Here is a 288,358-nt window from a genome sequence, read left to right on the forward strand (position 1 = left end):
GGGCACAAGAGCGCCTCCCTAGTGTTCAGTTGCATTAGGGCAAAAATTAATGCAACTAGTTTTTATTCAAAAATCTCAACTTTTCTTTGTATTTTCACAAGATTCTTTAACCCATTATACAACCTTGCCAAAACCATACCCCAAAAATTCTCATACCATGCTGATTCAGGCAAAAACAATGTTATTAAATTCAAGAGCATGAAACTACCAATGAAAAAACAAACCCAAGAAACTCCACCTCCAAAACCGACACATGTATTTCAACCATCCCCTTGTATTCCAAATCAAATTCTAAGTATATACCCATTTCAACAATGATAAACTAGTAACAATCTGTCATATCTGATGGAAAAGTTACCAAAGTAATATCACAGGGCAAACTCTCCTACATATCAAAACCATGACATCTACAGAAACAAAATCACTAATGCCAAAACCGAATTATTCAACTTTCTCAACAAGCACCCCAAGAAAACATTCACACATCCAAAAATAATCAACTTTCCTATTCAACGTTATCTGCCAGAACAACACCCTTCCCTCACTGAGAAGCCAACTTTAGATTTATACTCAACAAAAGCAATAATTTGCACCCGGGTAAATGTAAAATCCATAACCAAAACCCAGTCTCAATTCCACACTTTCTACAAAAGATAATTTTGTACCAAAATCAAAATCCAAAATTCCACTTTTGATCTATATAAACCAACCAACTCAAATCAGCCAATGAGAATGAATACAACATTTCCATTGATCACTGACTTGTGTATCCTGGTATTTGACATTAATTACAAACATGGTGTGATTAACATTTTCTCACCAAAACAAAAGCTGAACTATCATTTGTTCTCTATATAATGGGAAAATATAATCAACAACTCATTCATCCAAGTCTGCCACATCCCATGATAGTAACTGAAAATAATTTTAAGTGATTATCGATGGATGAAACTGCAGCATTCACCCAGAATTCAAACAAAAGTTATCAATGACATAGTATAAGCAACCTTATCTTATAAAATCTATTGTAGACATTATTGACACCAAAATGTTAAGTTCTTCTGAGAATACCCTAAGGACCTTCCTATAAATTCAATACCTCTTCACCTAATATTAACCATTAAGCCAAAAGGAAGATTCAGTTTAAATATTCAGATATTCTACAAGATGTTTTATTTATAATATTTAGTAAGCATAGGTAAAGGGACCATTTCCATCAAAACATACTAATTCAGAAAAATACTCTATCATTCATGCTGAATTTTGAAGCAAAAGGCATTTTTTTTTTAAGTTCATTAAAGTCTCACAGCAAATCAAATATCCTTGTCCCACTGGTTAAGCAAGATGCTTTAAGAAAATATAAAATAGTATTTTACCTGAACAACCATTTTTTAAGGCACAAATAAATTTCCACAACTTTGTAAAAAGACAAATCTTAATCAACCAAGTGAAATATTTTCCAGCACACCATTTCCATTTTACCAGCTTTATTCAGTACACTTGACTGCTGGGCAAATGTAAAGGTCAAAGTGTTATTTAAGGCGACACTGAGTATTTAATGAAACATGAGCTTAAAAAAAAAAACAAAAAACCCAAACTGAGAAATTTTAAAGTGTTAGAAATTTTATTAAAGTTAACATTCCACAAGGTCATACTCATACAAATCAAACTGAAAAAATTCCAGGCATACAAACTATCATCTGTTAATAATGTGCCATCTTTTTCTCCAAATGTCAAAAATATTAACGATACAAAAAGTCTCTAGAAAGTGAAATTCACTGTCCATTTGTGCTGTTAAGAAACCTATATCTTCATTCATTTCATGAAATCCATGTTAAAAGAACCCTGTCTTGGTTGTATAATATCACAGCACTCTTGTATTAATCCATTTTTCTCAATTCCCCATAGTGGACTGCCATCTTGATTTCTCAGTGGTAGGGTCCATTTGAGACTCTTCAAGCTGACTGGGTGCTTGATGGAAACATTAAAAGAAAAAAAAAATGCTGTTGGAATATCAACAATCATATTCCTTCAAACAGACAACATCTACCCACCTTGAAGATAAGCTTACCATACATAATGCTTTAATAATTTTGTAACAACTTTAAACTCTAAAATTGTATTATATTAAGTTGCACGTGCTGCACAGACAACTTCTCCTTGAGAGAAGGATGGCAAAAACAGCACACCAGTAACAAAATTCCTTTACTGTCACAGATACAGAGTAACCATAAAAATGTGGCAGTGAAGAGTCACATTTTCAATAGTTAAATGTTGTTATACTATCTACATGAGAAATGGAAACAAAAATTCAAATCCAACAATTCTGGAAAGCTAAAGTACAGCAACACTATGGATTCTAAATCTCAATGCAGAAAACTTTCCAAGCTTCTTCAAATAAAACTAAATATGGAAAAGAATCTTAAAGAATTAAAAAAAGGAAAAAAACCAAAGCAGTGGATCATAGCAGTTGTCTGGTGCAACAGATCTTAATTTTGCAAAGGTAACACAAATGGACACGGATAATCTTGAGCTACATACATGAGAATGCAGGAAACACATTCACTAGAAAACAAAATGATCCAAATGCAGAGTGTCTGCCTGTCTTATTTGATGTATCAGATTTCAAATTCAATACAAAATAAAATTATCATTTCAAAAACATCAAATATTCCTCATTAAAAAAAAATAATTGCTTAAATAATTTGAACTAAAGGAATTAAGGGAAGTCAGGGGATTTTACCATTAAATAAATGGCCCGAATTCATCATGATCAAACACAGCTAGAAAAATAAGCTTTAACTCTAATCTTCTCTATACATTTTGCAGCTCTCAAACTAAATTTATAGCAATAAAGTCTGGATGACTGACTTGGAATTTATTAAATACAAGGGCGTTTTTTGCTCATTAGGTAGTTAATACATTCATTCCAAAACTGTAAGGATTCATTGTTGCTGTTGTCTACTATATACAGTACAAAAATCTACTGAATAAATCACATGATTAACCAAGAGATATCACCACTCATTAAACAGATACTGAAAATGAGTGTCACAATATCAATAAACACCAAACGAAAGATATTTCTCCCAAATGTTTTTGCCGATATCTCTCCAGCCTAAAAGGAAAACTAAAAATAACTCATTTATTTCCCAGATCAGTAAAATAGCTTCCACTTGAATTGTTCATTCCTTAAAATTAAGGGACATATATCTCTATATTAAAGTAAAAAGATGAAAACCTTCATTCCTCTTGATTAGTTAATTATAAACCAATTTCTCAAACTGTTACAATGAAGGATCAAGCTCTAAATGAAGTTTGGAATGTAAATACTATTATGATGAACAGTGACATTAATGCATTGATATCAAGTTACAATCATTACAATAGCAATAGGTGCAATTTATTCAATCTAGTGGGCTAAGTGACAAACTCAGTGCTTCATACTCTCCTGCCACAAGGCAAGAGGCAAAATCCATTCTTGACACTATGTAAAATATTAAAGCCTTATTAAAAAAATTAAAACCATAAAGATTCACAAGGAAGCCAAATGATATTAAAATCATATCAAAATTAAATAACAGAATGCATCATCTTGTGTGACAAAAATAGAGATTAAAAAATATACAATCATCATATTTAAGATGGTAAAAAGCGGGGGAGGGTGGGAGGGGGAGGTGAGTGGGATGAAGAAAAAGATTGGTACTAGAAAAGCCATGATCAATCTGCATTCCTATGAAGCCAATCAAAACCCAGAGAGTGAGCATTCTGTTAATAAGCAAAAGAGCTAAGTCAAGCATTCAGAGCACTTAAAAGAATAGTCAAGGATTTCAAGGAATTTCAATTTCTTACAAAAATTAAATTTGAAAATAAGTAAAGTTAAAAAAGTGAAAAGGTATGCATGAGTTGAGCCTGGAAATTTCATTGGTAACTAAATTCAGTTCTTCATCTGTAAAACAGAAGTAACAGTAGTACCTACCTTATGTAGCAGTAGTGGTGAAGATTAACATTTATAGCTTTTACATTACCTGGCATATAGAAAGACCTCAATAAATATTAGTTATTACTCCAATATACCAGAGTAACCAAAGTACCTGAGGACCTACAGACTAACCTTAATGAATCAAACAATTTATATTCCAACAGTCATGGTATCTCTGTAAAACCTATAGGGTCCTGGGGTCAACTATTTAAAAGACAAAAACAATTTCTGCTTTAAAGAGAATTTAATGCCACATTTGGAAAAGGAAATGGCAACCCACTTAGGTATTCTGGCTTGGAGAATCTCACGGACAGAGGAGCCTGGTGGGCTACAGTCCATTGGATCACAAAGAGTCCAACATGACTGAGTGACTAACACAATGCTAATGTTGCATTAAAATAACATCAGTACAGAAAACTGAATAGGGTTTAGTATTAAAGCTCTACTACTCCATATCTTTTCAGCAATTTGTGGATTACTGCAAACATACTGAAGAGATGATGGTTTGATCCAGAATTCCATCATCAAACATACTAGCTTCAAGCTAATACTATGAAAAGGTAAGAGAATTTTCCCACAATCATGGTCACTTACACCTTTTTTTGTTTGTTTTAAATTGCTTGTTCTAAGTCAGTTCTAGACAAACTTTTATGGTGAGAAGGTAGTACTGCTGCTACTGCTGCTAAGCTGCTTCAGTTGTGTCCAACTCTGTGCAACCCCATAGATGGAAGCCCACCAGGCTCCCCCATCCCTGGGATTCTCCAAGTAAGAACACTGGAGTGGGCTGCCATTTCCTTCTCCAATGCATGAAAGTGAAAAGTGAAAGTGAAGTCGCTCAGTCATGTCCAACTCTTAGCGACCCCATGGACTGCAGCCCACCAGGCTCCTCTACCCATGGAATCCTCCAGGCAAGAGTACTGGAGTGGGGTGCCTCTTAAAATCCCCAAGTACTGTACAGCCAGAAATTAAAAACATAATATTGAACAAGAAAATTTTAAATTCTAATTCAGTAGATTTGTTTAAAAAAACATTGGGATACTGTGAAATGAGTTGTTAGTTGAAATGCAAGCAAGTGATTCATTACTGATGTGTTTTAAGAGAGGTTCCCCTAAAATAAACCATTTCCTTACCTCTACTTCTTAGCAAATCCCCATTTTAAAAGTAACAAAACATGTGGGGGACATGGAAGAGCACAAGGAAAATGATGAATGACTCAATTTTTTAAACAAGTGGTTCTAATAAATGCTACAATTTGTTAAAATTCAAAGACTTAATGCAAAATAGTAGGACAAATTGGTACAAAATTACAGTAAGAAGGAGAAATTGATCATTATCATCACATAATTAATCTTCTTGGTACTTATGTCATAATTTCAATCTTCTTTGCACAGCCTTTAAATTTGAAAATATTTAATAGTGAATTCACATATTCTGTCTTATTACCAAAAACAGCTTGACTCCTCAATAGGATTAAAATACATTAACAAGTCTGGGTCCTAAATAAGGTGGACATTCAAGAAACAAAAGCAGCCAGCTGTTGTTCAGTGTTAACTATGCTGTTCAACTATGAGGGCTAAGAAAATTAAAAGTTTTATTATCAGATCTTCCCCATCATCCCTATTACTTTAAAAGTTGACTACATGTTCATCAAAGATTGAAAGTTGTGGTTTCTTGTAAGTTTTAAGCTTTTACTGAGTCAAAGTTTAGTATTCAAAGCATATCTAAAAGTTACTATTTAAAGCATTATAAACTTAATGAATCTCCCTTCATTTTTAGTTTAGACTCAAAACACTAGTTGACAAATGTTTAACAGCAACTATATACATTAAATTAACAAGTATTTACTGAGCACCCACTATGTGCCAGGCAATTAAAATAGAAGGCATGAAGTCAATAAATTATACTACATTAGGTAAGTTTTCATCTTTGTCCTCACCACCCCCCATTAAAAAAAAATTTTCACTATTTTACAGGTCCTAGTCACCATTTATATAATAGAGGTTCAAACAATAATGAGAAACAGATTATCATATAGAATCTAGATATGCAAATGTGATTCAACAACCTTTTAATAAAACAATTACTAAATAATTATCATACTAAAAAGTTTTGTCAAAAATAAACATATCCATTTGAGAATTCATCCAAATTCATTTATACAGTCCCACCACTCTTTCCCCACTATTTCTCAGATGGTGAGTTAGAAATTCCATAGTAGTAACCAAACCTTCTACACTATCAAGGCAATAACCCAGTGTAAAAAGAACTTTTTGTTGGGCTTTCAAGTTTAAGGAAAGCTCATGATTACTTCATTTATTTGAATTCGTAACAATGAAATCCAGTAAAAAGTATGCTCTATTACCAAGAGAATTCAAGGGCTTCTGAGTTCTATATATGTAAAGCTGACAAAAAACAAGGATCCAGAATAAGCTAGGTTTCCTTAAAGTATTCAGTGGTTTGTGGCCATTAGCTACAACTACTCTCTACTCAGTAGCTCTCAATAAAGTAGACACAGAATATGTGTAAATGAAACAGCACAGCTGTGTTCTAATAAAATTTTATTCATAAAAACAGAGGGCAATTTACAAACACCTAGATCTACGGTGCAGGTTTTATTTTGGCTGCACTGTGCATGTGGCCTCTTATTTCCTTGACCAGGCATCAAACCCTTGCATGCTGCAGTGGAAGCCCAGTCTTCACCACTGGACCATCAGAAGTCCTAGGTATAGTATTAAAAGCATATTCAAATATGATTTCTTGCCATTTAAACTTTGCCTGAACCTAAGTTAAAAAGGCAGAAAATAATAAAAGGTTGGAGTAAAGTAGTAAGATTTTAATAAACCTGGTACACATCTCACCGTATGGGTTTATTTTTGTACTGTTTTGAACCTCACTAAATCCCTGTTTTTATAGACTCATTTACTTAAAATTTCCAAAGTCATATTTAAACTTAAAGAACAGATTAAACATGTAAATTGAGTAAAAACTTACTAAATGCTTCCACCAACATCTATTTCACTTCGGTGTAGAGGCCCCTTAGGTAATTCAGCTTCAGGATTCATACTCCTGCAGAAAGCAAAAGGAATATAATTTTATGTACAGAAACACAAAAATAGATTTGGAAATTTCAACATCTTATCAGAATCAATGACCAGATATGTATTTATAAAGACAGTTCCAAAAGATCAAAAGTTCTAATCCAGAGAATCTTTAATCTGAATGCTCAGAACTTCATCTGTAGAATGTTACCATAAAAACACATGTTAAGTCTCAGTCCCCAAGAACTTCCTAGGTAAAAATTTGGGCTCCCTAACAGGCAGTCATGGTTGTTAAAATAGCTGTTTAACAGAGCCAACCTTACTCCTCAACAGAAGTACTTTACCTTCTGGTCCTTCATCTAACCTGCTTTCAACATTTCTAAAGGAAAACTTCCACTTCCAACCTGGCAGGGCCACGCTTCTCAGTCTTCAGTATTACTATACCATCATGAGCCTTAATCAACACTATTCTTGGATAGAAATCTTAAGCATAATTTCCAACTTTTCTTTACTACTAGTTAAATGGACCTACTCAGCACTTGTTCAATCAGTAAGTCTTGCTGGACCCTGAACCCATGAACTGCAGCATGCCAGGCTTCTCTGTCTATCACCATCACTCTGAGTTTGCTCAAACTCATGTCCACTGAGTTGGTAATACCATCCAACCATCTCATCCAGTCACCCCCTTCTCTTCTTGCCCTCAATTTTTCCCAGCATCAACACTAACCCTCTCTAAAGTATGCGGCTTGATAAGAATACCATACCCATACTTTTCACTGGTTAGACTGAAATACTTCACCAACATGGAAGACAATGTTTCTCTATCTCGAGTAAATTTTTGAGAATACAGGTATATACTTTTTCCCGTCACTCCTGTGCCAAAGTATGATTATAATAATCAAAACAATGGCAAGAACTATCCAAAATGCTTTGTTTAAAACTTCAATTATGAAAAAGTACCAATTTAAGAATTTTTAGAAAGTAAAATAAAGTTTAAGATTTAAGCAACAACTAAACTACCTAAATGTTTTCCAAGACCAAGGTTTCCAATTTTCAAATTATAAAGCAAGTTCCTGATAACTTTACCAAAACTCACTAATCATTTTGACTATTCATATCCAAGAAATATTGCAAACATCTGCTTCAAAAATTTTTCTAAGATCAAGGTGCTAAAATTTCCTCCTAACAAGTTAATAAAATGAAGCAATTAACAAGAAACACAGCATTATAAGCTTCCAAATTTAACCTGACCTTATATAAAGAAGGCCGGAGAAGGCAATGGCACCCCACCCACTCCAGTACTCTTGCTTGGAAAATCGAAAGCTGCAGTCCACGGGGTCGCTGAGGGTTGGACACAACTGAGAGACTTCACTTTCACTTTTCACTTTCATGCATTGGAGAAGGAAATGGCAACCCACTCCAGTGTTCTTGCCTGGAGAATCCCAGGGATGGGGGGAGCCTGGTGGGCTGCCGTCTATGGGGTCGCACAGAGTCAGACACGACTGAAGTGACTTAGCAGTAGCAGTATATAAAGGCAGCAGTTACTGAACAAAGATAAATCCTAAATCAATCAAGTAAAATAAGTTGATTTAGTCCCTGAGCAGGGCAGGAATGACTTAAGGGAATATCCATGAAAGAAATGTCTGAGGAAAACTCTTCAGCTTATTTAAGAAAAGCTCTCTACCAGTACAAGTATGTGGTTCAGAGTGCTCACTCCATGAAATTCAGATGAGAAGCTGGATCACACTTTGCACCACAACAAACAAAAAGTACTGACACTAATGTAATCAACCACTCAATCTCCTTTCCAAAACCTAACAAAGCCTTCCTTTACACGGAGACCTGGGAATGATCCCTGGGTTGGAAAGATCCCCTGGAAAAGGGAATGGCAATCCACACCAGTATTCTTGCCTGGAGAATTTCATAGACGGTGTAGCCTGGCGGTCTACAGTCCATGGGGTTGCAGAGTCAGACACAACTGAGCCACTAACACAAGCTAAGTTCACCTTAAGCAGACTACCAACTTTGATAATTTTGCTCATATTCCTATCTATCTTTAATATGTTGCAGTAACAAGGATCCTCATTTAATATGAAATTAAAGGTATATTATGATTGCTGATCATTCTATAGTAGAACGCAAAGATGACTTTAGTGTAGTCTTACATTAACACTAGGCCATCTGTGCTTTCCTTACATTTGATTGTCATCTTTTGAAGTCCTCAAAACCATCTAACATCTTAAGAATAAAACTTGAGAACACTGTCAAATGTAAGAAATTTTTCACAAAAATAAGGTACTAGTGGTAAAGTCATCAAGTCATAAGAACTCTCACAGCTCATAAACCATTAAAGTTAAGCAAAATATTTTGCTTGATAACCTAAATTAAAATGATTTTGACTACTCTGTAATATATATTAAGGATATAATTGCTTGTTTGGGAAATATTCAATTTCAAATAACTCAAAGAAAGAAGGCTTGTTTTCCAAAACAGTGGATTATCCAGCTTCACACAATGTATAAATCAAATTGTTGGAGTAAACATGCTTCTTAGAAGTTATATAAACATTCAAATCACAGTTTTTATTTGTAAAGTTCAGAATATCCTTGAATTTAAATTGTCATGGTTAATTATATTCAGAAATAACAGTCAATTTGACAATTAAGTGTGCTGAGCCACTTAACCTGGAAGGGAAAGGTAGCTGAGAAAGAGAATATTTATCTCTGAAATACAGTTGTATTCAGAGAAATTATATAGGTTATGCCAAGCATGTAAGCTTTATAATAATGATGGTCAGCTGCAAATATTACATTTAATACATTAATCTTTAAATTATTTAATGAAATAATTAGGAAAAAATTCAAAACGCTTTCATTGTAGCATTCTAAATCTCTATTTTTTAAAGACACTTCTCCATTATGTCTGCATTTATACTATTTATTAATAGTTTAGAACCCCTAAAATTAAGAAACAGCTTCCCTGGTGGCTCAATGGTCAAGAATCCTCTTGCCAATGCAGGAGACGCAGGTTCCTGGGTCGGGAAGATCCCCTAGAGAAGGAAATGGCAACCCGATCCAGAATTCTTGCCTGGGAAACCTCATGAACAGAGGAGCCTAGCAGGCTATAGTCCATGGGGTCGAAAAGAGTCAGACACAATCTAGGGACAAAACCACCATCAAAATTAGGAAAGTCAAGTATACTACTGGCCCAGGTCTCAAGTTATTCAAATAACTTCAACACAAAATAACATCTACAATTTGCAATGCAAAAATTATAAAAACTGCTCTCCAGTTTAAGAGACTTAGACACACTATTATTTTTACCGCACAATTTAAGAGCAAACTGGTGTGAGACTGGAAAACTCCAAATATTTTATACAAATGAGGAAGACTAAAGCCCACAGTGAATAAAATGTCAAGATTACAGAACTAATTCACATAAGAAGCTGAGTCTCCTCTCTGCTGAATCAGTTATTCTTTCCATTCTTTCACACACCTCTCATTAATGGAGAAGATGGAGATATCCCCAAGTTATCTTTTTTTCCTCTCAACAAAGAAGAAAATCAGAGTAAACAAGGCAATTTAATTGGTTGTCCACAGTCCAAATTTTTAAATAATCAAGAAACTGTGAACAATAGTAAACTAAGCTTGAAAGAAAATTTATATTCAAAATTACCTATTTCATATCATCTAGCCTCTAATTATAATGCAGTAGTTCATGAAAGCCTTTTGTTAACTATGGGCATGGCTTCCTTCATTATCTGTGGAACACCAGGGAATTTTTTAAACAGTTGTTGCCACAATGATAAACACAATGGAATTCAATCTCAAACCTGATCAGGTTATTTTGATTCAAGAATTCAAAATGTTAAAATAAAACAAATATTTAAGTATTTGTAACTTTGACTCAAACAGAAAATAGTAATAAACTAAAAAAATTTTTGATGAAATATAGTAACTTAAAAGAATGGAATCTTTGGTTTTATTTGCTCTCACGTATTCATTCTTTTTGTCTACCAGAAATATGGCCAATTTTACAAACCTGGCTCAGCAGCAGATTTCAAAACACTGACCGTATTATTACGAAGGTCAAAGGACATGCAGATCTTTTTAAAATGTGACTTATTAAAATCTTTCATTTTGTTGGTGATAAAAAGGAAAACTGAACTCCACCATGTTAATTTAGGAATTTCTATATCATTTAAAGTATTTTTATAATGATTAATACTAGACAAAAAAATTAAAACCTCCATTTAACATTTTAATCTTAAAGTCTTTTTTTTTTAAATTTTATGGATTCAAATTACAACTTTGGTAGTCTATTATTAGTCACTGCCAACTTCTACTTAAACTTACCCTAAACTTCACATACATTTGTGTCTTAAGAAGCTCAATTTTCAATTTTTACAACAGTGTCCAAGCACATCTGAATGCCAAAATAACATCCTATCATTTACAAGAAGGAACCCCTAACTTTGATATTTGTATTAAAGACGCTTGGGTAGAAAGATGCCTTGACTCTACATATATGACATCTTTAAAACATTACTGTTAAAGGTCTAACATTTGCTTTCTTTCGTACATTGTAATAAACACAGATTTGACCAAACTGCAAAAGGACCAAAAAGCAAAAATTAAGCTAAAAGAAATAAAAATATTACCTGTATCATCTATTCGAATCAACAGAATAAGCTAACACCAACGATAAATTATCCACAAGAATTATAAGAAAAAATGCAAACCCGTCCTTATATAAATTAATTGGTTATTTGACTATCCTTAATATTTCCCAAGGTATCTCATTATATTCCATATTTCCTCTGGTAAATCCCTTGCTAACATCACTTGACATTAATCTCCACATTCAGTGTTAAGGAGTAAGAAATTATTCCTGAAAACTCTGTACATATTTTTTTAATTCATGTATCTAATTTTAGGATATCAAAATATCATATACACGTTAAATTAATCCTTCCTTTCAAGCTCTAAAGACTTACTAAGCTATAGGTAACAAGTCTCTATAGTCACATCATTTTAGTTTCCTGTAAAATAACTTATTTTTCTACCTGCTTGGGAAGAAAGACTCACAAAAATAGGTAAAATGACTATTTTAAATCCACTAAATAATAACTAGACTACGAAAGGGTCTACTTAATTTTTGAAATGCAGTTCTTTTAAGAATTGTAAGATCTGCAGATACAAAAATTCTACGCCATTTCTAAAACATAATCTGTATCACCAAAAAAATGGCTGAAGAATGTACATTTCAGATTGTAAAGATGATGACTCAACTTCTGATTTAACCATAAATCTAAATCACCATTTAATTGAAAAGTACTGAATGTCTCACAGCTGATATAAATTACATGTACCAACTGTTTTAACATTAGCACAAAACTGCTTTGATATAAGGAAATGTATTTGACGGGCTTTTTCTCATCCCTTTTTCGAGACTAAGTCTACAATTTATGTCACATTGACAACCTTTACTGATATTTTCCTATTCAAATGTTGGTAGCTATTAAGACTTCATATGTTGGGTAAAAACATTTACTTACCTGCTATACAAAACAGAGACTATCACAAAGATTTATCCTCAAGGATAAAATTCCACGGTCTCAGTCTTCAAAATGGCATACCTTTTGGGGGGGGGGGAAGAAAACAATATTCTAAACAATTCATTGATGGAACCACCAAAAGCCAAGTAGGAATACATGTTTTTAAAGTTCTTATTTCATGAAAGAAACAAAAACTAAAATCTATGCTCACAAAACTCTAATTTTTAAAACATTCTCCCCTAAAATGTTAATATGAAAAGTAACTACATTGAATTTTCCAATGAACTTATTTAATATTAAAAGATTAAAACTGTTTGCACAGTATATTAGGCAGCAAAAAAGAAAAAGCATATCTTTGGTTTATGGTTTTCCTCAAAGTATAATCAGTCTTTTTCTTGGTCCCAAAATTAAACAAAGGCTTAAAGGACCTTCAATATTTTAAACTATTCAAAAGGCACATTAAGTTACAATAGCTATGCACATAATACTTCTCAATGAAAAGGTTTAAAGATTCTGTAAAATTATTTCAGATACTTACTCATAATCAGTATCAAAAATATAAATTAACAAAGAAAATAAAAACCTAATAAGCTTACTTTTATGTCAAAGTAGTAACATTTACCCATTCTTACCTCAAATAAAACAGCGTATTTGTTCAGAATCATCGTCAACCAAATTTAATTTTAATCTTGTAAGTTACCTTAAAAAAAAAGAAAAGATAATATCAGTGTTGTGATTTTTGAACAATTCTTGGCCAAAGTTTCAGTGTGATGAAACAATGAGAAAATATTCCAGAGACATGATCACTGGATAAATTCAAGAAGATGGCTTATCAACATGCTACCTGTACATTTAAGGTTGCAGTTATTTATCATAGTATCTATCACTCTTTGTTTTCCTCATCTTTTGGGTGCATACATAAATATTATAGATAAGGCATTGAGATTAAAAAAAAAATTCTCATCTTTGGCAAGGTTTAAGATTATGACCTTGTTTTCATTTTTATTTTTCTTTTATGCCAACCAATACAGAAAAACAAAGAAGTTTACCATTTGTAAAGATTGAAATAATCTTAAATTTTCTTTACTATCTAGAACCACCTTTTACAAGAAACGACCAATTAAAAATTAACTCCAGGAGAAATAAGTGAAGTTAAAATGGCTACTGGTTACTCTAAATTTTTAAACCACAAGTTATTTGATCTCACCAAGTGGGATATTAGCTTTGTCTTTAAAGCAAATCTAAAACATGTACTATCTATGATCTTTATTCAATTTCAAACTGAGGTCTCTAACATTTTCAGTCTCCCTTCCCCCATTTCTCATGTAAAAAGATCTTATGAGGTTAAACAACTAGCAATTATTTTGCATTTTGCTAATTAGAGGATTCTGAAAAACTAGATTCAGAATATTAATATAAAACGACTTGCAGTGTTCAAAAATTTCAAAAAACGTTGGTTTGAAAAACCAAAACGGTTAAAACAACAGTCTGTAAAATCAAGATATGCGCAACTGATGTAACGTGTAGCAGTATATGAATGCTATTCGGAAAATAAAACAATTTCACTAACAAAAATACCCTCAAAAACATTAAAAAATACAACAGTACCTGTGATTTTACAAGTACTACGTAAATCTGCCCAACACTATTTTTACGTAGATCTTCACCTCCACAGCAACACACGACCTACCGCAGGACGAAGACAAATATATTCTAAAATACACAAAGGTTTGTGCATTTGTGGTTTGTTCTTCAAATCACTAAACTTAAATTCCCTCTCAGACAATGTTTCAAATTTCTAGATTGTACAGGGGACTCTACAAATTTTTAAAACAACATAATACACTATTAAAATACTGTTCCATTTTGAGCATAACTGGATTTTTATGCATGCAACAAATATGGCTCCTCTTCATCGCCCATTACCGAGCAATCCTACTTCAATATTTACACTACGAGAAAGTAACTTCACAAAGGGATTTGGTGTCTGAATATTCCTTTGCAAAAGTTTTGTCGACCACAGCTTGTGAGGATATATATCATTTTTTAAAATAATCAAACGACGAACTTAAACTTTCAAAAGTCTAGGAACTGACCCAAGTATCTCCTAACATTCAGGTGTGGTATAACGGCTCCTTATGACCTTTTTAAAAGTACCCCAACAGTAGATTTAATCATTGTTCAAACAACAGAATGTCAAACAATCTTGGCGTAATTACTCAGTAAAATAAACTACCTTAATCAAACGTCATCGTCTAGCACCGTAATTATAATCTATTTCCATTAATCAGCCCTGACGACATAGTAAACTTCGCTTCTTAATTTTTGAAATACCAGAAGCACTCCTCCAACTTGCATTTTTAAAAAGACAACCTTAACGTCAATAAAGGGTTGAACAAGCAGCAACTACCTTTTCATCTGTAACACTGCAGCCGTTTTCAAAATCGGCTTGGAAAGAGTTAAAAGCCAACACCCAAAAGGAAAAAAAAAAACACAAGTTTTTATTTTTTGTTGTAACGTAGTCAGGGTTCCATTGTTCTTTTAAATTCGACCACGAAGATGTGTTCCCACCTCACGGGAAAGGGGTTAAAAAAAAACTCCCCAGTTGGAAGGACATGAAAAGGGGATTCTTTTTTCCTTACCCTAAATATCAAAATAACTCACCAGGACAGACGGGGGCTCTCCTCGCACGGTCGCCGCCGCCGCCCCTTTCCCCGCGGGGCCGGTCCGGGCAGCGAGAAGGCCCCCCGCCCGCCGCGGGGTCTGCAGCGGGGGCCCGCGCCCCCAGCCCCCGGCCCCGCGGCGCTTCCCGCCCGGAGAGCCAGCGAGCGGCGCCGCCGGGGGAGAGCCGGCCCGCGAGGCCCTGCCCGCCGCCCCCTCCTGCTCGCGCGCTCAAGGACATTTTGCTTTTCCTCCCAAGGACAAAGGACAATAAAAGGAGCCGGGGAGCCACTCACCGGGTCCGAACGCCGCGGCCGACCCCTCCTGGTCGCCTGCACCCGACTCCCGCGCCAGGGCGCCCGCCCGAGCCTCCCGCCCGTACGGGTCGGGCCGCCGGGGCCCCGGGGAGCCTCGGCGGCCGCTGCCGCAGCGACGCTCTCCGCGTCGTGGGCCCGGCCGCCCCGGGCGCCTCTGCCGCGGGCTCCCAGCCCGGCGCGCGGCCCGCCTCGCCCCCCAGCCACGGCCGCTTTGCTCCCGCGGGTCTGCGGGCCGCCCGGGAGGAGGTCCTCGCCGGCCGGCGGGCTCCGCGGCCGCGGCGGAACGCCTGACAGCTCGGGGTGCTGCTGCCTCTCCGGCCATCTTGTGCCGTGTGTGTGTGGTGTCTCTCTCCCGTCTCCTCTCTCGGCTCTACTCCCTCCTCCTCCTCCCCCCCGCCCCACACACCACACAACATGGCCTCTTCGCTGCGGCGGCGGCTGCTGCGGCGGCGGCAGCAGCTCCGCCGCGTTCCTGCCCGCTCCCCTCCCCCATTCTCCCCGCCTCCCGCCCGCAGCCCCAGGTAAGCAGTACGCATGAGCGCCACCGCCCGCCCGTCGCGGCCATTGGCTCCTCGAGCTTCCTGCCACCCCCTTCCCGGGGAGAGGCCTCACGCACGCTCGCAGGCGTCTTCCTCCCGCCTAACAACAACCACTTGGAAACTATTGGCTAATTCTGACCCCACCCCTTCAGCTGCCTCCCCTTGGATAGGCTGGCCTTAATGCCACTCACCTTCTGTAGGTGTCTCGGGTTTTCTTGAGGGGTCCCAGCCAGCGATTGGCTGACGATGGAACATTTGGTTTGGAGCTGGTTTGTTGGTTTGCGCCCCGCAGTGCGGACCCCTCGGAGAAGGCTAGGGGGGGTCCCAGGCGCGGAATAGGCTAGGCCAGTATTATTAGTACAGTGTCCTAGAGATGGGGACTTCGCCCTTGGAAAAAACTTGGAATTCGGTGTTTTTGACTTCAGATTTTTGTCTTTTTTTTTTTAATTTAAAAAAAAAGGAAAATGACTGACAGGATGACGGGCAAACAAGATGCAGGTTCATAGCCCTTGGGCAACAGCCATTTCTCCTCAACTGTAGAACTCAAGATTTGTCTTCTAAACAACCCAGCGTTCCCTAAAGGTCAAAGAATTAGAGCCAAGTGATTTTTCAACCAGCACATCCCCCTAGCCAAGCATCCTAATTGAGATGCCACTTATTTGAGAGTTTGTAAGCTTCTTGTTGACCGTTTATTAAAGTGTATTATTATGCACATTGTCCCTCGGCCTTGTGAATCAGTATCTCTTAATCCTGGCTGGACCAGATTCCACCCTTCAGGGAGTGTTTGTTAAAGCGATAGTTTGAAGCTGAACAGTCACGGTCTACCTGCCAACCACCTTCTCCCAGAACACAGGCAAAACAAGCTTCACTTCCTTTAAGTAAATCTTTCCCCGCCCCCCTCTCCCCTTACTTCTTCCTACTTAAATCCGGAAGCAACTCTTGGCAGACCGAGGAATAACTGAAAACCTAAACTTTCCTGAAATGGATGGGAAAAGGAAAAGTAGTGGCTCTCTCCCAATGCCAGCATTTTAGAAGTCTTGCTCCTTTTGGCAAGGAACCTGGGAAAAAGGGAAGGAACACTAGCCGCTCTTAGTCTTAACGGATTTATTTGAGGGAAGGAGTCTTGGGGAAAGGTGGGCAACTCTGAAATTCTCTTAAGACCCTGTGTTCTTTTCTTGAATTAGAATCAGAAAATGTGAAATATTCATGAGGCCTAGGAACTAGGTCTGGCCCCTTCTTTTCAAAACAATACAGTTGTTAGTTCATTAAGTACATCAGCTACTTAGGACAGAACTAGGGCTAGAACTCAAATCTCCTAACTTTATATAGATCTCAGGGTTCCTTCTGTGCAAACTGGCCATTCTCCTTAACAGTGTGATTGGAGCTCTAAGTGAACACAAAAGGAATGCTTCTTTAACTGAAATTCAGCTTTTCTCCATTTAATTTCCAAGAGATATTCCTTTACACAATCTAACTTTGAACATTGTAGACCTACTGCAGGCTGTGTTCTCTAAAATAGCCCCACCCTGAACTTTTTGTCTTCCTCCTTCCTGATTTGTCCTTGTGTGTTCTTTGTTCATCTCCCAACCTTTTCCCTCCTAGCCCTACCTGAAATCCATCTTTGATTCTGCTTGTCCTGGTTCATCACGGAGTACTTCTCTGCCAGCAAAACTGGCCTGAACAGGTCCTTATTAAAAATAGGTATGACTGAAAAACATTGAGTAAGCTATGCACCAGGCATTGTTCTAAGCCCTCATTGGAGGTTGATTTAGGTGATCACACAGCACCCCTATGAGAGGCTGTTATTATCACTGTGTATTATCTCTGTTAGGAAACTGAGACGCAAGGAGTTTAACTTGCTCAGGTCCACACTGCTAAGAAATATTAGAATCAGCATTGAGCCCAGTAGTCTGACTCCAGACCCATTCCCTTTTGCCTCTCCCAGCTTTTGGCCAAGACTGCCCCCTTGCCAGATGGGTTCAGTTGGATCTCCCATTGTGGGAACTGTCTGATTTGCCAGGTGCTCTCTCCCCTACTTCATTGAAGGGTTGCACCTTCAGAATCAGGCGTCCCTCCAATTGGGAGATGTCAGATCCATTTTAACTTAATCCCCAGACCTGGTCCCCATCCTCCACCCTACTGCTATTAATCGCCTGGCATGCTACCTGGGAACTCTAGCTCTCTAGTTCTGGTTTTGTTCGTTTGTTTTGTTTTTGGCTGTGCTGGGTCTTCATTGCTATGTGTGGGCTTTCTGTAGTTGCAGCAACCAGGAACTACTCTCCGGTTGCAGTGCTCAGAGCTTCTCATTGTGGTTACTTCTCCTGTTGCAGTGAACACCACTTTAGGCACATGGGCTTAAGTAGTCGTGGCACCTGGGCTTTAGTTGCTTGCCAGTGTAGGAGACGTAAGAGACTCCGGTTCAATCCCTGGGTCGTAAAGATACCCTGGAGGAGGACATGGTAACCCACTCCCATATTCTTGCCTGGAGAATCCCATGAACGGAGGAGCCTGGTCGGCCACAGTCCATAGGTTTGCAAAGAGTCAGACGCGACTGAAGCGACTTAGCATGCACACACACCTTAGTTGCTCCACGGCGTGTGGAATCTTCCAGAAGCAGGATTGGAACCCTATGTTGGTAGGCAGATTCATAACGACTGGAGCACCAGGGAAGTCCCTCTAGCTCTCCTGTTTTACTCCTTGTTCAATTGTGGATCCTCACGGTTCAATTGTGGAGTGACTTTCTTTTTAAGAAGATACATCTTGGGTGGCTTATAGCTTTCTTCTTCCAAGTTTACATTCCATACAACGTCTTCTTCAGAGAAGGCCCTTATCTACCCAATGGAAATGTTTTCCCTATCACCTCACATATGACAGTCATGATTTCTTTTGCTATATCAACACTGTGCCTTTAGCTATCCTCTTTAAAGCTAGACTGATGATGATGGTTTAGTTGCTAAGTTGTGTCCGACCCTTCGCAACCCCATGGACTGTAGCCTGCCAGGCTCCTCTGTCCATGGGATTCTTCCAGGCAAAAATACTGGAGTGGGTTGCCATTTCCTTCTCCAGGGGATCTTCCGACCCAGGAATCGAACCTGTGTCTCCAGCATTGGCAGGCTGATTCTCTGTCACTAATTCAGTTCAGTTCCGTCACTCAGTCGTGTCCGACTCTTTGCGACCCCATGAACTGCAGCATGCCAGGCCTCCCTGTCCATCACAAACTCCCAGAGTCCACTCAAACTCATGTCCATCAAGTCGGGGATGCCATCCAACCATCTCACCCTCTGCCGTCCCCTTCTCCTCCTGCCCTCAATCTTTCCCACTAAGACACCAAGAAAACCCACCGGAGCTAGACTAGCTCTGTCCTAAAAAGAGCACTTGACACGTGGCCAACCACAGTCCACTTCCACCACAGTCCCTCTCGTGCTAAGTGATCTGCCAGTGAACCCACAGGAGGTCACTCCCTCCCCAGTCCCTGCAGGCTCCTATTACTACTGTCTCTGTTTACCAGTGAAAATGAAGAACCCAGCCCTTAGCCCTGACTTACTCAGAGGAAAGGCCTCTCCGTGTGCTCTAAGTAGATCTGTTCCTATTTAATCTTGTCAAAAAAAAAAAAACTTGGGTGGGCAGAGAATATTTCTGGACGGATGCAAGGATCTGTTTACACTGGTCACCTCTGAGGAGACCTGAGAGGAAGGTGGAGAATCAAGTGGGAAGGGCATTTTGTACTCTATATCCTTTCGTGACTTTTGAATTTTGAACCATGTGAAGGTATTACCCTTTTAATGAAGAAAGAAAAGGGAAAGAACTCGATCTCCTGGGCTAAAAGCTGCCACTGTTAGAAAGGTAACTTAAAAAAGTGTTTTTGTGGGGACTTCCCTGGCATCCAGTGGTTAAGACTTCGCCTCCCAATGCAGGGGTATGGGTTCATTCCCTGGTCTGGGAGCTGTGATTCCCCTTGCCTCGCAGGCAAAGCACTAAAACACAAAGCAGAACCAATACTGTAACAGATTCAATAAAGACTTTGAAAATGGCCCACATCCAAAAAATCTTTTTAAAAAATGTGTGTATATGTCATCTGCATTGGCTGCACCAAACACCTGTACCTTTTTTGATGTTTTTTTTTAAATGAAATAAAGGGCACACAACACTCAGGACCTCCAGAGATGTGAACGGCCCCTGGAGTGTCCCTGGCTGATGATAAGGGTCCCTGGCACATAAGATGGGCAGCAGCTCCTGGTCCCCATGGGCTGTGGCCTCGCACTGCAGGACAGAGCTGCTCCCTTGCGTGCCTGCAGCTCTGCGAGCCTGTTTCCCGTTTCTGCCCTCCTCTCCTCTGGTGGCCATTAAAGAAGAGCCAGCCAGACATGCTTCCCGCCTTGTGTCCTGTCCCACACATCCACCGCTTCCTGGGGTGTCTCCCTTTTAGGGTCAGCCCAAATCATCACAGAGGCTCAATCAAAACCTAGGATGACCTTGATGTCAGAGGCAGAGTTTTCAACTACAGGCTTTTCCAGATTCCACAGCTCTGCTCCTGCTCTTTGCAGTTTCTTTTGCTGCTCACACTCACGTGACTTACATGCAGCCTCTCTTATTTCTGGATACACCCTGCTCCTTCTTCACACACGGCGGTCTTTCTTTTTCCCAGGGTACATCACATGCAGGCTTGAAACTCGGATACTCAAAAGGTTTCCAAACACAGTTCTTGTTTCTTCCATGTACCAGGTACTATTTTTTTTTTTTAAACATTATTCCTTTTTTAAAAAATGTTCATTTATTTAGTTGTGCCAGGTCTTAGCTGCAGCACACAGGATGCTCACTGTGGCGCATGCCTTCTCTAGTTGTGGCACTGGGGCTTCTGAGGGCTCAGGCTCCATAGCTGCGTTGTGCTTCTGCAGGCCCGGTTGCTCTGCATCATGTGGGATCCTAGTTCCCCAGTCAGGAATCCAACCTATGTCCCCTGCATTACAAGGCAGATTCTTAACCACTGGACCACCAGGGAAGTCCCACCAGGTACTATTTTAGAAGCTGAGGATGCTGCGTAGACTGGGGTTCCTGTTCTCATGGAGCGTATATTCTAATGGGGCAGAAGTCTGTACATAAGAAACTACCAAGTAGTCATCAGTTAGGTATGTTGATGGAAGGCCTAACCACAGGTTGAGTGGTCAGGGAAGACCTCGCTGAGGAGGTGACATGTAAATTAAAGCAGATGGACACAAAGGAAGGAGACGTGTGTAGCCAGTTCCAAGCTAACATGGCAGACAGCATGCATGCAGCTAATTTTGCTCCATCCCCAAACTGCATTAAACGGCTTTTCTTTTCCCTTTCTTTCCTTCCTTCTTTCCATAAACTCATCAGGGAAAGAACACAAGAGAGCAATGCAATTTCCAAAGCTGGAAAATAGATGAATGAGGGTTTTCTTAAAATTAAGCAGGCCTGAGAAAGCTAAGATCCAGCCCAACTTACACTCAGCAGGCTCAGAAACCAGAACTGGGGATCACTGGGACTTAGTGGGAAAGGGAAGGGTAAAATAAAGAGAGCTGAGTGACAGCAGTTTGAGAAGCAGTTAGATCCTATCCCAGCAGGAGATTGGAGATTATTCTGAAGAGAGAGTCTCTAGTCTGAAGGATGCTAGGCACACGGAGGGCCTAGCTACCACACTGAAAATCAGGAGATCTGGAGGCCAGATGCTAGCAAGTGAGACAATTCCGGTTGTCTTGACCCAAGGGCTCAGTCGTAAAGAATCCGCTTGCCAGGCCGGAGGGGTTTGATCCCTGCATCGGGACAATGCCCTGAAGAAGGAAATGGCAACACACTCCAGTATTCTTTCCCAGGAAATCTCATGGACGGAGGAGCCTGGTTGGCTACAGTCCATCGTGTTGCCAAGATTCAGACACGACTGGGCACACCCACAATCCCAATTTGGCTCTCAGAATGCTGGCAACATGACATTTACCTTTGGGTATGAGATTGGAAGACTCTTTTTGAGGAATCTAATAGGTCTATGAGGAAGGCCCACAGGGGGCATTCCTAACTCCTAACAATGGTCCAACCAGGTCACCCTTCAGTAAAGCTCAGGATCAATGTATCAGACACCTTTTGTGCACTGCTTCCTAGTCCTCTTGACCTCAGCTGTTATTTTACCCAAAGTCACAGCCACTGTTCCATCAAGCTCCATACAGCTTCCCAAGCAAATATGATAGTTTCCTGTGTCAGTTTGACTAGTCACAAGATGCCCAGATATTAATTAATACTCCTGGATGAGATTACCATTTGAACTGGTAGACTGAGCAGATACTGCGTGGATGCTCAGTCGTGTCTGACTCTTGGTGACCCTGTAGATGGTAGCCCTCCAGTTTCCTCTGTCCTTGGGATTTCCCAGGCAAGAATACTGGAGCGGTTGCCATTTCCTCCTTCAGGGGATCTTCCCCACCCAGGGATCAAACCCACATCTCAAGCGTCTCCTACATGAAAGGTGAATTCTTTACTGCTCTGCCACCAGGGAAGCAGAGCAGATACTGGGCCTCATCCAATCTGTTGAGAGTTTGAACAAAAAAGCAGACAAGAGAATTTGCTCTCTCTGCCTAATTTTTTTTTTTTTTCACTTGTCTTGTCCTACACTCTAGACTGGAACTTACACCATTGGCTCCCCCGGTTCCTGGACTAGAATTACACAGCTGGTTGTTCTGGCCTCCAGTTTGCAAATGACACATCGTGAGATTTCTCGGCATAATCACCTGAGCCAGTTCCCTATAATATCTCTATCTAGACCTATCTCGTCCCTGAATTTGCTTTCTGTCTCAAAGCTGCTTTGACGACTCTGGGTCAATAGAATCACTCTGCATCAGCACAGAGGAATGTGAAGCCAGAAAGCTAGGGAAGATAATACCTGTGGGGATACCTTCGAAGACTTTGGTCCCCTGACTGAACAGCTGAGACTCATTCTACGGGACTCAGAAGATACCGTGAAACAGAGCACGGGTCGCTGCGGCACATGTCCGACACTGATACTGTGCACTGCCATTTTCCCTCCCACCGTCCCCACTCCTGCTTCTTTGGGTCACTTCGTCACTCCCCTGTGTGTAAGTCTTGGGCTGTTTCTTGAGGAAAACCTTGGCTGAAATACAATAACACCCAATCTTACAGTCAGAGCTTCCAGTCACCCTTTCAGACTCTACTCTTGATAAGGAGTAATAGTTAATAGTAAATAGTTAATGCCAAACAACTAACAAAAGTTTCTCACATGAAAGATAAGGACCAAAACCAAGAGGAATAAAAAAAAAAAAGTAACTTGAAGGAAAAACAGGCCATGAAGGGAAAGAATATTAAAAAATAAAATTTCTTAATCATCATTAGTATTTCAAAAGGAAAAGAGATGATATTGGATCCATGAAACAAGGAAAGGATGCCATATAAAGAAATAATTCAAAGAAACATAGTGACAGAAATGGAAAACTCAATAGAAAGAATAATAAAATTGGAGAAAACTCAGAGAAAACAAAGTACGAAGGACAGAAATGGATACTAGGAGACAAAATTAGAGGATAACTCACGTAGGCAGCCCACTCCAGGGTTCTTGCCTGGAGAATCCCAGGGACAGGGGGAGCCTGGTGGGCTGCCGTCTATGAGGTCGCACAGAGTCAGACACGACTGACGTGACTTGGCAGCAGCAGCAGCATGTAGGTTCATCATTTGAATAATAGAAACTCCAGAAAAAGGAAACAAAGGTAATGAATTGGAAAGAATCATCAACTAAATAATTCAAGATGTTCCAAAGTTGAAGAACACTATTTCCAGGTGGAAAAGAGTGATCAAGCAGCAAGACCCATAGATGAAGTAGATACTGAGTCTCATCATTGTGAAATTCCAGGACATAGAAGTCAAAGGAAGATTCTACAAGCTTCAAGGGGGGAAGGTCACATACAAAGGACCAGGAATCAGTAGTTTCAGGCTTCTCAACAACATCACTGGAATCAAGAAGTTAGTGAAGGGGCTTCCCTGGCAGTCCAGTGATTAAGACTCTGAGCTTTCAAGGCAGGGGATGCAAGTTCAATGCCTGGTTTGGGAACTACGATCCCATGTGCCAGGCATGGCCAGGGGAAAAAAAAAAAAGCATGTTAGTGAAGCAACATCTTCAAAACACTAAGGGAAAAATGATTTTCAACTTCAAATTCTACACCTAGCCAAAGTATCTAGAAGGTAAAATGAAGACAACTTTCATGCAAAATCTCAAAGAGTTTACCTCCCATGAATGCTTTCTCAAGGAGCTGTTGGAGAATGGATCCTGCAAGGGAGCAAACCAAGGAAGAAGAAGTCATAATCAGAGGACAGAGGAGATCTATTGCAGAAGGTGGGCAAACAGAGTCCTCAGGGGGACGGTTCAGGGAGATCGCAGGCTGTTGCGTCCACCAGGCAGAACTGGAGCAGCGTAACCCAAGAGACAGACTCCAGGATAGCTTCATCAGGATCTGCCTCCTCTGGCTCCTTCCTTTGTGCCTGAGGACTGAATACCCAGGGGAACCTGCTTTCCTGCTCAGTCGTTCAGTCTTGTCTGACTCTTTATGACCCCCATGGACTGAAGCCTCCCAGGCTCCTCTGTCCATGGGATTCTCCAGGCAAAAATATTGAAGTGGGTTGCCCTTTCCTCCTCCAGGGGATCTTCCTAACTCAGGGATCACATCTGTGACCTAGCTTATAATCTGGACGTGACCTATCTGGACCAGGTATTGATAAAATTCCTCTCTCCCCCATTACGCCACGCCATCTAGATCAGCTGAGGACTCACTTCTTCCTCCACAGATACGGTCTGCTTTGACCTACTGCTAGACCAAGGTGAGAAGCAGATTAAAACGGAGCACCGTACTCCCCAACCACATAACTGCCACAAGTCTAACACTTGCCTCCTACTCTTGTCCTGTCAATCCCCCCACCGTGCTACAGCATGTCTTCTCCAGGATTCACTCCTGATGTTGCCTAGGTGAGGCTCTCGTAAATTCCCAGGGAAGCCTCAGTCAGACTACAACCTGCAGATATGTCTCTTTGCTATCTCCTGGGAGCCTTCATCTAACTCTGCCAATATCCCATGATAGCTAGGTGAGTGCCTACAACTCAGGCTTTCCAAGTTAAGTGATAACTGTTCAGGGACTTCCCTGGGGGTCCAGTGGCTAAGACAACACACTCCCAATACAGGGGGCCCCAGTTCGATCCCTGGTCAGAGAACTAGATCCCACATGCTGCAACTAAGAGTCCATACGCCACAACTAAAGATCCCAAATGCTACGGCGAAGATCCAATGTGCCACACCTAGGACCTAGAGCAGCCAAATAAATATGTATCTTAAGTTGAATTCTATCAAACTTTCAAGCAGAGTGTGAGGGAACTTGTGCTTCCCAGCCAAGATAGAGCCTGAGGAACCAGATTTACACACCTGCCTGAAACAAACAAAAGGCAAGAAAAATGCAAGGATACTTAAGACATCAGGCATCAGCTAACAAAGGACCATGATTCCTGAGCGCAAGAAACAAATGTGATAAGCACTGCTGTTAGCCCCGCTTACTGCCTGGATTGCAATCCTGTCTCCAAGCCTCAGTACTGAGAGAGGAAACCTAGGCAGAACGCTGCCGTCTCCCTGAGCTGAGGAGACGGGCTGGCAGTCCAGGAAGTCCAGGGAGGGCAAGGTGGCTGGAGTTACCAGGGCAGAGTGCCAGAGAGAAGAGAACATGAGCCATAAAAGGAGCAGTTCATAACCTAACTGCGCAACATTAGAAATATCTCCTTGAAACTGTTAAGAAAATGAAGAGCCACAAACAGGGACAGAGTATCTGCAAATCACGGATGAATTATATAAAGAATGTATAAAGAACTCTCAACATTAAATAATAATAAACTAGAAACATTTTATGTCATATATCAACACATACATATGGAATCTAGAAAGATAGTACTATGAACCTATTCGCAGGGCACCCGTGGAGACACAGACATAGACAAGGGGGAGGAGGGTGGGGGTGGGGTGAATGGACAGAGCAGCATGGAAGCGTTTACACCAACATATGTGAATAGGTAGCCAATGGGAATGTGCCGTATGACTCAGGGAACCCAAACTGGGGCTCTGTGATAACCTAGGGGGCGGGATGGGGTGGGAGGTGGGAGGGAGGTGCAAAAGGGAGGGGACATACGTACACCTATGGCTAATTCATGTTGACGTATGACAAAAATCAAACCAACATTGTAAACCAATCATCAATCAATGAAAAGTAAATAAACATAATAAAAAACAAACAATACAATTTGTTAAGGGAGTGAAATACATAAAGAGTTCACCAAGGAAGATATACAAATCGTAAATAAACACATGAAATAATGCTAGGGGAATTCTCTGGCAGTCCAGTGGTTCATTGCTAGGGCTTGAGTTCAGTCCCTGGTTGGGGAATGAAGATTATGCAAGCCAAGCAGTGAAGCCAAATAAAACAAATAAGATGCTCAATATCATTAGTCACTGGGGAAATTCAAATTGAAAACACATTGAGATATTACTATGTACATAATAGGAACTTGAGGGTTTAAAAGACTGTCCCAGCAGGATATAATATATATGATAAATATAATTAATACCACTGTATGATATTTATGAAAGTTAGTAAAAGAGTAAATCCTGAGTTCTCATCACAAGAAAAACACTTTTCCTCTTTCTTTAATTTTGTACCTATATGATATGACAGATGGTCACTTAACTTATTGTGATAATCACTTTACGGTGGATGAAAATCAAATCATTACGGTGTATATCTTTAACATATAATGCTGTATGTCATCTACATCTCAATAAAACTGAAAAATGAAAATAAAAAAACTCTGCCAGCTTGGGAGGATACAGAACAACCAAAAAACACGCTCATGCTTTGCTTTCGAAAGTGCCAAATGGTACAGCCCCTTTGGAAAACGTTGGCCATTTCTTGTTCAGTTCAAAATACTTAACATATGATCCTGCGCCTAGATTTTTACCCAGGTGCGTGTCTATGAAAGGGAATACTACTCAGGACTTCCCAGACAGTCTCTAGAGGTTAGGAGTACATGCTCTCACTGCCTAGGGCCCAGGTTCAATCCCTGGTCAGGGAACTAAGATCCCACAAGCCACGTGGTACAGCCAAAAAAGAAAAAAGGAATACTAATCCATCACTATTAATGAATAAGCTATCGATACAAGCAACAGGGTTGATCTCAATATTAATTTTGCCTGAGGAAAATAAGCCAAAAAATAAAAAAAGAGTACATACTATATGAGTCCATTTATATAAAATTCTAGAAAATGCAAACTAATAGAAAGTAGATCAGTGCTCTGGTTGCCTGGAGATGGGAGAAAGATGGGGCGGGATGTAAAAAAGGGACATCAAAAGGCACGAGGGAGGAAATCTCTAAAGGTAATGAATATCTTTCATGCTGATAGTTCTGCAGATGTAAATGCACACTGAAACATACCAAATCGTACGCTTTAAATATGTGCAGCTTATTGTATGTCAATTTTACACCTCAATAAGGCTGTTTAAAATTGTCCGGAGTTTGCTGTCTTTTTCTGGCCGTGCCAGGTCTTAGTTGGGATCTTTGATCTTCCCTGCTGCCTGCAGGATCTTTCCGTTGGCGGCATGTGGAATCCAGTTCTCTGACCAGGGATTGGACCCTGGCCCCTTGCATCGGGAGTGCAGAGTCTTAGCCATTGAACCACCAGGGAAGCCCCTGCTTATTTGTTTTTTTTGATGGAGGATCCTGTGAAGATTGTACTCTAGAAACTTTTCTTCCTATTTCACTTTTTTTTTTCCAACACACATGGATTTTATCTTTTAATTAAAAAAAAAAAAGATTTGGAGTTAACACCTGGTTCAAAGTTCAAAGGGTATACGGTGAAAAGTATACCTCTCCCCTCTCTCTTCCTATTCTACCCAGAGCTCCTCTCTGAAAGCAATTAATGCAACTAGTTTCCCCAATGTCCTTCCAAAGATATTCCAGATTTTATTATAAGGATCACACTCTAAGATGACTTAGAGTGTGGTTGTATTTTATCTGTTGGCTCCAAGACTGCAGGACTGAGGGCCTATCAGACAAACAGACAAGTCGAGCCCCTGTAAAGTCATGCCATCCCAGCATTCTCTCCCTACAGATATACAGTCTCAAGTGTTTCTCTCCTTGACCTTCCTCCTGCACCACCCACTAACCTCTCACCTCTGGAGCTCTTCAGCCTGGACCTTCCTGACATGTACCGGCCCTGCTTTGTTCTTTCTCGGTCATCTTCCTGTAGCCACTTTCAAGCATAACATTGGTGGTTTGCCAGCTTCATAAAGCAGCTACTCAGCCAGACTGCTGATGTCACGCTCCTGTGATTCTGTCTAGCCTCTGCCTGCCCCTCACCTTTGCCCAACCTTCAGTGGGAGCAGCCCATATCTCCTGAGAGTACAGTGGGCTGTGCTTGTTCCACTGAACCAGTTCATGTGAACTGTTCTGTCTTCTGTCCTCCAAAGTGAACTACTTTCCCACCTTGGAATTTCCATGAGTTAATGGCTATGTTACTTCCCTGGTGGCTCAGATGGTAAACAGCCCACGTGCAATGCACGAGACTCGAGTTCAATTCCTGGATTTGAAAGATCCCATGGAGGAGGAAATGGCAACCCACTCTGGTATTCTTGCCTGGGAAATCCCATAGACAGAGGAACCTGGTGGGCTACAGTCCATGGAGGTTGCAAAAGAGTGGGACATGACTTGGCGACTAAACAACAATGGCTATGTTGTTCTGTACTCAACGGGCTCTTTCATAGCTTAATATTTGTCTACTTGGGTATATGGATCACATCTCCCTGAGCAGGCTCCATGTGCTTTGGCTGACAGCAGAGACCTTGACTTAGACTTTTGTTTACTACTGCCTAGTTGTAGATGCTCAAATAACAGCTGATGAAAGATTTGCTCTGTTAAAATACCCACCAACCATAATCAGATTCCATTAACTAGATTAGGAGAACTTTATACTGAATGGGCCAACATGATTTAGCCAAAGTAAATCATCACAATTTCATGTACTTCTTATGTAAATATAGTTTTCCACTTATTGAAAAAATGAAAGTTAGTCACTCAGTCATGTCTGATTCTTTGCGACCCCATGGACTGCAGCCCACCAGGCTCCTCTGTCTATGAAATTCTCCAGGCAAGAATTCTGGAGTAGGTTGCCATTTCCTTCTCCAGTTAGAGCTCCTTAAAAGTAGGACACACCCTGTATGTCAGTGATCAAAAATAGATCTTGCCCCTGGCACTCTGATAGACTGTCTGAAACTCTGATATGTTTATGCAATAGCCCCTGACCAGCCACCCAGACATGACTCTGTCCTGAGAACTCCTTGGGCCTTTACGTGGGCTCTGATTTTCAGGGTGCAGTAGGATGATACCTTATCATCTTTTCTCTTTCGTAGATGTAGGCACTAGGAAGAGAGGGAGTGGACAGAGGCAATGTAGGAGCAAGCAGAGCACAGGGACCTTGGCTCCTCAGCTGTGGGATCCAACCTGGCCCTGGCTGCTCCCTGGCTCTCTGCAGCCAGGTTCTGATACTTGTCTCCAAACATAACCCATGACTGTGTAGAAAGCCTCATATTGCCCTGTCTGTTTGCACAGCATCATCAACCCTCATAAACCCCAGGAGGGGGATGAGGTGGCCTAGGGGGCCTGGAAACCTCAGGCTGATGGGGAACAACTATTCCCATTACACAGTAACTCGACGTCAGAGAACAAGCAAATAACCGGTTCTTAGTTCTACTCTTGCCTGGAAAATCCCATGGACGGAGGAGCCTGGAAGGCTGCAGTCCACGGGGTAGCAGAGTCAGACATGACTGAGTGACTTCACTTTCACTTTTCACTTTCATGCATTGGAGAAGGAAATGGCAACCCACTCCAGTGTTCTTGCCTGGAGAATCCCAGGGGCAGGGGAGCCTGGTGGGCTGCCATCTCTGGAGTCGCACAGAGTTGGACACGACTGAAGCGACTTAGCAGCAGCAGCAGCAGTTCTTCAACCAACAGGGACCTAACCCATCCCGCCCTGCAGTGGAAAGTGCAGAGTCTCAATCACTGGACCACCAGGGAAATCCCCCCATCCCCTCCTTTTTTTCTGGTTGTGCTGAGTCTTTGTTGCTGCTCCCTGGTGTTCCCTACTTGTGGAGAGCAGAGGCCACTCTAACTGCGGTGTGTGGGAGTCTCATTGTGATGGCTTCTCTTGTCCCAAAGCAGAGATTCCAGAGCGCACAGGCTTAGTAGTTGTGGCTCTCACGCTTAGTTGCTCCCATGCATGGGGAATCTTCCCGGATCAGGGATCTAACTGATGATGCCCCTACATCACAAGGTGGATTCTTAACCACTGCACCACCAAGGAAGACCCAGCAAATAGCCAGTCTTGATTTAAATATTTGATATTTTGTTCATCAGGGATATTTTAGCATTAATTTTCTCCTTTAAAAACATTACATAAAAATATTATTTGTCTTGATTTGGCACCTCTTAAATTTTGTGCCTGAGACAAGTGCGTTCACCTGAATCCCAGTCCTACGTGGATGGTAGAGTTGCAGAAAAGGAATTCTGGTAACCAAAAGGCTTCAGTTCTGACCAAAAACAGCCATGAAAAGCCTCAAGACTTGGACTTCCTGGACCTTACCCTCATGACTTCCTCAGTCGTATAATATAGATGATTCTATCTGCCCCACTTTCTTTGAAGGGCAGTTAAGTATGACGGTCAGATGAGAACACGTAGGAAAAAAAATTACTCTGAACACAAAATGGGATAATAATTACCAGTCATTTTTCTTCAGGCTTGCTCTTTAAGCAGGGATTAGCCAATCCAGTTTGATCTGTGACCTCCTAGGTCAAATAGCATGGTGACCTTCAGAAACTGCGCGGCAGCTAACAAAATTACTGAGATCTGTTTGGCCTCTGGGTTCTTCTTACCCTGGGATAAGTCTGTGCTAACAGAGAGACCCTGACTACTGCTTTGCCTCTCCAGAACCCAGGAATAGGATGTAATTTCCATTCTCAATCCATATCCTTGACAAAGTGAACTTGGACTCAGCTGACATAATTCAAGCCTCACATGATTCCAGACTCTAGACTCATATACAGGAAACAACCATAACTTTGAACCAGCTAACACCTTCTGTGCTTTTCAGTGTCACTATTTTTTGCACAATAGTTATACTTACTGTATATATCAAGTTCTTAAAGGCTGGACTGTGGAATAGAAATTAAGGATTCTCCTAAAAAAATTTTGTAACATTAATTTATTTGTTTCCTCTACAGTTGTACTTCCCTGGTGGCTCAGATGGTAAAGAATCCGCCTGTAATGCAGGAGACCCAGGCTCGACCCCTGGGTTGGGAAGATCCCCTGGAGAAAGGAATGGCTACCCACTCCAGTATTCTTGCCTGGAGAATCCCATGGGCAGAGAAGACTGGTGGGTTACAGTCCACCGGGTCAAAAAGAGTCAGACACGACTGAGCAACTAACATTTTCACATTTATGTAATTTATTTCCGACATCTCATTAGTGTCTCATCAAAAACTGTTGCTCTTGCTATTTATTTTTTAAAGTTTTTTTATTGTGATAAAATGTATATAACATAAAATGTACCATTTTAACCATTTGAAATGTACAATCCAGTGGCATTAAATATTTCACAATGTTGTATAAGCATCACCTCTATTTATCACCAGAATTGTTTCCTCATCTCAAACTGAAACTCTGTACCTGTTAAATAATAATCCTCCATTCTTCTCTCACCAGCCCACGGTAACCACTATTCTACCTTAGGTCTCTATGAATATGCCTGTTTCAGGTAACATATCACTGGTATCATACAACATTTGTACTTTTGTTATGTAAACTTTTATATACAGAGGTAATTCTATCTTGTTTTGTTTTTCTCTTTAGAAGATTTTTTTCCCACTCAAGGAAAACATGGCTTCTCTTACTGAGAAATTATGTAATAAGATTGTTTCCCTTTTCTATACAGCACTAAATAGGAAAGAACATTCAGTTCAGTTCAGTTCAGTCGCTCAGTCGTGTCCAACTCTTTGCGACCCCATGAATCCCAGCATGCCACGCCTCCCTGTCCATCACCAACTCCCAGAGTTCACTCAGACCCACGTCCATCGAGTCCGTGATGCCATCCAGCCATCTCATCCTCAGTCGTCCCCTTTTCCTCCTTCCCTCAATCCCTCCCAGCATCAGAGTCTTTTCCAACGAGTCAACTCTTCTCATGAGGTGGCCAAAGTACTGGAGTTTCAGCTTCAGAATCATTCCCTCCAAAGAAATCCCAGGACTGATCTCCTTCAGAATGGACTGGTTGGATCTCCTTGCAGTCCAAGGGACTCTCAAGAGTCTTCTCCAACACCACAGTTCAAAAGCATCAATTATTTGGCGCTCAGCTTTCTTCACAGTCCAACTCTCACATCCATACATGACCACTGGAAAAACCATAGCGTTGACTAGACGGACTTTTGTTGGCAAAGTAATGTCTCTGCTTTTCAATATGCTATCTAGTTAGAAGCTGTTTAAAACCAGCAGAAGAACTTTTGACTGTTATGGATGAGATTTTCCTGTGATCCATCCAGTTAATTAGACATCTAATAATCCTGGGTTTTCATTTCAGTGACTTAGTCAAGTGGAGAAGGTACAGTAGTCTTTTATTATTAGCATTTTACACCTATCTGCATAATGAATGAATCTGACAACTTGTGACGTTCCTGTTAGTCCCCAGCTTCTCAGAATCTAAAGGCCATTTTTCTTGCTTCTTATTTTAGTTATTTTCTTTTGCAGAAGCACGTAAGATCGGGTAGCAGTGAAGAGTTGACTTTTGGAGGTCTGGTTTTTGCTTGTCTGCTTTACTTAAAATGCCCAAGGCTTTTTCAAAGTTTGTCAATCAAGGTTCCAAAATACCCCCTAATACCAGGAGAACATAGTCAAACTGTATGTATTGGTACCACTTAAAGTAATATTTTGCAACCCTCTCGTGTTGATTTTTTTTTACCCTGGAAATTCATTTTCTGTCGTTGCTCTCTTTACGAGCAACTGCTTTCCTTCCCAGGCCATCACGGCAGCCCCCACCTGTGCAGGAACACCGAGAATGCAGCACACACAGGTGCTAAAAGCCTTGCCCTTGAGAAGCTGTCATCCAAGTTAGGTGGCAAGGACATTTATGAAGTGATAGTGTCTCATGGAAGCCGGAATATGATTAAGGATCTAAACGAGGGGCTAAATAAGAATGGCTTCATGAGGTCCAGGGAAGGAGAGAACAGATGGTGGGGACTGCCTGGGGGAGCTTCTTAGAGAAGTGGCATTATATCCTGAGCTGTGAGGACCTAGGTAAGCAGAGGTAGGAGATGGATGCTCCTACTTGTAGAAAGTAGCAGGGCTGCCATCAGTCCCCCTATGCCATGCTTTTGAAAAGTCATACATATTAAAGTTAGTCCATTGACATAGCAGCTATTCAAACTGGGATAAAGAGAAGCATCAACGTAAAGCTAGCCTGAGACAGGTAAAGAAACGGCTGCTCCTCCAGGGACCAGGGGCGCAGGCTTCATTCTGGTTCCCCTGTTCTTGTCAGAACCCTGGACAAATCTATATGTCTCACCTGACATGGTTTTCTATTCCACATTCCAAAACTGCTTGCCCCTCCCCAGCCAAAAGCCAACACTTGGGGTTCATTATTGCTTATCATGTTCCTGATCTCCACCAGAGATTTTTAATGAATTCATTGTTCTGTCCTTCCTACTAAGCTCTTCATCTGCCATCTGAATCAATGGTGATTTGTTTCCATTGTCTTTGCCACTCAGTAATAAAGGAAAAATGCCCAAAGCATCAAGAAGGAAGAAAATAGGTACACTGTATAATCCTCTAATTAGCTAACAAATGCCTAGGTTTTTTAAAACTAGCAAACTATATAATAGGTAACTAGCTTTGTTCAAAAGCAGGACTTTCAGCCAAGTCCTACTTCATGCTGAGTGCAGTATATATCATTCAAAAATGAACACAGCTCTATTTCCCTGGTGGTCCAGTGGCTCTGCATTCCCAGCACAGGGGGCCCGGATTCGATCCCTGGTCAGGGGACTAGATTTCACACGCCACAGCTAAAAAATCCTGCATACTACCACGAAGTGTGCAGATATGCAGAAAAAATCAGTTTACATCACTTCAGACTTGGAAGTCAGAAAGTGTTACATGTGACATGACTCATTTAAAGGTGAAGTTGAAGGCATTAATTCCCCAGCTCTGACAGATATGGTTTAAAACTGAAAAAGAAGAGAAGGACAAGATTCTAGGAGCTGTTATTTTCCAGTGTACTCAAAAGTGGGAAAACATGTAAAGTTCAAGAAATATGGGTAGGGTTACAGGGAAGGGTGTTGTTACAGTGAGGAGACCCAAAAAGGCAAGGAAAAGCCTGAAATTTAGAAGGAAAAACCATGAGGTTGCATAAAAATTAAGGCTCCCAGGAGGCCACAGCCAAGGAGAAGATTTTACTGCTTTCTTGAAATGCCACCGGGCTGCAGTCTTAACCCCTTATTCACCAGAAGTCTCCAGTTCAGTCTATTTACATAAATAAATAAAGACGGGGGGAGGGATGTGCTTTAGCACAGAAAACTTTGTACAACCATCATACAAAATAAAGTTTAGAGAAGCTACTGAAATGAGTCCTTTACTCCTTTCTCCTCAGTCTTGGTATAGAACAACTGAGGAACTCCACGCTCTGTTTAAATATTTAGTTGTAAATACTATGGATAAAGACCATAGCTGTACTCATGGGCTTGATTCACAGCTGAGTAACAATATGGCGACTGCAACCATGAAATTAAAAGACGCTTGCTCCTTGGAAGGAAAGCTATGACAAAACTAGAGAGCATATTGAAAAGCAGAGATATCACTTTGCTGACAAAGGTCCATCTAGTCAAAGTTATGGTTTTTCCAGTAGTCATGTATGGATGTGAGAGTTGGATCAAAAAGAAGGCTGGTGCTTTCAAACTGTGGTGCTGGAGAAGACTCTTGAGAGTCCCTTGGACAGCAAGGAGATCAAACCAGTCAATCCTAAAGGAAATCAACCCTGAATATTCATTGGAAGGTCTGATGCTGAAGCTCCAATACTTTGGCCACCTGATTCAAAGAGCCGACTCATTGAGAAAGACCCTGATGCTGGGAAAGATTGAAGGCAAAAGGAGAAGCGGGTGGCAGAGGATGAGATGGTTGGATAGCATCACCAGCTCAATGGATATGAGCTTGAGAAATCTCTGAGATATAGTGGAAGACAGAGGAGCCTGGCATGCTGCGGCCCACGGGGTTGCAGAGTCAGACACGACTTAGCAACTGAACAACAACAAAACCCTGGCCTCCAAAGAAAAAGCAGAAGGGAGCCCTGGAGACTGTAAAGGCCTGTTTGGTCTTGGTTTTTGAGAGCAGAGGTAAAGTTTTTAATATCTGAAAAGGAAATAAAATAGAAGAAGTGCTGGTGGGAGGCTGAGCAGGTTCCCTGTAGGACTGAAACTGTGGTGCTGAGAATCAACAGCCTTGGACAGAGAAAGAAGCTTTTTTTAAAAAAAAAGTTGAAGTACAGCTGATTTACGATGTTGTAGTAGTTTCTGTGTACAGCAAAGTGATTCAGTTATCTATATATTCATCTTCTTTTTCATTATAGGCTGTTAAAGATCTTGAATATAGTTTTCTATGCTCTACAGTAGGTCCTTGTTGTTTATCTAATTTCATATTAGTAACTTATATCTGCCAGGTGGTGCTAGTGGTAAAGAATCTGCCTGCCAATGCAGGAGAGGCAAGAGATATGGGTTCGATCCTTGGGTCAAGGAAGATCCCCTGGAAAAGGAAATGGCAACCCACTCCAGTCTTCTTGTCTGGAGAATCCCACGGACAGAGGAGCCTGGCGGGCTACAGTCCATGGGGTTGCAAAGAATGGGACGCGACTGAGCACGCACGCGCACAGTTTGTATCTAGTAATCCCCAGTTGCTAACTTATCCCACCCTTCTTTCCCCTTTGGTAACCATAAGTTTGTTTTCTGTGTCTGTGAGAAAAAAAAAAAAAAACCTCTAGAAGAAGCAGACTATCAAGAAGATTCGAAAGAGTGGATATCCCAAGCTGATGAGAGTCAACGTAGACCACAGATGAGGATGGAAGTGGACCCCCCTCCTGGCTCTGGAAGGAGGAAACATCTCCACGACTGGGGAGGATGTGGGGTTACCCCAAAGGCTTGGGAAGCCTCCTGGCAGATACAAGCTACTAATATGAAATAGAAAAACAACAAGGACCTACTGTATATTATATTCTACTGTATATTATAGGGAACTATATTCAAGATCTGTAATAGCCTATAACGAAAAAGAAGATGAAGAAGAATATACAGATAACTGAATCACGTTGCTGTTCCCATATGTAACAGGGCAATTAAACATCATGATGCTATGTTATGGGCACTGATGCTGTTTTCAAACCAGAATTATGCAAATGGTCACCTGATCTTCATGACCAGGCTTCAAGTGGCAATTGGACTCTAGATACGTCATTTTTCCTCGAATCAGCATGAAGGGCCAAATAAAAGTATTACCTTTCTCTCTAAAGTCTCCTTTGATGCATAAGGAAGGGTCATTCATAACACACTAAAATATATAGAACTATATCTGCATTTTCAACAATTGTGGTAAAATAACACACAGCATAAAGTTTACCATCTTAGTCACCTTATTTTATTTTACTATTTCATTTTTGACTGAGTCACATGGCTTACATAATCTTAGTTCCCCGATCAGGGATTGAACCCAGACCCTTGGCAGTGAAAGTATGGAGTCCTAACCACTGGACCACCAGTGAATTACCTTAATGACTTTAAATTATACAGTTCAATGACATTAACTACATACACGTTGTTGTACTATTATGCACGTCTTTTTTTTTTTTAAGAGTTCATAAAGCACATCAGTATTCTGTGGTTCATAGTGTCATTACAGAGAACAGTAGCTATGGCCATTCAAGAAATTTGGAAATGCTTGTAAGTGGAGTTTTAGCTAGTAGAGGACAGGCTTTGATTCTGTTAGTGTTCCTGTTTTTCACTGTGTTTGGAAGGTCTGTAATCAGCTCAGCTTTGGGCCATGGGCATGTGCCTGTGTGCAGCTCAGCGTGTGTTAGTCTGAGAGGCAGCCCTATGGAGCTGAGAGCTTGGGTCTGGGGCCAGACCGCAGGGTTTTGAATTGAAGTTGTGCCACTTATTAGTTGTAAGACCTTAAGAATGTGCTTTACCTCTTATTCCTCTGTTTTCTCTGTTTAAAATGGAGGTAGTGAGATGGTTGGATGGCATCACTGATTCAATGGACATGAGTTTGAACAAACTCTGGGCGATGGTAGAGGACAGGGAAGCCTGGCATGCTGCAGTCCATGGGGTTGCAGAGTCAGACACGACTTAGTGACTGAACAACAAGGACAACACATGTACCTTATTGGGTTGTTATGAAGATTAACTGGGTTGATATACAAAACCCTTAGAATAGTTTCTGGTGTATCTTACATTGCTATGAGACTTGGCTCTTTTTATTATGGGAGGGAAGGGAGAGAAAAGGAGAGGTGGAAGATGGAACGGAGTGTGATGTTTAGGCCACTGAGCCTTGAGAGAGATGGAGCCGCGTCAATACAAGAGGGTGAAGTCAAGCAAATCAAACCCAGAGTAGAAGTGATTTCTATCTATGATAGAGGAGCTGTTTGTGACACTGGGCCTGAGCCGAGTTGAGAGTCTTTCCCTTTGCTGGTTTTGTTCCGTATTCTTTTGCTGTAATAAATTGTAGCCACGAATACAACCACATGCTCAGGTCTAAACTAAAAATGAAGTAGGGTACTCTTTCTACCCCCTTCTGATGCCTATGTCAGAAGCTTTCTCTATCTCCTTTATACTTTAATAAAACTTTATTACACAGAAGCTCTGAGCGATCAAGCCTTGTCTCTGGCCCTGGATTGAATTCTTCTCCTCCGGGGGCCAAGAATCCCGGCGTCGTGATTCAACAACAACCTTTCATCTTGGGGGCTTGTCCGGGATCCTTCAAGACAAGATGGGAGCTAACAATCCAGCATCACTCCTTTGAACTGTATCTTGAAAAACTGGGATAGATTCGATCCCCAGGGCTTAAAGAAGACACACCTTGTCTTCCTATGTGATACTGCATGGCCACGGTATCCATTGGAGGATGGCGAACGGTGGCCGGTTGGAGGGTCTCTTAAGTATAATACTGTTTTACAATTAGACCGGTTCTGTAAGCAACAAGGGAAATGGGTAGAAGTAAAAAAAATAAAATAAAATAAAATAAAATAAAATAAAAAACTAAAAATGAAGTAACACGTGCTTCCATGTCGTATTCATTTCCTAGGGCTGTTGTAATAACACACCTATTAACATACCTGATAACAAACCACCTGATGGTTTAACAACAGAAATGTATTCTCTCACAATTCTGGAAGTTAGAAACTCGAGATCAAGATGTTAGCAGGCTTGGTTCCCTCTAAGGACCAAGAAGAAGAATCCGTTCCAGCGTCTTCTCTTTCTGATGACTGCTGGCAACCTTTGGTGTTTCTTAGCTTATAGAAGCAACACACTGGGCTTTCCTGGTGGCTCAGTGGCAAAGAATCTGCCTGCCAATACAGGAGACGTGATTTTGATCCCTGATCTGGGCAGATCCCACTGTGCACCACAACTACTGCGCCTGTGCTCTGGAACCCAGGAGCTGAAAGTACTGAGCCCACGCGCCCTAGAGCCTGTGCTCCACAACAAGAGACGTCACCGCAGTGAGAAGCACTGCAGCTAGAGAGTAGCCCCTGCTCTCCACAACTAGAGAGAAGACTGCACAGCAAAGACCCAGCACAGTCAAAAATAATAACTAAATAAATAAAACTATTTTTTAAATGGGAATTTTATTTAGGAAAAAAAAGAGAAACGTCACCCTGCTTTCCGCTATCATCTTCACATGACTGCTCCCTGTATGCAGTGTCTTTAGAGTTTCCCCATTTTTGGTGGCCCACTCGACTTCAGTATGACCTCATCTTAACAAATTACGTCTCTGACCCAGTTTCCAAGTAAGGTCACTTTCTGAGGCACCGGGTGGTGGGGCGGGGGTTAGGATTTCAACATATGAATTGGAGGGGAGAGGGCACAACTCATAACACATGTGAATACAGTTATAAATAACCCCTTGTGAGAAATCTGGACTATAAAGAAAGCTGAGAGCTGAAAAATTGATGCTTTTGAACTGTGGTGTTGGAGAAGACTCTTGAGAGTCCCTTGGACTGCAAGAAAATCAAACCAGTCAATCCTAAAGGAAATCAGTCCTATCTATGGGAAAGATGCTGCGAAAGATTGAAGGCAGGAGAAGAAGGGGACAACAGAGGATGAGATGGTTGGATGGCATCACTGACTCAGTGGGCATGAGTTTGAGTAAGCTCTGGGAGTTAGTGATGGACAGGGAGGCCTTTCATGCTGCAGTCCATGGGGTCGCAAAGAGTCAGACACGATGAGTGACTGAACTGAACTGTGGGAGATTTACCCTCTCTGGACCTCAGATTCTTCGTTTTTTAGGAAAAGTGATTGTTACTGCTCTTAGTTCCAAGACTGTGAGTCTTCAGGAAGGCAAGGACTGACCTGTCCTATGAGAAAGAAGCAGGTTCAACTTTATTTCTTCTGTCTGGATGAGAACCTGGCTGCAAGACTGTGTCCTCACCCCACCGTCAGTGCTGGTGGTGTTAAGTCCTTTTTTCCCTCCCACAACTCCAAGCCGTGTACATCAGCTGTGCTTCATTGCCAGCTGAGCAGCAGCTGCCCACATAGCTCCATCCCCTTTGCTAGGTGGTTCCCACCTGGCCTCCTCCCAGTATCTGAGCAGTTGCAGGTTTTCACATCTGGTTCCACATTCTTCTCCTGATTTAGTGGCACTCTGACCAACCAATGCCTCCGTCCTCCCTTTCCCAGGCCTTGCTTTGTTCTCCCAACACTAGTAAGGGACAAAGCTCGACAAAGCTGATGTTTTTAGCCCAGACCTCCACACCACTCCCAGACAAGGGATATTTAATGCACCATCAACAATTCCTCTTATCAAATATCATATCAGATCTCAAACTCTCCGAAAACCATACTGTCAGAGATACACATGATGGCTTCCTAATTCCAAGGATGGGCTTCACTGCAGTTCTACTTCTAGAGCAGTACATTTGCGTAGCCAGTGAACCAACGACAGAAACGACCTGGCAATGATCGTACCCACAAGTGAGTGCTGTCAAAATCATACGACACATCTAACAACAGCTGGTGGACTGCTTCCCTGGTGGCTCAGATGGTACAGAATCCACCTGCGATACGGGAGACCTGGGTTCGATCCCTGGGTTGAGAAGATTCCTTGGAGGAGGACACGGCAACCCACTCCAGGATTCTTGCCTGGAGAATCCCATGGACGGTGGAGTCTGGCAGGCTACAGTCTATGGCATCACAAAGAGCTGGACATGACTGAGCAACTAAGAACACAGCACACACAGTGGACTGCATGCTCAGTGTTCAATAAAAGCTAGTGCACTGACTATGCGTGCGTGTGTGCTAAGTCACTTCAGTCGTGCCTGACTCTTTGCAACCCCTGGACTGTAGCCCGCCAAGCTCCTCTGTCCATGGGATTCCCTAGGCAAGAAGCCTGGAGTGGGTTGCCATTGCCTCCTCCAAGTGGACTACATACTCAGTGTTTAATAAAAGCTACTCATACTCACAGACAAACCTGAAAAGGAACAGAAGACTAGGTATATGATATAAAGAAAGCCAATCCAATGGGAAGATCAGGGTGAAGGTTAATTTATGTGTCAACTTGGCTGGGTTACGGTGCCTAGTTGTTCTGTCAAACACTCAAGTAGGTGTTGCTGTGAAGATATTTTGTAAATGTGATTAACATTTACAATCAGTTAACTTTAGGCAAAGAAAATTACCCTCGATAATGCTTCATCTAATCAGTTGAATCTCTTAAAAGCAAAATCTGAGGTTTCCCAGAGAAGGAATTCTGCCTCAAGACTATAATGTGGAAATCCTGCCTGAATTTCCAGCCTGCTGTTTGGACTTCAGACTTGCCAACCCCCACAGTCATGTGAGCCAATTCCTTAAAATAAATCTCTCTCTCTGTACTTCACTCTGGTATTGCTTTAATGTGAGAGAGGTTGTATGTGTGTGTCTGTGTGTATCCTATTGGTTCTATTTCTCAAGAACCCTGACTAATATGATCAGGTTCACTGTTAGTTGTAGCCACAAGAAGAGGATGAGTTTGAAAGAAAGACTTGAGATGAACTAATTGAGAGGCTAGAAACCAAGCCTTTAGTAATTTTCCACTCTGGGTAGAAGGGAAAGAGAGGAGAAAGAAAAATGGCATTTGACGACTCCAAATGCTTTGCTTTCCACATGAAAGCTGCACCAATAAGGCAAAACCCCTAAAAGAAGGATGTCTAAGATGTTTTCTTAAGTCCACATACCTGGGATCCAAAGATGGAATGAATTCTAAATTTAGCTCTACAAACAAATGCTTAGAAAATCCCCCTGTTGACAGGCTATAAGCATAAGATGGACTTTCCTTCAACTTCTACACAGTTCTTGAAAAGATGCATTAAGTAGGTTATTCTAGCCTCAAAGGCAATGAAATGAATTATGGATGACTCAATAGAGAGAACTGAACAAATATAAATGTACATCTTCTGAGCCAAAAATAAGCCAATTAAAGGGGAAAAAAGACAAACACTAGATAAGGGGACCTATTTACTAATAACATGGAACAGGATTAGTAGTCTTAGTATTTAACAAGGTTGTAACATTCAGTAAGCAAAACCCCAGTAGGTAAATGCGAAAGAGTCTTCTACCAGATAAATTCAAAAACAGTTTGAAACGATTAGAAATGGCTGGCAAACATTTGGGGAAAAAATGCCCAACCCTACTAATTCAAAGAAATGCAAACAGAAGCAGCAATGAAATTACACTTATATCTATCAGACTAGCAAACAAAAATGAAACTACCCATGATGGTGCTGATGAGAGAAAATGGCCTATTGGAAAGGAAATACCTAAAGTATTTAACCAAGTAATTCCTTTTCTGGAAATGTCTACCTAACTAAGAGTTGAATCCGAAAAAGTGTTTCACACAGCATAATTTAAAACAGCAAGATGGGACTTCCTTGATGGTCCAGTGGTTAAAACTCTACGCTTTCATTGTGGGAGGCATGGGTTCGATTCCATATGCTATGTGGTGTTGCCAAAAATAAATAAAATAGCAAGAAATAAAATGTCCTGACAAAGAGGACTCATTCATTCATTTAGTCATTGAAATATTTGAGTTCCTACTATATGATCATTTCCAGAGATTGCTAAACAATGCCTAGCTTTTCTAGATTGCTCTTCTTTTAAAAAGTGGGTAGGATTTGTGTAAATAAATAGATATATGCTATTATACATAACTTGCTTGAAAATGTTTACGCTGTCATTGGAAAGCTATACACGGGACTCATTGCAGAGATTGCCTTTGGAAAAGCAGTTGGGTGAGGGGTAGGAGGCTAAACTACTTTTCACTGTACTCTCCTGTACCATCTTGAATATTTTCAATACGTCCATGGATTTTGTCAATGTTTTGAAAGTGCATGCTGTGTAGCTAATCTTATTTTTCATAGGGACGTCTTGAGCTGTTTCCAAGAGACTTCTTGGGTGTCTCATCTTCTTGAATGTGAAAGGCTCTTCAAGGGAGAGGACTGTGTTTTCTTTCTCTCTATTCTCCTACAGTGCATAGCACGGTTGGAGTACATAATGGGAGCTCAAAAATACCTGTTGAGCAGAAAATAATTTGGTGCTCAAAGACCCTGGGAGAAGAAGTTAAAATCAATCACTCTGGGACTTACATGGTGGTCCAGTGATTAAGAATCTGTCTGCCAATGTAGAAAACACAGGTTTAATCCCTGGTCCAGGAAGATCCCACATGCCAAGGGGCAACTAAGCCTGTATACCACAACTGCTGAGCCCTTGCGCCCTAGAGCCTGTGCTCCACAACAAGAGAAGCCATTGCAATAAGAAGTCTATGGTACGCCAACTAAAGAGTAGCCCCTGCTCCCTGCAACCAGAGAAAGCCTGCGCACAGCCCCCAAGACCCAGTGCAGACAGAAATAAATAAGTTAATTGGATGGCATCACAGACTCTCTGGACATGAGTCTGAGCAAGCTCCAGGAGATAGTGAAAGACAAGGAAGCCTGGTGTACTGCAGTCCATGAGGTCACAAAGAGTCGGACATGATAGAGCAACTGAACAACAAAAAAATTTTTTAAATGGCTAACATGATACGTTTTTAAAAGACCAGTCACTGGGTATTATTTTAATGCTGACTTGTATGTTTTAAGATGTATCTGTTAAGCCACAGTTTGCTAATCTGCCAATAAGAAAAAATAATTGATGAAATTCTTTGATGAAACTCTATATGGAGAAATGGAAAATGCCTTTTTTTTTTTTTTAAGGGGAAATTTAGCTCATAGCATCTGGATTGGGAAAGGAAGGCTTCATGTTGCGGTGGAGCACAGGCTCTGGGCATGCAGGTTTCCGTAGCTGCAGCACTGCGGCTCAGTAGTTGCGGTGCACAGGCTTTGTTGTTCTGCAGCATAAGGGATCTTCCCCGACAGGGGATCTAACAGGGGTCCCCTGCATTATGAGGCGGATTTGCAACCACTAGACCACAAGGGAAGCCCTGCAAAATGCCTTTTTAAGGCCCATGTAGCTATCTGTAATCTTAATAGCTGAATTAAAGACCCCTCAATATCAAATAAGGAAACATATAATCTCAAGGTGTTAATTATTACAAAAAACAAAACATTTTAATATACGGTCAATTTTGAGCATTTGTAAGAGATTACATTTGTTTTAATATACTTCGGGCGGTGTTTGTAATCTATAGCAATCCCTTTATCATCAGTTTTGTTTTCTTTCTCCTTTATTCTCCTGTATATGAGACATAGGGAACAGAGCGAAAGTGAAGGTCACTCAGTTGTGTCGGACTCTTTGTGACGCCATGGACTATACAGCCCATGGAATTCTCCAGGCCAGAACACTGGAGGGGGTGGCCTTTCCCTTCTTCAGGGGATCATCCCAACCCAGGGATCAAACCCAGGTCTCCCGAATTGCAGGCAGATTCTTTACCAGCTGAGCCACAAGGGATGCCCAGGGAACAGAGTAGTTAAGGGTAATACATTGCATTCACCAGTGAATTTATCTCTTTTCTACAGTTTCATGAATGAATGACAACACCATTGGAAATTGGCACCTGACTTAGTATATTGATGTGATTCCCTTTACTACCCCACCCCACCCCCATATACTTTCAAAATATCATTGGCAGCTGAGGAAATTCACTGGCAAACTACCACAAGGAAGTGTATTTCACTAAATGAAGTTCCTGAAATGCAGCTTTTGTTTCTTGTTTCCTTTTGCTCTGCCAGCAACTCCAGATTATGAGAAAATGCACTGTCTGCATTGCATAGCATAAGACAGTTCAGGACTGTTCCACAAGGTATGACTATTTGATACAAAGTGGGGCTGCAGCGGCGGGCAGGGAGGGAGCCTGAGGAAGAGAAGGAGAGAATGAAGGAAATTCTGAACAAAGGATCTGCTTTTGTTTCTGAAATTCACAGAATCACTCTGATGAGTGAAGTACAAAACACAAAATCGGAGGCAGAGGTGCCTGCTAATAAGATCTATTAGCAGGAGAAGGAGGAAACCAAACTCCTTGAAAAATAGTGAGCCAAGTTCTCCTGGCTAGTGGAAGGGGACTTTGCTGCACACTGCTCAATGAAAAGAAACCCACAGACTTCCTGGATGGTGGGAAATCTGAAATTTTGATGAAACTGAAGAATGAAGATTGAGATATTGGCAACAGTGGCCTATGAATCTAGATCCCAGTGCACCAACTGACAGATCACACGTTGTCAATCGCTAGCCTGAGGCCAGAAATCCAGAAAGGCAGCCCAGTAAAATGGAAAGGATGTGCCTTGTTATCGGGAGAGGAACAGGGCGGCTTCCCTTGATAAGAAGAAAGAGAGGAGGAAGAGGGGACAGAGGCAGTGCAAAGGAGGAAGAGAAAAGAAAAAGGAGACAAGGTGAAGAAATTCAAAGAATAAGGGAGAATGAGAGAAGGAAGAAGAAGAGGCAGGAGCTCACACTTATAGCTGTCATCTCAGAGGAGGGATAAATTAGGAGCATGGGATTAACATAAACGTTACCCAGTCAAATCCCATACGGCTTATTATGTGAAAGGCCAATAATTGAGAGACAAGTTGTTGGGGCATGGAATAACAACTTTATTCGGAAATCCAGCAAACGAGAAGATGATGAGGAGAAGATGATGAGCTAGTGCCCCCGCAAAGAACCATCTTGCCTGAGTTAGAATTCAGGCTTCTTTTATAATAAAAAGGGAGGGGTAAAGTCAAACACTTCCTGGTTCCCATCAGCCTTCACAGGGGATGTGCTAGTTTCTTCTCCTGCAGCCACAACAGGTGGGCCTAGTCAGGATGTTTCCTGTGAGCTAAACAAAGGTGTTTAGCTTAATGCTTATTACCTGGGAGGCAGGGTTTCCAGAGATGGGCCATTATGTATAATTTAAGCTTCTAGGCAACATCCCTTTGGTGATTAACTTGTAATACAATCCTAAAGTGTGAATTACATTCACACTGCTGCTGCTGCTGCTGCTGTTGCTGCTACATCGCTTCAGCCGTGTCCGACTCTGTGCGACCCCAGAGACGGCAGCCCATCAGGCTCCCTTGTCTCTGGGATTCTCCAGGCAAGAACGCTGGAGTGGGTTGCCATTTCCTTCTCGAATGCATGAAAGTGAAAAGTGAAAGTGAAGTCACTCAGTCACGTCCGACTCTTAGCAACCCCATGGACTGCAGCCTACCAGGCTCCTCAGTCTATGGGATTTTCCAGGCGAGAATACTGGAGTGGGTTGCCATTCTCCGACATTCACACTACTATACACAAAATAGATAAACAACAAGGGCCTACTGTGCAGCACAGGGAACTATACTCAATACTTTTATGTATTTTTTAATTAAAGGATAATTGCTTTACAGAATTGTGTTGTTTTCTGTCAAACTTCAACATGAATCAGGCCTAGGTATTCTACTCAATATTTTCTAATAACCTATAAGGGAAAAGAATCTGAAAAGGTTTATACCTATCTATCCTCTCTCTTTCTCTACATATGGCAACCCACTCCAGTGTTCTTGCGTGGAGAATCCCAGGGATGGGGGAGCCTTGTCGGCTTCCATTTATGGGGTCGCACAGAGTCGGACACAACTGAAGCAACTTAGCAGCAGCAGCAGCAGCAGCATCCTCTCTCTCTCTCTCTCTCTATATATATATATATATATGTGTGTGTGTGTGTGTGTATCTGAATCACTTTGCTGTTATACCTGAAACTAACATAACATTGTAAATTAACTATATTTCAATTAAAAAAAATATATATATATAGCTATCATTTCATTTCTTCTCTACAATCCCAAGGAAGTACTAATTCATCCCCATTTTGTAATGATGGAAGCACGAGGCTGTGCAGTTGTGAAGGGTTAGAGCCAGACTAGAACCTTACTGCAATAACCCCCTTTTCCCTGCTGCATATGGAAATGTTCAACAGTCAGCAAACAGGACATCTGTTGGCTGTGGTTAGGTTACCTGGTGTCAGCGTGTACAGGAAATCTGCAGGTGGGACATTCCTTGCAGAAATGTTGTTGTAACGTGAAGTTAAATTTCACTGTAGGGAAAGAAGCAATGAAGGGAACGGAAAGGCTTTTACTCCTTTACATCAATTCTGAACACACAGAAAGGGAAATTACAACCAGTTACAGTGACATGCTAAAAGAGCTGGCCTTTTAAAAAACACACACACACACGCATAAAAACTAGATTAGTTTGTCTTGGAACTGAAAAGCTGGAAAGTGACACAGTGTGCTGTGATACAAAAATTAGACTGTTGAGACTTGCTGGTATTTTAAATCATCACCTCCCCATCCCCCACCCCCTCCCCCGACAAGGAGGAATGGTAACACACCGTGTTTACTACTACACAGGGGAACTGAAAACACTTACCTTGGAATTTTGTGCTCTGATTTTCTCAAAACATCACATATCCCTTAAAATGGAAGAACTGGCTTCATGTGGTCCTGTCTGAAAGCAGAGGTCTGTGGGTTGAGCTTTTCATTTCCTTTTTTGTTTGACTGTACCATGGGGTATGTGGGATCTTAAGTTTCTGGACCAAGGATGAACCCACACCTTCTTCACGGGAAGCACCACTGGACCCCCAGGGACATCCCAAGTTGACCATCTTAACCATTATAACATGTCCAGTTCACACCATCCACCTTCAGAACATCTTGCCAAAATGAAACTCTGTACCTATTAAAAAATAGCGCCCTTTCCCCACCAGTCCCTAGCAATCACCACCCTACTTTCTAACTTCATGAATTTGACTAATCTAGATGCCTCCTGTAAAGTGGAATTAAACAGCATTTGTCCCTCTGTGACTATTCCACCACGCATAATCTCCTCAAGGTCCATCATGTGTCAAACCATTCCTTTTTAAGGCTGAGTAATACTCCATTGTATGTATAGACCACATTGTGTTTATCCATTCAGCCACTGATGGATAATTGAGATGATCCCTCTTTTTTTTTTTTTTTTTGGCTCTCCAGTTGATTTTTTAAGTCTTGCATTTGAATCAAAATTTTGAAGAAATTTTCAAAGTATTTTTCCATAGATGATCTGGCTTTATTCTATCATCATTGTAGTTATGGATACATTCACAGGGTATTGTTTTACAAGTTTTGAAAGGGAAGTCAATCACAAAGGTAGAAAATAGCTACACAAAACATCCCACTGCAAGCAGTCCATGGAGAGGCCTCATTAAAGTCACACAGGGTAAGGAGGCTCCCAGTACTCCTCTCTGGGGCCATCCTGGGTGTTGGGGTGCCCTTGGCACACTGGAGAATTCCAATGCCAGGTTGGAGCAGGCAGGAGAAAAAAGGGCTTCCCTTAGACCCTGGCATTTGTAATCTGCTGCCCTGCCGCTTGATCACAGACAAAAATATAACTGTGGTGGCTCAGGGGTAAAGAATCCACCTATAATGCAGGAGACATAGGAGACGCAGGTTTGATCCTTGGGTTGGGAAGATCAACTGGAGAAGGAAATGGCGGTATTCTTCCCTGGAATATCCCATGGACAGAGGAGCCTGGCGGGCTACAGTCCATGGTGTTGCAAAGAGTTGGGCATGACTGAACAGCTAACACTTCCACCTCCATTGCTGTAGTATCAATGAGATCAGAACACAAAAAAGAGCAGTGTTAAACCTGACATTTGTAGACTGCAGGATTCGGGAGATTTTTCATCTTTTATCCCCTTCAGAGGGAAGCATCCACAGAGTTAGTGCTTAGAGAAAGCAGCTGGAGTGTATGATGAGTATGTGATGAGATCATTCAGTCATTCAGCAAACATTTTAAAGCACGTGTTAGTTTTTTGCACTTTCACATGGCTCTCTCTCTTTGACTTTGCAAGAACCCTCTGCAGCTGGCCTGTTTAGTCACATGTTATGAGGTTTGTACCAGGCAAGATGCTGGGGGCAGCAGAGCACGGGGTCTCTGCAGGCAACTGACTCTCCCATCACCAGCTGGGCCACCTGCAGAAGTGACTTCACCAATTAGAGTCTCAAGCATCCATATTTCTCAAATGAAGCCAATGATAAAGTCCATCTTCTAGGGCTGATACAAGAATGGGATGAGATAAGCGCATAAGGCATTTTGCCCAATGCCTGGCAGACAGCTGCACAAATTCACCATTATTACATATGTGCATTCATCTCTGCTTACCTACACAACATACATATATGCCCCACGAGGTATATATTCTTGGCTGTTTAGTTGCTAAGTTGTGCTCGTTTCTTTGTGACCCCATGGACTGTAGCCCGCCAGGCTCCTCTGTCCATGGGATTTCCCAGGCGGGAATACTGGAATGGGCTGCCGTTTCCTTCTCCAGGGGATCTTTCCAGCCCAGGGATTGAACCTGTGTCTCCTGTGTCTCCTGCATTGGTGGAGGGATTCTTTACCACCGTGCCACTTCTGTTGCTGCTGTTCAGTCTCTAAGTCATGTCCAACCCCGTGAGCCACCTGGGAAGCTCCAGACAAGGCAGTGTGTGTTTCTAGTTCTGAAGTTTTAAAAGGAAATGAATTGAATATTTAATTTTAAAAAGCTGCAGAAATCAGTGACTTGGAGAGATGCAAGCGTGTATTGTACGGAAAGCAAATCCAGCAAAATGTGAACTGCAGAATCTAAGTGGCAGATAGATGTGTGTTCACTGCCTAATTCTTTCAATGAGTCTTTATGTTTGGAAATTTTCACAATGAAATGGTGGTGAGGGGCAATCAATGGCTTTCTGTTGGTCACTTTTAACTAACTTTGGTTGTGACAAGGGTTAGGGCAGTAGCCTCGGTATTAAAAATATCGACCAGACTTGCTGTTCCTCCTCTGTCCTGGCCGAATGCATTTTGGGGTGGGGGTGGTGTTTCTCAGGGATGGCGTCTGAGGGGCCCACCCACGGCTGGCAGTCAAGCAAGGCATCTTCAAACAAAACCAAGCAGAAGCAGACATCAGCTGTCAGCTTTTCTAGGAGGAACCACCAGCCTTACCCAAAGCTCTGATTGCAGCAGAGAGAATATGGGCACTGAACTGAATCCGGAGACACCACCATAGTTAGGGAAGACCCCATCCTGTTGTTCTGTTGTCTGGACCCTGAATCATAAGCAGCGCCTCCAGCTGCGTGGGTCATAGAATCAGCCCAGTCCTCGGGACTGCAGGTCCTGCTGGAAAAGATGGCAGTGGCATGCTGGCCAGACATAGCTGGGAAAAGTTGTGGCATGTTTTCATTGCTGCTGCTGCCAGATTTCAGAGATCAGTTGAGCTGCCATCTGGATGGTTTTTTCCGTGCAATGCCTCCTTGTAGCCGTATGAATTCTCTTCTGACTACAACCCGAGGGAGGAAACTCCAGCAGTTCTGTGTGCCTTGTTGCCTGGGGGAGGGAGTGCCATCAGCTCCCCTCCTGCCCTCTCTCTCTCCCTAAAGATCTCAGAGGGGCCCACATGGCCTGGCAACAAAAGCACAAGCAGATTCACCGTGCTGGCTAGTCAGAGCTTGATTAGAAGCAACCTAAAGGCTTTCATGGTTAGACAGCATCACCAATTCAATACACATGAATGTGAGCAAACTCCAGGAGACAGTAGAGGACAGAGGAGACAGGTTTTGCAGTCCAGGGGGTTGCAAAGAGTTGGACACAACTTAGTGCCTGAACAACAACAAACGCTCTCATAGGGGACGGGTTGGATAAATTATGACTCAGCCCTACAACAGAAATCCATGCAGTTTTTTCAAAGGAGCAAACGCGTGCTTTGGGCATTGACACGGAATACTTTCCAAGCTACTTTCTGAGCATTAGAAATAAAAATAAAAGGATACAGAACAGTAGGTATAGTATATGCAGTTAAAAACATATACCTCCACGAATGAACTTATGGCTGTCTGTACACACTGCTATATTTAAAATAGATAATCAACAAGGACCTGCTGTAGAGCACATGGCAGCCTGGATGGGAGGGGAGTTTAAGGGAGAATGGATTCATGATATGATGGCTGAGTCCCATTGCTGTTCAACTAAAACTATCACAACATTGTTAATTGGCTATCAGTTCAGTTCAGTTCAGTTCAGTTCAGTTGCTCAGTCGTGTCCAACTCTTTGTGACCCCATGAATCGCAGCACACCAGGCCTCCCTGTCCATCACCAACTCCTGGAGTTCACTCAGACTCATGTCCATCGAGTCAGTGATGCCATCCAGCCATCTCATCCTCGGTCGTCCCCTTCTTCTCCTGCCCCCAATCCCTCCCAGCATCAAAGTCTTTTCCAATGAGTCAACTCTTCACATGAGGTGGCCAAAGTACTGGAGTTTCAGCTTTAGCATCATTCCTTCCAAAGAAATCCCAGGGTTGATCTCCTTCAGAATGGACTGGTTGGATCTCCTGGCAGTCCAAGGGACTCTCAAGAGTCTTCTCCAATACCACAGTTCAAAAGCATCAATTCTTCGGCACTCAGCTTTCTTCACAGTCCAACTCTCACATCCAACTCTCACTACTGGAAAAACCATAGCCTTGACTAGATGGACCTTAGTCGGCAAAGTAATGTCTCTGCTTTTGAATATGCTATCTAGGTTGGTCATAACTGTTCTTCCAAGGAGTAAGCGTCTTTTAATTTGATGGCTGCAATCACCATCTGGAGTGATTTTGGAGCCCCCCAAAATAAAGTCTGACACTGTTTCTACTGTTTCTCCATCTATTTCCCATGGAGTCATGGGACCGGATGCCATGATCTTCGTTTTCTGAATGTTGAGCTTTAAGCCAACTTCTTCAATCTCCTCTTTCACTTGCATCAAGAGGATTTTTAGTTTCTCTTCACTTTCTGCCATAAGGGTGGTGTCATCTGCATATCTGAGGTTATTGATATTTCTCCCGGCAATCTTGATTCCAGCTTGTGCTTCTTCCAGCCTAGTGTTTCTTATGATGTACTCTGCATAGAAGTTAAATAAGCAGGGTGACAATATACAGCCTTGACGTACTCCTTTTCCTATTTGGAACCAGTCTGTTGTTCCATGTCCAATTCTAACTGTTGCTTCCTGGCCTGCATACAGATTTCTCAAGAGGCAGGTTAGGTGGTCTGGGATTCCCATCTCTTTCAAAATTTTCCACAGTTTATTGTGACCCACACAGTCAAAGGCTTTGGCAGCGGATGTTGGCAATTTGATCTCTGGTTCCTCTGCCTTTTCTAAAACAAGCTTGAACATCAGGAAGTTCATGGTTCACATATTGCTGAAGCCTGGCTTGGAGAATTTTGAGCATTACTTTACTAGCGTGTGAGATGAGTGCAATTGTGCGGTAGTTTGAGCATTCTTTGGCATTGCCTTTCTTTGGGATTGGAATGAAAATTGACCTTTTCCAGTTCTGTGGCCACTGCTGAATTTTCCAAATTTGCTGGCATATTGAGTGCAGCACTTTCACAGCATCATCTTTCAGGATTTGAAATAGCTCTACTGGAATTCCATCACCTCCGCTAGCTTTGTTCGTAGTGATGCTTTACCCCAATACAAAACAAAAAGTTTAGTTTATATATATATATATAGTTATATAGTTATATATGCCAGAATATCTTTGGCTGGAAGGACAAGAAAGTTTGGCATAGCGTTTGAGGACAGGGGCAGGGTTAAAATGAAGAATCATATTCATTACTTACAATATGCTTTCTGTGTTGACTTCTTATTATGTGTATATTTTCTATTAAAAAGAAAACTTATCTAGAAAAAGTAGAAACAAAACTAGACTCTCAAGGCAACAGAACGATAGTATTCAGTCTGCTCAAGCTCCCTTTTCTTCTGTGAATCCCAGGCAATGAATTCAACATTGGGTCTGGAGGGGGAGAGACCAGGTCCCATCACAGTGAAGACCTACAGGGGAGACCCCAGGAGCATGCAGCCTAACAATTCTGGGGCCCCCACCCCCACCCCATCTGCGCCCCAGGGCAGTCTCCCTTGGGCATTTGTAGCTCTTCTGATTCCCATGCAACTGGCCTGGTGAGAGAAGAGGAAGAGAAAGAAGGGCAAACCAGCCAGGCTGGAATTTGGAGTGGAAGGTGTGGTCATGTCAGATCACCGAAGGCGTTTCTCGCCTTTGGCGAGATTCCCAGGGCTCAGCAACTCTCACTCCCAAGGGCTCTGACTCCCGGGGACACATCACCCCAGACTTGGATGACAAGCTTCCTGGGCATCCCATCCTGGCTCTGCCACTGACTGGCTGTGGGACTTGGGACATGATAAATTTTTTGAGGCTCAGTGTTTTCATTCAAAAAGTAGGAGGGGGACCTCCCTGGTGGTCCAGTGACTGAGACTGTGCGCTCCTAATTCAGGAGACCCAGGTTCATTCCCTGGTGAAGGAACTAGATCCCACATGCTGCAACCAAAACCCAGTGCAGCCAAAGAAATAAATAAATAAAGTTTGGGTTTTTTTTTTTTTTTTAAGTGGAGGGAGTGTGAGGATATGGAGAGAAAAATGCAAATCATGATATCATAGAGTCATTGTCAAAATTAAACTTTCCTAAAAAAAAAAAAAAGCTTTCTATAAATGCTGTTTAGCTGAGTAACACCATATCCTCTGGAGCCAGACGGCTGGGGTTTAAATCACAGCTATACTGGCCAACAAATAGATAGATAGATAGATAGGCAGATAGGTAGGTAGGTAGATAGATAGATAGATAAACCAACTTGGGACTTCCCTGATAGTCCAGGGGTTAAGATTCTGTGTTTCCCTTGCAGGGGACACAGGTTCGAGCCCTGATCAGGGAACTAAGATCTTGCATGCTTTGTGGTGTGCCCTAAATATATAAATCATAGCTGTGCCATTTTCCAGTTTTGTGACTTTAGGAAAATTATTTCATCTCTTTACCTCAGTTTACTCATCTGTAAAATGGGAGGAATGATAGCACCTATATATAGCAGAAGGCTTTTCTGAGATATATATATATATATACACAAATAAGCTAACACTTGCAAAATGCTTAGTATAGTGCCTGCTATAAAGTTATTTTTAAGCTAGAAAGTGTCTTAACCCAACCTTTTTTTTTAATAATGAGGAACTGTGGGCCAAAGAGGAACTGGCCCAAGTGGGGACCCTTGATTAGTGACGAAGCCAGGAGTAAAACTCAATCTCCCAGCTCCCAGACTAGAATATTTTATACTGTTAACTTTAGGCCAAAAAATTTTCTTACATTCGGGTATAAAATTAGAAAGAAGTGAGGAGAAATTTTTTTTTAATAATTGTATTTGCCTATTTTTGGCTGTGCAGAGTCTTCGTTGCTGTGTGGGGATCTCTCTAGTCGTGGCGAGCAGGGGCTACTCTCTTGCTGCAAAGTGCAGGCTGTAGAGTGTTTGGGCTTCAGCAGCTGCAGCATGTGGGCTCAGCACTCCGGCTCTAGAACACAGCCTCAATAGTTGTGCACAGGCTTAGTTGCTCCATGGCACGTGGGATCTTCCTGGACCTGAGGATCGAATCCAAGTCTCCTGCATTTACAGGCAGATTCCTTACTGCTGAGCCACGAGGGAAGCATAGTAAATGCTATGAAACAGCATAGTAAATGAGGATGGTTTCTAAGCTGGGTAATAATATTTCTGATCAAAAGCAGCTGTGGCATTTTCAGGAAAATGCAAATTAACATCACAGCGAGCAACAACCTCACATCCACTAGGATGACTCTGATGATAAATATGTGTGTGTGTGTGTGTGTGTGTGTGCGCGCGCATGCTCAGTTGCGTCTGACTTTTTGTGACCCCATGGAGTATACCCCGCCAGGCTCCTCTGTCCAAGGGATTTCCCAGGCAAGAGTACTGGAGTGGGTTGCCATATCCTACTGTGGCGGGGGGTGGGGGAGGGGGCGGGGTGTTGGCATGGGGGGGGCGCGGGTCTTCCTTACCCAGGGATCAGACTCACATCTCTCGAATTTCTTGCATTGGCAGGCAGATTCTTTACCTCTGTGCCACCTGGAACCATCATATACTGCTGGTAGGAGTGCAGAATGCTAAAATTATATTGGAAAACATTTTGGTAGTTTCTTACAAAGTTAACCATAATCTTACATGTTGGTTACCTATTACTGTGTAGCAAGTTCCCCTGAAATTTAGTGGCTTGAAATAGCATTAAATTTAAAGAAAATTCTCATGGTTTCTGTGGGTCAGAGATTGAGACAGGGAGCAACTGGCACCACGATGTCTGGGCACAGCTGGAAGACTGAAGGCTGGAGCAGGAGGCCCTGGGGACTGGGAGATGAGGTTGGTGTTGCCTGGGGGCTTCTCTGTGGCTTCCACTTCTGCACAACACTGTCTGGGTTCCCAAGGAAAGCCTCCAGAGAGAGAGGGCAGAAGAGAGAGCAAAAGGGAGGATCCTGAAAACAGGGGGTCCTACCTTATGCACTTATTTTTATTTTTTCTACGTTATGCATTTTATACCCTTACAACAGCTTCAGTCTGATAAGCAATCTTGTAATATAACAAGTGAATTTTTCAAAATGCGTGTGTTAGCCTGCTGCTGCTGCTGCTAAGTTGCTTCAATCGTGTCCGACTCTGTGCGGCCCCATAGACGGCAGCCCACCAGGCTCCCCCGTCCCTGGGATTCTCCAGGCAAGAACACTGGAGTGGGTTGCCATTTCGTTCTCCAATGCATGAAAGTGAAAAATGAAAGTGAAGTCACTGAGTCGTGTCCAACTCTCAGCAACCCCGTGGACTGCAGCCTACCAGGCTCCTCCGTGTGTTAGCCTACGGGATGGTTAATTTTATGTATCAACTTGGCTAGGCTACAGTGTCGGGATATGGGGTCAGACATTATTCTGGATGGTTCTGTGAGGATAGTTTTGGGTGAGATTAACATTTAAATCGGTGAACTTTGAGTAAAGCAGATTGTCCTATTACTGTGAATGGGCCTCACCCAATCAGTTGAAGGCCTGAACAGAACAAAGGTGGACTTGCCCTGAACAAGAGGAAATTCTGCCAGCTGACGCGTTTTAACTGCAACACTGGTTCTTCCTGGGTGTCCGGCCTGTCATTTCACCCTGCAGATTTTGGACTTGACCTCCATAATCCTGGAGAAGAAAATGGCAGCCCACTCCAGTACTCTTGCCCGGAAAATCCCATGGACGGAGGAGCCTGGTCGGCTATAGTCCATGGGGTCACAAAGAGTCCATGAGCCAGTTCCCAATCAATCAGTCTCCGGTGCGCGGGCAGCGGCAGCCCATGAAGGCGGAGCTGCAGTTGGACCTGGTGACGGCGGGCCGCCGCGCAGCTGCTGGAGCCAGGTCCCGGGCCGCCGGGTCAGGCGGCGGTGGTCGGACCGCAGGGTCCGGCTGAACGTGGGCAGCACCTTACTCCGTGACCACCAGGCAGACCCTAGGCCTGGAGCCCAGGTCTTTTCTCTGCCGCCTCTGCTGCCAGGAGGACCCAGGGCTGGACTCCGACAAGGACGAGACGGGGGGCCAATCTGACTGACAGGGACCCTACCTACTTGGGTCCAGTCCTAAACTACCCCTGTCACGGGAAGCTCATCGTTAGGAAGGAGTTGGCAGAAAAGGCGGCTGGAGGAAGCGGAGTTTTACAACAGTGCATCCTCTTGCGACTGGTTTCAAGGAGGGGATACCACAAGGAAAACTGAGCTTCCCAGGGCCCGGCAAAGCACGTGTACAGAGTCCTGCAATGCCAAGAGGAGGCGCTCAGGCGGATGGTGTCCACTATGTCCTACGGTTGGAAATTCCAACAGCTAATCAGCATGCTGCTGCTGCTGCTGCTAAGTCGGTTCAGTCGTGTCTGACTCTGTGCGACCCCATAGACAGCGGCCCACCAGGCTCCCCAGTCCCTGGGATTCTCCAGGCAAGAACACTGGAGTGGGTTGCCATTTCCTTCTCCAATGCATGAAAGTGAAAAGTGAAAGTGAAAGTGAAGTCGTGTCCGACTCTTAGCGACCCCATGGACTGCAGCCTACCTGGCTCCTCTGTCCATGGGATTTTCCAGGCAAGAGTACTGGAGTGAGGTCCCATTGCCTTATGGGAACGAGGATCAGGCAGAATTCCTCTGTGTCGTCTTCAGAGAACTAAATAATTCGACCAACGGCACTATCATCCAACCGAGGGAGAAGACGAAGTTCTTCAGGACAGAGGATCTCGGATGTAAACTCCGGAGTCCTCAGTGATGTGAGTGCGACCCACCCGAGCACCTCTGTGAAGTTCAGTCTCACTCCTGTACAGTAACTGAGCTTCTGCAAAGCCACGCTGAGCCTGGCCCCCCCAGCGGAGAATTGTTCTGGTCAAAACCAAAGGAACCCCACCCCCAACCACAGGAACCCGAAGACAGATGCCGCTTCCGTCTGCACAATACCTTTTTAAGAAACTTGCTTTTGTTTTCTTAGCCAGTGTTGTAAGCTATCTTTACAAGAGCGGCTGGGCTGGGTTCCTAGATGGAGTTTATCTAGGGATGGGGGTAGGGGAAGAGGAAGGCCTAGGTGCTTAGAGAGGCTGTACTTCTGGGAAGGCCGAGCACACGTCAGAGGGTTGTCCTGAGCTGTGCCACGTTTTCACCTGAGTGTGCCCTATTGGACGTGGGCAGCCACTTAGTCACACTACATTTCTCTCCCATACACGCCAGACTAATGCAACAGATACAGGGGAATCTGGTTTAGGCTTGTTGAATTGAGGTTTCCGTGAAGGACAGAGTCACCAGAGTACCCCCATATTCCTATGAACAAAGCCTCTGAGGGGAGGATGGGATGTCCCTGATTGTGGTTGGAGACTGAGGGTCGTGGCGCCGGAGGCCACCGGCGGCTCCCATGTTCAGCTTGCCTCATTTGTCTCCAGCAGCTGGGCCCCCCTGATAGCTCACCCCAAGAAGAGGTTCAAGGGAGGCGGTTCCTGCAGGGAGGCAGACACCCAGACTGGTGGGCGCTGCCGGTGTTGGTATAACTGCTTCAGCCTTTTCTTGCCCTCCGTTGGTCCATCTTCCTTCCCTGACTTTTTAAACTGGGGCCCAGGATAAAGGGATCTTGGACCCTCTGATGGCTTGGGGTGGAGACAGCTGTTTGCTCTGAAAGCTGCCAAATGTGGTAGCCTGTAGTATCAAAAGTGGCCTCTGTTTTTGTGGTCATTTCTTGAAAATGCTTTGACCCAAAGTGTGATATTTGTGTTTCTTGGTTTCTGACCTCGGCAGTGGTGGTGAGCCCACACCATTCGCCGTAGTGTGTGTGCACTTGCCAGGCGGGCTGAGTCGTCCCTCCCCTGACCCGGACCCTCACCACCACGTCCTTCTGTGGGTGTCGAGGCGTCGAGGATCCAACACTGTTCCACTCAGAGGGGCTGAGCCTCAGAGCTCGTAACTGGACTTGCTCCCTGAGCTTTCGAATCTTGGTGAGCAGTCGTGGAACACAAAGTGGCCAGGGAATGCAGGCTTTTCTCCAGCTGACTTTCCTAGTGTGGCAGGTGGTCCAGAGAAGGGGAGGTGCCCGTGGGGAGTGCTTTGTCCATGAAAGACCCCGCAAGCCCACGGCTCCTTCTAAGCTGAGGTTCCCTTTGCCCCTCACCACCAGCTCAGCTGCTCACCGCATGAGTCTGGGGTCAGGGTTTTTGAAAGTGACTATCGACTGTGCCAAGTGTCCTTTCAGCCTGTGACCTAGACAGGAACCTCACATTGCCCTCACATGTCTGTGTGTAGAGTAGGGGAGAAGTGTGTGTCCGGGGCTCCTGCTGACTCGCCGTGTCTACACCTCAACGTGAACATGAACGTCGGTGCCACGGACGTCTGGCCTGTGCCCAGGATTTTTACAGGTATAAAGTGTTAGCGGAACTGCTACCTACAATAAACAGTTACCCCTGCAGGATGGTGGAGGGTGTCCATCCTGACATCTTTAGGGGGAGGGAAAAAAAAGATTTGAACATGTCAAGGAAAAGCTGCTGTCGACTGAGCAGGACAGAGGATGATGGGAAAGGAACTCTGGCCAAAGGGAATAAGCACATTCAGACTGAAAGGAAGGAAGCCTCGGCGTCTGGGGCCTCAAGCCCAAGCAGACCTGCTTTCCTGGGGCTCGTCTAAAAACCAGCCTCTGGTCCCAAGTCAGCAAGCAGGAGCGAGGAGGCTGGAGGGCAGCGGGGGCCCAGCCCCTCTGGATGTGCCATTTCCCTCATCGTGCTTCTCACGGGTCCACCGTGGAGTCTGTGCAAAGACCGCCAGCCCCTCGCTGAGCCCTCTGAGGAACCAGCTGACTGCCTTTCACCAAGATCCCTCCTCCGGGCAAGCCAGTGACCGCTTCAGCTGCTCAGTGCTCCAGGAATCTGAGAGTGATTCGTTTCTTAAGGTTTCTGGGAAAGCATTTTACCCAAGCCCTTTGTGAACCAAGTTGGTGTATTTTTCCCTGAAAGCAGTCTCTCTCTGGGAGAGTCCGGCTGACCACTTCAGAGAGAGGCCTGGCCACTGGCTGGGGGAGCGGGGTCACACAACCAGTGCCCCCCACTCCCCAGCTGCCCAGGCCTGCCACGTGGGCGACACCGGCCAGGCAGGGCCCAACCTCCTCTAGAGCGACTTCGCTTCTGCAGTTTTAACTAAACTCAGGGGTGTCCGTCTCAGGGGTGTCCGTGAGGCATGCAGGAGGAAGAGAGAGAGGCTGGGAGGAAGGGCTGAGAAGTCACCCATACCCTCCAGGTTGGCCTTAGAGCCAGGCCCTTAGGGACCATGCCTGTCACTTGTGGGTGTCCTTTGGTGCCCTTTGTGTCTTTGAATAAAGTCTGAAACGCTGTGACCCTTTTTCCCCCTCTTGTCAATAAGACATGAAACAAACAAAAATACCAGTCTCTTTCTCTCTCTTCATTCACACTCATACACACACCCGATTGGTTCTGTTTCTCTAGAGAATGCTGACTAATACAACCTGGCTCTCTTGTATCAACCCAAAACATGAGCTTCTTGACCAGCAGTTTCTGACCTGGATTCATGTAAATTCAGGGATTTACATGGGATTTTCATGTAAAATATTTCCTGTGCTACTTCTTAATAGTAGACAGTGTGCCCTGATACACAACATTGACATAGTGGCTGAAAAACCTCATAGCAAGGTGGCAGGTCTCAGTGGTTTTTGGAGGAGGTCGTGAACAAGAACCAATGAACATGGCTCATCAGTAATCTGTTGCAAAGATGCTGTGCTCCTCAGTGCAGAAGTAAATCTTTCATTCCTGGAGAATGTGAATCAAGTGAAACAGGGTTCTGTCAGTTTATAAAACTTAATTACGTTTTTAACTCCATACATTGTCCAGTAAAGGCATCTGAAAATACTTAACTTCCAGGGTGAATCAACAGTAAATTAATTGCAAGAAGGTACCAGCTTCCCTGGTGGCTCAGACGGTAAAGAATCTGCCTGCAATGCAGGAGATTCGGATTCGATCCCTGAGTCAGGAAGATCCCCCGGATGAAGGAAATGGCAACCCACTCCAGCATTCTTGCCTGGCGAATCCCATGGACAGAGGAACCTGGCAGGCCACAGTCCATGGCGCCTGTAGAGTTGGATGCCACTGAGCGATGAACACACACACACACAAACCACATATAATGTGCTCAGAAATTATCTACATTTTAATTAATCTCTGAACTGTGGAGATTTTTGTGTCAGTTCAGCATCAAATTTGCTCAGCAAACCCCAGGTTAATTCTAAACTTTCAGCATAAGAACATCCCCCAAAGAAGAGAAAATCGAGTGGGGAGAAAAATCAGTCCAGTGGCTTAAGTTTTTCAGCCTTGGGGAGTTAAGAAAAACACTTCAGCATGAGGACAAAAGCTCCCTTGTTTAAGCGCTTCCCCAGCTGCACTTCAACTAAATATATCCCAGCAGAGTGTTTTCATTTCCCCACCCTCTCCTGGAGCCAGTCACATGGTGAGAAACAGCTCGAGGCCCCCAGGACTGACGCTGCAGAGGCAGTGCCTTGGTTACCGCTAGGACTTCCTCCCAGCAAGGCCCCCTTGCCCGCCCCCTCTTCCCCGGAGGCCACGGGGTAGGCAGGGGGGTGGGGGGAAGGAGCCCAGGGTGGAGAGGAGGCCTGCAGGGGTTAACTCAGCGGCCTGTCTGGAATTCAGGCACCACCTGGGCTGACAGCATGAATGACTCATTGTTTCCCCTCTGAACAGGCTGAGGAGTGCTTCCTTCTCGGTGTCAATAACTGAGGCAGAGTGAAATGGTTTTTTCGCCCCCCTTTCCCCCTAACCCGTTTTCTAAAACTGAGCGTAGAACTGGAAATGTGCAGCAACGGTAGCCAAGGTTACTGCTTTGAGTTTGTCTTCAGGGGTCAAAGGATGTAAATTTACTGTCCACAAACAGAAAGGGGCCCAGAGCCAGGGGTCCTCTGACTTACAGCTTGTGTGACAGTCTTACAAAATGAAGCAAACTTAGTTTAAACTTCTAGCCTGCCTAAGCCTGTGGCCTGTGTGTTAGATCTTACATTACCCGTGATTTGTATATATGGAAATTCTGACCGATCCTTTCCTGTGGCGAAATTTAAGACTTGTAGTCTTCCACTCCTGGTTCTAGAAAAGGGTAGAATTCATCACACCTCACCTCACATTTTCATGTACGGAGCCCCTCCTTGATGTCTGTGAGTTTTCTCCTTGGGAAACTGGGTCAGTAGATTTTCCTGGGCTGTGGGATCTTCTGCCTTCATGAGACATCTCAGTCCAAAAGCTTGAGAGACAGACCACACATTTAAGGCGAAAGAAACATAAGTTTGATCCCTTGGTTGGGAAGATGCCCTGAAGGAAGAAATGGCAACACAGTTAAGTATTCTTGTCTGGGAAATCCCATGGACAGAGGAGCCTGGTGGGCTACAGTCCATGGGGTCGCAGACTCAGACACGATCGAACACACACACATCACTCATCCCCACAAGTGTGTCATAGGTAACAAGTTCTGAACTCTTGTTGCTTTGGCCTCTTTCTTCTACTTAACTACATTCTTGAGTGTTTAAAGGAAACTATTCAAACATGGAACATGTGGAAAAAAAAAAAAAGAAACAAATGCAGAAAGGACAGGAGAGAAGTCCTGTGTAGACTCACGACTGGGTTCTGACTCGAACTGGGAGGTGAACATGCAGCAGAGTGTTTTCCTCATCAAATAAAGGAACAGTCCCGAATAGATTTAAAGTCATGGACCAAAGTATTTGCAATACCCTTTTTTTGAAGCAAACGAAAACGTGCAAAGATTAAGTATTTAAGTATTCTCTGTTTTTGTAGATAAGACACAACTATTGCAGCTTGCTTAGAGAAATGGCAGTAATCAAGGCTTCAGTTTCTCACAAGTAAATGTAGTTCTCTGAATGAGTCTGTTTAATATCACATACAATTGATCTATTTACCAATAAGCTTCCTTCCCTACTAGAGGTTGTGTGGTCCTTGAACGTGCGTCTGTGCTAAGTCGCTTCGGTCATATCCAACTCTTTGTGGCGCTATGGACTGTAGCCCACCACGACCCTCCGGAGTGGCTGTCATTCCCTCTGCCAGGGGAGCTTCCTGACTCAGGGACCAAACCCATATGTCTTGTATCTTCTGGACTGGCAGACCGGTTCTTCACCACTAGTACCACCTGGGAAGCCCTTGTGTTCTTGTACCAACACCTGTGCATCTGTGTGTTAGCCACTCAGCCATGTCTGACTCTTGGCAGTCCCATGCACTGCAGCCGACCAGGCTCCTCTGTCCATGGGTGGGATTTCCCAGGCAAGAATACTGGCGTGGATAGCCATTCCCTTCTCCAGGGGATCTTCTTGACCTAGAGATAGAACCTGGGTCTCCTGCGTGGCAGGCAGACTCTTTACCTTCTGAGCCACCAAGGAAGAGTCACCAGTCTCATTTCAACAGAGACTGGAATTTAAACTTGGGGACAGCTTCTAAGCTCTGAGAGAGGAGACATCTCCATTTTCTCATTGGTACAGCCATCTTCTGAACCCTACTGAGTCTCTTCGTGAAAACACTGGCCTCAGGACTCTAACTTGATTTTTTTAAGTCCTTTCTAGTGGGTGGTGGGGTCATCGTTTTTTCTCAAGTGCAAAAGAAAAGCAATTTGCATAATTTTTTCTCCTCCTGCATAGAACTCTTTAGCATGAGTTTAATAGATCTAAAATTACCTGATGTACCTTTCCCTTGAGAACTTCACTGTATTTCCGTGACTTGTTTGTAAGTGTGCCTAAAAGGAAAACTGACGGCGGGGGGTAAGGGGGACGTTTAAAGGCAGAGTATGTCAGAGGAGGTTTTACAATTAGCTGAGGAAAGAAGAGAACCACAAAGTAAGGGAGAAAGGGAAAGATACACCCAACGGAGTGCAGAGTTCCAGAGAATAGCAAGTGAAATAAAAAGGCCTTCTTAAATGAACAATGCAAAGAAAGAGAGGAAAACAACAGAATGGGAAAGACTACAGATCTCTTCAAGAAAACTGGAGATATTAAGGGAACATTTCATGCAAGGATGGGCAAAATAAAGGACAGAAATAGTAAGGACCTAACTGAAACAAAAGAGATTAGGAAGAGGTGGCAAGAACACACAGAAGAACAATGCATAAAAGGTCTTAATGACCCAGATAAGGGTGTGGTCACTCACCTAGAGCCGGAAATCCTGAAGTGTGAGGTCAAGCAGGCCTTAAGGAAGCATTACTACAAATAAAGCTAGTAGAGGTGATGGAATTCTAGCTGAGCTATTTAAAATCCTAAAAGATGATGCTATTAAAGTGCTGTACTCAATATATCAGCAAATTTGGAAAACTTGGCAGTGGCCATAGGACTGGTAAAAGTCAGTTTTCATTCCAAAGAAAGGCAATGTCAAAGAATGTTCAGTTTACAATTGGGCTCATTTTACATGCCACCAAAGTTATGCTCAAAATTCTTCAAGCTAGGCTTCAACAGTACGTGAACCAAGAACTTCCAGACATACAAGCTGGGTTTCGAAGAGGCAGAGGAATCAGAGATCAAACTGCCAACATTTATTGGATCATAGAGAAAGCAAGAGAATTCCAGAAAAACATTTACTTCTGCTTCATTGACTACGATAAAGCCTTTGTCTGTGTGGATCACAACAAACTGGAAAATTCTTCAAGAGATGGGAATACCAGACCACCTTACCTGTCTCCTGAGAAACCTGTATGTTGATCATGAACAAACAGAAATGGACACAGAACAACTGACTGGTTCAAAATTGAGAAGGGAGTATGACAAGACTGTATATTGTTACCTTGCTTATTTGACTTTATACTGAGTACATCATGCAAAATGCCAGGCTGGATGAATCACAAGCTGAAATCAACATTGCTCGGAGAAGTATCAACAACTCAGATATGCAGATGATACCACTCTAATGGCAGAAACTAAAGCCTCTTGATGAGTGTGAAAGAGGAGAGTGAAAAAGCTGGCTTGAAATCCGACATTAAAAAAATTAAGATCATGGCATTTGGTCCCATCACTTCATGGCTAACAGAAGGGGGAAAAGTGAAAGCAGTGACAGATTTCCTTTCCTTGGGCTCCAAAATTAACTGTGGATGGTGACTGCAGCCATGAAATTAAAAACACTTGCTCCTTGGAAGGAAAGCTATGACCAACCTAGACAGCATATTAAAAGCAGAGACATCAATTTGCTGACAAAGGTCTGTATAGTCAAAGCTATGATCTTTCCAGTAATCATGTATGGATGTGAGAGCTGGACCATAAAGAAGACTGAGCACTGAAGAATTGATGCTTTCAAATTGTGATGCTGGAGAAGTCACTGGAGATTCCCTTGGACTGCAAAGAGATCAAACCAGTCAATCCTAAAGGAAATCAGCCTTGAATATTCATTGGAAGGACTGAAACTGAAGCTGCAATACTTTGGCTACCTGATGCGAAGAGCTGACCCACTGGAAAAGACCTTGATGCTGGAAAAGATGGAAAGCAAAAGGAGAAGGCGATGGCAGAAAATGACATGGTTAAGACAGTATCACCAACTCAATGGACATGAATGTGAGCAAATTCCAGGAGACAGTGGAGGATGGAGGAGCATACTATTGGCATGCTACAGTCTTCGGGATTGCAAAGAGACGGACATGACAGTGATTGAACAACAATGGCACAATTAACTGTGAGCTTTTCCTAACTGAGCTTACCCCAACTGATGGCCCTATTAATTCTTATTAACTGCAACTTGCAGCACGTGGGATCTTAATTCCCAGGCCAAGGATTGAACCGGTGCCCGTGGCAGTGAAAGCACAGATTCCTGACCGCTGGACCACCAGGGAATCCCCTGCCTTAATAATTCTACATATTTGGAAAGGACTAATAAATAAGGCCAGGCAAAACAGTAATTTAATGACTCTAAAACCCCAGGCAAGAAGAAGGGGCCAGATGAGTGAACTATATATTTCATGATGTCAGAGCAGATCCGGAGCAGAGGGAACACTTTGTGTTGACTCCACATCATCACTCCACACTCAGTATTATAGGACATTCCAGATGTACAGAAAAATTTTCCAGCCCACTAAAGCAGACAGGATTCTTGTTCAAATAAGGTGACTCTAAGCTATGAGAGTTTATTTTTAAAATATTTATTTAGTTAATTACTTATTTGACTTAGTCACCAGGTCTTAGCTGGGGCATGTGGGATCTTGTTCCCTGACCAGGGACTGAATTCAGGCTCCCTGCATTAGGAGAGCAGAGTCTTAGCCCCTGGACCACCAGGGAAGTCCCTAAGCTATGAGAATTTAGGAGGAAATAATAATTTCAAACCTTTCCTTGAAAACAGAAGCTCCATTAAACAAAACTCTGGGATTCAAAACAGTTATAACTTCTTGAATATGAATTTTCTTGGTAGGTGTTTTGAATGTTTTCTTGGTATATTTCATGCAAAACAGAATGAACAATATCCTTCTACTTTGTCCATGCATCAGTACTTCCCGTCTCACTAGTGTTGAGAGAGAAAATGTAGTATTTATTTTTTTATTTACAATATTATATGCTTCAGATGAACAGTGATTCACAATTCTTAAAGGTTATATTCTATTTATAGCTATTATAAGATATTGGTTATTTTCCCTGTGCTGAACAATATATCCTTGTAGCCTATTCATTTTATACATGGTAGTTTGTACCTCTTAATCCCTTACCCTGATCATGTCCTTCCCCTGCACCCTTCTCCTCACTAGTTTGTTTTCTAAATTTGTTTCTTGTTATACTCACTAACTTCTTCTTTTTAGATTCCACATATAAGTGATATCATACAGTATTTGTCTTTGTCTTATTTCACTCAGCATAGTGCCCTCCAAATCTATGTCCTTGCAAATGGCAAAATTTCATTTTTTTATAGTTGAGCAATATTGCATTGTATAAATATACCACATCTTCTTTATCTAGTCATTGGTTGATGGACACAGATGTTGCTCCCATATTTTTGTTATTGTAAACAGTGCTGCTGTGAAAATTGGGGTGCATGTATCTTTTGGAAGGTTGTATTTATTCAGATGCTCACTTTGATATAATCACTGACAGCAACAGGACTAACCATTTCTTCATTTTATGTTTTAAAAAATAGTTTTCAGTTCTATGCATCAAACACTGTCTATCATATATAAGGTGCTGTGTGGAAAATTGCTTGCATAGACTGAACTTGTTTTGGTTGTGTGCATTCTATGCCTGTTGAGTCATTAAGGACAAGGGGCACAGAGCTGAACTTTCCTCATGGTTTTTGATAAGGTAGTTGCTATAGGAATCTGAGTGTCATGTGCACACCCAACCAAAAGGCAACACATGTTAAAAAAGCTGTTCAGGGTGATATTGAAAGATTGGCTAAAGGTGGTAGTTTGGGAAGTTGGTTTAAGTAGCTGGACTTCAAAAGTGTGGAATTTTAACCATTTGCAGTTAATGGCTTGTTTTTCTTTCCTCAAACAGCTTTTGAGTATCTATTCTCAGGGTCAAAAACTCAATTATCTATAGGAACCAAGAAGATAATGTAAATAAACAAAGCAGGTAAATTTGAGAAAAATGGAGACAGACACATTTTATGTGCCTTAGAAACACAAAAGCAGCTCTTCATTTCCAAGAAATGAATGAGCTCTCTCCCACTATTCTTGAAAGATGCTTTAGCCTTGTTCTCTCTTTTGGTACTGAGAGTTAACCGCAACAAAAATATTAGTGCACACTAAATTGAAATGATACCTCACACGGAGCCTCAAAGAGGAAGCAACAGGGAGTGGCAAAGGCTGCAATAAAGTGAAGCGCTGGTGTCTGGTCAAAGGGGCCCATCTCTGCGCTAGGTGCCTGCTGCCACGTGGAAACAGGTTTGGGGGTGGGGCCTGGGGGCATAGATCATTCAAGAGAAGTCAAAGACCCTGATCTGTATGTAAATGCAGATTTTAAAATGTGACCTGACATTTTAAAAAACAAATTTGAGAAAAGAGCCAAACAAAATTAATTTGGTGGGCTGGGTGAGGCCTGTAGGTCACGTTAGAGATCTCAGACTTATTCATCTAGGTATTCTGCTGTGAGGTGCTGGGAATACAAAGATCTAAAAAACAGAAAAGCAAAAAACTCTGCTCTCATGAAGCTTATGGATAAATACATTATATATGAGTACTGTGTGTGTGTGTGCTCTGACAGGAGAAATTACCAAGAGTTCTGGGAGCCCAGGGAAATTAAATCAGAGGAAGGTGAGTGGGTAGGGAAGAGGGCCAGGGAAGAATTCCAGAAGGTGAGTCTGCTGCTGCTGCTAAGTCGCTTCAGTCGTGTCTGACTCTGCGTGACCCCAGAGACGGCAGCCCACCAGGCTCCCCCCATCCCTGGGATTCTCCGGGCAAGAACACTGGAGTGGGTTGCCATTTCCTTCTCCAGTGCATGAAAGTGAAAAGTGAAAGTGAATTCGCTCAGTCGTGTCCGACTCTTAGCGACCCCATGGACTGCAGCCTACCAGGCTCCTCTGTCCGTGGGATTTTCCAGGCAAGAGTACTGGAGTGGGTTGCCATTGCCTTCTCCGAGAAGGTGAGTCTAGGTGAGTTATATTGCTAGCTGAGCCAAGCTAGTAGAAACAGTGGAGGAAGGTGGCGGTCCAGGTTGAGGTGTTAGCACATGCTAAGGTGTGGGGGCCACAAGCAGTCAGAGCCTTTTGTTAAAGAAGCTAAGATACAAGTGTGAGATTCAGGAGACCGAGTGGTAAAAAGAGGTCCTCCCTGTCAGGCAACTGCAAGAGGACCAAAGATCCCATATTGAACTCAAAAGAACATCAAATCCAGTTGTCCGGTTGGCAGTTCTTGGACAAGTCCTTCTGACTGCTACAGCATGCAAATTCACTCAGCGTCTGCTAGGAATTAGCTGTCATTTCAAAGAAACCAGGATGTGAGATTTTGAATTAGAATAGAAAACTCAGTCCTCAACGTTTGGTAAATACTGTTCTCCCGATTTCCTGCTATTTGGCTATTATGTCTGTGGGAAGGATGGACCTGTAGTCAAAATCTGAATGCAAGCTGAATCGCTGATTGGAAGAACTGGCCTTTGTCCCTGTATCCAGTGTCAGGGTCAACACAAATCTAAATTAAATACGAAATCTCCCTAGTCCTGAAAAGGAAAGAGACCTCTCTCCCCCAACCCTGTTTCTTTCCCTATTTACATTAGAAATTCTATGGTTGTAAATTCCTTCTCTGGCCCTTTAAGAATTACACAAACCTTTTTAAAAGCTAAATAAGCCTCTTTGCCAGCTTTACAACACAGGAATGCCTTTCTCAAAGACCTGGGAGCTATCTCTTTGAAATGGAATCATCAAGAAAGATAACATCCCTATTTCCTCTCTTTGGAAAAACGACTCTCCCTGGGAGAGTAGGAGTCTAACTTCAGAAGGTCCCTGTTTCCAAGTTTCTGACTTACCTCCTGTCGTAAATATGTAAGAAGTCTTTTCTTTGGATAAACTAATTGACTGCTACAGATAGCAGCTATCAATTACCAAGGTGAATTTAGGATGAACTATACGTGACAAATGGTACTGTCAAACCCTCCTACTAGTTACTGTATATCTTGAGAACAGATAGTATTAATAATAGGGTATGTCCGCTTCACTGTGTAAAAGTGAAATTCCTTTCCATCTTTGCAGTCTCTCAGTGGATTACCTGTGATGCACATCATATTTTGGTTTAATGCTTATTCAGTAGTAAAGCAGCTTTCTTTCTCTTCTGCTTTTGTGGGGAGTTTTTTGGGGGTTGGCAGATTTTGTTTTTAATTATATTTCCTCAACACCTGCCACCAAGGTTGGTTGAGTTTGGGTCTTTCCAGCTCAGGATATGGGTAAGCATCTAAATGCCCTGATATAAATGTGAAAAGTCTGTTCATGACAAAGCAGAACAGATTTCAGAGAAATAGATTTTCACACTCCTCTCTGAGAGAGCCACAATTAGAAGATACTGTGTACTCTAGGCAGTATTTACAGACAGCCCTACAGCACAATGGCAGGCTAGCACAGGCTCTCCTTAGAAAGTCGGGGTTTGACTCTCCCTTCCATCTCTGCTTCAGGCACTTAACCTCCTGGTGACTTAGTTTCTCACCTGAAAATGAGAGACAAAATGGGGAAATCGGCTTCATAGAACAGTGTTTTCCAAAGTATAAAGGCTCCATAGTTTTAGAATTATTTCAAGGTTTGTTATAGGCAGAAACACTTTTGGGATACAAAGTCAAGTGTTAGTCGTTCAGTCGTGTCCTACTCTGTGCGACTCTTCAACTGTAGCCCGCCAGGGTCCTCTGTCCACGGGATTCTCCAGGCAAGAATGCTGGAGTGGGTTGCCATTCCCTGCTCCAGGGGATCTTCCCAGGTCTCCTTCATTGCAGGCAAATTCTATACCATCTGTGGCCCCAGGGAAGCAATGGGGAAAACACGGTTACTTATCTCCAGAGGAATTTACAATCTTATAATAGTACCATTAGTTTGAATATACATTAACTTCTCAAGAAAGAGAAAAATAGAAAAAACATTTTTAAAGAGAAGGTGACACAGCCAGCGGCTACTACCCTGATTGAGCTCCTTGTAATTATATGGTCTCTGTGGTTAAGCTAGTTTAAAAAGACTTCCTCCTGAGCTAGTTTAACAGGAAAAACGAGAATTTTTATAAAAAGAAGCGAATGTATCACCGACTTTGAACCCAAAAGCGGTACCACGTCTCTTAGTCCTTGACTTAACACACACCCTGAGGCACTCCCTGATTTTTTTTCCCATCCAGACGACCTAACTACAAGGATTTTTTTAACGTTATAAAAGTAAATAAATATTGGCTATTGGCACAGAACACTACTAAAGCCAGCCATTACGACTCTTGCTTTCTGCTAAGCTCAAGGGTGTTCAACTGGCTTTGTACCTGGCTCTTTAAGACAGGACTCAGAGGCCATCTTGGAAACAAAAGGACTTTGGGCTCCAAGGGTGGAGGAGGTGGTTTCCAAGCAACAGGAGGCCCGCGCCACGCAGCCGCACTTCGCCGCGCCCAGCCGCCTACCGCGTGGGCGGGGCCAGTGGGGCGGTGGAAAATTACCGCGCTTCCTCTTAAAGGCGCCCGGACATTGCTTGGAACCCTGTCGCTGATCTCCGTTGTAAGCTACAATGTGAAGTGGGCGGGGGGGTCTCCATTTAATCTTCCTAGACGTAGTAAAATTCAGTTCACAATTTCCAGGCCAGTACTAGTTTATACTTAGGCAAGTAAAGTCGGAATGAACAGGCATTTTCTTAATCAAGTTAAGAAAAGAAAACTAAAAATCTTATATATCGAACTCTGGTGCAGAAAGGGCTACCAACACACAGGAATGAGACGAAGAAACAACTTCGTAAATAGTCACATTGACTGTCAACCAGTTTAAAAATGACTGGGTTCTGAAGCAAGGAAAACTCGTTTTGTACAAACGGATTGACAAATTCTAACTATTAAAAACTACCAAAACCCAGAAGAAACGTGTAAGAAGCAACAGGATAGGTTTAGCGGCCATCAGGAAATTTATCCTCTCTTTGTAGATCGGTTTTTACAGTATAAAAGATAATCAGTGAGATTTTTTTTCTGCCTCTTAGTCGTCAAAGAACTTTCTCCATGTTATAAGCTCTTCCGATTTTCAGGTTAAGCGATAGTTTATCTCTGGCTTACTTTTATGAAAGAATAAATAACAATTCTGATTTTTATAACGTGAACATCTGAGATACAGTCTGTGGCTCAGAAACGATTCCCCTTACAAGCAATATTTTCTAGAAGCCATCCAATTGGGTGAAACAGAGATGTTGGTCTTCGCAGAAGTAAAGCTCTTGACACATTAACTCTTTTCAGTTCATTTCAGACGGTTTGCTCGGTGGTCTTCGGGGTTGTGAGAGTACCCACCTTCTACTCTTGTCCTCACGCTCTGACTGCGGACAGTAGCGTGGGAGTCAGGGTGGATTCTCACGAAGGTGTAGGTGATGTTCCAGACTTACCACGGCCCTGGCAGAGTGATTTGCCACTTCCAACAGACCTATTCTCTCTGCTTCGCGGCCCTGTTAAGCCATGTCTTCACTCCTGTCCCCTTTTTAACACGTCTTTTTTTTTAATCCCTCACTTTCCAGTCGAAACTTTCTAGTAATTTTTGATGATCCTTTCTTGTTTTTCAGAACGCAGAGCTGTGACGTTGGAGTTCTAAGCAGGTGTGCTGCGTGCGTTTAGACACACAGGACGGTGTTTAGCTTGTAATTTTCAAGTTTGGATGTTAAAAAAGGGCTATACTTGTGACATTCTCTTTCCATAACCACAGAGAAAACTAATTAATTACGTGTAACCAAAAGCTGTGTCGTGTAGAGTTGGCATCCATGTTGAAGCTGCAGGGGAATATGATTTGATGTAAAGGGAATTGTGCTTTTGAGACAAAAATAGGTGCAGCTGCGTTTGGTGCTTTAATTTTTTTCACTGCCAGAATATTTACCAATGCCAAGAAACTGAAATCGGGAAATGCCCCCATTTCAGATTAGATGAAGCTTCTAATTTTTAAAATAGGCTTTTCGTGGAAAGCCTAGTCTGTAACAATACTTAGTAGTTGCTGGGCTGGTTAGTGCAGGAGCCAACGCTGGGTAGTGTGGCTACCCCCTTAACTCTGCAGGGAAGTGGTATTTTACAGACCAAAAAGCTCTGCAGGGTTTCTAATGGCCGAGAGCCTTCCCTATCCGCCCTACGGAGTCCGGGGTAATCTGTTATTTAAAATTTACTGCGGAATAGAGAGGAAAACAACAAAAAAAGAGAGTGAGCCAGTGAGAGACTTCAGATGTAAAGTCATCTGGATTTTCCCTCTCAGGTCCAATTCTAAAGTGGCTAAAAGGCTAAATTCATATACATTAGAATCTAACTCTAATGGTTAAAATATAAAAGTTTTGGAAGAAGACAAAGTGTTTAAATATGCATTAAGTTTTAGTAAGCAGAGTTGGTAGATTTTGGTTGCTTACATTTAATAAAGATGATAAGACTGCATAGTTTGTAACATTTTCTAAGAATTACTGAGTTAGAATGCAGGAAGACAAGGTTTAGGAATTTGGTTTTTGAGGTAAGGCTGCCAGACAAAATACAGGAGAACATTTAGTCACGTTTAAATTTCTGATAAACAATGAATACTTTTTTTTTTTTTTTAGTACATTTGGAATCCATTTACATTAAAATCTTGTTTGTTGTTTCTGGGAAATTCAAATTTCATTGAGTGACTTGTATTATTAGTTGTTAAGTCTAGCAATTCTGCTTTAAGGGCCTTAAAGAGGGCACATGTAATTAGATTTATCCACCTGGATTACTCTAATGCAACAGGTTCTGCCTCAAGGGGCCAGGCTGAGATGTGAGTGTAACACAACAGCATACAAGTATATCGCCCTGAATAAGTTGTAGATGGCCACCACATGCTGCCCTTCAAAATACCAGGTGCGTTTACTGTTGCCTTGTTCATTCACCCAACTAACAGTATTGATTGAGTGCCTGCCTTGTGCCAGGCATAAATTCTGGGAAGAGTAAGATAAACAAGGTAAAGATCTCTGTCTTTGAAAAATCCTATATTTTTGGCAGATGGACTAACATGTAAAATAACTGCAGTAAATACCAGGGATTACAAGTTTGATCAGAGGCTCATGGGAACATTAAGTTTATCGACTAAGACAGGAGAAAAACAGGAAGGCTTCAAAGAGGAAGTGATTTAAATGAAGGTAACTAAATGAGAAGTAGGAAAGGACATTCGTTAAGGGAACTACATATGTAAAGGCAAGGAGTGTGAAGACATTGTCCATTAAAAAAAGAAAAACAAAATACCAACCAGACAGGATAAACTAACAACAACTGAAAAAAATAAAAAGTTAGGTGTAGCAAGAGCTACAAGGATTTCCTGGTGTCTCAGTGGTAAAGAATCCACCTGCAATGCAGGAGATGCAGGTTGGATCCCTAGGTCAGGAAGATTCCCTGGAGGAGGAGATGGCAACCCACTCCAGTATTCTAGCCTGCGAAATCCCATGGACAGAGGCCCCTGGCCAGTTACAGTCCGTGAGTCCCCCAAGAGTTGAACACAACTGAGCAACTAAACAACAGAAGGAGCTACAAGAGGGTTTGCTGGGAATGCCCAATAATAAAGGATGGGCCAGATTATACGCTAGACAGAACTCAGATTCTCTTGTGGACAACCAGAATAGGATCAGGGCAGTGGTGGGAGAGACTGATAGGAGACGTTTTTAATTCATTCTTTCCAAAAAAACTGTGTGTGTGTACCATCTTGTGCTAGATTCTTAGAACATAAAAAAGAGTATCAGTTTTACTTTCTAGATAGATGCTCTGGGTTTTGAGGGAAACCAGTCGTGGACAGTTACATTCAATACAATGGGATTTAAAGTTACATTCAAAACACAAGGCAACTGAGAAAGTAGGAAGGAGGTGGAAATTTCCTGGGAAGGGTGGGAGAGGGTTGGGAAGTCTTCCCAAAATGAAGAGATGCTGGAGTTAGGGTATATATATATATATATTTAATTTAAAGAAATTTAAAACTTTATGCAAATAGTTAAGACATTTTCCCAAAAGAGCAAAAAGTATACAGTGAAAAGGAAATCTCATCTAGATCCTTGACTGATCATCAGGGGTCACCACCACCATCCCATTAATGTAAATATAAGTGTATCACTCCTTCCTCTTCAGCCAAACGGAGGCATTTTCTACTAGGCTTTTTATAACTTGATTTTTTCATTTAACAATATGTTTTGGAAGCCAGTACATATGGAACTGCTCGTTTATTTATTCTTAATAGCCCTATTTCATTGTAGGGATAAATAAAAAATTTTATACTAGCGTTCCATTGGACATGTAAGATTTTACAGTCTTGCTATCTTTGTATATATTTCTTTTTTGTCCATGTGTGAGATTATTCATAAGATACATTCCTAGAAGTAGAATTCCTGGATCTGTAAGTTGGTGCATTTGAATTCTGATGATTTTTGCAAAAATTTCCCTCCAAAGAAGTTATACCAATTTATACTGTCATCATCCGGATAGTAAGGTTTGAGTTTTGATGAATGAGGAGGCGTTTACGAGGCAGATAAGAGAGCAAAGAGCATGTTTAAAGAGAAGATGAGACAAGGAATAGCCAGCAGCTCAGGGATCTAGGCTGGAGGGGTGGAGACCCAAGAGGAGTCAACTAACCAAAGGAGAATGAGGAACCAAGCACAGGTAAAAAGCAGATTAAGGAAGTAGAAGTGTTAACACCACCACCCATCCATTGAGAGATTATTTGTGCCAGGCAATATGCTAAGCAGGGCTTCCCAGATGGCACAATGGTAAAGAATCTACCTGCCAACGTAGGAGACACAAGAGATGCAGGTTGATCCCTGGATTGGGAAGATCCCCTGGAGTAGAAAATGGCAACTACTCCAGTATTCCTGTCTGAAAAATTTCATGGACAGAGGAGCCTGAGGCTACAGTCCATGGGCGTCTCAGAGTCAGACATGATTGAGTGACTGAATGCGTGCGTGCATGCGTGTGCACACACACACACAATGTGCTAAGCATTACATACTGTCCACTCTACCATCCTCACAACAAAGAGAGAGATATCCCCAGTATCTTGGGTGAGATACTGAGGCCCAGAGATGTTAACCTGCCAGGGATCACAGAGTTAGTAAATGACGTATCTAGAAACCAAATCTGATTTCCTCTGACTCTCAAGCCCTAGTTTCTAATTGCTGCTCCAAGGGACCTTCAAAGGATGAGGGCAGGGCAGGGCAGGGCATTAGGGGTATTTGTTATGGGGAAGAAGGGGCAACTAGCAAGACTAAAAGATAGTGATGCTGAGACCTCAAGGGCCCTGATCCTGTTGGAACGTGCCCACAACTTGCCAACACAGCAGCCAAGACATTCTAGGACAGGAGACAACCGAGATTCCCGCTTTGATTTCCGGTAGTGCTGAGTTAAGGGGTAAATTTGCAAGAACTTTTCTTCTCCTGCTGAGAATGGAATCTTGATGTTTTCAAAGGCTCTGGAAATATAAAATAATTTTTCTTCTCGCCCAAGTTCTTCATTTATATCAGTAGATTTTTAAACTTCAGCTCTTAGGAGACAAGTTTCTAAGTGTTATAGCTTTCAAAAGCTGTTCAAAGTCAATGTCCCTCAAATTAAGAACTAAAATGAAACATACTCATCCATTTACTGACTTAGGTATCAGCTATGAAATCTAAATGATAAACAAATCTAGAGCTGTTTTGAGAGGATGACAATGAATGAATCTTTGATAATATATATATTTTAATGCACAATGCTGGTGTAGCTATTAAAAAAAAATCTTTTCATGCTTACTGCTGTCTATCTGTACGGTTAGACTATTTAGTAACTGGCCTCAAATGCTGTATTTCCAGAGACAAGCCTCAGCACTGGGGTACTGTCACTAAAAGCAAGTCTATTACAGAATAATAATGATTACTATATACAGTAGCTCTTGAACCCCCAAACCCTTTTGAATATTCTTAAATGATGTTCTCCATTTTAATGAAATGTTTCTTATTTCAAGTATATTAATTAGAAGGACTTCATTTAAAGATGGCACAGATGTGAAGAATCCAATGAGGAGACACAAAAGATGCAGGCCTGGGTCTGGAAAGATCCCCTGGAGTAGGAAATGGCAACCCTCTCTAGTATCTTGCCTGGGAAATTCCATGGACAGAGGAGCCTGGTGGGCTACAGTCTATGGGGTCGCAAAGAGTTGGACACGACTGAGAGGCTAACACATAGTGTTGTTTTATTATTATTATTATTTTTTTCTTCATAGTGTTGTTTTAAAGTATAGGTGGCAGAGACTTGTGCTTCCAGTGCAGGAGACCCAGGTTTGATCCCCAATCAGTGAACTAAGATTCCACATGCTGTGGCCAAACCAAAACAAAAAACTATAGGTGGTGATCAGAACTAACATTACCCCAGGAAAGGGGGGAGTCACATTTTTCTGCGGTGATTTTAACATGTCCACGGAATGGCTGCTGCTACTGCTCCATCATTCATGTGTTGCTGCTGTTTTTTCATTTTACTTCTCTGTGTTTGCTAAATCATTTTCAGAGAGAAGATTCCGGCAAACAGAGTTTAATTTTGGAGGAATAGGCTATGAAATGGTTCCCTGGTAAGGCGTCTCCAAGTACCATTACACTCATGTAGAGCAGAAACAGAATTAATTGGTCAGCTTGGTTTGAACAGAGCTGTCTCTCCTGTCCTGTGGATGGATCGTCTTAGTAGCATACTCACAATAAAACAATTGAAACTGGCGAATTAAATGATGATAGATGATTTAGAGACACTTTTACCCTGCAAAAAACCCACCCCCAAAGTTCATTTATACTAGACAATTTTGGAGAGCTACAAAGTTTTTTTAAAAAAATTATTTTAACTGAAGGGTAACTGCTTTACTATTGTGTTGGTTCCTACCAAACATCAACATGCATCTCCAAACGTCAGCTGATGGGTTTACCTATGTCGCTTCCCACCTCCCTCCCCATCCCACGCCTCTAGGTTCTCACATTTTCGTTCCCTGAATCATACAGCAAATTCCCATTGGCTATCTAGTTTACATATGGCAGTGATGTTTTCATGTTACTCTCTCCATATGTACCCCCCCTCCTTCCTCCCCCCAAAGCTGTGTTCATAAGTCTGTAAGAGAGCTACAAAGTTTTTATACTTGCTGCACGTTGGAAAGAAAATGTCAACAATTAGGTTTTTTTGTACTATATCTATACACAGGAAAAAAACTTGCTAAAAGGAAAAGAGGTTTCTGTATTGTTAATATTTGACAGTGAAAGGGTTCCTTTTAAATATTTAACTTAAGGTTAAATATCCATCTCTGACAGTTCTTAGACACATCTTCATATCAAAAGTAATACACAAAGCACAGCAATGTAACTCAAGTATACTTCAATTTTTTAAAAATTGAGAAAAATATACTAAGAATATATGATTTATAATTTAAAATTTAGAAAAGTGACGGTAAACGAAGTAAAGTAAGAGGGATCTCACCTCAGCTGGAATGCTGATGCAGTCATTTGAAGGGCCAAGATGAATCACCATGGACTCAACAATTTGGTGAGTCAAATATGTATCAATCCACCTTAAAAAGCTCAGATTCATTGTGAGCTGTATTCTACAGAAATATAGGAAGAGCTTTTTGTACAAAAGTACTCATGCCAGAGTTTTTTATAAGAGCAAAAAACGACAAATTTGGTGTTCAGTAGTAAGAGAAAGAAAGGCTGGGTGTTAATTGTGGTATATTGAACTGACAGTATATCATGCAGGCTCTAAAAATCACAAAGATTCTTACTTGACCTTAGAAAACATACACTACAAGTGGCTAATGGCTACCCACTGCAGTATTTTTGCCTGGAGAATCCCAGGGACAGAGAAGCCTGGAGGGCTACAGTCCACAGGATCGAAAAGAGTCCAACACGTCTGAGTGACAAAATGCTAAACATCAGTTACAAACTAGGTGTAGTGCTCTTTTAGGACAACTAAAGACAAGCTGTTTAATAGTGGTTCTTCCTTGATAACGGCATTCTGAGTGATTTTTTTCTTTGTGTTCGTCTGTATTATTTATATTGTGTCAAACAAAATTTAAGTAATAGAAACTAAAAACGTATCTGAAAAAGTCAAGTGAAGAAGGTACCAAGGTGTACAAATATAATCCCCCCAAACAAACTTCTGTGCCTACAAGAACAAGTTATCTCTGAATTGCTAGGCTACAGGTTCTTTTAATTTCCTTTAAAAAAAAATCAAATTTGCTATTATGAAATATTTAAAAATTTAAAATACATTTTCTCCTTTTAACAGGAAGGCAGTGCTAGTGAAATTCTGGAGGCAAACAACTGAAGGCCCAGGATGCAAATTCTTGTGCTCCTGAGTAACAGGGGCATTTGCAGAAAAAGTTGCCCAAGTTTGTGTCTGTAACTACAAAAGGAGAAAGAGGAGGCAGCCTCCTTTAGTTGAACAAAGGAAGGATTTGCTCTGAAGAATTTGCATTCTTTTCCCAGGCTCAGGGAAGGGCCGGTTCTAACCCCTCCAGGTAAAAAGATCCTTTAAAAACTTCTTCCAGCTCCTTCTGCCAAGTGATGGACAAGGCCGAAGTGACATCTCTGAAGGTGCCGTTACAAAACAGGAGTGGGTGAAGAGAGATACTCTCAAATCTCTGGGTTTAAAAAAAAAACACAACAAAATCCGCATTTAAGCCTTAAAATATACTAAGCTGTGTTTTAATCCCCCCACCCCCTTTTCCCGGCCCGACCCCATTATACTGTTTCTAGTCTATCACGTAACAGCAACGCAGTTTTGATCACAGCCCAAGTTTTTAAATCCCCACCAGACTGAGGAAACTGTTAGGGCATCTTCATAGAGAAATTAGTGTCCTTCTGCTTTGTCAGTGCACCAGGGCCCTTTTTACATTCAGAAAATTTTCTTTAAACTCCCAAACCTTTGGGAGACGAGTTCCATTATTTAAAAACAAAACCAGTCGCTTCAACTTGTCGACAGTCTCATAAATTAGCGAGAATCTGAACCTTAACTCTCAAAAACGAGACTTATTTCAAAAACAAGGACTGACGTCTCTCCTTTATTCTAAATATACCACCACAAGCCGAATGGCAGTGTTAACTATTTTTACCCACACTTGGTCTGCTGCGTCAAACTCAAGTAAAACGAAACTGGATGAAGAAAGAAAACGGAGCCGGACCGTTGGCCACGCAGAGGTAGAAAGACTCCGTATTCCATTTCTAGATCCTTGGACAAGTAAGGGGAAACTGCGGGCCTTTTTGGAAAGGCCACCCAATGCTCGTTGATTTTGCTTTATTTCCTGCACCTTGTAATCTGCAACCATCCACACCAACATTTATTTCTGAAAACACGTACAAGGTGACATGTAACAGAACTTCGAACTCTGCCACACACTGGCGACCCCAGAGCAGCTCCTGTGTGTACAAGTCAAACTCCCACCACGACTGGACAGGGTCGGGAATCTACTTACAAGTCCAGATTATCTAGGGTTTTTTTTTTTTTTTTGCCTCCATCAGAAGGGAAGCAGTGCTAAGCCTCTCAACAAAGGCAGGAAACGGTAACCGAAAATGGTAGCAAAGAGAAGGCGTTTTGATTCAACTAGGACTCCCTGGCTCGATGTGCCGCACTTAATCAAAGGGCGAAAATGCCCGGAGAAAGGCGTTTCTGCCGTCCTTGTTGGCAGGGAGCGACAAACGAGGGGACAAATGGAAACGGGCCGCGAATGATAAGCTGGCCGGCGGGTTCATGAGAACGCGCGGCGGTGACTCTGGTCGAGCTGGCGCAGAGTGTGCGCTGGGCCCACGCCCCCGTCTACGTCCGGGCGGGCGACCACCCCAGACGCTCGAACGGAGGGACCAGGCACCATTTCGCCCACCCCACCCCGCGGACGCCGCCCTTTGCGGGACCCATGGTCTCAGGGTATCCCAGCGGACCCCACCCCCTGCCGCCGCCATCTTGCTGTTTGCCTCCCTCCCGGCCGGCCACGTGGCACTTTCTCTCAGCGGAAGCCGAGGCACCGCCCCAACTTCCGGCCAGACCGGTTCCAGCCGGCCGCGGCCCGCAGACGCGCGGCTGCCCCCTGGCGGCCGGTTGCGCGCCGCGCCGTGCCGCCCCGCCCGACCCGGCCCTCGCCATTCCCTTCCCGGCCCGTCGCACGTATGTGCGCCGCGGCGCGTCCCGGGGGCAGGGCTCCTGATGCACCCGGCCCGGGGAGGGCCCGTCCCCAAGGGCTTTCGCGTGGGTCCCGGGCATCTTTACACGCAGTTTAAACTGTAAGCTGGTGCGGCCGCAGCCACGAGGTTTTGGCACGCGGTGTCCTGTGTTTCAGGACTTTGAAACCGGACCCTCCCCCCTCGCTTTTCCGAAGCGGCTTCTGCCCTCCGTCGGCGCACTGAGTCCCAGCGGGGTCCGCCCCGAGCGCGTGCACCGCCCCGCGGGTTCCCGGACGCGGGATGGGGAGCCACGTGCGGGCTCGGGCGCCCCGATTCCGGTGCTCCCGGCTGTCTTCACTTTACCCCCCCCCCCCCCCCCCCCCCCCCCCCGGCCCCAGGTTGCTTTCACGTTACGGTTCTTGATTGTTTGTCTTGACAAAGGCTCCTGCATCTGCTGTATCTTAACCTGCTCAGCAGCCTTTGAGATGAGAATTGTATTAAAAAGAAAATAGAGAATTGAAGCCCAGGGAGAGTAATTTGGTCCAGAGGCAGAACCTGCGTTGTAATCTGGGCCGTCTTAGTTCCCACTAAGCCTTTAGATGGTCAGATGTCTCTGAACAGTAGTATCTACAGCAACTGTGGGCTTAGCTGGAAAGGCAAATGTCTACCAGACCTGCTGAATTGGAAACCCCTAGAGGGTGGCGATCTATAATTAACAAGCACTTAGTGATTCTGAGGCACCCTAAAAATACCTTCCCTCGTAGCCTTTTTAAGGGTAAGGAAAGAATCTGTGATTTTTAGTGCGAACTCTGTGCCAGGGTTAGGCATTTTCCTAATTATGTGATGTATTCCTCCCCACGCGGTTTTACAGGAGACTGAACCAGCAAACTTCCCTTGTGTGTAAAATGTTGAACATTTGTGCAAAATGGTATAAGCTTACATGTGCTACTGGATTTGCTTGTACTTTGTATGCATAAAATATCCCTAGGAGGAGATCAAGAAGTTGTTGATAGTGCCTTACATCCAAGGAAAGGAGGCGGTTTGCCAGAAGGACTGAGTTGGGAAGAGTTGTTGGGTTTTTTTTTTCTTCTGTAAGTCTTTGTAAATTTTGAATGTCTGCCACATTGCTTATGAAAAGTTAATCAGTAGTTGATGTAAAAAAGAACTAGAAATTTTATTTGCGCCAACCTGAAGGTTACGACCTGGAAGACATTCAGAAAGCTGGAGGACTGTTCCACCTGTTAGAGGTCGGAGCACAGTTACGTAAGTTTTTGAGGCAAAAGGGTAATTTGTCAAATGACGTATCGTTATTGACCGTTTGCAAGCTCTAAATCTATGTGTACAAAGTGAGTCATGGGTCGTGGGTCAGTATGGCCCTTTACCAGATTAAGAAAGATGGTTATCTCATAGGGAATTATGACCTTTTATGAGATGAAGAAGGAATGTTATCTTCTAAGGATGTCTGGTTAATGCAAGTGAATGTCATATACTGATACCCTTCGAGGGAGGAGGCCCAAGCGGGCAGAGGAAAAAAACTTACATTTAAATTTTCTTGTCTTGCTTTAAGGTATGAATTTTATTTCATCAATATGAATCTATATCTTACTCCAAAATAAATGGAAAATTGGTATTCAGAATAGTATTAGAGTGGAAATCAGTATCTGCATTCAGATCTGACTGAATTCCAGTGATCTATTGATGACACCTGCACTTTTAAACAAAATTCTGTATAAATTTGAGGTGGTGTTTTGTTATTAGTAATGAGGTATTAGTTAGAAATTTAGTTTCTATTTTTAACCTTTGAAAAATGACCCCGACATGCATGACACATTGGTGCGTGAAATTGTTCTTATTTTGATTACTAATAACAGCTATACAATAACCATAAACCGGACCTAGACTCTGAGGAATATTGATGTATCATTAATTGACAATTGCCAAGAGATTGGAGCTCTTTTAGTAGCAATGGCAAAGCGCTCTTATTCCCAAGACTAGTCACTGAGAAGAATTTTATCGGTATATTTTATATCCATTAGGTTCCACTTACAATTAATTATGCATAAATAATGCTTTTTACTTTTTCGTGAATCTGTATGTAAACTATATGAAAAACATCCTGGGGTTGGAAGATTGATCGTTTATTCTGCTAATGTTTTTTTAAAATTGGAGGATAGTTGGTTTACAGTGTTGTGTTTGTCTCTGCCATACAGCAACATGAATCAGCCCTAAGTATATGTATGGGCCCTCCCTCTTCGGCCACCCCCGCCCCACCGCACCGCACCCGTCTAGGTTGTCACAGAGCGCGGGATTGAGCTCCCCGTGCAATGCAGCAGCTTCGCACTAGCTGTCTGTTTCACAGAAGAGAGTGTATCCTTTTCAGTGCTGCTTTCTCAGTTGACCCCACTCTCCCCTCCCCCGCTGCGCCCAAAGCCTGTCCTTTATGTCTGCGTTTCTACCTGAAAAAGAGAGGTAGAAATACAGCTTGATGAAAGTTCAGAGGAGGAAGATGTTAGTGTTTGAGCTGTTCCTCCGTGCATGCTCAGTTGCGTCCGACTATTTGCATCCCCATGGACGGTAGCCCACCAGGCTCCTCTGTCCATGGGATTCTCCAGGCAACAATACTGAAGTGGGTTGCCATTTCCTACTCCAGGGGGTCTTCCTGACCCAGGGATGGAACCTGTGTCTCTTGCATCTCCTGCATTGGCAGGCAGATTCTTTACCACTGTGTCACCTGGAAAGCCAGGTGCCTAGAACTTTAATGTTGGAAGGGCTTGTAAAGATGTGTGAGTAGACACTTGCTCCTAGCAGTGGCATTTGGTCCCTGAAATTAGGAAATTGGCTCTCTGTAGTGATTCTCTACGGAGAAGGCAATGGCAACCTACTCCAGTACTCTTGCCTGGAAAATCCCGTGGACGGAGGAGCCAGGTAGGCTGCAGTCCACGGGGTCGCTAAGAGTTTGGCACTACTGAGCAACTTCACTTTCACTTTTCACTTTCATGCATTGGAGAAGGAAATGGCAACCCACTCCAGTACTCTTGCCTGGAAAATCCCGTGGACGGAGGAGCCAGGTAGGCTGCAGTCCACGGGGTCGCTAAGAGTTTGGCACTACTGAGCAACTTCACTTTCACTTTTCACTTTCATGCATTGGAGAAGGAAATGGCAACCCACTCCAGTGTTCTTGCCTGGAGAATCCCAGGGACGGGGGAGCCTGTGGGCTGCTGTCTGTGGGGTCGCACAGAGTTGGACACGACTGAAGCGACTTAGCAGCAGCAGTGATTCTCTAAGTGCTTCCCAGGTGATGCTAGATCCTGCCTGAGAATGCAGGAGACCTAAGAGACACAAGTTTGATTCCTGGGTGGGGAAGAGCCCCTGGAGGAGGGCATGGGTGTGTGTGCAGTGATACTCTAAAAGCTACATTGTCCAGCTCCTAGGCCTGCAACTTTTCTCCGAGAGGAGACTGCAGTTTCCCGTAAACCCATGGCTGGGAGCTGCAGTGACATGCTGGGATTGCCCGGTGGGGATGAAGGTGCACTTTCAGTGACATCATGTTGGCAGCTTGAATTTGGTGACAATGCAATGATTTATTCCCCAGAAATAGGTGGACACTACAGATCCAAGGCTTTTGCTGGAGAACTGCTTATTATACATGTATCAGCACACCACAGCCCGCCACCGCACTATCGCTGCTGGGAGAAGGTAGGTACCCTTAGAGTGGGTACCTAGCCCCGCTCAGGTTGCCCAGGGTTACAGTGTGCCTGGACTCATCAGTCCCTTAGTGGTCTTGGGGCCAGTGTTTCAATAGCCATAGTCTCTTAAACCAAACTAGAAACAAAGGGTGGATCACGAGGTTTTCTGGGTCAGTCCAGTATTGCAGAAGTTATTTCCTGGGACAAAGGAGCAACTGAACAGTCTGGGCAGCCTCCTGACCCTCCTGAGGAAGCTTGTACCCTTAACAAAAGGGAACTGGCACGGAACAAAAGGGAAGCAGGGGTGGGGGGTGGGGGGTGGGGGTGGTGACATAGTCTTCCTGATGGGAGTGTCTGTGTTTCTGGAGTTGAGTACTCCAAAAACTGTGTGCTTAGACCTTTTTTGGAAGTGGAGTATTATAGATAGGAGGGTCTCTGCCTGGAGGGCTATATCTAAAGTCAGGGAATGAGGTGGATGGAAGAAGAGGGGATTTTCTACAATAGAGGAAGCCATTTGTTCATTCATTCATTCAACAAACCAATAGTAAGTGGCCATCTCAGTGTTTTTCACATCTAGGTTAGAATCGCATGGGATTCTAAACTTAAAAATTTGCTTCAGTCTATGCTGATGGTGTTTGGGTGTGTGCGAGGCTGAATGACAGCGCTCCTCAAAAGACATCCTGATCCTTGGAATCTGTGACTGTTACTTCATCTTGCTTAAAACAATAAAAGGCTTTGCAGATGTGATTAAGTTAAGGATCCTGAGATGAGGGGGGAGATTTAATCTTCCCCAGAAGCAGAGGGAAAGGAGTGGGACAGCTTTTCCTTTTAAAAAAAAAATTATTTACTTTTAATTGGAGGGTAGTTAGGAAATGGCAACCCACTCCAGTACTCTTGCCTGGAGAATCCCATGGAGGGGAGGAGCCTGGTAGGCTACAGTCCATGGGGTTGCAAAGAGTCGGACACGACTGAGCGACTTCACTTCACTACTTGACAATATTGCATTGATTTCTTCCACACCTCAGAAAATTCCTATGTCCCCTCCCTCCAGAAACTCCCTCCCAGCCCATCCCACCCCTCTAGGCTGTCACGGAACACAGGATTTGAGCCAATTCCCACTGGCTATCTATTTTACATACAGTAATATATATGTTTCAGTACTGCTCTCTCAGTTTGTCCCACCCTCTTCCCCCACTATGTCCACAAATCTTTTCTTTATGTCTGTGTCAGATTTTCCTTTTGAGTCTTCAGAAAGAGCCCAGCTCTGCCAACACTTGAATTTTGGAGTTCTAGCCTCTGGAACTGAGAAAGAACAAATTTCTGTTGTTGTAAGCCCCCCAGTCTGTGGTAAATTGTCACCACAGCCATAGGAAACTAATACAGAGTAGAAGACTGGTTTTGAAGTAGCATTTTACATAGGATTTAGCAAAGATCCATGCTAGAGATAAGGGTCGCTACTGTTAAACATCACAGAAGTTCATCCCTTGACTGTCCCTGCTGCGTACAAATCAGGACCCCTTGCACAGTAGGTCTGGGTCTTAGGAAGCTGTATTTTGAAACAAAAAGGAAATAAACCTTCCTATGATTCTTGCACATTTGCACGTCCTTCCATCTGCTATATACCGGATGTTATGATAGACATTAGAGATACAAAGAGGATGAATAGCCGCATCGCCTGTCCTCAGGGAGCCTACAGTCTAGCAAGGGAAAGATGCAGGAATAGGATCATTTCAGTAGAGTCTCTTAAGTGTCAAGTAATGATAAATCTTTGTCGAGCCGTTTCTTGGTGCTAAGTGCCCTCTCTCTGTGCCATCTCTCCTAATCCTCCAGCTCTAGGAGGAAGGTATTCATATCCCCTTAGAAAAGGGAGTCTTAGAAGGTGAAGCAGCTTGTTTATCGCACCCATCTGGTGAGTGGAAAAGCAGGATTGCTAGGGCAACACTGGGAGGGGTATCCAGGTGTGGGCCACTGCATGGTCAAGGGCAGAAACATGACCGCAGAGTCCAGCTGGGGACTGAGGGCTGTAGGCTAACGTGGTTGGAAGGTGGAACGATGGAAGAGGGGCGAAACAGATGAGGTAGGAAAGACAAGTGGGAAGCTGCACCTTCAAACTGGGGCAGGCTACTTCTCAGCCGAGGTGCCAGGCACCCCCTCCCTGCCCCGTGTAGCCTGGAGGAAGGCACCCTGGAACCTTAAGAGCTTGGCCAGAGCAGTGTGGGATGAATGTACACTTGCAGGAGACCTCCTGTCTTCCTCCATTTATCCCCCTCCCCACCCCTCCAGCAGGCTATGGCTTCAGGTAGGTATGTCTGCAGGAAGGGAAGTCCTTTCAGCTGTCTTGTCCTTAAATCCAAGAATTGTGCAAAACTTTCAACTAGTCATCAGCAATTTTCAGATATTTCAAAATGAAAAAAAATGAACAAACCAGCAAAGTCTGTCTTACAGAGCAAATCTGAAAAGAAAATTGCACTGTCAGGCAACCTTTGTCCCCTAGGGTGGAAGGGCAAGTGGGACTATAAATGGGAAGGGACTAAGATTCCAGTAAACAAGAGAACTGTGTGCTGGTACTTTGCATATCCTTTACTCCACAAGGCAAGCCTGTTTTAATGTTTATTTATTTAATTACTTTTGCCACACTGCACGGCATGTGGGATCTTAGGTCCCTGACCAGAGATGGAACCGAGGCCCCCTGCATTGGGAACATGGAGTTCCTCTTTTTATGTTTCGATTCTCTTGACATCTTCCCTACTTCTGTTCCAGTCTCTGTTAGATTTCTAAAGCCTCCCTCAGCATATCCATCTTTCTGTGTTCAGTTGCTGGATTTCTGTGCCCAGGCTGTTGGTCTCATCCGGGTGGCCTTCTTTTCCTGTCTTCATGCCCTGGTGGTCTGGTCTCATCCCAGCCCAACCGACTTAACTTGATTCTGTCTTTGAACTCTAGACTCACAGTGTCCTTTGCCTTCTAGAATTTCTGCTTGGATATCTCAAAACCCCCGCAAGGTCAGCATGTCTAAAAGTGCACTCAGGACTGTCTCTGCTACCCAGCTACCATTTGAGACCCCTTCTCCCTTCATTTTCCCTTCCACTTGCTGGCCTGTCTGAGCCAGACACTGGGTGGGCATCTCTGGCACCCTCCTTTCCTGCATGAACTCTAGCCTTTGAGTTCTCCTTTCCCTGCCTCTCAATCCTTTCTCTTCATCTCCATGTCCCTACCCCGATCCAGGACAAATCCTTCTTCCCTGGATTCCAGTGGTAGTTCCCAAACTGCTCTCCAGGCGTCCGCTTGGCTCCCTCTTCAGCTGAATCCCCAGGCAGACCCAGTTCACTTGTCAGAATGCAAATCTGACATGTGCGTGCTCAGTCACTCAGTCGTGTCCAGCTCTTTGCGACCCCATGGACTGTAACCTGCCAGGCTCCTCTGTCCATGGGATTTTCTCGCCAAGAATGCTGGAGTGGGTTGAGCCATTTCCTTCTCCAGGAGATCTTCCCGACCCAGGGACTGAACCTGGGTCTCCTGCAGTTCAGGCAGATTCTTTACCTGCTGAGTCAAGTACAGATACAACGTGGTCACCCAGCTCTCTCCTCTCCTGGGCTTTAAAATCCATCAGTGGGTTGCTGCTGCTCTTTGCAGAACAAGGCCCTGCATGGCCTGCTTTCTGCCGGTCCCTCCAGTATGGGCAGCTCCCATCCTGCCGCCCTGCTCTTTGGGCTCCAGCCAAGTGGCCTAACTGCTGTCCTGCTCATTAGGAGTCGTTGACAGGTCCACCCCTCTGCCTGAGCACTGCCTTCCCACCCCTCACCTACCAACTGCTGTTCTTCCTGGGATCTCGGCTCCTCCGTCTTTTCCTCCATCCTTTTCTTAGGGATGCTTTCCCCACCCCAGGCTGGTTCTTCCCCAGTGCGCTCTCACAGCACTGACTGTGTGTAAGTAATAGGTGCGCTATTTTATTTTATGTGATGCTCTGCCTGTATCCTCACTTAAGACCATCAGGTGCATAGACAGGGCCGATGCCCTTCACCGATCCCTGCAGCCTACCTGTGGCGCCAGGCACAGAGCAGGCACTGAATACGCACTTGTCCAAAGAATGAACGTGTCAGCACCGACCGACAGGACCGGCGTTAATAACCAATTACTTGGCGCCGTTGATGCCATCTAGTGGTGACTGGTGGTACTCTGCCGTCGGCCCGTTCTCTGGACGGCCCTTGACAGTGCTCCCGAAGGGAATCAAAGCATGAATAATGGATTCTAGCTGAGAACTTGCCTTGTTCCCGTATCGTAATGGGCACTCAGGACACTGCCTGCCTGGTTCTTCAGCAGAGGGCGTGTAAGCTGCCTTCCCAAGGTCTCAGGCTAAGGAGGAGACCTGGAATTCAACACCAGGCTGGAGAGGCTGCGTTTTCCGCCGTGCCCACTGCTGTGTTTCTGTCATTTATTACACGGAACGTACGTGCAAGAAAACTGCAGTCGTTGCAGTGGCTGCGGAGGGACTGAACGAAGCTCCCTTCAGTGGCAGAAGATGGATTTTGTAGCCAGAGAGGCTTCTGGGGACTCCTGTGGTTCAATAACACGTCTGAATTCACAGACAAACGCTGTGAATAACTGGTTATGCTGCGGCCGGCGAGGGCTCTCATTTTAAAGGCCCTAGGACAACTTGATATACAGTATTTCTGGATGGTTCACAGGTCTTTCTTGACATATCTTTCCTAGGCTTTTTGATTTTGTGGCCTGGGCAACTGTGGCCTTCAAGACTCTACAAAGTTTCACAGCTTTTTGGAGTAAGTTTTTTTTTTCTTTTTTTTTTACATCTTCATAAACTGCCTTTGAGATCTGTGGTGAACAGATCTACCTCCAATGTTTTTTGAAACAAGATAGAACATATGTAAAGTGCATAAAACAGTAGTTCTTCGCTTTATGTTCTTGACAAGTTTATGCAAGTAAATTTGGAGGAGTGGGTAAATCTGATAACATTTTCTATCTATTGAGTAGACTGTGCACTGACTGAGGAGCCAAAGGAGTTAGTGAAGGAGCCGAAGAAAGTGAAAGTTGCTCAGTCACATCTGACTCTTTGTGACCCCATGGACCCCAGTGTCCATGGAATTCTCCAGGCCAGAATACTGGAGTGACTAGCCTTTCCCTTCTCTAAGGGATCTTCCCAACCCAGGGATCGAACCCAGGTCTCCCACATTGCTGGTGGATTCTTTACCAGCTGAGCCACAAGGGAAGCCCAAAGGAGCCAAAGTAATAACTAAAAATGATCTACTGTACAGCACAGGGCATTCTACTCAGTGGTCTGTAAGGGCCTGCATGGGAAAAGAACTGAAAAAAGAGTGGATAGGGACTTCGCTGGTGGGTCGGTGGTTAAGACTTCCAGTCCGGTGATGTGGGTTTGATCCCTGGTCTGAGAACTAAGATAGATCCCGCACACCACGCAGCATGGGAAACTAGGATCCCCCCACGTAGTGACTGGCGTGGCCAAAAAATTAAAAAAGAATGGATATATTTGATGCAGTTTGTGGCACATCTGAAACTAACACAACATTGTAAAGCAACTATACTCCAATATTAAAATTTAAGAAAGAAATGGGGAAAAAAAGGAGTCAGAGTATTAACTTTAATCAGCAGGTCGGGTGGAGGAGTAAGAAACGTGCTGTTTAAAAGACACCCGTGCTGAATTACATTATAGGGGTTTAAGCTTGAATGTGTATCAGCATCGCCTCGCTTGCTGGGGCCCCAGCCCTGATTTCTGATTCCCGTGGGCTTGAGAATTTGCATTTCTAACCAGCTCCCATGGGATGCTGATGTGGCCACTCCAGGGACTGCACTGTGACAGCTAGAGCAGTGTGTTATAATCAGAGCAGTGTGCTATCATCAGAGCAGTATGCTATCGTCAGAGCAGTGTGTTACCATCGGAGCAGTGTGTTATCATCGGAGCAGTGTGTTACCATTAGAGCAGTATGTTACCATTAGAGCAGTGTGTTATCATTAGAGCAGTCTGCTATCATTAGAGCAGTATGTTACCATTAGAGCAGTGTGCTATCATCAGAGCAGTGTGCTATCGTCAGAGCAGTGTGCTATCGTCAGAGCAGTGTGTTATCATCAGAGCAGTGTGCTATCATCAGAGCAGTGTGCTATCATCAGAGCAGTGTGCTGTCATCAGAGCAGTGTGCTACCATCAGAGCAGTGTGTTACCGTCAGAGCAGTGTGTTACCATTAGAGCAGTGTGTTATCATTAGAGCAGTGTGTTACCATTAGAGCAGTGTGTTATCATCAGAGCAGTGTGCTATCATCGGAGCAGTGTGTTACCATTAGAGCAGTGTGTTACCATTAGAGCAGTGTGTTATAATCAGAGCAGTGTGCTATCATCAGAGCAGTGTGTTATCATCGGAGCAGTGTGTTACCATCAGAGCAGTGTGTTACCATTAGAGCAGTGTGTTATTAGAGCAGTCTGCTATCATTAGAGCAGTGTGTTACCATTAGAGCAGTGTGCTGTCATCAGAGCAGTGTGCTGTCATTAGAGCAGTGTGTTATTGTTGTTTAGTTGCTCAGTCATGTCCGACTCTTTGCGACCCCATGGACTATAGCCCGTCAGACAAAAAGGAATTCAACAAGCACAGACATGACAAGAGGACATTCCAGGCAGAAAGTTCAGGATGTCAGAAATCAAAAACCTGCACTAGTGAAGAGAATGGAGAGATAAGCCAGACATAAAGACGCCAGGTACCATGCTGAAAAGAGGACGCTTTATTCTGTAAGAATAAGTAAACATTCTGAAAGGTTTATGCAGAGCATCAACCTCACCTGTGTATTATGAGGGCTCTGGCTTCTGTGTAGAGACTGGACTTGAGGGAGCCAAGCAGGAGGCCAGACCCAGAGGAGATGGGCGCACAACCTTGGGGAGAAATGATGACAAAGGTAGTCCAGTGGTTGAGAATCTGCCTTCAGGGGCACTCGGCTTTGATCCCTGGTCGGGGAACTAAGATCCCACAAGCCTTAGACCAACTAGACCCTCGAGTTGCAATGAAGACCCTGTGCAGCCAAAAATTAGTTAATTAATTAAATGTTCAACTCTTAAAAAAAAAAGGAAAGAATGATGACAACCTCCCCAAAAGATCTTAAATGCACACATCAACAGGGGGCAGGCACAGACATTCCCAGAACTGCCACGTGAGTCAATACCACTGGACCAGAGGACCTCCCGAGGCCACCGGTGAGAGAGCCTCAACTGGCCACAGCAGAGGTTATCAGGGGAGCCAGCCCAGGGCCACTGACCGCTGCCAGGTCAGAGCCACGGGGACTGAAGCTGGAAAGGAATCTCTCTGTCCTGCTTCTCTCCAAACAGGGTAGAGGAGCAGTGAGGCTTGGGGAATCCTGACCTGTCCAAAGACAGAAGGCAGGAAAGAGCAGTAAATTAGGGTATAAGTCACCACTCCAGTGGGCTTCCCTGGTGGCACAGCAGTAAAGAATCTGTCTGCCAATGCAGGAGACGTGGGTTTGATCCGTGGGTCGGGAAGATCCCCTGGAGAAGGAAATGGCAACCTGCCCCAGTGTTCTTCCTGGAGAACCCCATGAACAGAGGAGCCTGGCAGGCTACAGTCCATGGGGTTGCAAGGGTCAGACACGACTTAGCAACTAAACCATTTCTAAAAAGACTTTATCCTTTTGTTTGTTTTTGGCTCTGCTGGGTCTTCGTTGCTGTGGGGGATGTTCTCTAGCTTTATTGGGAGGAGGTACCCATGTGGCGAGCAGAAGGGTGAGGGAACCCAGGAGGACTGCTCTGCCACGTGGCTCACAGTCTTGGATTTTATGGTGGTGGGATTCATTTCTGGGTTGTCTCTGGCCCATCGTTCTAACCCCGGGTCCTTCCTGGTGGTACATGCATCGAGAAGGATGGATCCAGTGAGAAGGATTCTGGGAGGCTGGTGCGGCACACGGGCTGATGTCTCCTGTCTGCTTTTGACCTTTCCTGAATTCTTCCCATTGGTGGGGGCTTGTTAGTTTCATGTTCATCACCAGTACCTCCTGGTAAAATAACTCATGCAGATGGTTACAGTGGTGCCAGGGTGGGCAGTTTCAGCCAGTGGTTTCCTCTAACACTTCCTTTAACTGTATTTCAATGACAGGCTGTAAAAATGGAGTCACTTCTAAAAGAGTACATAGTGTAGGAACCGAATGATACAGTGCAGGAAGGGGTAGTGATGTGTTTGAATGTCAGTGATGTGGACAAAGAGTGGCCGCCTGTCATATTAGTAAACAGAGGAAGTTGTTGCCATCAAACCATCAGCCACTGCAGCTGCCTCAATGGTGTACCCTGAGGGGACTCAGGATGGAGAAAAACAGAATACGGCCCTAGATAGCTGAGGTGCGTATCAAAGGACTAATTTCACTAAGCCCGAGCTCTTGCATCTTCCCATATATAAAGTGCTAAGTTCATTGACTTGAGATTGTTCTTTAATTAGCAGTAATCTCTGATGTTTGTCTACCCGAGTTTTTTGTTTGTTCACTAGCAAAATTTTTTCATTTGTTTCTGGCTGGGCTGGGTCTTCATTGCTAGGAAGGCTTTCCTCTATTTGCGGTGAGTGGGGGCTCCCTTGCAGCTGGGGTGCGCGGGCTTCTCTTTGCGGTGGCTTCTCTTGTTGCAGAGCACAGAGCACGGGTCTAGGGTGTGTGGGCCCAGTAGTTGTGGCGCGTGGACCTAGCTGCTCTGAGGCATGTGGGGTCATTTCAGATCAGGGGTCGGACTCGTGTGTCTTACGTTGGCAGGTGGGTTCTTTACCACTGAGAAGGGAAGCCCCATTTGCTTGTTCCTTTGTTTTGCAAAAGCTCCTCTATATTCTGGCTCCTCCCTTACCTCTTTGGAACAGTCCCTCAGATGCTGTGTGCATCCCAGAATTAAGTCCCTACCAAGTCCACCAAATAAAGCATAGTTCTCAACTTTTAGATTGTGCAATTGTTTTCAGTCAACAATGAGTATAATGTGTCCACTCAAATCAGGGCGTTATAGGTCTGCATGGGGTTAAGAGTCACTGGGAGCTTGTCAGAGACACTTGGGATCTTTGGCAACCAGGACCCAGCCACTTCATACTGCTATTTAGCCTATAGATGCAGAAGCACCTGTTCTTTCCACTAAGACACATGAACTTTGTGAAACTTGGTTTCACGTTTCAAACACAAAGAAAATTGTCATCCCAGCCCCTGAGTGAGGTAGTTAAAGTGGAAGGAGCTCTGAGATGTGGTGATGACCCTGGGTCCATCACTTTCTAGGGGAGACACTCTGCACAGCAGAAACTTGAGATTTTTTTCCAGTGTAAAGTGGGGCTGATTATATAGGGCTATGGATCGAGCAACACTTCCCAGGTGGCTCGGTGGTAAAGAATCTGCCTGCCAGTGCAAGAGACGTGCGGTTCTATCCCTGGATCAGGAAGACCCCCTGGAGGAGGAAATGGCAACCCATGCCAGTATGCTTGCCTGGGAAATCCCATGGAGAGAGGAGGCTGGCGGACTACAGTCCATGGGGTCACAAAGAGTTGGACATGACTGAGCGACTGAGCATGCATGCGGGGGTTTAACAAAGTTCTGTTGAAACCAAGAGCCTGCTGCGTCTGCTTCTGTGACTTGTGGTGGGTGGGGAGGAAAGGAGGGAAGAGAAAGGACTGCCCTTCTTGGGTTGGAACGTGGTGGGTCTCTGGCCCTCCAGCGGCTTGATGGCTGCTGTGCACGTGGCTCCCCATCTCTGAACTGTGCTAATCAAACAGTTCACAAGGTTTGCCCACCTTGATGGAAGGATATGTAAATCTGACTCAATTCACAGCATCTATTAACAGTTCGATTGAAACTGCATCTCATTTAAGCTCATTCATAACCGTCATTGCTGGAAATAGCGGCAAATGTGGAGGAGCCCATCACAAGGCCTGATAATTACCTCACAATGAAAACCCAACTGTAGGAACATCACCATTGCCATGACAACCACGAGGGAAGCCTGGTTGCCCACGGTTACCTATGTTACCAGATGTCAGTGGTGCCTGAGTCTTAGCTTTGAATGAGCCTCAGGAGCATAATGGGGAAAGGCAGTATGAGCTGTATGAGTGCTTTAGAATGAAAGAATCTCGCTGGACCCATGGGGATCTTTTAATATCCTTTTATTTTTTGGTGTTAGCCCCAATGGGTTCATGAAGAGTCTATCTCATTGCAGGAATATTGAGTTGTGATCTTGGAGCCAGAGAGTTCTAAAATGACTCCTTCTCTGAAAGGCCTTTCTGTTTTCACTTAAATAGTCTTTGTTTAAGTAAAAAAATAAGGGCTTCCCTGGTGGCTCAGTGGTAAAGAATCTGCCTGCCAGTGCAGGAGACATGGGTTTGATCCCTGGTCCAGGAAGATCCCACATACCGTAGAACAACTAAGTCCATGCTCCACAACTGCTGAGCCTGTGCTCTAGAGCCTGGGAGCCAGAGCTACCGAGCCCGCACACCACACGTGCTGAAGCCCAGGAACCTTGGGCCTGTCTGTGCTCCGCAACGAGAGGCCACCAAAATGGAAGTCCATGTACCACAATTAGAGAGTAGCCCCCCTCTCCCACAACTAGAGAAAGCACAAGGCTGCCATGAAGACCCAGCACATTCAAAAATTAAAAAATTAAAATTATTAAAAAAAATTTAAAAACACCTAATGCAAGTATGTGGTTTAAGCCTCAAAAATGCAAAGGTATAAAGGAAGCTCTCTTTCCCATTGTTGCTCTCCATCTGCCCTCTTCCTGTGTTGCCCCAGAGATATTTGTTAATGTGTGTACAAGTCAATACAAGGACTATTCCTTTCCCTTTTCTTTTTACACAAAAGAATATATAATATACACAAGAGAATAATGTATCACACACACTGCTCTGCACCTTTTTTCCTTCGTGAATCTTGATGTTGTCTCATGTCCATCTGTAGAGTGCTTCCTCAGTCTTTTTAAAGTGCAAAGTATTCCATTATACGAATGTGCCAAATGTATTCAGCAGCTTCTGTTGATGGGCGTTAAGATTGTTTTCAAGACTTTACCACCACAAAGAAGGTTGCAGAGATGAGCCTTAACTTAATGCCATTCTGCACGTTTGAGTTATCTGGAGAATAATTTCTAGGTGTAGCTTTGCCAGGTGTGTAGGTTTGTCATTTTAAGGTGCCATCCGTAGATCTTGAGCTAATTTGCATCCCCTCAGTAAAGGATGTGAAGCCGTTTCTCACAGCCTCATGGAGTTTCTTGTCAAACTTTTGGGTTTGTGCCAAATTGGTCTGTGAGAAATGGTATCTCGGCAGGGTTACAATCTGCATTTTTCTTGTATGTATTTAGTTTTAGTATTCAGAAGGGCTTCCCTCATAGCTCAGTGGGTAAATCATCTGCCTGCAATTGAACCCGGCCCAGGTTCAATTCCTGAGTTGGGAAGATCCCCTGGAGAAGGAAATGGCAGCCCACTCCAGGATTCTTGCCTGGAGAATCCCATGGACAGAGGAGCCTGGCGGGCAGCAGTCCATGGAGTCGCAAGAGTTGGACACGACTTAGCAACTAAACCATCGCCACCACCATCTGTTCAGAGGCTTTGCCTATTTTTCTGTGGTATTGTTGGCCTTTTTCTTAGAGGGAACTCTTAACATATTAAGGAGATTAGCTCTTCGTGATATGAGTTTCAAAGTTTTTTTCTTGCAGTTTGTCGTTTTTACGTTTGACTTTTGACAATGTAGTGTAATAGATCAGAGCACAGGTTCTTGCGCCTCACTGTCTAGCTTCAGGTTCCGACTCTGCCCATAAACAGGCGGTGTGGCTTGGGACGCTTGATTCTCTGTGCTTCGTCTCCTTCCTCTTTGAAATGGGGATCGTAGTACCGACCGTATATGGCTTTTTAATCTTTACATATCTTGAAATTGTCTTGTCAATCTGTAAAGTGCTTCCATAATCTTTTTAGAGGGCAAAGTATTCCATTATATGGATGTGCCAAATACTATTCAACCAGTTTCTGTGAAGATTAAATGCTTAATATATTTAAAGTGTTCTTAACAATGCTTTCTACATAACATAGTAAATTCTATGTTTGATACCTATTATTGTTATTTAAATTCATCACTTCAAGGCAGATAGTTGGGGAAACAATGGAAACAGTGACAGACTTTATTTTGGGGGGCTCCAAAATCACTGCAGATGGTACTGCAGCCATGAAATTAAAAGACACTTGCTCCTTGGAAGAAAAGCTATGACCAACCTAGACAGCATATTAAAAAGCAGAGATTCTGCTTTGCCAACAAAGGCCCATCTAGTCGAAGCTATGGTTTTTCCAGTAGTCATGTATGGATGTGAGAGTTGGACTGTAAAGAAAGCTCAACACTGAAGAACTGATGCTTTTGAACTGTGGTGTTGGAGAAGACTCTCAAGAGTCCCTTGGGCTGCAAGGAGATCAAACCAGTTCATCTTAAAGGAATTCAGTCCTGAACATTCATTGGAAGGACTGATGCTGAAGCTGAAGCTCCAGTGCAACGGCCACCTGATGCGAAGAACTGACTCCTTGGAAAAGACCCTGATGCTGGGAAAGACTGAAGGGGGAAGGAGAAGGGGATGACAGAAGGTGAGATGAGATGAGATGGTTGGATGGCATCACTGACTTGATGGACATGAGTTTGAGCAAGCTGCAGGAGTTGGTGATGGACAGGGAAGCCTGGCATGCTGCAGTCCATGGGGTCGCAAAGAGTCGGACATGACTGAGTAAATTATTTAAATTGTTATTTAATGGTTCCTGGATTTTGTGTCATAGTTAGAAAGGCCTTAAGAAAGTTTCCCTATGCCCTACTTTGCACTTCCTGTTGTTCTGTTTTTTTTGGCTGTGCTGGGTCTTAGGTGTGGTGTGGACTTTTTCTAGTTGTGGCGCATGGGCTTAGTTGCCTGTGTGCGATCTTGGCTCCCCAACCAGGGATTGAACCCATGTCCCCAGCATCGGAAGGAGGATTCTTAACTACTGGACCACCAGGGAAGTTCCCCTTCTGTTGTTCTTTTCATATACCTTTATCAGGGAAGCAGCATAGCCGCCTGGTTATGAGTGCTAGTTTTCTGAGTCAGACAAACCTGTTTCAGTGGCAGCTCTAGCACTGACTAGCTAAGTGATCTTGAGCAAGTCATGCTGCCTCCCTAAATGGGGATTAGTCACAAGGCGACAGTGGGAATTGGTGCTGTGGCTGGCACTTGGTGAGTGTGCACGCCAAATAAGTGGAGGGCACTGCTTTTATTTTATTAAAAAAAATTTTTTTTGTGCAATAAAGTTTTATTAAAGTATAAAGGAGATAGAGAAAGCTTTTGACATAGGCATCAGAAGGGGGTAGAAAGAGTACCCCGAGGGCACTGCTTTTAATACCATGGTACCAACTGTACTTCAGCCCAGCTAGTTTCACTTCTCTGCCTTTCCAGTTCCCTGAGGACAGGGATCGCATTTCAATTTGTAGCCTCAGAAGGGTACCACAGAAGGGGCTCAACAAATCCTAGTTGGTGAATGGACAGAGAAATCAGCTCAAAGCACTGCAGAGATTGCTTAGTTTAGATCATTCCTGGCAGTTTGCAGAGGAGAAAACCGAGGCAAAGTGATTGTCCAAGGTCAGAGTTGAAATGGAACGTGGAGCTTTTGACTTCAGTCCAAAAGGCAGCCGTTGGCCTGCCACCTTCTATACCATGTTGGCCCCAGGCTAGGAAGGGCAGGGCTCAGTGTCCTTCATCGCGGACGTCTCTGCCCTTCAGAATATGTCAGGGCCCTCCCCTCCACCTTCTGAAACATCGTTTGTCATTCTTGTTCATAGTGGACTCGTTAAAATAGAAACACACACACATACAAACAGAATGTGTGGGCTTGAATTGAATTTCCCTGGGTCTTGTTTCCTCCATCTCTAAAATGGGAGCGTTTGTTCATTTGTTCCCTTGTTCATTGAGAAATATTGATAGAGCCTCCACAGACTCTTCCTGGAGCTATGGTAGATACTGCTTCTACAGAGATGGACAGAGTGAGGGCTGTGTGCACAGCGAGCTCAGAGACGTGCCGAGCAACTGCCTGGATGTTGCAAGAACAATGCCTGGCTCTTCTTTAGATTGCTCAGGCCTCTATAGGACCATGGGCGTGGGGCTTTGGAGAACACAGCCAAGTCATGGTTTGTTTGGCATGGGGCAGAGTTAAAGAAACTTCAAAGAGGGTGTGACATTTGAGCTGTCTTTTGAAGGGCACCTAGGTGTACCGAGTTTATTAACCTTGGAGTTGTTTATAGATTTTTCTTGGCTGATGACGCCCTTTATACGACAGGCTCTGTTGGGAGCAGGTACAGAGGTTGGGCAGGAACTCTGGTCTTTGTTCTTGTCTCATGTGTTGGTGCTTCCTCTAGCCAAGTTCCTGTAACCCCCGCTTCAACTCTGCCCCACTGTGCAGCTGCCAGAATTGACCAATAAAAATACAAGACTCCAGGCATATTGGAATTTCAGATAAAGAATCTTGGCAGGGGACATCCTTACACTAAAAATGTATTTGTCATTTATCCAAAAATGCCACTTTAACTGGGGGACTTGTATTTTATCCAGCAAACCTCCCCTAGTAGTGCATGCAACAAAAAATGGCTGGAGTCCCTTTTTTCCCTAGCACATTGCTTTCTTGCATAGAGAAAATTCAGGGTGGTTCTAGCCCTGATGTCTTCCTCAGCACCCAAAGTTTGTCAGTGGAAAGCAAAAAACCCCATAAACTGGTTTAATGGCAGAAGGTGGCATGGACACACATACTTCCTAGCTCTTTCTGCAGAGAGGGCCTGTAAGAGTGGCACCCCAGTAACAAAGCACTCTCAAAGCCTGCATCTTAGTTTCTCAATCCCATTCCCTAATAAAAGGGACTAGGGTCCCTTGGAAATACCATTGATTCTAGGATTGTGGTAGGGAAATTATAAGATGATCCTGGAGCATTTTGTAATGACAGAAAGTAAAAAAGTGGCCAAAAAGAACAGAAGGAAACCAAAATCAAAAAGTGGATGGAGATCCGTCCACAGGACTTCAGTTTTCTCCCTCTGTTGGCTGGCTGGCGGTGAGCACTGGAGGACAGTTTGTCTGCTTTATAGCAAATCCTGAGAGTAATCAGAGTCCCCTACTTTGGGACTGTAAGTAAAACTGAGGGGCAGCCGACCAAGCCACTCGCTATCCTGTAATACAGAGTGTTCAGGTGGGGGGACATGGGTAAGTCTATGCCTGATTCATGTGGACGTTTGATAGACACCAACACTATACTGTAAGGCAATTATCCTTCAACTAAAAATAAATAAATGAAAAGCCTATAATAGAGGCTTTCCCTGAGAAGAGGAGAAGAAAGACTCCTGTATTTTATATGAGCTGTTAACTCTTTCTCCCCTAAAATGTATTAATACTTCAGCAAATATATCCCAAATTTTCAAAACAGCCATGCCCCTGTGATAGAACCTTCTAGAAAATGCAATATATTTCAAGGAAGTCATTTGAATACAACAAAAAACTGCTCAAAGATACATATATATTTCACTGTTATTAATAATGTGAAAAAATAGGGACTGATTTAAAGTAAGTAATGGATTTTGCATAGCCATAAAACTAATGTTCATTAAAATGCAAAGGTCATATGGAGATATGTTTATATTATGAAATGAGGTGGAACTAAACTGGTTTCACTATTGCATAGTCTGAGCAACCTAGAAAATTTGGAGAGAGTATATATATACCAACATGCTAACTATAGTTATTATAATAATACCACTGGGTAAAAAGAATTTTCATTCATTTTGAAATAATATTTTTTTTCCCTAGATAAGCGCAGAAAAGCATAAGGAAGAAAAAGCACATGGGTGAAAAAGCACATTTTCTTCTCAGTTTTGGGTTTTCCAAAAAAAAGGAATTTGATAATTTAGAGTCAAGAAGTACTGGAAAGGACTTCCCTGGTGGTTAGAGCAGGCGGCCCCCCTGCCAGTTCAGGGGCCATGGTTTCAGTCCTGTCCAGGAAGATCTCATAGGCTGCAGAGCAACTGAGCCTGTGGCCACAACTGCTGAGCCCTCCCAGCAATGGGACCCAGCGCAGCCAAAACGAAAGTGTGAAAAAGAGTGTCCTCCTTCCAACTTCTCCCTCCTCTCCTTAGGAACACCGTCCAAGCCTTTAATTCTTCCCACCCCTCCTCACAATAGCATGCTTAGGTCACCATTTCTTGGTTTATTGATTTTAGACATTATCTGTTAGCTTCTTGATATGGTAGGCGAAAATTTAGGTCTCTTATACCCATATAGCGGATAAATAGTGGCCTCCTAAAACTCACGTCCACTGGAAACTTAGAATGGTGTTCACTTTACTTGGATAGTGAAAGAAAGAAAGTGAAGTCGCTCAGTCATGTCCGACTCTTTGCAACCCCACGGACTGCAGCCTACCAGGCTCCTCCGTCCATGGGATTCTCCAGGCAAGAATACTGGAGTGGGTTGCCATTTCCTTCTCCAGGGGATCTTCCCGACCCAGGGATCGAACCCAGGTCTCCCACATTGCAGGCAGATGCTTTAACCTCTGAGCCACCATACTAAGAGTTTTTTCAAATGTAATTGAGTTTAAGGATTTGGAGATTAGATTATCATGGATTTAAGGTGGGGCATAAATCCAGGGATTGGTGTTGTAAGAAGAGGAGAAAATATACACAGAGACACACACAGAAAAGGCCAGGCTTTTGTGGAGCACAGACGAGCTAACACAGCCCCACCCAAGGACTGCCAAGAGTTTCTGGGATCCACCAGAAACTGCAAGAGAAACATGGAACAAATTCTCTTAGAACTCTGCCAACACGTTGACTTCAGACTTTGGGCCTCCAGAACTGTGAGAGAATACATTAAAGTCCCCCAGTTCGTGGCAGTTTGTTACCGGCAGCCCTAGGACGCTGATCCAACGGCATCTCTGTCCATTAACCCCATAGTGTGGACACTATGATTTCTAGCTGTTTTGTCTTTTCAAACTTCCCAGTGATGAGCACACATGATACTTATGAAGAGAGAAAGTAAACTTCGCTAGGAAAGAGGGTGAGGACGTGCAAATGCGAAGCCAGATGGAGAGCAGGACCACTCAGCGTCTGACTGTGTGCTCAGGCCTGAGATGCGCGTGGGTGCACGCTCAGGATGAGAGACAGGAGCCAGCTGTGTCAACAAGATGGCTGTGCATCCCAGAAAGGTCTTACCCAGGAAGAAAGCACTGTAAGCCATTCAATATTTCACTGTTTGCTTTGGAAGTCCCTAAAAACTACTTTATTCAAATAAGGGCTTGTGCATTTGGGCACATAGCCCCATTCTCAGAACAACTGGCGGCTCATCTGGGCAAAACCACCACTAGCCAAACAGCTGTTTACTAACAGACGCTTGCTCTAGGGCCCTTGCCTTCCTACGGCCACCAGTCCTAAACTATAACTTCATGAACTCTGCTCAGTCTTTATTTAAAAAAATTATTTATTTATTTACTTATTTGGCTGCACCAGCTCTTAGTTGCAGGACAGACCCGGGACCTTTGATCTTTGGTACAGCATGTGGAATTTTTCTTTTTTCTTAGTTGCAGCATGTGGGATCTTTATTTGCAGCATGTGGGATCTAGCTCCCTGACTGGGGTCGAACCCAGGCCCCCTGCGTTGGGAGTGCAGTCTTAGCCACTGGACCATCAGGAAAGTCCCTCTGCTCAGTCTTGAACCAGTTGAGCTCAGACACCAAAACCATGTTCGTATCTGCCCTGGTCTCCCCGTTCTGAGAGCCTCCTGTGGTTGGTCAGGCTGAAGAGGCTGGCTGTGACTGTGGTCAGGAAGAGGTCACGGCTGTGTGATGCCAAACTGTTCTGGTGGTCCTTCTGGGAGGTCGGCAGTCACCAGCATGTATGTGTTTGAGTTTGTACATTGTGTGCTTGTTTGTGTGAGAGTTGTCTGTGAGAGGAAATAGGTGTGAGTGTGTGTTAGGCCATTTTTGTTACTATTTAGTCACTAAGTTGTGTCTGACTTTTTGCAACCCCAGGGACTGCAGCACGCCAGGCTCCTCTGTCCAGGGGATTTTCAAGGCAAGAATACCCCGGGTGGCTCAGTGGTAAAGAATCCACCTGCCAAGCAGGAGACTGAGCTTCGATCCCTGTGTCGTGAAGATCCCTTGAAGAAGGAAATGGCAACCCACTCTAGTATTCTTGCCTGAAGAATCCCATGGACAGAGGCGGCCTACAGTCTGGGGGGTTGTAGAGTTGGACCTGACCGAGCTACTGAACAACAGCGACTACAAATACTGGAGTAGGTTGCCATTTCCTTCTCCAGGGGATCTTCTCCACCCAGGGGTCGAACCCACCTCCCCTGCATTGGCAGGTAGATTCTTTACTGCTGAGCCACCAGGGAAGCCTGCTTGTTAATCTGTAGAGCACAGCAATTTATGAAAGGTTTTTCTCTCCCAAAGTCAGTGGGGTCCTAGAGGAATTTTAGAGAGAGAGAGGATGACATGTTTAAGTCAGTGTTTCGGAAAGGCCTGTGATCTCAGGTTGGAGAGAACTCCCAGGGCCACGGAAAAAGCTTTAGAAGATGGTCACACAGTTCAAGCACTGACATGGACACCACTGCCAAGCAGCGGTGAGATGGCTTGAGAAGATGGACGCGCATTCTTTGCCGCTCTCCCGTCAACAGGGAGAGCCTCTTTCCCTGCTCTTTGAATCTGTGCTGGCTTGGGGACTCATTTCGGCCAACTGACGGCAATGAAAGTGGTCCTGTGTTGCTTCGGAGACGAGGCCTTCAGAGACTGGCTCCTGCCCTCATTGTTGGCATGCTTTCTTTTGAAGCCTCATTCAGAATGCCGCCTTTTGAATCAAATTGTAAAAAGTCCGAATACCTTGAGACCAGCATGCTGTGAGGAAGCCCAAGCTAGCCGTGTGAAAAGAGAGGGGCCATGTGAAAAAACATGGAGGAGTGAGGCCTTGAAAACTCCCCTCCAGTTCAGACCCAGCTGAATTCAGCTGAGTGGATGACCCTGGGAGATGCTGTGTGGAGCAGAAAGGCCACCAGCGGAGCCCTCTCTTGAGTTCCCAACTCACAGAATCTAGAGCAGGCAGAGCGCTTGTTTTATGCCAGTTAAGTCATGGGGTAGTTATTTATTTGGCTGCACGGGGTCTTCACGGTGGTGTTTGGGCTTCTCATTGCAGTGGCTTCATTTGGGGAGCACAGGCTCTAAGTGTGTGGACCTCAGTAGTTGTGGTATTGCGGGCTTAGTTGCTCTTTGGCATGTGGGATCTTCCTGGACCAGGGATTGAACCTATGTCCCTTCTATTGGCAGCCGGATTCTTAACCACTGGACCACCAGGGAAGTCCAATACAGTAGTTTTTTATGCAACACTTGGCAACCCAGACAAACAGGTAACATTTCTTGATTGTTCCGTGCAGTATAGTCTCAGCCAATAGTGTTAAGATGTCCAGTATCCATGATTTGCTGTGCAGATTCAATATGATCCCAGCCACTTAGATTTTAATCTTCATGATTAGCATTAGTTATTTTCTTGAAAGTTGTTGTTCAGTTGCTGCTAAGTCGTGTGCGACTCTTTGTGACCCCATGAACTGCAGTACTCCAGACTTCCCTGTCCATCACCAACTCCTGGAGCTTGCACAAACTCATGTCCATTGACTTGGTGATGCCATCCAACCATCTCATCCTCTGTAGCCCCTTCTCCTCCTGCTTTTAATCTTTCCCAACATCAGGCTCTTTTCCAATGAGTCAGCTCTTCGCATCAGGCTCTTCACATACTTCTTGAAAGGAATATCTATTATATTCCTAACTTTTCTTTTTATTCATAAGTAATTACTGAATCAAAAATTTCTATGTCAAATACGATGCGAGCCAAAAAGAATCTAAATTTGTATCCTGAATTAGCCACAGACGCTATCTTTCAGTAACTCTTTTGGAGGAAAGAAGGTATAGAACTAAGCCTCCCCTCTTTAATTCTTGAGGAGCCAGAGGGGGACGCTGAAAATGAGGGGAAGGATGTGAGGGAGAGGAAGGGTGGAACTAAAGGAATTTTGGATGCAGGCAGAGGGGAATCAGAGGAGGCAATTGAGAGGGAGCACCAGAGAAGAGATGGCGTGGAGAAGCCTGAGGCTCCTGCTCTTGGTCTGGGCTTCCTTTGCAGGCTCTGAGTCTCAGAGAAGGATGCTGACTTTGGATCTGAACTGACTCCTGGCCTGAAGTGTGTTTCTCACTTCCTTCCTTCAGAATCCTCGTCCAATGGCCATCCAGCTACCGACCCCCAGAGAGTTTCCATGGAAAACCTGGGTTTGGATGAAGACTTAACTACTATTATTTTTTGGAGGTGAGAGGTTGGTAGCAGGGAAAGAGAGGCTACTTCTAATCTACTGAACTGATTAGTTGAAAAGTATTTTCTTCCTAGGATTTCAGGTGCCTGGGATAATCCACCCCTTAATGAGGAGTTCCACCCGCTATGAATTGATATGCAAATCTATGCAAATAACATGCAACTCCTCCTGGGCTTCTGGAGACAGGTCTTTGTTTTCAACAGGATTACTTTACTGGGCCAATTCAATGGGGGTAGAAAAAGCCCTTTGCAAATGGGATTTTCGTATTAATAAGAGCTGCCATGGATTGAATATCTGACACTTGATGTATCTATCTATTTAAAAGCCTCCCGCACAGAACTGGGCAACCTCCAGGCAGCACTTCGGAGTGGGAGCCCAGCTCTGCCTACCAAGCCAAAGAGTGTGAGAGCCGTGATCTTCCAGAATGCTCTGCCTCTGCCATTGGTCTGAGGCATTTCACCCAAAGAGCCAAGTTCAAAAGCTGAAATGTCAGCACGTTTCTTAATTTCAACTCTAGAAAACCTATAGAGTAAGTGTATGATAAGAGAGTTTAAAAACAGCACTTTCTTTTTCTGATGATAAAATAATAACTATTGACAGGCAGATAAAAATGGAGGTTAGGTACACATTCTGAGGTTGGGGACCTGGGTTTGAGCTAAGGTCCACCACTTCCTAACAGTGAGAAAGGGGCCAAGTGACCTTTTGTTTTTTTAAACAGTGATCCTTTTTTTCTTGAACATATATATATAACTTATTTTGGCTGCGCTGGGTCTTCATTGCTGCAGGTGGGCCTTTTCTGTAGTTGCAGAGAGCCGGCTACTCTCTCTAGTTGTGGTGTGCCGGCTTCTCATCGCAGTGGCTTCTCTCTGTGTTTTTTTAAATTTCTATTGATTTATTATTTATCTATATTTTTGGCTGCGCTGGGTCTTTGCCGCTGTATGTGGGCTTCCTCTGGTTGCAGCTCGTGGGGTCTGCTTTCTAGTTGGGGAGCTCGGGCTTCGCACTGCGGCGCCCTTTCTTGTGGAGCCGGGACTCGAGGGCGCAGGCAGGCTCAGCAGTTGCGGTGCACGGGCTCAGTTGCTCTGCGGCACGTGGAGTCTTCCGGGAGCGGGGATCAGATCCATGCCCCCTGCGCTGGCAGGCAGACTCTTAACCAGCCGACCACCGGGGAGTCCCTGGCTTCTCTTGCTGCGGAGCTCGGGAGTCTAGGGGCGGGCTTCAGTACTTGCGGCACTTGGGCTCGGTAGTTGCGGGTCGCGGGGCCAAGTGACTTTTAACCTCTTTCTGTGTTTCACTTTCTCTGTCTCTAGTCTGGAGATAACTCGCAGGGTTGATGTAAGGATCAACTGAGTTGATTCATGTGAAGCCCTTGAGGCCTTTGATATTCACACTGTACCATCTATAGCCAATGAGGACCCTTTATGTTGGCTTTTGCGTCCCTTTGAAATGACCCCATTTTTCTTGGAGAGGCTCCCTGCTTTCTGCACGGCTGTCCCTGACATGTCCTTCTGCAGACCTAGAACTGGGAACGTCTGCATGATCTCTGGTTACCTTTGTGGGGAACGGCTATTAGATGCCACCGTCTGAGAGGTACCGTATTCTATACTACTGTTCAGGCTCTTTCATTGTTCCTAACCCTTTTCAGTAGCAAAGTAAAAATGAATAATGTGTTAATACTGACACTTACGGTACAAACAGATCATCCTGAGGCTTTTACGTGACTTCTTAAATTTTACCCTTGGGCCTGTTTCCCATGGAGTGAAAATGTTGATTTCTAATCTCATTAATATAATTATAAAATCCACAAACCTATAGCGAGATTGATTAAAAAAAAAAAGGAGAAAGAGCTCAAATTACTAGAATCAGGAAAGAAAGAAGACATGTTATGAGTGATCTTACAGAAATAAAAAGTGAATCTGAAAGGAGGTACTATGAACAATTGTATCCCTATAAATTAGATAAACTAGATGAATTGGGTGAGAGGGCAAAGGTGACCCACTCCGGTACTCTTGCCTGGAAAATCCCATGGACGGAGGAGCCTGGTAGGCTGTAGTCCATGGGGTAGCGAAGAGTCAGACACGACTGAGTGACTTCACTTTCACTTTTCACTTTCATGCATTGGAGAAGGAAATGGCAACCCACTCCAGTGTTCTTGGCTGGAGAATTCCAGGGACAGGGGAGCCTGGAGGGCTGCAGTCTATGGGGTCGAACAGAGTCGGACACGGCTGAAGCGACTTAGCAACAGCAGCAGCAGAGGAATTGGGAAAATTCTTAGTAAGATTAAAAACCACTAAAACTGACAAGAAGTAGAAAATCTGAAATATATCTATAATCTGAATATACCTATAACAAGTGAAGAGATTAGTAATCAGAGAACTTCCCACAAAGAGAGGCCCAGGCATTGAAGGCTTCAAAGGCTTCACTGGTGAACTCCTTTTTTTTCAAGTCACTCAATCGTGTCCAATTCTTTGTGACCCCATGGGCTGTAGCCCACCAGGCTCCTCTGTCCATGGAATTCTCCAGGCCAGAATACTGGAGTGGGTAGCCTTTCCCTTCTGCAGGGGATCTTCCCAATCCAGGGAGTGAACCCAGGTCTCCTGCATTGCAGGCAGATGCTTTACCATCTGAGCCACCAGGGAAGCCTGTTTCACTGAGTGGAAACCATTCCCAAGGGCATAAGGGAAAATTATTCAGATTCTTTCTATGATTCTAAAATGAGATGAAGACATCATAAGACAAGACAAGGAATGGCTACCCACTCCAATATTCTTGCCTGGAGAATCCCATGAATCAAGGAGCCTGGGGGCTACAGTCCATGGGTTGCAAAGAGTCGGACACGACTGAAATGATTAAAAATACTGTACAGCACAGAGAACTTTATTTTATTTTAAAATGATTTCTTTAAATACTTTTCTAGTTTAAGTATATAGCATGATTGTTGTAAAAAATTTTAAAAAATTATAGAATTGCTGTTGTTAATGTAGAAAGTCCAAATTGGCCACAATCCAACCCCTAGGTATTTCAAATCCTGAAAGATGATGCTGTGAAAGTGCTGCACTCAATATGCCAGCAAATTTGGAAAACTCAGCAGTGGCCACAGGACTGGAAAAGGTCAATTTTCATTCCAATCCCATAGAAAGGCAATGCCAAACAATGCTCAGACTACCGCACAACTGTACTTATCTCACATGCTAGTAAAGTAATGCTCAAAATTCTCCAAGCCAGGCTTCAGCAATATGTGAACCGTGAACTTCCAGATGTTCAAGCTGGTTTTAGAAAAGGCAGAGGAACCAGAGATCAAATTGCCAACATCCGCTGGATCATGGGAAAAGCAAGAGTTCCAGAAAAACATATACTTTTGCTTCATTGACTATGCCAAAGCCTTTGACTGTGTGGATCACAATAAACTGTGGAAAATTCTGAGAGAGATGGGAATACCAGACCACGTGACCTGCCTCTTGAGAAACCTATATGCAGGTCAGGAAGCAACAGTTAGAACTGGACATGGAACAACAGACTGGTTCCAAATAAGAAAAGGAGTATGTCAAGGCTGTATATTCTCACCCTGCTTATTTAACTTATATGCCGAGTACATCATGAGAAATGCTGGACTGGAAGAAGCACAAGCTGGAATCAAGATTGCCGGGAGAAATATCAGTAACCTCAGATATGCAGATGACACCACCCTTATGGCAGAAAGTGAAGAGGAACTAAAAAGCCTCTTGATGAAAGTGAAAGAGGAGAGTGAAAAAGTTGGCTTAAAGCTCAACATTCAGAAAACGAAGATCATGGCATCTGGTCCCATCACTTCATGGGAAATAGATGGGGAAACAGTGTCAGATTTTATTTGTTTGGGCTCCAAAATCACTGCAGATGGTGATTGCAGCCATGAAATTAAAAGACTCTTACTCCTTGGAAGAAAAGTTATGACCAACCTAGATAGCATATTGAAAAGCAGAGGCATTACTTTGCCAACAAAGGTCCGTCTATGGTCAGGGCTATGGTTTTTCCAGTAGTCATGTATGGATGTGAGAGTTGGACTGTGAAGAAGGCTGAGCGCCGAAGAATTGATGCTTTTGAACTGTGGTGTTGGAGAAGACTCTTGAGAGTCCCTTGGACTGCAAGGAGATCCAACCAGTCCATTTTAAAGGAGATCAGTCCTGGGTGTTCTTTGGAAGGAATGATGCTGAAGCTGAAACTCCAGTACTTTGGCCACCTCATGCGAAGAGTTGACTCATTGGAAAAGACTCTGATGCTGAGAGGGATTGGGGGCAGGAGGAGAAGGGAACGACAGAGGATGAGATGGCTGGATGGCATCACCGACTTGATGGACATGAGTTTGGGTGTACTCCAGGAGTTGGTGATGGACAGGGAGGCCTGGCGTGCTGTGATTCATGGGGTCGCAGAGAGTTGGACACGACTGAGCGACTGAACTGAACTGAGAGATAATCTTTGTTACTGGTCTGACATATATTCTACCAGATTTTTTTTCCTTCACTCAATGAGAAAAATCATTTCTCAAGTTACTTTGCAATGAAATTAGCTATCATGTGATTCCTTATTAGCACTAGGTTTTTGTGAAGATTATTCAGTGATTCTTTGCACTGTGTCTCAGTCCTCTGAGAAGTTTAGCCATTTTCAGAAAGTCGTGGGAAAGACAGTAAGTTGGATGTTTCAGGGAATCAAATCGGATAGTGGATGCTTTGCAGGGTGAAGGATATAGCAGTGGGGGAGGATTGGATCCAGAATGGAAACACTTGAGCAAAGCACGCAGGGCCAAGCCTTGCCCCAAGCTCCAGATTCCATCCAATAGGACATAATCTAATGGGATGGTGAGTCTGGTGTCCAGCAGAGGCAAGGAAGATCCTACATAACATTGGACCATTTCTTCAAGCTTCCTGTCTCCGTGCAGATTCTAAGCCTCTCACTCTTCCCTCCCATCCTAGGAGCAGGCTGTGGATTTGATGCATACATCATCTGTCTTATGTTGTTCCACTGTAAATTAAAAAAGAAAAAGATAATTTTAATGCATAAGCCCTTCCTTGTGTAATTGAATCATTACAGAAATAATTTTATACCACAAATTCTGTTTTTGAGTTCTTAATTTTGACTTTTCTTTCAGCTGGCCTTAGTGTATATACACACACACATACACACACACACACACACACACACACACACATATATATATATACACTTGGCCTTAGTTGGCCAAGTAACTTTTTCACAAAGCAACATGCAGGATATGTTTTTTAATCCTTAGACATCTGAGAATAACTTTCTGCTGCCTTTACACATGAAAAACCTTTTACCTAGGTTGAAAAATGTTTGCACCCTTGCTGCTAAAAATTGAGAAGATATTACTGTATTGTCTTTTGGGACTTCCTGCTATTGCTGCAGGAAAGTGAAGGTGAAGTCACTCAGTCGTGTCCTACTTTTTGCCACCCGTGGACTGTAGCCCGCCAGGCTCCTCCATCCATGGGATTCTCCAGGCAAGAATACTGGAGTGGGTTGCCATTTCCTTCTCCAGGGGATCTTCCCAACCCAGGGATTGAACCCACGTCTCCCACATTGCAGGCAGACGCTTTTAACCTCTGCACCACCAGGGAACTCTGGGCAGTGTGAGTTTTATTCCTTTGTAAGTGACCTAGGATTTATGCTGGAGTGTTTCTTTTTTTGGCTTTTATTTATTGTTTTAAAATTAATTAAATCTTTTTCAATTTTTGGCTGCGCTGAGTCTTTGTTGCTCTGAGCAGACTTCTCTCTAGTTGTGGCGAGCAGGGGGCGGCTCTCTAGTTGCCGTGCTCGGGCTTCCCACTGCGGTGGTTTCTCTTGTTGCAGAGCACGAGCTCCAGGGCTTGTGGGCGTCAGGAGTTGGGGCTCAAGGGCTCTAGAGCGAGTGATCAATAGCTGTGGCACACAGATTTAGTTGCCTGTGGCATGTGGGGTCTTCCTGGACCAGGGATTGAACTCCTGTCCCCTGCATTGGCAGGTGGATTCTTAGCCACAGGGAAGTCTTCCTTTGTCTTTTAAATCTACTGGGATATATTTAGATGTGTGATCTAGATATTCCCTGTTTCCCCTCTAGATCCAGCCTCCGTTTCCCCCAGCCTGCTTTGGCCCTGGCATTTTTGCACATGGAACCAGCTGACTCCCATGCCCCTGAGCTTCTGCTTGGTTGGACCACTGGAAGGTGTGGGAAAAGATCAGGGGCAGGAGAGTGCTGGCATTCCTCCTACAGCCCTCTCTGGGTCTGATACCCCATCCCCTCGCCTCTTTAGACCTAGGAATGGTCATGACGATTAAATTCTCCACTGGTTCTGTATGACTCCCTTTTATTGATTATTCTGGGAACTTGGTGAATACTCTCAAACTGTGGCTTGTGTGATTCCTGTTGACTGATTTTCAGGATCATGATGATTCCTTCCGTTATAGCCAGTCTACACGGAAACTATTCAGTGGTTCCTGTTTTTTCAATTTCAGATTTTGCATTTTTCAGTTCTAGAATTTTCATTTGGTTGCTTTTTAGATTTTCCATTTCTTTGCTCATATTTTAATTTGTCCATTCATTGTGATCATATTGTTCTTTAAGTCTTTGAACATATTTATGTGTACTAGGTTGCTTTAGTTGTATCTGACTTTTTGCGACCCTGTGGACTGTAGCCCGCCAGGCTCCTCTGTCTGTGGAACTGTCCAGGCAAGAATACTGGAGCGGGTTGCCATTCTCTCCTCCAGAGAATCGCCCTGACCCAGGGATCAAACCAGAGAATCGCCCTGACCCAGGGATCAAACTTGTGTCTCTTCTGTCCCTCACATTGGCAGGCAGGTTCTTTACCATTAGTGCCACCTGGGAGGGGATCAAACCTTCGTCATGGCCGTGAAACTGCCAAATCCCAACCGCTGGACCACCAGGGAGCGATTATGGTAGCTAATTTAAAGTTCTTGTCTACTAATCCCAACTTCTGAGTCATCTTGGAATTAGTTTCTTATTTAGATTTAATTAAATCTCTTATTTTTATTATTTATCTTATTATTATATCTCATTTTTTTTTGTTTTCACCTGTCTAATAATTTTTCTTATTGATGCTGGACTTTGTGGAGGATGTACTGTAGAGAATCTCAACTCTGTCTTCCGCCTTTGAAGAATGTTGGGTTTTGTTTTAGAAGACAGGGAAATTACTTTGTTATTGTTGTTCAGTCACTCAGTTGTATCCGACTCTTTGTGATCCCGTGGACTGCAGCACGCCAGCCAGGCTTCCCTGTCCATCACCAGCTCCCGGAGTTCACTCAAACTCATATCCATTGAGTCAGTGATGCCATCCAACCATCTCATCCTCTGCCGTCCACTTCTCCTCCTGCCCCCAGTGTTTCCCAGCATCAAGGTCTTTTCCAAGGAGTCAACTCTTTGCATCAGATGGCCAAGGTATTGGAGCTTCCCTTCAGCATCACTCCTTCTAATGAATTTTCAGGATTGATTTCCTTTAGGATGGACTGGTTGGATCTCCTTGCAGTCCAAGGGACTCTCAAGAGTCTTCTCTAACACCACAGTTCAAAAGTATCAGTTCTTTGGTGCTCAGCCTTCTTTATGGTTCAACTCTCACATCCATATATGACTACTGGAAAAACTATAGCTTTGACTAGATGGACATTTGTTAGCAAAGTAATGTCTCTGCTTTTGAATATGCTGTCTAGGTTGGTCATAACTTTTCTTCTAAGGAGCAAGCATCTTTTAATTTCATGACTGCAGTCACCATCTGCAGTGATTTTGGAGCCCAAGAAAATAAAGTCTGTCACTGTTTCCATTGTTTCCACATCTATTTGTCATGAAGGGATGGGACCAGATGCCATCATCTTAAGTTTTTTGAATGTTGAGTTTTAAGTCAGCTTTTTCACTCTCCTGGTTCACCTTCATCAAGAGGCTCTTTAGTTCCTCTTCATTTTCTGCCATAAGGGTGGTGTCATCTGCATATCTGAGGTTATTGATATTTCTGTTGGCAGTCTTGATTTCAGTTAGTGCTTCATCCAGCCTGGCAATTACTTTAAGAGCAACTGAACTGAACTGAACTGAATCTTTTGGAGGGTTGATTTTGCACTTGTTAGGGGAGGTCTGTTTTAATTTTACCACTGCGTTTCAAGTGAATACCTTTGTCCTGGGAGGTGGTCTTTATTCCTACGTGTGGTCTTCATGAAGTTTCGATGAAAAGCTCTTCTATCTTGGGAGGACGTGATCTACAAACAGTTTTCCCTGTAGTAGGCATGTGCTGAAACCTCAGCTCGGCTCTTTAGTTCTTCCAGCTGTTTCCTCCTGGGCTCTTTTTAGTCTTGCCCTACACATGTGCCCTACACATTATAGGGTCAGCCCATAATTTGAAAAGGGTTTCAATGGAGAGTTTGAGTTTACGTCCTCTGTGGCTTCCTCCATTTTGTGGAATTCTGTGAGTTCTTCCATTCACTAACCAGTTGCTTTTGCAGCCCTTGAACTTCTTCCGTGATTCCACGGACCAACAAATCTCCAGGCTCGGCCTGACTCTGTCTGCCATGCCAGACACACTGGGGAGTGAGCAAAGGCAGGAGCCATATGCACGTGGACCTCACCTCATGTGATTCCCTTTTTTCCAAATGTCAAATCTTTTTCTTTTCCTGTTTGTTTCTGGTCATTCCAAATGTGTCTTCAAACAACTGTATTTATTAACAGCCAGAGCGTATACTTGTGACCATCAGGACGAATAGTCTAAAATCATGCTGAGTTACCATGCTATTACCCAGCCACTAGTATTTCTTGCCTGTATTTTAAAATATGCTTTCTTGTACCCTTGCTCCTATAGCCTGTCTCACCTCAGTTAAGTCATCCCGTTAGAACATTAAGTCTGATGATGCTATTCTTTTCCTTATAAGCCAAACACTGGCAGCCCGTCTCCCTCAGAATAAAGCCCCAGTCCTTGCAGTCCACTGCACTGCCCTCACTGTATCCCCCACCCGATTCTGTCTTATCCCTCTGACTTGGTGTCCCCATGATTTTCCATTTTAATCACTCTGTTCTTGCCAAACTGATCCTCTTCCTATTCCTTGCACTTGCCTTGGGGCCATTTACATTTCATTCTCTCTTCCTGGAATAGGCTCCCCTCGCCCTGGCCCCCAATTTAAACTTGTAAATCCCAACACTCCTACCTACTCTCACAGTCTTTTAAAAAAATATTTATTTTTCTGGCTGCACCAGGTCCTAGTTGGAGCACGTGGTCAGCATTTTCCTGACCAGGGATCGAACCCAGGCCCCCTGCATGGGGAGCACAGAGTCTTAACCACTGGACCATCAGGGAAGCCCTTCACAGTCTTTTCCCCATCTCCCCTAATTTACTTTATCTTCATCGTGCTTGCAGTCAACTTAATAATTAACTGTCTACCTTCACGAGGATGTAAGTTCCATGCAGGCAGGGATTTTTGGTGTTTTGTTCACATCTGTATTCCTGGGACCTGGCATAGCTGAATGCTAAGTGAATTTTTCTCCACTGGGGCTCATACAGGCTCAGCTCCTTAATACTGACAACATGTCTAGGGTAGTTCCTGGCTATTATGTAACTGGCATGTTTTATCGTGGACTATTTCTCTTTATTCCCATAGAGTCTTCCTTACAGCCCTTTCCTTACAATGCTGATCTCCTGGGATACACACTGTGGAATGTGATAAAATGTCAGTGAATTAGGTGTCTGAGGAGTTTGGGTTATTATTACTATTTTTTTTAAAATCAGAAATAACCTTAAGAAAATTTGCTACCTTTTAAATTTGTTCGTTATCATATAAAATATAGCAGGTTCTAGTGTTTTTAGTGTTAATAGGATAGAGATAAGAAAAAGGAGAGAATGGTTTAATCATTGACATAATACATTTTATGCCTACCTAGATTACGCATTGTTGACCTTTAAGTTGATTTAGGCTTAATGAGATGGTGTCATTATGTTTGAAGAATTAATATAATTATTTTATTATGTTTAAAAAAAATTATTCTCTGAGCTTGTGCATGTTTTATACCTCATAAAGGCCCGTGTGTATTGCTTTCTCACTGAATATATTTTTAAGCTGTTTTCTGATGTGAGGTTTGCAGAAGTCTGATCTCTTGAAGGATGGTTTTACTCAAATGTTTAATTTTCCTAGGCATTCTACAACTTTTGTTTTTCAGTGTTTTTCAATGGAGACCTGTATTTCCAAAAGAAATTAAACTTTATGTTCTGAAAATGGATTCTTTAGATACTGGGATTTCTCTCAGGATCCAGTGGTTAAGATTCCACCTTGCAGTACAGGGGACCTGGGTTCTATCCCTGGTCGGGGAACTAAGATCCTGTCTGTTGGGCAGAGCAGCTTCCCCCTCCCAATAAATAAATAATAAAAAAAGGGGTTTGCAACAGGCATCTTTATCATCCTGGGCACAAACTGAATAATGAATGGAAAGCTCAGCAGACACTCAGCGGCGCGCCCTCTAGTGTTCGATCTTGAATATGCAGATTAATTTCTGAACAATATTGCGTTCACCCTTGTGGCAGAAACCGAAGAACTAAAGAGCCTCTTGATGAGAGTGAAAGAGGAGAGTGAAAAATTTGGCTTAAAGCCCAACATTCAGAAAACTAAGATCATGGCATCTGGTCCCATCCCCTCATGGCAAATAGATGGGGAAACAGTGGAAACAGTGACAGACTTTATTTTCTTGGGCTCCAAAATAACTGCAGATGGTGACTGCAGCCATGAAATTAAAAGGCATTTACTCCTTGGAAGAAAAGTTATGACCAACCTAGACAGCATATTATAAAGCAGAGACATAAAAAAAAAAAAAGCAGAGACATTACTTTGCCAACAAATGTCCGTCTAGTCAAGGCTATGGTTTTTCCAGTAGCCATGTATGGATGTGAGAGTTGGACTGTGAAGAAAGCTGAGCGCCGAAGAATTGATACTTTTGAACTGTGGTGTTGGAGAAGGGTCTTGAGAGTCCCTTGGACTTCAAGGAGATCCAATCAGTCCATCCTAAAGGAAATCAGTCCTGAATATTCACTGGAAGGACTGATGCTGAAGCTGAAACTCCAGTACTTTGGCCACCTGATGTGAAGAGCTGACTCCTTGGAAAAGCCCCTGATGCTGGGGAAGATTGAAGGTGGGAGGAGAAGGGGACAACAGAGGATGAGATGGTTGGATGGCATCACCGACTCAATGGATATGAGTTTCAGCAAGCTCTGGGAGCTGGTGGTGGACAGGGAGGCCTGGTGTGCTGCAGTCCATGGGGTCGCAAAGAGTTGGACACTACTGAATGACTGAACTGAACTGAACTGAACTGACTGCGTCCCATGGAGCCCCAGGGTCTCCAGCAGAAGCCAGGAAGTCAGGAGAGAGGGATGAGGAGGCTGAATAGCTGGACTCTGGCCTCATCCCCTCATCCACAGAAGCTGCAGTTTTATACATTTTCTTTATCTAGGGATACTGCTTAGCTGTTACATGACAAAATAGTTATTTTGGTGCTTCAAAAATAAACATTTAAAAAAACAATAGAGTGTAAGCACGTGAAATTAAAGAAGTGATTGTACTGTACATGTTCATTTATATCGTCGGATTTTAGGATTTCAGCAGTATTTCCACATATATAACATATAAATGCTGGAACTAACACCAAATAGCTAGTTAACCTATGGTGGAATTCAATGTCTGTATATTTTCATTAAAAAAAAAATTCAACAAGCAAAATGCACGACCCTAGAGATCATCATAGGAAGTGAAGTAAGTCAGACAAAGACAAATAATGATATCACTTATCTGTGTAATCCATAAAGTGATAGAGATGACCTTATTTTTAGAACAGAAACAAATCCACAAACATAGAAAACAAGTTGATGATTACTCAAGGGGAAAGTGGAGGGGTAAATTAGGAGTATAGGATTATCAGATACACACTTGTGTATATAAAATAAATAAGCAAGGACGTACTGGAACAGCCACAAGGTCCTCTAGGATTTGCAGAGCCACCCAGCTTCAGTGTGGACCAAATATCATTTTCCTGGCAGTGAAGGGACAGCGGTACACAGAGGTTGGTGGGGCTTAGTGATTAGCAGCAGAAGGTGAGTCATTTAAAATGTTGATTTACAATGTTGTGTTAATTTCTACTGCACAGCAAAGGGATTCCGTTATGCATATATGCATATATTCTTTTTCTTATTTTTTTTTCCATAATGGTGTATCACAGGATATTGAATATAGTTCCCTGTGCTATACAGGGTATATGTGCTGAGTCACTCTGTCCCATCTGACTCTTTGCGACCCCACAGACTGTAGCCCGCCAGGCTCCTCTGTCCATGGGATTTCCCAGAGAAGAATACTGGGCTGGGTTGCCACTTCCTCCTCCAGGGGCTCCTTCCCACCCAGGGATTGAACCTGTTTACTGCTCGGTGGGCCACCAGGGAAGCCCGTGCTACTCCAATAGGCCTGTGTGTCCATCCATTCTATACAGAGTAGTTTGCATCTGCTAATCCCAAACTCCTGATTGATTCTCCCCCTGCCACTCCCCCTTGGAACCTCCAGTCTGTTGTCTGTGAGTCCGTTTCTGTTTCATAGGTGGGCTCATCGGTGTCAGCGTTCAGGTTCCACGTGTGAGTGATGTCATGTGGGGTTTGTCTTTCTTTTTCTGACTTCCTTCACTCAGTGTGATCATCTCTAGTTGCATCAGTGTGCTACAAATGGCATCGTTTCTTTCCTTTTTATGGCTCAGTACTATTTCATTTCTCCAAAGAAGACACACAGATGGCCAACACGCACATGAAAAGATGCTCAGCATCACTAGTTATGAGAAAATGAAAATCAAAGCTACCACGAGGGACCACCTCATACCAGTCAGAGAGGTAGCATCTTCACTCACACGTCTAGTCTGATTCTAGATGATGACTGGACCTCTCCCACAGAGCAAGTGACTCCTCCGTACGATCACTTTGGTTCAGTTTTTATGACTGCACTGGGTCCTCTTTTCTATGTGGGCTTCTTTAGTTGCAGCAAGCGGGGCTGCTCTTCCTTGCAGTGGCTTTTCTTGTTGCAGAGTGCAGGCTCTGGGTACACGGGCTTCAGCAGTTGCAGCACGTGGGCTCAGCAGCGGGGGCACATGGGTCTAGTCACTCCAAGGCATGGGGGATCCTCCTGGGCCAGGGCTCAAGCCTGTGTTCCCTGCCCTGGCAGGCGGATTCTTCACCCCTGGACCACCAGGGAAGCCCTCTATGAGGTCTCTTGAATAGACTAGTTTGGGCTTCCTTATAGCACGGCAGCTGGGTTCCCAGAGGGAGCATCCCAGGAGGTAGGAAGTAGATGTCTGGAGGGCCTGGACACAGTTATATTGTCATTTTTGCTCTATTCTATTGGCCGAGGACTAACATAGCCCAGATTTAGCATTGACGTCAACTCATGATTGGAGGAATGGTAGAGAATTTGGGGGCTCTGTTTTAAAACTGCTGCACTGCCCTAGATGATAGAGGGGGTCACATCTCATGTCTGTTCTCATCAACTGTCTGACTTTAGGCGAGTTCTTTGTGGTAGAAACTACTTTTGCTTGTCAGTATCTATCTCTGCTCTCTTCCTCCTGGGAACACCAGTACAGTATTTCCCAGCCCATTGCATGTTGGTGGGGCAAAGGGATTAGTTTTACCTGGTGGAGTGAGAGCAGAAGTGCCATGTGTCTCCTTGCATCGAGGTAGGTAAGAGACGTGGGTTTTCTCACTCTCTCCTCCTCGCCTACCAGTTAGATGCGGAGAAGCCAGAGGTGGACATGGGTACAGGAGCTGGTGGAGTCACAGTATAGAAGGAGCCTGGGTCCTTGAACAACGTCTCATGAATCCCTCATCCCATGCCCTCTGCCCACAATAACATGGAGGAGAGGGAAGCCTTCATCATGTTAAGTCACTGAAGTGTTGGGGTTATTTGTGACAGCAGTCAGCCTACTCTAATACATTAACCAACCTCTCTGAACCTGCTTCCTTATCTGAAAAGTTGAGTATTATCAATAGCTATGATGAGTACCTTCATAAGGATTAAGTGAGATAATTTAATGCACAGCACTTGGCACATAGGAAGTTCTCAATGAGGGCTCAGATGGTAAAGGATCTGCCCGCAATTCAAGAGACCTGGGTTTGATCCTCGGTTCAGGAAGATCCCCTGGAGAAGGAAATGGCGTCCTATTCCAGTATTCTTGTCTGGAGAATCCCATGCACAATCCATGAGGTTGCAAAGAGTCAGATACGACTGAGCAACTAACACTTTCCGTGTCATTGCTGCAAAGTTAACATGCCGGCCAGTTGGAAAAGGAGGCAGGCTTGTGTCTGGGAGGATGGCGATCCAGGAGGAGGGAGCAGTAGGCTGGCCATCATCCTCCCACCATCAAGATGCCAGCTTCATTTGTTGAGCCCCTGCCTGGGCCAGCCTCTGTTTTAGGGGCACTTCTCTTGTGTTCAGGTCAGTCCCCCAAGGCTGGTGTTGTTAACCTTGGGGTCACGATGAGGTCTTTGGGGCCCAGAGCTGCTGCCGAAGCTGTCCAGAGTCACACAGAGACTCCGGCTGGCCATAACACATTATTGACTAGAGACATGTTAACTTGTCTTTTGTTGTTGCTGCCGTTCAGTCGCTACGTTGTGTTCAACTCTCTGCAACCCCATGGACTGCAGCCCACCAGGCTCCTCTGTCCTTCACTATCTCCTGGAGTTTGCCCAGATTCATGTCCACTGAGTCGATGGTGCCATCCAACCGTCTCTTCCCCTGTCTCCCCCTTCTTCTCCTGCTCTCAATCTTTCCCTGCATCAGGGTCTCGAAATGTTATTGACTGGAGTGCTTCAGTCAATAAATCACAGGCCACAAGCATCAGTTTCTGCCAAAAATCCCGTGGTCAGTCAGGAGTTAACTGCAGCTCTTCTGACCTCCAAGCCCGATTCCTTTTACTGCAGGGATGACAGATGTGACAGGGACATAAGAGAAAAGAAAAAAAAACGAGGCCTCTGTCTGCATTCCTCCTCGCTGGGGAAGTGGTGTTTTTTTCCTTTGGAGACTTTTCTTTACTTCACATTGTAAGGGTTTACTTTTATACATTAAATATATATTGGCTATCGCTTGGCTGCAAATGTGAAAGGCCCCAGCTTCCTTCCCTCTCCCGGGGTCCTGTCCTTTGGCCCCTCTTTTCTGTTTGAACTCCACAGGCATGGGGAAGTCGGTCAGTGGAAAAAGGTCTGGATCTCGAGAACAAAATCCAAGTGTGTGAGGCTCCCTGCAGCTTAGGGTCTCCTGTGAGTAAAGCAGATGTTTTAAAGCCCTCTCAGTGACACCGGTAACCCGAGGTGGGATTGTAACTCCAAAGCGGTGCTTTTTTTCCTGTGTGGTTTGCCAGAAACAACTTTATATTTTATTTCTTTTGGCCTCACTGTGCAGCATGTGGGATTTTAATTCCCCAAGCAGGGATTGAACCTTTGTCCCCTGCATTGCAAGGCAGATTAAAAAAAATATATTTATTTTAATTGGAGGCTAATTACTTGACAGTATTGTGCTGGTTTTTCCAGACATCGACATGACTCAGGCGCACATGTGTCCCCCGTTCTCAGTCCCCCCACCTCCCTCCCCATCCTATCCTAGGTTGTCCCTGGGCGCTGGCTTTGGGTGCCCTGCTTCATGCATTGAACTTGCACTGGTCATCTGTTTCACATATGGTAATATACACGTTTCAATGCTCTTCTCACAAATCATCCAACCCTCGCCTTCCACAGAGTCCAAAAGTCTGTTATTTACATCTGTGTCTCTTTTGCTGTCTTGCACGTAGGATTGTCGTTACCATCTTTGTAAATTCCGTGTATATGCATTAACATGCTGTATTGGTGTTTCTCTTTCTGACTTTCTTCACTCTGTATAACAGGCTCCTGTTTCATCCATCTCATTAGAACTGACTCAAAAGCATTCATTTTTATGGCTGAGTAATATTCCATTGTGTATACGTACCACAGCTTCCTTATCCATTCATCTGGCAAGGCGGATTCTTAACTGCTGGACCGCCAGGGAAGTCCCCAGAGGCATCCTTCGTTTCTCGATTGCCTTGTGGAGTGAGGGCAGCTTTGTCTGCAATTCCAGCAGAATAAGAAAGGCTCAGGAACCTGCCGAGGGGCAGGCGCTTACCATCCTGATGTTAGATCTTGCTAGATGAAGCAGTTTTACTAGATTAACCAATGATGGATTTCTCTTCCTTCCTCTTCTTCCCCTCTGAGGAATCAGGTTTGGTTTTAGCAGCATAACCCACTGCATAGACCTGTAGGTCTGTAGGGTCAGAGTCAGCCATTAAGGAGCGTCCCTGGGCTGCCTTTGCTTAATGTGAACACAACAGTCCTTCTATCGTCTGGTGAAGAGTGTGTGGAGCTGAGGGACCAGGTAAAGATGAGGGTTTATAATATCCTTTACTTACACTGTTCCTTTTCTGGCTCTGATAAAACTTTATTTTTAAAAATACATTCATAGATCAGCTTTATTCCAACGTTACCATTAAAGAGTTGATGTCGAACAGGAAAAGGTTTTTCCAAAGGGTTAAAATTTATCAAACTACAGAACTTGGTCCTTCCCTTTAGTTTGAATTTAGTTGGCTGACGCATTGTTATTGGTACCCACCCTCACTAATCATTTTCATCACACACAATATCTAAACGTCTTCAGGTGGCACTTCCTATTTCCATGGAAGTCTCTTAAACTGCTTTCAGTTACAAGAGAAGGGCAAGGATTTTATTGGCTCATACTCTACTCCACTGGAGGCAAAGATACATCCCTCAGTTCTCTTGTTTAAACTGTGTCTGTTGGCAGAGTCCAAATGAAGAGTTTAATGCTAACACACAAAGAATCTATGTATAGTATAATATAAAGAATCTAGTATAATCTATGTATAATAGTAACTTTGCTTCAAATTTTTCTCATTAAGAATTATTTTTATTATCTCTCCACAAGGAAGTTATGAAAATACCTGTAAAAACATTGAAAAGGCTCTTTAAAATCCTGGAATGAAAAATTCTGAAGTATAAATTTTGATACATCTTCTATGATTTGCAAATAAAGAATAAAATAAATTCTACAAGTTGGAATTTCTGAATGATTTTGGCAGGAATTTACCAGAAGGAGCCAGAACATCAAACCTTAACAATTTTCTGTTTTCATCCCAATTGAGTTTTTGAAAAGCTGTATAATCTGTTGACAAGTACAGTCTACATACAAACTTGCTTCTGCCGTTAATGATGAAGTCAGTCTGAAGGACAGAGATTTACACGCTGGATGCTCCAGGTGCTTCCATGCAACTGACTGGTCTTCTCTTATTTTTTTCCATCATGTTTTAAATAAAAGTAAATATATATATGGTAAAAAAATTTAATTGGTACAAGAAGATTTAAAGTAATCAGTAAATATCCTTTTCACCCATAACCTAGAAAATCTGATGTCTTCCAAATCATCAGTCACATGAATAATCTGCAAAGTGAAGTCAACCTTAGAGTCTTTTCATCTGAAAATTGTTCTCAGGATTTCTGGAATGTGTTGATTCTCTCATATATTACCTCTGTTACAGAGGAAAGCCATGCAGTCTTCTTAAAAAAAAAAAAAAACTACGAAAGCAACTCGCTCGCTCTGCTCAGAGAGAGCAAGTCCAGGCAAGACCTTATACTCGGTGGATCTGGTCCTGTCTACAGGCAGAGACTGTGGTATTAAGTAGAGACTCAGGGCGGGTGGCCAGAGCTCAGCCCAGCCCTTTCTGGATGCCTCGGATCCTCGGGCCAGCTGCACATCCTTCGGGAAGAGCGACGCGGCCGGCGTGTAAGGCGAGGAGATAGGCATCCTGGAAGAGATGAACTAGAAACGTTCTGAAAAACAAACAAACAAACAATCAAAACGTTCTGCCGCCTCTTGTAGGGCCAACAGGGCCCGGGCTTGCCAACGGAAGTCCACACCGCGAGTGAACTGAACACAGATTTCTCTTGCCAGGTGGCAGAAGGGGGTCTTTCTTAACAGCCGGTGTGTGGTCTTCTGAAGAGCTCGGCCCTCCTTCAGGATTCCATGTCTCGGGCGAGCAAGCGGACGGGATGTGCCCAAGAGCAGGCCGGCCGGCGGGCGGTGGAGCCCGGCTCGCGGGGCCCCCACCTCCTTGGTGTTTTGGGCTTGTGGCCCCGCGGCTCCTAGGTCGTCTGGATCCGGGGGCAGAGCGGGGGAGGGCCGGGGCGCCCCGGCCGCGTGCTGTTCGAATTCCTGATAGAACTTTAAACATAAAACATACCTTCCTTTTTATTTCACAGGTAGTATCTCTGTCAAAGGCAGGATGAGTAAAACCAACTTCTACATTTAAGGTTATCTTTGAAATATTTATGAGTATGCTCAAGGATAAAAAGGCTTTGACTGCTTGCTGCTAAAACAATCAGTGAAGCTGATCTTCTAGAATATTATTTAGTATTACTCTTGTTTTGTTATGTTATTATAGAATATTATACAATTTTTCTTCAATAAAATTCAGAAAACTATTTTGTTATTGCCTAGATGGGAGGGGAGTTTGGAAGAGATTGGTTACATGTATATGTACAGCTGAGTCCCTTTGCTGTCCACCTGAAACTACCATAACATTGTTAATTGGCTATACTCCAATATAAAATAAAAAAAAATTTTTTTTAAAAGAAAATAAGAAAACTGTTTTGTTCTTTAAAAAATCTTTTTTTAAAAAAATCTTTTGTTTTTTTTTTTTTTTAAATCTTTGTAGCTGTTTAAAGCTTTCCCGGTAGCTCAGCTGGTAAAGAATTCACCTGCAGTGCAGGAGACCCCGGTTCGATTCCTGAGTTTGGAAGAGCCCCTGGAGAAGAGATAGGCTACCCACTCCAGAGTTCTTGGGCTTCTCTGGTGGCGCAGATGGTAAAAAATCCACCTGCAATGTGGGAGACCTGTGCTTGATCCCTGGGTTGGGAAGATCCCCTGGAGGAGGGCATGGCAGCCCACTCCAGTATTCTTGCCTGGAGGCTCCCCATGGACAGCGGAGCCTGGTGGGCTACAGTCCATGGGACTGCAAAGGGTCAGACACGGCTGAGCGACTAAGCGCAGCCCAGCAGCTGTTTAAAAACTAACACAAGATGGTGCCAGAGAGCTGAAGTGGAAAGGGATTTGTGTTCACGGACTGGAAAGACTTGAGTGGAAAGGGGTTGGGGGGGGTATTTCTGAGAGATGGCATCTCGGGGTGCAGTGCGGCAGGGGAGCCAGCACCCTCTTTTGCCCACACTCGCCACCCTGGCTCTCTTCAGGAAGCCTTTCCACAGCTTTGCACAAACTTTTCAGCCCTGGCGCCCATTCTCAGATCCTCAAAGCCTGCGGAAGAGGCAAGTCGGCCGTGAGCAGAAGATGGAGAAAGAGGGAGAAGAAGGCTGTGAAGAGCAGAGAAGCGGCTTTCCAGGCTGTTCCTGAGTGGGCAGCGCCTGTCGCAGGGGATGTCCAGCAAGTCTCTGCCTCCTGGTGGCCACAGATGCAGGCCGGGGAGGGGAACAGGGTCAGCCACTCTCGGGGTAGCAGAGGTCACGTCTCCTCGTGGGCCCACTTTTAATTAGTTGATTAATTAGGCTGCATTGAGTCTTTGTTGCAGCGCATGTCACGTGGGATCCTTTTTTGTGGCACGTGGGCTCAGAGGAGGATGGTTGGATGGCATCACCGACACAGTGGAGGTGAGTCTGAGCATGCTCCTGGAGGTGGTGAGGGACAGAGGAGCTGGGCGTGCTGCAGTCCACGTTGCCGCAGAGAGTCAGACATGACTAACTGAACAACAACAGCGTCTCAGTGGTTACGGCGCCTGGGCACAGTCGTCCTGAAGCATGTGGGATCTTAGTTCCTGGACTAGGGATTGAACCCATGTCTCCCACCTTGTAAGGTGGATTCTTAACCACTGTACCACCAGGGAAGTCCCAGGCCCACATTTTTAAAGTATGGAGAGCTTCGTTTTTTTAGAAATTGTGGTAAAATATACACGGCAAAACAACATTTGCATCTTTTTCAAAAAACCGTTTTCATTATGGTAAAACATGGAATGTGAAATTTACCATTTTAAAGTATGTCGTTCGGTGGCATTAAGCACATTCAGGGTGTGCTGAAGCCACCATCACTGTCTCCAGATCTTTTTTCATCTTGTAAAACCGAAGCTCTGCACCCATCCACCAGCAGCTCCCTACTCCCCTCCTCCCCTGCCCCTGGCATCCACCATTCTGCTTTCTGTCTGGATGAATCTGATGGCTCTAGGGACCTCGTGTAAGGGGAGTCATACAGCCTTTATCCTTTGTGTATCTGGCTTATTTCACTGAGCATGATGTCTTCAAGGTTCATCCATATTGTACGAGGTGTCAGAATTTCCCTCCCTTTTTAGGCTGAATAATATTTCATTGTATTAATATGTGTATCACAGTTTGTTTATCCATTTATCCATCAGTGGACACTTGGGTTTTTTCTAGCTTTTGGCCCCTGTGTATAATGCTGCTATGCACATGTATATACAGATACCTCTTTGAGTGCTTTCTTTCCCTTCTTTTGAGGGTATACACAGAAGTGGAATTTCTGGATCAAATGAAAATGCCATGTTTAATTTTTCAGGAAACAGCCATGCTGTTTTCTACAGTGGCTACACTGTTTAACATTCTTACTGCAGTGCAGAAAGGTTCCAAATTCTCTGCCTCCTGGCCATACTTGTTGGTCTCTGTTTTTTTTTTTGTTTTTTTTTTTTTTTTTCATCCTTAAAGACGAATCTAGTTGAAGTTCAGTTAAAAAAAAACCTCTTTATTGAATTTGTTACAATGTTGCTTCTATTTATGTTCTGGTCTCCTTTGGCTGGGATTTAGGATCTTAGCTCCTTGACCAGGGATTGAACCCGCAGCCACTGCACTCTGACAGTGAAGCCTTAACGGATGGAACCAGGGAAATCCCCCTCACCCTCACCTTTTTTTTTTTTTAAGATGTATTTACTTCTAGCTGTGCTGGGTCTCCATTGCTGTGCACAAGTTTTCTCTGCAGTTGCGGCCAGTGGGAGCACCTCTTCATTGCTGTGTGTGGCTTTTCATTGCGGTTGCTTCTCTTGCCACAGAGAGTGGGCTCAGTGGTTGCGGTGCACTGGCTAAGTTGCTTTGTGACGCCTGGGATCTTCCTGGACTGGGGATCGAACCCATGTCCCCTGTGCTGGCAGGCGGATTTCTAATCACTAGATCACCGAGGAAGCTCCCCACCCTTCTTTTCTATAATAGCCGTCCTAATTGGCATGAAATGGTCTCTCATTGTGGTTTTGATTTGTGTTTCCCAGAGAAATTGGTTTTTATTTACTTATTTGAAGTCACAGTCTTTGTTCAGTCACGAGCTTGTGCAGTGGTGAAAACAGCGGGGTCCAGCGTGTGAGCCCAGGAGCGTCCCAGTGCCCCAGCTCTGTGATGTCAGCGAATCCCAGCTGCTCTGAGCCTCAGTATCTCCACCTGACAGAGAGGGTTCATCATAATTCCTTGCACACAGGTTGGTTGGAGGAAGACACAGGTAGGGCACAAGGAGCTTTCAACATGGTTCCTGCACGCAGTAAATGTTCAGAGGAGGTAGCAATGAATTCACAAACCCAGTGCATAACTCAGTTAACCAGAAAGGTGCTTAAGTTGATCTGGCCACAGACAGCCTTCCAGTTCCTTTCATCTCTGTCAGTGTGTGTGTTCAGTCACTCAGTTGTGTCTGACTCTTTGCGACCCCATGGACTGTAGCCCACCAGGGTCCTCGACCCACAGGATTCTCCAGGCAAGAATACTGGAGTGGGTTGCGTTTCTTCCTCCAGGGGATCTTCCTGACCCAGGGATCCAACCTGCATCTCCTGTGGTTCCTGCATTGCAAGCGGATTCTTTACCGCTGAGACACCAGAGAAGACCGTCCTCAATATTTGCTTTCCCTCAAATCTTGTCCTTGTGTGAGGCATCTTTAGCAGAGAGGAGCCCCCTCTGAGCCCTGCACTAACTGGTTTCGAGGGTCCTTCTTGATACCGGAGTCTAAGCCTGTCGCTGGAGGTCACTGAGCCTATTTCCGAGTCTCAGGTGGAACAGTTCGGTGTCAGCAGCGTCTCCCTGGGATCCTGGGAGCTCTTTGGAACTCTTGGACCACAGTCATTCTTCCAGATGATGACTTGCGTGCCCGGGCTCCCGCCCTGAAGGCTCAGCTGGGCACAGACCGACTGGCACATGGGGATGACACCTGGAGCTTCCATCAGCTCAGCCCAGCTTCCCCTGCGAAGACTCCTCCCAGGGGCAGGAAGGGTCTGCTGACTCCCGGACTACGAGCTGGCAGGCTTCACGAGGAGACAAAGCGTTGTCATGACTAGAAACGTGAAGGGATGCTTGGAGGAAAAATGGGTCAGCTCGAACTTCATTAAACGTGTTCGCCCTTTGCAGTTCGGCCAGAGCGAGAAGTGTTTTGAAACAGAATGTGGCAAGGTCAGGAAGTCAGGATGCTTGGGAGGAGAGTGGCTCGGGCGGGACATGGGGCCTTTTTCTTCTGAGGAGCTGATGATAAATTCAGGATGATTGGGTTTTGGAGCTTGGCCACGAGGTTTCTGTTCACTTTGCAGGAACAATCCTTACAGGCAGAGATAGTGTATGTCCAGGGCAATTAGGGAGCAGCAGAAACAAGAGGCCAGGCTGATACACAGGAGCAGAGAGGCCAAGGGAAGGGCTGGCTCAGGGCACGTGGGGACCTCACATGGCTCCCCAGGGGCTGACCCAGGCTCCTTGGGGAGCTTAGGTATGTGCTGGGAATGGTGGGCAGGTTCAGAGTCAAGAGCTAATAGCAAGGAGAGCAAATGTCATAAGAGCTCCCAAAGAGCATCCTAGTTGTCTCCATGGCAACCACAGACAGAGAATCCACGAGGGTAGGTGGTCATTCCGGGGTTACTCACAGCCCTTCCCTGACAAATGCCCAAAGGGAAGCCCCCAAGCCCTGGATGGTGGAACTGAACCCATCTCATTTTGTATGTAGCCAGGGGCTTCCCCGGTGGCTCAGTGTTAAAGAATCCACCTGCTAATGCAGGAGACGTGGGTTCAATCCCTGGGTTAGGAAGATCCCTGGTGAAGGAAATGGCAACCTGCTCCAGAATTCTTGCCTGGGAAATCCCATGGACAGAGGAGCCTGGACTGTGCTACAGTCCATGGGGTCTCAAAGAGTTGGCATGGCTTTGTGACTAAATGACAACCAACAACAGGCTTCTTGAGAAGACTCTGGGATAAGCTACCCCTTAGAGCCTGGGGTTAGGTTTACCAGCCTGGGCAGGGCCACTGACGGGGGACACACGATGACCACCTCTTGTTTTCACTCAGGAAGCAGCTCAACCACACTTTCCCCGGGTCAGTGGTTCATTGCTCTGCAGAGAACATTAAAAGCATCCATAAAAGAGATATCACAGATTTCGTTGGCCGTAAACCTCAAAGATGAATTTCCTCACCACATTTTACGAGCATGGGTTTTAAAGCTTTCACAATGGGGCTGCCCTTCTCCAGGAGCCATGAACTTCCTTCTGGGGTGATGATTTGTGCTGTTCACTCAGCCAGGAGACGACCTCAGATGGTACATGATGACTCAACATATGAAACTGACAAAGGCCATTATCTTTTGTTTTCTTTTCCATGGGTGGCAGAGGGGAGATGCTAGTCCATAGATGGGATCCTCTGCGGAAGCTACGGTGGGGATGACCAGAGATGCTGTGATCTCCAGCAGTATCCAGAGACCCTGAGGGTTAGAAAGGACAGGGAGCATTAACATGTGCATTTTGAAGGGTGACACTTTCCAGGTGGCCCCAGTGGTAAAGAATCCTCCTGCCAGTGCAGAAGATGCAGGTTGGATCCCTGCATCCAGAAGACCCCCTGGAGAAGGGAATGGCAACCTGCTCCAGTATTCTTTTCTGGAAAATTCCGTGAACAGAGGAGGCCTTGGTAGGCTGCACTCCATGGGGCTGCAAAGAGTCGGACATAACCGAGCACACACACTCTATGAGGGGAAGGCGGTGAGATGAGCAAAACCATAGATCCTTAGAGCTAGACCAAGTCTTTGGGATCGTTCGCCCCAGTTGGTTAAATTTACAGATGGGGCACCAAGCCTCATCACATTTGAGGCTTCATTCAAGGTTATCCAGAAGCCTCAACAGTTAAAAATAATTCTTTAATTACCAAAGCAAAGTTTCCTTCCTTAAGTGGGGCAGTTAAATGAAACACAAGCCTTCATTTGTGGCCTAATAATAACCCAAAAGTTTTCTCCTGCCCTAAATGAAGAAACCTCATTAACAAATGGGGCTTTTGTTCGAGAGAAGCCACAAAGCATGGCCTGTTTCTGCCCCCCATCCCACCCCCTGCTTAGAAGGACAGCAGCAATTACAGCTTGTGGCTTAGGCGGTGAATTTTTGTGCCTTCTCTGCACTTACAGAGAGATTAGAGTCATTAATGAGATGCTAATGATACAGCTCTCAAACTTAACTAGAGTTCACTCTGTGTTTCCTGGAAGAAATACAGAAAACTGCCCCCCCCCCCCCCCCCCGCAACCTGTTGTGGTGAATTCAGGCTAACCCTGGAGCACGGGGCAGATTTGCAAAAGCTGGGCTGATTAAAGCCCAATTACTTTGGCAAAACATTTTCCCCAAGGAATGTGTTCTCAGCAAGGACATAACCCCCAGACAATGGGTGTGTATATGATATGGTTTGGAAACCTGGCTTTCTTTCTCTGCTGGCCTTGTTTTTCTTCAGTCAGAGCTTTCATGACCCAAAAAAGATCTGCTTGGTCACATTTTGTTCACAGCTGGCTTGCCTTCTAACTGGATCATTCTCCCTGTTGTCATCTCAGACATTTGTTTTGAAACAAAGGCCTGGCCTTTCGTTTTGTGTACGGACAGTGTTGTGTTCTTTGTTTTCTTGATAGAAACTGTATCAGATCTGTACAATACATAAAAAGCTGCTGGCCTGTGCCTGGGCTTCCCTGGTGGCTCAGACGGTAAAGGATCCGCCTGCAATGCGGAGACCTGTGTTCGATCTCTGGGTTGGGAAGATCCCCTGGAGGCGGGCATGGCATCCTGCCAACAAAGGGCTGTTATAAAGCCACCTCCCACTGTCGGCAGCTGGGTATTGGGATGCGGGCTGCCATAGAGGGTTACCCCATCCAAGGGGTCAGGGACCTGGGGTGTTTATGCTCCACCTTGTCAGTGGTTGGTTGAGAACTGGAGTATTGATGACTTGCATGCCCGCTGCCCGTTACAGCTTGGGGAGAGCCTCAACAAAGAGATGGCGCTGGCAGTGGCAGTCCCGGCACACTGGCTGTGGACGGTGTGAGGACGTTACAGTGTCTCGTCATCATTATATTCTCCTCTCACTGCTTTCTTACTTCCGACCTTGGCGTTTACATTCATCCTGCAAACTTTCCTCTGTGTCCCACCACTGCCCCTTCTTCATCTGTCCATCCCTCCTCTGCTCAGGGATGACAGTGCTCTTAGCTTGGACGCCCTCAGAAGCAGAGCCTGAGTTCGAGTGGTCGATTTTGAGGGGGGGAAGGGCGGTCCCAGGAGGTGTTGGGCTTTCCCAGTGGCTCAGATGGTGAAGAATCTGCAGGAGGTGTGGGTTTGATCCCTGGGTCCGGAAGATCTCCTGGGGGAGGGGATGGCAACCCACTCCATTATTTTTGCCTGGAGAATTCCATGCAGAGAGGAGCCTGGTGGGCTACAGTCCACGGTTGCAGAGTTGGACGTGACTGAATGAGTAACACTTCCAGTTTTAGGAGGTGTTGGAGGGGAGTCAGAGGTGAGACAGGGAAGTGAGTTAAGAGAGCAAGTTGATGAGCCCATTATCGCTGTGGGCACCTGGGTGCAGCCCCTCGGAGGCTCCTGGGAGGTGGTGCCAAACACACTGTACATAGCCTCACTGCGTCCCAGCCCCAGGCAGGGGAGGACAGAGAAGCTGGATGCTGCATCGCAGCTCCTCTCCTGCACTGGTCGAGGGCAGAGAGCCACAGCGGTCAGGGGAGGGAGGTGCTGGTGTGTTCAGGAGCGTGGGTGCTGGGCCCCCGTGTCTGCCCCGTGACCGTGACTGGGGGCGGAGCTGCTGCTGTGCGCAGTGCTCCACACGCTCGCCTGCCTCCTGTTTACCGGGGAGGAAAGCAGAGAGGAAGCAGCTTGCCGGGGTCATGCAGCCTGGGCAGTGGCCACTCTGGCTGCAGAGCTGGAGCTGTTTTGCTGGCGTCCGCGTCGATGTGTCCTGTCTGCCGCTGGCCCAGTGCAGTTGGCTCTCTTGGCCTTGACCTTGAGGCCGTCTCTAGTGAGCTGCTCTCCTGGGGAGCACCAGGGCTTCCCTCCTTGGCTCCACTGGGCTGTGGCTGGGACGCCTCAGGAACGCAGGGCAGGGGTCCTTCCTGAGCCCACTTTTTCTGTGAGGTTCTCGGGAACTGGAAGTGGAGAGCCTAAAGGCCCACAGTTAGCCAGGGATGCAGTGGGTTCCCAGTCCCCTGATTCTTAAGTGCTGTGTTCTCCCTGGGTTGGGGTTTGGTGATCAGGCACTCCCACCCGCTGCTGGATGAGTATACGTTGGGGACATCTCGTTGGTGGACAGTATGGTTACCGTCAAAATTACAAATGCACATGGCTGTCCACCCAGAAATTCCTCTTCTGGGAGGTCGTCATGTGGTTATACTCCCATGTGTGTGAAGCAGTCTGTGTTTTTAGTGGTCCCTGCAGTACCGTCTATGCTAAAAAGACTGGAAATTGCCTCAGTGACCGTCCATAGGGAACTGGCTAAAGCGGGTCATGAAATGCCTTGTGGCCATAAGACAGTAAAGAAGTGGGGACTTCCTTGGTGTTCTGGTGGTTAGGAATCTGCCTTCCAGTGCAAGGGACGCAGGTTTGATCCCTGGTCAGTAAACTAAAATCCCACATGTCTTGGGTTAACTAGAGAAAGCCCACACACTGCAACAAAGACCCAGTGCAGCCAAAAAAAATAAAGAAAATGAAGAGGTGTATGGTCTATTTATTTGTTGGAGGAAAACGCCAAGAGGCAGAACAGTGCTATAATTTGTGTAAAGAAAAAATTATGTGTGTATTCGATTGCTTGGAGACCCACCACGGATTGCCTCTAGGAAGCTGGAGTCCGGTGGAAAGGAACTTTCTCTGTACACCCTTTGATGTCTTTTGAATGCCACATCATATGGATACATTGAGAACCTACTAAAAATAAAATGTAAACATTTAGTGTGTTCTTTTGTATTATTGTATTTCACTCTGAAAGCCCAGTCTCCTTATCTGTAAAATCAGGAAAATGTTATTTATTTCAGAAAGTGATGACCCTTATATTCTTCTTCTTCTTCTTTTTCTTCTTTTTTTTTTTTTTTAGCACTCATTGCCCTTATGTTTAATTTTAGGAGCAGTTGACTTGGTCTGTCCCTACTGCTCCAGGAGAAGCCCCATGAGGGCAGAGCCTGGGTATCACTTGCTCACCACTCTAGCTCTAGGGATCCACATTTGGTGGATGCCAAACCAAAATGTTTTGAGGGAATGAATAACTCAGTGGAAGCACTTTGCTAATTAGAACATCTGCTTCCCCCACCCCCATCTTCAAGGGATGCAAATCCAGATTGATTTTCTTTATTTTATGTTTTGACCTCACTATAGATTCAAAGTTTGACCAGTATTCTTTTTTTAAAAAAGTTTTATTGAAGTGTAGGTGATTTACAATGTTCTATTAATTCCTGCTGTATAGCAGAGTGACTCAATTATGCACATATATACCTTCCTTTTAAAATATTTTTATATTATTTATATTACATTCTCTTCCATTATGATTTATCCCAGGATACCGAACATACTTCCCTGTGCCATACAATAGGATCTTGTTTTTCACCCATTCGATGTGTAATAGTTTGCACCCACTAACCACACTAACCCCAATCGTGCCCTCACCCCCGCCCTTGGCAACCACAGCCCTGTTCTCTCTGTCTGTGAGTCTGTTTCTGTTTAGTGGATATGGTCGTTTGTGCCATATTTTAGATTCCACGTATAAGTGATAGCATATGATATCTATCCTTCTCTTTCTGACTTACTTTGCTTAGGACGAGAGTCTCTAGGTCCATGTATATTGCTGCCCGTGGCATGATTTCATTCTTGTTAATGGCTGAGTAGTATTCCACGTACCACATCTTTATCCATTTATCTGTCCATGGACATTTAGATTGTTTCCATATCTTGCTGCTGCTGCTGCTGCTGCTAAGTCGCTTCAGTCGTGTCCAACTCTGTGGGACCCCGTAAACGGCAGCCCACCAGGCTCCGCCATCCCTGGGATTCTCCAGGCAAGAACACTGGAGTGGGTTGCCGTTTCCTTCTCCAATGCATGAAAGTGAAAAGTGAAAGTGAAGTCGCTCAGTCGTGTCCGACTCTTCGCGACCCCATGGACTGCAGCCTACCAGGCTCCTCTATCCATGGGGTTTTCCAGGCAAGAGTACTGGAGTGGGGTGCCATTGCCTTCTCCTTCCATATCTTGGCTGTTGCAAATAGTGCTTGCTGCTAGTCAACACAGGGGTGCGTGCAGTTTTTTGGATTAGAGTTTTGTTGAGAACATGCTCTTTATGTTTTTGTCATCACTCATTTATAGCATCAGATTGCAGGAGGCAGCCATGCATCATGGCTCAGACTATCCAGGTTCAGATACCAGCTCTGGTGCTTATTAGCTGTGTGACTGTAGCAAATTACTTAAACTCTCTGTGCTTTAGTTTCTGCGTTAGTTGATTGAGAGCTGTGTAAGTACCTACCACATAGGATTGCTGTGAGGATACAAAAAGTTCATATATCTAGTGCTTAAAACAGTGCCTGCATTCTAAATGTGAGGTGCTGTAATTTGCCCGGACTTTGATACTTTTCCTGTTGTAGATACTCAACTGTATGATTCTGGCAAAACTTCCTCCAGGATTTGGGAAGACCTTTAAACAAGTAGGACTACTTCTCTGCTTGCATCCCCTTTCAGTTCCTTCTTTCCTGGAGTGTTAAGGTGGCTTGTCCTCTGAATGTGCTCTCATTTTTCCAGAGAAGACTATTCTGGAACAAAGGTTCCTCACTCAGGGGATGTTGGCCTCCAGGTGGCTGGGCAGGGGTTATGTGTGTGTGTGGGGGGGGCTGTTTCTCGACACCTTGAGTCTCTGCAGAGTCCTGAATTTCCCTGAAGAACCCCTTGGCCCCCTGCCAGCCTGTCCCATGAAGCCACGCTCCTGTTTCCTCCAGGTACAGCCTGGGTGGAATAAGATCCCCTGGAGGGGGAAATGACAACCCACTCCAGTATTCTTGTCTGGAGAACCCCAAGGGCAGAGGAGCCTGGCAAGCTACAGTCCATGGGGTTGCAAAGAGTTGGACATGACTGAGGCGACTAAGCATGCACAGCTTGGGTGGGATTGTTCAAGGCCCAGGTGGGTCCAGCCTCTCCTGCGTGAAGCTGGGAGAGTTGAAGACAGCCCAGCAAGACAAGGAACAGCAGGACGCCTTGGAAAACCCTCTGGTTTCTGTGTGAGCTGGTGTGAAAAGGGAGGCTTTTGCTGCGAGCTCACTGATGATTATTGCTGAAAATCGTGGCTTCAGTGGCCTTGATGGAGACGCACAAACGACACGGACAATTGGGGCCTGAACTGCTTGGAGCTGGGCCCGTGGGGAGCTTGGCTGGGCTCATCAAAGTGACTTAGGAGAGCGGCTTTGAGGACATTTCCGCAGGATCTGCCTATGTTCTGATGGGCCCTTCCAGTGCTCTTAGCCCCTGAGTGTCTGACCATCCGCCCTCCTCTCTGACAGGCTGGGAGAGGCTGGGCCTCCCGCCCTGCCCTCCTGAGCCCTTTCATCTCGTGCTTGCCTTGGAGCCACTGTGCTTCCTGGTGCTGCTGGAAAGTCTTATTCCTGCCAGGAGGCCGGATGCCTGGCAGGTGCTGGCTCATTAGTGCCAGGCAATCTCCACGGAGCCCGCCCTGCCTGTTTGAAGCGTCTCCTGGAGCGGGCACCGCTACCCCGGCTTGGCTCACTGGAGCGCGAACCGGTGGCCGAGACAGCCGACTCTTACACCAGGGCCTGGGCTCAGAGGCCTCAAGTGTCAGCTTTCTTTTCAGGAAGCTCAGGAACATTTGCTTTTCATCTCGTTTCCTGACACAGGATAACATCTCATCAGAGTAAAACCAAGTCTGCCCTTGCCATGCCCCCTTCCACCTTGGCCATATGGAGACAGCGGTTTCAAAAACTGAAGCCGGGACTGTGAGCTGGAGGCAGCCTTGAAGGGGAGAGGAGGCCCCTGGCCTCTTCAGATCCTGGGATTTAGCTCCCTGTCTGCTGGATCCGGGGGGCAGGAGGGAGAAGGAGTGAGGCTGAGTCAGCGCATGGCCGTCTCCCTTAGCTGTGTAGTCCCTGTGCTCCAAGGGCCATGGCAAAGGAAGAAAAAGCGTCCAGAGCTTGAGTCTTTAGCTTTTCAAAATAAGGAAAAGTCCAAACAGACAAGCAAGCACGCGCCCCCCCCCCCCCCCCCCCTCTGCACACGCCACCCCCTGAAAGCGGAACACGAAGGAGGGACGACGGATGGAGGGCAGCTATGTCTGCTCCGCTGATGTGTTTGCCTCACACCGTATTTTTTTTTTTCCTTCCAAGCTGAGCCAACATTTAAACGCTGAGGGATTTAAAATAACAATCTGGAAAATCTGGAGTCCCTGACCGCGCTTGTAGTTGCGAAACCAGATGGAGCCTTGGTGTTGCAAGGAGTGTGTCAGCGTCTGACCACCTCACTGCCTGATCCCCAGCTGCTCTCCGGCCTCTTTCACATTCCTGCTTGCCATCTCTGATGGGAAAGGTCTGGCAACCAGCTGTCGTCACAGCATTTTTCTGAATTAAGCTTTCTGGAGCAGTGTGGGTATGGTTTCTAGTATTCTTCGATTATTCTCCAGATTTGCCTTACTCCCTCCACTCCCTTGAGTAGGTCGATTAACCTTTTGTATTCATATTAAGCCTAGCGGGTGAGCTTCCACTTGAAGTCTGAGACCTTGGCTTAAAGAATTTTGCTATATGATTTTAAACTATTTGCTACATTCGTGAATGTTCTGATTTGAGTGATTTTGAGAAAATGGGAAAGTGTAAGTGTGTAGATGTGTGAATAGTGGCGTTTTCCCTCGGTTTATAATTGAAGTTTCAGATTTGTGCTACAGCATTGGGCCATGTCAACTTAATCATTTCCCCCCCCCCCGCCCCCAAGGAACTTCTCTATTTCACGTAAGATGTATTTATTGGCATAATGTTGTTCTAACCCTTCCTTATTATCCTTTTGCTAATTGCAGGATCTGCAGTGATGTCCCTCTTCTCATTTTTTCTTTTTTCTGGCAGAGCCACACAGTTCGGGGAGTCTTAGTTCCCCAACCAAGGATCAAGCCTAGGCCCTCGGCAGTGTAGGCTCTGAGGCCTAACCACTGGCTCACCAGGGGATCACCTCCTGTCTCTCATTTCTGATAACTAACTTAACGGTTCTTGATATAACTATTCCTCGACTATGTCCATGTATTCTTATGGGCTTCCCTGCTGGTTCAGTCATAGAGTCTGCCTGCAATGCAGGAGACATGGGAGGCGTGGGTTCCGTCCCTGGGTCAGGAAGATCCCCAGGAGGAGGGCACGGCAATCCACTCCAGCATTCTTGCCTGGAGAATCCCATGGACAGAGGAGCCTGGCGGGCTGCAGTCCCTGGGGGTCGCAAAGGGTCAGACGTGGCAACTGAACACACACACACACACACGTGTGTGCTGTATCTATCTGTATCATCGTATTGTTATTATTTTTGGCTGTGCCGGGCAGCTCGCAGGACCTTAGTTCCCCGACTGGGGATTGAACCTGTGCTCCCTGCAGTGGAAGGGTGGAGTCCTAACCCCTGGACCGCCACATCTGTACCTGCTTAGATTCTCCCAGCTGCCTCCGTTTCTTCTGAAGGGACCTCCTGGGCTATACTACAGCCACCACTGCAGCCAACCAGTCGCCTGTCCTGAGAGCGCTGGGACCTCCCCGTTTCCTCTGCTAGGCAACTGGGCCAAGTAGCCATAGGCCCAGAGCTTCTGGATTTGAGTAAACAGCAGGCACCACTGTAGTTATGAGATCCGAGATCTGTAGCTGCAGGGGAGGGTCAGCCTATGAGGGGAACACTGATGGGAGACAAAAGTGGGCTGGCCAGGACCGGAACGAGGGTGAGGAGAGTGAGGCACTGAAGGCCAGAGTAAGGAGGCACCTGCCCTCAGCCCAGGTCTTGCGCCCTCAGCCCAGGTGTTTCACCTGCCTCCCCCCTTTCTCTGCCCAGAGATGGCAGAGTAACCCCCCCTGCTTCCTTTCTCCCACAGCCTGGTCTCGAGCCGGTTTCTCCCCGTAGCCCGTCTTCATCTCCATGTGCGGAGTGACCCCCCTGCCTGGCGGCGTGTGTGTCTCTCTGCAGCAACACTCTGCAGTGCTTTCCCCCTCCCTCCACTCCTTCCCTTTGCCCCACCTTAAAGTCGTGTCCGACTCTGTGCGACCCCATAGACGGCAGCTCACCAGGCTCCCCCGTCCCTGGGATTCTCCAGGCAGGAACACTGGAGTGGGTTGCCATTTCCTTCTCCAATGCTTGAAAGTGAAAAGTGAAAGTGAAGTCGCTCAGTCGTGTCCGACTCTTAGCGACCCCATGGACTGTGGCCCACCAGGCTCCTCCGTCCATGGGATTTTCCAGGCAAGAGTGTTGGAGTGGGGTGCCATTGCCTTCTCCAAAAGCCCAGGGACAGCATGCCCTGAATGGAGCATAAACATCTTAGTCCTTGTTTCAGGCTCCGCTTCGTAGAGGATATGGCTAATGTGGAATGGAAGTCCAAAGACAAGACACTAGGTGAACTTCACGATTAATTTGATTTTCACCTTTTAATGAGATAGTGTAATAGAAAAAAAATCAACTCTGATTTTTTGAGAAAAAAGTGCTAAGTTGCTTCAGTCGTGTCTGACTCTTTTTTGACCCCATAGACTGTAGCCCACCAGGCTCCCCCGTCCCTGGGATTCTCCCAGCAAGAATACTGGAGTGAGTTGCCATTTCCTCCTGCAGAGGATCTTCCCGACCCAGGGATTGAACCCATGTCTTTGTACATCTCTTGCATTGGCAGGTGAGTTCTTTACCACTAGCACCTTGAGTAAAAAGTAGAGGCCCTTAATGGGATGTTCACAGGCTGAATCTGCTGTTTTCTTTAATCTGTAGGTTGTTAAAAAAAAATTGAGTGACCATTTAAGAATCAGATAATTTCAAGAAAAAGATCCAGATTTTTTGAAACGTATTTTGGGACAGTGGAAGATTTGGCAACACAGGCCAGCATTTGTCTGGGGCTGGGCATCAGCTGCCCCCTTGAGAAGGAGCGGACGAACACACGCCATTGGGATGCAGGCCAGGACTCCAGGGTGAACAAATATGCTTCTACATATGGCCCTTCTCTCCATGTTTATGCCTGGTTCCTTGTAGGCACTGGGTTTTAAAATCTCCACGGTAAAGGAGATTCAGCTGCAAGTCTTGCTGGGACAGAACTTGCTTCTCAGAATGCTTATATACATGGTGGCTAACGGCTTACAGGTTGCTAAATCATCTGGCCCAGTTAGGAGTGTTCTTTGATGGACAGCGGGAGTCAGATCAAGTCATATGGGATACACACCAAGATCCTTCCTGCATGTGCGAGGAAGACTGTCCCGAAGAAGATGACAGTGTTCTTGAGAGCTCCTGAATCATGAGAGAGACGGAACTCTCAGCACCAGTAATGCTGTGAGGAAATCTGGCAGCAAAGCCTCTGAGAATTAGAATATAAATATATATAGTGTATATGTATAAATATACATTTGTATTTATAAATATATAGTGTATGTATTATACATATACATAAATATACACACACTATATATTATATTGGGCCTTCTCTGGTGGCTCAGATGGTAAAGAATCTGTCTGCAATGTGGGAGTTCTATCCCTGGGTTTGGAAGATTCCCCTGGAGAAGGGAATGGCAACTCATGCCAATATTCTTGCCTGAGAAATCCCATGGATGGAGGAGTCTGGCAGGCTACAGTCCATGGGGTCACAGTGAGTTAAACATGACTGAGTGACTAATACTTCACACTTCATACGTTATATTATACTATGTATCATATACACATTATACTACATACCATGTACTAGTATAGTATATACACTGCGTTTACACTGTACATCATGTATAGTATTATACACGTGTGTGCGTATGTAAAATGCACATATAGTATTGTATGTAGAACCTATGTGCTCCGTCACTCAGTCGAGTCTGACTCTTTGAGATCCCGTGGACTGTAGCCCGCCAGGCTCCTCCATCTGTAGAATTTCCAGGCAAGAATGTTGAAGTGGGTGGCCATTTCCTACTTCAGGGGATCTTCAGGACCGAGGATGGAACCTGAATCTCCTGCATCTCCTGCTTTGGCAGGTGGATTCTTTACCACGGGGCCGCCTGGGGAGCCCTGCGTGTGTAGCATATGTAAATGTGTGCTGTGCAATAGTATATATAGTGTGTGTTGTGGTCACAGTGTAAAGGTAGCGTGTACAGCCTTACATATCATGTATGCAGCGCATATGTAGGTTTTGTGATGCTCTTGGAGTGTGAGACACTGAGCCACTCGTTCCTGGTTGCTGGCACTGGGTGTGAATCACTGGCCAGCAATGTGACGCTCATTTCAGCAGGTGCTCCTTCCTGTCCTTCCTCTTCTTGGTTTCAGCCTCTACCTGATCTCTAAGCAGCCGCTCTGAGTTGAAGAGGAGCAGCACGTGGAAACCAGCAGCTCTTCCTGTGACTTCTTTTTTCTCCGCTGCAGACATCCCTGCCTCAAAGCTGGACGGCACTTCAGTCTTTTCCGAGTGATCTCACTTCTTTCATTTCAGTGGCCCCCTCTGCGCCCTGCCCTTGAGTGGCACAGAGCTGCAGCACCTGGTGTAAGCTGGAAAGCGAGCCGCAGCGAGGTCAAGCGCTTTGTCCTCCCGCGATGAGCAGGGCGGCAGGCAGGACAGCGGGGGTCCAGGCCCAGGCCTTCAGCGCTTCCCTGCTCAGCCCCCGCCTTGCCAATGGGGGGGCATTTTCTACTTTAATTCTTCAGCCAGGATGACGGAACCAGCACTTACACAAACCATGGGATGCACCCCCGTACTGACATCCATTCAATGGGCGCAACCAGGTTTCGCAAATGAATTAGAAGAGTGTAGATCTTATCAAAGCACAGCAAAGAGAAGTACTGTTCAGCAAACCTTTGGACGAGAGTCAGCCACCTTTTTTGTTTCCCAGGCTCTAGCTATTGCTTGGCTGGGGAGCAGATTTCCATCCCTTTTGACGTGGATTTTTGAACACTGTAAAGCGTCATCGGGGGCTTTCACTTGGGATTCAAGGAGTTTGGATTTCAGCGACAGATTGTTGAGACCTGTCTTTCTTGCACATCTCATAATCCAAAGCAGGAATGCACCTCACAGTTGGTAGGACCTGCAATGTGCCTGCAATATTGGACTTAAAAAAATACAATCAAAAAACAAGAACAAGAAGACTGTGTATACCCGCGTAGAAAGGCTAGAACTAAAAAGATCATTGCTACTAGCTGCTGGCAAAATGCTAACATACGATTTTAAAGAAAGAGTGACATTTTACTACTTTGCTCTGAAAATTCGATAAATAAATGGACCTCAGGGCCAAACGGCAGGAAGAGGCAGAAGCAAATATAATTCCAGGAGTAAATGTGACTTTCGGCTGAGGGCAAGGTCAGTCTTGAGAGGGCTGTCTCATGACCAGCAGAGTTATTAAGGGGTGGGGGAGTGTAGGACAAGTCAGGACGCAGTGACCACGAGGAAGGGGAGGGTGCTAAGGAGCTGCTCGTAGTCAGCGCTGCCCCGCGGGCTCACAGGAGGTTTCCACTGAATATCCAGACAAACGATTTCCAGTGTGAATGATTAATTAGTCAATTGACATTCATCATTGAGGAAAACCAATACAACAGAAGCCAATCAATCTAGAAACGTGGTTAATAAAAAACGAATACACTTTTAGCTTGGAGCACTCTTTGTAATTGATCACCTGTTTGACTAGCTTTTCTTGCAGATGTCAAAGGAGAATCACAGTCAAACGGTGCATCTTCTTTTAAGGGTACAGTAGGTTCTATGTGTGGTTTTTAGTCCACATGTTCAGGTTTTGTGGTCTGCGGGATCATACCTCTGAAATGGCAGTGTGAGTCCGAGGAAAAGTGGGCTGACTTACAAACATTTGTTTTGCAGAAACAATTTTCAACTGGCAATCTAAAAAATGAGTAACAGTGAAATCAATAACAGTGGAGAAACGCTGATAGATGGCCTGTGTATGTGAAGAAAAAGCAACAGTAGAAGAGATGTAACTTGACTTGGGACCTGTAAAGGGGTAGGGGCTGGGAATCTGGACATAGCAGCGGGCACACGTGCGGGCGAGCAAGTCTTGCAGGCCAGAGAAAGGGCATGATTTCTTCGTACCTCCCGGAGATCACAAAGAGCCGAACACGAATGAGTGGCTCTCACTTCTGTTCACTTCACTTTGAACTTCTTCAGTCCTCTTTTCTCCCTCCAGCATTGAACTTCCCCACGTCTCCCAGGAAATTTGATTCCTCTTCATCCAATCTGAATCATTAAACTTGGATTCACATAAATACCAATAAAATATACATTAAAGTGAAAGTGTTAGTCGCTCAGTCATGTCCGACTCTTTGCAACCCTGACTACACGGTCCATGGAATTCTCCAGGCCAGAATACTGGAGTGGGGCAGCCGTTCCCTTCTCCAGGGGATCTTCCAACCCAGGGATCTAACCCAGATCTCCCGCACTGTAGGCGGATTCTTTTACCAGCTGAACCACCAGGGAAGCCCCCCTATACATAAGGATATATTAAAATACACGGGCTTCCCAGGTGGCGCTAGTGGTAAGAACTCACCTGCCAATGCAGGAGACGTAAGAGATGTGGGTTCGATCCCTGGGCAGGGAAGATCCCTTGGAGAAGGGCACGGCAACCCACTCTAGTATTCTTGCCTGGGAAATTCCATGGACGGAGGAGTCTGACAGACTATAGTCCACGGGGTCGCATAGCGTCAGACACGATTAAAGCGACGTAGCACACACATATTAAAATATATAAATACATATGTGCACGTGTGGTAAGTCACTTCAGCTGTGTTTCACTCTTTGCAACCCCATGGACTGACTGTAGTCCGCCAGGCTCCTCTGTCCATGGATTCTCTAGGCAAGAATATTGGAGTGGGTTGCCATGCCCTCCTCCAGGGGTTCTTCCCGACCTGGGATCGAACCTGTGTCTTTTATGTCTCGTGCGTTGGCAGGTGGGTTCTTTACCACTAGTGCCACCTGGGAAGACCAAATAAATATGCAAATAATTATAGATATATAAAACATACACGTGTATGTATATGCTTTTACTCTACAGACTCCCAAACCCCTACAGCAGCCTCGATCTCTTACTGAACGAGCAGAGGCAAGAGTCCTGCGACACCAGCCTCCTCCACCCTCAGCTGCATTGTCCTTCCCCGACTGACTCTAGGGCTCACTTCCCTTCCTGTGGCTACACTGAGCCCTCAAGGTGATGATGGAGTCGACCAGGGAAAGGCGATGGTTGGACTGAAGAGAGGGGTGGGGAATGGCGGGGGTGTGAGTGTTGCGTCTAAAGCCATGGCAAGCAAAGGCCACGGGCTGGCAATGTCCCTGGAAGTCCAGTGGTCAGGACTTCCACGGCACTTTCCCTGCAATGGGCCTGGATTCAACCCCTGGTTGAGGAACGAAGATCCTGCAAGCAGTGTGGCCCAAATCCCCCAAGCCAAAGAGCGAAACGATCACAAAACCACACCAGGGGCTGCTTTGTAAGGGAAGCTCCAGAAAGAAGCAGGCACACCAGCCCACAGGCCGCCCTGGCTCCAGGGTGCAGAGCAGCCCACATCCACACTCTCTCATCTTCCTTAGACCTCAGAGGCACTGGGGACGGGCTCAGAGAAGATGCTCCATTGATAGCTGGAGACAGTTTGTCTCCCAGGAGATGGGCCAAGGAGAGAAATGTCTCCACTAAGGTTCTCCTGCCTTTGTCTCCATGTTGCCTCCAGGCACCCACTTGGTTCCCCCTTCAGCTGAATCCCCAGGGCAGACCCAGTCGCCTGTCAAGATGCAAATCCCACCAGAGCTGTGCTCAGTCATTAAGAGACACTAAGTTGTGTCTGACTCTGCGACCCCATGGACTGCAGCCTGCCAGGCTCCTCTGTCCATGGGATTTCCCAGGCAAGAGTACTGGAGTGGGTTGCCATTTCCTCCTCCAGGGGATCTTCCTGACCCAGGGATCAGAACTCAAGTCTTTTGCATCTCCAGCACTGCAGGCTGACTCTTTACCGCTACGCCATGGGGAAGCCAGATCCTCAACAAATTAATTAAATTAATAAATTTATCAAAGTAATAAATTAATTTGTAATTAATCAGTAGTTTTTTCCTTGCCTGAGTTCCTTCTGGTTTGAAAGTTGTTTGGCTCAACTTTCTCATTTATAGTTGAAGAAACTGCTTCTCCAGGAGGGTAAGTGTCTTTTAAAAACACAACCATTTAGGGAGAATAGTCTTTTATATTTGAACGTGAAATCATGTAAAAACACACTCTGGGACCTCATTTTCTCTGCTGCAGGAGATTTGGTAAGAGACAGTAAAGTGGCTTATTCTTGCCTGCCTGACTTCCTTTCCTTTTCTCTTTCTTGGGTAATGGTACCCAGATTTCCTTGGGGAATTGCCTCCCTCCCCACCAGTGTGTGTGTTGGCTTTTTAAGGCTGTCAGTCAAAGTGCCCAAGCCAATCCTGGACGAGGGGTGGGCACATGATCAGACTCTCTTGCTGGGAACCCTGAATCCTGAGTAGGAGTGACGCAGGGAAAATGTCTGGGCTCCATGTTTATCTCGGCAGCGTGGCCCCCATGGGCTGTCAGTCAGCCTCAGCTCTCCAGACCCTTAGCTGTTGTTCAGTGGCTCAGTCGTGTCCGACTCTTAGCGACCCCATGGACTGCAGCACGCCAGGCTTCCCTGTCCTTCACCATCTCCGGGAGCTTGCTCAGGTTCATGTCCATTGAGTCAGTGATGCCATCCAGCCATCTCATCCTCTGTCGTCCCCTTCTCCCCCTGCCTTCAGTCTTCCCCAGCATCAGGGTCTTTTCTAATGAAATGGCCCTTCGCATCACGTGGCCAAAGTTTGGAACTTCAGCTTAAGCACCAGTCCTTCCAATGAGTACTCAGGGTTGATTTCCTTTAGGATTGACTGGTTTGATCTCCGTGCAGTCCAAAGGACTCTCCAGAGTCTTCTCCAACACCACAATTAGAAATTTTCACCTTGCAGTGACCATGGAGCAGCTTTACCCTCCATCTTGCAAACCATCCTGTATCTTTCTGACAGATTCTCGTTAATTTTGCTGTTCTGTGTGGTTTGTAGGATCTTAGTTCCCAGATCAGGGATCAAACCTGTGCCCTCTGCCGTGCAAGTGTAGAGTCTTAACCACTAGACCACCAGGAAAGGCCTGTTCCATTTTGTTTAAAGAGGTGTTTTTTCTTACTTGCACCAAATACTCTAACTGGTAGAGCAGTTTTCCTAAGCCATGGACTTTTAAAGTGGAATTCTTGTTTTTGTTGTACTTCATCACAGTGTCCAAACACAAGATGGCTTAGCATGAAGACAGATTCATAGTCTTTGTCACAGTCCACGCTAGTTTGTCCTGAAATCTCTTGCATTCACTATCGCTAAAGACAACGCCCCATCCAAGATGCTGGGCTCTTTTGGCTAACACAGAGCCCCTGATGCAAGAAAAGTACCCAAATTAATTTTCTTAGCATCCACCTTTGGCTTTCTCAGGTTGAAAAGCCATTCCCTGCTGCATGTGTCCTCCGGCTGCATTCAAATTGTAGCTTTTATTTTGCTTCCACCCTTTTCTGGTCAGTTTAGTGAGGTAAATCCATCACTAAGCCCTCATTCGCTTGCTCAGAAGGCTTGGAAGGAGGGGAGAGACAGATGAATCCAGGAACAGCTGGTGATGGATATTAGACCTCTGAGCTGTGCAGCTGCGACACTGTTCCCAGTAATACAAATGTGCTCGAGTGGTCCAGACGCAGCAGTCTAAGCCTGACCTGCCGGCAGCGGGATTAATGACCAGGAATGTAGTCTGGGTCCGGCCGTGTAAGTCAACGCTCCTAGCCTGCGATTCTGGATGGCTTTGTCAGTTGCTTGTCACTGTCAATACTCCTGAGAGTGCACGGGGGCATCTGCCCAGAATAACCATGGGTTCAGGAAGCAAGGAAGCTGGACAGGGAACTCCCCCAGCTCCCACCCCAGCATAGAGATGCTATCAGAACCCACCTCGACTCCTTTCTCCTCTTCCTCTTTAACGCATGAGGGATCTGCTACGGTTAAGGCTTGGCTTTAGTGGGCAGGGTCTGTGTATCCTGGGGGCCCCAGGCTACTACCTGGGAGGGAACGGACAGGAAATGGAGTGCCGGGTGATGGGATGGACGGGAGGCTGGGACTGATATACACTATTGATGTGTGTGCTGTGTTGCGCTAAGTCACTTCGACTCTTTGCAACCCCACGGACTGTAGCCTGCCAGGCTCCTCAGTCCAAGGAATTTTCCAGGCGAGAATATCGAGTGGGGTAACGTTTCCTCCTCCAGGGTATCTTCCCAGCCCAGGGATTGAACCACCTCTCTTGCATTGGCAGACTGGTTCTTTACCTCTAGCGCCACCTGGGAAGTCCCGCACACTATTGATTCTATGTATGAAATAGGTAACTAACGAGAGCCCCTGTGTAGCACAAAGCTCCATAGTGTTCTCCGGTGGCCTAAGTGGGGAGGAAATCCAAGGAAGAAGGGTTATATGTGTGTGCGGGGCTGACTCACTTGACTGCACAGCAGAAACTAACACTTGTACTCCAGTTAAAACAACAACAAGAAAGTGGAGTGCCAAGATAAGTTGCCAGGGCAGGATTCCGTGTAGGGAGTGGCATCTGGGCACCTGTGGATTCAGGTCTACCAAGTAAGATGATAAATGATATTCCAGAAAGAGATGAATGCCAACTAGTTTCATGGTGGTTACTTAGCTGTACTATCTCACTTTGTTCTACATAAGTTTCTATATCCCTCATAAGGTTATTAGAATTTCCAAAGTGGAGGTCTTAGAGTGAATTTTCTCAGTGTCTTCCAGCATGGTGACAGACAGGCAGAATATGCTAGATCAAGCCATGTGCACGGGCTGGTGAAATGTTCTTCCCTCTGCTCACCACTGACCTTAATGCTGAACTGTTGGGGCCAAGCTGTAGCCCAGGAACACAGCTAATTGATTGCTTTTCACTCCAACAGCTCCTATAAAATGGACCAGGACTGTCTATTATAAACCCCATTTAGAATTCTGCTTCTTTTCTCCTTCAGTTGCCAAGTAGCTGTCAGGCGCCACTGACTCCAAGGCAATTTCTGGCCCTCCAATTTTCTGGGTAAGTCACTGGCCCCATCTGGAAGTGGTTTCCAGTGAGCCAGTCACCCGAAATGTGATTTTTAATTAAAAGTTCACATGTTTCTTGGAAGGAATGTGGTAGTCATGGTCCTTAGAGGCAGAGGAGGAGATGGTAGAGGGTGGCTTCTGGTGGTCGTTAGGTGGGGTGTAAAATGGAAATCTTCCCAGGGAGGTGGAAGGGCAGAGATCAGCATATAAATATTTCACTCTGACGCTTTGGGCTCACATCTGAGTCCCATCTGCAGCCTGGAGTTCTGATTCCTGGCACGAGCTAGCAGGTGGTGGGCTTTCTAGTGTTGGTGTGTTTGATTGAGAAGATGGGAACAAACCTAGACTGCCACTCTGGAGGGCTGTGGGCTGGAGGGCGGACCTGAGCCGTCTTGTTTGAGGGCTTGGCAGTGAGGTGCAATGCAGGGGTTTCACTGATTAGAGATTCATTTCTTAAGTATTGCCCTCTCTGAAAAGCATCTGCTGAGGAGTTGTTTAGTTAGCAAGTCGTGTCCGATTCTTTTGTGACCCTATAGACCGCCAGGCTCCTCTGTCCATGGGATTTCCCAGGCAAGAATAGGGGAGTCAGTTGCCATTTCCTTCTCCAAGGGATCTTCCAGACCCAGGGATCAAGCTTGCATCTCCCGCTTTGGGAATCAGTGTCTTTACCACTGAACCACCTGGGAAGCCCTTCTGCTGAGGAGATGGAAGGATAAAGCTGTGAGCAGTATCTCGCATGTTAAAGCGAATTAACAGATCGTGTTTATCCCTTGGTGAGGCAGGGAGATGGACGCAAGGCAGCAAGGATGGGAAGTGGAGGGGACAGAGAGAAACGGACATTTATTAAGGACCATAATGTGCCGAGAATAATGCCCACAGACCTCATTTAATCCTCACACCTGTGTGAAAGAGCTTTTTTTGATCTCAGAGGCAGAGGGTTGAGTTAGACACATCACGGCTGGTCAGTGCGATGTCCCTTTCTTGTTTCACTTATCGTTATGCTTTTTTTTTATCTTATTCTCTATGTCCATTTCCCAGTCTTCATGACAGTCAGTCTCATAAGTTTAATGTATGTCCTTTTATTTGTATTTGTATGTGTGTGTTTGCATTTTAAACTTACATAAACAGAGGAGTAGATATCCCATTTCATTCTTTTTTTTTTTCTCACTCACCTTGGCTTTAAAAACATTTTCCTATGGAAAAATTTAGAGCTTTTCAACAGTAGAATAGTATCATGAGCTCCAGTATACCCATCACTCAAAGTCAAACGTAAACTGGAGGCCAATTTTGTTTCACTTACACCCCACCCATTCCTATTCTTCATAGATTACTCTGAAACAGCATCATACTATTTCAACAATAGATATTTTTCTATGAACCTCTAAAATAAAATCATTGTCATACATAATCATTATAGCATATTATCATACCTAAAAATTAGAAATAATCGTTTATATCAACATTCAGTCAGCATGCAAATTTTCCGTATTTTCACATATTTTTAGTTTGAATCAAGATTCAAATAAGGTTTATAGATTGTGATTGGTTGATATGTTTCTTGTCTCATTTAATTTGTAGGTCTACCACTGCTAAAAGTTTATTTATTGAAGATTAGATCATGTATCTTTGAGGAGTTTTTCAGTCTGGATTTTGCTAACTGTATTCTCATGGTGTTTAGTAAGGTTTTTTAAAAAATTAATTATTTCTGACTGTGCTGGGCCTTTGCAGCCATGCGTGGACTTCAGCTGCGGTAAGCAGGGGCTGCTGTTTCCTGTGGAGCTCAGGCTGCTCGCTGCAGAGGCTTCCCTTGTCGTGGAGCACAGGCTCTAGGCGTGGGTTTCGGTGGTTGTGGCCAGTGGCTCAGCAGCTGTGGTGCGCCGGCTTAGCTGCCCTGCGGCATCTTCCTGGGCCCGGCACCGGCCTGGTGTCCCTTGCACTGAAAGGTGGGTTCTTAGCCACTGGACCACCAGAGAAGCCCTGTGGTGTTCTTTTAAATGTGCTCCTCCGTCCTGTATATTTCCTGTAGATTGGTCGTGAGATCTAGAAATGTGACCAGATACAGGGTAAATTTTTTGCAAGAAACACTTTGTAGGTGAAGTTATGGACTTTTATCAGGAGGCACCTAGTGTCTGATTGTTTTTTTGAAATATATCTGATATACAATGTAGTGTTAGTTTCGGGTGTATAACACAGTGATTCAATGGTGTGTGTGTGTGTGTGTGTGTATATATTTGGCCATTTCTTTTTGTGATATTAACAGTGATAATAATAAGTGAGTTCATTAGGGAGTTTTCAAATGATAATCTTAAATGTTTTTTAAATTTATTTGGCTGTGTAGATCTTAGCTGCGGCACTCAGGATCTTTAATTTCAGCACGTGGGACCCAGTTTCCTGACCAGGGATCGAATCTGGGGCCCCGTGCATTGGGAGTACAGAGTCTTAGCCACTTACCAGGGGAGTCCCTCAAATGATGATAATCGAATTCTATCATTCCTTCATTTATTAGTTAAAATATTTCTATAAAGAAAAATTTAGTTACTTTCACATAGAGATTGTATAGGAAAGACAAGATGAATGCTTGATTTCTATTAGTTTCCGAAATAATGAGTTGGTTTCTCTAAAGATAAATCAATAAGGTTTTAAAAATAAGATTTTTAACTCATGAATTTCATTGATTAATTCAGTTGTTTGCCGCTATCCATCTGGGTTCTTAAATTGTCCTAACTTTGGCAAATGGGAGCCTCTACAAGTTGGTTTTTTTTAAAAGTCCTTTTTGACTACAAAAGGACTCACCTCATCACTTTTTCTTTTTTAAAAAATCTTTATTTGCTCTGTCGCGTCTTAGTTGCATCCTGCAGGGTCTTTCTTGGCGGCGTATGTACTCTCTAGCTGCCGCACACAGACTTAGCTGCCCTGCACCAAGTGGGATCTTAGTTCCCCGACCAGGGATCGAACCCACGTCCCCTGCATAGGGAGGCATATTATCAACCACTGGGCCACCAGAGAAGTCCCCACCTCATTACTCTTTGATAGCTTTCTTGCTGCTGGTAGAATCAGATGGCCCTGGCTCATATTATAAATTTATTGCCTTAGATGTGGAGTCAGCCGTTTCTTCAGGGAGCCCTGGTTCTGATTAGTGGGAGACCACATTTAGATGCCACAGCCTGGGAGCCAGGAGTGCTGTGTGTTTCCACTTTATCCATATCGCCACGCGCACTTTCCTCCAGGCAGCTTCTCCTGACTTCTGCGCCGCATTCCACCGTGCGCAGTTCCACTCTGCGCCGCACTCCGCCGTGCGCAGTTCCACTCTGCGCCGCACTCCGCCGTGCGCAGTTTCACTTTGTGCGAACCTGCTTTTCCAACGACGGAGACCAAGATGCTACCAGCTCCCCACTGCCACAGACGACACAAGGAGTCCTCTTATGCATCTGTGTGAGAATCTTTTTTAAAAAATATTTATTTTTGGTGGCGTTGAGTCTTAGATTTGACTGAGGAGTGACTGCACAAGTCTGGAGCTCAGAGGAGATGTCTGAGTTGAAGAAGGAAACTTGGGCAAATTAGCACACAAGTGGGAGTTAAGCTGCAGTGTGGCTGAGATGCCTGAAGAGGGATGTCAGGGGAGCAGAGAACAGGGCCTGGGCCCAGCTTTGAGGACACCAGCGTTTAGTGGCTCTGCGGAGGAAAATGAACATACAGAGGGGACAGCAGGAGAGACTAGAGATGCGGAGAGAGAGTTGCAGAGAGCGTGGCGGCATACATGGAGGCCACAGGAAGAATGAGTTTCAAGCAGGGCATCTTGCTTTCCTGAGAGAAAGAGGTCAGGAAAGATGAGGACTGAAAGACATCTGCTAAATTGAGCAACGTGAAATCATGAGTAAGTTTAGGAAGTGCTGTTTCAGTAAGGAGCTGGGCTGGTGAAGTCGAAGAGAGAGTGGGATGTGAGAAGGAACAGAGAAGCTTCTGGGAAGGTGCTTACAGGGACTGGGATAACTCCACTGTGGGGCTTGCTTAGCCCTACTCCCCTACTTCCTGCCAGGAACCTGGATGTGATGGCTGGTGGGACAACAGCCCTTTTGGGATTACAAGGAGGAGGAGTCCTAGAAGCCTCAATTCCAGCACCTTAGGCTGCTGAACTAGCCCTAACTCTCACTCACCTCTGGGTATTTCTTTTCATGAGGAAAATTAAATTGTGTTGTTTGCAGCTAAAGATAATTTGTAACTGATATAGCGCGTCACCTGCCTTGTGTCATCTAATCCCCACCATGGCTTTTTGAGGTAGTGGGATTACTATTCCTTTATTATGGACAAAGAGACCTCAGCACAGGGAAGTTAAGACTATGGCATGTGTGTGCTGTCTCTTCAGTTGTGTCTGACTGTTTGCAACCCTATGGACTCCTCCATCCAGGCCTCTCTGTCTATGGGATTCTTCAGGTAAGAATACTGGAGGGGTTGCCATGCCCTCCTCCAGGGGATCTTCCTGGCCCAGGGACTGAACCTGTGTCTCTTATGTCTCCTGCATGGGCAGGAGGGTTCTTGACCACTAGCACCACCTGGCTGAGATTTAAAGAGGCTTTCTGACTTAAGATCAGGCTCTTAAGTGCTGCTACGATGTGCTTTCTCAACAGCTATTATTTGTGATTTTGTTGTTGTTATTATTGCTGCCGGCCATCTCAGACATCACTGGGGGATGTAGTGGCAGCAACCCCACCCTTCTGTGTGTCTCCCTTCACTCTCATATGACTATCATACTCCTAACACTGCTGACACCAGATGTGGGGGTTTACCTCCACCAAGCAAATCTGGGGCACCAGCTGTAACTCAATACTGATGCTATCTTCCAGGAGGTAGCATCAGATCCCATGGGTTAAGGACCTGGTCCCATGAGACTGCTCCCCACTTGGGATGCCAATCATGAGCCACAGGTCCCAGGTTAGCCAAAATTTCTGCCTGTCTTGTCTGTAAATCAGAGTTTCTTATGATCCCCTCCTTGTGTTCAATTAATTTGCTAGAGTAGCTCATAGAACTCAGGGAAACAAAAAATACAGAGGAACAGTCAGATGAAGAGATATACAGGGCGAGATCCGGGAGCGTCCTGAGCGTAGGTGCTTCTAGTCCCACGGGAGTGGCTTGGGTCACCCTCCTGGTATGGATGTGTATACCCACCTGGAGTCTCTTCAAATCCCACACCTTTGGTATTTTTATGGAGACATGATCGACTGTGAACTCCATTTCTAATCCTCCTTCCTCCGCAAGAGACTTGGGGAGTATGGCTGAAAGTTCCAAGCTTCTAATCAAGGCTTGGTTTTTCCAGCCCTCTCCAGGAGTCATCCAGGAGCTCACTCAGAGTCACTTTTTTAGAACAAAAGACACTCCTATCACCCAGAAAATCACCAGCGTTTCCGCAGCCCGTGCCAGGAACTGGGGCAGAGGCCAGTGCATATATGGATTTTATTACCTCGCAAGGGAATTAATGATAGAATAATGCTAAGTCCCCTTTCATGGAGGTAGCCTTATAGCTCGTACTTCCCAGAAGCTTTGAAATCCCTAATGATTCTGTCTATGCCTCCTCTGTTCCATGTTTGTGGAGCTGGTGTAGGTGGTAGGAATACAGAGGGTGGATGTGGAAGGTAATTTCTAAAGCTATAATCCTACAGTTCTACTCTAAAGACACTGTGGTGCAGTTCATATATGAAACAATCCTCCAGCTCAGGATCCCGGGGTGGGAGTGGGGGAACGCTGAGATCAGGAAATCAGTACAATCTGCGAAGGGGATCAAGTTCCCTTTCCACGGCTGTACCCATCTGTCAGGCGCAGTGAGGAGCGTGCACCCTGGGACAAATCATGTTTATTGTTGTTCCGTTCAGCATGACATCACTAAGGGGGTTGCAAAATCACCCAGTTCTATGCAGAAGAGAAAATCTATCCAAGTTATGCAACTGTTATTTAAAATCCTAGCCATCAGCTGTGAGACAAGACCCATCAAAGAACAGAATAGAATCATTTTCAGTGAGGGTTTTTGTTACTAACTTGTCACTGCAAACATACTTCCACCCAAATAGAGCAAGAAAAAAATTTTTTTCCCTCTAGTTTATAGTCTATGAGAACTTGAATAGAATTTGTATCCTTCCGTTGTGTGAAAATTGTAAATCTTAGTTATGCTGAATTGGTTCATGGTGATTTTCAGGTCTATGTAGCCTTACACTTGTTTGTCTGTTCACTCTGTTAATTTTTGAGAGTTTGATATTGAAATTCCAGCTAAAAATCTTAAATCATCTGCTTAAAAAATAAATGTAATATATAGTGAAACTATGGGCTTCCTGGTTTTCCCAGGTGGTGCTCATGGTAAAGAATCCATCTGTCAGTGTAGGAGACATAAGAGACACAGGTTCGACCCCTGGGTTGGGAAGATACCCTGGAGGAGGGTATGGCAACCACTCCAGTGTTTTGCCTGGAGGACCCCATGGACAGAGGAGCCTGGCAGGCTATGGTCCATGGGGTCACAGAGAGCTGGACACGACTGAAGCGACTTAGCATGATGCATAGTGGAACTATATGTAATTTTGTCTGTATTTTCCAAGTCTCCTGTAAATGTGTTATCGTACTTTCATAATTTAAAACACAAAAACGAGAAGAACCAATATTTGCTCTATTTAAAAAAATTCCTGTGAAATCACATCCTCAGAATGTTTATAATTACTGTTGGCAATCCACTTATAAGTATTTCAACATGCATCTTGCCCGTGCAAGCATGTATCAACAATTAGAGAAGCTACCACCCTAACTTAATGTAATTAAAAATTGAATTTAATAAAGAACGTTGCCTAATGATTTGCATCTTTTTTAAAAAAAGCATTGAATAAAATTTAGAGTCTATTAGTGATTTATATCCCTTATAATTCTTTAAGCACTGATCCTGTGTGTGCTCAGTCGCTCAGTCGTGTCTGTCTCTTTGCAACTCCAGGGACTAGCCCCCCAGGCTCCTCTGTCCATGGGATTCTCCAGGCAAGAAGACTGGAGTGGGTAGCTGTTCCCTTCTCCAGTGGATCCTCCTGACCCCCAGGGTTAGACCCAGTTTTTCTGAGTTGGCAGGTGGATTCTTTACCACCGAGCCACATGGGAAAGCCCAAGCATTGGTCTACTATATACAATTTAAAACTCTGCATGTGATAGGGACTTTCTTGATGGTCCAGTGGTTAAGAATCTTCCTTCCAAGCAGGGGACACAAGTTCAGTCCTTGGTCAGGGAACTAAGATTCCACTTGCTGAAAGGTAACTGAGCCCACGGTCTCTAGAGCCCACACTTCACAACAAGAGAAGCCCCTGTACCCAAACAAAAAGATCCCACATGCCGCAACTAAGACCTGATACAGCCGAATAAATAAACAAGTAAAAACTTCATGTACGATAAATAACAGGTCACCGTTTTTTCCTCACCAGAGTATCTGGGTTAAATAGAACACTGATATTTACACTACTATTTTTCACTTTCAATAACTGCCCATCAGTTTCAAACAAATGAAATTCATTAAAAAAATTTTTTTAAATTGAAAATTTTCTTTTATTGAAGTATAGTTGATTTATAATGTTGTGTTAATTTCTACTGTATAGCAAACTGACTCAGTCATACATGTATATATGCTTTTTCATATATTTTCCATTATGATTTATCACAAGATATTGACTGTAGAGTACCTTATTCTTTATCCATTTTATGAATAATGGAAATTCAATTTATTTCAGATTCTCCACCGCCATCATCTTGATCATGAGAGCTTATTTTATTTTATTTTATTTTTTGTAGTTTAAAAGGAACTTCTTTCTTAAACCTGTTACAGTAAGATCCATTTAAATATAAATACCAAAAAATTCTAGGATTGTCACCCAAAATGTAATCAATGAATGATGGTATTAGAAATTTTTTCCTTTACATTTGCTTCTCTGAATTCTTTTCTGAGAGCTTATTTTAAAAATGTGTCCGCCATGAGATTGCGGACAGTATAAAGTCTGAGTGGGAAGTTGGGGGAATCTGCGCATCAGCACAGCTATCGCTAATTCACTCTGGTTCTCCTTGGCTACCACTTTCCATGAACAATGCTTTAGACTTGTTAGCGGGCTGAAATCCTTTCGACCAGTCTTGTAAATCATTCATTTTGGAGTCAAATGAAAACGACCATCTCTCTAGATAACCTTCATATATTTATTGAATTTGTTACAGTATTGCTTCAGATGTTTATGTTTGGGTGTTTTGGCCTTGAGGCATGTGGTAGAATAGTTTAGGGTCCCAACTAGTCATTGAACCTATACCCCCTTCGTTGGAGGTCGAAATTTTAACCACTGGACCACCAGAGAAGTCCCTTCTACATATTTTAGATGCTACAGCCTTCTGTAATGGCGGGAATGGAATTCCAAGGACACGGGTGACCCGTGTCTTGATTAGAGGAATTAGTAAAGCTATAGTTTATGCTGTGAGCACCTACTGTGTGCCAGGAACTTTGGATTTATTACTATGATCATCTCAACTCCATGAGGAAGGTTTATCAACTGGGAAAACAGAGTCAGACCAGGAAGAAATTTGCCCAGACTCTCACTCCTACAAGGGGCCAGAGGTGTTACTTTAAGATATTCATTGTGTTACTACTGTTTAACACACAGTGGAGCTACTGGTTAAGGTGATAGGAAATACATAAGAGGAGAAAGGGTTGGAAAGGAAAAAAACTGTTTACGCACAATACGAATGTCTACATAGATAATGCGGCAGGATCAATTATTAGAACTAAAAAGAGAACTTGGCAAGATCTTGCTGGATATGAGATCACTAAAAAAAAAATCAGTAGTGTTTCCTATATCAGTCATAGTCCATTAGAAATTTCAGTACAAGTAAGATTTCGTTGACAGTGTTAACAAATATCTAGATATTGGCATATCAAAAATATACATGATCTCCCTGGGGGGGGAAAAAAAACCGCCTCTGAAAATCAGAGGATTATCTATCGAGAGGTAGTCCAAGATCTTGATAGGATAATTTAATATTGTTAAATTTCTCTTAATTAATTTTTAAACTCAGTGCAATGCCAGTAAAAATTTCAGTTGGCTATTTTGACATATTCACTAATCTGTAAATATGAACAGTTTACACTGACACAAACTATCAAAATACGAAGAACAACAATCCACAAAAAAGTAAGGAAGTCTAAAAAAGAAAGCGAAGAATGGCAGGGGCATGCCCATTAGCTAGATATCAGGATAATTTCAAAGCCTTAATGTAAAGGCAGGGACTTCCCTGGCGGTTCAGTGGTTAAGATTTCACCTTCCAAGCAGGGGGTGTGTGTTCCACCCTCTAGGATCCCACATGCCTCTGGGCCAAAACCCCCAAACATAAACAGAAGCAATATTGCAACAAATCCAGTAAAGACAAAAAATAGTCCACATCCAAAAAAAATCTTAAAAAAAAAAAAAATAAAGGCAACAACGAGTCCCTTGGACTGCAAGGAGATTCAACTAGTCCATCCTAAAGGAGACCAGTCCCGGGTGTTCTTTGGAAGGACTAATGCTGAGGCTGAAACGCCAATACTTTGGCCATCTCATGTGAAAAGTTGACTCATTGGAAAAGACCCTGATGCTGGGAGGGATTGGGGGTAGGAGGAGAAGGGGACGACAGAGGATTAGGTGGCTGGATGGCATCACCGACTTGATGCACATGAGTTTGGGTGAACTCCGGGAGTTCGTGATGGACAGGGAGGCCTGGTTCACTGCGATTCATGGGGTCACAAAGAGTTGGACACAACGGAGCCACTGAACTGAACTGAACTGGACTTACGCAAAATGGATAGACCAGTAGAGCAGAGAGAAAAGCTCTTAGAGGGATCTAGGAATATGTGAGAACTTAATCAAAAAAGAAAAAATTAATGGGAAGAGGATGGGCTCTTTAATAGAAGGTGTTGGCAGGGAGATCAGCTTGGCATTCTGTAATGACTGAGAGGGGCGGGACGCTGGCGGGGTGGTATGAAGGCTCTAGAGGGAGGGGATATATGTATAGCTGTTTCACATTGTTGCACAGCAGAAACTAACATTGTAAAGCAATTATCCTCCAATTAAAAAAAAGAATTGAAGTTGTTGAATAAGTCAATAAAAATGGCTTATTACACAGAGAAAAATAAAACTGGACCCCACAAAACATCTTATGGAAGGGTAGACTCCAGATGAACTAAATACATAAAATTCAAAGGAAAATGACAAAGTTAATAGAAGCTGATGTTGGAGAGTACCTTTGTGATTTAGGGATAGAAAAAGATCTTCCCAGTACAAGATATAGTTGATCATATCAAAATAAACGACATCATTCTAAACTTTACAGAAAATAGGATGAAGAAAGATATTTGCAATGCTTAAGATATGACAAGGAGCTAAGAAGGAAATGGCAACCCATTCCAGTATCCTTGCCTGGAGAATCCCAGCCTGGAGAATCCCCACGGACAGAGGAGCCTGGCAGGCTACAGTCCACAGGGTCACAAAGAGTCAGACACGACTGAAGCGACTTAGCACGCATGGAGCAGTATCTAAAAAATTCAAGGATTCCTAAAAAAGAAGAAAAATATAGGCATTTCTATAGAAAAATGGGCAAAAGTTTCAAAGCAGCAATTTATAGAAGTGTAAATAAATGTTTACCATGAAGAGATGCTTCAAATCGTTAGCAATAAGAGAAATGCAAACCGTAGCAAGAAAGAGCTGGCAGGTTATGGTTCTTAGAGGCGCTCTTAGATGGTGGATTTTGCCCCCTGCCTGCAGGAGTACGGGAACACAGGGATTCATGCAGAGCTGGTGGGACTGTCGACCTGCACCACTGCTCTGACTGACTGTCTTAACAAATTAAGGATGTGTAAACCATATTTAAATGTTAAAAAAAGTGACCACCCAAGTCCACTAGGAGACATGGGCAAAGGTGTCCACTGCAGCATCACTCGTGGTAGTGGGCGGTTGGAGGAGGCTGCACTATCTCCATGGGGGCGTGAATAATGCAAAGTGGTGCCCAATCGTCGAGGTCTATGCAGCAGACAGAGGAAACTGACTAGATGTAAAAACAGCCACGTGGCTGGGTCACCTTAGATCTGAGTGAAATAAAAAGGGAATTGAAATAATATTTATGTACGTAAGAGTTTACATTTTACATAGGGTTCCCAGATTTAGCCAAAAACAAAACAAGAAAAATCCCAAACTGAATGTCCAGTTAAATGTGACTTTTAGATAAACAATAAAAATTATACCAAAAATGATTACCTATACTAAAAGTTATTTATTGTTGATCTGAACCTCAAACTGAACTGGATATTCTGTATTTTATCGGCAGTACTAAGTTTACAAGAAAAATACTTATAAAAAACTCACATAAAAGCCATCAGAATGGTTATTAACATGGCAGGTATGTGCACACGAGTCTGTGAAAGTAGGGAAAGGGGTAAAAAAAGGAAAAAACAAAACAAGAAAGGGCTTTGCACTAACCTGGGATGGTCATACGTCGTAACTGAGGTGTGTGATTAACTGAACCCCTACCTCTGAGGTCCAATTTTTTTTTTAAAGTAGTGTAAGAATCAAGTTGCTATTTCTCCAGTTATAGGCTCATATCTTTGAGGCCAGATAGAGCTGAGAAGAGCCTTGCTTAACCCAAGGAAGTAGGAAAACAGCCTCTGGAAAGAAGAAGCTTTTCAATTTAATTTCTGAGACAAGGATGTCCCATAGAAGCAATCAATCAATCAGTTGAAAAGCATTTAGAATTTAAAAGAGCCAGGAAGACTGGCCTTCATTCCCTGGAGCCCAGACAGTGTCATCTGCTTCAAACTCCTGTCTCTAACCTCTGGTTGCCAGAGCAGGATGTGGAGCCTGAATTTCTGACCGTGCCCTAGCTGATTCTGATCTTCAGTCAGGAGAATTTTTCCAAACCAGGCGGGAAAAGGTAACTGATGACTGACAACAGTAACTAGAATTATTTTGTCATCTCTTAATTCAGTTCAGTTCAGTCGCTCAGTCATGTCCAACTCTTTGCGACCCCATGGACTGCCGGCCCCCAGGCTTCCCTGTCCATCACCAACTCCCGGAGTTTGCTCAGACTCACGTCCATTGAGTTAGTGATGCCATCCAACCGTCTCATCCTCTGTCGTCCCCTTCTCCTCCTGCCTTCAGTCTTTCCCAGCATCAGGGTCTTTTCCAATGAGTCAGTTCTTCACTTCAGGTGGCCAAAGTATTGGAGTTTCAGCTTCACCATCAGTCCTTCCAATGAATATTCAGGACTGATTTCCTTTAGGATGGACTGGTTGGATCTCCTTGCAGTCCAAGGGACTCTCAAGAGTCTTCTCCAACACCACAGTTCAAAAGCATCAATTCTCCAGTGCTCAGCTTTCTTCACAGTCCAACTCTCACATCCATACATGACCACTGGAAAAACCATAGCCTTGACTAGACGGATCTTTGTTGGCAAAGTAATGTCTCTGCTTTTTAATATGCTGTCTAGGTTGGTCATAACTTTTCTTCCAAGGAGCAAGCGTCTTTTAATTTCAAGGCTGCAGTCACCATCTACAGTGATTTTGGAGTCCAAAAAAATAAAGTCTGTCACTGTTTCCATTGTTTCCCTGTCTATTTGCCATGAAGTGATGGGACCGGATGCCATGATCTTAGTTTTCTGAATGTAGAGTTTTAAGCCAACTTTTTCACTCTCCTTTTTCACTTCCATCAAGAGGTTCTTTAGTTTTCCACTTTCTGCCATAAGGGTGGTGTCATCTGGGTATCTGAGGTTATTGATGTTTCTCCCAGCAGTCTTGATTCCAGCTTGTGCTTCATCCAGCCTGGCATTTTGCACAATGTACTCTTATAAGTTAAATAAGCAGGGTGACAATATACAGCCTAGATGTACTCCTTTTCCAATTTGGAACCAGTCTGTTGTTCGTGTCCAGTTCTAACTGTTGCTTCTTGACCTGCATACAGATTTCTCAGGAGGCAGGTTAGGGGGTCTGGTATTCCCATCTCTTGAAGAATTTTCCACAGTTTGTTGTGAACCACACAGTCAAAGACTCTGGTGTAGCCAATAAAGCAGAAGTATATGTTTTTCTGGATGGAACTCTCTTGCTTTGTAGATGATACAGTAGATATTGGCAATTTGATCTCTGGTTCCTCTGTCTTTTCTAAATCCAGCTTGAACATCTGGAATTTCATGGTTTGCCTACTGTTGAAGCCTGACTTGGAGAATTTTGAGCATTACTTTGCTAACGTGTGAGCTGGAGTGCAATTGTGTGGTAGTTTGAACATTCTTTGGCATTGCCTTTCTTTCAGATTGGAATGGAAACTGGCCTTTTCCAGTCCTGGGCCACTGCTGAGTTTTCCAAATTTGCTGGCATATTGAGTGCAGCACTTTCACAGCATCATCTTTCAGGATTTGAAACAGTTCAACTGGAATTTCATCACCTCTACTAGCTTTGTCCGTAGTGATGCTTTCTAAGGCCCACTTGGCTTCACAGTCCAGGATGCCTGGCTCTAGGTGAGCGATCACACCATCATGGTTATCTGGCTCATGATGATCTTTTTTGTACAGTTCTTCTGTGTATTCTTGCCACCTCTTCTTAATATCTTCTGCTTCTGTTAGGTCCATACCATTTCTGTCCTTTATTGTGCCCATCTTTGCATGAAATGTTCCTTTGGTATTTCTAATTTTCTTGAAGAGATCTCTAGTCTTTCCCATTCTATTGTTTTCCTCTATTTCTTTGCACTGATCACTGAGGACGGCTTTCTTATCTCTCTTTGCTATTCTTTGGAACTCTGCATTCAAATGGGTATAGCTTTCCTTTTCTCCTTGCCTTTAGCTTCTCTTCTTTTTCTCAGCTATTTGTAAGGCCTCAGACAACCATCTTGCCTTTTTGCATTTCTTTTTCTTGGGAATAGTCTTGATCTCTGCCTCCTATACAATGTCATGAACCTCCGTCCATAGTTCTTCAAGCACTCTATCAGATCTAATCCCTTAAATCTATTTGTCACTTCCACTGCATAGACGTAAGGGGTTTGGTTTAGGTCAGACCTGAATGGTCTAGTAGTTTTTCCTACTTTCTTCATTTTAAGTCTGAATTTGGCAATAAGGAGTTCATGATCTGAGCCACAGTCAGCTCCCAGTCTTGTTTTTGTTGCTTCTCCATCTTTGACTGCAAAGAATACAATCAATCTGATTTCGGTGTTGACCATGTGGTGATGTCCACGTGTAGTCTTCTCTTGTGTTGTTGGAAGAGGGTGTTTGCTGTTACCAGTGCGTTCTCTTGGTGAAACTCCGTCAGCCTTTGCCCTGCTTCATTTTGTACTCCGAGGCCAGAATTGCCTGTTACTCCAGGTATCTCGTGACTTCCTAGGCTGTCAGGCACGATTAGTGTTAGTTGCTCAGTCGTGCCCGACTCTTTGCGACCCCATGGACTGCAGCCCACCAGGCTCCTCTGTCCATGAGATTTTCCAGGCAAGGATACTTCAATGGGTTGCCATTTCCTTCTCCAGGGGATCTTTCCAACCCAGGGATCGAACCCAGGTCTCCTGTGCTGCAGGCAGATGCTTTACTGACAGAGCTGCAAGGGAAGCACCATACAGTCTCTTAATTAGGGATCTAGTAAGACTAGGTGTACACTGTTTATGCTTATTGGTCTTAAACACCTATCAAAAGAAAAAAAAATTAGAAAAAGAGCCAAAGACAATACATGGGAACGACACCTAAATAAAACAGCGTTATTTTGATGGGATTTATGATGATTGTAAGTCAGTATGGCTGGTTTAACAATAGAAAAATGTAGATTTGGGTCTTGTTTTAGAATCTGTTTTTGTATTTTCACTTTACTAATACCAATCAAAGACTGTTTCTTCTCATAGAGATGAGGCACAAAGGGTATCTATAACGTCATGCCTGTATTTGCTAATGCTGGGCCATCAGGCACTATATGACCGAAATTTGGCCAGTGAGTAATTTCCAAGTGCTGATTTTTTTTCACTTATTTTTTTTAACTTATTGTCCACACTGTGTAGGATGTGGGATTTGAATTCTCTGACCAGAGATCAAGCCTGTGCCCACTGTGCCTGCGCATCGGAAGTATGGAGTTTTAACCCCTGGACCACCGGGGAAGTCCCCCAAACACTTGGTAGACACTCATGTTCACTCACATTTGCAAAATGATATGGTTGGCCTTATTAGAATCTACTTTAAATGGGGTTTCCCTTCCTACTGTTTTTGGAGAGAGAGAAGAAAACGTCTCAAGTGTATATTTACTACTTACTGCAAACTGTTGGGGCTTCCCAGTTGGTGCAGTTGGTAAACAATCCGCCTGCCAATGCAGGAAACCAGGAGACTCATGTTTGATCCCTGAGTTGGGAAGATCTCCTGGAGGAGGAAATGGCAACCCACCCCAATATTCTTGCCCTGGGAAGCCCCAGGGAGAGAGGAGCCTGGTGGGCTACAGTCACAAAGAGCTGGGCACATCTGTGCACGCACACGCACGCACGCAAGCTTTTTCTGCAGTTATTTCGACACGAATGGCTACTTGCTGGTCCCTTTGAATCTATTGGCTTCTCCTGCTTTGTGCTTTGGTCCTTCTGTTTGGGCTCCTTCAAAATCTGCATATGTGCACTGAGCGCCTTTATGCTACAAAACACAAGCACAGTAGGTGGCGACCACATAATGTACAATAGTCATATATTGGCAACCCAAAACGCAGACAGGAAGTCGGCACGCAGATCCCGATGGACCTCTAAGGTGTCTGAAGCCCCCAGTTTGAGAAACACTGGCTAGACAATGAAACATCTGTACCCTTAAGGGAGACACAGATGAAGTGATCTCTTTTTCATTTCTCCAAATTCCAGAGAGAATACAGTGAAGATTCCAAAGGCAGGGAGCCGCGGGGGTAAGGGCTTTAGGAATGAGGGTCCCAGCTGGAATGATGAAGAGGAGAGGCTATAAGGTTCCCCTTAGGTGGGCTGAGAATTCTCCAGTTCTTGCCATGACGACAAAGCTGGGGGGACAAAGGGAATTAAGCACTTGCTGTTCCAGCACCTAAATTGGGGTAGGAGGAGACCCAGGGCAGCAATTAAGAGTTAAAAAGCAGCTAACCCAGTGCCCTAAGGCAGAGGTTCTCAACCTGGGTGCCTATTAGCATCACCAGGGGAGCCCTTTAAAGGAGCTGATGCATGCATCCATCACTGGAGATTTGAATTAATTGGTCGGGGTTGGGCATCAGTCTTTGTAAAAGGTCCCTGGGGGGTTCTAATGTGTGGGCAAGGTGGCCGATCAGTGTTCGAAGGGAAGTTTTTCTACGGCATAATTACATTTAAGGCCACCTGTATTCATTTCTTTTTTTTTTTTAAATTATTTATTTATTTATTTATTTTTTCTGTATTCATTTCTTTAATGGGGGAAGGGTGCCAACCTTTATTGACTGCACTGCTCGCTATTTAAATAATAATAATAATAAATCATAATAGCAGCTAGCATTTATTAAAGCTTGTTATATGCCAGGCGTTGTGTTAACCACTTGACATCTGTTGAACCTTCACAACACCTCAGTGAAATGGATATTATTATCTCCCTTTTACAAATGCAGGTTCAGCAAAGCCAAGGAATTTGCCTCAAATCTTTCAAGGGCAAATACATAAATATATAAATGAAAGCAATTACACGCCCAAGGTCTTGTAAGGGGACTGGATGAGAACCACCGCCTTAGTTCTTCTGTTGAGGCAACTAACTGCCATCTCAACGCGTTTAACAAATGTTTATTGACTGGACCATATACGTGCCTCTTGTTATTGTATAGTCGCTTCAGTCATGGACAACTCTTTGCAAACCCATGGACTGCAGTCCACCAGGCTCCTCCGTCCGTGGGATTCTCCAGGCAAGAATACTAGAGTGGGTAGCCATTTCCTCCTCCAGGGGATCTTCCCGACCCAGGGATCAAACCCACATCTCTTGCATTGGCAGGTGGATTCTTTTACCACTGAACCACCTGGGAAGCCTATATGTGCCTGACCCTAGGGTAGGTACCGTGGATGTGAAGACGAACAAGGCAAAATTTCTGCTCTCCAATCTTATCAAAAGACAGCTAATTCCCAAACCATGTGATCAATGCTATTGGGGTGACCAAATACCCCTGTTGGCCCAAGATTCTTTGGTCTTAGCACTACAATCCTTAATTCTGGACAATTCTTCAGTCCTGGGCGAATGAGGACATTTGGTCACCCTGGATGTTACGGAGCACTGTGTGTGGGCTGGGGCTGGTATGGGGTGGTGGGGGCTCGTAGAGAAGAGATCAGGAACCTCACAAAGATCGTTATGTCTCTCTGTAGAAGGCTTGGAGTTCTTTAGGTCAAAAATGGAGGCGAGGGGCCCAGGAAAGAGTGTTCCTGGTGGAAGAACCAGGAAGGAGCTCAGCCTTGGAGGGGAGGGATAGCAAGGAATTTAGTAAAGTTAGAGTTTGGGGTGTGTGGGACTGGGGTTGATGAAGCTGGTGATGGGGAAGTTGGGGCAGTATGAAGGAACTGGGATTCTAGAGGCAAAGAGTTCACCTTAAGAGTTTTCAGCACTGAGTAGGGTTACCTGAGAAGGAAATCCAAAAAACAGGAGATGGTGGGCATTGGTGGTATAGTGGAGAACACAGCCGCCTTTCAAAAATAGAGGAGCTATATGTACACATGGACAGCTGATTCACTTTGCTGGAAAGTAGAAACTCATACAACATTGTAAAATAAGTATACCCCAATACAATTAATAAATCAAATCAAAAGGGTTTTCAGCAAGGGAGAATTATGCTTGATTTTGCATTCAAAAAGATGAAGCTGGTTATGAGAGCAGGGTGGGGGTTACAACTGGAAGATGGTTATGAAATACAGGTGAGAACTGAGGTCAGGAAAGAATGCTCTCTACAGCAGCAACAACATCTAATGCCTATTAATTACTTGACGTGTGTGTGTGGGCGGGGGGTGGGGGGTTAGTCACTCAGTTGTGTCCAACTCTTTGTGATCCCATGGACTTAGCCCGCCAGGTTCCTCTGTCCATGGGAATGTCCAGGCAAGAATACTGGAGTGGGTTGCCATGTCCTCCTCTGGGGGATCTTCCCATCCCAGGGATCTAATCTGTGTGTCCTGCACTGGCAGGCAGACATTTTTGCTGAGCCACCAGGGCAGACCAATTCAAACACGAATTTGTGCAAATATGAGCCCGAACTCTGGCCTTCACCAAGAGGCTGAGGATTCCAGTTGTGGGGTCACAGCGGGGCAGACCTGGAGGGGATGTCTCCAGACACGGGGGTGGCCCTGCGCCGCAGAGACAACAGCTGGTGTCTTATCCCCAAGCAGGCGTGCCATTCGCTATGTGTTTTACAGACCACCACCGGGAGGGTGAACTGCGCCCCGCCCCGCCCCGCCCGCCTGCCCCGCCCCGCCCCGCCCTTTGCTTTTCCGAGGAAATCAGGCTGGAGTCTGTTTAGTTCTGCCCAGCTGGCCTTCGCCTCTCAAAATCTCCATTTTGAGAAGAAAACGAGTGAACGTGACTTTGATGTGTAGGAGACAAATACTTGAACTGCAGAAGGAGCTGCGGACAGTCCGCGCTCCGCTCAGAGCCCGGGGCTGGCCGCGTGTGCACCTCAGAGCTGTTTCCTATGAAATCCCATAAAAAGCTCCTCCGTGGGTGGCACTGTTTCCGCAGCCTGATTGGCCGGGAGGGCTTCATCAGCTAACATTATGTCATCACTGGTTGTTGGCGGGGGCTCCTCCGGGACACTTGAGAAACTTTGATAGAGACATTTCTCTTTGGCAACAGTCGGCTGTTTCCATGGTTTAACGATACTAACCAGATGCAAAGTGGACCAGCAAAGGGGAGGCCTGCCCCGGGGGATCGGAGACCCTCACATACTCACGTCCTGCCCTGGACAGCTTACATAACCTCCTTCTGGCCCCTTTCCCTTTTTCTCATCTTTGAAGTGGAACAACAATTGGAGCTCTACTTCGTGGTGCGAGACTGAGCAGTTAGAGAAGTTTGCAAAATTTTGAGTTCTTTAATAAAGAGTAATCAAAAAGTCTTTGGGAGGACATGGTTTATGATTTTGTTTATTTATTTATTTAGGCTGTCCTGCGTCATCATTCCGGAGAAGGCAATGGCAAGCCACTCCGGTGTTCTTGCCCGGAGAATCCCAGGGACGGGGGAGCCTGTGGGGTCGCACAGGGTTGGACACGACTGGAGTGACTCAGCAGCAGCGGCAGCAGCAGCGCCGTCGTTGCTGTGCTGGCTTGTGCCGAGCTGCGGTGAGCTGGGGCGGCCCTCTAGGTGTGGTGTGCAGGCTGCTCATTCAGGTGGCTTCTCTTGTTGCAGAAGCACAGGCTCCAGGGCACACCGGCTTCAGTTGTGGCTCCCAAGTTCAAGACTGCAGGCTCAACTGTTGTGGCCCACGGGCTGAGCTGCTCTGCGGCACATGGGATCTTCCCAGATTAGGGACTAAACCTGTGTCTCCTGCACTGGCAGGCAGATTCTTTACCACTGAGCCACCAGGGAAGCCCTAGAGGGCATATTTTAGAAACAAATGAAATAAGTAACAAAGCAGAGCTTAAATGAACTGATGTTAATCTCATGTGGATCTAATAGACTGTCATTCTTAGAGATCTACTAACTCAAGTAAATAATCCTCTCACCTGATATAGACAATATATTCTTTAAATTGAAGTATAGCTGATTTACATTGTGTTAGTTTCAGGATTAGAGCAATGTTTTTATATAAATAAAATTTTCAGATTATTGTCCATTGTAGGTTATTATAAGATAGTAAATTTAGTTCCCTGTGCAATCAGTAGGACCTTGACGTTTATCTGTTTTGCATATAACAGTATGCATCTTTTAATCCCAAACTCCTAATTTTGTCCCATTCCCCTTTGGTAACTATCAGATAGTTTTTTTCTCCCCCCTAAGATTGTTTTCTGTGTCTGTGAGGCTGTTTCTGTTTTGTAAATAGTTCATTTGTATCATTTTCTTAGATTCCACATATAAGTGACATGTGATATTTGTCTTTACCTGACTTCAGTTAGTATGATAATCTCTAAGTGTATCCACATTGGTGCAAATGGCATTATTTCATTATTTTTTATGGCTGAGTAATATTCCATGGTGGGCTTCCCTGGTGGCTCAGTGGTAAAACAAAATCTGTCAGCCGATGCAGGAGACTAGGGTTTGCTCCTTGGTTTGGTAAGATCCCCTGGAGAAGGAAATGACAACCCACTCCAGTATTCCTGCCTGGGAAATCCCATGGACAGAGGAGCCTGCCAGGCTACAGTCCTTGGGGTTGCAAAAGAGTCAGACATGACTTAGCAACTAAACAACAAGAACAATATCAAGCTGGTTTTAGAAAAGGCAGAGGACCAGAGATCAAATTGCCAACATCTGCTGGATCATGGAAAAAGCAAGAGAGTTCGAGAAAAACATCTATTTCTGCTTTATTGACTATGCCAAAGCCTTTGATTGTGTGGATCACAATGAACTGTGGAAAATTCTTCAAGAAATGGGAATACCAGACCACCTGACCTGCCTCTTGAGAAGTCTGTATGCAGGTCAGGAAGCAATAGTTAGAACTGGACATGGAACAAAAGACTGGTTCCAAATCGGGAAAGAAAAAAATCATGGCTGTATATTGTCACCCTGCTTATTTAACTTATATGCAGAGTACATCATGAGAAACGCTGGGCTAGATGAAGCACAAGCTGGGATCAAGATTGCTGGGAGAAATATCAATAACCTCAGATATGCAGATGACACCACCCTGATGGCAGAAAGTGAAGAAGAACTAAAGAGCCTCTTGATGAAAGTGAAAAAGGAGAGTGAAAAAGTTGGTTTAAAACTCAACATTCAGAAAACTAAGATCATGGCATCTGGTCCCACCCCTTCATGGCAAATAGATGGGGAAACAGTGGAAACAGTGACAGACTTTATTTTTTGGGCTCCAGAATCACTGCAGATGGTGATTGCAGCCATGAAATTAAAAGACTCTTGCTCATTGGAAGAAAAATTATGACCAACCTAGACAGCATATTCAAAAGCAGAGACATTACTTTGTCAACAAAGGTCCATCTAGTCAAGGCTATGGTTTTATCACTAGTCATGTATGGATGTGAGAGAGGACTATAAAGAAAGCTGAGTGCCAAAGAATTGTTGGAGAAGACTCTTTAGAGTCCCTTGGACTACAAGGAGATCCAACCAGTCCTTCCTAAAGGAAATCAGTCCTGACTATTCATTGGAAGGACTTATGCTGAAACTCTCAATACTTTGGCTACCTGATGTGAAGATCCGACTCTTTTGAAAAGACCCTGATGCTGGGAAAGATTGAAGGTGGGAGGAGAAGGGGACAACAGAGGATGAGATGGTTGGATGGCATCACCAACTCATCAACAGACATGAGTTTGAGTAAACTCCAGGAATTGGTGATGGACAGGGAGGCCTGTTGTACTGCAGTCCATGGGGTTGCAAAGAATTGGACATGACTGAGTAAATGAACTGACTGGCTGAACAAGAACAATAACAACATTTATACATATTCCATTGTATATGTGTATATATACACACATATATATCTCACATCTTCTTTATCCATTCATCTGACAGAATATTTTTAACGTAATTTTTTTTGAACAGGTGGAGAACTCACAGGGTTTACTATTCCAAACAGACGAAAGGCCTCCCTAGGGGCTCAGATGGTAGAGAATCTGCCTGCAATGTGGGAGATCTGGGTTCGATCCCTGGGTTGGGAAGATCCCCTGGAGGAGGGCATGGCAACCCCCTCCAATATTCTTGCCTGGAGTATCCCAGTGAACAGAGAAGCCTGGTGGGCTACAGTCCATGGACTTGCAAAGAGTAGGACACAACTGAGCGACTAAGCGCACCCACACACGAAGGCATACAGAGCCACCATTTTCTCTTGGACTTGTCCCAGTGAGTCAAGCTCCCTCTGCAAAGGCAGGGGACGAGCTAGCCCTGGTTTGTCTGAGGCTTTCTGATTTAGCCTTGAAAGTCCTTAGTAAACTGGTTGGTCACCCAATGTCACAGGCGTAACTGACATTATGAGTTTGTTGTGTGTCTTTCTAGAGGTATGTAATTTGACAAGAGTGATCTTACTATTTAAAAAATCATCACGGGTGACAAAGATGTTGTAAACAACTAGCGCATAATATTGAGAAAGGAGGAAACCATAGTAACACGGAGGCCCAATTCTTATCGTCTAAGGGTTATTTTTAAGCATTTCCAGCCCTGAAATTGCTATTCCTCTGCAAAAGAAATCTCCCTGCGAGGCTTGGGGGAAAATACCATGTAAAAGATGAACTTTGTGGCCCCATTTCCCACAGGCGTGGTTGACCATTATCCTTTTGTTTACAATTTATTTTTGTATGGTTAAAAAAAGCATTTGCGTCCGGGTGTTTGAATTTCATAAATATGTTTATCCACCAAGCTATCTTTAAGAGTTCCCTGTGCGAATGCAACCGATTTGGGAAAGCCCCGTTTCAGAGACAGCAGAACAACCGCCCTTATGAAGTGTGAACTGAGAAAGACATAGGGAGGCCTTTTCCTGGCTAAAAATAGACCTAGAACTCGGTGTATTTTAGCTTCGGGACGTTTTACAAACCGTCTGGCAAACCAGCACATTATTATTTTATGAATAAGGCACCAGCGTTCCTTTTAAATGTTCTAGCTTCAGGCTGTTTTACTTTCGTGCAAAAAAAAAAAAAAAAGAAAAAGAAAAAAGGTGAGTTATTTATGAAAATAGGCATGTATATCATATGATAATACCCTCAGTTCTCGCAGGGGACAAAATGCGCTGCGGATGGTGCTGTCCGCTCCGCGGGAGAGCTGAGCCGGAGCACGCTGAGGATGCTGCTGGCGGCTGGGATGCGGTGTGTGATCCTGAGAACCGTCGGGGCTTCTCCACCTCTCTCTGCTCTCTCAGCCTCGTTCCCTTCTTCCCGCCTGCTTCCCTGGCCACCTCCCATCTTCCCCTCCCCCGCACTTGCCCTCCCCCTTGCCCCTCCCCTCCCCCACCTCCCCTCCCCCACCTCCCCTCCCCCACCTCCCCTCCCCCACCTCCCCTCCCCCACCTCCCCTCGCCCCACCTCCCCTCGCCCCACCTCCCCTCGCCCCACCTCCCCTCGCCCCACCTCCCCTCGCCCCACCTCCCCTCGCCCCACCTCCCCTCCACCTCCCTCTCCCCCTCCTTCCCTCTCTTCCTTCCGTCATTTCCTCCCTCTTTCCCTCCATCTTGCTCTGCCAAACTTCAGAAAGCAGAGTACGGAAATCCTTCCTACACTCGAGTGTGGTCAGCAGGCTGGTTTTATGGAACTGTGCGAATTCAAGTTCACCCTCTGTCAGCCTCAGTTTCTTCATCAGTGAAAGGAGGTGCTAATGATGTCTTCTCCCTAGGCCTGTGAGGAGGAGTAAAGGGGACGGATATGGAAAGCGCCTGACAACCAGCAAACAATAAACATTAGCTGGTATCAGAGCCTGCCGCTGGGGAACACACAGGATGGGTGTGCTCGTGGGTAGAGATCACAGTCCCTGGACAGGGAGAGGGTGGGTAAGGTGACCAACTCTTCCTGGTTTGTCCAGGACCAACTGGTTTATGTTTTTTTTTTTTTTTTTAACTTTCATTCTACATGAGAACTGTTTTTCATTGAAGTAACATTAGCTTATAACATAAGTCTCACATGTACAACATTATATTGCTACCTCATCCCTACAGCGTGCTCACCACCAAAAATTTAGCTTCCATTCATCACTATATAGTTACCTGGTTTCAGAATGGAAAGTCCTGGGCTTTCCTGATGGCTCAGTGGTGAAGAATCCACCTGCCAATGCAGGAGACACAAGTTCGATCCCTGGTCTGGGAAGATCCCACCTGCCTCAGAGCAACTCAGCCCATGCGCTGCAACTATCGAGTCTGTGCTCTAGAGCCCGGGACCAACATCTACTGAAGCCCACCAGCCACGAGCCTGTCCTCCACAGCAACAGAATCCCCTGCAAGGAGAAGCCTGAGCACCGCAGCCAGAGAAACGCCTGCACAGCAGCGAAGACCCAGCACAGCCACAAGTAAATAAATAAATGCATAAACTTAAAACAGAAAGCCCTGCACCGTGGGAACCTCCACGCAGCCTCGCCGGTGGCCGATCACCCTCCCGAGTCAGACTGGGTGGACTCCGTCCTCCTCTGGTCTTCCTCTTCTCATCAGAGCCCAGGTCACGGGGCCAGAGCTCCAGCACGTGTGAGGTTACCAGGACACTCACTTGCCTGGCACACACAGAGGGAAGGGGACAGCCTGCCGGGAACCAGCGCTGCGGGACCCTCTCTGCCTGCCTGGCCACTTGGTCATGGACTGTGTGACCCAGTGACCGAGAGGTGAGGCGTCCCCCTCCATCTGGCCACCTGCCCCTGGCCTCCCCTTGGGGGGCTTCCTCCTGACCTCCTAGCCGACCTAGGAGAAATGGGAGGAAACGGTGCAAGCACTGGAAAGGGGAAGAAATACAACTCCCTTTATTATGTGGATGGCAGAAACTGTGTATCAGTTCAGTTCAGTTCAGTCGCTCAGTCGTGTCCAACTCTCTGTGACCCCATGAATTGCAGCACGCCAGGCCTCCCTGTCCATCACCATCTCCCGGAGTTCACTCAGACTCACGTCCATCGAGTCAGTGATGCCACCCAGCCATCTCATCCTCTGTCGTCCCCTTCTCCTCCTGCCCCCAATCCCTCTCAGCATCAGAGTCTTTTCCAATGAGTCAACTCTTCGCATGAGGTGGCCAAAGTACTGGAGCTTCAGCTTCAGCATCATTCCTTCCAAAGAAATCCCAGGGCTGATCTCCTTCAGAATGGACTGGCTGGATCTCCTTGCAGTCCAAGGGACTCTCAAGAGTCTTCTCCAACACCACAGTTCAAAAGCACCCAGAACCCCATTTTATTTTATTTCTTTTTTAACTTTTTATTTTATACTGAAGTGTAGCCAATGAACAACATTGTGATAGTTTTAGGTGCACAGTAAAGGGGCTCATGGATCCATTCTCCCCCAAACTCCCGTCCCACCCAGACTGCCATATAACCTGAGCAGACTTCCCTGTGCTATACAGGAGGTCCTTGTTGGTTACCCATTTTAAACATAGCAATGTGTACATGTCCATCCCGGACTTCCTAACTATCCCTTCCTCTCTCCCTCCCCTCCTGGTCACCATAGGTTCCTTCCCTAGGTCTGTGAGTCTGTTTCTGTTCTGTAAATAAGTTCATTTGTATCATTTCTTTTTAGCTTTAAAGCAGCGCATTTTAGAATTTGTCTTGAAGGTAGCGTTTCCCTGGTATTTCAGGAGTATGTTTTGTAGCAGTGACCGGGGCCAGTACAAAGGAGGTTTGGAACGGGTTTCCAGAAATTTCTCAGTCTAAGCCAGCACTATTCTTTTAAATGCATTCTGAGATTCACAGCACTGTGTCGAGAATAGGGTACTTCCCAGGTGTAGGGGGAGGGAAACAGACCACAGGGTTGCTGGTAGGACTGAAGAAATGCCATGTGTGAGGTGGAGCCTGGCACACGGTGGGCTCTGTATAAACATTAGTTCTCTGTCAGAACCTCTCCAGTAATGATTGTATGGTACACATAAAATCCATTCCCTACTCTCCCTGACCCTTTCTCTTGGGTCTGGAAACTTTGTTTACAAGTGATTCGATTACGAGCCAGTAGGTCTTGTCTGTGAATCAGAATGGCTTTCATTAAGACCAGAGGCCATGCGTCACGTGCTTCTTCCCTCCCAATGGTGCCCAGCCCAAGAAATAACTGCCGCTCTGGCAAGAAGCCCTCCAGAAGACATAATAAGGAAAAGATGAAAGACGGGCTGAGTCACTGTGGGGTCGCCCCCCCGCCCCCTCCGGATTTTTTGCTGAGTTGCCTCCACTTCTTTGCCTCAGGTGCCCTTCAGGAAGATGGTTGGTCACCTGCTTCTGCAAACTGGAGTAGAAATAACCCACCCTGCCCAGAGCCTATAGGGACCCCTCTGCAAGCCTGTCCTTCTTCCCATTGCCCAAGCTCACATATTCTTCTCAAGTGCCTAAACTGAGAAACTGCTGGGAGCCCCCATTTCCAATCTGTAATATAGAGTTGGAAGGTTAAGTGCGATTGTGCATGTAAAGCTCAGTGAATGCTGGCCATTATTACCCGGAACTTCTTCACTCCCATTAAGTCTTCCTTAAAAATTATTTCTGATGAAGGTGTGGGTGTGGGGCAGAAACAGAGAGAGACTGCTCTGGGGTTCTAGAGCCCACCTTTCCCATTTCCTTTACTTACACTCTGATGTCTGATCTTTGGTCACCTTTGTAGACCTTTCCCTCAGAGTGATATTAAGAAGGGGATTCATGTCATTATCCATTTTAGGCAACAAAATAGCTCAGATTCAAAATATACACTACAAGTTAAAAAATAAATGCAAAATTAATACAAGGTTGCGCAGAGACTAGGATACTCTGGTAAGGAAAGGAAAAAAATATAAATGTCCCATGGCTCAGACGGTAAAGAATCCGCCTGCAATGCCGGAGATCAGGTTTGATCCCTGAGTTGGGAAGATCCCCTGGAAACATGAATGGCAACCACTCCAGTATTCTTGCCTGGGAGAATCCCATGGACAGGGGAGCCTGGGGGGCTACAGTCTATGGGGTCACGAAGAGTCAGACACGACTGAGCGACCAGCACTTTCAGGTTCACATGGACCGCACACTTAGGGATTGTTTCTGTTTACGTGTTGATATATTTCCTCCTAATCTTTTTTCTTTAGCAGCCTTCCATTTTAAGTCAGCTGTTACATGCATGCTAAGTCGCTTCAGTCATGTCTGACTCTTTGCGATCCCGTGGACTATAGCCTGCCAGGCTCCTCTGTCCATGGGATACTTCTCAATCCTGGGACTGAACTCACGTCCCTTATGTCATCTGCATCGGTGAGTGGGTTCTTTACCGCTAGCGCCAGCTGGGAAGCCCTGTGCATCCCAGGGAAAAGGGAACGTAGATGTTTTGGAGGATTAGGTTACTTGCTTGAGTTACTTGCTAGCTTTGCTCTTCAGCAGCTGTCCCTGGAGGTGTCCCATGCAGGGTATTGGAAACTCCCTTGCATATTGGTGAGACTTGAAGGTTGGAAAAACAATTTTATAGTTAAGTATTTTCAGTTATTGCAATGTTCCTTCTTCATTGCTCTGACATCTTAATAATTAATATTTGCTGACCATCTGCCATTTCTTTGATACTGTGTTAAGCATATTTTAGGTGTTAACTTATTTAGTTCTGAAAATCCTCTCATAAGACAGGTTCTCTTATTATATGTATTTTATTGGTGAGGAAATGGAGGCATAACAGGTTTATGGGACTAAATTTCTTCTCTTATAGTTTCTCTGTTCTTTTCCAGTCCTGTGGCCACTGCTGAGTTTTCCAAAGTTGCTGGCATATTGAGTGCAGCACTTTAACAGCATCATCTTTTAGGATTTTAAACAGCTCAGCTGGAATTCCATCACTTCCTCTAGCTTTGCTCATAGTAATGCTTCCTAAGGCCCACTTGACATCACACTGCAAGAGATCTCATTTCACATGCTAGTAAGGTAATGTCAAGGTCCTTCAGCAGTGTGTGAACCAAGAACTTTCAGATGTAGAAGCTGGGTTCCTAAAAGGCAGAGGAACCAGAGATCAAATTGTCAACATTAATTGGGTCACAGAGAAAGCAAGACAATTCCAGAGAAACATCTACTTCTGCTTCATTGACTACACTAAGGCTTTTGACTGTGTGGATCACAAGCAGCTGTGGAAAATTCTTCAAGAGATGCGAATACCAGACCACCTGACCTGCCCCTTGAGAAACCTGTATGCAGGTCAGGAAGCAACAGTTATAACTGGACATGGAAGAACAGACTGGTTCCAAATAGGAAAAGGAGTACGTCAAGGCTGTATATGGTCACCTGCTCATTTAACTTATGTGCAGAGTACATCATGAGAAACGCCAGGCTGCATGAAGCACAAGCTGGAATCAAGATTGCCAGGAGAAATATCAATAACTTCAGATATGCAGATGATACCACTCTAATGGCAGAAAGTGAGGGGGAACTAAAGAGTTTCTTGATGAGGGTGAAAGAGGAGAGTGGAAATGCTGGCTTGAAACTCAGCACTAAAGAAAAAACTAAGATCATGGCATCTGGTCCCATCACTTCATGGCAAATAAAAGGGGCAGAAGTGGAAGCAGTGACAGATTTTCTTTTCTTGTGCTCTAAAGTCACTGTAAACGGTGACCGCAGCCATGAAATTAAAAGGCACTTCATCCTTGGAAGGAAATAGGCAGCATATTAAAAAGCAGAGACATCACTTCATTGACAAGGTTCGTTCAGTTCAGTTCAGTTGCTCAGTTGTGTTTGACTCTTTGTGACCCCATGGACTGCAGCACGCCAGGCCTTCTTGTCCATCACCAATTCCCAGAGCCTACTCAAACTCATGTCCATTGAGTCAGTGATGCCATCCAATCATCTCATCCCCTGTCGTCCCCTTCTCTTCCCGCCTTCAATCTTTCCCAGAATCAGGGTCTTTTCTAATGAGTCAGTTCTTTGCATCAGGTGGCCAAAGTATTGGCGTTTCAGCTTCAGCATCAGTCCTTCCAATGAATATTCAGGACTGATCTCCTTTAGGATAGACTGGTTGGATCTCCTTGCTGTCCAAGGGAGTGTCAAGAGTCTTCTCCAACACCACAGTTCAAAAGCATCAATTCTTTGGCACTCAGCTTTCTTTATAGTCCAACTCACATCCATACATGACTACTGGTAAAACCATAGCTTTGATTAGATGGACCTTTGTTGCAAAGTAATGTCTCTGCTTTTTAATACACTGTCTAGGTTGGTCATAACTTTCCTTCCAAGGAGCAAGTGTCTTTTAATTCCATGGCTGCAGTCACCATCTGCAGTGATTTTGGAGCCCCCCAAAATAAAGTCTGACACTGTTTCCATTGTTTCCCCATCTATTTGCCATGAAGTGATGGGACCAGATGCCATGATCTTAGTTTTCTGAATGTTGAGTTTTAAGCTAACTTTTTCACTCTGCTTTTTCACTTTCACCAAGAGGCTCTTTACTTCTTTGCTTTCTGCCATAAGGGTGATGTCATCTGCATATCTGACAAAGGTATGTATAGTCAAAAATATGGTTTTTCCAGTAGTCATGTACGGATGTGAGAGTTGTACCATAAAGAAGGCTGAGCGTTGAAGAACTGATGCTTTCAAATTGTGATGGTGGAGAAGACTCTTGGGAGTCCCTTGGACTGCAAGGAGATCAAACCAGTCAATCCTAAAGGAAATCAGTCCTGAATATTCACTGGAATGACTGATGCTGTAGGTGAAGCTCTGGTGCTTTGGTCACATGATGCGAAGAGCTGACTTAATGGAAAAGACCCTGATGCTGGGAAAGAGTGAAGGCAAAAGCAGAGAATGAGATGTTTAGATAGCATCATCAACTCAGTGGACATGGCTTTGAGCAAACTCTGGGAGATAGTGAAGGACATAGGAGCCTGGCGTGCTGCTGTTGATGGGGTCACAAGGAGTTGGACACAACTTAGTGACTGAACAACAACAATATCCTAAAAATATTAATTCAAATAGAAACAAAATAATAAATATGTTAACTTTGACACATTGTTATGAAAATAACTATTTTTCAAAAAAAATCCAGAAGAGTGGCATTGTTTTAACATTTTTTGGTAAAACTGCTTAATGTCTGACAGTAGAAAATAGGTAGGTTTCCACATTCACTTTTGAATTCATTGTGTTGCAATTTGTTGTTTGGGTTGAGAAATGAAAAAAAAAAAATCCATCATTGCCCTGATATGCAGCTAGGAAAGGGAAGCGGATTTTAATAACCTGTTCAGATATATGGATGTACTCCTTTAATTTCACACCCAAATTTGTGAGCAGTAGTTTCTTAAAGATTGGTTCAACTATGAAGCCTGGAAACATATCAGTGAAATTTTGTACTCTGTTTCCTTGAAATCCATTAGTCTATCTTGCACTTTGAATGGAATTTTCAGCCAGACATAATTCTGTAACATTGTGCTTTGGCCGTGTAGAAAAGAACTGGCTTGCTGATTTAAGCAGATCTTCCAAATTTTGACATATTTCAATATATAATATCAAAAAGACCATCAAGCTCATCAAAAGAGTCCTGCAGTCTTAGGAAGTTGCTTAGCTCACAGCAGAAAGTCCTAACTGACAAGTTTTTCCTCAAAATTGAGATTTTAGCTTGAAGGTTTGAATTTTGTCATTGCTTACAATACTATCAGTAACTATCATTGAAACGACAGACTCATTCTTGCTCATTTTTTGAGAAAGTGCTCGCCAGAGACCTGGGGCTTCCCAGGTGGCGCTAGAGGTAAAGAAACCTGCCTGCCACTGCAGGAAACATAAGAGATGCAGGTTTGATCCCTGAGTCAGGAAGACCCCCTGGAGGAGGTAATAGCAACCTGTTTCGGGATTCTTGCGGACTCCCACGGACAGAGGAGCCTGGAAGGCTCCAGTCTATAGGTTGCGAAGAGTCAGACATGACTGAAGCAACTTAGCAGGCACTGCCAAGGACCAGGTTTGAAGTTTGTCAGGCACTGTTTTGATTAACAATGACATTCCATGAAAAAAGTGGCTGGTTCAGTTTGCAGCTCTAAGAATCGCACACTTGCTTTATCTCGAGACAGTCATCATGGCTCATAATGCAGAAATAGTGGTTTATGCATACTTCTCATTTCATCACATCTAACAGTAAAATGTTCCCTTCTCAAGGGTCAAGGTTTAATCATTTCATGACTCTATCAAGGACATTATAAAGTGAAAGTGACTCTTGTTTTTTTTTTTTTTTTTTCCCTGCTGTGCATGGTCATAAAGAATGCAATCACTATGAGTATTGCTATTGCTAAGTCAGTTCAGTCGTGTCTGACTCTGTGCGACCCCATAGATGGCAGCCCACCAGGCTCCCCCGTCCCTGGGATCCTCCAGGCAAGAACACTGGAGTGGGTTGCCATTTCCTTCTCCAATGCATGAAAGTGAAAAGTGAAAGTGAAGTCGCTCAGTCATGTCTGACTTAGCGACCCCATGGACTGCAACCTACCAGGCTCCTCCATCCATGGGATTTTCCAGGCAAGAGTACTGGAGTGGGTTGCCATTGCCTTCTCCTACTATGAGTACAGTTTGTCTTAATTCATGCTAAAGCATCAGTTTTCATCACGATAGCTTTTGCATCATCAGTGAAAAAGCCAAATAACATCTTACTGTTATTACAGAATTCATTTTGACTTTTCAGTTTCCCTGGAAGGGTCTCAGGGACCCCAGGAGCCCCAGACCATACTTTTAGAACTTCTGCTTTAGCTTGCCGTTGATTCTAGAGGCAATCCACCATGCTTCCGATAAACTCTCTTTTCCTGAAATCAGCCCAAGTTGCTTTCTGTTGCCAGTCACCAGTGTTCCATGTTAAAAAGATTATTGTTTGTGGTTGGTTGTGAGAAATGAAGCATTTCCCGCCATATCAGTAAATAAGGATGTCACAACCATCAGCAATTGCAGCCCTCCAATATGAGGTGGTGAGGCCTAAGAACACCCAGGAAGGAGAAGAAAACGTGCTACCTGGCAGGCATCAGCCTGCAGTCACTCCCTACAGTGAGCCCCAAGGAAGCCCAGGATGGAAAAAACACGGGATACTGGCCCCAGAGAGAGGAGGTGCGTAGAGAAGGGATGATTTCAGCGAGCCCAGACTCTTGCATCTTCCCATACAAAGAGAAGCGCTAAATTCCTTAACTTGGGATATCTGGTTTTCTTTAATCAACAGTCATCTCGTGACGTTCAGACTACTTGTACTTTGTGGCCAAACCTCTATATAACCTGGCTCCTTCCCTCACCTCTTCAGAGCAGTTCTCCCAGGATCACTTCAGATGCTGTCTCCTGGGCTTGAAGTCCTAAAAATTCCCACTGAATAAAACATAACTCTCAGCTTTTAGGTTGTGAATATTTTTTAAGTCAACAGTTGATTCAAAATGTTTAAGGAACTCTAGGGCAGTTTATAAGTAAGTTCATTGTGATGATTTGCACAGCAAGTAATCAGGAAGAAGGAAAGGTTCTAAAGTTTCACTTTACTAAAATAATCTAACATTTATGTACATTCTTGGTGGTGGGTTATGTACATTCTTGGTGTTAAGTTATGTAATTCTTGGTGTTAAACAATCAAGCACGTCTACCCCAGTCCATGAACTGTGGTAAAAGAAGGATAGGAGACAAATGTTTTCTCCCTTCTTAGGGTTAATTCCAGTGACCTTTCTGAGCTAAGTATGGCCATCCTCACTTTAGACATTAAAGACTTGGATTCTGTGGGTAAGTTTTCAGCCAAGGCCACTCAGTGGTCAAACCTCTTATCCTGAATAGAGGCTCCAAAACCCAGGACTTCTTTAACTCTCCATGGAGGGATTTCTGATAAGGACAAAAATCTAAGCCTGTGATATCTGAGGTTTATGCCTTAGAGGGCAGTCCTGCAAAATCATGGACGTAAGCAGTGGTTCTTTAAGAAATTTCTTTTCTGAATTCTATCATGATGATATGATAAAATGCTGGCTCTCTATCAACATATTTTTTGACATAAAGTGGTATTTTAGAGAGTTGGAAGAGACCTAAAGCTTGTGATCTGTCCAAATTTCTCACCACTGAGGCATACTGGACTATTCTGCATGCATTTCAAATAGTACCTCCTGGGTGTTGACTTCTGATAACCTGCTTGTTGTTCATCCCAGTAAATCAAAATGTATCACATTATAAGTGACAGGCAGCTTCGTGTGTGTGTGTGTGTGTGTGTGTGTGTGTGTTAGTCATTCAGCCATGTTTGACTCTTTGCAACCCATGGACTATAGCCCACCAGGCTCCTCTGTCCATGGAAGTCTCCAGGCAAGAATACTGGAGTGGGTAGCCATTCCCTTCTCCAGGGGATCTTCCCAGCCCAGAGATTGAAGCCGGGTCTCCTGGCAGTTTCTTAGATGGCCCCAGTGATCCTTGCTTCTGGACACGCTCACCCTTGTATATCCCCCTTCCCCTTGCGATGAGATCTGTAACTTGCCTCCAACCAGCAGAGTACAGCAAAGGTGTGGGGATGTTGCTTCTGTTGTCAGGATTCCTAAGACAACGATTTTGGTCTTGCTAACAGACTTTCTCCACTGCCTTCTAGACTTACATATTAAAAGAAAATATTTATTTATGGCTATGCTGGGTGTGTGTTGCCGCACACCAGCGTTTTCCAGCTGCAGGGACTGGAGGCTGCTTTCTGGCTCTGGTGCTCTGGCTTCTCATTGCAGTGGTCTCTCTTGTGGCAGAGAATGGTTTCTAGGGCGCGTGGGCTCAGTAGCTGTGGCTTGCAGGCTCTAGAGCTTGAGCTCAGTAGTTGAGGCACGTGGGTTTAGGTGCTCTGTGGCACGTGGGGTCTTCCCAGACCAGGAAGTCCTAAACCTGCATGTTTTGATGAGGCCAGCTGCCATGCTGGAAAGGCCCACACGGTAAGAATGGTGCACAGCCTCTGGCCAATAGCCAGTGGGGAACTGAGGCTTTCAGTCCAGTAGCCCATGAAGAGCCGAATCTGGCTAAAAACCACTGACTGAGTGTGGATGCAGATCCTTCCCCAGTTGAACCTTCAGATGAGACTCCAGCCACCAGCACCGACTGCACCTTTGTGAGAGACCCTGAAGCAGAGGACCCTGCTAAGCTATGCTCAGATTCCTAAACCACAGAAACCCTGATAAAATGTGTGTGTGTTTTAAGCTGAGAAGTTTGGGGATAATCTGTTAGGCGGCAATAGCAAACTGATACATTGTACTGTATTTTATTTACCTGTTGCTTTTTTTTTTTTTTTTTTTCCTTCACAAAATAGGCCCAGGAGTGAGCTGTTTAAGGCCGCTGAATGCTTAAGCTCTCATGTCACCAGAGAGTTTCCGGCAGGGATCCAGCCTCATGCTGAAATGTGGAACCGGAGGCCTGCAGGATAGTTCCTAGCGATCGAGGAAGGCCCTTTGTGCCCTTCATCAGGTCCCACCTTTGGGCCTCACACGGGAACATCCTCAACTGTCTTTCTCCACTGAAGTTATCATCTAGCTTGCAAACCAGAGGCAGCAAGCCAATTACTCCCTGGGGGCCGAAACTTCAACCTAGGAGGAAGACTATTCTACAGCAAATGTACAAAGGCAGGAATGCACACTGGGCTTCCCTGGTGGCTCAGGTGGTAAAGAATCCACCTGCAATGCAGGAGACCTGGGTTGGATCCCTGGGTTGAGAAGAGGCGGAGAGCCTGGCAACCCACTCCAGTATTCTTGCCTGGAGAAACCCATGGGCAGAGGAGCCTGGTGGGCTACAGTCCATAGGGTCCCAAAGAATCAGACACGACTGAAGCTACTTAGCACGCAGCATAATCCAGTTCAGAAGCAGAGGTGCAAAATGTTTGAAATAGCGAAGCCATGAGATAAGACACTCTTAGGAAAAAAGAAGCTGACTGGGGAGACGCTGAACTATAAATATACAGAGTGCACAGGGCATTCGGCCGCACGCTTCATTCACCTCGGAGGCTGCGGTTTCCGCATCTGTAGAATGGAGTCTTTGATTCTCTGGCACCATCTGAGTTGCTGGGAGCTAAATCAGCTCTTAAAGGAGGGTAACGGCAATACCTGTCTCCTACGGGGGCTGCCGATATCAAAGAGATAAAACGTGTGACGTGCAGCACAGCTCCTGGCGACTGCTACTTCTCCCAGGGTGTCCCAGGTCCCCGGGGGAACAGCGCAGCCCGCACCCGGCCTGGTGGCCTGCCCCGCCCACGTGGGGCCGTGGCCCGTCGAATGACTCGGTGCAACGTGTTGGTGGCGGCGGCGGCCGCGGCCGCGGGCGGCGCGGACTCTTCCGGGCGCCGCAGCTTCCTGCCAAGCACCGCGCAGCCGCCGGGCTCCGCCGCGGGAGGACCCGGGCCAGACCGCGGCGCCGCTGCGGGACTCGGGGCTCCGCCGCGCGCGCGCCGCCCGGCCCCCGCGCCGCCGGCCCGCACCATGCGCGCCGCGCCGCCGCCCGCGCGGCTGCTGCTGCTGCTGCTCCTGCTCGCGCTCCTGGGCGCGCCCGCCGCCCGCGCCAGCAGAGCCCGGTCCGCCGCCCCTCCGCAGCCCGGAGCCGAGCGCCAGCCGCGGCCGCCGCCCGGCCCGGGGCCCGGGAACGCCACCGGCACCGGGTCCGGGGAGGCGGCGGGCGGCGGCGGCGGCGGCGGCGGCGGTTCCAACAGCAGCGGCGACGCCTTGGTGACCCGCATCTCCAGCCTGCTCCGCGACCTGCCCACCCTGAAGGCGGCCGTGATCGTGGCCTGCGCCTTCACCGCCTTCCTCATCGCCTGCCTGCTGCTGCGAGTCTTCAGGTGGGTCCGCCGCCCCTTGCAGCCCCGCGGCCAGTCCGCCCCGCCGCCCCGCCGTCACCGCGCGCCCTCGGCATCAGCGCGCACATCAGACGCTCGGCGCGGGAGCCGGGCTGCGCTTGTGCTACCCCGGGACTCTCGGCCCTGCCCCGCAGGCTTTTTCCCTCCTGCACACTGGAATTTTCTCCTGTTTGAACGATAAATGTATACATATGTATATATGCATATGTATAGACATGTGATCAGCCACTCAGTCGTGGCCTACTCTTTGCGACCCCACGGTCTGTAGCCCGCCAGGCTCGTTTGTCCATGGGATTCTCCAGGCAAGAAGACAGGAGTGGTTGGCCATGCCCTTTTCCAGGGGATCTTCCCGACCCAGGGATCGAACCCGTGGCTCTTCTGTCTCCCGCATTGGCAGGCGGGTTCTTTACCACTAGCGCCACCAGGGAAGCCCGTAACACATGCATATGTATACGTAAAAGTATTCATGTATAAAATATTGAATTCCTTTTAACTTTCCGCTAATGCTTAACACTAACAGTAGCGCTTCGAATTCTGACAGCCTTACGCAGATTTTATTTTTATACTTCTTTCACAGATGAAAAATTTTCCGGAGAGGCAAGGTGGCTTACCCAAGTAAACTCAATGGTGGAAGTAGGGTTCGAACCCAGGTCCGCAGTACCCACCCTCTGTTTCCTTTTCGGGTCTCTGATGTGCCACCTGCTTTTTTTCTTTTCATTGATTCTGCTACCAAAAGAAGCAGTGTCTATCGGGTGGGCTGATTCCAGGATACCTGTTGGAGGCACAGTTTTTTGAGCCAGAGAGTTGGAGCTGGGCTCCAGGACGTTTGGCGGCCCTTGGTGACCTCGGTGACTTTCTGCCTAGATGTGAGAGATCTTAGAGAGGCTGTTGTAGGTTTCTCAAGTTCAGGGAGAAAGTGGGAAATTAGGAAGACTGTCTGGAGTAGGGAGCTGGAGAGGGCTACAGGCAATGCAGGGAGGGCTGTGTTTCCCCCCATGGCTGGGAAATACTAGTTTTGCAGGAAATGAACCAAATGTATCCTGTTACTCAGGCGGGCCTCCGGGAAATCTGGGCGTATGTGTGTCAGTTTGTCACAGCCTGTTCCCTCCCCTTCTGAGTTTACACAGAGTGCTTGGGTGTTTGATCAGCTGTTGGAGGTTTGGGGCCAGGGGCTTATGAGCATTTTCAGAGCGGGAGCAGAAACCAGATCTGCAAAGGCAGGTCTGGGAGCTCTCCCTTGAGGTTTGCTGCTGGTTTCTGTGTGACTTGGAGGCAAGGTGTTTCTTTGTGGGTCCACGGGATTAAATATGCCTGTGGTCCTGAAAAAATGGAGAAGGGAGCACTGTGGGCCCACATTCTCCTCCTCCATCCCCTCTCCTCCCCTCTCCTGGCTCCAGCCACGTTGTTCCCCTGTCTGCTGATCCCCTGATCCCCTCTGCACCCCATCGTTCCCCCTGCCCTCCTTCCTCTGCTTGCAAACTTCAGTGGCTCCCTGTAGCCACTACCTGGGTGTGGCATTCGGGCGCCTTGAAATTAGCCCTGGAGCACCTTGAGGCCATCCGCCCGTCCTCTGGACCACTCGTCGCCTCTCTCCTTACACTCCCGGCTGCCAGCTTGTGTGTTTTCCACTCCTGGGCCTGTCCCTGCCACACGCTTACTGTGACTGCACGCGTCCACCGGGGCCCGGCTCCCACGCCCCTTCCTCTGGGTCGTTTTCCTGCACATAGGGGCCAGGAGGTCCCTTCCCTTCTTGGCTGCCCCCAGCCCAAAACTTGTTCATCCTCCAGATGGCCCTTCTCATGTCAGGCTGGTGGCTCCCCCACTCAACAGACAGTCCTGGAGGGTGGGCACGTCCCATCCTGTGCCGAGGCACGGCCTGGCCATCATCGGATGTGTCCGTCATCCTTTACGGCCTCCCCAATCACTTGGTTACATTGAACATGAATGCCCCAGAGCAGCTCTGAGCCTGGGGGTTTGAAACATTTTGCTCAAAATAGGCCTCCCAGCCCACAAGGCGGTGTACTTTTTCAGAAGGTATTTGAACTATTTTGCCAGTCTGCTCCTTATTACCCAGGAGAGGCGGGAGAACACTCAGCAGCCTGCGGCCAGATGTGAGGGTGCGCGTCTGAGCTGGAGAGGACGGGCCCTTGCCGCCCAGGGAGCTGACTGTGCAGAGAGGGTCCGATTTCTCAGGAGAGGCAGGTTATGGCCTTCTTCTTGTGGGGTCGAGTTTCCAGGGGGGACAGCTGGCACCCCGGTTCTGATGTGGACAGCGTCAGACAGCTGGGAAAGGCCCTGATGGTAGACAGTGCGGCCCCACGTGCCCCTTGGCAGAGAGGAGAATTGCATCTCAGTGACCATGGCAGTATTAGTCTCTCAGTCGCGTCTGCCTCTTTGCGACCCCATGGGCTGCAGCCCCCGATGCTCCTCTGTCCACGAGGACTCTCTAGGCAAGAATACTGGAGTGGGCTGCCATGCCCTCCTCCAGGGGATCTTCCCAAGCCAGGGATTGAATGGCAGGTCTCCCGCATTGCAGGTGGATTCTTTACCGTCTGAGCCACCAGGGAAAGCCGAGGTTACTAGAGTGGGTAGCCTATCCCTTCTCCAGGGTATCTTCCCAGCCCAGGGATTGAACCTGGATCTCTTGCATTGTAGGCAGATTCTTCACTGTCTGAACAGCCAGGGAAGCCCAGGGAGTGTGGGCCAAGTTGTATAGTAGATTCTAGAACACTGTAAGCCCAGGGTGTATACTGTGGCCTTTCTGCAGGCCCCTGCAGGCTGCCTTCATCAGGCTTCTTGAAGGCCTGTTGCCCTGGGTGGACATCCTCCTAGCTCCTTGGCCTGCAGTGAACACGTCCTGGCCGTTCTACCCCCAGTCTCCCTGTGTCGTCTCCCCTGGGGCGCCCCTCCACCTGCCGGTGCTTCTGGCTCACTTTGCTCTGTCTCTGGAGTCACAGCAGTGTCCTTCAGCCCGGTGTTCCTGCAGCCAGCCTTGTCTCCACTCCCGTGCATCCTCCTCTGTTCTCACCCTTCTGCCCTCCCATCCCCGCAGGCACGGGCTCCTCAGTGTTCCTACCAGCTGGCTTTTCGTACCTGGAGTCCCGTTCCCTCTCAAGCCTCCATCTCAGCTCTGCCGGTTGCCCCAGCCCTGCTGGACGTCCAGGGGTCCTCCAGGGGCATCTTGTGGCCTTAGCTCCGCATGTCACTCCGATCTTCTGCATCAAGTCCCCTCCGCTGCCAAGACGTTGTGACCAGCTCACTGCTGTTTGCCTGCTGGGGTGTCACCTCCTCTGAGAAGCCCCCCAGCCAGGGCCCCCCAGTGCTCCCAGAGCACACTCGAGATTTGAATTTTTGACTCGGGGTCAAGAGCGTCACTGGATGTCCCAGGTGGAGGGCTCCTAAGAGCAAGACTGGCCCGTACTCATTTGTGCCTCTCTAACGCCTCCTGGGGCTCCAAGCACAAGCTGGCATCTATTACGGATATTTTTAGCAAATGAATGAACCCCTAGGTATTTTGCCTTGTTGGTGCTTCCCAGAATGTCTCTGTCATGAGCTATGTGGCTAGTGCAAGGAGCCTGTGAGGTAAGAGTTTGTCTGGATGGGGGCCACCATTTCCATGACGATGGATACAGAGAAGAGAGGGAGAGTGTAGTAAGTGTTATTGCTAGCCCACGTGTCTGTTTTCCCTGAAGGAGTCACTTTACTAGACAGCAGAAAGAATGTGGATCCAAGGAAACTGTTAAACTTAGAAGCAAAGAAAGGTATATGCTTTTAATCAAGCAATTCCATTTCTAAGGTACACACATTTTTTACTGCGATATCTATTCTTTGCTTTAAATTTTATTACTTCAAAGAAGAAGCAAAGATGCATGATCAATGAAGTTCAGAGCAGTTCTGTTTAATAGTGAAAATGTTTAAGTAAGCTTGATATCTAACAGTTGATTACACAAATTATGGTAGTCTTTGTAATGGAATACTGTGCAGCTGTGAAAAATGATGTTGGTCTAACACTACATACTGTTAAGTGGAACAGGTTACTAAAAGCATGTGTAGTATGATCTCATCAATAGATAAATTAATATATATATGAATGTGCAAAGAATTTTTTGTGTGTACACACGTGACTGTGGGAGATACTCAAACATTTTTTTTTTAATTGGAGGGTAATTGCTTTCCAACGTTGTGTTGGCTTCTGCTGTACGTCAGCATGAATCAGCCTTAGGCATACATGTGTCCCCTCCCTCTCGAACCTCCCTCCTACCCCCCACCCCACCCCAGCCTCTAGGTTGTCACAGAGCGCTGGGCTGAGCTCTGTGTGTTACACAGCAGTTTCCCACTGGGTGTCTATGTTGCATGTGGCAATGTATATGTTTCAATGCTACTCTCTCAATTCATCCTGCACTCTCCATCCCCGGCTGTGTGCACACGTCTGTTCTCTATGTCCGCATGATTCTTTATTATTTATTTATTATGTACTTATTATTTATGATATATTTCTACATTGTCTGAATTTCCTTTCAGCGGACATTTATTCATTTTCTCTCTGTGCACTCAACTGTCTGCTGCCCCCTTAAATGTGTTCTCCTGAGGACCTGTGTAAGAGTGGGGTGGACCCCTCGCAGTGGGGCTTCTGGGTCCCAGGGGTGCTGTTACTTGGCTTCCTTGAGGATGTATCAGCTTACCCTCCCACCCTCAGTATCTGGGACTCTCAGATCCTCCCATCATATCTGACACTTAGTATTATCTGAATTTCTAATGTTTTCCAAAAAAAAAAAGTAGATTTTTTTTCCTGGCAGTGAGAACTTTTGGGGTCTGCTCTATTAGTCAGACCTCTTAGCTGCTCTCTTTTCTCATCTGTCCTCTCTTGGGTATGACTGGGCATCTCTCTACTTGTTTTTGCAGATCTCCACTTCTTCCTGAGGTTGAGCCGCTGTCTCTTCCCATACATATTCATTTTATAATTAAATTTATTTCCCATACATATTAATCAATCTGGTGTTCCACCTGCAGAATCATACAGCTTTTTAATGTATTGGAATCATTATGGAAAACTATTTGAAGACTGTAGACAAACTTGGAGGAGGGAAAGGCAGTTTTAGTGCCTGTTGGTGAGGGTACCTTTGTGTGTGTGTGTGTGTGTGTGTGTGCAGTTCTGCCTGGCTTGCAGTAGGGTCAGCCCTCCTGTGTCTGTTACTGGTTACATGGTTATGAGAGCTGGAAGGAAATAAACAAAGAAGCTGTGTTTAGGAAGTAGAAAACTCCTCTGGGTTTGGATGTTAGGAAGCATCTCATGGGGTTGCATGGACTTGGGGATAACGCGTGTAACGCCCAGTAGCTGCTGATCAGAACCATTTGCCCTCCCCCGCCCCACGCTCTCTGAGATCAGGCTCTACCCTTTGAGAGCCAGGGGAATCTGACTTTACTCTCTGGTGTCTTATGAACGAGGTGGAGACAAGTCACAGAGTGCCACCTGAAACCACGACTCTCCTTTCCTCATCCTGGGAAGCTCCCGGCTCTCTTGCCAGGCCAGGTTTCTCCCAGATCTCTGTTGGCTGCCTGCCCACCCCTTTATTTCAAAAGCTCTGTAAAATCGTCTTATCTGAAAGGAGGGTTTGTTTTGGTGCTTCCTGGGGGACGAGGAGGAAGACAAATTCTAGGTGATCTGATATTGCCCAGCTGTCGCACTTGGATCAATGGCAAAGATACACGCCGTCACAGCCTGAAGATGCTGGAACCGCGGAAGCTTAGTTAATTACTAAGCCAGGTCTTTGAAAAGCAGCCAGAACATTTCCTGCTTCTCCTGGGATCCCCACATCTCCCATTGTTTGTCCAGAGAATGAAAGTTATTTAAGAGAAAATATAGAAGCTTAATACTTTCAGTATTTTGGGGCAAGTATCTGAAATGTTTTTAGTTATTTATTGCTCATTAGCATATAAATATTATTTTAAAAAGTTGGAGTTTTGGGCAGGGCTCTGGTTACAAAGTTAAACCCCTTTTTATGACTTTGGGTTTGTGGCGCTTGTGTAGCACCAGGAGGTCATTTTAAAAAAAATTATTGAAGTATGATTGATTTTCAATGATGTGTTTAATTACTGCTGTGCAGCAAAGTGACTCAGTTACGCACATAGACAATCTTTATCCTACTCTTTTCCATATGGTTCATCATAGGCTATTGAAAATAGTTCCCTGTGCTGTACCTTGTTTATCAGGAGGTCCTTTTTAATTGCTTGGTTACAGTTTTGAATTAAGGGAAGAGTGATAGCTGTGAAACATATCTATCTTAGGTTTTGCTTTGCAGAGTAATTTCCTTTTTTCTTTGTTTTCCAGTTCTATGGAGATAACACAGACATACCACACTATGTAAGTTTCCATGGACAGCATAACGACTTGGTTATGTACACTATGAAATGATGACCACAGTAAACGTAGTTAACACCCATCGTCTCTGATAGATCCCCCAAAAGGAAAAGAGATAGTTTTTTTTTTTTCCTGGTAATGAGGAATTTTGTGGTCTTAGCAACTTGCCTGTCTACCACACAGCAGTGTTAGCTATAGTCATGGTACCCGCTCCATCCCCAGGACTTACTGGTCTTATTGGAAGTTTGTACTTTCATCCAGTTCCCGTGGGTGTTTAATTTTATACACCACAGTGAAGGAAGTGTTAAATAAATCTAACTCAGCAAAAATCCAGATTAAAAGCAAAGAGGGGAGGGAGCATGCCCTTGATTGAGATCTCCACCAAGTTAGAGAAGAGACTGTCAACCAGAGTGAGGTAAGTTAGAGAAAAATAAATGTAGTATAGTAATGCAGGTATGTGGAATCTGAAAAAAATTGGCAAAGACGACCTGATTTACAGAGCAGAAACAGAAGCACAGATGCAGAGACTGAAGAGAACGAATGTATGGATACCAAAGGGGGAAGGGAGGTGGGGGGAATTGGGAGGCTGGGGCTGGCATATGTACACCACTGATGCTCTGTATAATGGCCTCTGTTTTTCACATGGTATAAACGTCCCTGATGCTGGGAAAGAGTGAGGGCAGAAGGAGAAGAGGGCTATCAGAGGATGAGATGGCTGGATGGAATCCCCGAAAGAAGCGACATGAACTTGGGCAAACTGTGGGAGGTGGTGAGGCCCCGTCATCACCTGGAGTGCTGCCGTCCCTGGGGTCCCAAAGAGCCAGACGCTACTGGGCGATGAACCACAGCAACAGCAGAATGGAACAGACCGCGGATGAGAGCCTCCTGTGCAGCGCAGACAGTGCCGAGAAGAGAGCGCCGATGAGAGCCTGCCGTGCAGTGCAGAAATAGTGCCGAGAGGACAGCACCGATGAGAGCCTGCCGTGCAGTGCAGACAGTGCCGAGAAGAGAGCGCCAATGAGAGCCTGCCGTGCAGTGTAGACCGTGCTGAGAAGAAAGCGCCGATGAGAGCCTGCCGTGCAGTGCAGAGATAGTGCAGAGAAGAGAGCACCGATGAGAGCCTGCCGTGCAGTGCAGACCATGCCGAGAAGCCTGCTTGCTGCTCTCCGGTGACCTGAGAATAGATTAGAGAAAGAGGGGGTGCAGCTGTGCACATGACTGGCTCGCGGTGCTGTGGAGTAGAAACTAGCACAACACTGGAAAGCTTTGCATGTGGGAGGAGTCAGGGCTTTCAGGGTTTCTTTCCTAGGGCGGATTCTGCCTGCCTTGGGGTCATTTGGCCCCAAATGAACAAATGTGTCTATAGACCCAAATATGTCTATTTTATCTCCCAAATTCAAATCGTCTGGCAATTTCCGGGGATGTTTTTGGTTGTCATGACTTGGTGAGGGGGCATTTTGTGGCCAGAGAGGCTGCTGGTGGGCATTCTCCAGTGCCCAGGACAGAGCCGCTCACCAGTGCCAGCCCCTGACGCCAGTAGTGCAGGTGGGCACCTCCTGGCTGTCTCTGTGAGCAGGTGACCTAGCTTTTCTGGGCTTCTGCTTCCCAGTGCTAATTAAAGTACCTGCTGCTCAGGGCTGTTGGGGTGTTTGCAGTGAGACTGGGTCTATCAAGTCCCTGGCTCTCCTTTGAGCACCCAGGTGTCTCCTATTATATTGAAAAAATGACCCGGAAAACAGACGCAACTATGCCCAACCTTTCGGTCTTGCTTCTGCCAGTAAATGAGGATTCAGCCATATGGCCAGGATCCTCAGACAGGTGCATCTGCTTCTGAGCCTTTCCGAAGTGAAACTGGTGACTCTTTAGCCTGTGTGAGCCTCCCTGGACACTGAGGACCCCACATAGGGTCCGTCCCCCCCACTACTGAATTTCTCTGGGGAAGGAGTGCCTCATAACTGTCCTTACTGCCAGGCCTGCGGGGCCCCAGGACCTGCCACTGAGTTCTTCTATCAAATTGGAAAGGGACGAAAATCCCTCTTTAATTTAAACCTGAGCCCTCCAGATGAGCTGGCTTTGCTCACAAGCTCTTGTGTCCATGTACCCATTGAGTTTGGGGGCTTTGCAAACACAGGCTCTTCTTGAGGTGTGGCGGGGCACAAGTATGGGTGGGGTGGGGGTCTCCAGTGTCAATGTCTGCAGGAAATTATGTAAGGAGAATGTCTCAGGAGGGAAGCCCTCCAGGATTTAGCAGAGAAGGTTTCATGGCTTGTGAGTGGAATTTTAGTTTTATGACTGATGTTTTGGTTCTATTTACAAAGGGAAATTCTGGAACCATGAATTTAGAATCATGTTGGCATGGTTTCACTATTAAAAAATCTGTATTTAATCTGAGGTGATCTGCCAGGAATCCAGACTTCATCTCTAGGGTGCCGGGAGAAGGCAGTCCCTTCTCGTTGGCAGGTGTGGAGCAGAAGAGGGGCTATGGCAGAGCCTGGACAGGGCTCCTCAGGCCCGGGAGGGCCTCAGGGGCTTGTAACCTCTTGGGTGTGGGGTTTCTTTGCACTCAGAGCTCCACTGGGCTTGCTCCTTCTACCCATAGTACAGATGAGGAAACTGAGGCCCAGAAATGGGAAGGGTTTGTTAAGCTCACTCAGTGAGTTTGTTGGAAGAGTAAGGCTCTAGCCCAGGTGTGCTGATGCTCAGATGTGGTGGGCTTGGCTTTAGACCAGTCATGTGGTTCTCCCTGAAGCTCAGCTAAGGAGCTAGCAGAGAGATGGCTGAGTGGATGGAGAGATCCTTCCAGTGTGTTTAATGAGACTGGCTGGAGAAGGAAATGGCAACCCACTCTTGCCTGGAGAATTCCGTGGACAGAGGCACAGTCCATGGGGTTTCAAAGAGTTGGACGGCTGAGTGAGTAACACTTTCACTTTCACTGGAAGACTAGACGGTGTGGAAGAAACAGTCAAGGTGAGGAGTTTCCAGTTCAGTTTGGGAGATGGGATGATGCCTTTGTGTAGTTTTCCTTGGCAGGTAAGAAACAGTCCAATTCTGTAGGGAGTCATGTGTCAAAAGCAGTACTTGATAAGTTGCAAAAGGACCTATCAAAGCCCCAGGGACTTTGATGGGGTACTCAGTGGTCAGGGAAGGGCATGTGGGGAGAAGTGAGGAGGATTAGGACCTGACGGGGTGGGAGGAGAAGCAGAGGGTCCTTCAGGACCAGCTGGCTGGGCAGGTGTTACGGTGGACAGCATTCGTGAAAATAATCACTTGGGGATCATGGTGACAGTAATAATAATAGCAACTAATATTAAGCCCTTACTGTGCGCCAGGCTCTGTATCACACACTTGACATGCTTCCTCATTCCTTGGAGTGTACTCTCCGAATCCCGTTTGGCAGATGAGTAAATCAAGGTGCAGAGTGATGGAGTGTCTTGCTCCTGGCCGTGAGGCTGGTGAAGGACAGGAGTCTGATTTCTTCCTTTCTTTATGGATTTATTTATGGCTGTGCTGGGTCTTCATTGCAGTGTGTGGGCTCCTCACTGCATGGCTTCTCTTGTTGCCGAGCGTGGACGCCAGACCGCGTGGGCTTGGTCGTTGCGGGCACAGGCTTAGTTGCTCCGCGGCATGTGGCATGTTCCCAGACCAGGGATGGAACCTGGGTTGCCTGTATTGGAAGGCAGATGCTCAGTCCTTGGACCACCAGGGGAGTCCCAGGGGTCTGATTTCTGATCCAGCATCCTCCCCACCTTGGTGAAGGGGTGGTCTGGCAGGGGAGAAGGCTCGGTGAGAAAGAGTGTGACAGAAATGCCACAGAGATGCCAGCCACGTAGCTGGATGTCTCGGCCGGGGGTAGAGAGGTTGGGAGTGCCCTTGAGAAGTGGCTAGCCCTGAGCGGGGCTGGTGGTGGCAAGGGCCAACCCACTGCCACATGGCAGGGGCACAGGGATGCTGAGAGGGTCACTTAAGACGTGTGTCGTGAGCACAGCGACCCCTGAATTTCCGGGCTGTGTTTGGGCTCCCTGGGTCCACCAGAGAGTCCCTCCTGGTCCTCATGCTGCTGCCCGTGCCCCAGCAGAGCTGCCCGAGGGGCTTCCTCCCTCTGCCTTTAGCCTCACTGCCCTTGCCTGGCACTTCCCGTGTGGGCAGAGTGGACCCAACCCTTTGCAAACACGCCTGGGAGCTGGAGGGAGGAGCAGGTCTTGGGACATTTGCTGTTACCGCATGTCACGTGACTCCTCAAACAGGTCAGACCAGGCCATGCTTCTCTTTTCTCGAACGAGAGGTGGATCTGTCCCTCAGGGACCAAAGGAAGGAAAGGGGACCGGGTGGAGGCGTAACCCTGAGGTGTTACGAAGAAGAACTCCAAGGCTGTCGTTGAGCTGGTTGGGGTTCGCTGGCCTGCATTGCCTCTGGTCCTGTGTAAGCCCCAGGAACACTGGGGCTTCGGGGCTCCAGGTGGGTTTTGGGCTCTGCTGATGATGGTGTCACTTTGTTAATCCCTCGGGGATGGTGCCAGGAGAGGAAAGGAACTGCTCAGCTGTGCAGGTGACGACCAGCACCTCTTCATGGTCAGGGAGCTGCTGCTGAGCAGATCCCAGACCTCAGTTGACCATGCGTATCAGTCCACCTCTCGAGGCCCATGATTTTAACTGTATTGTTCTTCATCACTCATGCGTGGCACCCAGGTCCCACTAAACCGTGGTCAGGAAACTAAGTCAGAGGCTGCAGACAGATGGCCCACAGGTATGTTTTTGTGCTTTGTTTTGATCAGCACAACGTTTTTGTTTTTTTGTTAGAGTTGATTTGAAATGTTTTAGGTGTACAAAAAAGTATTTAGTTATACACACACACACACACACACACACACATATTCTTTTCCAGACTCTTTTCTGTTATAGGTTATCACAAGGTATGGTAAGTCCCCTATATATGAACCAAGTTGCAAACTTTCTAAAATGCAAATGTGCGTTTGCACGTCTAGTCACATCAGTCGTGAGTGATGACTGCTTGCCCTCCGTCTCCGGTTGCCGACGGCCCTTCATCTCTGCCCTCTCCCACCCCCCTCCCTCCTCCATCATGAACTCTTCTGGCCTGTTCACTCTGTGCCAGCCCCCGAGTGCCAGCTGTTGTGCAGTACTACTGCGCTTTTCAAGGTCCTGCACTGTAGGGGTAAAGATGTTTTCTTTATCTTGTGTGTTAGTTTTTGATGTATTATTTGTGTGAAGAATATTGTAACCCTACCTCAGTACATGGCTATATAGCCAATTGTATTAGTCAGGTACTGAGGCTAACTTTGTTGGACTTATGAACAGATTTGGACTTAGGTGCTCTTGAAATGGAACTTGTTTACACGTAGGGGACTTACCGTAGTGAATATAATTCCCTGTTGGTGACTGTTTGTTTTCTAAGTCTGTGAATTTATTTCTGTTTTGTAAATAAGCTAATCTGTGTCATTCTTTTAGATTCCACATAAACACACAGTGTTTTTAACAACTGAGATAATTGAGAACACTTCAAATTGGGACTTCACATGAATATCCAGATCTGCTTTTTTCAACAGATGGGAGTATTTATGGAAACACACAGCCCCAGTAACAAGTGAGAATAATGGTGTGCGGGGGTGGGGGGAGCTGGGTAGGCGCGATCCCACCTCATCTGCGTTTGCGAGACCCTATCTTTGTGTCTCCTTGACTCCAAGCGGAGGTTGGCTGCTGATCGTCACCGCGTTTGTTTACATCGAGCCGGCCTGGCTTCACTGCTTTCCTGTGCCTTCGGGCCCTGGGGCGTTTGCGTCATTCCTCTTGGCTGGGTGCTGGCGCTGGAGCAGAGAGCCTGGTGAGGTGGGGAGGGGAGGCCCCAGGTCAGGGGTCGGGCCTGACACTGATGCTCCTGTACTCGGAAGGCTCTGGAACACCTGTGTTCTGGAGGGCTTGGCTGGAGCCCTGTTAGCGTTGGGCTGCTTGAGGCCCTGAAGCTCTCGCTGCTTTTGTCTCATATGACCGAGAGCCTCAAGTTGCCTCTCTGGAGCGGAGCCAGGTGAGATTCAGATCACCCCGGGCCTGGGCTCAGTTTAAGCTGCTTTCAAAGGAAGGTGATGGGCAGAACTTGGGGACTGTGTCCCAGGCAGGAAGGGGAGGAGGCCAGTGACCGGGAATTGTCCCCCAGTCCCCAGCCTTCCCTGGTGGCTCAGATGGTAAAGAGTCTACCTGCAGTGTGGGAGACCCAGGTTCGATCCCTGGGTCAGGAAGATCCCCTGGAGGAGGAAATGGCAACCCACTCCAGTATTCTTGCCTGGGAAATCCCATGGATGGAGGAACCTGGCAGGCTACAGTCCCTGGGGCTGCAAAGAGTCAACACGACTGAGCGACTTCCCTTTTCACTACCCCAGCCTTGGGTTTGCCACTGAGCCTGGGGTTGATGCCAGGCCATTGCCCCTTCTTGGGAGACATGGCACTGTTGTGGCTGTCTCTCCTACACCTGCTTCTTTCCACCATGGTGGGGCTAGAAAGTGGGTTTGGGGGTCGTGTCCTTTCTCCAAGCTTCTTGGCTGTCTAGGGAAGGCTCAGTTATGTCGTGTCCTGAGGGAGAAGATGTAGGGCAGAGGTCGGAGGTTGGGCACTTCCCTGGGGGTCCGGTGGTTGAGAGTGCCTGCCACTGTGGTTGACGCAGGTTCGATCCCTGGTCCGGTGACTAAAATCCCACGTGTACCTAAGCCCACATGCCTCGGCCACTGAAGCCTGCGTGATTGCCCTGCAGCGGAGACCCAGTGCAGCCAAAAACGTCACAAACAGGAAAGGCCTGTGTCCTCGGGGCCTCGGAAGCTTCGGCCCGGCGCGAAGGCGGGCAGCTGACTCTCAGCAGCTGCTCGATTCGGCCTCTCCCTTACACATTCTGTTTTCATCTTCTTTATTAATTTTCCAAATGTCAAAGGTGGCGTGTTCCTTGGAACAAGTAGTGTGGTTTCAGCAGAAAGCCGGCCCTTGGGCCGTAGAGCTGTTGGCTTTACTGGGCTTCACAGCGGGCACAGCGCGGGTGGAGGAGAGGCCAGAGATGCTGGGTTCAGCTCCTCATGTCAGCGCAGGTGAGCAGGAGGCGGCGGGCAGCCTCTGGGTAGGATGGGGCCCTGGGGGTCGGGCCACGGACCTCTCCAGGGAAAGGGTCTCCTGCCCCAGAGGCAGGCCTGTACACCCCTGGCCTGTTTAAATCTTTACCTGAATTACTGCCTTTGAATTTTATTTACTTGTTTATGCATTTTAAAAATAGCTCACAGATTCACATGGCTTGAAATTCATGAGGAGCCAGGGTGCGTAGTGAACAGTCCCCTTCCCAGCCCTGCCCCGGGCCACCCAGCTTCCTTCTCCGGATGCTGTCAGCTTCTTGTGACCCTTTGAGAGAGATTTTATAAATGCAGAAGTGAATGAATGTGGTAGATATGCATGCATACAGATATATCTCTCTTTCCTGTTATTTAAAAAAATACTTATTGATTTGGTTGGTTGGTCAGGTCTTAACTGTGGCACACAGGCTCTTCCTTGGGTCCTGCAGGACGTTTTGGCCGTGAGGGCCTCTCTAGTGTGGCACATGGGCTCCAGAGTGTGTGGGCCCCAGCAGTTGCAGAGCAGGGGCTTTAGTTGTCTCGAGGTACGTGGGATCTTAGTTCCCCAACCAGGGATTGAACCTGCATCCCCTACACTGCAAGGCAGATTCTTAACCACAGAACCACCAGGGAAGTCCCTGTCTGTTTTTAATGACAGCTTCGTAAGATGTCACCTGCCTTGCAGTTCACCTATTCAAAGTGCCCAGATCGTGCTTTTGTAGTACATTCACAGAGCTGTGCGCCGTCACCTCGGTCAATGGTAGAATATCGTTCCAGAAGGAAATGTGAGCTCACTCCCTGCCTCCCTCCCACCCCTCGCCATGGTGAGGTCCGCTCCTGGAACCCCAGCGGCGCTTGGCAGGTGGTCAACGTGGATACGAAATTCAGGTTCAAGGTGAGGACTTGGCTGGAGGCTCCCAGACAGAGGAGTTGGAAGGACTGAGGTGGAGTCAAGGCCCTGGATGCTCGGCCTATGGATCTGATTGCTGTGCCCCCAGATTGAACTTCTGACAGCAAACGAGCCCTTCCGGCTTTGCATTGTTCTGTGTGTCTTCGCAGGGGAGGCTGGGGCGAGCAGGCCCCTGTCCACGTGGGTCCTCTGGGCTCCCCTCGCGCCCCAGCCTCCAGGGCGCATGGGGAGACCAGCTTCTGAGCAGCTGTCCAGCGAGCCTTTGAGTAAACAAACCCTCTGGCTGTAGGATTACATTTCAGAGGAAAGGAATTGGGACTTCTCCTCTGTCTTGTTAAAAATGTGTGTTTTGGCCCCAGTGGAAGGGTCCTTTGTCTCTTCTATAACTTCTCTGGGCTTGCTGGGTCCCGTGAAGCTCAATACAGGCAGTTTGTTTAAAACCACCGTTCGCTGTCTCTCTGTGGAGGCTCCTGGTTTAGCGGGACCTGGCACCAGAAGAGAAAAACGACGGCCACGGGGAGGTGTGCTGTTGAGGATGGGCCAGCCGCATCACTGCTCATTTCCCTCCCTGTTCCCTGAATCCCCCCCTTGTTGGGCAGGGGGTGCTGTGGCAGTTGTGGCAAGCTGCCCTCCTGCTCATTTTCCCCACTCCCTGCTGGTGCCCCCAGGCCCAGAGGAAGCAGATCCGTAACTAGAGACACCAGGATAGGAGCCCAAGTCTGACTCTGACTCGGGCCTCTGTCTAGAACCAGATGTTCCTTCTCAAGCTGTATCCCAGAGGCTGCCCCCTGCCCCCTGGGGACCCTTGGGGAGTTTCAGATTCCCTGTAGCCACGTCCCTTTCGCCCTTTCCTCAGACCAGGATGCTGGTGAGCAGCCCTGTGGGAAGGGGCCGTTGGTTGTCTTGGAAAACCAGTTGACTGGTAGGCCCTGAATGGAAACTTGGACAGCATCGTCACCAAGACCCTTCATATGTGTGGTTCTTTGCCTCTAGGACCAGAACAAAGGTCCTGGGGTTTTAAAGGGTTTGATGAAATGGGAAAATTCTACTTACGTGTGGAAGGTTTGTTGTTAGAATGTGGGAGAATCAGAAGATGGTGTTTATCCTCACAGCCGTGCTTGCGTTCCTTTGAGACCCACTGACGGTCAGAGCTCCTTGTTTGTGTGTGACCGAAAGCCCTGGCTGGACAGGCTTTGTTGACAATGAGGGTAGTTTGTTGGTGTCGAGGAGAGCTGGCATCATAGGCGATCTGGAGCAGGGTCTTTCCTTCCAGTCTCCTCTACCGTGTTGGTTTATTTTCCATTCCTTTCTTTAAAAAACAAAAAACAAAAAAAAAACTTTTATTTGCATTTTTTTTTGGGGGGTGGCATTTATTCCTGGGCTGTTTTTATTTCTTGAGTTTCTTCCAGGGTATCTTTTTTCTCCTGTATGACCTCCTTTTCTGGTTTAGGGACAATCTGTTCTTTTTGCAGTGCGGATCCTCTCCGTGTGGCAGGGAAAGCTCAGCTTGATCCGACCCTGAGCTCTGTAAGTCCTGCTCTGCATCTTGAGGGCTTGGTTCGCCTGGACCTGCTCCGTGATCAGAGAATCTACATCTAAACCTGTAAATTCAGCACCACTCTCTGCATTTCTGAGCTTGTGCTGTCAAAATTCAGCACTCTCTTTGGACCAGCGACCCTGCGTCCAGCCCCATTGTTTGGCCCGTGCGCACCTGCCGACTCCCGTGTTGTAACACTGGAATGGCATGCATTGCGCCTTTGAAGTGACACCCGTCACATTCATGGTGGTTTTCCAGATATGCATACCCTTCATGGCCTGGGCAGTTTCACGGGTGTTCTTAAAGTGAACGCGAAGATTCGAACCTCTTGGTTTGCATGATTTTATGGGGGTTTTTTGGGTCAGGTGAATGGCGAACCATTTTTAGAGGTCACCTCAGAGACCGCTTACCAGAAAAGGATATTTTCCGTCTCTAGAAGGTGGCGAGGTGGCTCTCACCTGGGTGATTCCCTGCCTCTTTGCTGCCTGCCCAGCAAAGGTCACTGGCTCTGATTAGTCACATACTCCCCCCAGCCTCCCAGTCAGGGCCTCGGGGTGGCAATACACTGATTTTGACTCAGACTTAAGTCCCAGGTCCACTCCTGGAACTGGGGGTGTGGCCAGTGGTCAGGCCTCCTCTTCCCCTAGGGACCATGGGGCAAAGGGGTTCACAAAGGATACAGATGCCCTAAGGAGGGAGGAGACGGAGGCTGGCCTGTCCCAAACCAACTCGTGTCCAGGAGTCACTATTAGAAAGCGTTTATTATGAGCAGTCAGCCCCGATTGCTTTGAAATAGGACTGTGTGAGCTGTGTTAAGCAGCAAGTTCCAGAAAAATGTATACCAAGGGCAGAGAGTTCCCTGGTGTTAAAGTTAAGTGGAGGCGGACTCTAATGGAGTGTGGGGTGAGCTTGCAGAAAGAGTGAGCGGAGAACTGGAGCCTTCCTCTTGGCCAGCACGAGGTGGTTCAAGGTGACGTCCAGGGAGGTTTGTGCTGGGGCAGCCCACGGTCCTCGGTCCTAGAGACGTCGACCTCCCTGAGCCTTGGTGTCCTCGTCTGTAACACAGAGGTAACAGTGCTGCCTCACGTGTGTGCGTGTTAGGTCCCTTCAGTCGTGTCCAACTCTGTGTGACCCTGTGGACTGTAGCCCACCAGCCTCTTCTGTCCTTGGGATTCTCCAGGCAAGAATACTGGAGTGGGTTGCTGTGCCCTCCTCCAGAGGATCCTCCAGTCCAGGGACTGAACCCGTGTCTCTTGTGTCTAACCTGCATTGGCAGACAGGTTCTTTACCCCTGGCATCACATGGGAAGCCCATTGCCTTATAGGATGATTTATGTCTTGCATGTGATCTTAGTGTTAATTGGTTAGCTGGCACTCAGGAGGAGCTCAACTCTTAGGGAAAAGATAACTTAGACCAGAGGTCCCCAACCCTAACTGGCTCGTGCCTGTTAGGGACATGGTTGCATAGCAAGAAGTGAGCAGTGGGTGAATCAAAACTACTTTGCTCCTCCCCACTTCCCTGGAAAAATTGTCTTCCATGAAGTTGGTCCCTGGTGCCAAAAAGGTTGGGGGTGGCTGTGTTAGAGCATTCTGAAGAGACAGCAGGCCTCGGCGCACTTGTATGCGCTCCCAGTGAGTCTGTTTCCCCCTTGTCTCACATCTTCCTCCCCAAGGCAGGATGACTCCATTCTCTGACTCCAGTCCAGCGAGGCTCAGGAGTCAGAGGGTCTGCAGGAAATGCCGACTGACCTTGTTCCTGCACTTCCCTGCTTCTGACTCCCACACGGTAAAGAAAGAGCTCACCTTTCAATCTGAGAAACACACGAGCCACCCCTGCCCCACCCCATCCTGGCCCAGTCTAGTTGTATGCAGGGGTTTCCCTCCAGTGCGGCCCTGCCAGCTTCACGGCTTCTGCCACAGATGAAGCTGAGCCTCTTTCAACCTCTCCCAAATACTGGTTTCCCCTTAGTAACAGACCCCGTAGCAAAACAGCAGGAATTACTCCCCTTTTGTGAAGGGTGTTGTGTCTCAGAGATTTGTTGGAAATGCAGTGTCTCCATTGTTTCAGAACTGGTGTTTGATGTATGCATGAGGGTTCCTGCAGAGGATTGTTAGATGGGGTTCTCCAGAGAAATGGAACCAAGAATGAGTGCGTGTGTGTTGTGTATGTGTGTGTACATATACAGGCCAGAAATCTAAGAAGAGCTAAGATTTCAGTTCTGAAGGCAGAAAAACAAAAATGGTGTCCCAGCCCCCAGGTAGAGGCATTCTCTCCTCCTTGTGTGAGGTCAGTCCTTCTTGTCTACTCAGGCCTTTGACTCATTGGGTGAGGCCCACCTGCACTGGGGAGGGCGATATGCTTTGCTCAGTCTACCGATTCCGGGGTTAATCTCAACCACAATCGCTCTCTCAGACACATCCAGAAATAGTGCTTAAGCAAATGTTGGGGTACCCTGTGGCCCAGTCAAGTCAATGCATAAAATTAACTGTCACACCTTTGGTGTAATCTTGAGGTTTAAATTATCTTTTCAGGTGACCTGGTTTGGAATGGCTGGTGTTAAAGCAAGTAGGCCATGGTGTTCTAGAGGCTGGGCTGTGTCCTAGCTTCTCCCAGGGGTAGGTGTTTACGGGTCTATGTTAAGCTCAGTAGGTTAATTTTCTCATCGAAAGACTGTATAAGCAGTCAGGAAGAAGGAAGGTGATTCTGTGGGTGATGGGGATTCGTTCCCGTGAAGCAAGGCTGAAGTCAGAGCCCCCAGAATCTTTTCCCCGGGTCAGCAGTCAGTCCTGCTCCAGAACCAGTGACTTAGTGAGGTTTCAGGTTCCAAGGGCAGCCTGAGGCGTACAGTCCAGATTTTGCATGCTCTAAGCCTCGTGATGTTTGAGAGATGGTTACCAACAGTGGTGACTTCATCCAGAAATCATCTGGGTGCCAGTCTCTTTGGGCATCTATAGGAGCCTTCTTGAGCCCTTGGGTCCACAGGCCGTCTCCTGTTCTAGTGTTCCAGATGCTCGTGCAGGTGTGTGTGCCCAGTGGGCATCCCTGGCACTGGGCACAGCTAACAGAAGGGCAAGTCCTTTCCAAAGTCAGGTGTTCCCCTGAACAGCTGTGATTCATCAGGGCGGAGATAGGAGACTTCCTGAGAAAGGTGTGGTGTTTGGGTCAGTGTACTTTCGGGGCTTGACCCTGGTCTAGAGGGCTCGGGGGTGGATGGTTTTCCTTGTGGCTTTGTCGTGGGTTGCCTGTGGTGTATGGAGCCATTTCTGGGCTTGAATGTCTCCATCCAGCATTGGAGATTAAATTGGTCAGGGTTTGTAAGTCCTCTGAGGCAGAACAAAAGATCTATTTTATTCCATTGCCGGGAGGTGGAGGGAAAACAAGAATCTTGATGGCAAGAATCTGGACTAGCGGGGTTTATCACGTTAGCATTTAAGCTCCCACACAAACCTGCTTCCAAAATACTGCTGTCCTGTGGCCCTGGGGAGGCCGCTGGCTGTGCCCCTCTTACGTCTTAACCACCTGGCTTGGCGTTTGCACCTTGCTGCATCGTGCTTGAAATCCATGTGGTTTCACACACACACACACACACACACACGCACACACACACACACACACACGGTGCTTGTGATGGAAGCAGAATGACAGATTGCTTTGTAATGAGGCTAGGGGGTTGTCAGGCTGTATACCTGATGCCCCAAAGTCTCTACACAGAGAACCACGGGCAGCAAATACTATAGGCTCTGTAGGTTGCTTTATGTCAAAGGTGTAGATAAATATATATATTTTCTATGTAAATAATCCTTTCACAGATCATGTTTTTGATGAATACTAGGCAAGAAAAGAGCTTCCTTGGGCTTCCCTGGTGGCTCAGACAGTGAAGAATCTGCCTGCGATGCTGGAGACCGTAGTTTGATCTCTGAGTTGGGAAGATCCCCTGGAGGAGGGCATGGCAACCCACTCCAGTCTTCTTGCCTGGAAAATTTCATGGACAGAGGAGCCTTGCGGGCTACAGTCCATGGGGTCGCAAAGAGCTGGACACAACTGAGAGACTTATACTTTCTTTCTTCAAGAAAAGAGCAAGTTGCTGTTCCTAAGAAATTCTTACTTGAAGGTGAACTTCTGTTTTCACTCTTTTGCAAACTTCCTGAGGCATTTCGTGTGCTGGGGACAGAGAGACCCCACATGTGTCTTTGACATGGTCTCCATGCAGGTACGGCTTACGGCCTGTGGGAAGTATGTTTAGAGAATATGATTCTTCAGTGCCCTATTTGTGATTTGGGGGTGGTGGTGCTTTGACTGGTTTCTCACAGACAGTTTCAAAAATTTTTTTTCAAAAGAGGAACATCAGAGGATACAAGGCATTTGGGAAAAAGTTCAAAATAGTGGAGAAATAAATGCATAGAGCATCAGTAGTCGTAAAACAGTATTGTTCCCTGTGGCATCATAAACTCTCAGTGTGGCCTGGTCAATGCTGCATGCTTCGTAGAGGTCTGACACTGGAGACCGGAAGGCAGGCTTGCTCAGCGGTTTCCTGGCGGCCCTTAGTGGACGTCTACCGTCCCAGAGGTAAAAGCCTAGGGTCACAGCTCCCGATGCTCGTAAATCCTTGTGACAGAAACTATACTCATTTGTCCAAGTCCTTGTCATATGAGAGAGGCCGTAGGCCGTTTAACTCCTTTTTGTTGATTCTTTTTTAAAAATTTATTTATTTGGCTGTTTCAGGTATTGGTTGCGGCACACAGGATGTTTCAGCTGGGGCATGCGGGCTCTAGCTTCCCTACCAGGGATTGAACCCCGTCCCCTGCACAGAGAGCGCAGAGTTTTGGCCACTGGACCCCGAAGGAAGTCCCTCTCTGTTGATTCTTTTCACTAGCAGCCCTTTTTGCCAAGAGCCTGCTGCCTGGGCTGACTGAATGTCTCGTCTCACTTCATCCTCCCTGGCCTGTCCTCAGCCCATTTTCTTTATGAGGACGCTGAGGCCTTGGGAGATTGACTGACTTGCCTGTGATCACACAGGTAGAAAGCGGCCCAGCCTGGGTTCTGATTCACTGGGCCGGCCCGTGGGGCAGCGCACACAGTGGTGCCAGGCGGTGATGCCTGTGCTTGGAGCAGTGACCTGCGGCACAGCAGGGCTGGGGCAAGGGTGAGGGGCCGGGGGATGCGGGGACGAGGTGCCTCAGGCCTGGCCCAGGGAGTGGCTGAGCTCCATCCACGGTGGACATTCTGATCTTTGGCTCGTCGTGGGTTTTTTTTGCCTTACTTTTCCTTTTGAAAATCTTGCGTTTGGGTGTTATGGAGCCTGATCCCTGGGCTTCACAGCGCTCAGGGCACATCTTTGCTTTGTGGGTGAGGACCAACGAGGGATGCTGAGGTCAGGATCCCGCCCGAGGTCCCGTGGCCAGAAGTGAAGGAGCTGGGTGGGGTTTTGCCAGATCTCCTGGGAGCTGGGCTGGGGGTGGCAGCGTGGCTGACTTCAGTGGGCATCGCCCTGGTCTCAGGCATGTGCTTCCCCTCGTCCAGGTCCGGGAAGAGGCTGAAGAAGACCCGCAAGTATGACATCATCACCACTCCCGCTGAGCGAGTGGAAATGGCCCCGCTGAACGAAGAGGATGATGAGGACGAGGACTCCACAGTATTTGACATCAAATACAGGTACCGGGGGGCTTTCCTGGTGGCTTGGTGGTGAAAGAAGCCACTTGCCAAGCAAGAGATGCAAGTTTGATCTCTGGGTCGGGAAGATCCCCTGGAGAGGGACATGGCAACCCACTCCAGTATTCATGCCTGGGAAATCCCAGGGACAGAGGAGCCTGGCGGGCGACAGTCCTCGGGGTCACAAGGAGGTGGACACGACTGAGCGACTAGACGACCACAGAGGCTGGGTGGGGACAGTGGCCTCCTCCTGGGCTCCCAGACTCAGGAAGGTGGGGGGGTCCACCTTGGAAGACACTGAGTGCCCAGGAGTATAATCTTGTTTTCTGGCTGTCTTTGACCTTGGAGCGTTCTGTGTATGTGGGGAGAAGTGCTCTGATCCCTTCTGGGAATGCACAGCACCCAGGAAGCCAGCAGGGAAATGGGTCTTCTCAGCTCTTTCCAGATGCTGACACTTTAGGGTGAAAGTGAAAGTGTTATCCGCTCAGTTGTGTCCAACTCTTTGCAACCCCATGGGCTGTAGCCCACCAGGCTCCTCTGTCCATGGGATTCTCCAGGCAAGAATCCTGGAGTGGGTTGCTGTTTCCTTCTCTGGGGGATCTTCCCGACCCAGGGGTTGAACCCGGGACTCCCTCACTGGGAGGAGCCAGCTTTACAGAAGCAAAAGGGGGGCTGGATTTCAGACCATGAGCTTCCTGAGCACAGGCTGGCAGGGATCTGGTGCACGCAGCCTCCTGTGCCTCACGCCAAGCACATGAATGGAAACTGCTCTTTCAGGCTTGCTTAGCTGGTAATGGAGCATGTGGGGTGGGGGCTACTCCTTGGATGGAACTGACTTCTGAGTTCCAAAGGCAGGTGTGTTTCTTTTAAGGTTGCCTGTGGAAAGGTCAGAATGACTGTGTGACTTCAGGACTGTCTTTTGGGTTTTGGCTCCTTTTGGGGTGTACTGCGTTTGGGTCTGTGGGATTCTCAGTGTGAAAGCTGGGGTGACTGGAGTTTATTTATTTATTTATGGCTGTCTTTGGCCTTCGCTGCGGCATATGAGTGTGGGTGTGGACTCTATAGTGGGGGCACACGGGCTCTCCATGGCTCATGGGCTCCAGAGCACCCAGGCTCAGTGGCTAGAATGTGTGGGCCTCACTGCCCTGAGCCATGTGGGATCCCAGCTCGCCAACCAGTGATCAGACCTGTATCCCTGGAAAATGGCCGTCCCAACACTGGACTGCCAGGGAGGTCTTGGCGAATGTAGTTTAGAGATGAGGGCGTGGAAACCCAGAGAGGGGCCCTGGGTTGGCCAAGGTCTCAGGTCTTAGTGGCAAAAGTGAGACCTGAATACAGGCTGGGCCCAATCTGGAGATTCCACCCTCCCCCACAGGGTTCTGTAGAGAAACAGAATCAGTAGGGTATGTGTATACAGGGAGAGGCTTGTTACAAAGGTCCAGGTCTGAAGGCCTGGGAACCAGGAGAGCCCACGGTGTGAGTTCCAGCGGGAGTGCAGGGGAAGACCAGTGCCTTGGCTCAAAACAGGCACAGAGCAAATCTCCCTTATGCTGCCTTTTGTGCTGTTCAGGCCTCCAACAGGTTGGATGAGAGCTACCCACGCTGGGGAGGGCAATCTGCTTTACTGAATCGACCCAGACAATTGTTAATCTCAGCAAGAACACCCTCCCGGATACACCCAGACTACTGAATATTTGGGAACCGTGTCACCCAGCCAGGTTGACCCATAAGAGTCACATTGCACACAGATTTCCCATGACTGAGAAAGTCAGTCGGTTCAGTTCAGTCCCTCAGTCCTGTCTGACTCTTTGTGACCTCATGGACAGTAGCACCCCAGGCCTCCCTGTCCATTGCCAACTCCCGGAGCTTGCTCAAACTCATGTCCATCGAGTCAGTGATGCCATCCAACCATCTCATCCTCTGTCGTCCCCTTCTCCTCCTGCCTTCAATCTTTCCCAGCATCAGGGTCTTTTCCAATGAGTCAGCTCTTCGCATCAGGTGGCCAAAGTATTGGAGCTTAAGCTTTAGCATCAGTCCTTCCAATGAATATTCAGGACTGATTTAGGATTGACTGGTTTGATCTCCTTGCAGTCCAAGGGACTCTTAAGAGTCCTCTCCAACACCACAGTTCAAAAGCATCAATTCTTCAGTGCTCAGCTTTCTTTATGGTCCAACTCTCACAACCATAGGTGACTACTGGAAAAACCATAGCTTTGACTAGATGGACCTTTGTCAGTAAAGTAATGTCTCTGCTTTTTAATATGCTGTCTAGCTTGGTCATAGTCTTTCTTCCAGGGAGCAAATATAGGTCGTCCATATCTCTCCTGAATTGTCCTTTTCTAGCACGACGTTGGGTGTACTTGGCTGTAAATGAGTTAGATTCGAGAAAGAAGTGTTTGGGATTTTGATGAGAGCTGTGTTGACCCTGTAGATTGATTTAAAGAGAATCAGCCCTTTGTACTAGGTGGAGTACATCGGACAGAGAAAGACATATGATGTGATATCGCGTATGTGTGGAATTAACAAATACAGCAAAGTAGTGAATATAACAAAATAAAAAGAGGCAGACTCACACATACAGAGAACAAACTAGTGGTTACCAGTGAGGAGAGGGCAACGGGAGGGGCAAGATGGGGGTCGGGGATTCAGAAGTACAGCCTACTAGGTATAAAGGTAGCCGCAGAGATATATTGCACCACACGGGGATATAGCCAGTACTTTATAATACCATAAATGGCGTATAATCTTTAAACGTTTTTCCTTCAAAAAGTTTGAATCATTATATTGCATACCTGTAACTTACATAATGCTGTATATCAACTATACCTCAATAAGAAAAAATAAAGAGAATCAGGCCCTTTTACGTTCTGCTCATCCATGAGTGTGGAATGACTTCCCATTGATTTAGGTATTTTAAGAAATGTCTTTCAAAAACTTCTCCATTAATGTATTATGAATTTTTGCTAGATATATTCCAAGGTGTTTTACATTCTGGTACATATATTTTTTACTTTCAAATGCTATTTTATTTATACTCATGTCTGAAAAAAATGTACTATTGTGTTCACGTACATACTGATATTAGAAAAAGAGTTGTTAATGAATCACACATAAATTTCATGGAGAATGCACAACATTAAGACATGGGTTTGTTATATATAGAGGAACAAACCATTAATGATGGTTTGCATTTTAGGTAAATAACAGCCCCCTTTGAGAAGAATCAAAACAATTACTAATATGCATCTGTACTGCAGAATACCATATACATAAGAAGTGGTTATACTGATTTTATTGCAAGTCACAGAAATAAAATGAAATGTGAAGACAACGCTGTCTTCATTGAGTCACAATGGAAAGGCTTGGCTGCATCTTGCAGGCCTGCTGGGGTTATTATACAATAGGGAGCCCTGGATGGCTTTAGTGGATCACGAACTGTTTTGATTCTGAGCCATGGAATAGGATTTCATTTGTATTTGGTGTCTGAGCTGACTCCTTGGGGGCTGCTATGGATGGAGTGATTTTTGTTGTAGCCCCAGGTCTGACTGCATAAGAAAAGCCTGAGTAAAGAAATATAGTAGTCTGTCTGGACAGTCCTAACTGTAGGCTTGTTCCTGAGTATAGGTGGGAAGAGGGTGTGGATATAAGTATTACTGTGGTCTGAACACGGCTGGGTGGAAGTCGTGTCCGATGGCATGAGGAGGAGGAACGTACTGAACCCACTGTCAGACCAAGAGCCTTCCCCAGTGAATCTCAGTGCTTCAGACAATGGAGCAAGTTCCTTTCCTAGGAACAATCAGGGCTGTGTTGGCATTGCTCCACTTTCCTGCGCTGTCGGTTGACATACAGCACTGTACAAGTTGAAGGAGGACATACGGCATACACGTATTGGGAAATGATTGCCACAGTAAGTTCAGTTGACATCTAGCACCGCACATAGTTAGCCATTTTTTTTCCTTGTGATGAGAACTTCTGGGATCCACTTTCCAGGCAGCTCTCAGGTCCGCCGTGCAGCAGTGTTACCTGGGGTCATCGCATTGCGCATTGCCTTCCCAGGATGTCTTCATCTCCCACCTGGGAGCTTGAACCCTTTTTACCCCCTTTGCCCAGTTCTCCCGTCCCCAGGGCCCTGACTCTGATAACTGCAGATCTCATCTCCTTTTCTATGAGTTTGGTTTTTCTGAATTCCACATATAAGTGAGATCACACAGTGTCTTTCTCAGTCTGACTTGCTTCACCAAACGTGGTGCCCTCATGGTCCGTCTGTGGCCTTGTAAATGGCAGGATTCCTTTCTGTTTGGTGCTGAGGAGTGTTCCACTTGTGTGTGTGTGTGTGTATACCACACTTTATTGATTTGTCTGTCAGTGGACGCTTAGGCAGATGATTGCATGGAACCACCTGGTAGGTGTTAAGGTAGCAGACAACACTTCTGCTGTTTGAGAATCTGAGTCTGCTCCCTGGTCTGTGGCCACGCTCTGGAGTGTGCTGTTTGGTAGCTGTAGTAACGCCCCCCGACCCCCCGCTCCGGCCCCGTTCTCTAAGTCACACAGCAGTAGCATGGGGCCCTTTCACCCGTGGTGATTTTTAATACAGGAATCACTTAAGGTCCCCCAGGCGCCTCTGAGCCTCTCCTCCACCCTGATTCTGGGCAGAAAGTCGGGACCCAGCAAGTCCATTCCTATCAGTCTTTCATCCCCAACCATCTACTGTAATGACTCCCGTGTCCCGCCGGATCAGCATCCATGCCTGCGTTTCTGCTTCTGGGGCTGCAGGCTTCTCTCTGCTGTCACTTTGGGGACAGCTTCAAAGACAAGTACCTCTGCAAGCCGCTGCCACACGATTCATGACCTCAATCTGAGCTTCCTTTTTAAAAGTATCGCTTTCTTACTTTTTGTTCATGGTGTCTAGAAATACAGTTGATTTTTTAAAAAGAGTGATTTTAAAAATGTCCAGCAGCCTCATTAAACTCCTATGAATTCTAGTGTGTAACTGTGGATTCTTTTGAGATTTCTATATCTATATATCACGTGAGACTAATAGGAGTGCCTCCCTTTCCCTCAAGTCCTTCATCATTTTACCCTTTTTTTTTTTAAAAAAAAAAAAAAAGCCTTCTTGGTCTCTAAGTCTTTGTTAAATAGAAGTGATGGTAATAGGCATCCGGTCTTATTCTTGACCTTAACGGGTGTGCTTTCAGTATTGACACAACAGCAGTGTTTGCTATACAAACCATATAGGGTTTGTAGATTTTTTTCCAAGAAGCTTCCCTCTATTCACAGTTTGCTAATGTTGATTTTATTAAATGTATTTCTTAGCTCTATTGAGAATATGATACTTTTTCCTTTAATCTGTTAAGGTGGTGAACTTATAATTATTTATTTTTTCACCCTAAAATTAAATCAGTTTTGCATTCCTGAGACAAAAGGAGTTTGGTCCTGGTCATGGTTTTATTCACATTGCTACCTTCAGTTTGCTGATATTTTGCTTGGGACTTTCTTGTTTCTCTTAGAGGCTGAGATTGGTTTGTAATTTTCCTATTTTGTCATATCCTTGTCAGGCTTTGCCCAAAGAAGGGTAATGCCGAAGAATGTTCAAACTACCGCACAATGGCACTCGTCTTACACTCTAGCAGAGTAATGCTCAAAATTCTCCAAGCCAGGCTTCAACAGTGTGTGAACCATGGACTTCCAGATGTTCAAGCTGGTTTTGGAAAAGGCAGAGGAACCCGAGATCAAACTGCCAACATCTGTTGGATCATAGAAAAACAAGAGAGTTACAGAAAAACATATACTTCTGGTTTATTGACCACACCAAAGCCTTGGACTGTGTGGATCACAACAAACTATGGAAGATTCTTCAAGAGATGAAAATACCGAACCACCTGACCTGCCTCCTGAGAAATGTGTGTGCAGGTCAAGAAGCAACAGTTAGAACTGGACATGGAACAACAGACTGTTTCCAAATAGGAAAAGGTGTATGTCAAGGCTATATATTGTCACCCTGCTTATTTAACTTATATGCAGAGTACATCATGAGAAACGCTGGGCTGGAAGAAGCACAAGCTGGAATCAAGATTGCTGGGAGAAATATCAATAACCTCAGATTCGCAGATGATACCACCCTTATGGCAGAAAGCGAAGAAGAACTAAAGAGCTTCTTGATGAAAGTGAAAGAGGAGAGTGAAAAAGTTGGCTTAAAACTCAACATTCAGAAAACAAAGATCATGGCATCTGTCTGGTCCCAACATTTCATGGCAAATAAGTGGGGAAACAATGGAAACAGTGAGAGACTTTATTTTGTGGGGCTCCAAAATCACTGTAGATGGTGACTACAGCCCTGAAATTAAAAGACACTTGCTCCTTGGAAGAAAAGCTATGACCAACCTAGCCAGCATATTAAAAAGCAAAGACATTACTTTGTCAGCAAAAGTCCACCTAGTCAAAGCTATGGTGCTTCCTTTGTAGCTCAGTCAGTAAAGAATCTGCCTGCAGTGCAGGAGACCCAGGTTCGATCCCTGGGTCGGGAAGAATCCTGGAGGAGGAAATGGCAACCCATTCCAGCATTCTTGTCTAGAGAATCTCATGGACAGAGGAGCTTGGCTGGCTATAGTCCATGGGGTCCCACGCGTCAGACATGACTTAGTGGCTAAACCACTTACGCCTGCATTACATGGTTTTTCCAGTAGTCATTATGGATGTGAGAGCTGGACTATAAAGAAAGCTGAGCATGAAAGAACTGACGCTTTTGAACTGTGGTGTTGGAGAAGACTCTTGAGAGTCCCTTGGACTACAAGGAGATCAAACCAGTCAATCATAAAGGAAATCGGTCCTGAATATTCATTGGAAGGACTGATGCTGAAGCTCCAATACTTTGGCCACTTGATGAGAAGAACTGATTCATTGGAAAAGACCCTGATGCTGAGAAAAACTGAAGGTTGGAGGAGAAGATGACAGAGGATGAGATGGTTGGATGGCATCACTGACTCAATGGACATGAGTTTGAGCAAGCGCCGGGAGTTGACGATGGACAGCGAAGCCTGGTGTGCTGCAGTCCATGGACTCGACTCAGTGACTGAGCTGAACTGTCAGGCTTTGGTAGAAGTTTTACTAGCTTCATAAAACAAATTGAGGCAGTTCCGTATTTTCCTTTTCTCTGAGATAGTATCAGATTAGAATTATTTGTTTCTAAATGTTTAGTAGAATTTGCTAAAACTGTCTGGGCCCTGATGCTTTTTTGTTTGAAGACTGGAAAACACTATTGATGTCTAATTCTTTGAATAGTTACAGGACTATTTTTAGTCTTTGTTTCTTCTTGGGGCAGTTTTTTGGCTTTTACAAAATATTTATTTATTTATTTGGCTGTGCCCAGTCTCGTTGGGGCATGCAGGATCTTTACTTGGGGCATGTAGGATGTAGTTCCCTGAACAGGGACAGAACCCGGGCCCCTGGATTGGGAGTACAGAGTCTTAGCCACTGGACCACCGGGAGGTCCTGTTCTTGGGGCAGTTTTGATGGGTTTTATTTTTCTGAGATTTTGTCCTTGTCATCCGTGTTTTCAAATGTATCGTCTAAGGTTACTCACAACGCTCTCTTTTCATCGTCTTTTTATCCTTTGTCCTATGTGCAGTCATGGTCTCCTTTCACTCTTTCTCACTGCTGTGTTTTAAAGTCTTTGTTTACTTGACTCTGCCAGGTTTTAGTTGTGGCACGCATCATCTTCATTTGCAGCTCGTGGGATCTCGTTCTCTGACCAGGGATCGAACCCGGGCCCTCTGTGTTGGGAGCATGGAGTCTCAGCCACTGCACCACCAGGGAATGTCCCCTTTGCATTCTTAATATTGCTTGAAAGTGAAGTCGCTCAGTTGTGTCCGACTCTTTGTGACCCCATGGACTGCAGCCTGCCAGGCTCCTCCGTCCATGGGATTTTCCAGGCAAGAGCACTGGAGTGGGTGCCATTGCCTTCTCCAATAATAATATTGCTTGTTTGCCTTTTCTCCTTTTTCTTGATCAGTTTTGCTGTACATTTAATTTTATCCAACTGTACAAAGAACCAACTTTTGATTTCTTTGATCCTTTCTATTAAATTATCTTTTTCGATTTCAGTTGATTTCTGCTTCTCTTCCTTAAGCTTTCTTTGAGTGCATTCTGTTCTTTTTTTTTTCTAACTTTGTCCATTGGCTATTTAGCTCCTTTATTTTCAGCGGCCTTGATGTTAGCATTTATTCAGTAATCTTGTCTACTTCAGCTGCCTCCCTCAGGCTCTCCTTATCAGTGCCAGGCGCTACCCTGCCTCCCTGTTTGTTGCAAAGGACGATGGACTTCAAGTGGTTCCTGTGAGAAGCTGGTGCCATGTGTGAGGATGTGAGTGAACTTGGGGCTGAGTCACCCGACAGAAGACCCCTCTAGTCCTGGGGCTCAAAGACCCTTGGTCACTGAAGAAGACAAAGACTGGGTCATAGCTTTTCTTATTACAGGTGTAGTGTATGGTATGGCGATTACAGATTTAAAAAAAGGAAAAGTAAAATTACATTTAATCTCACCACTTAATGATAACCACTAGAGTGTGTGTGAGTTCGTACCTGTGGAATCCTCTTTTTTTTTTTTTTAACAGAAATAGGACCATGTTACACACACAGCTTTGGAACGGTTTTCCACCTGAGCGGCATGTCACAAACCACTTTTCAGGTCAACGCGTTTGAAAGAGCAAGGATTTTAAGACCGGTTTTGTGTCGGCTTTAGTGTTTTCGAGACCTTCTCCGTCTACATGTGACGGTCTGCTCAGTGGTCCTCATCTTTCCTGTTTAGACAGAACTCAGCCAAAGTTTTTGGTTCCCGCTGGGAAACAGACTACATTTATTTATTTATTTATTTATTAAAATTTATTTATTTATTTTTAAATTTATTTTTATTATTATTATTTTTTTTTAGTTTTTTATTTTTAAAATTTTAAAATCTTTAATTCTTACATGCGTTTACAGACTACATTTAAATCGGATGTGGCTGAATCATGACCTTAGTTGGTTTTATCAATGAGTGCAAAGAGGAAAGTCGTGTTTCTGGCCCTCGGGTGGTAAGGTGGTACCCTGCCTTGTATCACACTTGTGGCTCGGATAACATCTCCTCACTTGGAGCCCGTGAGCATCAGCCAGGCAAGAAGTGGGGCGGAGAGAAGGCAGACAGGGCCAGGCTTCCGTGGGCAGCCCTCCTCCCAGGCTCCCACGGCACTGAGATGTTACAATGTGTGAGGTTAGAACCCCGCTGTTTAGGGCCAGGTGTGGGGAGGCTGAAAGGGGCTTCAGTGGTATAGAATCCGCCTGCCAGTGCAGGAGACTTAAGAGACACAGGTTCAACCCCAGGGTCAGGAAGAGCCCCTGGAGAAGGAAATAGCTACCCACTCCAGTCTTCTTGCCTGGAGAATTCCAGAGACAGAGGAGCTTGGTGGGCTACAGTCCATGGGGTTGCGAAGAGTCAGACACGACTGAGCGACTAAGCACACGTGCGTGCGTGTGTGGGGAGGGAAGAGCGTCTGTGGAAATGAGTTTCCAACTCTGTCCTTAAAAGGCTAATTGGAAGAGAGAAACGATGGCATCGTGGAGTGCAGAGAACCCCGGGGTTTTGAAGTGGTTCCTTATTTCAAAAGGCATTTGCATCCTGGTTGCGTGCATTTGAGCTTGGTTGGCCTCGTGAATACGGTGGCTGATGCTATGGGCCTCTGTACCTCCCCGGTTTATTACTGAGGCCTTTTGTGACATCCTCTGGGCGACCCCAGGGGCGAGGCGGATGCTACTCTTTCTCCATCTGGTAGGCGGCACCAGCAGCTGTGACCAGCGCAGCCCAAAGGCGCTCTGCTTGGAGAACACACGGCTCCTGCCAGACTGGTTCCCTGGGGCCGGGAGGGAGGGTTCAGTTCCTCTGCGTTTTAAGTCTGGAAAAGATGTGCCCCGTGGGAGTGCCGATGTGCGTTCCAGAGATGCCTGCCACCCACCCTTTCCTGGATAGGGCTACTGAAGGGAATATAATTAGAAACGCACGAGATGTCCCCTGCACCTCTGGGGGCTGTGCCTAGCATCATCTTATCTTTGGAACAAAACGCGTTCAGTGGCTGTTTGCAGCCAGAGGCCCCTGGAGGCTGTGGTAGGAGAGGGAGAAAACAGATTTGATTTGCTTATCCTAGACTGAGGTCCGGGACCTGAGTCCCCATGGCCAACCTAGGGCAGTATCAAAGCTAAGCCCCTGCTAAGCGCCCTCAGGGCAGTGACTTCTAGAATTCTTGAGCTGGGAAAGGCCATTGGCTCGCCCCACTAGCCGTCATCTCCTGAGGATGAGGAGTGAGGCTGTTGGAGTCTCAGCGTGGGGACAGCTGCAGAGGCAGTGGGTACCCTGAGCTGCTGGGGCCTGGGAGGAGGACCGGCAGCCTCCCCAAGGGTGCTGGAGCAGCCTTGCTGTTGTTGTTGAGTCTCTCAGTCATGTCGACTCTTGCAACCCCATGGACTGTAGCCCAGCAGGCTCCTCTGCCCATGGGGTTTTCCAGGCAAGCATACTGGAGTGGGCTGCCATTTCCTTCTCCAGGGGATCTTCCTGACTCAGGAATCAAACATGCGCCTCCTGCATTGGCAGGTGGATTCCCCCAGAGCATCCTACCTGGACCTGAAACAACCTCAGAGGCCACCCCCAAAGCAGTCTGGCTAACTCTCTGCCAGCCCTCTTGCTTGCAGAATGCTGAGCTTACGTGTTATATGTAGAGGAGTGTCTCCTGAGGCATTTTTGTTTCTTTGAATTGCAATACTGGCATTCTGGGGGCAGTTCTCAGCTAAGGTATTGTGCCCCGTAAAACTAGTTGAGTTTTATGTCTATGAGAAGGGAGACTGTGGAAACAGGAATTTGTGTGGTGATGAAAATTTACTGCTCAGTGACTCTCTTTTTTTCAATTGACGTGTGGTTGATTTACAATGTTGTGTTAGTTTCAGGTGTACAGCCAAAGTGATTAAGTTATACATATATCTCTTCTGTTTCAGGTTCTTTTCCCTTACAGGTTATTACAAAACCTGAGTATAGTCCCCTGTGCTGTACAGCAGATCCTTGTTGGTTATCTATTTTATATATACCTTCGTGCTCAGTTCTGTCTGACTCTTTGCGACCCCATGGACGGTAGCCCCCCAGGCTCCTCTGCCCATGGGGTTTTCCAGGCAAGAATACTGGAGTGAGTTGCCATTTCCTTCTCCAGGGGATCTTCTGTTGACCCAGGGATCGAACCCACATCTCTTACGTCTGCTGCACTGGCAGGTGGATTCTTTACCACTAGTGCCCCCTGGGAATCCCTGTTTTATATATAGTAGAAGGAAGTGGCACCCCATTCCAGTACTCTTGCCTGGAGAATCCCATGGACGGAGGAGCCTGGTAGGCTGCAGTCCATGGGGTCGCTAAGAGTCGGACACGACTGAGCGACTTCACTTTCACTTTCCACTTTCATGCATTGGAGAAGGACATGGCAACCCACTCCAGTGTTCTTGCCTGGAGAATCCCAGGGACGGGAAGCCTGGTGGGCCGCCGTCTCTGGGGTCTCACAGAGTCGGACACGACTGAAGCGACTTAGCAGCAGCAGCAGCAGCAGCAGCAGTGTGCGTGTGTTAATCCCAGACTCCTGATTTTTCCCTCCTCCCTTTCCCTTTAGATAACCGTAAGTTTGTTTTCTGTGTCTGTGGATCAGTTTCTGTTTTGTATATAAACTCGTTTGTATTATTTTCTTCGATTCCACTTCTGAGTGATATCCTGTGGTATGTGTCTTTCTCTTTCTAACTTACTTCACCTCGTACGATATCTCTAGGCCCATCCATGTTTAAGTGAATTTGATTTAGTGCCCTGCTTACGTACATGTACAGTTTCCAGTGCTGTGTGAGAATCAATCATAAAAAGGGGCAAAAGGGCAAGGACACACATAATCCTAACCAGCAGAGCTTTTGTAGAAACTTGCCACGTTGTTGGGTTGTTCTTTCCTGTGGTCGGCGCGGTGGGATGAAAGCAGGGGAACTGCCCGGGTTCCCTGGCATGGGGTGGTGGGGTCCTCCCGTCTGCCCGTCTCTGCACTCATAGGTGTAGCCCGGCCTCCCCCCTCGGCTTCTCCATCGTTTATTCCCGTGGCTGCTGTGCCATCTTTCTGAGGCATCCTGTCCCCAGATAGCTGCTCGCCTGTTGATGGCTCTTTGTACCCACAGATGAGCTTCCCGTGAAGCATGGGACAGAGCAGGCTGGGGAGTGTCCCTCCTTTTCTGGGATGGCTGTAACCCAGCTTTGTCATGCAGGATTGTTACAAATCTGAAGGGAGTAAACATAGCTCATGGTGCCTAAACATGCCTTCACTTCACCTGGGGTCTCCAGGGAGGGTGGGGACGGGGTCAGAACGGACCCCCTTGCTGGTTGGCCTTAATGACAAAGCAAGCATGTCAGCAGTGGTTTGGCTGCTCTGGAGGAGGGGAGGGAAAGGACCCAGGGAGTCCTCCTGGAAATCTCTGCTCATCACCTTCTGCGTGTGCCCAGGTCACCGTGAGCGCAGGTTCTGGGCTGAGATGGTGAGATGGCAGAAACACAGACTCTCACAAGAGGACCTGGTCTCACAGGGCTCTGTGGGCTGCCGGGGGTGGGGGGAGCGGCGGGGCTCGTCTCCCTGGCACCTCTTCCCAGTGGAGATGAAGCTTACAGGGCATTAGGAAGGACCAGGGAGTGAGCCTGGAGCTGATTAATGGGCAGCGGGGAGTGTGAGGGCGTTGGAGGAAGAAATAATGGCATGTTGACAGGTGCAGGTTTGAGCAGATGTGGGACTAACCAGGTGGCGCCAACCAGAAGGAACCCACCTGCCCATGCAGGAGACATGAGAGACACAGGTTCGATCCCTGGGTCGGGAAGATCCCCTGGAAGAGGGCATGGCAACCCACTTTGGTATTCTTGCCTGGAGAATCCTGTGGACGGAGGAGCTTGAGTCACAAAGAGTCGGGCACAACGGAAGCAACTTAAGCATGCAGAGCTAACCAGGTGACCTATAGCTGTGAACCTAGGACCCTCCCCAGGAAAGCGCTCCAAAGTTCATGGCCTCAGGGAAACAGCGGGGTAAAAAGAAGAGAGCGGGGACTTTACAGCCAGCCTCCTCACCCCAATCCCCATGTTGGATTTCCCCAGAACTTCCCCAGTCCTGGTAGCACTGGAGTCTGAAGGACAGCTGAGCACAGCACTCAGACTTGAGATCCAGAGCTGGTGACCTCCAGGGTGCTGGTATACGCCCCCAGAACTCCCCCTGGGGTGGGCGAGTGGGTCTGTTTCCTTTGTCCGGGAGCAGCCCCCGAGGTTTAGTTCCGCTGAAGAGGGAGCCTGAGGAATCAGATGTGCTTGATTCCTCGTGGGCTCCCCTCACTCTTGATCCAGCTCCACCGGCTCTCTGTGTGTGCATACGTGGGTGTTTATCCCTGTAAACGCAAGGGATGTCACCAGCTGCACGCCGTGTATGTGGCGGGGGATGGGGTGCAGGCGGAGAACCCATCAGAGAATCGGGGGGTGGGCCCTCAGGGCATCTGGAAGATGCAGTTCAACTAAATGGCAATTTGGGGATGCCAGTGAAAGGGAATTTTCAGCGCGTTGGCGGTATGTAAAGTTCACATCTCTGCGAGAGCTGACGGTCTGCTTTTTCCAGATTCAGCAGGCTCACTAGCGTGTGCTTCTGTTCACACACACGTCTGCTCGGGGATAGCTCTTGGGAATTGGGTCCCTTTACTCTGGTCCGATTCTCGTTTTCGGAAACCTTTGCTGCTCTGTCTCCAGTGTCCTGGCCCCTGCCCTTCACGCTCAGCACTGAACTTGCAGCCGGATGCAGTGGAGAGCCCGATGGTGGGGTCAGGGCTGCTGGCAGGTCCTCAGGCTGCGTCTAGAGAGTGGGGGTGAGTGCCTCAGCTCTGCAGATTGTGGATGTCAGTCAGTGGGAGTGCGCTGCCCACTCCCCAACCCAGAGAAGAGGGCATGTGGGTGATCTCAGAAAGCCAGCCTTCACAGTGTGGACGTGGCCATGGGGATTTATCTTTCTCTTCTCTACTCTGTTGAGTAGGGGACCCTAGTGGACAATACAAGGATACCCCCATTTTTTTTAATTGGAAATAATTTCAAAGTTAAAAAAATGTTGCAAAACAAATAGGGAACACCCAGATACACTTTATCTAGATTTTCCTATTTTAATATTTTGCCTCATTTGCCTTATGGTGGCTTTGTGTGTTCAGATTATTTTTTTTCTGAACCATTTGAAATAAGTTACATGTATCATGTCCCTTTCCCCCCAAATAAAGTGTGCATTTCCTAAAAATAAGATGTCCATATCTTTCAGTAATTAGCTACCTGATATTTATATTTGGGATCATATAACATCAAAGCTGTGGTTTTTCTAGAACTCATGTACAGATATGAGAGTTGGATCATAAAGAAGGCTGAGTGCTGAAGAATTGAGGCTTTCGAGTTATGCTGCTGGAGAAGACTCTTGAGGGTCCCTTGGACAACAAGGAGATCAAACCAGTCAATCCTAAAGGAAATAAAGCCTGAATATTCATTGGAAGGACTGATGCTGAAGCTGAAGCTCCAGAATATCGGCCACCTGATTCGAAGAGCCAACTCACTGGAAAAGACCTTGATGCTGGGAAAGATTGAAGGCAGGAGGAGAAGAGGGTGACGGAAGATGAGATGGTTGGATGGCATCACTGACTCAATGGACATGAGTCTGAGCCAACTCTGGGAGACTGTGAAGGACAGGGGAGCCTGGTGTGCTGCAGTCCACGGGGTCGCAAAGAGTCAGATACAACCTAGCATCTGAACAGCAGCAACATCACGTGGAAAAGTTTGTTATAAGTTTGTTATAAGTTCTATTAAGTCCTTACTATTTTTCCGTGTGATTTTATCATTGTTCAGCTATGTCTGACTCTTTTGCGGCCCCATGGACTGTAGCCTCCCAGGCTCCTCTGTCCATGGCATTTCCCAGATAAGGATACTGGAGTGGTTGCCATTTCCTTCTCCAGAGGATCTTCCCGACCCAGGGATTGAACCCATGTCTCCTGCATTGGCAGGTGGATTCTTTACCGCTGAGCCACCTGGGAAGCCCAGATTATATAATGTCCACTTTTAAACATTAATAGATGGATACCTCTCAGATTTTTCCTCCTCTTGTAAGTCTTTGGATGATGTCTTGAATAGATTTAGTCTTTCAACTTTCCTTGATCATTGCACAAATATCTCTTGCACCCCCTACAATTGTCTGATGCTGTGCTTGGTGCTGGCGTTTAAAGGTGAACAAGCTCAGACAAGCATCTCATCTGCAGGGAGCTCCCAGTTTAAGTGAGAGACAGACATGAATCAGATTATTACATAAACCACAGGTCATAATCCATAAGCCAGGGGCCAGCAGCTTACTGCCCCCAGACCAAATCTGGCCCACTGTCTGTTTTTTTTTACGATTCCCAAGCCAAGAATGATTTTTACAGTTTTGACGGTTGAAAAAGAATCAAAAGAAGAATAACGTTTCATGACATGTAAAACTTAAATGCAATTCAAACCTCGGCATCCACAAATAAGGTTTTATTGAAACTCAGTCATGCCAAGCATTTCTAGCAGTTAGGTTGAGCCGCTGCCACAAAAACTAAAGGACCTGAAAAGTAAAAAATATTTAGTATTCTCTGGACTTCTAAACAGGGAGAGCTTGCTGAGTGAGTGAGTGAAGTCGCTCAGTCGTGTCCAACTCTTTTCGATCCCATGGACTGTAGCCTACCAGGCTCCTCTGTCTGTGGGATTTTCCAGGCAAGAATACTGGAGTGGGTTGCCAATTCCTTCTCCAAGCCCTGGTGTAAATACCCGCAGGAGTGCTAGGAAGGAGGGTTACAAGAAAAGAGATTGTGTACAGAGGCCTGTGTGGGGACCTAGGAAAGGATGCTGAGCTGGGAGCCGAGCGAAGGGAAGGCATTACCTGGAGGAGTGGGTGGGCATTGCAGGCAGCTCATTCAAAGGTCCTGGGGTTGAGGAGGGTGGAGCTTTCAAGAACTGGAAAGACGGCTTTTCAGTGTGATGGGAAGAGAGGTGGGGGTGCAGCTCAGGAGGTGCTGCTGGAGGGGCTAGAGAAGGGTGCCATCCGCCCTGCCACGGTGACAGTGATAATGTGGCCTGGGGGATGGCTGTGGTCAGGGAGGGGTCGCAGTGGGTGCACAGCTCTGCCAGAGGCCACTGACTTGTTCTTCCTCTTCTTTTAGGTAAAACCTGTTCACCAGCGTGTTGGCGTCCTGTGGCAAGCTGGTCAGCTGAGGCTCGGGGTGTTAAGGATCTGGAAGCTGTCCCATCCGAGGTGTTGAAACCAAAACAAACATTATTTGTGCAACTCCGGCACACTCCGGTGTGTGTGTGCGTGCACACCATCAGCTCTGTGTGTCACTGCAGGAGACACCACCCTCCACATGCCCCTTTCAAACGTCACCCCTTCCTTTTCTCCCCTAGAGGGCTTTTGCCTTGCTGAGGGGTAGAAACAGGCTGATTTTAAAAATAATTTTAAAGTAACTCTGTCGACAAAAGTGAGAGAGATCAGAAGTGACCAAGGACCTAAAGGTTTCTGACAGTCCGCTCTCCTGATCAGCTATGGGAGCGCTGGCTTTTCATTGGTGGTGGCTGCATCCAGGTTTTAGAGTGTGGGGCGTAGAGCTGCTCAGCTTGTAGCAGGTGTAAACAAGTCCTTGTGGTTCCTTTTCTTTCTTTTTCCCAAAGGGTTTAGCAGAATTGGCCATGGCTAGCTCACAAAGAATTCTGAATATCAGGGAGAGACCTCTACCTGTGTTTGCTGTGAGTGTGTGTGTGTGTGTGTGTGTGTGTGTATACACGTGAGATAATTTCTCCATCCCCAGAGAGAAGAGAAAGTGCTCACCTGTCTTCAGTTAGTAATATCTGTTGCCTGTCACCGTTCTACGTTGTTGGTCTTAGAAATGGAATTAAAACAAAAAATTCACTGTGATAATTTGAATGGTGATCTGGTTGGCTGATAAAAAACCCCCTGCCAGGGACTGTGTTTGCTGTTGGTCCAGGAGCCCACCTGGATGCAGGTGCCGAGTGCAGGAGGGCCCCTCCCGCAGGTGGGGCTGGGAGTCTGGGCGGCGGGTTGTCCCACAGCTCAAGCGCCCAACGCTTGCCGGCTTCTGGAAGCGGGGCCTCGGGCTGACTTCTTGGGACGCTAGAGGCCTGCCATCTCCCAGTATCCTTCTGGCGAAAGTCTCCGGGCAGTGCCTCGGGGTGCCGGGACCCTGCTCTTCCTGGAAGAGTATTTGTGAACTCTTCTGTCCCCTCTTTGCTGGCGTTCTGCAGGGCTCCCATACTTCCCTTTGTATTGATTGCTCTGCCGCTTGGGATGAAAAGCTCCAGCTTTTTCCAGCTTGCCGCCTCTATTCAAATTCTTCAGTTTCCTGAGAAGAGGGCTGCCCTGCTTTGGGGTCTCCTGGCTCCCAAGCCCCACTGGGCCTGCCAGGCTGACTCGCCAGCTGTAGAGGACGATGCTCAGGGACAGCCAGCCTGAAGGTGGAGGCCTGCTGCCCCTTGGCGCCTCCTGTGAGCGCACTGCTTTTGCTGGCCTCCCTTTTCCCTTTCTCTGCCCTGTTTGCTGGAGGGCTGGGCCGACTTTGTCTCTGCCATCCACCGTGTCCTCACGGGAGGTGACTCAGTGGGCCAGGGCACCTGGGAGCTGTGTGCCCTCAGAACCTTCGAACTGGAGCCACGGCTTCCACTTGCCTTTCCATCCTCGGAGAAGCTGGTTCTTCTGCCTGACATGTAAACGCCAGGTGCTTGCCACTGGGCCTGGCAGAGGCAGCCCCCAAGGATGACCCTTCCGGATGCCAGAGCTCTGGCACCACAGGCTCTTAAATAAAAACCTTTCTGGCGCGAACTGTGTGCATTGCCTTGGATGTTTTCTGAGCTGGGAGTCCAGTAGGGTGCCTTCCTGTGATCAGAGAGGCAGGCCTGAGGCTGGGAGGGGCAGAGATGGGGGACCATGGGTAGATCCCTGGTCCTGGGAGTTTAGAAAAAAATTCCAGGGGCACGGCACGCTGCCCCCCTTTGTCCACTGTGCACCCCTCGCTAGTGGAGAGGCGGCAAGGTGAGGTAGGCAGGCCGGCCTTTGTGTCGACTGGAACTGGGGGGAGTGGGGTCCCAGGCAGTGGGGAGAAGGGAGGGTGGGGTGGGGAGAGGAAGCTATGGGGGACCCTGCTATTACCTGCATTATCCAGCCCCTCCTCCATGAAGATAAGTTCTGTTTCTTAAAAGCAGAGTGAGTTGGGCCTTGGAAAAGCAAAGCTGGGCTGGAGGGAACATCAGACCTGGTAGGTTGTCTTCTTCCCTCTTTTTGTCCTTTTCCTGGGCACTTCAGAGTGGCCGACTTCATGGTGAAAGGGGCCCATGTCCAAAAGCATCTCTGCTTTCCTCCCTCGGTGGAAGTTTAGGTATCCTTAAATGGGGGTACCCCGATCCCGAAGACCCAGGAAGAAGATCACATTCTTCCACAAGTGCATGAAATTCCAAGTGTTAGTCCATCAGTTCAACTTTTTGTGACCCTATGGACTCTAGCCCACCAAGGTCCTCTGCCTGTGGAATTCTCCAGGCATGAATACTGGAGTGGGTTGCCATGCCCTTCTCCAGGGGGTCTGCCTGACCCAGGGGGTTGAACCTGGGGCTTCCTGCATTGCAGGCAGATTCTTTACCAGGCTTTATCTGATCCACTACGGAAGCCCCATCACATGTCCAGCATCAGATCTTAAAGGTGTGGATGCTGTAGAGACACAATCTAGTCTGGTATCTTCTGGATTCACTTAAAAAATAGGACTGGAAGTTATGATAAAAACATTTCAGACTGATTTAAAAAGCAAATTTTGATTAAAAGTGAATTTATTATAAAAGCAATGTTTTTATGGGGGACATTTTGGAAGATAGTTAATTATAAAGAAGACAAGTTATCAGATAACTTGGAATGGCATTTCAGAGTTTTCCCCTTCTCTCCCTCCCTTCCTTCCTTTCTCCCTTCCTTGGGTCATTTATCTGCATTTATCATTTGCAAACATTTAGTGAATACCCACTTATGCAGGGCTCTGTGTTAACTGGAAGGCTCAGGAAGTTGAGTCTGAAGGGAAGACCAGACACAGTGACCTAGAGGGATGGCAGGGTGACAAGGGTGTGGCAGGGATGATGGGGGTGGATAGGAGCCTCAGAAGCCTTGACAAGTGAAGGAGCCAGCTCTGCTTACACTTCTATGCCTTTTCAACTTCTCTACACATCTGGGTCATAGGACCTCATTTTTTCACTTACCGTTATGAGCATTTCCCCATCTCCACAAATATTTAACACTTTTAAAAAGAGACTTGGCATTGTATCTTGGAGAACTGCACCACCGAAGGACCCCATCTCTAACTGATACCCACCAAAGAGAGGACAGGAAGGGCCCCTTGGCCAAGCCCAAGGAGTGAGGCCCCTGGGGTCTGAACTGCACCCCAAGGAGAGCTCAGACTATGGCTAGTTTCTTTTCCTCCTCCTCCTCTTTCCTCCCTTTTAGGCCCCTTCTGGTATTTCAGCCTGGAGTCTGGGGAAGGATGAGGTCGACCTGAATGCGGAGCTTGGCTCATCCCCGCCTAGCATCACCGCTTCTCCTGCCCAGGCCCCGCCGTATGTGGTTCTGACCCTCGGCTGTCTGCACCCTGGTCGAGCAGCTCAGGGACCGTCCGTGTGTCACTGAGTGGCGCTCACAAAGGGCACCTGCTGCCCTGGCTCCCGACCTGCGTGCAGCAGACTCATCAGAGCCCTACCCGGCTTCCCACCACCGCCCTGGGCGTGGCCTCTGCACGTGTCCCCGGTGGTCCCGAGGCTCAGGGTGGGTTCCGGAGCACTGGCGCCCCCTGCCGGGTCCTGGAAGCGGCCGTCGAGGGAGGTCAGGATTCAGTCTTACGTGTTCTCAGATGTCTGTCCTAAGATCTCGGCATCACCGACATGGAATGTCGCCTCAGTTGCGCACTACTACGTTCAGCATCAGAGGTTTCTGTTGAAAGTTTTGCAGTTTACCTCTGCGGTGCTGATGGTCATCCTTGGGGCGAGGTCCTAGGGCCTGGACGGAACCGACCCCAAAGTCCACACCCTGGGATGGAGCGCCGCGGAGCGAGACGACGCTGGGAAGTGTAGGGCGGGGGTTCAGGTTGGGGTATCGGAGTCCAGCACTGTCAGTCCACACTTGAGGAGACTCGGGCTCCGGAGTCGGCGGGAGCTTCAGCCCTTTCCCCCACGGGGGGTAAGTTCCCGCCCAGCCCGAAGCGTCTGTACCCAGAACCCTAAGCAAGACCCAGCCGGAGGCCGCTGCCTTCTCGGCCTCGCCTCGCGGCTCTCCGTGCCCCGCCGGGGGCAGCAGGGGTGTTGGGGGCTGTCCCCGCACCCTGGGACTGGAGAGGCTGTGGCGACTGCCCGCGCGGCTGGGGGTGGATTCGGACCTCCCTATAAAAACATACACCCACAAAAACACACCTCAGATTGGCAACCCGGTGCCCCCTCGGGAGACCACCGTCAGGGCGTTCCCGAAGGCGGTCAGTCGCCAAGACTCAAGAGTCTGAAAGCCCTTGAACCTCACCTGGCCAGCCCAAACAGCACCGCGGCCAGTGGGGGCACCTCGACACCCCCACACTTTGCCCCCGCCCCACCCGGGCCGACCTCAGCTTCTGCTGCGGCGAGGTCGGCTGCATGTCTCCTGGTACTGAGGAGCCTCCTGAGGATGGACTCGCCGGAGCTCATCACGTGGGCCCTCAAAGAGCAGGCCTGTGGCTTGGGACTCTGCATTTCCAACAAGCTCCCGGGCGAGGCCTCATCCCGGAGAGCTAGAAGGCGGGCTCCCTGCTTCCCGCCCGATGCCACCGCCCCGGGGCCTTCCCGAGTTCTGGCCCCCCAGGCCTTGGCCCGTCTTCCACCGCAGCCCTTCGTTACCACGATGCTCACCCCCCACTCGGCTCCCGATGTCCCGGCTGGAGGGTCGCCCATGGTCCCTCCTTCCAGATACTGGAGGCCAGAAAGCCGGCAGGGGCTTGCCCGACGTGCCTTGGAGGGAGAGCGGGCACTTGGAGGGGCGGCAGGTCCCTCCCCATGCGCAGGAGGACCATCCTGCTTGGAGGATCAGCGTTTCCAGGTTCCTGGGTGCCTGGTAAGATGGCCCTGATGTCTAAGGAAGGGTTAAAACTAGTCCGAGTGGAAGGTTGGTTGTCAATGCTCCTGTATGTCTGGGCTCTTCCTGGTGAACAGGGGGGAAAAAACAAAAACAAAAAAAACTTCAAAAAGTACTACAGAGTTTCCTTCTCAGAACCTACAGGTGAAAAGCTCCAATTCAGAGAGGGTGTCTCGCCCACCAGGAAAAGCCAGCCTCCTGCTGCAGGGCTCACCTGGTCCCGCAGGCCAGGTCATCTGGAGGCAGCGGCCTGGGTCCTCCCTGGAGTCCAGGGCCCTGTTAAGTCCCTGATGACAGGTCAGGTCTCAGGGGCACTGAGCCACACGTGCCCCGCCAGCACCCGGTGCTGCATGGGTCTGAAGGGGCGCAAGAGAACCATGCAGGTGGATGGATGGCTGTGCCGATTCTGAGCAGGCATGGGGGAAGACAGCAGGGCAGGGATCCCTGGGCCTGACTCCCAGGAGGACCCGCTGGCGGAGGGGAGGAGCTGCCTAGCTCGGGCTCCATGCAACTGCTGCGAACAGGAGAGGGGGACGTGGATGGGGCCATTTGGGGTGGCACACATCTTCATCCAATGAGACGTCGCTCTTAGGAGCAAGGTGGCACACCACCTCCAAGCCCTTGAGAAGGCCACCAGCAAGAGTGCTCCTGAGAAAAGCTTGAGCCTCCCGAAGCACCACCGCCCCCCATCAATCTCTCTCTTCCCGACCGTGAACTCATCAGGTGCATCTCCCAGCTGGCTCCCCAGAGCCCCACTGGCCTCTCTCTGGGGTCCCCTGGGCGCCCCCTTACCTTCCCAGGCCCTGACGTCAGCCGAGTCATCTTTGACTCAATGTCTGTTCTCCTCCTCTGCCCTCCCCGCCCCACCTGGTGGCTCACCGGTCCTGTCGCTTCTCCGGGCATCCTAAGTTTTCCCCCACCACCATGCTTCCCACCCACAGCCCCTGCTCCGGTCCGGGCCCCTCCTCCGGGGACCCTAAACTCCTAGCTAGTTTCCTAACTGGTCTTTCAGCCCCTGGGTGCCCCTGTGCTCTGCCCACCTTCTTCACAGGGAGGGCAGTGGACCCAAGCAGCTCCCTGTTGCCAACAGATTAAAAGTCCAAACTCTTTAACTCAGCCCAGGAGGCTCTTCACAGCCTCTCCCGGCCCCTCCTGGCCCTCCGTTCCCCCCTCCCCGCCCGCCCCCCCCCAACCCTGCCCAACCAGTCTCCTGCCCAGCCCTTTTGTTTGCATCCAGCCAACCTTCTCAGTGGTTCCTGGATGAGCCACACACCGTCCCTTTCCAGTTCAGATCCAGTTCAAAGTCTGCTTCTCCGTGGTGACATCACCCACCGTGCTGGGTGATGGCTGTGGTGGCACTCTGTAGAGGGGTCTGTTCTCCGAGGTGCCCGGGCCCTGTTGGCATCTAAGGTAGCAGGATCTCAGAGGCCAACGCCCTTTGCATGCTGTCCTCGGTCACCTGCAGGCTTGAGACCATGGGGTCATTTGGGCCTCCTGGTTTCTGCCTTCTGCACATCTGCTGTATTTATTTACCAGGTCACCCTGGGTGTGGGATGACATGAAGGCTGCTTCATATCCAATATTCAGGGGCAGTGCTTTGACTTTCCGGAGGAACGGGGGCGGGTGTTCTGGGGAGGGCTGACCCTGTGGGTCACAGGCACGTGCAGCACACACTTCTACAAGGGGGCTTCAGACGTTTGCTGCTTTTAAACCTTCTTTCCTCTTGCCACTGGAGTGTCCCCTGGGCCCCCGGTCAGTGTCCAGCCTCGCATGGAGTCTTGCCGACACCCCTCTCTTCGCCCACCCTCTCTTGACTCTGTATGCTCCTCTCCCATCCCTTCCCCTCAGTCAAAAGCATTGGCCCTCCCCCTGCTTGCTGGGGGCAGTTAGTCCACCCTCTTCGCTGAGCCTTGGGATGGTCTCCCTCAGGCTCTGGGGAACCTCACCTCCTTCCATGAGTCCTGATCATACCCTTCCTTGCTGCCTCTGCCCCAAGCAAACAGCACTCTTTGTCTCAAAAGGGGCTGTTTCTCCGACGTTGCCCCCACGTACTTGTGGATAGAACCGCAAGGCCAGCCAGCGCTCACTGGTCAGCCTCTCCCTTATGATGCTCTAGCTTCTGGGTGGCTGTGGACTGGAATGCTTTGTGTGTGTATGTGTGTGTGTGTGCCAAGCCTGGGCACTTGGTCGGGGGAGCAGTGATCACTTTTGATAGTGACAATGACTGAGTATGAGGATCTGGCGGTCAGTGACCTTGGACATAGTTGTAGAGTGAAGGATGGTGTCGACCAGCATTTCACTTTGACAGTACTCTGAAAGTCCAGCTGCGATCCACTCACCCGAGAAGTCTCATGCAAAAGGAGGAGATGAAAGAAGAGGTACATGAAGTGAGCTAGGAGGAGGGTCCCCCAGTATTTGTAAAGGAAGAGGGGAGTACATCACTGCAGTAGTCACTGCAGTCAGTATATCACTGGCTGTCCCGAGGCTCTGGGCTCATGGGAGATGCTGTGATTTCATTCATTCACCCTACTCTGCCAGGCACTGTTCTAGGAACTGGGAACACCCAGGCGAACAAGACAGACTCAACTTCCGCTGCCGTGAAATTTATGCTAAGCAAAAGACAGGTACCAGCAGCTACAAATCCTGCCATCCTGCAGAAAGCGCTAAGGGGTAATGGTGCACAGGTCAGCCAGCTCTGAATGGAACTTGAAGGGACAGAAGGGGACTCTGGTTGGAGGAGGGATGATGCAGAGGGAGGCTCAGGAGGAATGGCTATGAGGTGGGCTGTGTCCAGAGACCATCACGGGGGCTACTTTCCTGCCAAAGAGCCTGATTTCCCAGCGTCAGACATCCTTTCTCCAAGGACAGGGCTACCCTGCTCCTGAGAGAGCCTCAGGACTCCTGGCAAAGAGAAATGTGGGAGAAGAGGGGGTGGGTGCTGATGGTTCCGATTTGGATTCTTCCAGCTGTCACTCGGGCAGGACGAGCCCTCCAGGAGTTATCCAGCGATTTCCTAGAGAATATGCAAGGCATCTAGATCCAGTTTCATCCCAGAAAAGGGCACAGCGAGGGGAGGGCGTCAGGTTTGGGTCTGCCCCCAGGCTCAGACATTTTAGCATCCCTGACAGATGACTCCTGTGAGTCTCTAGGCAGCGGGACCCACCAGCATTTCCTGATGGGGAAGGAGTTCCAGGATGGCTCTCTCTTTGTAGGAAAAGTTAGAGGCTTAGGATGACGGCTGGAGAAGACTTCTCTGCTGCGGGCCATGACAGACGGGACTACCATAATCCAAGTTCACAGTCGGAGGTGCCTGAAGCAACTCGAAAACAGGAAGCTAAGCTGCAAGCTCGTGGAGGGCTGGCTCATTCTGGTTCCCCCTTGAGCTCAGAGGGTAGCCCTTCCTCGGGGTCAGGTTTAAAGGAGGTGAGGGAGGGCTCGCTGTGCTCCCTGGCTTTGGTAGGTACTGGGCCTTGGCTTTTGTCTACAAGCCCATTGGGTGCACAGCTCAGTTTCTGAGCAGATTTGTCTGGATCCACCAGTGCCCTCAAGGCAAAAGCAGCTTCGAGAGCTGGGTTTACTGTTCTGGGTTCTCTTCTCTATGACTCTGCCCAGTAATTCCCCGCTATCTTGATATCTCTTTGATGCCTTTAAGAAGATTGTCCATTTTATAATATTCTAGCTTTTGCTTTTTTTTTTTTTTAAGTGTCTCCAGGGGATAGTTTCAAAGGCTTAATGGGCCATTTCTACCAATGGAAGTCTTAAGTTACTTTTCTCGGTGCCACCCTGCCATGGGGCTCCTGGCCAGCTTCAGAGGTGCCCACCCTGGGGGGAGAGCGTTCCACAGAGCTGTGGTGGGGGACGGGCAGAGGGAGGTGGTTGGGTCCTGGGTCTTTGGGGGCAGACAGAACTCAGAGGGACAGCCTCAGGTCAGGGGCAGAGGCCCGCCCACTTTCCCGGGAGGGTTTGCAAGGTTCCGCTGTTGGGCCCCCCGGGGAAGCCTCTCACACTGGCCTCTTCATTCATTGGCTATTGAGTCCTTATTTTTCTCAGGGACTTCAGGATAGGAACAACCAGAAGGAAAGAAGAAGAGTCAGGCATGCTGGGTGGGCCTGCAGACTCAGAGGGCCAGAGAGGAGGGATCAAATTGCCTGCAGATATAAGGCACCCACAGATTTCTAGGGGATGCCCACCTAAGCCTTTAGGTAGGGTATTCTGGTTTGTTTTTTTTTTTTTGCCCTGAATTTAGGCAATATTGTGAGAGACCCAAGTGGAAATCAAATTACAGTCACATTTGCTCAAATTCACTCCAATTATTTCCCCATATATATGTACTGTACCCATCCATGTATCTATTTACGTTACGATGCTCAGCGTGTGTCTCTGACCCAGGGGTCTGCTTCTGCCTTGGCTCACGCACTTCTGTGCCAATGGTCGCTTATTTGGCAGAGGACGTGTTGTATTTACGCCTCTCTTATTACCAATATCAAATAAGGAGGAAGAGAGAGGCAGTGAGGAGACTGAGTTCAGAGGGTCTGGATGACCACCAGGTGCTCGGGAGGCTGGCGGGAGCCCGAGGAGACATGGGGACAAAAGTTAAAGACAGCAATATTTTCTCTTTTGTGTCAAATGCTGCGTGCTCTCTGCAATGTAAGTCATCTCCACAAAAACCCACCCTTCCTGCCAATTTGCAAAATCCCCTACAGGCTTGGGTTGGTTGAATTTGGGGTTCCTGCCACCTCTTAGTTCAACAACGTTTCCAAGGACATGGATGGGGTCTCGTGAGGGATGCACTGTCTTTTATCTGAATATTCTCCTATTCCAGGACCTGAACGTGGTTTCTTCCAAAAAACCTCCTTGCAGGAGCCTTTGACAATTGCCTCCTCTGATCATTTCGAAGGATAGATTCCTGAAAAGGGGACCTCAGGGCGAAAGCTTTTGGTGTATTTTATACCATTGCTTTTGTTTTTCCTACAGAGTTTATACCAGCTTGCACGCCAAGAAGCTACAGATGGTAACATGAGTCTCACCCGGACACTCCTGTTAATGTACCTTGTCCTGATTCCGTGATTCCTCACCCTACTGTCAATTCCACGTGTGTCCTGGAAACAGCCCAGGAGGAGAGAGGAGTCAGGATTGTTGGAAGGGCTTACAGACCTCAGAGGATCAGAGAGGAGTGTGCGGATACTAGGGAGGTATGCCTACAGCCCATGCTAATGGCCCCTGGGAGGAGGGTTTTTTTTTTTTTTTAATGATTTGTTTGGCCTTGGAGTTGATCAGTTTTGGATACCAAAGAAAACCAGGCTTCTGAGCTTGTGAAGCCAGGTCAGAGGTCCTCCTGCCTCCTCTGGGCCTCCTGTGGCCTCTAGGGAGAAGGATGCTCCTAGGTAGTGAGCCAGCCAGCCCTTCCGGTAACTTTGGGCGGCTCGGCTGGCAGGGAGGGACCCCCCTCAGTCTCATAGTTGCACAGGTCTTGATTCATTCATTTCACAAATATTTACTGAGCACTTACTATGCGTCAAGCCCTAATGTGAGCATGGGTAGGGGGCGGGTGGGTCACACCAGCCAACAAAACAGAGGGAAACAGCCCTGCCCGTCTAGATTTCATATTCTCAGACACGTTTTTCTGCTCGAGTGTCACCTTAGGAATCTTTCACTCTCGGAGCTGGACTTCCCTCTCTCTGTGCTTCAGGGTCCTACCCTCCCCACGAGGCTGACTTGGTCCTGGATCAAGGATGGCTCTCCCAGGGCTTGTGTCTGTCGCAGCTTAGAGTGTATGCATTTTCTATAGCTTCTATCCCTAGCCTTTGGGGACTGAGTGGACCCCTTTGCCAAGTTTAGACTGGAGGGTAGTGGGGGCAAGTTTCAGGGAAACCAGAGCTTAGCATTGGCACCAGCAGGCTTTCAGTGGAGTGGGGGGAAAAATGCAGGGCTCTGGGGCCTTGGGGGTGGCCCGGGCACCGGTCAGATGCAGCCTGTGGCATATTCCCTGGGTGGCCCAGACTCAATACAAATTAATTCAGCTGCGTGTTGTGACCTGAGATCCTGGTACTGCTGGGGTTTAGCTGTCTTCAGAAGGCAGCAGTTGAGGAAAGGACTTGATCCAGCCCTAAGTGTCTTCTGGATGTGTTCATTTGCATCCTCTCTTGTGTCAGTCACATAGATTGAGGAATGGGATGGGCCCCATATTTGCATGATTGCAATCTGAGCCCCTGTAAGCCCTGCCTGTCACCGGCAGGGTGGGGGCGTGGCCTGCTGGCTGGGCCCCTCCCGCCCATCCAAGTCATCTGCAACCCGCGGGGTCCCGTGGCCTCCTGCGCTCGGGGCCAGGGGTCAACAGAGGGCCAAAACACGCCTGTGCTTTCCTGCCACGTTCCGCAAAGGGGCTTCTCACGGTCCCTTGGCCTTAGACATCAGCTTGAGGAAGCAAACGTGAAACACAGCTCCTTCCCCTTGGTCCCCAGTCAGACCAGTCCCACCAGACATTTCTTGGTCTCTTCTGTAGACTTGGCCAAGACTTCAGCAAGGCTGAGGCATGGGGTGGGGGTGGGGGTGGTAGGCTGAGCCACACAGAGTTCTCAGAAACTGTCACCAGGGCCCTCCCAGGCCCCTGATAACCATTTCGCCTCCCCCAATCCTGTCCTGTGAGGAGGAGAAGTCCTCCACTGTAAGTCTAAGCTGGCATATTCCAGCCTCTAGGGGCCCTCGCGAGATGCTGAGATGCTGGCCAATCACAGAGCAGCTCACCCCTACCCTCCGGGGGTGGATAACGGGCCTTGTCCCTTGCTAAATCCGGATGTGGGCCCTCGGGTGGCCCTTCTGTCTTAAGTCCCGCGGGAGACTCTGATGCGGGGAGGGCAGGTGCTCCATCCACCCCACACCCCGCACCCCCGTCTCCCACCCCCGTCAGGAGACAGCTTCCTGGGAGGACAGGGGAGCCCCTCGGGTCTCGTGAAACTCCCGAGTCCCGGAGCCAGGGGCGGGCGAGTGAGGGCAGGGTGGTTCCGTGCCTTCCTCGAGGCAAGCAGTCCTTCTCTCGATAGGAGAGCTGTTGCTGCGTCTTTGGCATCTTCCTCTGTGAGTAAATGAAGTGGTTAGGCAGGGTCGCTGGGGTCCCCTCGTCGCCCAAGGTGTGGGCATATTTTGGGGGATATTTTAACGGGGCCCAGGGGGGCGCTATCCCATCAGGTTCCATGGCGTGCTGACACATGCTTTTAAAAACTGTGTTGCTTTAAAAGTATAAACCCTGGAAGCATCCTAGAGGGCGTCTTAACAGCTGACCCAGGGTGAGCGTCTCTCCCAGCCTGGGCGACCACCGCTTGCTTCCCTACTGGTCATGGATGATGCTGGGCTGAGAACAGCAATTTTCTTCCTAAGACACAATTCTCCTCCAAAGGAGCGTTCTGGGCGTGGAGAGGAAACACACCCGCCCATCCTTGTAGAATTTCTTGGATTTTCTCTTTTAAATGTGTCCTAGCAGGCCGTGTCCATGTGTTCCAGGGTCAACAGAAGGGGCCTGGCGGTAATCGGTTGGGTCTCACTATTTGATTGCTTTTTTAGAGCGCAGTAAAGGTGACTGTTGTTTCTGAGGGCCCCTGGAAACACGCTCGTGGGTCACAATGTCAGGACCAGCTGAGCATTCTGGATGCCTGCTTCTGGCCCCTGCAGCCCCTGCACCCCCCAAAACTCCACACACTCCTGTTAACAGCTTCAGTCAGAATCAAACAAGATGTGTGCCCTGAGCCGGGATGCAGTGGGGTCAAGCAGAAGGAAAGGGCAGAGTCCTACAATAAACTGTTGATACTTATCTCTGATATGGCAGCCGCTCTGAGGGCCAGGGCAGCGGCTTCCTCCCTTCTGTATTCAGGCCCCTTCCCGGGAGCTGGGGAAGCTCTCAGGGAGATGGTTGCGGAAATGAAAAACAACCCCCTATGAGAGGCCTCTTTTGAGAATAAACTTCCAGACCTTCCTTCAAATAGAGGTGCACCGAGCGGAGGCTGGCACCTCCCAGAGGTTCGAGAGAGAGTGTATGGATGTGTAACCCTTCATTTATATCACCGCCCAGTTGCCTCTGTCCCTAGGTTGCCAACATCCCTGCTTATTCGTAAGGAATCACTTGTCTAGTCACTTAGCGGACTGATAAAGGAAGACTTGGGTCTTTGAGGTTGTGTTAGGGTAGGCCAAACTGCTATAACAAATAGACCCAAAATATGAGGGCTCCAACACAAAAGACGTTTATTTCTTTCTCGCATGCTAGTCCAGTGCGGTAGCTCCACATGATTGACACGGGGGAGGCGGGAGCAAGCTCTCTTCTCTAGAGAGTCCCTGAGGCACCCAGGCTGATGGTGGCTCTGCCATATCTGAAAGGTGGCTTCCCAGGTTGCCACCACAGTCAGCACCCCTCCAGGCACGTGAGGAGGGAAAAGTGGAGGGGTCATGGCTGCCTGGAGGAGGGACATCCCCCGTCCGACCACTTTGCAGAGAACGCAGCCCCCCAGTCCCACCTAACATCGTGACTGGGAAACGGAGTAGAAGCTGCTGAGCCATATATACGTAGCAAGCCTGGAAGCAGGGGCCAGATTTGGGATTCACAAGAGATCCTGTGTCTCCTTGTCCAATGACCAGCCCGCTACGAGCACTAATCTTGCTGCTGGAAGTGCTCTGCGCCCCCAGTTTCATGCCTATGTGGACTTTCCCATCAAAGGCTCCAAGGACCACGATAAGCACAAGACTCTGGGAAGAAAAACAGGAGGGGTCTCGTCTTTCAAATGCAGTTTTGTTTTTTTTTTTTTTTTTGTCACTTGACATAGTGACACAGAGGAGGGAGAAAATAAATCCAGAGAGGCTGCTTGCACGGGGAAGCCCATTCTTTGTGGTCCTGGGAGCCTGGGAGCCTGGGACCTTGCCTTGGTTATCATGGGGCCCCCAGAAATGCGCTAGGTCGCTGATGGTGTCACGGGGCCCCTGGAGATGGCAGAGGCTCTCCTGCTACTGTATGGATGGCCACTATTTTCTGTGATGCTGGGGGTGGGGGTGGGGAAGGCAACGTGCATCCTGACTGCCTGCCTCACGAGAGGCCTTTAGCTTGGCTGACCCCACGTCCTCATGTTCCTTCTGCCTGCACCGCAGCCCCCCATCCCATTAACTTTCTTACGCAAATCCTCCAGCTCCGGCCTCAGCGGGAGGAGGTCTCTGATTATTCTTGGGCTTGCACGTTTCTACCACCGCCTTTGAAAGCGCAGTTGCAGAGGCACCCTGCTCTACTCTCACTGTCGGTCCTCCTCTTGGGCACTTGTGGGCAGCTTCTTGTATTGCTTGGACTGTCTTGTCCATGGTTTCAACGCTCACCGTGTCTTCCCAGTGGCATTGTAAGCTCCTTGAGTGCTGGGAAAATCTGTCTCGTCTTTGAGGGTTGGGAATTTGTCTCATCTTTGGAGGCTTCCTGGGGGCTTGAGTGTGGTGTGGTGAGCATTCTGTAGATGCTTGGAGCGATGGTGGTTGTTAAGAACTTGGGGGAAAGTCTAACAGTGACTTGAGCTGGAGACGTAAATGAATTCAGTTCTAGGATGGCGGGCGGCTGACAAAAATCCCTGTAATTAGGCTGGTCCCAGGTGTCCAGGAGCCAAAGAGGAGACTCAGCAAGAGGAGAGGACAGAAAGGATGGGCTCCCAACTTCGCTCAGTGAACTCAGCTCTGGTGGGATCGGACCCTGGCATGCAGCAAGCACTCCTGGGCTCGGAGCTGTTGGGGTTACGCCAGGGTGCTGGCCACCTGAGGGATGTTACCAGGAACACTCAGCTCAGTGGACAGGATGAGAGATTCCTAGACATTGGGGGGGGGGCGGTGCGGGGTGAGGCCAAGCCAGGGTGATGAGAAAGGGATGCAGCCGGAAGAGGGGTCTGTGCTAGGGAAGGAGCTTCACCCACCCTTTCTGCTTAATCCCCACAGGGACCTCTCAGACAATGCTCCTTGCCCTGAGAGAGGAGAGGGTGCTGCAGGGAGGGGCATCACTTGTTTCCTATGTCCAAAGTGCAAAGATGTCGGGGTCTCACTCTCCTTAGGCTGGAATTTAAAGGCGTCCAGGTACCCCTAAATACCATTCACTTAGGAAGTGGGTGACAAACTCAGTTTTATTTGAGAGTCAGGGTCCGGGAGCCCTGACTCCCGGATACTCTCCTGGGATGAGTGATTCTCTCCTGGGATGCATAGTATTTCTTCAGCAGGGAACAGAAAGGGTGCTTCTGCTGGGCACACTGGCCTGGGATGTGCATGTGGGCTGTACCTCTGAGCAGGGTGTGTCCCTTGGAAATTTACTCTTCTCCCGGGGTCTTTCCCACAGGGCCTGGCCTTCCACCCATTGCCCAACCTGGGGGCTGTGAGATTTTTGCCTCCTCAACCTAAAAAGTGACAGGAAGTATGCAGGGGTGAGTGTTGGAGAAACACGAGATTCTGGAATGACATCTGTACAGCGCGCTGTCTGCCGAGGCAGCTCATCCCCTGCCTTTTTTACGGTCCAGATTCCAGGAGCAAAATCTCCAGCGTCTCATCCACCTTGCCTGGCAGCTCTGCCAGGGCCTCAAGCGCTCCCTGTGACACACCCTGGGGAACAGGGAAGGAGGGAAGCCCCAGCACCAATCCCTGCTAGCCCTGGTCCTTTCTGACACCTATGCCGAGGCTGCCGGGGGCGCCTGAGGGCGCACGGGATAAATAACACCCATCTCCTAGGGCAGCACTTCTTAAACTGCCAACTGCCACCCGAGAGTGTGCTGTGAAATAATTCAGTAGGTCAGGACAATGTGAAATAACCACAGAAAACAGAGTGAACTGCACATAGGTTAAGTCTTGTTCGGTGAAACTTCTGTTTCATCTTTAGGTGCACCAACGGGTGTTTCTTACGGGAGCCCACTTAAGAGGCTATTGCTTTTGCAGTAGTCCTGGTTAAAAAAAAAAAAAATCTGAACGACTCTCCCAGAGTATCTCAGTTGATCCTGCTTACTCCTAGAGTTATGCAGAGTGAGAGGGAAGCCCAGAATGAGAGAGGGGAAGAAAACCTTCCAAAAGAAGGGGGGACTTTCTTATTGGCTTCTGGGCCTCAGTGTGAAATACCTGCCCTGCCCCTGGAGTGTCTAAGGTCCTGTCTGGGCCTGGGGGACCACCATGAGTCTTTCGTCTCCACCCCTTCTTGGAGGAGGCCTTGCCAAGACTACCTGGGGAGGAGGGGCCGCCCTTAGGGAATTTAATGAAAAGAGGTTCTGCAGCAGTTAACTGAGAGTGTAAATTACATGTCCTGGGACTTTCCTTCATCCTGGGAATCCCTGTGACTTTCTGACATGCGCAGACTGGAAGAGAAGCCCCTTCTCCTGGGATCTTTCCCACAGGGCGTGGCCCTCCACCCCTCCTTCCCTGTTGAGCACCCCCCGACCCCCCAACTCCTCCAGGTGGAGAGGGACTGGAAGAGACAGTCTTTGAGGCCACTGGGGCTCTCTTCCTGGTGGGTCAGCCCCAAGTGGCCCAAGGAGACCCTATGAAGGGGCTGGGGGGCGGCAACAGTCCTGGGGTGGAGGGAGTCTTCCAGAATGGGAGCTCTTGGTTGAAGTCCAAGTGTTGACAGGTGTGGCTCGCTACAGGATACAGGAGTGAAAAAGAAAAAGCAAGGGAGAGAGAGGACAGAGGTGGTCCTCAAGGGTCCTCAGAGTCAAAAAAGAAAATGAGAAGGGCCTAACTGGTCGTGAGGGAGGGTCCCTGAGCATAGGCATTCCCATGGGAAGCAGGGCTTTGCTATTATCTTTCCAAGCTGCAGCATCTTTAGAAGAGCCGTAGTCATAATTTCCCCCAAGCCACAGGCTATAAACCAGGGCTAAGAAATACTACTGGCTAGGTCATTCCCACAACTGTGTTCTTCCTCCAAGTCTTCAAGGTCAGGGCTGGGAATTTGTTTTCTCTTCCCATTTCCCTTCTTCTTCGTTTGCTTGTGTTTTTGAACTGGAAGAGGTCTCTGCAGGACCAGTGTTTACAAGGAGACGGGGGAGGGGGAGTGGCCCCCTTCCGCTCAGATGTCCTCCTCGGGCTTGGTCCAGGGAGCCCGACTGGGGCAGAGCTTGTCCACGCGAGGCGTGCTTGCTCCAGCAAGAGCCCTTCCAGAGATTAGCACCTCTCCTGGCTGTTTATCATGACCTCCCACCTTCACAGTGGTTCCTGGGGTTTCTCCACACGCCAGAGTGCAACGACAAGCCTGCATCCTTCAACTTGAGGATGTTCAGAGTCGTGTCCTTAGAATGCGTGACCACCGTGTACTTACTCTGCCCTCCCAAAGTCTTTTCCAAACATCCCCTTTCAAATCTGAAAGACAGAATGTACGAGAGAAAACTGAAACAATCCCGAGAAATAGCTTCTTCCAGGGAAGCCCAGAGTCCCTGGACTGGAAGGGGCTCCGCTCGGCTGTTTCCATCTGGCCCCAGGGCTGTGGGCGCAGTCTCTCGGTGGCCGCCCTTGAGTCAGGTAGGAGCACATGAGACCATCGAGACTCGCTCTCCTTCTGGCTCTTAAGGGCCATCAGCGCTTTCTCCGGGTGGACTGGGGGATTTCGAGGAAAGTTAAAGAGAAAGGCGCCTTAGTCCACTGGCCCTGCCCACAGCCTTCTGCCGTTTCCATGGACTCGTTGGCGTAGCCCTTGAAGACTCTTTGCTGGTCTGGCTTGGACCTCTCTCTTACTATTTTCTATCCCTATTCCACAGTATTTTCATAAGCCCTCATTCCTTCTGGGGGTTCAGATCGTGCTCTGCACATGTCATTTCCTCCCTGTGGCCTGTCTCAGCATCATCACCCTTTGCATCCGGCCTAGGCAGGGGTCCTCTTGCCTTTCACGGTGGTTTCCAGACATAACGCCAAGCTCCAGATCTACTGAGCCCTCTTGTTTTGGCTTAACTTTGATTTTATTTTTTTTAAAGCACCATCTTCTGGTTACAAAAACTTTTATACTTTTGGCAGAAAATATGAAAAAGGCAGAAGAGTATAATGGGGAAAAAATCATCATTCTGTCCTCAGACATAGTCACCCTGTACATCTGGGTGGATTAGCTGTCCTTTTTCCTCTCCATGTCTCCATTATGGAGATGATTTATCAAACTGATATCACACTGTCAACGTAGCTCCTCAGTCTGAGCGGCTAAGATTGTAATTTCCCAGTCAGGGCCCTCCCCAAACCTGACGTTTATGGACCAGACAGTGGCCTTTTGAATGAGGGAGTATCCCAAGCTTCTAAGAAGTGCTCATTTACACCCCCATTGGCAGTGTGCAAAAGTGCTTGTGCCACTTCATCTGCCAGTGTGGTGTCTGAGAAACACGCACAGACGCAGGTGGATTTGGGGAGGAGGGTGCCCACGAAGGGGAAATGGTGGGGGGTGAGCTGGCAGCGGGGGAGCCCTCGGGTCTGACGCCTGGGCAGGCAGGAGCGGAAAGGATTCAGTAGGACAGTCTTAGACTGCCCTCCGACTTTGAGAACATTTCCGACGGGTTGGGGATCCCCAGCTCAAGTTTCTAGCAGGGAGGTTTCCGAGACTCAGGCAGGAGTGAACTGCTCCAGAAGCCTCCTGGCTCTCCAGACTTGGTTAGGGACCCTTCGGGGCAACAAGTACGTGGGCAGCTGGAGCTGTCAATCAACGCTGCTTCCCCGGGGCAGGCTGTTCCACCCGTGGCCACCCTATCTCACCCAGTCCTCTGTGAATACCATCAAAGTGTGGAATTATTAGCTGCAACAATGGTCCCGTTTTGCTGACGTGCCTTTTTCTGATTAACCTTGAAATCAACCATTTATCATTCTTCTAACACATCCTGTGGCTGGCTTCCCAGTTTCTCCATGACTCTTTCCCTTACTGATGTAGAGAAGTGTTTGCTGGATATTAAGCCTACTGTTCATTTCTCGCGAATATTTTTAACCGCTATCGTTTCTGTTTTGTGTAGGGTGTTTTTGATACTGTCTTTAAATAACTCATTTTTCTGTTACAATCTCCACTTTCATTTGCTTCCTGCCCGGAAAAGTTCGCCCACTTTCTACTGGTTTGGATTTTCTTTTTACTAATTTATTTTTTTTGGATTTTCTGTTTTTTTAAACTAGTGTTTTTTACAAAAACGCTAGAGGTTTTTTTTTTTTTTTTTTAAACTAATATACTGGATTTCATCTGGGGGTATGGTAGGAGGGAGGGATAAAATTTGATTCTCCCCCCCAAAAAAGCTGCTTTTTCCCAATTCAACCAACTATTACTTTTTTTTTTAAAATGGAAGTAGTGTTGATTTACAATGTTGTGCAAGTTTCTAGTTTACAACAAGGTAGTTAGTTCAGATATGTACATATATATATATATATATATTCCCTTTCAGATTATTTCCCATAATAGGTATTGAATATATATATATATATATATATATTATATAATTTCCTTGCTATACATTGTTGCTGCTTCTGCTGGTCAGGCGTGGCCAACTCTTTGCGACCCCACGGACCATAGCCTGTCCGCCTCCTCTGTCCATGGAATTTTCCAGGCAAGAACACAGGCGCAGGTTGCCATTTCCTACTCTAGGGCATCTTCCCATCCCAGTGATTAAAACTGTGCCTCTTATTATAAATCTCCTGCATTGGCAGGCAGATTCTTTACCACTAGCACCACCTGGGAAGCCCCCTGTTAATCTCAAACTCCTAATTCATTCCGCCCCACCCCCCCCCCACTATTGTTTTTGGTGATTTCTTTCTCAGATTTTTTAGATATAATAGATTTCAGAACTTCGTGGATTGGTCTTCATACTCTTTCACCAGCACCACCCTGTTTAAATTACTTTATCAATAATAATGTAGTTAAATCTCTTAGGGAAGTATTTCCTTGACCTCTTGATACTCTTTAAGCAATCCTTAGCTGTTTTCATCTTTGTTTTTCCTTTCAGATGAGCTTTAGAATCTTTCACCAAGTTAAAGAAAAAATCCCACTGGAATTTAATTAGGATTGTATTTCACCCTAAAAACTAGTTCAACAGGATTAATGGCATCAATATATCTAATGTTTCAATCCAAGTTTATATCTTCCAATCAATTTTTTCCTATTAATCTCTATAAGGAGTTTGGGTTTTTAATATGTCTTGGATATTTCTCATTAGTATTATACATTTTTCAATATTCTTATGAATGCAAATCCTCCCCACATAGTCTGGTAGTTGTTGGAAATATAGAAGAAGTATTGATTTGGGAGATTTTGGCATATTTCTCGTATACCTTACCACTTCCTTAATATCATATTAATACTAAGAATTTTCCAGTTGATGCTTCTCGATTATCTTGGTCCATATCGTTCTGTAGTCTACGGATATTAAACGTTTTGTGTCGTCCTGTCTATGGCAGAGTTTGAAGACAAGCTGGCAGGTTGTCTTGGGTTGAGTTTTCAAGTTAAAGGGTTGAATTTATTTTGAAACTTCAGATAGCTTTACAAGATAACATGAGATTTGGGGGTTTATTGAAATAAGGGCAGGGTTTGAACAAGGCAGTTTTGGAATGCCAAACCAACTGGCCTGTATTTCAGGGTGGTCCCCATCCTTTTCTCAACTGAATGGTCTTCTCATCCCTGATGAATCCCGTGCATGTGGGCACTTCTTGACTCTGGTTAACATGCAGTACAATCAAAGCGGGTTTGAGACCTTCTGAGAGTCCTAACAGGTCCACAGGTTGGAAGAGCGTGAGGTTGAGGAAGCTTGCACAGGCCAGTAGGAACAGTGTCACCCTTCAAACAAGCCAATAGGCAAAAGCACCTCTAAACAAACACTCAAAACTTTTTCAGAGTCCTTGTCATTGTACCTTTCCGTCAGGTGACCTAGGGGACATTTCCCAGCTGCTGGCTCATGAACTCTGAGAGGCAGGTGGGGGAATTAAAGGAAGTAACAGGCATGCTCAGTCGCTTCAGTCATTTCTGAATCCTTGCGACGCTATGGACACTGTGGGATTTTCCAGGCAAGAATACTGGAGTGGGTTGCCATTTCATCCTCCAGGGGATCTTTCTGGCTCAGGGATTGTCTCCTGCATTGCAGGTGGATTCTTTACCCACTGAGCCACCTGGCAAGCCCAGAGGAGGTTAAAGTCTAGTTTAAAAAAAAAAAAACCTGCGGCTATATTTAAGCAGTTCCCCTTTAAGGCAAAGTGTGGATGCTGTATGTATTATTTGCATACGGAGGAGGTTCACAGAGGCTCTGAGTGTCTTTAGGACCCCAGTCATTAAGGGCTGAGCTCTCACTTGATTGCTGCCAGCTGCCAGCATGCTTTCTGACCAACAAAGACCTTTAAACACTTTCTCTTAATCCTCTGGTGTTGGCTTTAGACCCATAATGTTAGTTAAAATTGGGAAGCAAAGGAAAACCTGATGCTGGATTACAAGCCAACGCAGAGTGTGAGCGTGAAGATGATTCTACGGGTGCTTTGCAGGATCACCTTTGCCAGAATCTCTAGGTTGCCTGCATCTCATCAAAATCCTTAGTTTAAAGGACATTCTGAAGTGCTCTCACATCAAGAGTTGCCTCGAAAACCAGGACGTTTTCAAGAGGATGAAGAACATGGGTTTCAGGGAGGCCAGAGTAAAAGCGTTCTTCTGCTGTGACGTGTTTTATGTGGAATGTGCGTGATCACTCTTACCATTTAGAAACAAAACCTAGAAACTGCGAACTCTGCCAGTATTTTCAGTGTGAAAATTCACATAATTAAAGAAACACACCTGTGTCTAGTTTTGAAGGCGTGTATAGCTAAATTTCAATCTTAGCTTTTAATTTTTGACTCCACCACACCAAACACAACGCGTGTTTATTCCCATTTGGTGATGTATGCATTTTTTTCGTCTGCCTCGAATCATTCTGAACAGGTGTAACCAGATACCCCCTTAGCCTAGAGACACATTTCTGAAATCACTTAATTGAGGTAAGATGCTCCATTAACTCTGAGCAAGGTAAGTTTCCTGTATCCTTCAAGAAAGGCACGTTTTCAAAAAGTCACCCCAGTAAAATAAAAGTGTGGGAATATAGCCAAGTTATGGGGGCAGAATTTGTAATAGCTGCTGGGGGGTTATAGGGCCAGTTGTCTATTGAAATCGTGTCATGTACATGGAGGAGAGCTCAACTATTCCTACCCCTTCTACAGTGGAGGACTTGTACCTGGTTCATCTAGAAGTGGTCTTAAGTCACTAATGTGAACAGTTATAAGACAACATTCTTACATACCTGTACTGGAGTTTTTTATCTGATAGATGACAGTTTCTATATGTCTTGCTTTGTTACTAAAGTACAGGCTTCCTACACACATCAGTTAGCACATTTCAAAGTGTTTCTTGGAGTCAATACAAGCTAGAGCCTTATGTTATTTGTAAAAGATTTTTCCTTGGGATGATAAATAAGCCAGTCGGGTTCTAGACCATTTTTGCTTCAAACTCTTTTTCTTTTATACAACATGAGCTGAAGACAGCAGTACGTGGATTTAACTAAGAATGAAACAGCATTTTCTGAAACATAAAAAAAATTAACAGTTGTAAAGCTTGGAAATAACTGCTTACTGTAGAAGTGTCAAATGATCTGAAATGATGTGTAATTAAAAAGTTAATGCTCAACTTCACCTGCACCCCACCCTTATCTCTTCCCAATACATCTCCTTTTCCTGGATCTAATGGGCAAATTCTGGTTCTCCATCAAGCATTTATTTTACCTGAGATTTTTATTTCTTATGACAAAGAGAAATTTGTAATAATAATTTGATAAGATTGGATGTGGTCTTTGACCAGAAAGGTTTATTTTGGCTGGGGGCTAGTCACATGATCACAGCTTTGTCTAACTTAATGAAACTGTGAGCCATGCTGCGTAGGGCCACCCAAGACGGATGGGTCATGGTGGAGAGGTCTTCAACAGTTATTATAAAACCAGCCACAAGGAGTTAATTAGAAGGAGCAGAGAGGGCTGATAGGCGGTGAGGTGAGAAATCCCTGCCTGGGATGTTTATTAGTGCTGGTGAGGGTCTGCTCCAAAAGAACAGCTGGCCAGTACAGTTTGGCATATTCAGGTTTCCAATCATCCCAAGCAAACATCACAGAAGGTTAAAGAGAGTGGTCCTGCTGCTGCTTAGTTGCTTTAGTCGTGTCCGACTCTGTACGACCCGGTGAACTGCAGCCCGCCAGGCTCCTCTGCCAACGGGATTCTCCCGGCAAGCCTACTAGAGTGGGTGGCCATGCCCTCCGCCAGGGTGTCTTTCCGACCCACTGATTGAACCCGCATCTCTTGCATTGCAGGCAGATTCTGTACCATCTGAGCCACCAGGGAAGCCCAGAGAAGAGTGACGAACAGGTGCAGACACGATGCGGTTTATGATGTGGCCCTAGAGTAGAAGGCCAGGTTTTATTTACGGATATTTTTTCAGACTTACTCCATGTACCAAGTTGAATACTATCAGTACTATTTATGGGTAAGTGGGTCAAGGGATTTTCTGTTTAGATTAACAGTCTTTTTCTAGAAGAACAGCCCATGGGAAAATATTCTCTTTTCCAGCTCTAAATAAGGAAGGCCCATTGCCAATGGTTAAAAAAAAAATCTTGGAATTTAGGTTTTCATAGTTAAATCTTTAGTGGAAGATATAGAATACATAAGAGATCACCAAAAGGTGACCATATTCCCCATAGCAGACAGAATGGACCACGCATACAGAAGGAATGTTGATATAACCCTCTTCAATTTTGTTTTTAAATTTAAAGAAGCTGATATTTTCTTTTAAAAAACCCACTTGAGCATCCTTCTTAGTTATGCAGAAATAGCAAGAGCTAGTAGTCATTTTTTTAAATGGATTTTCATTGTTGTAGATCCTTCTGTGACTTGCTTTGAATCTCCTGAATGCAAAACCAATTAGATGAAGAGATGGAGTATATGCGTAGGAGCTAGTCTTCTGAGGAAGACTCCCACCCCCAACTCCTGATATTCAAAAATCCTGCACTCCTTTGGGGGTACGTGAGGGTGTGCCAAAACTCAGGAGTAAGACAATCCCTTGAGAGAAGACCGCCGATGGAGGCTCAACAATAAGCAAGGTGCAAAGAACATGAACTGGGGAAAAGGTGAGATTCTAGCACAGTGGTGATGGTGGAAGGAAGCAACCCTTTGACCCAACTAGGCCAGTGCGCTGGATGGGCTTTGGAAAATTATGACTGAGTGTGAGTGTTGTGTTTGTGTGTGTTGCCTGTGTGGCAGGTGTGCTCAAAGGTGGAGAATCCTAGAGTGAACGTAACATCTAGGGAGTGGGACCATCTTCCCTTTAAGAAGCCTGTGTCCTGCTCTGGGACCAAACAACCAGGCTGGCATCCAGGGTCTGCACAGGGTCAATGTTCAACAGCGACACCTTGTGGCTGTGAGACCCAACAGCCCGAGAGAGCTAGACATTCTTTCCTGGGAACCTTTGCAAGAGCCAACACAGTCCTCTTGTAGAAGCCCAGTCAGCCGGAGAAGGGCAGAGCAGAGTGAATCAGTTCCTATAAGCTGAGCTTTCTGACCTCTTATTCTCGTCAGCCTAGGTGCTTCTCAAGGAATCTCCCCAGAGGAAGGGTGTTGAGTGACAAGTGAGGACAGCCTTCAGACCTGCATGAGCTCTGTGCATCTCGAGAGGTGAACTGATTGGGGTCCAGACAGGCTGCACAAGAGATTCAGCTAAAGGGTTACTTGGGGGTAGTCACACATTTAGACCTGCCTCAGGGAGTGTCGCCTGCCTGCTGGAAATTAACCTACATGATGATCCGCAAAAGAAATGGGGCTGCGTTGGGCCGTGGTGATGAGAAACCTGTAAGCAGGTCAGGAGGCAACAGTTAGAACTGGACATGGAACAGCAGACTGGCTCCAAGTAGGAAAAGGAGGACATCAAGGCTGTATATTGTCACCCTGCTTACTTAACTTCTATGCAGAGTACATCATGAGAAACTCTGGGCTGGAAGAAGCACAAGCTGGAACCAAGATTGCTGGGAGAAATATCAATAACCTCAGATATGCAGATGACACCACCCTTATGGCAGAAAGTAAAGAGGAACTAAAAAGCCTCTTGATGAAAGTGAAAGTGGAGAGTGAAAAAGTTGGCTTAAAGCTCAACATTCAGAAAATGAAGATCATGGCATCTGGTCCCATCACTTCATGGAAAATAGATGGGGAAACAATGTCAGACTTTAATTTTTTGGGCTCCAAAATCTCTGAAGATGATGACTGCAGTCATGAAATTAAAAGACACTTACTCCTTGGAAGGAAAGTTATGACTAACCTAGATAGCATATTGATAAGCAGAGACATTACTTTGTCAACAAAAGTCCGTCTAGTCAAGGCTATGGTTTTTCCAGTGGTCATGCATGGATGTGAGAGTTGGACTGTGAAGAAGGCTGAGCGCTGAAGAATTGATGCTTTTGAACTGTGGTGTTGGAGAAAACTCTTGAGAGTCCCTTGGACTGCAAGGAGATCCAACCAGTCCATTCTGAAGGAGATCAACCCTGGGATTTCTTTGGAAGGAATGATGCTAAAGCTGAAGCTCCAGTACTTTGGCCACTTCATGTGAAGAGTTGACTCATTGGAAAAGACTGATGGTGGGAGGGATTGGGGGCAGGAGGAGAAGGGGACGACAGAGGATGAGATGGCTGGATGGCATCACTGATTTGAGGGATGTGAGTCTGAGTGAACTCCGGGAGTTGGTGATGGACAGGGAGGCCTGGTGTGCTGCAGTTCATGGGGTCGCAGAGTCGGACACGACTGAGTGGCTGGACCGAGCTGAACTGATGGGACTGAACTCTCTGGAGGGGTTTCCGAGCACCTGCTCCATGGCCAGGAGGGATGGGAAGGAGGCCGACTCCAGCACGGCTTCTCCAGGGCAGAATGGCACCGGGGTCTGCCACCAAGCGCTTTTGAGTTTCCCTTTCTGGAGCCAGGCTCAAAATCATTTGGGCCTTTTTGGAAATAAGTGACAGAAATGTGGAACAGAGGAGGGTTAGGAAAACAAAAGCAGCGGTCTAGGGACCCCGCCTTCCTGCACGCACAAGGCCGTCGACTGTTTTTGTGTCTTGAGGCTGCCGCCCTTCTGTGTGTTTAGCCTGAAACCCGAGGGTATAGGTGCGTGAGGAGACCTTGCTGGAGCCCCTGGGAGCCCCAGGGACCACTGAGACCCTAAAGGCGGCTTCTTGGTCCAGTGGGCGTTAGCGTTACCTGCAGTGGGCCCTGTTATCTCACATCTTGGAACCATCATCAGACGCTGAACAACGCTCCCGAGTCACTGAATATATAGCCAGGAGAAGATCCCGAGTCACTGAATATATAGCCAGGAGAAGAGGGAACTCGGGTTTCCTGCAGTGCTTTCTCCACTAACCTGCATGCTGATTCTCAGATCACGACCAGGGTGTTTGTTTTCCTCTGGGCACCGAGAAAGGGTCCTAAGAGTGGGGGTGACTGATCAGTGTCTGTCCTGTTCCTCTAGATGACTGGTCTCCTGAGGCCAGAGGTCCAGTCTGTGTGCTCATCACTATCCTCGGAAGGGCTGGAGTGGACACAGAAGTTTGGAGGAGGTCAGTCTCCAGGTGTGGGGAGGGAAGCTGGTATCTCTGGGGTATCAGAAGCCACGTGTCTCGGGGTGGGCGTGCTGCTCAGTCAGGGGTGGGCCATGCGCTCAACTGCAGCTTCAAAACTTATCTCTGGAAATGAGCAGCTCCCACACCCGGCCTGTGAGCCAGCGCGGGTCTCTGCTCTTTTTAGACCCTAGTATTTCGCGGCTTCTCTTGTCAAGATTGACCTGGGCTGGAGAGGGATGGAGGGGAAGGAAGGTGGGACCTCCCAGCCCCAGGAGGGTTAGGACAGGTGCGGGGAACTTTGCCATGGCTTAACAAGGTCACCCAAGTGGGTGGTTTTGGTCTCTGGTTGGGAGGAGAGGAGGCTGAGGAGGAGAAGAGCAAAGAAATAATAATAAAAAAATTGGAGAAACTGACAGTCCCTTGGGAGGTCCTGGATTGGAAGGGCTGACTCCAACAGGTGGACAGTTTCTGCTACTAGTTCTCAGAAACCGCTGCCTCCCCCATCCCCAGCCTTCCCAGTGCCACCAGCCCCATCGTTAATACACCCAGGGGAGAGCCATTAAAACAGATGCTGCCCCTGGCCCATCAGGAAAGGAGCCTGGTTTGCTAATCCCCCTGAAGTCAGTTCCAGGAAGGAAGAATTGGTCAGTGTCAGCATCAACCAAATTTATAAACGTGTCTTAATATCAAAAGATCCCAAACACCTGGTAAACCAAAAAAAAAAAAAAAAAGAAGAAGAAGGCACCAAAGCATAAAGGAAAAGTAAGTGGGTCTCGGTGCCCCTGAGTTGAATCGGGGGTGGGGGGCATCACTGTCTTCCCTGCACTGCTGGATCTGGTGAGTCCCTTGTCCCATATTGGACAGGGAGGCGGGAGGGCTCGGGCCCAGCCTGAGGACCACGTCATTTACATCGTTGTGAGTCTGTTTCTCTTGCCATGCCTGGGAGCCTGCGGGGGGGGGTGGGGTGGGGTGGGGTGGGGGGGCGGTGTCTGTCGTCTGCTCATTTAGCATCTGCCCGGCAGGTACCCTGCGCCTGTGGGAAGCGTGAGATCGGTGCTCCGGGAATGAGAGTGCTTTACAAACGGGAGTCCTTCCGGTGCTGTCGCCTGGCTTCTACCCAGGCAAATACGGCACAAACAGTCACGATACAGTCACTGGGCCCCTGTGTCGACTCCTACTTGCGTCCTCAACATGTAGCAGGTGGGGAGAAACAGTTGAGCTGGGTTGGAGAATAATGAGTGATGAAGTTTGTGACCATAAATTGGGGCGGGGCACTTCTAGTTCCCTGAGTCCAAAGACCTCATTTTATGGCTGAGGCCTCTGTGGCCTGGATGGCCCTCTACATGTCCTTTGCTGGGCACCAGCCTTTCTGACGGAGAAGGCAATGGCACCCCACTCCAGTACTCTTGCCTGGAAAATCCCATGGACGGAGGAGCCTGGTGGGCTACAGTCCATGGGGTCACGAAGAGTCGGACACAACTGAGTGACTTCACTTTCACTTTTATGCATCGGAGAAGGAAATGGCAACCAACCCACTCCAGTATTCTTGCCTGGAGAATCCCAGGGACGGGGAAGCCTGGTGGGCTGCCTTCTATGGGGTCGCACAGAGTCGGACACGACTGAAGCGACTCAGCAGCAGCAGCCTTTTCTGAGTCTGCCTCCAGCATGCCACCACACTGCCACCCAGAGTGGTATCATTGGTCACAGCCTATGATGGCTTGCGCGCAGTGGGGCCAAAGAGGGTTTGAAGTGCAAGGCCCCAAGCATAAGGGACTTGAGACCCAGCCTTGGCAGGGGCAATTGTCTCTGGTGGCATGAACAGAGAGAGAAGACGTAGGAGTGCTCACTTCACAAGGTACTCCGAACCTTCCCAAGAAACAACCCTGGACTGGGGAAGAGGCCCCAGATGTCGTGTTGGACTTCTCCCTTCCTATCATCATTTGAGGCAGCTGCTCCCCACTTCCAGCCCTGCTGACACAGACTGCTCCCTTATCCAGGTGGTATCAGGGACCACTTGACCTGCCTCCTGAGAAACCTGTATGCAGGTCAAGAATCAAAAGTTAGAAGCGGACATGGAATAACCAACTGGTTCCAAATCGGGCAAGGAGTATATCAAGGCTGTATATTGTCACCCTGCTTATTTAACTTATATGCAGAGTACATCATGAGAAACGCTGGGCTGGATGAAGCATAAGCTAGAATCAAGATTGCCGGGAGAAATATCAGTAACCTCAGATATGCAGATGACACCACCCTTACGGCAGAAGAAGAGGAACTAAAGAGCTTCTTGCTGAAGGTGAAAGAGGAGAGTGAAAAAGCTGGCTTAAAACAACATTCAAAAAGCAAAGATCATGGCATCTTGTTCCATCATTTCATGGCAACTAGATGGGGAAAAAATGGAAACATTGACAGACTATTTTCTTGGGCTCCAAAATCACTGCAGATGATGACTGCAGCCATGAGATTAAAAGACACCTGCTCCTTGGAAGAAAAGTTATGACCGACCTAGACAGCATATTAAAAAGCAGAGACATTACTTTGCCAACAAAGGTCCATTTAGTCAAAGCTAGACTAGACTCCTGGTTTTTCCAGGAGTATGGATGTGAGAGTTGGACCATAAAGAAAGCTGAGCACCAAAGAATTGCTGCTTTTGAACTGTGGTGTTGGAGAAGACTCTTGAGAGTCCCTTGGACTACAAGGCGATCCAACCAGTCCATCCTAAAGGAAATCAGTCCTGGATATTCACTGGAAGGACTGATGTTGAAGCTGAAACTCCAATACTTTGGCCACCTGATGCAAAAAAACTGACTCACTGAAAAAGACCTTGATGCTGGGGAAGATTGAAGGCAGGAGAAGGGGACAACAGAGGATGAGATGGTTGGATGGCATCACCAAACTGTTTAGACATGAGTTTGAGCAAGCTCTGGGAGTTGGTGATGGGCAGGGAAGCCTGGCGGGCTACTGCCCTTGGGGTTGCAAAGAGTCAGACATGACTGAGCGACTGAACTGAAATGAACTGAACTGAACTGAGGGAGGACCAGAATGCTGGGCGAGGCTTCCTGACTGCCATCTGCAGGTGATATTCCAGAGGCAGAGGCCAAGGGCCCCGGGATCCTCGGGCAGGACCTCCCATGTCCACTGAATAGAAATGGGGGAAGTAGGTTCTGAGACCACTGGCCCTGAGGTCTGGTCTAAGGTAGACTTGACTTTGTGCATTGTGAGGAATAAGAGTAGACTGATGATTTTCCTGTGGGGAAACAGGATGGGCCTTATTCCTGGGTACTAACACTTTTCTACAGGGATCCCTGTCCCTCCCAGCAACCTCCCAAGAAGGGGAGGCTTGAACCCAGGCATGTATACCATGTGGGGCTTCTGCCCCCTGCATGGGCCAACAGAAATCCAAGTGGCACTGTGGTTCCTCAAGGACAAGCCAGTGGAGGGGCCCTGGGGTGCTCCAGGGAGTACCCAGTTGTCCCCTGTGAACTGCCAGCCCCGCTATGCTGGAGGAGGGGCGGTGCTTGGACCGCCTGGTAGGCAGGGCATTCAAACCTAGCAGCTGAGAAAGGCCAGTCTTCCTTTGGAAACCCAGGTCCACTGAGAGTATTCTTTAATGCCTGCAGAGATGAGGTTGGGGTGGCGGGGAGCTGAGAGGGAGGAAAGGGCTACAGTAGTCTGCCTTGCAGAGCCCCCGCCTGCACCCTGCCGTGGGATTTGTGTTACTGCGTTGAGGATGTAGCCATCCTTTCTGACCCCACTGCCCAGCGCTCCTGCCGGGAAACCTTTGGGGCTTTGCTTCCTAGTGACGGCTGACCTCTCCTCCCCGCGTTGTGTGATGGGATCCAGCTCCCAGTAAGCGGACGTCACCCTTGACCACAGCACAGGTGGTGTCGATGCCCGCTCCCCAGACCTTCCACAGCGATGCCCATACCTCCTCAGGCACCACCCACTTCCCGGTGATGCTGCCCTCACTGGTTCACACCTGGCCTCCTGCAGGGGCGGGGGGGCTCCAGGCTCAACCCTTCCAGTCCTTTCCATGTGCTACTGACAAGAGCTTCTCCCCTGACCCCACTGCCCACCTGTGTGTGTCTTCCTGGCTCACAAAACCTTCAGCATCTTCCCATCGCCCACAGACAAATGTGCAAACTTTTTACGTGGGATGAGGGCTGCCTCTGTGTCCCTCTCTCTTCTCCAGCAGACACCTTCCCTCTCTGCCCAAATGTTTCCCTAGTTGTTCCTGACCCCTTGGGAACAACAGTCCCCTTCCCCTCTCCCCCCTTAAAAGCCTCGGATTTCACCCAGATTCCAGCTTGTAGGCCCCCTCTGCCTGCTGTCCGCTGCCTCGTCTGGTTGCCTGTCATCGTCTGTCTTTCTCCTCAAAGACACTGTCAATTCCTTGAGGGCGTGGACTGTGCTTTCTGTTTTTCTGAAGTTCTGGCCTTCAACAGGGGGCCCAAGGCTGTGCTCACTGGCCCTGTGGGCTGGTGCGTTTAAGATGCTCCCACGACCTCCAGGGCCAGGCCTAGGGGCACGACAGCTTCAGTGGGAAAGGGGCAGCGGCAGCTCCACACTCATGTCAAGGGTGGCCTGGAAGGAACCTGGGCCGGAAACGAGCCAGGAGAAAGGGAGAGAGGAAGGAAGGTCGCACAGGTGGCTTCTTGTGTTCTTGAGGGAGAAGCAGGAATCCACCCCCCCACCCCCGTGCCCATCACCAGGGAAGACCAACACCCTCCCCCCTTCCCTTTTGCTCTGAGAAGAGCAGCCTGAGTGGACACTGCTGCTTGGGGCAGACAGCCTGCCTGCGGGGTGGTGGGGAAGCCGCGGGGGCTGGGAGTCGTGAGGGGAACCCAACAAGGAACCCCTGTTTCAGGGGAGAGAGCGTGTCATCAGATGCAAAGCCAACCTGCACCCCACAGCCAGGGGCGAAGAGGAGTACTTGAGTGTAGATGTAGCCGGGCTGCCTGGAAGCTTCTGGCCGGGGTGGCGAAGGCCCCTTGCCTGGTCCCATCCTGCCCACAGGGTGGGGTGGGGGTGGGCTGGGGAGAGGCCGGAAGACTGCAGGTTCCTTCTGTCGAAACTGAGACAGCGCCGCCGAGTGATTCTCAGGGTCCCACCCTCTTTAAGTGGGAGCCCAGCATCATCTCGGGCTTCCCTAAAGCCCGGCTGTTTGGGTTGAGGGTGACGACCTGCCCTCCCCGCCAGATTCTCGGGGTCGGGGCAGCCTCAGTGACGGAAAGGGGTGTCTGGGTGGAGAAATGGGGTGAGATCTGAAAGATCCAGTCCTCTGCCTTCTGGTGAGGGGGCGGAGGGCGGAGGCTGGTCCCGGGCCTGCTGGGGCTGCAGAGCCCACTGGCCGCTGTCCCGGGGGCACTGGGGGTGCAGCCCGTGACCACCAGCCCCCCATGGCCCCCGGCACCGCCCCCCCCCTCAGCATTGCCCCCTGCCCCAAGCACAGGGCCGGACCTTCCCTCCTCCTCTACCTCCTGCCCACCGCTCTCTGCTCACTCTCCTCCCACCAGAGCTCTGTGGGCACCCTGGGCTCAGACTCAGTTCACCCTACAATCTTGTAAATGATGGGGAGAGAGGGAGGAGGGCGGGGAGATGCAGGAAGACAGCCGTGGAGAGGGCCGCGGCCAGTCCTGTCCACATCCGCCCTGGCCTTAGGGACCCTGCGCTGGGAGCTGAGCCTCCCTCAAGGCTGCACAGGAACTGACCTCCTGCAGACCCCGGGGAGACACAGTCCATGCAGAGGGGGGTTCTGGGGTCTGTCCAGCTTTGCATATTTCCTTGGTATCTCTTGAGAATAAAAGGCTGCTTGCCGAGGTGCAACCTTGAGTTAGAGGCACCTGTTTCACACCATGGCGTTTTTCATATTGCCGGTCGCAAACCATTAGTGGGTTGTGAAATCAATTTAGTGATGTACAGCCAGCACTTTAAAACAACGGATTAAAAAACCAATAGCTTCAGTGTGTGGCATACAGAAAGGGTGAGCTTTTTTTCCTTTTTTTTCTTTGTATGTACATGTCGCCATACCTATAGCTATACTTACAGCTCTATTCTTTCTGGAGACCTGTACTGGGTGATGATGAAAGACCAAATTGATTTCTTAATGTGGTCTGGGAGGGTCAACACAAATTGAAAAACACTGGTCTAGACTAAACATCGCCGCTGGGACCAGCTGGCCCTGGAGTAGTACAGAAAAGTGACCAAACTTGTTTGGGGACCCTTTTGGACCCAGAGGCTTGGGTTAAGGGGCCCGCTGCCTGGGGGTGACCGTCTGTCCTTGGTGAGAGGACTTGCTGGGGGCTGTGGATGGGAAGGACCGCGGTGAGAACCCCCCTTTGGAGGACTCTAATTGTATTTCTGCTTAAATGCTGCTGCTCTTCCTTGAGATGTATAGACTGGAAGGACAACGCAGGACAGCTTGGAAGAGCTGGAGGATGGGTAGGCAGGAAGCGAAACTGGAGTCTGCCAGGGAGCTCCAGCGGCCTTCCGGGACGTGCTGTTTGAGCTTAGGGAGTGGACAGGGCCCCGCGCTCTCAAGTTATCAGTGTGCTTTGCAGACAGCATGAAACCCAAGATCTTCCGGAAGGGTGGCAAGTGCCAGGGAAGGGGGCCTCCTTCCTGGAAGATCAGTTTCAAAGGCCCCGCTGTGACTGAGGACTGGAGACGAGCATCCAGAAGGCTGAGAGGGAAGGGAAGGAATGTGAAAGTGCAGGCACTCACACCTGACCCTCCTGCCTGCGTTCTAGTGGCGACGGCACTTGGCAGGGAGGACGCGCTGTGTGGAGCATCCCTGAATCAGGGTGATGGGACCTTGCCCCAGAGAGATGGCACGTTTCATTAAGGAGCAAGAAGCGACACGGTCTCTAGCCCACTGCTTTAAATATACACTACATGCTTAAGTCAGAACAATTCCACCTAAGATTTCAAAGTTTGCGCCTGTTAGTCACTGTGGAAACCAGGAAAGGTGTTGGTGGTGCCCGCCCCGGGCTTTGGGCAGCATGCAGAAATAGCTGAAATTGGGATTCCGGCATTAAATGAAACCTCTGACTTTCAAAGCTTTGATAACACAAGCGACTTGTTGCTTCTTTCAAAGTCCCTCTCCTACATGGAAACATACATTTCCATACGTAAAATAGATAGCCAATGAGAATTTGCTGTATGGCTCAGGGAACTCAAACTGGGCCGGTAACAAACTAGAGGGGTGGGATGGGGAGGGAGGTTGTAGGAGGGATGCTCAAGTGGAAGGGGACAGGGTTTAGTAAACCTATGGCTGATTCAAGTTGATGTTTGGTAGAAACCAACGCAATACTGTAATTATCCTTCAGTTAAAAATAAAGTTAAAAAAGCCCTCTTCTTCCCCTCCTTTTCCTCCCCCATACCTAGTTTCCTCAGACTCTCCCCACCTCCCTTTCTAGGGCTACCATCTCCCTGGCTTTGAAAGGACGGAGATTCAGGTGTCCAGTGTAGTCCAGGCTACTTCCCTGGACTGTTTCTCAGTAGACTGGAATTTCTGTTTGGGAAATTTGGGAGTGTCCATTTGGGAATAACCAGAAGGGATCCAACAGGTGTTTCTCACTGAGCAAAGGCCACCTGTGAGGCATGTACTTCGTGACTGTCATTTTCCCTCTCCTGGGGTTGGCTGGTACTCTGCCCCAGAGAGGGTTGGGAGGAGGAGGATGGAGGCCAGAACCTCTGCCCTCGAGGCTCCAGTCTGATCAGGGAACAGAGATGTGGAATATGAGGACAGTGGCAGACAGCTAGGATGAGACCCAGGGTGCGCCCGTCCTTGGGGTGTCTTTTACAGATCAAACCTCTTTCAGAGTTAGTGGGGAAACTTTGGAGCACCCTTCCAGATGTTTCAACTTTGACAGTGTGAACTCAAGTGAATGCCTTACAGGCAAATGTTCCCAAGAAGACTGGTAACAGATGTCTGCGGAAATAAACAGCTCACTCAGAAAACACCTTGGCAACAACCACAGTATATAAAAATTTGACAGCAGCCTGCTTGCCCCCTCTCACTCTGATAGTGGGTAGCCAGCCCTAAAGGACTCAACCAGGACTCCTAATCAATGGTTTGTCTCTGTGGTTCCCCAATTCTGCATTGCTGTGCCCCAGGGTCACTGCAGCAAAGCTCCTGAGAGCCACTGAATAACATTTTTTCAAAGTGAACGCAGTGACATCTGCCAGGCTCCATGCAATGGAGCTGTTTGGAGCTAACTGTCTATTAATGGAACTCTCAGGTATTTATTTTAGCCAGCCTAGGGGCAATGCAAAGCATTACTCAAGCAGTAAGGGCGCCTTGAATGGAGAGAGTGTGGCAACCCACCCTGGGTATGCTTGGCGTCAGCACATGCGCCATCTCACGGGTGCTCGGCAAGGTGCCAAGTCCCAGCTGTCTCTGCTCTGTCCATGTCCCTTGCTCAGCCTCGGCACTGGCCAGTGCCTTTGAACCTGCCATTGCTGGTTTCTTTCTGTAAAGTAGTTGTATCTCTAGCATGAGCTTGACCTTGGTCTTGATTCACAGTCCCTACTACCTAGAGTTTAGTCCTAGAGGCAGCCAGGACTTCTTCCTTTGGGGCGAAGAAAAGACACAGGCAGCTCTATGATGGTGGCAAAGGCCTGAGTGTGTGTGTGTCCTTGGGGCAGACTCCCCACCTGGACACACAAAAGTTGTCAGAGCGTACCCTGAGACCACCTTATGATAGCGGTACTCCCTTCCTCCGGACCTTGTCCCTTTCCTCCCCGCTGGCCGCCACCACCGTCTCCACTGACCACCCCCTCCTCCCCATCAGCTTGCCCTGCAGACCCTGCATCACCCTGCCCCCCACACGCTGTGCCCCTTTCTGGACTGTGGGTCCTACTGGGCCCTGGCTTCGCTTGGTCATCGCCTTCAACTGCCGTCGGAATCTTCTCTCACTAAAGTTCTCAGCGGTTGGTGGTGGCCAGGTACTGCAGCTGGGTACATTTGTCAGAACTCAGGGACATGGTCCAGACCTTCTTGTGGGGACTCAGCAGCTAAACACGCTGGAAGTGTAGGACTTGTAGGACTTAAGTCCCCGCGTGGGTACTAGGCCTGCCAGAGCTGTGGAAACTTCTCTGGTCCTTGCCTGATTACGGCTCTCCCTGCCTTAGCTGAAGAGAAACTTGATGTGGGAGGCTTGGCTGGGGGCTTTGGTCCCCTTGCGCGGCCCCTCTGTCCCCCGGGCTGGGCCTGTGTTTTCCGCGGCTCTAGTCTCCCTCTCGGTAGGGGTGGAGGGCAGGCCGCCGGCAGAGATGGGAGCAGGGCTGCGTGAAGACTCACGGGCTGGATGCATGCAGCCAGGCTTTCTCCTCCTCACAGCTTCAGGGAGGAGACACTGGCTGTCCCCAAGGCGGAGGTGTCGCATCCTCGCCACCCCCCGTGCGGGGACCCTGCCTCCCCGAAGGGCTGTGCTCTGTGATCACCAAGCGTGTGCAGGGCCTGGGAGGGGGGCGGGCAGAGAAGCGGCCACCCCTGCCTCGCCGCCCCGGGCCTCCACCATGTCAGCCCCTTGAGGCCTTCCGGAGGTGGAAAGAGGCCTGCTCATTTCCATTTTTTGAGTACCTTAAATATTTGAAAGGAAAAAAGAGCCAAGAATTGATACAGAAAGTTGTGGACAGTGCATTTTATTTAAATGCTTAATATAAACAAATGCCTTTTTAGCACTGGTGCAAATACAATGGATGGGTAGACACTCATTTTAGAGAGGCGGGGGTCACTGTCTCTGGTTTGAGGCCCTTCGTGAATGAACCCTCCTGGTGCTCTGCTCCCCATGGGCACTTGGGGCACCTTGGTGGGGGTCTCCTGCCAAAGGGGATCAGGGCCCCATTCTCCTAGTGGACCAAGCCCTTCAGACCAGCTCTGTACATCAGGCAGGGGAGGGGAGCCCTCGGGCTGGCTGTGGGCCAGCCTGCTGTGGCAGAGGGTCTCCTTGCTGGGCAGGGGTGAGCAGCAAAGGAGACACAGGGGTGGCTTCCAGGACACGGCACTCTCCCAGCGCGGGTGCCCATCACTGGGGTATCTGGCTGCTGGTTCAACGTGGGCAAAGGCGCCTCTCACAGGCGGCTTCCACTCGGGCCTGAGATGCTTTTGGACCTAAGCACGAGCTCTAGGCCCAGGCCGACCTTCCACCAGCTTCCTTCCGTGACGGTAGCAGCCATCTGTCCACCTGGGGACCAGCCAGTGCTGGTCAGGTGCCGGGCCGAGAGCCGTGGACACCGCAATGATTCACAGTGGCTTTCCTGGCGCGGGAGGGAGCTGTGTGTGTCTTGGCAGCTGACGGGGGAGGAAAGCACAGGGGTGTGAGTCACGTCCACGGAACAGTGGGGTCACTCTGCTGTGGCTGTGACCGGCTCACTCAGCTCTGGGCCCCGAGTCCCCACCCCGTGTACAGAGCAGAGGGAGTCTGAGCTTGACCCTGATGAAGACAGGACTTAGCCCGGCCAGGAGTGCTGGCGAGAGAACCCCTGGGACCCAGGGGCAATGGGGGGCGCAGGATGGACACTAGTGGGAGGGGTGGGTGGAGCGGGAGGGGCCAGCAGAGCTGGGTCATTAGCAGCATGGCTGTGAGGGCGCAGGAGGGCCTTTTGGGTGGAACTTTGGCTCCGGTCTGCAGACCTCAGTGGGGCCAAGAGGCCACTGCAAGGGACCTAGCTGGAGATGAAGCCCTAAATGAGGGGGGAACCCGGGACCAGGGCTTGAGTGGAGGAGATGGGTGCTGGCTTGTGTAGGGTGGTCCCTGGTGGACACCACCAACCAAGAAAGCAGCGGAGATGAGGGTGCTGATGACGAGGTCTCTTGTGGCCTCGAGGGGGAAACAGATAGGGGAGGGGGTGTCTGTTGGCCAGTGCAGGTGGGGCTGTGGGTGTCAGCTTTTGCACTAAGAGATAATGAGAGAGAACAGCTTTGGGAGGGTGGCGGGGGGCGTGGTGGGAGAGCAGAGACACCCAGGGACAGGTGTGTAAGGGACAGGTGGTGGGGGGCCGGGAGGGAGTAGAAGCGGTGGAGAATCCAGAGAGCCTGGTGGGTGGGCTCTCCCTGTGGGCCCACTCCTGCTCCCTTCCCACCAACCAGGGGAGGGGTCCCTTGAGGACTGTGATCTGAGCTTTGGGAGTTTCTCTTCCCATGCTGGTGTCTGACACACAATAGCCACTAAGTTAGTGTTGGTTAAATCCGCTGAACACAAACACAGCACAGAAGCCAGTGGGCTGGTGGGTGGTGGTGGTGGGCAAGGTGCAGAAAATATCCAGTGGGTTTGGCCACTGAGGTGGGGCACCGGCCAGACCCTTTCCAGGAAGTGGGGTGGGTGTGGAGGGGGACGGACAGGGGGATGGAGGCAGCGTGGTTTCAGGTGGAGTTGTATAGGGTGCGGGCGTGAGGACGCAGAGATGGTGTGTGTCTCTGTTCTTTCTAGAAGTTTGACCAAGACAAGAAGAAGAGGAAGTGCAAGATGCCTCTTTGGAGAATTTTTTTTTGTTTTTAAACATTGTTTCCTTGCCCCTGCCATGCTCCCTCCTCCTCCCAAATATAATGGCATGCTCCTTGCGCAAAAGCTAGGAAATAAACATAAGTAAGAAGAAAATAAAAATCACCTGTAATTCCATCCACAAGAAATTTATACTGTTACTTTGGAGTCATTTCCTTCCAGACTTCGTGTCTTTTAGTAGAAATGGTATCACACAGAACATTCTAATTTTGCAAGGTACCCTTTTCGCGTCATACTTCTTGAATACCGGTCTCTGTGAACTACTGTTATTCAAACCACTCTTTATAATTCTATCTACCTACCTATCTAATACCTGTGACTGAAATGGTTCAAAATGTAACAGGTACAAAAAAACCTTCAGTGGAAAGTTGCCTTTCATTGCCCACCTCCCAGTCACTCAGTTTTCCCTTTTTGGAGGCAAATGATGTTCCCTTAAAACATCCAGGTTGGTGGTGAGATATTATTCCCATGTGGGTATCTTCCCAAATGTATTAAAAAAACGTCTTGTCTTGGATGTGCCAAGTTGATTCAGTCGTGTCTGACTCTCTGCATGCACTGTAGCCCTCCAAGCTCCTCTGTCCAAGGGATTCTCCATGCATGCATACTAGAGTGGGCTGCCACGCCCTTCTCCAGGGGATCTTCCCATCCCAGGGATCGGAGCTGCGCCTCTTACTCTCTACCTCTAGCGCCACCTGGGAAGTCCCTGTCTTGGATAGTTAGGTGCTGTTTAATTTTGTGTTGCTATCACTCATGAGGGCTTCCCTGGTGGATCAGACATTAAAGCGTCTGCCTGGAATGCGGGAGACCCAGGTTCGATCCCTGGGTCGGGAAGATCCCCTGGAGAAGGAAAGGGCAGTCCACTCCAGTACTCTTGCCTGGCCCTTGATGGAAATCCTTCGAGTGAAATCTTTTAAACGCAGACTTAATTTTCTTAGAACAAGTTTCTAAAAGTGGCATTTCTGGGTTAGAAGGTGGAACCAATTAAAGAAGCAAAACAAAGCCTTTCGAAACCAGACTTTACCTCCAAGGAAACTGATGTCAACTGACATTCCCATGGCAGCATCCCAACCCTGGACTCTGTCTCAGGTCCTCCAACACTGCCCGCTTAGCTGGGGAGAGAGGCTTGTGGGTGCCTCTCACCCTCACTGGGGTTGCATTGTAGGAGAAACCAACGACAACTTGGGGGGTGGGACAGTGGGGGTACTCTGTGTTGAGAGGGCAGCCTGCCCTGCGGAGGTACAGAACACAGCCAGCTGCGGTGGGTCCAGGAGGTTACACTGTCTATGAATGCCACTCCCAGGGAATGCCCTTTCACATTTTCAGAAGGCCATGAGAAGCTCAGGCACCCCAAAGCACGGGGTTCAGGGGCAATTGGTACACACACTGGATTTTTGTTTGCTCTGCCCCTTTTGGCAGGCAATGCTGTGGCTTCTTCAGTGACAGCTTCCAGATGTGCTGGGAGGCACTCCAGGAGCAGTGTGTGTGGGGGGGGGGGCGGGGGGGGGAGGGGGTTAATGCTCTTAGGTGAGCTGAGCAAAAACCCACTTCTCCCTAGATGGTGCCCCAAGCACAAAGCCTTGGGGTGAAAGTGCACATCTGGTGCTTTTATTGGGGAAGGCAGGCTCTGGACTGCTCACACCTGCCCAGCTGCGGGAGTAGGGTGGTGCAGAGGAATGCCAAGGAAGCCTGCTGCTGCTCCCCCATTCATAAATCCTAGGACTTGCAGCGCTGGAGCTGGAGGTAAACTTGAATGTGGGGAGAGGCAGGATCCCCTTTGGCACACCATCAAAACTTAGTGCTTCCACTCGGCTGCCTGCTCCCCGCCCCTGCCCCACGCCAGAGGAGCAGCTCCTCTGACTTTTTTGGCATGCCTGGGACACTAGACTATTCTGTAGGCTGTTTATTAGAGTCTTTTCTCCTAAATCCCTGCCAACTGCCACCCCGCCCCCCAAAAAAGAAGGGAAGCAGTGTTAATTTGATTTACAGTGTGTAGCGTGACTGGCCTTCGGGTTAGGGTTGCAAGAGGTTGCCCTGCATTTGCTTTCAGTCTGACTCCCCAGTTTGGGAGGCCAGAAGTAGCGCCTGCCTGCCCCCGCCCCACCCAGGAGCACCTTCAAGGACAAGAAGCTTGCCTGAAATTCACACCCCAGAGCGCCAGCCCTAGAGATGGAGTGTTCTGGGAGTCCCTACTGGCCACGGCCCCCTCCTCGGTGAATGAGGAACAAAACCTCGAGGCTACAGCTCTCTGGGCCCTTGGCTATTCATCCCCACTGATTATTCTTTGCAACAGTGTCCCCCTCACCCCCTCGGATATGTCTCGGATATCCTTTCTGCTCCATCCAGGTAGACTCTTTACTGGTCCAAGGGCTGCGGTAACAAATTACCACAAATTGAGTGTCTTCAAATAGAAGAGACCGTCCTATGGTTCTGGAGGGTCAGAAGTCAGAAATCAGCCTCAGCGGGGTTGGTTGTGGCCCAAAGTCCCCAGGGAGAAGGGGACCCCCGCGTCTCTTGGCTTCCTGTGATGGCTGGCAACGCTGGGTGCTCCCTGGGTGTGTCCTTTGTAGACACACCTGTCCAATCTCCAACTCCGTCTTCACGTGGCGTTCTCTTCTCCGCAAGGGTCTCTGTCTGCCTTCTTTTACAAGGAACACTAGTCACTGGATTTAGGGCCTGCCCTAGTCTAGCATGACCTCACCTTACCTAAGTAATTACATTTACCTTACTTAATTGCATTTGCAAAGACCCTATTTCTAAATAAGGTCACACCTTGAGGTTCTGGCTGGACATGAGTTTTTTTTTTTTTTTGGCAGGGGTCGCGGGGACGGGGAACACTGCTCAACCCACTCTGTGTCTCTGCTTTCAGACACTCCCAGCCAGCAACCCACCCTGTCCTTTGTCAGAACCGTCTTCCTCGAACAGCACTGAGCACCTGAGCATCCTTCACGGATTTCCCACTGCCAACAAAATAAAGTCCTATCTCTTTAGCTCAGCTTTGGAAAACTCACCGCAGTCGGGTCCCAGCAGTATTTTTTCAGATTCCATTTCTCCAGTTCTCCGACTCACCCCCTTTGCCGTCCAATCGCACAGGAAAGGTTTGCCATGTCGCTGGACAGGCTGTAAGTGCCCTGCCGCCTGCCGGGTTCTTGGTGCTTTGCCGCGACGCTCTCCTTCTCAAACACCCATGTCATGCCACACCTTTCCTGTCCCGTGAGGACATTTCCAGCCAGACAATTTGGGAGGGCTCACCTCTGCTGGCAGGCTGACTGGACTACCCTCTCTTCGCCTCTTCTCAGTCTGCTGTGATGCTCTCCTCTGCATGGCAATCTATTTTCTACACCTAAGGATGAGCCTGAGTCTTGAACTTCTCTGGGTCCTTAGATTTGATAGGGGGGTATCGAATCACGTGGCGTCAAGGACCAATGGTGGTGGACCCCGCTGTTGGGGTGATCCTACAAGGGGGTTGTTTTATAGCCAACATGATTAGAGCTGGTCGTGATTCAATGCAGTAACTGGATCACCCCATGTCTGCAGCCCTTGTGATGTCAAGAGCCCCATGCTGAGATGAAACGAGGGGAAAGGAGAGAATGGTTGCCGCCTTTAGAGTCGAGGGCGGCAGTCTTTCAAAGGGAGAGTGGAATGACAGACGTGCCTCGGGAGAAGTGAGTTCTCAGGGTCAAATGTGGAGGGGCACTGGTCTCAGGGGGACCGTTGTCATGATCCTTGGGGTGGGGGGAGGGTGTGGTGGGGAGGATGCCCTGCCCTTACTCTTGCTGATGGACAGTTGGTGAGAGAGATGTTGGCAGGGTTGGGGGCTGGAAGGTAGAATAGGAGACACATGTTGGCAGGGAACAGGATGGACGTCAACACCTTTCACTCTCAACTCTAAGAGATGCTCTGAAAAGCTGGATGTAACTGAGAGGGTAACAGGCAGGAAGGCCAGGGGTCTCCAAATGGAGGAAATAGCCTGCAAGTGTCAGACATTTTCTCTCTCTTAAGCGGCAGGAGGAAACTAGCGATATTTTTTCCTTCTCTATACAAATTTAAAAGGAGGTTTCTCTTAAAATTCTGTGTTGCCATAATGATACCTGGTTTCACCTGAAGTTAACCAATGCCTTTTTCTTATGGAAATGTTTATCTTAAGCTATGCTAATGTACTAGGCATTTACCCCAAACTCTGTCTTCAAGTCGGTTCCGCCTTTTGGGCTCAGAACCTACTTGATAAACCAGCATGTTCTACTCCGATATTGTTCCTCGAATCTATGTAAATGACACTATTTGTATGGTGATCTGCCCTTCTTCAAGATTCAAGTTGATCATTTTATGGCCCAAGATGAACCATTTGGAGCCAAGATTATCCCAAAATACATCCTATGGGTGAGGGGCCTGGTGCCATTCTAAGTTTTGAGACATTCCTTTCTCTCATTAACAGACTGCTGGTGACTATATAACATCCAGCTAAAGACTAGCAGGGGGGTACTCTTTGTGCCCCCTCTAATGCCTATGTCAGAATCTTTCTCTATCTCCTTTATACTTTAATAAAACTTTATTACACAAAAGCTCTGAGCGATCAAGCCTCGTCTCTGGCCCCGGACTGAATTCTTCTCCTCAGGGGGCCAAGAATCCCGGCGTTGTAATTCAACAACAACCTTTCATAACAAGGATGTTTCAGTTCCAAAGGTGGTTATGGGTGTCTTTTGCTGGCCCCTCCAAAGTGGCAGTGACTGGCAACTGGCCCTTCAAACCCCCTCCCATAGCTTCGCGTCACCATGGGTACACGCGTGGCACTTGGTTCATGTGGAAGCTGGCTTCCTCTAAATGTTTCTGCCTCTCTTGCACCCTGTCCTTTCTGTTTATGACTCGGTTGCATCAAAGTCCTCTAGGCGTCGCCTTTGGGGATCAAGAAGCAGCTCACCCACGGGAGGAGAAGAGAGGTATAAAGAACTGGGATGAGAATCCTGGGTGGACAGATGCTCATGGTGTGGGCTCTGGGCTGAGCCCACTGGATGGGACATTCTGCATTTCAGATAGACCAGGACAGATCCCCAGTATCAAAACCTCTGAGGCTACCAGAGCCCTTTCTTGCTGGGATGAGTTTGGCAATGAAGGCTCCCTCACGGCGGTAGGCTTAGACCTACTAAGCTAAAGAAACAGCCAAGAAAGAATCTCTGCCCCTTGAGCGGACACCATGCAATGCTAGCCCTGATCCTGGCTGAGCTGACTCGTGCCTACCTGCTTGGTCTCCCTCACCTGGCTGGGTTCACAAGAATCTCTTACTAACCCTTGACTCCATTAAAAGAATTGTAGTTTCTTAGACATTCTGTCTCAAAGGTTTGCCGGTTTCCCTCCTAATAGATTGCCGGGTTGGGTGTTTCAGCTGTCAGTATTCAACAGGAGAGGAAGGATTTAGTCACGTTTCTTTTGTTGGTTAAGTTTCCTCTGCAAAGTCCTGGTTTGCTGGTGCTAACAGCGATTCTGCTTGGGTTCAAAGAAGCTGAAAACCAGCCATACGGAAAGGAGCACCTCGAGTTAGAGTAGGTCCTACTCATCTCCGTGATGAATGTGCACGAGTGTGCAGTGTTTTCAGAGTCAGGAAGGGGAGAGGCGCCAGGAGGGAAAAGGATGCCATGTTCACAACTCTGCTCTTAAGCAGTGATTTTTCTCCACTGCTCCCTATTACGGGAATTTTCCATCCACTTCCAACAGACAGAGAGAAGTGCAAACAACATTTGACACAAAGTAAAGCATGAAAAGATCTTTCAGTGGCTCAGTGTCCTGGCTGTGACTCAGAATTATTCATTATATTAAAAAAAAAAACAACCAGAAAGCAAAAAACACGTGGCCATATGGGCTCCAGAGATGAGTTTGGAGCAGAGGTGGCTAACTCATACCATGTTCTTCTTGCCATTTGCTGTCCTGTCCCCCTTGAAGGAGATTGGGTTAGTCCAACTCTAATTTCTGAAACATCAAGGATTCTAGGTAGTTGCATCTGTGTTTCTTTTTCCCAACTAGACAGTGAATTACTTGGGGGAAAGGATGGTATCCATTTGACTTTACATCTGTAGGAAGCAACTCAGTAATCAGCTCTTAAGAACATTCTTTTTTTTTTTTTTTTTTTAAAAAAGAATGACTGGTTTACAAACAGCAAGACCCTCTGCAAGTGTAAGACATCACACTCCCGTTTTCCCTTCGGAGCACGTACATATTTGATGTGGGCTTGCACCAGGATTGGGATTCCGACTCAAAAGCAGGGCTGGTTCCTGGGGCTCCATGACTTACAGACAAAAGGAGACAGAGCCGTGTGCAGGGCAGGGAGAGAGGGGAGCCATGGGAAGTGGTGGGGTGGATGCGGTTTATGGAGGGTTAAGGGAAGAGGAGTGGTTTAAGAAAACCCAAATCTATTATCTTACTGCCCTGGAGATCACTGGGCTGAAATGAAGGTGTTGGGAAGGCTGTGTACCTTCTGCAGGTCTAGAAGAGCACTGTTTTCTCGCCTTTTCCCACGGTGAGAGGCTGCCTGCGTCCTTGGGCTCACGGCCCCTTCATTTTCAAAGCCAGCATCTTCAAATTTCTCTCTGATGACGAGCTTTCCACCTCCCGGTGCCCATCTCGAGCACCCCTGGGACTAATCCACGGCGCTCACTGGCTCGTGTAGGACTGCTCCCCTCACGTCTGGGCTGTGTGCACCGTAACGTCTCATGTCTGGGCTGTGTGCACCTTAACGTCTCACGTCTGGGCTATGTGCCACGTAACGTCCTCACAGGATCTGGGGAGCACGGTTCTGGGGCTGTGCTGTGGTGACCCCAGGAGGGCCCCGGGGGATGGCAGAGGGCGGTGTCAGTCTACACTTGAGGAAACTTGGGCTCAGAGAGTTCCTGGAAATTCGACTCTTTTTCTCCATGGGACGGTGACATTGCCTTGGTGGCTGGACCCCTGCGCCCAGAAGCCTAAGCAAGACTCAGTAGAAGGCCACTGGCTTCCTATCCGTCTGGTCCTTTTTCTACGCCTGCGCCTCACGGCTCTCTCCCCACACTGGGGCTGGTGGTGGGGGGCATTGGGGGCTGTGTCGGGTGGGGGGCACCCCTCCCCATGAATGGAGAGCAGCCACCACCTTCAGCAAGATCAGGATCTTTTATCTGAAAGACCCTCATTGTGCTGGCAGAAGTCTGAGCTCTCAGAAGTGAGTTGCCACCGGGGGCCGCTGAGGTCTCCGACCGGGCGGTCCCCTGTAGTCAGAATCCTGGAATTCCTCCCCTGGAAGGCAGATGAAGGAGAGCCTAGTGGTCAACTCTTGAACCGAAGTCACGTTGCTTCCCTGGTGCAGCGGAGCGGGCTCCTCAGGCTGGGAACCCTGTTGCCCCAGGGCCGGCTCCTGGTAAAAGAGGGTGTTTTAGCTGCCGGTGGTGGGGTGGTCCTCCGAGGAGGCGCTGGTGGTTCTGGTGTCAGAGCCAATGGCGAAGGCCGCAGGGCGCCCACCAGGCAGAACGGTGGGGCTTCTCCAGGTCCCGGTGAGGGCCCGAGGAAAAGACGGAGGAGCGCTTACTGTGTGAGGCTTCCCTTAGAAAGAGCACACCATGGTCGGAGGATGGGAGGAGGGGGCCGGGGGCTCCTTCCTAAGGGCCCCTCCTTCCAGTTCTCGCTCTTCCAGGGAGTGGGGGACCCTTCACCCTCACCACTGTACCCACTGCCCCCAAACCCGTGGGAGTCTGCCTGCTGCCTGGCACATGGGGGCCCGGGACCTTGTTGGAGCGTGAATTCCTCATAGTTCCGAGGGTAGGCCAGTCTGCAGAGGAAGACGTGGCTGGGAGGGGAGGCAGCGGGGGTGATGGAGGAAGGCCGCCCTGGCCCAAGCCCCCGGGGGAAACTGGGGGGACCGCTGAGTGGGACGCAGCACCTGCCCAGGTTCTCCCTGGGGAGGGGGCCTCAGTGCGACACGGTGGAGCTCCCCTCCGTCCCCAGCCGTTGACCCTTGGTGGGGGTGGGATGGTGAGAGGTGGAGTGGAGGAGGGGGTGTCTCCCACCCTGGAGCTGAGGGTCACATGGGTGAGCTTTCCTGACCCTGGAAGTCTTTAGCATGGAGTTCTGCCCCACACTCCGTGGTCCTCGAGAGGCACCTTGAGGTCTGCAGAAAAGTGTGTGTGGAGGAAACCAGGAGGAGCCTGCAGAAACAGCCACAGAGGTGGCTCATTTGGTGCTGGGTGGTAGCGGTGGATGGTAGTGGTGACAGGGCAGGGTAGGGGAGCCGAGCGTGCATCTGAGGACACCGGACGGCAAGGATGGCTGGAGCTCTCGTTGGCCTGAGAAACTTTTCCTTTGGGGGAAATGAGCCCTGGGTGTGGGGCAATGGCCAAGGATGCTCCCTGGGCAGTAAGGGCAAAGCCCTGCCTCCACGGAGGTGCTGAAAGCCTGCAAGCCCTGGCAAGGAGAGAGGTCCGACACTCTCTGTATACCCTGCAGCCTCAGACAAGAAGAGAGAGTGCCTGCCCCTCCAAGGAAGAGTCAGTTCAGAAGCCCAGCAGCCGCCACCCCCGAGGAGGCTGCCTCCCTCCAGGGCCTCCAAGGCTGTGACTCAGGCTCCCAGAGCTAAGCCCCCAGGAAGCGAGCCCTAAGAGACTTGGTGTCACTTGACTTGTAGCCACGTGGGCTCCAGGGACCTCTGAATGTCTCAGACCCTTAGAGCCTGGGAGGCCATTTGGTGTCTTAATGGGCCTTAGACCCTGCTGCGGGAATTTCCTGGGTTGGGAAGGCTGAGAATTAAGGTTTCCCTTTTGGAGGCCAGCAATCTGCTGGAAGATGTGGAGTAAAACGACCCACGATGTCTCCTTTTCCTTTCTCCTGGGGCTCTTGGCCGCTCGTGAGATGTGCCGACTGGAATACGAGAACCAGCAGACACGGGGTGGGGAGGAACAAGACGGAAGGTCTGTGGGCCAGAAGCAAGGCCGCCCCGGGAAGTCTCTAAGATCTCTCTTCTGGTGGTGAGACCTATACCCTGTAGGAGGGAGCTCATGGCTTCCAGGGAAGGGGTGGCCCTCTTTGGGATGGGTGAGCTTGGTTGCATCCAGCCAAGTTTGTTTCTTAGAGGGACCCTGACAGCCTCTGGGGTGTAACTGCCCAGAGTGGAGACTGGATCTTGAGCAGAGAAAATCCTGCAGGTTCTGGAGCAAGGAGAGCCGCCTCCCCTCCCACCCCCATCCCCACCCTCATCCCCACCCTTACCCGGGGATGCCGACTTGAATGGAGTCCACGTGGATGGACCTGGCTGAGAAATCCCGGCGGTGGGTGTGACATCATCCAGTCACTTCTGGTTTCCTGGAAACCCAAGAACTTAGGAGAAGCTGAATCCTTTTCTAGAATTTCTATCTGGAAGCCACCAGTTTGGTTTTTGTTTTGAACCCAGTTAGCACAAGTGCATGAGGACAGCTGTCAGGTAATGTGTTCGAAAGTCTGATGTGAGGGAGCAATTACTGTTAAAGTTCTGGGAGGTATTTAATTGGCCACAGTTCCAGCTAAGTTTCAGCGTGATTTGTTAAGGTTGATAATGTAGCCATCAGCGCTACCCATAACCTCATGGAACCTGCCGATTTGTCTGTCGACAGCCATCAAGTCTGCTATTTTTCAATGATGAGTGAGCAGCACACATGGAAAGGCAGTGGAGGGTAGTGGTTAAGAACACAGGCTCTGAGACCCGCCGCCTGGGTTTGAGTCTCCCCTTTGCCTCTGGGCGTGGCCTCAGGCAAGCTCTGGAAGCTTTCTGTCCCTCAGTTTCCTTGTCTGTAAAATGGGGATGAAAATAGTATCTCACTCCTAGGTTTAATGTGATGATTGGATGAGTTAATAGATGTAAGGCATGTAGTGCAGCCCACGGCATGTTCCATGGACTCAAGTGTTGGCTACTGTTAGTATCTCTTATTTTATTCGGATTCTTTAAAACTGAGCTTCCCTGGTGGCTCAGATGGTAAAGAATCTGCCTGCAGTGCGGGAGAGACCTCAGTTTGATCCCTGGGTTGGGAAGATGCCCTAGAGAAGGAAACAGTTACCCACTCCTATTCTGGCCTGAAGGACAGGGGAACCTGGCAGGCTACAGTCCAAGGGGTTGCAAAGAGTCGGACACGACTGAGCGACTTTCACTTTCGCTAGAAATCCATTTCGTTCACTGGGATTTTGCCACGTGTATTTGGAAGAAAAGTTAGCTCTTCCTTTCTGTGTCCTGACAGTGTGCTTAGGAAATGAGATGTTTTATGTTTGGGGACCGATGATTCTGGAAAGGTATTAGGGTTGGTACACAGAAACAGGCTTCCAGTACCGTAAATCTATACCCAGCATCAAGGCTTGGTAATTGGTTGATGAGTGATTTCCACACTCTCATCAAATTATCTTTGGTTGCGTCTATGTCCAGAGCCCGGGAGAAGGTTGTTGGAAAGTAGCCAGCATACGATTCTATAGTATCCTTCCCTCTGGCATTCTCACAGTCTCTGGAGCTGGGAAGCTGGTGTATATATTAAAAAAAAGATTTTGAAGTTGCAATGAGTTTTCTGTTTCTTACAAGATTCCCCTTGTGTCCTCTCTGGTGGAGGCCCACCTGGTTTACTATCAACACTGAAGGACACGGCGCCATCCATGCCAGCCGTGAGATTTCAGTTGAGACACTTCATACCTTCTCAGAGGAGAACAAGAAACAGTGTCAGAGCCGCCTCGCTGGCTAATTCTTCAACTGATGGGATAGTGTCTGGAAAATGTTTTGAAAACACGAAAAGTGGCAGATTGGCCTGCATAACACACAGAATTTGATGTCACACATTCTAAAGGTCAAAAATCTCCGTGAACAAAGCAATCCAGAGGGTTTGATTCCTGTGTTGCCTCAGTACCTCCTAAATGTTTGACTGGCATCCTAGCGGGGGTTGTTATGATAAGCAAGGAGCCGTTCAGGTAATAGCGTTGAGTATACTTGCACCTAGCATCTCCCCATCTCGCCCCATGAGAGAGGCAGGTGCCTGGCACGGAGTCGACAGCCCTCAAGTTCCAGCCCACAGACCTCAGTCTGCCTGGCTCTGTCCTGTCTCCCCTCCCCCCTCTCCCCACAATCCTTGGCTTGCCATGTGCTCCTTTAAGTGGAGGGGGTGACAGCAGGCACAGCTCCTGGGCCTTTGGAAGCGGGAGGGAGAGGATCGCCTTGAGGTCCTTTTAAAAAACTGGACAAAGTCTTGGTCTGACATGGGATCTCTCTTCCCTGGGTTGATAGTGTGGGGGTTCCCCAGCAATCATTGACCCAACTGACCCTCTTCATCATATGATGGAGAGACTCTGCTTCTCCAGGGCCCCCCAAAAAGCGTGTGGGGCGGCAGGGAGAGGTGGCAGTGGTTGCAGAGGCTAAGGGGAGAGGATAGAAATCCTGGAGGGGGTTTGTGTTTGTTTATAAATTGGAGGGCAAGGGGGATAAGCTGTGAGAAAGTAAATGTGGCTTTGGAAAGGAAAGGCTTGTTTACATTTCCAAGGAGACCAGAGTGGGACTATGAAAGATAGCCCATCTCAATGACTGTGTCTCCGGGGGTGATGATGCCTGTGGGTATCTGAGTGCTCATTATCTGACAGGCACTGTCGAGGATCAGCCGGAGACCTGGGTGTGGATTTCTCAAGCGCAAACCCCGGGGTCCATGAAATATTTCCTATAACTCAGTTTCTGTCCAGTGTTCCCAGGTTTTTATCTACTCGTAGAAACTGCATCCGTTCAGGAGAATTCAGCCCATCTGGGTTTGCTTAGTGCACCTGGAAATTGGCAGCTTTCTGCTTTTGGAGCCCATTGCCCTGTCCCCAGACGTTTGGGTCTAAGCTCTGAGAGGCCATCATGGACACTGTGTGGGGTGAGTGGTGGTCCTGAAGCTAGTTGTCTTGGATGGCGACCCTAGGGGTGCAGGGCCTTGTTTCAGCCTCCTGCGTCTGTGGCCATCACAGCTCTGTTCTCCGGACCTCCCTGAGGGGGCCACAGCCCTGGGGCAGGTTTGCAGTCAGCTGACATGACAGGAGTGACTTAGCACGCTTGCAGGCATGCCCTTCCTTAACTAGGCCTGTGGGCAAGTCCTTGGGACTCGCTGCCTGCCTGGGCCCCCTCAGGTCCAGCCGGGGCCTCGGGGTGCTCTGCAAAGTTGAGCTGCTCTCCCCTCTGCGTGGGTGCTAGCCTTGCCCCAAGACCACTGCCCTCTTCAGGGTCCAGATGCCGTAGGCATCCTTTCAGCAAGTCTTCCTGCAAACCTGCTCTTGTCTCAGCTCTTCACTTTCCTGTCTTCTCCAAGGACACTGTCTGGTCTTTCTTTGCCTCTGGTCTCTTCTAACTGGGCCCCGAGGGCAGGCGGTGGACACCGCCGGGGCGACGGTGGGTCTCGGTAAATGCACAGATGCGTGTGTTTTCAGGTCTCCTATGTCAGTTGCACGTTCTGATTGCTGCCATTATTCTCAGGTGGCGGCGGCATCCTCGTTCTGGAACCAGCAACACCGAGGCACATACGGAGAGAGGTGATTTTGTCCTCTGTCATGAGGAAGTAAATGGTTGAGTTGTGGGGGAGCTCAGAGCTAGGGTTTTCACCCCAGCTCCTGATCTGCCTAACCCCCAGGCCCTGATGTCCAAGAGGAATGCCTTCATAGGTGTGTGCTCTTCTAGGAGCGATATTGCGGTGCCTTGAGCTTTTCCTCTTTCTCCAGGGTTCCTTGAAGAGTAAATTAAATTTTTTTATAAAGGGGGTTCTCCAGACTTCCTTAGGAGTTTTCTTACCATGCCTAGAGGGTCCAGAAGTCCCAGGAGCCCTGAGTCTGCAGACACCCTTGGATTAGACCCACCTTTCCTGAAGCTGCTGCTGCTATTGCTAAGCAGTGGTGTTCAAATTAATAAAGTATTTTCTTACTTTGTTCTGTTGCACTGTGCCATAGTTACCAATTTCCATAGTTTTATTTCCTACTCTTTAAATGCATTATTGGTTATATTATTAGTTTAACTTACACTATATCATTTTATTTTAATATTTTAAATTTAATGTTTAATATATTGTAATATATTAATATATATTTAATTTCAGTGGGTGAACTTGAAAACTTATCATAGTCAATTGCATTATTTCTATGTAAAACATTTTTACCTTATGTTAGGGTTTAGCTGGTTATGGAGAAGGAAATGGCAACCCGTTCAATTATTCTTGCCTGGAAAAGCCTATTGGAGAGAGAAGCCTGGCAGGCTACAGTCCATGGGGTTACAAAAGAATGGGATACAACTTATTAACTTAGCAATAACAAACAGCTGGCTAACAATGGTGTGTGAGTTTCAGGTGAACAACAAGCAAAGTGATTCAGTTATATATGTATCTACTCTTTTTCAAATTCTTTTCCCACTGAGGTTATTACAGAATATTGAGCAGAACTCCCCTGTGCTATACAGGCATTATTTCTTTAGGAAAGTGCCTTTTGAGTTCCTCATCCAATGTCTAGACATCTTTTGAGAACTCATACTGGGTTTTGGTGGGAAAGTTATGTTCCAGTATTACATTTCTGAAAATTCTCTCTCTGGCACATAATTTGAGAAAAAGGTGTTTTTTTAAAAAAAAATTTTTTATTTTCGCCTTAGAGTTTAGCTCCTGCAACAGTGTGTACTACTGAAAAATGCAGGCATGAAGTTTATATAACAGGATGGATTATTAAGACAAACACACGTGCGTGCTAAGTCGCTTCCGCCGTGTCCAAGTCTTTGTGACCCCATGGACTGCAGTCTGCCAGGCTCCTCTGTCCATAGGGTTCTCCAGGCAAGAATACTGGAGTGGGTTGCGATGCCCTCTTCCAGGGGATCTTCCTGACCCAGGGATCGAATCCATGTCTCCGCCTGCATTGGCAGCCGGGTTCTTAAGAGAAACACAGTAAGATAATGGACATCTTTTCCTATCTTCATCCCAGGAAAGAGAAGCCAGTGGCATTGTTTTCCTGTTGTTATTCAGTCGCTCAGTTGTTTCCAACTCTTTGCAATCCCATGGACTGCAGCACACCAGCCTCCCTTGTCCTTCACCATCTCCCAGAGCTTGCTCAAACTCATGTCCATGATTCGGCGGTGCCATCCAACCATCTCATCCTTTGTCGTCCCCTTCTTCTTCTGCCCTCAATCTTTCCCAGCATCAGGGTCTTTTCTAGTGAGTCAGCTCTTCATATCAGGCGGCCAAAGTATTGGAGTTTCAGCTTCAGCATCAGTCTTTCCAATGAATATTCAGGACTGATTTCCTTTAGGATGGAGTGGTTTGATCTTCTTGCAGTGGAAGGAACTCTCAGGAGTCTTCTCCAACACCACAGTTCAAAAGCACCAATTTTTTCGTGCTCAGCCTTCTCTATGGTCCAGCTCTCACATCCACACATGACTACTGGAAAAACCATAGCTTTGACTATATGGACATTTGTTGGTAAAGAAATGTCTCTGCTTTTAATATGCTGTCTAGGTTTGTCAGAGCTTTCTTTCCAAGGAGCAAGTGTCTTTTAATTTCATGGCTGCAGTCACCATCTGCAATGATTTCGGAGCCCAGTGTTTTTCTTTTCCTCTTATTAGTGATTATTTGCATATATATTACAAGAAGACAAGAGGGACTGAATAAGTCTGGGCTGTTTGGTAATAGATCCACTTTCAGCCAGCGGACACAGAGTTCCTAAGATCTCTTGAGGGATTTATGGCTGATAGTTGAGGGGTCTGGGATGGTAAGAAGGGTTTGGTGGAAGTGGCACAACCCAAAAGGATGGTTTGCATTTTCCTCCAAGACTGGGAAAGGAGAATGGGGTTACAGGGAAAGACTGGTACTCCACTGATGCTGCACCGGTGCTTGGTCCCATACCTGGATAATTCAGGCTAGGGTGGCATTTCACAGGCTTCTCCAAAATTCCAGGGGCACTGAGTGTAAAAACCCCAGGGGCCTGGGGTTTATTTAACCTTCCCCCCACCTCCCCCCGCCTTTTTTTTTTCTTTTTTAAAAACACCAACCAGAGGTTTCATAGAAATATTAGTACAACCGGCATAGGAAAACTCTATAGAAACCCAAACCAAAATGCCAAGAGTTTTAGGGAAAGAGCAGAATTTTGACCCTTCCACTCAGCCAGCCCCCAACTAAAAAGCAACACAGATGGTGAATCAAGAAAATAAGGATTCACGTGCAGCCACAGGAGGAGAGCTGAGAGGGAGCAGCCGAGGAACACCCTGGGTCAGGGCGGATCCTGGGCTGGGAGGGCCTCACTCAATGGTGAGAGCTCAGTTTCTTTGCTGCCTTTGGGATGACCCTGAGATGGCATTTACTCTGTAGAATTGCCCTGCAGGAGCAGGCTGGGGGCCATCTTCTGTGGGTTTAGCCTGAGACTGCACCCCTGCCCGGCATCTTCCCTGCTTGTCCCGTCCTGTGTGGTTTTCTCCTGGGAGTTCTTTCAAATGTGTCTGCACACCAATCTTTATGTTACAGTCTGCTTCTGGGGAACCCATCCTCAGCCATTCATTCTTCTTGACTCTGAGCTGCAGTGGAGGAAATGCTAGTGATTAGATCCTGCCTGACATGTAGAAGAGTTCTTTAATTGGAACAATCTTTTGAAAAAAAAGTTTTCTTCCACCCAGAGGCATCAGGGGTTTGCTTCATGAGTGCCGTATTGGGTGACCAGGACCTAGGATAAAAGAGGGTCTCTATAGGAGCCTTGAGTGAACAGTGCTTCTGGCCATGGAATGACTGCCATCATAGGCAAAGGAACAAGGTGGCAGGCAATGTGAATGAAATTTGCAAATAATAAAGTGCTATCAAAGGACTACATACTAGGGTAAAAGAGGACAAGAGGAGCGAAGAGAGAAAGAGAAACTAACGTGCCTTGCTTAGTGTCAGTCATGTCCGGCTCTGCCACGCTAGGGACTGTATCCTGCCAGCCTCCTCTGTTCATGGGATCCTCTGGACAAGAATGCTGAAGCAGATTGCAATGCCCTCCTCCCAGGATCTTCCCAACCCAGGGATCGAACCCAGGTCCCTGGCCTTGCAGGTGGATTCTTTACCATCTGAGCCCCCAGGGAGGCCCAAGAGAAACTAACAGTGAAGTACTAAATAGAGATGCCTCCTTGGGGGAGCCGTGGTAGCTATTCTGTCTCCAAATCACGCCCCGATTTGCTTTGTAACAGAACTTAGTGGCTCAGAATAACAGCAGTTTTATTTGTTTGTTTGCTTATAGCTCGGTAGTCTGGGCCAGGTTCCATGGGGACATCTTGTCTCTCTTCCATGTGATCCCAGCTCAGATGGCTCTACTGGGGCTGGAAGACTCACTTTCGAGACGGCTCTTCCCCTGGCTGGCAAGTTGCAGTTGGCTTTCAGTTCTTGTCCTTGAGTTTCTTCAGGGAGCAGATTTTACTTCCTCACAGCATGGAGTCCACGTTCCAAGACCAAGTGACCCAAGGGGCAGGAAGCGGAAACTGACTGTTTCTTAATTTCTGTGCCTGGAAACTGGCACGGCATCCACAGCATCACTTCTGTATTTTATCGAACAATCACAGAGCCCAGATTCAAATGAAGGGGTCAAAGGCCCCACCTATCAATGACAGGGAGAGTGAACAAATTTTGCAGTCATGGTTTTAAAATGCCACAGACGTCTTCCATCAAGTTGAGACAACTGGAAATCTGAGAGACCTCTTCATACCTTCCATTTTCCTTTTTCTTATATTTAATGTACAACTAAGACTTGTTGAGGGTTTCCCAGGTGTCTCAGCGGTAGAGAATCTACCTGCCAATGCAGGAGATGTGGGTTTAGTCCCTGTATCAGAAAGATCCCCTTGAGAAGGAACTGGCACCCCACTCCAGTGTTCTTGCCTGGGAAATCCCATGGACAGAGAAACCTGGCAGGCTACAGTCCATGGGATTATAAAGAGCTGGGCATGACTGAGCATGCGTGCGTGCACACACACACACTGGACCAGTTGGTTTTTTTTTTTTGTTTTTTTAATTGTTGTAAAATATACACAAAGTTATCTTCACCTTTTGGCTGTTGTGAGTAGTGCTGCTGTGAATACGTGTATACAAGTGTTTGAACATTTGATTTCAGTTCCTTTGGATACATATCTAGGAGTGGAATTGCTGGCCCATATGGTAATTCAGTGTTTAACTTAAAGAGGAACCCTTAAGCCATTTTCCGTATTGGTGGCACAATTTGGATTACCACTGACAATGTATGATGGTTCCAGTCTCTCCACAGCTTCACTGATGCTTGTTATTTTCTGTGTGCCTGCCTGTGCGCTCAGCCACTTTAGTCATGTCCAACTGAAGAGCCCAAACGTGTCTCTTGCACTGCAGGAGGATTCTTTAACGCTGACCCACCAGGGAAGCCCAGTTATTTTCTACAGTAAGTGTAAAGTGGTAACTTGTGATTTTGATTCGCATTTCCCTAGTGATTAATTGGAGAAGGCAGTGGCACCCCACTGCAGCACTCTTGCCTGGAAAATCCCATGGACAGAGGAGCCTGGTAGGCTGCAGTCCATGGGGTCGCTAGGAGTTGGACACGACTGAGTGACTTCACTTTCACTTTTCACTTTCACGCATTGGAGAAGGCAATGGCAACCCACTCCAGTGTTCTTGCCTGGAGAATCCCAGGGACAGGGGAGCCTGGTGGGCTGCCGTCTCCGGGGCTGCACAGAGTCGGACACGACGGAAGCGACTTAGCAGCAGTGATTAATTATATTGAGCATATTTTCAAGTGTCTGTTGGTAATTTATCTTCTTTGAAGAAATGTCTATTCAAGCCATTTGGTCATTTTTAAAATTTGGTTATCCTTTTGTTGTTGACCTGTAAGAGTTTTTGGTATATTCTGGACAGTAAACAGTTCCTAGATATATGATTAAAAATATTTTCCTCCAAGTCTCTGGGTTGTCATTTTACTCTCTTTACAGTGTCCTTTGGTGCATAGAAGTTTTACATTTTGATAAATTTTAATTGCTTTTTTCTTTTGTTGTTATTTTTGGTGTCATATCTAAGAATCCAGTGTTGAATTTTAGGTTATGAAGATTTACTACTATTTTCTTCTAAGAGTTTTATAGTTTTAGCTCTTATGTTTAAGTTTTGATGATTTTTTAACTTAATTATGTATATGATGTAAGGTAAGTGTCGAGATTCATTCATGTGGGCCCATTGTATGTGGCCATCAGTTGTCACCACGCCATTTGTTGAAGATGATTAATTCCTCATTAATTGGTTTTGCCCATTTACCAAAAATCCATTGCCCAAAGATGTATGAGTTTATTTCTGAGCTCTTAGTTCTATTTCATTGATCTATATGCCTATCCTTATGCCAACACCACAAAACTTTGATTACTCTCAGAATTTGTACTAAGTTTTAAAATTGGGGAGTATATGTTCTCCAATTTTGTTCTTCTTTTTTCAAGATTACTTTGGCTATCTGGAGTCCCTTGAAATTTCAGATGGATTTTGGGATCAGCTTTTCCATTTCTGAAGAAAAGGCTCCTGAGAGTTTGGTAGAGATTGCACTAAGTCTGTAGATTGACTCAGGGAGTGCTCCCGTTAATAATATTACTAAGCCTTTCAACCCATGAACACAGGTCTTTAATTTCTTTGAGTGATGTTTTGTAGGACTCATTACTGTACCTCCCTACTTTAATTTACTCATAAGTGTTCAGTCCTTTTAGATAGTATTAGAACTGAAATTGTTTAATTTCCTTTTCAGATTGTTCATTGCTAGTGTTTAAAAATATAACAGATAATTATGTTGATCTTATTCCATAGCTTTGTTGAATTCATTTATTGGCTCCTATATATATATATATTTTTTTTTTTTGGTGTGTGGATTCTTCAAGATTTTCTCTATATAAAATCATGTCTTTCGGAAATAGAGATAATTTTATTTCTTTCTTTCCAAGTTGGGTGTCCTTTATTGCTTTTTTCTTTCTTTATTGGCCTGCCTAGAATTTATGGACAATGTTAAATAGAAGTGGCAAAAGTTGGCATTCTTATCTTGTTCCAGGAAAACCATCAGTCTTTCACTTCTTTATTCACTTCTTTATTCACTTCTTTATTCACTCTTTATTCACTCTTTATTCACTTCTTTATTGTTGTTGATCTCTTAAAAGAATCAGCTTCTGGTTTTGTTGATTTTCCTTATCGTTTTTCTAATCTCTATTTCATTTATTGAAATAGACTTTATTCACTTCTTTATTCTTTCACTTCTTTCAGTCTTTATTCACTTCTTTTTGAGTTTATTACTTGTGTATTTTTTTTAAATAAATACTTTTTACCATGTTGAAGCAGTTTCCTTTATTCCTAGTTTATTGAGTGTTTTTTTTTTTAATCATAAAAGGATGTTGAATTTTGTCAGTTTTCTTTCCATATCAATTGAGGTGATCATGTAGCATTTTCCTCCTTTGTATTAACGTGCTTTGTTATATTGATTGATTTTTGTATGCTGACTACACTTGCATTCCTGAGATGAATCCCACCTGGTCACAGAGGATAACCATTTCAGTATGCCGCTGCATTTGATCTGATAATGATTTGTTGAGGAGTTTTGCATTTGTATGCATGAGGGCTGTAGGGTTTTTTGGATGGCTTTGATGTCTTTGTCTGGCTTTAGTATTAAGGTAATGCTGGCTTCATAGAAAAAGTTAGGAACCATTCTTTTCTCTTAAATTTTTGAGAAGATTTTGATTAAGATTGGTGGCGATTCTTCTTTACATGATTGGTTGAATTCACCAGTGAAGCTATTTGGTCCTGGGGTTTGTTATTGTGGAGTTTTTATTATTGATTCAATCTCTGTGCTGGTTATAAGTTGATAAACTTATGATTCTGTTTCTTCTTGAGTTAGTTTTTGTACTTTGTGTGTTTCTAAGAACTTGTCCATTTTATCTAAGTTATTTGATTTATTGGCAAATTATTTTTCTTAATATTCTCTTATAATTCTTCCTGTGAAGTTTGTAGTATGTCCCCATTTTCATTTCAGATTCTAGTAATTTTAGTGTCTGCACCACCTCCACCACCTTCCACCGCTGGTCTAGCTATAGGCTTGTCAGTGTTGTTGATCTCTTAAAAGAATCAGCTTCTGGTTTTGTTGATTTTCCTTATCGTTTTTCTAATCTCTATTTCATTTATTGACACTTTAATTTTTTTTTTTTTTTTTTACACTTTAATTTTTACTTCCTCTTTTTAAAGTTTTGGATTTAGTTGCCCTTCCTTTTTTTTTTTTTTCATTTCCTAAAGATGTAAGGTTAGGTTATTGATTTGAGATCTTATTAAAAAAATTTTTTTTTCTTTTGGGCCATGCTGTGTGGCTTGTGGGATCTTAGTTCCCCAACCAGGGATAGAACCCAGGCCCTCAGCTGTGAAAGTGTAGAATCATAACCACTGGACAGCCAGAGATTTCTGGAGATCTTATTTTTTTAAAGGTTAAATGGTTTATGCAATCTGAAGAGAAATCAGAGTATTGAGATCTTATTTTTTAACAAAGACATTTAAAGCTATAAATTTCCCTTTGAACGCTACTTTCACCACATTCTGTAGATTTTATGTTTTCATATTTATGTCAAAAAATTTGTTAAAATCTCTGTGATTTTTTCTTTGACTCATCAATTGTTTAAAAGAGTATGTTCTTAAATTTCTGAATTTTTGTGAATTTCCCAGGTTTCCTTCTCTATTGATTTATCTTCTAGTTTGCTGATTATTTCCTCTGCTCAAATCTATCATTGAGCCCATCAGGTAATTTTTTTCATCTAAATCACTGTAATTTTCAACATCAGACTTTCTGTTTGGTTCCCTTTTGTACTTTCTATCTATTATCTCTTATTTTTTAGACATTGTTCTCCTGCTTTCTTTTATTTCCTCGTGCATGGTTTCCTTTAGTTCTTTGAACATATTTAAGACAGTTTATTTGATCTAAAGTCTTTGTCTAGTAAATCCAATGTTTGACCTTCCTCAGGAATGATTTCTAATTCTTTTCTTTCTTTTTTGCAAATGAGCCATATTCTCTTGTTTCTTTATATGTCACTAATTTTTTTTTCCCAGAAAATGGACACTTTGCATATCATAATATGGTACTAGAAATCAGGTTTTTACCTCTGTGAGTTCTCTTACTGCTTAGTATGGGATGTTGTTTGTTTAGTGATTCTTCTGAACCACTTTCTAAAAGACCATGGTCTTTGTCATGTTTGACCGTTGAAGTCGCCTCTTGTTTGTTAATCAAGAAACTAATCATTTGACCGAGATTTCCTTAAAGGAAAAGAGTCAAAGAGGAAAAGAAAAGAAAATGCTCCTGGTCTTTCCTGATTGGTTCTGTCACTGATTGGGCCCCTTCTTCAATGCTAAGCCAGGTCTTTTACAGCTCCGACTTAGCCGTCATTCTCTGTGCGGAGCTTAAAGGTCAGTCAGGCTTCCCCGGTGGCTCAGATGGTAACCTGTAATGTGGGAGACCTGGGTTTGATCCCTGGATCGGGAAGATCCCCTGGAGAAGGAAACGGCAACCCACTCCAGTACTCTTGCCTGGAAAATTCCATGGACGGAGGAGTCTGGTAGGCTACAGCCCATGGGTTAGCGAAGAGTCGGACATGACTGAGCAACTTCACCTTAAACGTCAGTCAGAGGTGAAAACTTAGGGTCTTAGATATTTTGCAGGCGTGGGACACACACACGTCTCTCCTGATTCCCTATGCCATATGCAGATGGCACCCAAAGTCTTTATGCCCCCATGCACCTCTGCCCTGAACTTCCCCTATCCAGGCTACTCAGCCCATCCATTGCAGGCCCTGTCTGCTATCCCCTGCTGTGTGTGTGTGTGTGTATACATTAGTTGCTTAATCATGTGCGACTCTTTGCAACCCTATGGACTGCAGCCCTTCAGGCTCCTCTGTCTATGAGATTCTCTAGGCAAGAGTACTGGGGCAGGTTGCCTTTCCCTCCTCCAGGGGATTGCCTGAAGGGATCAAACCTGGGTCTCCTGCATTACAGGCAGATTCTTTACTGCTTAGCCACCAGGGAAGGCCCATCCCCTGCTCTAGGGACCTGAAAATAGAACATTCACCTTTAAATGCTTCTGACAAACACCACCTGGGAAGCTACCCTAGCCCTGAGAAAGTTCTAAGACTCATCTCGCAAGGATCCATCAGACGGGTCCAATCACACAACGACAGTTCCTAGAGACCAGGATCAGTGTTGCCTCTTTTGACACCAGCAAGCCCACACCAAGAATCTGGACCACCATCCTCATGCCTGCTGATAAGGTAGAGGTTGGGGGATAATAAGTAGGTAAATTAAAATGTCATGGTGGGTTTTTTGGATTGTAAGGAGATCAAACCAGTCAATCAGAAAGAAAATTAGTCCTGAACATTCATTGGAAGGACTGATGCTGAAGCTGAAGCTCAAAAACTTTGGCCACCTGATGCGAAGAGCTGACTCATTGGAAAAGACTCTGAGGCTGGGAAAGATTGAAGGTGGGAGGAGAAGGGGATGACAGAGGATGAGATGGTTGGATGGCATCACTGACTCAGTGGGCTTAAGTCTGAGCAAGATTCAGGAGTTGGTGAAGGACAGGGAAGCCTGGCATGCTGCAGTCCATGGGGTTGCAAAGAGTCGGACATGACTGAGAAATTGAACTGAATTGAACTGTGTTTTTTTTTAGAATGAAAATTGTGTTTCTTCTTTCCTTTTTTTTTTTTTTTTGTTTATCTGAAAAGGTTTATTGTGCACAGAGGGGAAGGGCTCAGTCCTTCTTGGCTGCCACTTTCCTCATGGAGGCCATGGCATCGCTCAGCTCCTCTCTCTTCCTCTTGGCACTTTTGTGTGTCCTCACCCTTTTTTTTCCCCTTTATTTTTTTAAAAAATTATTTATTTTAATTGGAGGCTAATTATATTCTTTTTTAATTTATTTTTTATTGAAGGATAATTGCTTTACAGAATTTTGTTGTTTTCTGTCAAACCTCAGCATGAATCAGCCATAGGTATATGTATATCCCCTCCCTTTTGAAACTCCCATCTCCCACCCCATCCCAGCCCTCTAGGCTGATACAGAGCCCCTCTTTGAGTTTCCTGAGCCATACAGCAAATTCCTGTTGGCTATCTATTTTACATACGATAATGTAAGTTTCCATGTGACTCTTTCCATACATCTCACCCCCTCCTCCCATCTCCCCATGTCCATAAGTCTGTTCTCTATGTCTGTTTCTCCATTGCTGCCCTGTAAATACTTCAATACCATTTTTCTAGATTCCGTATATATGGGTTAGAATACAGTATTTATCCTTCTCTTTCTGACTCACTTCACTCTGTTTAATAGATTCTAGGTTTATCCACCTCATTAAAACTGATTCAAATGCGTTCCTTTTTACGGCTGAGTAATATTCCATCGTGTATACGTACCACAACTTCTTTATCCATTCATCTGTCATTGGACATCTAGGTTGCTTCCATGTTCTAGCTATTGTAAATAGTGCTGCAATGAACAATTTTCAATTTTTGTTTCCTCAGGGTATATGCCTAGGAGTGGGATTGCTGCGTCATATGGTGGTTTTATTCCTAGTCCTTTAAGGAATCTCCATACCATCTTCCTTGGTGGCTGTATCAATTTACATTCCCACCAATAATGCAGGAGTGTTCCCTTTTCTCCACACCCTCTCCAGCATTTATTGTTTGTAGACTTTTTGATGATGGCCATTCTGACTGGTGTGAGGTGATATCTCATTGTAGTTTTGATTTGCATTTCTCTAATAACGAGCAATGCTGAGCATCTTTCATGTGTTTGTTAGTCATCTGTATGTCTTCTTTGGAGAAATGTCCGTTTAGGTTGTTTTCCCACTGTTTGATTGGGTTGTTTGTTTTTCTGGTATTGAGTTGTAAGAGTTGCTTGTTTATTTTGGAAATTAATCCTTTGTCAGTTTCATTTGCTATTATTTTCTCCCATTCTTAGGGCTTTCTTTTCACCTTGCTTATAGTTTCCTTTACTGTGAAAAAGCTTTTAAGTTTAATCAGGTCCCACTTGCTTACTTATGTTTTTATTTCCATTACTCTAGGAGATGGGTCATAGAGGATCTTGCTTTGATTTATGTAATTGAGTGTTTTGCCTATGTTTTCCTCTAAGAGGTTTATAGCTTCCAGTCTTACATTTAGGTCTTTAATCCATTTTGAGTTTATCTTTGTGTATGGTGTTATGAGGTGTTCTAATTTCATTTTTTTACATGTAGCTGTCCAGTTTTCCCAGCACCATTTGTTGAAGAGGCTGTCATTGTCCAATTGTATATTCTTGCCTTCTTTGTAAAAAATAAGGTATCCATAGGTTTTTGGACTTTCTATCTTGTTCCATTGGTCTATATTTCTGTTTTTGTGCCAGTACCATACTGTCTTGATGACCATAACTTTGTAGTATAATCTGAAGACAGGAAGGTTGATTCCTCCAGCTCCGTTCTTCTTTCTCAAGACTGGTTTGGCTATTTGTGGTCTTTTGTGTTTCCATATGAGTTGTGAAATTTTTCTAGTTCTGTGTAAAATGCCATTGGTAATTTGATAAGGATCACATTAAATCTGTAGATTGAGTTTGGTAGTATAGTCATTTTCACAATATTGATTCTTCCTACCTAGGAACATGAAATATCTCTCTCTCTGTTTGTGTCATCTTTGATTTCTTTCATTCAGTTCAGTTCAGTTCAGTCACTCAGTCGTGTCTGACTCCTTGCGACCCCATGAATCGCAGCATGCCAGGCCTCGCTGTTCATCACCATCTCCCGGAGTTCCCTCAGACTCACATCCATCGAGTCCATGATGCCATCCAGCCATCTCATCCTCGGTTGTCCCTTTCTCCTACTGCCCCCAATCCCTCCCAGCATCAGAGTCTTTTCCAATGAGTCAGCTCTTCCCACGAAGTGGACAAAGTACTGGAGTTTCAGCTTCAGCATCATTCCCTCCAAAGAAATCCCAGGGTTGATCTCCTTCAGAATGGACTGGTTGGATCTCCTTGAAGTCCAAGGGACTTTCAAGAGTCTTCTCCAACACCACAGTTCAAAAGCATCAATTCTTCGGTGCTCAGCCTTCTTCACAGTCCAACTCTCACATCCATACATGACCACAGGAAAAACCATAGCCTTGACTAGACGGACCTTAGTCGGCAAAGTAATGTCTCTGCTTTTGAAAATGCTGTCTAGGTTGGTCATAACTTTTCTTCCAAGGAGTAAGTGTCGTTTAATTTCATGGCTGCAGTCACCATCTGCAGTGATTTTGGAGCCCCCAAAAATAAAGTCTGACACTGTTCCCACTGTTTCCCCGTCTATTTCCCATGAAGTGATGGGACCGGATGCCATGATCTTCGTTTTCTGAATGTTGAGCTTTAAGCCAACGTTTTCAGTCTCCACTTTCACTTTCATCAAGAGGCTTTTTAGTTCCTCTTCACTTTCTGCCATAAGGGTGGTGTCATCTGCATATCTGAGGTTATTGATATTTCTTCCGGCAATCTTGATTCCAGCTTGTGATATGTTGTTCATAATAGTCTCTTATAATCCTTTGTATTTCTGCATTGTCTGTTGTAACCTCTCCTTTTTCATTTCTAATTTTGTTGATTTGATTATTCTCTCTTTTTTTCTTGATGAGTCTGGCTAAAGGTTTGTCAGTTTTGTTTATCTTCTCAAAGAACCAGCTTTTGGTTTTATTAATCTTTACTATTGTTTCTTTCATTTCTTTTTCATGTATTTCTGCTCAGATCTTTATGAGCTTTTTCCTTCTACGTTTTTTTGTTCTTCTTTTTCCAGTTGTTATAGGTGTAAAATTAGGTTGTCTATTCAATGTTTTCGTTGTTTTTTGGAGGTAGGACTATATCACTATAAACTTCCCTCTTAAAACTACTTTTGCTGCATCCCATAGAGTTTGAGTTGTTGTGGTCTCATTGTCATTTGTTTCTAGAAATTTTTTAATTTTCCTTTTGATTTCTTCAGTAACCTGTTGGTTATTTAGAAACGCATTGTTTAATCTCCATGTGTTTGTGTTTCTTACACTTTTTTTCTTGTAATTGATACGTAGCTTCAGCATTGTGGTTGGAGAAAGATGCTTTGTACGATTTCAATTTTTAAAAATTTACTGAGGTCTGATTTGTAACCTAAGATGTGGTCTATCCTTGAGAATGTTCCATGTGCACTTGAGAAGAAGGTGTATTCTTCTGCATTTGGATGGAATGTCCTGAAGATATCAATGATATCCGTCTCATCTAAAGTATCATTTAAGGTTTGTGTTTCCTTATTGATTTTCTGTTTTGATGATCTGTCTGTTGGTGTGAGTGGGTTGTGTTACTGTCAGTTTCTCCTTTTATGTCTGTTAGTGTTTGTTTCATGTATTGAGGTGCTCCTACGTTGGGTGCATAGATATTTACAATTGTTACAATCCTCTTGGATTGATCCCTTGGTCGTTATATAGTGTCCTTCCTTATATCTTGTAATCTTCTCTATTTTAAGGTGTATTTTGTCTGATACGAGAATTGCTACTTCAGCTTTCTTTTGCTTCCCATTTGCATGGAATATATTTTTCCATCCTCTCACTTTCAGTCTATATGTGTCTTTGGGTCTGAAGTGGGTTTCTTGTAGATAGCATGTATATGGGTCTTTTTTTTTTTTTTTCCTATCCATTCAGCTAGTCTGTGTCTTTTGGTTGGAGCCTTTAATCCATTTACTTTTAAAGTAATTAGTGATATATATGTTCCTATTGCCATTTTATTAATTGTTTGGGGTCGATTTTGTAGATCTTTTTTTTCTGTTGTATTTCTTGACTATATAAGTCCCTTTAACATTTGTTGAGCGACTGAACTGAACTGAACTGAACATTTGTTGTAAAGCTGGTTTGGTGGTGCTGAATTCTCTGAACTTTTGCTTGCCTGAAAACTTTTTATTTCTCCATCAATTTTGAATGAGATACTTGCTGGGTACGGTAATCTTGGTTGTAGACTTTTCCCTTACAGTACTTTAAATATACCCTCCCATTCCCTTCTGTCCTGCAGAGTTTCTGCTGAAAGATCAGCTGGAAAGTGCATTCGGCTTCCTTGTGTGTTACTTATTGCTCCTCCCTTGCCGCTTTCAGTGTTCTTTCTTTGTGTTTAGTCTTTGTTAGTTTGATTAGTATGTGTCTTGGCATGTTTCTCCTTGGATTTATCCTGTATGGGACTCTTCATGCTCCTTGGACTTGAGTGACTATTTCCTTTTCCATGTCAGGGAAATTTTCAACTATAATCCCTTCAAAAGTTTTCTCATACCCTTTCTTTTTCTCTTCTTCTTCTGGGACCCCTATAATTTGAATGTTTGCATTTGATATGGTCCCAGAGGTCTCTGAGACTCTCCTTAGCTCTTTTCATTCCTTTTATTCTGCTCTTCAGAAGTTATTTCCACAATTTTATCTTCCAGCTCACTGATTTGATCTTCTGCTTCAAATATTCTGCTGTTGATTCCTCCTAGAGTATTTTTAATTTCAGTAGTTGTGTTGTTTGTCTCTGTATGTTTATTCTTTAATTCTTCTAGGTCTTTATTAATTGATTCTTGCATTTTCTCCATTTTGTTTTCAAGGTTTTCGATGATCTTTACTATCATTGTTCTGAATTCTTTTTCAGGCAGTTTGCCTATTTCCTCTTCATTTATTTGTACTTTCGTGTTTCTAGTGTGCTTCGTTTGTGCTGTATTTGTATTTCTCTGCCTTTTCATTATTTTTTAAAAAAGTTATTGTGTTTGAAGCCTCCTTTTCCCAGGCTTCAAGGAAAGTTGAATTCTTTCCTTGAAGAAGGTTGAATTCTTTCTTCCTTTTGGTTTCTTCCATCCTAAGGTTGGTCCAGTGGTTGGTGTGAGCTTCGTATAGGGTGAGATTTGTGCTGAGTTTTTGTTTCCTTTTTTTCCTCTGATGGCAAGGCTGACTGAGGTGGTAATCCTGTCTGCTGATGGTTGGGTTTGTATTTTTGTTTTGTTTGTTGTTTAGGTGAGACGTCCTGCACAGGGTGCTACTGGTGGTTGGGTGATGCTGGGTGTTGTATTCAAGTGGGTTCCTCTGTGTGAGTTCTCACTGTTTGATACTCCCTAGGGTTGGTTCTCTGTTAGTCTAGGGTCTTGGAGTCAGTGCTCCCACTCCAAAGGCTCAGGGCTTGATCTCTGGCCAGGAACAAAGATTCCACAAGTGGTTTGATATGGCATTAAATGAGATTAGAACAAATATCCAAAAATAAGAAACCAAAGATGAATCCCAGACAAATGGTAGTTACAAAATCAGGCAAATAATAATTAAAATAATGGAATATACACATGTACATATACACCCATGAGCAAAGTCAAAACAGTCCAACAAAAATAAAGTACAGTATATTGACCTGGCTAACAAAGGAAATAAAAAATATTTACCAATTGAGAACAAAACTAACAAGCACAAACTGGAAAACAAAACTAAAGGTGCCAAGTGGGGGAATAAAGCAATGAAAACAACACTTAACAAATATGTTGAGAGAAAGGAAAGAAAGGAAAGAAATAATAAATATGCAAAGTTAAATAGAGGTAGATAAAGAAGATTTGTATACATTAAAAAATTAACTGCAGAGGGGAAAGAACAGTAGGAAAGCAAACAAAGGAATAAATGTAGAAAAAATAATAGGTTTAAAAAGTTAAAAATTAAAATTAAAGAGAGAAAAAAAGAAAAGAAAAAAAAAAGAGGAAAACTCCACGGAACTGCAAAAGCCCAACATAGAGGCAGAGGTTTAAGACAACAATAAAAAATGTGACTGAGAAAAAAAAAGCTCAATAGCTTAATTGGATTTCTTAGTGCCAATAAAATCAACAACTACAATGGGGGTGGGGGGTTGAAAGGGAAATAAAAAAATAATACAAAAGAATCTACAGAGCAAATTAAAAAAATATTTTTCTTGAGTCGCTGCTATCACAGTCCTTTCCCTCGCTGGGAGTCACAGTCCACCTCACCTCCCTAGGATGCCCTCCAACACTGCTGATCTCTGGACCTGCTATGGGGGCAGCTCAGATTCTAATCTGGTCCTACTCCTGTGTGTTCTTGCCTCCAATGTCCACAGCTACCAGAACTAGTGCATTTACTTTTGTGGGAGCTCTCAGTGGCCTTTTATATATTCCATAGACACAGAGTCTGCTTAGTTGATCGTGTGGATTTAATCTGCATCTTGTACAGCTGGTGGGAAGGGTTTGAGTCTTCTTCCTTAGGCACACTGCCCCTGGTTTCAACTGTGGTTTTATTTCCACCTCTACACGTGGTTTGTCCACTGGGGTTTCCCCCTGAGGCTGCTCTGGAGGGCTTGGGTTTGCCCTTCTGAGGGCCAGGTGTGAAGGTGGTGCAGCTGCTTGGGTCACAAGGGTTCTGGCAGCACCGGGTACTCAGGAGGGTTGGTGGCTAGGGTAGCAGGAAATATGTGCTCTAGAAGGGAATGGCTGGAGAAGGCAAAGGCACCCCAGTCCAGTACTCTTGCCTGGAAAATCCCATGGATGGAGGAGCCTGGTGGGCTGCAGTCCTTGGGGTCGCTAAGAGTCGGACACGACTGAGCGACTTCACTTTCACTTTTCACTTTCATGCATTGGAGAAGGAAATGGCAACCTACTCCAGTGTTCTTGCCTGGAGAATCCCAGGGATGGGGGAGCCTGGTGGGCTGCCGTCTGTGGGGTTGCACAGAGTCAGACATGACTGAAGCGACCTAGCAGCAGCAGCAGCCGCAGCAGCAGCCGCAGCAGCAGAAGCGTATGGCAACCAGTAGTGGCCAATATGCTCCAGTATTCTTGCCTGGAGAACCCCCTCTCTGATAGAGAAGCCTGGCAGGCCATAGTCTACAGGGTTGTGAAGAGTCAGACACTACTGAAGCAACCCTGCACGCATAGACACAAGACTTTTTCTGCCTGTGGCAGCTCCGCCCCAATGAGAGTTGAATGTGGAGGTGATGCAGCTGCTTGGCTTGTGGGGACCCTGGCAGTGCCAAGGGTGCAGGGAGATGGACTGCCTCGGCTGCAGGAGTTACGGTTCTATCACAGTCTTTTTCTGAGCCTCTTGTAGCTGGTGATCAGAAGGCCTCTTTGGCCAGTCTTTCTCCATAGCTCAGCCCATTCAGGCACTTAGAGGGCTCCCTTGCCTAGGGTCCTGCTCTGTAGATAGTCGCATCAGTCACTGAAAGGAGCACCCTGGCTGGGGTCCTACTCTGTAGCTCAGTGCGTCCGGCGTTTGATGGGCCAGCCTCTCTCCTGTTTGGCTGCCAGTGCTGGTGTGTGGGGAGAGAGAGGCTTGGTGATGGCTCCCCTCCACGTGTGACTCAGCAGTATCACCTTGCTTCCACGGCTGCCTGGCTTTCCTCCACAGGCATTTCCCACCGCGATCTCCCTCATATCCCCTCGATCTGTCTCTCTGCAGTCAACAGCAGCCCTCGCCCTGGGATTGCTCCACAATCCCTAAACTCCAGCTCCGAGCCGGTGCACCTTCCAGGGGACCAGTGTTCCTGTTCAGGGTATGTATGGCTGCAGCAAGGACTGTCTGATTCTCATTCCATGTAGGCTGCCACAGATCAGCTGTTTCACTCTCAGCCTTAAATGTTTCTCCTCTGACTCAGACAGTGGCACCAATGTGGGGATCAGACCCCTGCTTCAGTTCCCCCACCTGCCGAGGGCAGGTCCAGTCCTGCTAACACTCCTGTTTTTCTCCCCAATTCCTTCATCCTACTAAGTTTTGCATGGTTCTGTATACTCTTTTCCACTGGTCAGGTCCTCCTGTCCGCACTCAGCTGGTGTTCTGCGTGCGCTTGTGTGTCTGAAGGTATATTCCTCATGTACCCGTGGAGAGAGATGTCCTGCATGTCCACTTCCTTCTCCCCCCACCCTTTTCTTGATGAACTTGAGGGCCTGCTTGTCCTTGGAGACCTTGAGCAGCTCCATGACCTGCTGCTCATAAGATGCACACTTCCCAGATCATGTTCTGCACAAACATGGTGTGTTTGGTAAGGTGCCCGTGACGGCCGTTGTGCCTCAGCTTGCTCACGTACTTGGTCACCTTGCGGCTCTTGCTGAGGCCCATGGCCACGGGGTAGCTCAGAGCCACGGCTGCTGTTCTTCAAAGGCTGCCACTGTGGAAGGCGCACGTATTCCTTTTTTAATGTTCCCCTGGGGGCTGTAAAATTTTGTTCAAATTCAGAGTTCTGTAAAAGTCAATCCTGATAAGTTTTTGCCAGCTTTATAATTGTTTTCTGAAGTCTCTTACTTTTCCATTTTTAATGACATCATCAGATCTCTTGATTTTAATTCTACAGTATCTCTAAAATATGACTTCTCTCGCTCTTTTTAAAAAATATGTATTTATATTTTTTTATTTGGCTACATAAAAAATGTATTTTAAAATTTATATTTGTTCATCTGGCTACATCAGATCTCAGTTGCAGCAAGTAGAATCTTGGTTGCAG

At 46.5% G+C, this 288,358-nt stretch overlaps 1 protein-coding gene, 2 long non-coding RNA genes, 1 other non-coding gene and 1 pseudogene across 6 annotated transcripts; 1 reads left to right on the top strand and 4 right to left on the bottom strand.

The window, feature by feature from the left end:
- Positions 1–1,605: 1,605 nt before the first annotated feature.
- LOC138423439 (uncharacterized) lies at positions 1,606–16,066 on the bottom strand. Of its 2 annotated transcripts, XR_011250260.1 has the most exons (6): positions 15,535–16,066; positions 13,210–13,277; positions 12,578–12,658; positions 6,974–7,048; positions 3,980–4,028; positions 1,606–1,971 (listed from the first exon to the last, which is right to left on the bottom strand). It is a non-coding gene; the product is annotated as an uncharacterized lncRNA (long non-coding RNA). The 2 variants fall into 2 exon arrangements; XR_011250259.1 differs by lacking the exon at positions 3,980–4,028 and having other exon boundaries at positions 15,535–16,055.
- A 53,320-nt stretch (positions 16,067–69,386) lies between these two features.
- Positions 69,387–70,251, bottom strand: LOC138423694 (uncharacterized). The gene is made up of 2 exons (XR_011250421.1): positions 70,162–70,251; positions 69,387–69,653 (listed from the first exon to the last, which is right to left on the bottom strand). It is a non-coding gene; the product is annotated as an uncharacterized lncRNA (long non-coding RNA).
- A 6,888-nt stretch (positions 70,252–77,139) lies between these two features.
- FAM174B (family with sequence similarity 174 member B) lies at positions 77,140–220,561 on the top strand. Of its 2 annotated transcripts, XM_069559935.1 has the most exons (6): positions 77,151–77,376; positions 83,578–83,681; positions 103,914–104,010; positions 179,550–181,064; positions 202,504–202,635; positions 218,892–220,561. In XM_069559935.1, the coding sequence occupies exons 4-6, from the start codon at positions 180,505–180,507 to the stop codon at positions 218,893–218,895; spliced, it is 696 nt and encodes a 231-aa protein (XP_069416036.1). In that variant the 5' UTR covers positions 77,151–77,376; positions 83,578–83,681; positions 103,914–104,010; positions 179,550–180,504; the 3' UTR covers positions 218,896–220,561. The 2 variants fall into 2 exon arrangements, with proteins under 2 accessions (XP_069416037.1, XP_069416036.1); XM_069559936.1 differs by lacking the exon at positions 83,578–83,681 and having other exon boundaries at positions 77,140–77,376.
- Positions 113,259–113,331, bottom strand: TRNAG-CCC (transfer RNA glycine (anticodon CCC)). Its single transcript has one exon. It is a non-coding gene; the product is annotated as a tRNA-Gly (tRNA).
- A 59,103-nt stretch (positions 220,562–279,664) lies between the features above and the next one.
- Positions 279,665–288,358, bottom strand: part of LOC138423742 (large ribosomal subunit protein eL36-like) — a 9,352-nt pseudogene continuing 658 nt past the window's right edge.

This window comes from Ovis canadensis, chromosome 18 (assembly GCF_042477335.2).
Source record: "Ovis canadensis isolate MfBH-ARS-UI-01 breed Bighorn chromosome 18, ARS-UI_OviCan_v2, whole genome shotgun sequence".
In the NCBI taxonomy this organism is placed as follows: Eukaryota; Metazoa; Chordata; class Mammalia; order Artiodactyla; family Bovidae; genus Ovis; species Ovis canadensis.

Bases quoted from the DNA above. Each gene is read 5' to 3' on its own strand.
- FAM174B (XM_069559936.1), top strand. From the start codon at position 180,505: ATGACTCGGTGCAACGTGTTGGTGGCGGCGGCGGCCGCGGCCGCGGGC. The intron at 181,065-202,503 runs GTGGGTCCGCCG...CCCCTCGTCCAG, and splicing joins CTGCTGCTGCGAGTCTTCAG to GTCCGGGAAGAGGCTGAAGA.